Source organism: Mya arenaria, chromosome 8 (genome assembly GCF_026914265.1).
Source record: "Mya arenaria isolate MELC-2E11 chromosome 8, ASM2691426v1".
Lineage (NCBI taxonomy): Eukaryota > Metazoa > Mollusca > Bivalvia > Myida > Myidae > Mya > Mya arenaria.
In genome coordinates this window covers 40,410,633-40,654,769 of record NC_069129.1, presented here as the reverse complement: position 1 = coordinate 40,654,769, position 244,137 = coordinate 40,410,633, and the positions used below count along the sequence as shown (strand labels likewise).

General features: G+C 35.6%; 10 protein-coding genes, 1 long non-coding RNA gene and 1 pseudogene across 20 annotated transcripts; 6 read left to right on the top strand and 6 right to left on the bottom strand.

Annotated features, from left to right (window-relative positions):
* Window positions 1–1,663: 1,663 nt before the first annotated feature.
* On the top strand, window positions 1,664–8,443 carry LOC128242149 (organic cation/carnitine transporter 2-like). Of its 2 annotated transcripts, XM_052959216.1 has the most exons (10): window positions 1,664–1,802; window positions 2,773–2,952; window positions 4,490–4,765; window positions 5,077–5,222; window positions 5,590–5,814; window positions 6,485–6,619; window positions 6,971–7,056; window positions 7,330–7,447; window positions 7,862–7,934; window positions 8,134–8,443. In XM_052959216.1, the coding sequence occupies exons 2-10, from the start codon at window positions 2,779–2,781 to the stop codon at window positions 8,335–8,337; spliced, it is 1,437 nt and encodes a 478-aa protein (XP_052815176.1). In that variant the 5' UTR covers window positions 1,664–1,802; window positions 2,773–2,778; the 3' UTR covers window positions 8,338–8,443. The 2 variants fall into 2 exon arrangements, with proteins under 2 accessions (XP_052815176.1, XP_052815175.1); XM_052959215.1 differs by lacking the exon at window positions 1,664–1,802 and having other exon boundaries at window positions 2,453–2,952.
* A 10,610-nt stretch (window positions 8,444–19,053) lies between these two features.
* LOC128244183 (furin-like) lies at window positions 19,054–38,291 on the bottom strand. Its single transcript, XM_052962201.1, has 13 exons — window positions 38,130–38,291; window positions 30,112–30,207; window positions 29,715–29,858; window positions 29,097–29,237; window positions 28,786–28,865; window positions 27,989–28,077; window positions 26,546–26,730; window positions 25,920–26,111; window positions 25,091–25,197; window positions 22,552–22,649; window positions 22,168–22,276; window positions 21,409–21,704; window positions 19,054–20,684 (listed from the first exon to the last, which is right to left on the bottom strand). Exons 1-13 carry the CDS (start codon window positions 38,289–38,291, stop codon window positions 20,302–20,304), a joined length of 2,082 nt encoding a protein of 693 aa, XP_052818161.1. The 3' UTR covers window positions 19,054–20,301.
* A 3,536-nt stretch (window positions 38,292–41,827) lies between these two features.
* On the bottom strand, window positions 41,828–50,833 carry LOC128242252 (furin-1-like). Its single transcript, XM_052959343.1, has 13 exons — window positions 50,630–50,833; window positions 49,951–50,046; window positions 49,582–49,716; window positions 48,357–48,497; window positions 48,030–48,109; window positions 46,265–46,353; window positions 45,713–45,897; window positions 45,238–45,426; window positions 44,885–44,991; window positions 44,000–44,097; window positions 43,619–43,727; window positions 42,965–43,148; window positions 41,828–42,571 (listed from the first exon to the last, which is right to left on the bottom strand). The coding sequence occupies exons 1-12, from the start codon at window positions 50,660–50,662 to the stop codon at window positions 43,055–43,057; spliced, it is 1,356 nt and encodes a 451-aa protein (XP_052815303.1). The 5' UTR covers window positions 50,663–50,833; the 3' UTR covers window positions 41,828–42,571; window positions 42,965–43,054.
* Window positions 50,834–53,052: 2,219 nt separating this feature from the next.
* Window positions 53,053–60,685, bottom strand: LOC128243874 (U6 snRNA phosphodiesterase 1-like). Its single transcript, XM_052961855.1, has 7 exons — window positions 60,312–60,685; window positions 57,338–57,492; window positions 56,939–57,122; window positions 55,706–55,759; window positions 55,347–55,452; window positions 54,563–54,646; window positions 53,053–53,591 (listed from the first exon to the last, which is right to left on the bottom strand). Exons 1-7 carry the CDS (start codon window positions 60,410–60,412, stop codon window positions 53,475–53,477), a joined length of 801 nt encoding a protein of 266 aa, XP_052817815.1. The 5' UTR covers window positions 60,413–60,685; the 3' UTR covers window positions 53,053–53,474.
* A 3,810-nt stretch (window positions 60,686–64,495) lies between these two features.
* LOC128244182 (glutathione peroxidase-like) lies at window positions 64,496–67,483 on the top strand (annotated as a pseudogene).
* Window positions 67,484–70,165: 2,682 nt separating this feature from the next.
* LOC128242987 (H(+)/Cl(-) exchange transporter 7-like) lies at window positions 70,166–166,852 on the bottom strand. Of its 5 annotated transcripts, none has more exons than XM_052960450.1 (24): window positions 166,711–166,852; window positions 120,615–120,797; window positions 117,035–117,106; window positions 115,211–115,276; window positions 105,034–105,129; window positions 104,072–104,207; window positions 98,356–98,465; window positions 97,633–97,776; window positions 97,106–97,195; window positions 93,874–94,032; window positions 92,850–92,960; window positions 91,928–91,982; window positions 90,716–90,776; window positions 89,680–89,821; window positions 88,806–88,899; window positions 87,436–87,617; window positions 80,920–81,096; window positions 80,389–80,474; window positions 79,303–79,420; window positions 78,652–78,723; window positions 78,279–78,365; window positions 77,143–77,226; window positions 75,765–75,845; window positions 70,166–75,537 (listed from the first exon to the last, which is right to left on the bottom strand). In XM_052960450.1, exons 1-24 carry the CDS (start codon window positions 166,822–166,824, stop codon window positions 75,439–75,441), a joined length of 2,619 nt encoding a protein of 872 aa, XP_052816410.1. In that variant the 5' UTR covers window positions 166,825–166,852; the 3' UTR covers window positions 70,166–75,438. The 5 variants fall into 5 exon arrangements, with proteins under 5 accessions (XP_052816410.1, XP_052816411.1, XP_052816409.1 ...); XM_052960451.1 differs by lacking the exon at window positions 166,711–166,852 and adding an exon at window positions 151,624–151,729; XM_052960449.1 differs by lacking the exon at window positions 166,711–166,852 and adding an exon at window positions 129,218–129,711.
* A 2,536-nt stretch (window positions 166,853–169,388) lies between these two features.
* On the top strand, window positions 169,389–172,180 carry LOC128245160 (uncharacterized). Of its 3 annotated transcripts, none has more exons than XM_052963415.1 (4): window positions 169,389–169,649; window positions 170,670–170,877; window positions 171,211–171,348; window positions 171,682–172,180. In XM_052963415.1, the coding sequence occupies exons 1-4, from the start codon at window positions 169,533–169,535 to the stop codon at window positions 171,948–171,950; spliced, it is 732 nt and encodes a 243-aa protein (XP_052819375.1). In that variant the 5' UTR covers window positions 169,389–169,532; the 3' UTR covers window positions 171,951–172,180. The 3 variants fall into 3 exon arrangements, with proteins under 3 accessions (XP_052819375.1, XP_052819376.1, XP_052819374.1); XM_052963416.1 differs by having other exon boundaries at window positions 169,397–169,649; window positions 170,670–170,736; XM_052963414.1 differs by having other exon boundaries at window positions 169,420–169,649; window positions 170,670–170,880.
* A 3,312-nt stretch (window positions 172,181–175,492) lies between these two features.
* LOC128242129 (uncharacterized) lies at window positions 175,493–179,401 on the top strand. 2 transcript variants are annotated; one of them, XM_052959181.1, is made up of 4 exons: window positions 175,493–175,688; window positions 177,891–178,098; window positions 178,432–178,569; window positions 178,903–179,401. In XM_052959181.1, exons 1-4 carry the CDS (start codon window positions 175,572–175,574, stop codon window positions 179,169–179,171), a joined length of 732 nt encoding a protein of 243 aa, XP_052815141.1. In that variant the 5' UTR covers window positions 175,493–175,571; the 3' UTR covers window positions 179,172–179,401. The 2 variants fall into 2 exon arrangements, with proteins under 2 accessions (XP_052815141.1, XP_052815140.1); XM_052959180.1 differs by having other exon boundaries at window positions 175,500–175,688; window positions 177,891–178,101.
* A 3,175-nt stretch (window positions 179,402–182,576) lies between these two features.
* LOC128245106 (uncharacterized) lies at window positions 182,577–188,934 on the top strand. 2 transcript variants are annotated; one of them, XM_052963339.1, is made up of 4 exons: window positions 182,577–182,910; window positions 185,128–185,335; window positions 185,676–185,813; window positions 188,439–188,934. In XM_052963339.1, the coding sequence occupies exons 1-4, from the start codon at window positions 182,794–182,796 to the stop codon at window positions 188,705–188,707; spliced, it is 732 nt and encodes a 243-aa protein (XP_052819299.1). In that variant the 5' UTR covers window positions 182,577–182,793; the 3' UTR covers window positions 188,708–188,934. The 2 variants fall into 2 exon arrangements, with proteins under 2 accessions (XP_052819299.1, XP_052819298.1); XM_052963338.1 differs by having other exon boundaries at window positions 185,128–185,338.
* A 1,835-nt stretch (window positions 188,935–190,769) lies between these two features.
* Window positions 190,770–209,605, bottom strand: LOC128243664 (F-box only protein 15-like). The gene is made up of 16 exons (XM_052961554.1): window positions 209,521–209,605; window positions 208,179–208,327; window positions 207,310–207,453; window positions 206,437–206,541; window positions 205,681–205,776; window positions 204,851–204,943; window positions 204,293–204,502; window positions 202,900–203,035; window positions 202,428–202,510; window positions 202,098–202,153; window positions 200,963–201,061; window positions 199,604–199,719; window positions 198,851–198,912; window positions 194,450–194,487; window positions 194,114–194,199; window positions 190,770–191,820 (listed from the first exon to the last, which is right to left on the bottom strand). Exons 2-16 carry the CDS (start codon window positions 208,277–208,279, stop codon window positions 191,731–191,733), a joined length of 1,515 nt encoding a protein of 504 aa, XP_052817514.1. The 5' UTR covers window positions 208,280–208,327; window positions 209,521–209,605; the 3' UTR covers window positions 190,770–191,730.
* A 2,842-nt stretch (window positions 209,606–212,447) lies between these two features.
* Window positions 212,448–220,157, bottom strand: LOC128244884 (E3 ubiquitin-protein ligase TRIM71-like). The gene is made up of 3 exons (XM_052962993.1): window positions 220,024–220,157; window positions 217,116–218,016; window positions 212,448–213,540 (listed from the first exon to the last, which is right to left on the bottom strand). Exons 2-3 carry the CDS (start codon window positions 218,014–218,016, stop codon window positions 212,714–212,716), a joined length of 1,728 nt encoding a protein of 575 aa, XP_052818953.1. The 5' UTR covers window positions 220,024–220,157; the 3' UTR covers window positions 212,448–212,713.
* Window positions 220,158–220,228: 71 nt separating this feature from the next.
* On the top strand, window positions 220,229–222,498 carry LOC128244962 (uncharacterized). The gene is made up of 4 exons (XR_008263019.1): window positions 220,229–220,302; window positions 220,647–220,740; window positions 221,634–221,718; window positions 222,326–222,498. It is a non-coding gene; the product is annotated as an uncharacterized LOC128244962 (long non-coding RNA).
* The last annotated feature ends 21,639 nt before the right edge of the window (window positions 222,499–244,137 follow it).

Below are 244,137 nucleotides of genomic sequence, written 5' to 3'. Positions count from 1 at the left end.
TATAATTCACAACAGGCCAAACAATTGCCTCATACAGTTTTGTTAATACATCGTACGGGAATCCTCGAACAATTTTATATTTAGCTATCAATAAACCTAGGGCTCGACTTGTACTCTAAGCAACAGACTTGACAGTAACATATAGATCTAAGAGTTCGTGAAAAAACCACACTAAGGTAAGTATATCCATCTACCGTTGTTAACTAACTAGAACCAGACACAAAATTAAAGTTGTACGTGATACTGATTTGGGTCTAAAATGGACTATGTTGCTTTTAGTAGAATTAACATGCATATTGTTTTAGAACACCAGTCATCCAAGGCAGACAGAAGTAACTGCATATCATCTGCGGACTCGGCAAAAGAACAATGTCATTAGCATACATAATAATACAGACTCTGTCGTCATTAACAGGCACACCAACACCAAACGATTTGAGATCAATTGACAAATCATTAATGAATAGATTAAACAATAGAGGCGATATAATACAACCTTGTCTTAGGCCATTATAAATCTACATCAAACCATTTAGTTTTAAAGGAATTAACCCTGACAGAAGAGGAAACCGTATTTTAAATGGTCTTTAAAGCTGTAAACATTTTACCACCAATACCTACTCGCGCTTAAATGACTTGTGATAAGCTAGCACGACTTTGTGATAGATGGTTGGCACTGATCCAGATTTAAGTATTTTTAAGAGACCCCCTCCCCCAATCGTGGGTATTGCAAAAGGTTGTTCATAAGTCCGTTTTGTCCTCTGCTGTGTGTTATCATCGACCAGATGGCGTGAGACCACAGTTATTTTTACTATATGTTTCATATAGACACTAACCTGGCTTTTGACTTTATACACACCCCAATTGAAAAACAAGGACATGGCATCTCTAGAACAATTCAAGACACAAAATATAATCACAAGAAAACACCATGTTGACCATTGACCCGACTGTCAAAATTGAGTTCAAATTCATAACCCTTCCGCCAGGGAGTCAATCGGCTACAAACAACTAATTTTCAGACTTCCACAAGCTATGATTTTTCCAATATTTACATTGAAAACTATCAATTTCTGCAATAGAGTGTCAAATTCAGTCAAGTTCTCTGCAAAAAGAACATTTTTTGCTTCTTTTTCATTCAATTTTAATAAAATATTGATACTTGAACACAAGCACTCTTTGTTTCTGTATTCACATCCGGATCTTGGTCAACGGGGGGCAGATAACTGTGGTCTTGAGCCAGATGTCAGATATTGATATGACAGAGCATAACGTCTGTTGTTATTTGTTTGTTTTTTCAAAAGCCGAACAACTAGGTATTTGTTAGTATCAAAAACTTTATTGGTTTTAATTATAATGTGTCTAGATCGCCCCGGTCGACCACTATCACCAAATACCAATACTTTCATTTTTCTTTTTATCTATATTTAATACAATGCTCAGGTATAACAATAGTTAACGAAAGTAACCAATAAGTTTATTCCTAGCAAATAATACTGTACTGTTCTGCATAGAGCAGTTCTAGAAATTTCACTGAGTCTAGTTCGCAATTATAAACACTGCTATTGTTGTAATAATCATAAAAGTGTTTTTAATCATGTAGAAACAAAGAAAGGAAGACAAGCGAGAGATTTTCCCCATGCCGTACCATACAAAAGGCAACATAAGCTACTGGGGACAGTTACATTCTTGGTTGGTTATGACACAGTTCTAGATATTAGCCATTGTCTTTCAAGTAGAAATGGAGGATAAGTGTTTGCTAAAATGAAGTATTTTTCCACCGAGTGAGTCGTTCAAAGTGTGTAAGTTTTTTTTAAATCATAACGAAAGCATTTGTTTCGGTCGTTTTTCAAGACGCAAACTAGTTAGAAGCTAACTAAAAGCATACAACTTTTTAGAAAAAATACGCTTCTTTAAGATAAGTATGTGTTTGTGCATAAAATCACTGTTCGGGAGTGGCATTCTGGTTTTCTGTGCGGTGCTGTACCGACATTCATGATAAGTACATGACAGTTATAGTCTGGTTCCCTGCTTACTGATATTTCATACAGTACGTCCCGATAACGATAGTGTTAGGGGAAGGAACTCCAGACTAATGACAGTTACTGCTTTACAATGGAATGCTCACACAATATGATTAATTAAACATAACACTAGTTTTTCATCGGTGACAAGTAGAGCCTACGCTCTTATATCATCCGATTATAAAAACACGATAATTTTCTACATAGATATCATACATTCTAAGTTTATTCTAGATTAAGGTAGAAGAATGTTTGACCGTTTAACCTTATGTGTGTACAGTTCAATGTCCTTTTTGTACCCCACTCTTTTTCTAGACCAAAACACATGTCCTGTTTCGACAGGTCACCTACCTAGGTCATCGTAACTAATTACAAATTAAACATAATGAAAAGATAATATGCACAAGCCCTACTTTTTTCAGCCAGTCTTTGCCTCCACTTTCTTTAGAATGGTATTTGTAAGTGTAAGTTGTCACACACAAAAAATAAGATCAATATTTTAATAAATTGCGAAAAGGATTTAAACAAAAGCATGTCGGCTAGTTAAATGGATTGTTTGAATAATTTTCTAATTGGAACGGGAAAATAAAATCTCGTTATAATTTCTTGTGAAACTACCACCATGCCTGGACCCGAAACGCCGGTAGATATCGAAGAATTATTAAACGAAAGCGGGGGATGTGGACGCTACCAGATATTACTGACGTTGATCATACATTTCTCCAAATTTATCGTCTGCTTTACCCAGCTCTTTATGGTATTTGGCGGGGCGACTCCAAAATGGCGATGTATTGAAGGGATGAGCGAAAATGCCACCTTATTGACCAATGGGACAGACGAAGAAAGCTGTTACGTAACGGTGAACGGTGTCTCTAAGCAGTGTGAGGTGTTTAGTTTCAACGATGACATGAACACCGCTGTTTCACAGGTGAGGCCTTCTGCTAGTCAGACGCCAGCTTCTCGAAAAGTCTCAAGTTTTCTTAGTTGATTAGATTATACAATTTTATGTGTGTGTACTATCTCAATACGGCCACTTATATATTATGTGAAACAGTTGAAGACAACTTTTTCGAGCAAATGTTTTGCTATAAAAACAACTTTTATTTAAAGTATTGTCAAAAACAAATATAGCAGAATGATTCGTGAGAAAATGCAACTCAAACATAATTGAATATGTTCCGGCATTTTCTAGGTATGACTATAAGTATATAGCAAATATCTCCGGTACGGATTGAAAACTCCGACCCGAGGGCACACGCGTAAACCGGTAACGTGGCTTGCCGAGTTACCGGCCATGCAGCGTGCCCGAGACACGTTTTTGTTCGATCCGGACCGGAAAAACCATGATTGATTTTTTTTCTTGCATATCTAAACTTATCAATTTGTGGAAAATTGACGGAGAACACGCACTTTTGTACATTTCACCATAAATCGCGTGCAACTGATGTCACAAAGCGCAGTAATTTTAAATCAGTATTGACGTCAAATATTTCCTCCAACATCGTGTTATTACGATTATTTATTTTCAATTTTGATTAAAAGTCTAACATACTTATATATATATAATTGCGTTTCATTCAAATGGCATAATATACTTTTTCATAAACCATACAATAAAAGAAATAAGAAGTGGTGCGTTGTTGCGCGTGACTCATCTTACATGGGGGGAGTAGGACGGGATTTTCCAGCACTGGTCACATGACGGGAAACACACTTCCGGTATGCAAGAAAGAAATAGTTCATATCATAAAATCAAATTGTGAGATATTTAGAACTGTACAAAACTTGTTATCACTGTACCCAGTCTGTCTGTATCCTCACCACTCCTATAACATTCAACGTTCTCTATTTCTTAATAACTCTTCTAAATCAAATATGTCTTCTTCTTTCGGCCCTATATAACATTCTTTTAAATTAATAGTGAGAAGTAAAAGCTATATAGCACATACATAATTGTATAATATATTCTTCTTTTTAAAATTAAACAATACTCTAGTTGTATAACTCTGTTAAACAACATATACCGAGAATTATTCTCAATCTGTTGCTTTCGTTTCCATCCATTTCAAAACATGTTCTTATTATACATTGTAAATGCTTTAACATTTCAAACATGCTAGTGTTTAAAGTGGTTAAATGAGTTGACCAAGCTGAGTAACTGAGTAATTTAGTATATTGGTGAAATTGTGGCCTGTTAATTACTATTATTGAACTGAAATAAAATTGCCTTAAAAATATCATGCTGCTTCAGTTTACCGTTTAGCTGTTCCCTTTGTGTCATAAACAGCTTGTTGGTCTGTATAGATTTACATTGTCGTGTCGATTTCTGTTACAGTTTCGAGAACGTCACTAACATCGCCACAATACCAAGCTAGATAAGAACGTCACACAACATGGGATATTAAAATTGCAAATGATTATTAGTATGTTTTATATTGACAAGACAATCTGTGTCCTATTTTAAGTTCTCTCTGGTGTGCGGCCGCGAGTGGATATCTTCAACCATAACATCCATCCAAATGGCGGGCATTTTCGTCGGCAACATCGCTTGTGGCCAAGTAGCTGATCTGATAGGCCGTAAGAAACCATTTTTTGGCGCCATCCTGACCCTTGTGGTTCTAAATATTGGCACAGCGTTCTCAGTGTCGTGGGTCATGTTCGCCGTCTTCCGGTTCCTGTTGGGGGTTGCCATGGGATTTCAGCTCACTGTCCAGTACAACCTTGTCGCCGAGTTCACGCTGGTACGCGATAATAGTGTCCGTTCTTTCAGTAAATATTTGATGTGGAAGAGCAATACATCATGTTGTATTCTTTTTATGTTCGATGCCATAAGCATTATTGTGCTTGTTTAGGTCATAGCATATTACATATTATTGCAACAATTGTTATATTAAGTATGCCTGTAGAAATATTATGTATGTATCATATCTCTGTACGAACGGTAACATGGTCTTCAAGCCATTGGTTTCGACATTCAACGCTATATTAGTGAAGAAATGGTCTATATTTGCCTTCTTTGTTTTATGTGTAACAGTTTTTTAATCATAAAAAGGCAAAATGGCGGACGTGGGTTGTCGCAATTCCCTCATGGGCGATCGAGTCATCAGTGTTTGGGCTCGTGTGCTGGGCTCTCAAAGACCTTTTCTGGATCCACATAGTCACTGCTGCTGTCGGATGCCCGTTTCTATTTACGTACTGGTTAGTAAAGGCTATTATATACCTATTAAATGTTTTCCGCTCCAGAACTCGTGTAAATATACTGGGAAAAAGTAACTGTCACAAAAATAATCTTGCCTGAAAAGGTTCACATATATTAAATCACAGTTTTTTAAGTTACACCCCAATGCATTTGCAATACAAAGGAGTGTGTCCCAACATAGTACGATCAATTAAAGAAAATATATATCATCTATAGTTTCCTTTTGGTAAGTTTATCTTGTCCCTGTAGTTTTTATTGTATTATTGTATTGGAATCTAGAAATATAATGTTTTTGCCTACACAGTTATTATATTCTGCTAACCTAGATATTTCATTTTCGACGCTTTGAATCCATTGTTTGTACAGGTTTGTTCCAGAGAGCTTTCGTTGGTACATTGGTCATGATAAAACTGATAAGGCAAAGAAGATTGTTTCAAGGATCGCCGAGTTCAATGGTAAGGGGCCACCGAAGAGCATAGAATTGATAGGCGGAGGACAGTTAATGGATAAGAAGGACAGAACCTACCATTTCCTTGACTTGTTCAGAGATAGGACTATTCGTCTATACACGTGCCTGCTCATATTTGTTTGGTAAGTGCTTGTGCATTAATTATATGATTACATGTAATTTAAATTCAATTTGGATTTGTTGAACTAATTATTCTTTGACATTTTTAAAAACACGTATCGGTTCGGTCAAGATATAACAGCGATTTATTTTATTCACATTATAGCTGCACTCTCACAGATTGACCATTTTGACAAATAAAATATTTTTTATCTTGGAATGAACCAATCTTTGCGTAAATATAGGGAAACCAGTAAAATAAATCTGGTGACAAAATATCAGATTGCAGTTTTAAATGTTAACGTTCGAAAATTGATAGTTATGGCTAAAAGCATTACTAACTAAGAAAAATGAGTATATCGGCATAAAACATAATTTTTCGAATGTTAATATAAAAAACTGCGATCTGATTTTTGTCAGCAGTCTTATATCACTGGTTTCGAGTCACATTCACGAAAAAATCGAGCATTCCAAGACATAAACAAGTTGTCATAATGGTCAGTCTGTGAGAGTGCAGTTTTAAACCAATATGCAGTGGGGAGTCAATCCCGTTATTATCCCATATCCCAGGAGCTTGATAGGCCTGCCCACCTATGGGATATTGTTCACATTACTGCTTATGTTTATGGTTGTTAGCAATATTGTTGACACCATGGGTCAAACATTTGTACAAAGTCATATCCTATATGACAGGATTTCGTTGGGTTTGACCGGGTACGGGATTCAATTCGGTGTCCCCAAACTCTCCGGGAATCTTTTCGTGAACATGTTTGTGCTTGGCCTCGCCTCCAGTCCTGTCCAGTTTATCTGCATCTGGCTGCAAAACAGGTTCGATAAATGCTTAAGTTATTTCAGTGTGACTTCTTTTATAAGTAAAAAAAAATAAAAGTAGCTTTTTATTGCAATAAGCCATGCAGGGTCGTCCATTGCAGTATATCTTCTTATTAGAATATTAATTTGGTTTGCCTCTTTGGAAGGACCTAAACGTGGAAAAATGCATTTTCCTGTTGTATTTCTGGTATATAAAACTTATTTGAATCGGTGTATTATACGTACTAAAGAACACGACATGAGAATGCATTGAATTATACATATGTGTTCAACTCATTAACCAAATTACTCATGCATGCCTCGTTCAAAATATTTTATAAGCTAGCTAAAAAACTCAAATTAAAATAGACTAGGACGGAAGAAAACAACATGGTTGTTTTACGGTCTGGGTGCGGTTGCGGCGTTCGTGGTGGCCACGGCCGGGCGGTTTCCTGGTAAGTCACGCAAGAAACAGAAATAATATAAATTGGATATAAGAAACTATGTACTAATTGAATTATAACGCAATCACATCAGTCTTATTTTTACAAAGTATTTACCGGCAATAATTGTGTGTGTTTTTTCTATTACAATAAAATAAAGTACTAGCACACGGGAATGATATCATTGAATGCAATGTAATACTACATTGGTATTGCATGTCCAATTTTATTACTCAATGATGTTTTATTTTTTCTATTGCATTGGAATAAATTACTAAATATCAGATGGCAACGGGAAGGATTGGACGACAAATGTATTCGCCATCATCGCGTTGACGTTGGTATATGCGGTGTGGTCACCTATCCAGACTTTCACCATGGAGTTGTACCCAACTGTTGTTAGGTATACATTAAAAAAACTATTTACTGATTACTTACATATTTGGATGCACTTAAAGATGTTGACGTTAAACGTTGTTTAATCGTACAATCATACTAGGCAAGCTGACTCTTGTTCTGAGACTCCGGACGAGTTTGAGTCTATAAAAATGTACGTGAATTCGGCCCCATGGCCTTGTATCTTTAAGCAGGTTTTTTTAGTGTTTTAGCTTCCCGGTTTGTCCCTGTAGTTTTCATTGTATTGTTGTAGTATTATTGTGTCATGGCGCTGTTTTAACCAATTTATTTTAAATTTATGATAATTGTATTCTATAGTTGCTACATAAGTAACAAAATAGGAAGTTGTTTCTTTTTCATTTGTAAAGAACTGTTACATCTTAGTGTACTATATACGTGTATACGTCTTTCCTTTCCTCAGAAATCTTGGATATGGCACACAGAATACAATGGCGAGAATAGGAGCAATAATCGGACCTCAGTTGGTATACCTGGTAAGTTTGAAGTTCTAATACCAAGTCTTTACAATTACAAGCAGTCTCATATGTTGTCATGTTGGCCCTTTTCGTATATCAAACTTGCAATACTCAATTATAACAGGAATGTCCAACCTTTCCACATGTATAAAAACATAACAACGATGATTATGTCTGGAATACACTGGCCTACACATATTTCATTCTACTTCCTAAGGAAACAATGTTCGAAGGCAGCCTATACTGGATCTCCGGCACAGTGGCCGTAATCGCCATGTTCCTCATTATCCCCATACCGGAAACCAGCCGAATGCACCTGGCCGACAAGATTGTACCAATAACAGATGAGCTCCTACCGTCAACTAGAGAAAAGGCACAAGGAGTCGAATTAACGACTGAGAAAGAAATAACACACATGTAGTGATCAGCAGCCTAATTGTATACGGGTTTCACTATTTGGTTAAGTCAAAGTTAGCCAAAATGTGTATTGATTGGCCAATATGCATCCAATAATAATTATTAACCGATTAAACATTAAAATTTGCAAACTGTCTTTAGTCTTTAGTGTCAAAAGTTTTATACTGGTGCATTACTTTGGATATATACAAGGAGCTGACAGGTTTTGAAAACTTCAAAAGTTGACCAAACACTAGAATTTTATGATGAATATAAGCCATTATTCAATTAAATAAGATAAGTATGATTATTTAATCATAAATGTGTTTACCTTTTCCTGTTGTTCTCTAAACTTTACATTTATTTATAAAGCTCTTTGAACATAAGATTATGTTCCATATGTTACCGCCCCACAGTTGCTTTCTAAAGTTGAAAGTTCCTTGTCATTGAAGAGGTTCAATGGGTGCCGACCAGACTCTGTCTCGACAAGTTTCTCTACTTGCTGACAAACTTGAACCTACTTGATTTTGGATGTGGTGTGGTAAAATGTAGGTCACTATCACAAAATCTAGGTCCTACTTGATTTGGGTGATGTGGGGTAAAATGTAGGTCACTCTCACAAAATCTAGGTACTACTTGATTTTAGGTGAAGTGTGATTAAATGTTGGTCACTCTCACAAAATCTAGGTCATTCTTTATTTTAGGTGATGTGGGGTAAAACGAAGATCACTCTTTCATAAAATCTGGGTTCTGAAGATTGTTTTTTACGGCCTATTAGATCTGCTACTTGGCCACAAGCGATGTTGCCGACGAAAATGCCCGCCATTTGGATGGATGTTATAGTTGAAGATATCCACTCGCGGCCGCACACCAGGGAGAACTAAAATTAGGACACAAATTGTCGTCTCAATATTTGTTAACATGACACATACTAATAATCATTGGCAATTTAAATACCCCATGACGCTCTTAACTAGCTTGGTATTGTGGGAATGTTAGTGAAGGTCTTGAAACTGTAACAGAAAGCGACATGTGCAGTGTCCTTTTTGTACCTTTCCATTATTGTAGACAGATAGGCACCGAAAAATATGTCCTGTTTCTACATATTTACCAAGGCCACCGTCACTGATAATAAATTAAACACAATGAAAAGATAATATGCACAAGGCCTACTTTTTGTTTCAACCTGTCTTTGCCTCAACTTTCTTTCGGATGGTATTTGTAAGTGTGAGTTGTCACAAAAAATAAAATAAGAATATAACAATATTTTAATAAGTCGCGAAAAGGATTTAATCAAACGCATGTCGGCTATATAAATGGATTGTTTTTAGTTATTAAACGAAAGCGGGGGATGTGGACGCTACCAGATATTAGTGACGTTGATCACACATTTGTCCAAATTTATCGTCTGCTTAACCCAGCTCTTTATGGTATTTGGCGGGGCGACTCCAAAATGGCGATGTATTGAAGGGATGAGCGAAAATGCCACTTACTTGGCCAATGGGACAGACGAAAAGAGCTGTTCCGTTACGGTGAACGGTGTCTCTAAGCAGTGTGAGGTGTTTAGTTTCAACGATGACATGAACACCGCTGTTTCACAGGTGAGGCCTTTTCGAAAAGTATCAAGTATTTTCTTAGCTGATTACAATATATAATAATAATAATAATATCAATACGGCCATTTATATATTATGTGAAACAGTTGAGGACATCTTTCTCGAGCAAATTACTTGGTCTAAAACAACTTTTATTGTCCAAAAATATAGCAGAATGATTTGTGAGAAAATGCAACTCCATCATAATTGAATATGTTCCTTTCTCCGGCATTTTCAAGGTATGGCTATACGTATATATCATGTCTTTCCGGTCCGATAGAAAAATCCGACCCGAGGGCACGCGCGTAAGCCGGTAAAGAGGCTTGCCGGACCGGAAAAAACATGATTTATATTTTTTCTTGCATATCTAAAATTATCTGTGGAAAAATTGACGTAGAAAACGCACTTCACCAAAAATCGCGTGCGACGTTGTTTACTGACGTCACAAAACCCAGTAATTTTAAATCAGTGATGACGTCAAATATTTCCTCTTAAAATCGTGTTTTTACGAATAATAATAATCAATTTTGATTAAAAGTCTTACACACTTATATATTTGAGTACGCTTTATTGAAATGGCATAATATAATAAAACATAAGACATGAGCCATGCAATAAAAGAAATAGGAAGTGGTGCGTTGTTGGGCGTGACTCATTTTACATGGGAGCAGTTTTTCCAGCACTAGTCACATGACCGGAAACACACGTCCGGTTACGAGAAAAATTAGCACATATCATAATTCAAATTGTGAGATATTTAGAACTGTACAAAGCTTGTTATCACGTTATCCAGTCTCTCTGTATCCTCACCACTCCATAACATTCAAACATTTCTATTTCTTAATTACTCTTCTAAATCAACTTTGTCTTCTTCTTTCGACCCTATATAAATTTCTTAAATAGTCAGAAGTAAAAGCTATCTAGCACATTATGGTATAATACATACTTATTTGTAATATAAAACGATACTCCAATTGTATACCTCTAAACAACATTGACAGGGTGAGAAATCACGTGACTTCAACGGGGTTCTCACACATGTCACCACGGTTCAAAACCGATGTTAACAAGGAAGAAAGTGACAGTAATTCCTAAATAACTTTTTTTAGAGAAAAGATAGGAAAAATATTTCTTATACTATAACAAACTATGATATTTTTGCTTCTACACGTGTAAAATATTTTAGATATTAAACTGACCGTTCCAAGGCGGTACCTAACAATTCTTGATAAACATACAAATTATATATATATATATATATATATATATATATATATATATATATATATATATATATATATATATATATCTATATATATATATATATATATATATATATATAAATATATATATATGTGTGTGTGTGTGCACTGTGCTGTTTGTAGAGTTGTGTGCTGTTCTATGTTTCTTGTTTGTGAATTTGTGTTCTATGTCTTTGGCGTTGCCCATTGCCACTAAACCGGTTTTATGTTTAAACTTTTTGCTACTGAGCATGTTTCTGTAGCTTTTTGCATATATATTGCTGTTGTAAACGTGAATGTTATATGTGCTGCCGTTAACTTGAACTTCTTCTCATCTAAACGAAGCCGAATATGTTTAATTGGTATGCTTAACAAACGTACCATAACATGCTTATTTCATTCTATTTGATACTTTTTATTGCTCTCTCATTTGTGACGAGAATGTATACAACCCAAAACTCTAATTCATGGTATGAATTTACATCAATTTAATCGATTTGAAAATGTTCAATTTATGTTGCCTGAAGGCCATCAAAGGGAGACTTCCAAATACTCATTGTCCCTCTGTAGTTTCACCAAATGTTTACAAAGTTAAATGAAATGGATGAAGTAATAAATACAATTAAATGGAAGGCAAAATACACTTCAGCCAAACCTGTCCCATGTACGTTCCAAAGTGAAAGAGCCAATAAATGATTACATTCAATAACAAAATCGCCAGTCCTAAGGTTAATCATAGAACTGCCCACACTCCAGTTAAATCACCTGCTTCGAAAATGGTCACACTATCTTTATCCAGAAGAAATCAGGAAATAATAAGAAGCACTGACAAAGAAATTGACTAACATGAAAATGACCTTCCCTCGTAAAATGATAATTTGTATCTTGCATGACCTTTCGTGTAAGAAAGGTTCATCCCAATCCGAGCTTAGTGTGATATGCGAAAACAAGGTTTACAAAGTTTTCACATTTCCAATAATACCATATGACAATGTTTCTATTGTGCTACAGACGACGGTCTTCAACAATTCAACAAGGGAGGAAAATTTGTGATGACAATAGAAGAGTAGTTCATTACGGGTATTTTTTTATCTTTAACCATAAGCACGATAAGGATGTCCAGCATGGCCAAATATTTAAAATATACTTATCTGGGGGGGATTGATAGCTTTGACGCCATAGAAGAATATATCACCAACCTGACATCGTAAGTGGAATCGCAAGCCTTGAGTTGTGATAATAAAGTTTCATAGTTTATTCAAATGCATAAAGGCCAGGCATTAGGCCCATGCACATAAATAATTATGTACATCAATGAAATTCATAATATATAGAATTAAATGCACTTCTAGCAATCGTTCGTAGGCCACAATATATATATTAATACACGTACACTTAATTAAACTAACAATGTACTTTCGAAACACAAATTGAACATAGACAGTACTCATAGAATAAAATATAACCATAGTGAGGTGACAGTGGTTACAAATATCATTTAAATGAGTATTATCATTTTAAATATAACAGGGACTCTCAATTCAAAAGTCTGGTAGATAAACATTGCTAATTTCCTTTGAATAGTCTTATTTGAATTTGTAAATATTCAACAAATTTAGTTATATTTAGTCTATCTAAATAGTATTTATGCATGTATTGCCTTCTTAAATAACTAAATAAAGTACATTCAAACAAGAAATGAAATTCATCTACTATTTTATGGCAAATTTGACTTTTCCTTTCATATACAGATATAGGAGTAGGTTTGTGCCATCTACCGGCCTCGATTTCTTACCTGTATGACGAAAGTCTAGGTCTCGTCAATGCTTTCCTAAATTTAACTTGATATTAACAACACAAAAAAATGGCTGCAACAGTATGCGAACAATACAAACGTTTTGCTCAAGACGAATTATTAATTCAGCAAACCATTTTTGTACATTAAATTTTCAGTCACTGTTACAGTTTAAGTATAGATATATATTAAAATCACCAACACTTTGAAATAACCATACATCATCAAATCCTAGTGATTGTAAGATGTCTATAATAACTTTTGCCCATGACTAACAATTTGGCAATCTTTCTAAATCTGTATTCATATTTAATATCACCACATTGTAAATCACATTTACAATTCCTATAATTAGACATGGTATTCTATCAAGTTCTCGATACACACAATTGTTCTGAGTTTGGGTTCTAACACCCAGTATTTCTTTACAGAACGTAGATTAAACTCTTCACTTAATGCTATCTTGTAGACCCAAAACTTCACAACCATATATTAAAACAAGATATATTTATTTATCAAACAAAGATAAATAATGGCATGTTGCTATACCAGGAAATTTTACAAGGTCTGAATTAAGCTTGTAAAAAAATCGTCATAGCTTGTCCTGACCGAGTGTCAAACGTTGTGTTAAATGACCCACCAGTGCTAAATACTATTCCTAGATAAGTAATTTTATTCACAATTTATAAATATTAAATTTCGCCTAATGTTTCAGCCTTTTTAAAAAATATTACCTTTGTTTTATTTGCATTTACACTAATATTTATGTGAAAAACGTTCTATCTATAACAGTAATCTTTTAACAACAGGTCATTTTGTAACTCGCTTTCAGATTCTGTTAAAATAGACTGCCCTAAATACGTTTCCTTTTTGAAAAAAACTACACCTATTTCAATAACTCAGATAGTTTCGTCATTTGTGTACACATTTCCGATGTATAATGTATTCAAAGTTGTACGAAGGCCATGCCAAACAACAATGGTAAATGATTATATTTATGCAAACATATAATATATCAAAGAAATTGTTATTGCATCCATTACATACATAACTTAAAAGGGTTGAATTTTTACATTATGAGCGCGACGTTTTGAATAATTTCACACAAAGGGTTTGGCTTATATCATGAAAAAGAAATAAGTATTTTATAATGACGTCACATACAAATAAAATAGATCCAACCAGCAACACATGTAATCATTTATTTCTTCTATTCAAAAGTTTAATGATTAATTGTACATTAACAGGTAGTTCAATCATTTCTTGACTGTTGACTTTCTTTTGCCGGGGGATGTACATGGAACGGAGTTGGCAGGAGTATATCTTGTCTTCCATTTGAATGTATTCATCACTGCATCAATTGAATTAATCCATGTTTTGTCAACATTTGGTGAAACATATGACGGTTGACTCCGTCTCTTACAGAGAGATAATGGATAGTTTGGGCGTATCACAATGACGGCCTACCAAGAACATAAATTTAACATTTTAAAATCGATCAAATGGATGGATATACATCCATTTTATGAAAGAAATATTATTTGGAATAATAGTTCAATGTTGAATGCATTATCGTCACAGTTGAGAGAGTAGTTCAAACTACTTATTAAATAAAATAAGCATGAGAAGAATTCACGTTAACAACATCATATATAAAATTCACGTTAACAACAGCCTTTCTTGAAATATTGATATTCATAACAATAACTAAAAGACATTTTACAAACAATTAGTTTAATGAATGAAATGAACAAAATTAATATTTTAACACATGTATGAGTTCTTAAATATTACTAATTACTTAGAACGTATACAAAACAAAGACTCACGGCGCACACAGCGTTGCATCGTTCTACAAAATTCCGTCGAGTTGAAATTTTGGGCAATGATTCCATCGTTAAAATACAAGCAAATCCAAAATATTTCACACTTGTAGAAGCAGAAAATACCCTAGTCTTTTATAGGCTAAGAATTGTTTTCCCAACTTTTCTCTCCAAAAAAATATTTAGAAATTACTGTCACTTTCTTGCTTGTTTACATCGGTTTTGAACCGTGGTGACACATGTGAGAACCCTGATTAAGAGAGAAATTTTCTAAAGTTGTTGCTTTCGTTTCCGTCCATTTGTTTTAACATTTAGACCATGCTAGAGTTTAAAGTGGGAAAATGAGTTGACCAAGCTGAGTTACTGAGTAATGAAGTATATGGGTGAAACTGGGGCCTGTTTATTACAATTACTATTACTTCACTGAAATAAACTTTCTATAAATAAAAATTCATGCTGCTTCATTTTAATGTTTGGCTGTCCCTTGTCATAAAAGTCTTGTAAGTCCGTATAGTTTTACATTTTATGTCTCTTTCTGTTACAGTTTTGAGAGCGTCACTAACATCACCACAATACCAAGCTAGTTAAGAACGTCCCACAATATGGGGTATTAAAATGGCCAATGAGTATTAGTATGATTCATATGGACAAATATTGACACGCCAATCTGTGTCCTTATTTAAGTTCTCCCTGGTGTGCGACCGCGAGTGGATATCTTCAACCATAACATCCATCCGAATGGCGGGCATTTTCGTCGACAACATCGCTTGTGGCCGAGTAGCAGATCTGATAGGCCGTAAGAAACCATTTTTTGCGCCATCCTGGCCCTTGTGATTATGAATATCTGCACAGCGTTCTCTTTAAAAAAACAATTCATTAATTACTTACATATTCTGGTGCACTTAAAGATATAAACAATACCTTTAACTCTATACCGTTTGCCATTGCGTAAACTGTGCGTGCGAGCACCTACTGACGTAATACATGCAAAATAACTTGCATCATAGACATAAAGTATTCTCTGGTGACTCTGATTCAAAATATCGTTAGTCGAAATAGTCTTAGCATAGCCTGAATCTTAGACGGAGACTGGGTTTTAGTTTAGGTCAATAAAAAATTAACGTGAATACGGCAACAGGCTTTGTATCTTTAGGTAGGGTCTTTGTTAGTGTTTTGGCTACCGGGCTTGTCCCTGTAAGTCTTCGTTGTATTGTTGTGCTGTTTTAACCAATTAAGTTTTAAGTTATAATCATTGTATTCTATAGTTTCTACATAGATTACAAAATAGGAAGTTGTTTTTTATTTGTAAAGAACTGTAACATCTTAGTGTACTAAATAAATGTAAACGTCTTTCTGTTCCTCAGAAATCTTGGATATGACACACAAAATACAATGGCGAGACTAGGAGCAATAATCGGGCCTCAGCTTGTATACCTGGTACGTTTGCAGTTTTTTTTATAGTATCAAGTTTTGACAAAGACAAGCAGTCTTAGATGTTGCAATTTTGTTCGCTTTCGCATTCCAAAATCACAGATCAAAATTGCAATACTCAATTATAACAGAAATGTTCAGCCTTTCCACATGTATACAAAATAACAACGATGTTTATGTCTCGAAAAAACTGGTCTTGACATATCTTTGTCTACTTCATAAGGAAACAATGTTTGAAGGCAGCCTATAATAGATCTCCGGCACTGTGGCCTTGATCGCCATATTTCTCATTATACCCATACCGGAAACCAGCCAAATGTACCTTGCCGACAAGATTGTACCCACAACAGATGAGCTCTTACCGTCAACTAGAGAAAATGCACTGAGAGTCAAATTAATGACTGAAAAGGAAATAGCACACATGTAGTGATTAGCAGCCAAAGTGTACATAAAACGGGTTACATTATTTGGTGAAGTCAAACTTAGCCAAAATGTGTATTGATTGGCCAACATACATCCAATAAAAAATATTAACCGATCAAACATTTAAATGTGCAAACTGTCAAAAAGTGTTATACTGGTGTATTACTTTTGATATGAACAAGGAGCTGACATAATCAGAAAACTACAAAAGCAGGCCAAACTCTATAATTTTATGAATAAATACCATATTTCAAGTGAATAAGATAACGTAGGATTATTTATAATCAACTTTTCCTGTATAACTGTGTATACCTTTTCCTGTTGTTCTCTTAGCTTAACATTTTTATAAAGCTCTTTGAACATTAGATTTTTTACCATTTTATGCATAATTATGCTTACATAAAATGCGTAACACAAGAAATGTAAGGTTTTGCGTCATAGCGCGTGATCTTGCCCTTTGACCAAATGACCCCTTAAAGCAACATGGTACTTCTACTAGATATATGAAGTATCAGTGTGGAAAGGTTATCGACATATTGAGTGCTAAAGAATTTGAAAATAATACCCACTGTGACCCTGACCTTTGGTCCAATGACCCAAATTTATACCTGGGTTATATTAAATATGTTTTAGCACCCCGTATAATATGAGGACTTTATTGGACGTAGCAAAAGCAATATGATCCATGATCTATCTAAGTGGAATGGACTGTTTTTTGGAATGTATGACGTATTCGTATGAACAATATTTTTACAGAGGTCTTTTTTATTTTTGGACATTTGACATATACGTTTTTGCGCGCGTGTGCGTGCGTGCGTGCGTGCGTGTGTGTGTGTTGGTGGGAGGGGGAGGGAACCGGACGCTAAGGCCAATGTAAGCTTTTAAATACAAACTACGACGAAAAATTCTCAATCAAATTTACTGTTCCTCGAATAGGCTTCAGAAGTGGGATACTTGTGAAATAAATATGAAAAAGTAACACTCGAGAAACTATGAGGCGGCAATTATTGTTACAGGTCTTACACGATCTGTGTCATTGCAAGCATGATTAAAGCAATTAGTTGGATTTCCTTAACTGATAGAAGAATAACGTAAAAACTCATCCTTGTATATAAATATAATTGTAGAGAACTACCATCTTACCTATCGCAGCTCTTTCTGTTGACAGTAAATGATTCTAACCATTCACTCGCCTTCTCTCTCTTCTTTCAAGCGTGATTTACAACAAAAGTTTAAGCGCCCTGATGTTCATTAGTTGTCTTTGGAGAGCGCCGCTGATCGGTTTATCATGCAGGTAAAAGAAATAACTGCAGTGATCTTTATTCAGACTTGTTGAAAATTCACATCAGAGACTCACCGTTATGCGGTCACTGTAATGCTGAAGAAAATGCCGAACACTATTTCTTTTACTGCTTTGACACAATTAATAGTCGAAAGGGAGATAATTTTTCAGAAAACTAGACAGGTTCATCTTTTGAGCACTAACAAACTACTTTTCGGACCTTCAAATCTTTCTTATGATGATTATGTTGTAATACTAATGGAAGTACATCACTATATAAAGAACAGTCATTGTTTCTTAAACACTCCGAAGTAAACTCAAGGAGCACATCACTACTCCATCCCATCCTTCTCTTTTTCTCTCTCGATACATATACATATCTCTCTCCCTCCAATTTTTTTCTCATACTTAGCTTAATTTCTACTTTTTCTATTATTACTTTAGACAATTTATGAAAAAGAAACCACCGTTGTCGTAGTTATAGAACACATTATTGGAATTTCTATGTATATGTCATATGAAATACATGGGCGGGTCCAGGATTTGACGTTATAGAGAGAGTAACTTATGGGGCATAACCTTTTGACTTGCACCCCTTCCTTCGAACATAAATTTATTTTGTTTTAAGTATTGCCTTGGGTGTTTGGACACTCCCCAAGAAAATGTTAACAATTTCTAGTTCGAAAAGGTGCATTTTGGGCGTATTTTATTACCTTTTTATCCTTGAAATAAAAAGTAAACTTGGACGATTTTAGGGGACGGTGGTGCGCGCCGAATGCGCTCCTCTTGATACGCGAGTGAAATATTACATTTGATTTCATACTTTATGTGATAACGTAATCATTTTGCTTTTAATGTCACGTTTGGGAAAGGGCCGTAACTGATGGAAAAACTTCTGGCCCAATCCTTTGTGTGAACGTTAGCTTTGTTACATTGCACTGATACTTTCTTTTTTTGTTCTCTTCATCATATAATGTATAAATGTATCGTCAAATATGATTATCAACGCCGACGCCGGGGTGGGTAGAATAACTCTTTTTTTCAATGAATAGGCGAGCTAATAAAAGTAGCACTCACGACTCCAGGAAAAAGGGGGTTGCACACACTTGTTTTTGTTGGTTTTATTTTTCCAACTCAAGTCATTTTATTAAAGTAAACAAAGAAAACCGTCGACAGTAGACAGTCTCTATGAAAATGTTTATTTACACAAAAATAGCATGCACTTGTATCGCTTATTTTGACATCGTATCATCATTTTCAGAACATTTAAAGAATACAATTAATAAATAGTGCTTTCAGATGCATACCAATTAACAAAGGGTTTAATGCGGGCGGTAACAGCTTTAAATCAGGATTTTTTTAATCTTGACAAATACGATTTTGCAGCAGGTCGGTGTTTAAAGAGGATAAAAAGGTAATTCTGCTGTTAACTTCCATTTATTTTATTGTTTGGAGCATTATTTAGGTAAATTGTAATTCTGAAATACCTAAACCAAAATTTAGATGGTGACAAAAGTTCTGTCTTTATTTTTGACCTAGTAACCAAGATTACTTTTATTCACACTGGTCTTTAATATCATGTTGACAAATATTCTGGCCGATTTCCACGATAGTTGGAAAATCAGTAATGAGCTAGTGACCTAGGCTATGACAAGACTGTCCTTATTCGCACTGGTCTTAAATGTTTAATTTATTATCTAAGCATCTAAAACAAGCAAAAGCTTATAGTTTGATGGAATTTCCAAAGGTAAGTACCACTCATGGAATTATTAACACCATCGTGTCAGTTTTGGACACGACAGGCAATTATATATTGTCTAAAAGTAAATATTAATAAATCTTTATTTTCTTTATCTTGGGCAATCCAAATGAATAAAAAATATATATAATTAGTAGCCCAATAATTCCGTCCAGTCATCTAACGATTTTAACCTTTTCTAACAATGTTGGATATCTAATAAAATTATCAATGATTAGACAATGTTCATAACTTACACCCGTTCTTAATACAATTAACCAAGTAAGCAAGATATTATGGTATATAAATTGAATATAACTTTAATTTCCTTATATATATTTATATAAAGCAATGGTAGTTTCATAAAAGCAATTCTCACACTTGTTTTTTTACGGAATTCATATTAAAAATTACTTTTGAAATATATTACACTTTGCAGAGGTTTGCTAACATTGAAGTTTTGAAATATTTGGAGTTGACCAGGAATCCTCCGGCGGTTGATATATATTCTCTAATTTGTATGTTGTTGTTTCTTCGCAATATTTATTGAATATAGTAAATGAGACATTTATCATTTTATTTTCTTACGTGGCGTTTTTGTTTACTTTCATGTAATGACACATGCCTGTACGGATATATTCAGTAATTTATCATGCAAGCATCACAAAGGTGTTTCTTCTATGTGTGGCGAACAACTGCCTTGATTTGATCTTGGAGATGTGTTTTCTATGAGTGGGCAGTCGCTGTCTTGATTTGAGGTTGGAGATGTGTATTCTATGAGTGGACAGTCGCTGTCTTGATTTGAGGTTGGAGATGTGACGTCTCTGAGATGACAGTCACGGCCTTGATTTAAGTTTCCCAGTATGCATACGCATATAACCAGTATTATTAATACTAACGCAACAACTAAAGTAACAACAAGAATAAGTGTTGTATTAACGATTACAGGTTTACGCTGGCCATTGGTATCATCGTTGTGTTTCTCGACTACAGTCCCATAAATAGTTATTCGAACGGCATGTAGCATTGGTGCTTTGTCAGCAGCTGAAAAAAAAAACAGAAGCAGCCAATTGTTTAAAATAAGGATAAGTTACCCACATGTAAACTTTTGGCTTATTTGCAAATACAAGCAATTGATTGGTCATTAGAACTTATTGAATATATTTTGATCAATCAATACATTATATTTGCTTTAACCAAACCAAAGAAATAAACAGTTGTATGCAACTGGTCGCAGTTAACACAACCAAGAAGCTCGTATAGTATTAAATTATTTGCCTTCGATGTACATTTAAAAAAAAAATCATAATAATTGAATCGTTTAAAATAAATATCATATGATTTTAATTATTTAAATGTCGTAATTGCTTAAACTAGTCATGTTTCGCTTTCAAAAAAAATAATTTTAAAATGAAAGATTTTTAATTGGATTTTAACAAATATAGTGAAATAGATTTGAACAATCAATATCTTTTTTGATTTTTCACAATCCGATATAACAGGTATAAATATGTTATTTTTTTTAAAAATTGTTTAATCACGAGATAACCAGTTAAAACATAACTGTACAATGGCAGAGAGGCGATCCTTGTTAGCATTTAGCTATTGATCAATTTTTTTATTATTTATTATGAATAATTTTGTCAACTTAACCTGTTCCTGAAATGAATAACTGTGAATGAAATTAAGTTAATCATGAAACTTTTGTATGGCAGTCCGACGTATTTTTTACGTAAGACGTAAGCTTACATCTGCGGGGAAGTTATACCTTCGTTTTGTCGTTCGGTTTCCGTGCATTGTTCTGTCAGCAGTAGCCAAGTTCCATTACTTTGCTCGTCCCAGAAGTTAACAGAAAGCAAGGTTCCAGTATCATCGGCATGTTTCCATGAAGGCGGTGTCAGGTCGTTGCAAAGAGTCAGATTTGATCTTGTCCCACTTGGTGAAATTAACTTAAGGGCGACGGCTTCTTTAGTTACGAACTTGAATGTAACATGAACGTGCTCTATCGCTTGCACACAGCCATTGTTGCATTGGATTTCTGCTATAAAATGTGACGTGTTGAACCTAAAATTAGAAATGTTGTGAACTCAGAAGTTACCAAAATACTACTTTAAAGTTTTACTTTGAAACCCAATGTGCATTTGTAACTGCCACCCGTTTCTTGAAAGTTCTTAAGCGTAACAACCTTAAGTATTTTTTCACGAAGCCAAACTTATTGATTTAGATTGATTTTACTAAATAAAATTAGTTTATCGTGATTACCATAAAAAATATTTTTTTTAAAGTCCAAATCTCTTCGGAATGTAAATAGTACTTAAATTACACCTAGTCAAAAATAGTGAGCTTTGTAAAATCCTGTCAAAAGGGACTTTAAAGCTGACTGTTTAACATATGCCGATTCTACAGGCGGCCAAAGGTAAGAACCGGACTGCCTTGCTTCCCGCCTTTAACATGTTTTTAAGTAACATTACTTCATAGTTGTAAACTATTAAATTAACGTATCTTCGTAGAGATACAAAATATTTACCTTTCAAATTCCTTAGTGATGTTCATCTGTTTCTCGACCATAACCCATGGTTGTGCAATCGCTATCGCCTTAGATGCATTCACTATCCCGAACCCGAAAACGTCGTGATCTGAGAAAAGAATGTGTTTTATCGTATGCTAGATCAGGCCACTCGTCTATAAATGATTGTGATATGAATATCGGTTATTCGTTCAAATATAAAAGAGGTTCAACTATATTACTATATCTTTCTTATAACTTATCCTGATTCAGTACCTCGAATGTAATTATGTGTTTACATCTAACGTAAAAAAATAAATATGTTTATACCCTTTCAAACTTACGGGCATTTTTAATTGATAAAATAATGTCAAAATACTTTAATACAAATACTTAGTTTCTTACAAGTTCTTCCTGCTCCATTTATTGTGTGATTGTGAAGCTCCACTGCATCAGAACTATGTACAATTATATGTTGAATATCACGCCATGTCAGGGTTGGTCTAAAACAAAACATAAAATAAAGTAAAAAACAATACTGTGACTATGTCATTACCACAGCGGAAAGAAGTGGTATTGAAAGTAATTAAGAAATGCCAAGCAGCATTTGCAATAACAAAGCTATGTTTCCACAGTGTGTGGATATAAGCTTGTTAATTCATCAAACATTGTCAATATTGCTTATTTCGGAAGCTTTGTGACCTCATATAATTTTGAAATCTTTAAGAAGGGAATTGGTTGCTTGAAATTGACCTTGGTGTTATTCATATACCTCCTGAAAAATCTGTATTTAACTCGGTTGATATATTTGATAAATTAGTTTTTATCTTAAAGCAGAGGGTTATAGCATTTGTCTTCTTGATGATTTTAAGATGCACTCTTACTCATAAGATTTAACACAATTAATAATATTTTTTAAATATTCCAAAAAAAATGTTCTAAGAAGGATACAGAGTTTAATTTGAACGAAATGAACATAAAACACAGTATTTTAACCTTACGAAACTGTAGTAATTCACAGTAAATCTTTTAGCATTCACCAATCATTTAATATTTTTGCGCTTTCTGCTATTAAATACATGGTTAAAATCTTGTTATCAGTAATTAATATTTTCCATAAATGCATAATTTAGTAAGCAGTTAAAGATATATCAGTCAAAATGTATGTTTGTTATATAGTGTGTATATTGATTTTGAATAAGAGTACCACTGTAAATGCTCGTACAGGACAATTATCTGACTTTGTCTTATAAGATCATATTATATCTAATAATTATTTTGACTATCAAACTAAATGCAAATTAGACTACTCTATGTTTCGTTCAAAATGGTGAAGAGATACTGAAGTTATCTTTGTTTAAGGTCTTCATTTGAAGCAAAATGTTGCCTTCCGACGTAGCATTTATGACGTAATTTATCACGTGGTATACACGCACTGACATTGTTAATAGTAAATTAGGCAGTGATATATTCATTGGCAAAACCACATGTAAGAATGTTAGTATGATTGATTCTGTATTATTGAATATTTATCAGAATGCCAAATCTTGTGGTGTAAAGGGGAGCTGTCTAAAACGTTAAGTAGTACATAAGGGGTGAGCGAGGGTGAAAATCGTTCGCCAATTCTTTTTTCACTATTTCTTAATGATCTAGTTAATTATTCCTGTTAAATGGGAAGGTCTTTCTTTTTTAACATCTAAAACGAATACATATTTTAATACAAGTGATTTAGATGTTGATCTGAAGTTATATCATTTGCTGTTTGCGGATGATACAGTTATTTACTCTGAAAGTGAAAATGAATTGCAAACATATCTTAATAAAATATTTGAGTATTGTCAGAAATGGCACCGTTCTGTAAATTCTGCTAAAAAAAACAAAAAGTTGTAGCGTTAAAATGACAAATATAATTACTGTGATAATGTTAAGCTTAATGTTTTGGATGAAATTTATCTATCTCCGTGTCAATTTCAATTATAATGTTCAATGTAACCAAAAAAAATCTTTGCAATCAAGCAAGAAAAGGTAATGATTAAATTAAAAAACAACAACTTTGCTTCCAAAAGATATTCAAATACAGCTATTTGAAACATTAGTTACTCCTATTTGGTTTTATGGAAGCGAGGTATGGGGTTTGAAATTAATTACATTACAATTATTATAACTCAATTTCAACTGAAATTCTATAATATGATCCTTAAATTTAATCAGTCAACTCCAACGTGTATGGTTCTTGTTTATCTTGGTTTTCATCCTATTATTCTTAAGATAGAAGGAAGTATCCTCAAAGTCCCTGGCAAAACAGATACATATTGTGCTGTCTGTATAATTTCCATATGAATAATGTCTACAGTTGCCCATGGATTGTTAAGGTAGACATTGTAATAAATAATCTAGATATGTCTGAGTATTGACTCTCCAAATCGGCTTTAAATGTAAACATGTTTAAAAGCAGAGAAAACCTGACCCTGCAAGCTGAATATAAGCAAAGTGACATTAACACTTTCTCTAAATCTATAAACTACATATTACTCAAAGCAAAGTTTAAGCTGGAAAACAATCTTACAGATGTTTCATGAAATATTGCTTATCAGATATGTAAATTAAGATGTTTAAACAATTTTATTCTTGTTGTGAGTTCTCGTTTTATAAATGTTGACAGGGCCTTACGGAAGTGAACATTATGTGATATATGTTCAAAATTTCAAGTTCAAGATACAAAAATTATTTAGAGTCACTACGCTTCCAAATTTTACATAAGTTTGTATCGGATACATTGCAGTAATTAATAATTGTCAAATAGAACTTGTAAAAACATTGTCATGTATACACGTTGTGTATTAAAGTGTGTACTTTAGTAACCTTAAACTCGAAAAGTCGTTCAAAGTAAAAATCGGAAATTAAGTAGAAGTCATATAAAAATGTGCACGGAATTGTATTATACCTCGCTTGTAAAATCAGCGCGCAAATTCCGGCAAGGATGGCAGTTGCAGATGAGGATCCTTTAAAGTTCTTGTCGCATTCTATGTCTGGTCTTTGGCTAGCTGTTATCTGGTAAATATGGTAATGTGTAATACTGGAAATAAGTTCACTGAAATTATTTCAATATCAAATTATGAACGATTTGATGGCTGATTTATATTAAAAGGATTCAGTTTTCTGTAAATTGAAATAGAACCCTAGAACTTCAGTTTGTAACGTGTGCGAAGACGACCTTACATATGCCGCGGAGAAGCGCTCGTGCAACGCAATGCCTTCGATGGTCATTTAAACAGAGCGCTGATTGGCGGAAATTTAGCACTTTGATTAGTCGCAATCAGCATTCTGATTGGTCAAATCTATTCTTATATAATTAATTATCAAAAAGATTCCTGAATGCGAGAATCGCTATGCATTTCAAGATAAAGTTACCGACTATATTGGAAAAGGCTTATTTAAGCTTAAATAATCAAAATAGCGAATTCTATCAATCATAAATACCATTATCAAATTATTTCAGCCCTAAATATTTTTTTTTATAAATTAACACTGCTATTTACATTAAAGAGTTCGAGTAGGTATGTTAACAATTTTGGCGAATTTGGAAATCAAAGAAATCAAAGAGAAGCTGCTCTGAGCTTTTAGGTAACAGTCGACAGTTTTACACGTCTGTGGTAAAAAAGTAACAAGTATATGCTTGCATACAAAGGTGATGAAAAGACAAAAAAGAACCATATTGAAAATTGAGTAAATCTCTGAATCTCGATTTTACTAAATACTTATTTCATACTTGCCATATACTTGGAAGTTCTATTTTTAGCTTGTCCAAACGCAGAGACAAGTGTGGCTGAGCTACGGTTAATGCCAGAAGGCACACTTCCATTCGTTCCAATACTGTTGACTGCTATGGTATATATGCTGTTCGAGAAGCAGTTACCAATTTTGCCAGTTGCGATCATATAAATGGAACCGGATCCATTACGCCCCTACAATTACCAAATTTACATTAATTTCACATAATTGAATTGAAATGAAGAACCAAACTTTTTGGGTGATATATTTTTTTCGATTATGAATCATTTAACGATATTAATTTTGAGAAGCAAATATTGTGTAGACATTAAATAGAAAATGAGAAAAAAAACAGTAGTCATTATGTTAAAAATACTTAGAAATAGAATGTGATTGGACATAATAAATGCACGCACAGCTTGTGGAACCATTGTTACAATTAATAACAGTCAACTACTCTACAGTGAAGCCAATGAAGCTGCATGTGTACATTAGTTTATTACATATAATACAAACGTTTTCATCACCAACACATTTAAAAGCGTTCAGTGCATAAGAGCATAATATGCATCTATGTGTATATATATTTTTCCAGTTTTTAATGACAGTTTTTAACAGGAACTTTTACCTTTTGTACGCCCGCTTTCAGCAATTCACTGGCAGATGGACCACAATTTAAAAATCCCGTACTTCCCAAATCCCAGCTGTTCGAATAAATGTCGATTTCATTGTATTTGTAGGCAAGTGCAGCATTTATATTTATCACCGATATTTCAACTCGACCATTCATTAATACTCTGCCAATTTTTAATGCTGGAAATATATAATATTTGAAAATATTTTCAAACAAGATTTAACATACAACGCCAGCAGAACATAATGTGTTGTCGATCACCGCTCCTATGACGCTGGCAGCTGAATTACCATGGCTACAAAATCAACCGAATAATCATTATTAACTTTGTGGCTTAATAACTTAAAAAAATCAGCAAATGTTACGTTGAAATGGCAACCACAGCACAGCACTGCAGGCAAAAACAACTATTGCGTTAAACAACAATTGTAATTCTCTGAGAGAAAAAAACAAACACGCTTACGTATAATAATAGTGTTTTGATGATGATGATGATGATGATGATGATGATGACGAACAGTCATAAGTCAACTTTAGACTCAGAAAACCACTTTTAAGAAATTACAAAGAATCATCTTTATTCCATTCGTTTTACAAAAATAAATATGAATGTAGTACAATTTCATATAATAATAGAATTCAGTCAATTTCACCATGAAATCACCACTAGAAAGAAAGGTACAATAACATGAATTTTTGCAGTTTTGTTACTTAAGTCTGAACTCATACTTGAGACTTTTCGTAGTCATAGCTCCAGGTCACGCAAATAGTGTTGAATTGTGTAGTACCAATTATGTCATATGGCTGTGCAATGTAGGGCAAATGATCAATTATGTAATTGCCTTACCCGTACGATTCACAAAAACACCTGCAACACTTCATTGGTCGTGATTTTATTTCAATTTTCTCATTACGGAAGACAGTAAAAACAAATAGAAAAAAACAACATATTTGTATCTGCTTTCTCACACAAAAAACATGGTCTAAGGGATACAACAAAACAAAGTATTGATTAACTTTGGGTCCATTGTTATGTTTTCACTTGATAATAACGTAACCAAACTTGGTTTCTAAAGTAAAAAAAATCGTTATGTGCATGGTATGATCAAACTGGTCAGTAAACATATATTACAACTAGATATGGAGAGAAGTCGACAAAAGCGTTATCGGTAAAACAAAGTTCAGGCTACTCGCTAGTTTTTAATCAAGTTGTGTAAGATGTATTAAAAATGTGCTGCGCATTAAATTGACTATGGAGGATTTTTTAGTTTTGCAAGTTTTAAAATTTTCCTGTTCACAGTTCTAATTCCCTGTCGTTCACCTAATCAATACGTTGATGCCATGGTTATTTATGTATATTCAAAGCAATTATACCACTTTTCTTGATCTGTACATCATTTTAATTTTGAAAAGTTTGACAATTTAAGGTCAGCTTACCTGCTATGGATGCGTTGTAAGCCACGCCAGCAGAACATAATGTGTTGTCCTTCACCGCTCCTATGACGCTGGCAGCTGAATTACCATGGCTACAAAATAAACCGAATAATCATTATTAACTTTGTAGCTTAAATAACTTAAAATGTTAGAATGAAATGGCAACCACAGCACTGCAGGCAACCACTTAATATGTAAAACTATAAAAGTAGACCAACCAATGAACAATTCTTTGAATCGTTTTTGAAATTGGGCCAGTAAGTTTAGAGATTTTTAGTTTTCACTCTATTCATGTAAGGAAAAACGAAGGAACAAGGCTTTGAGAAATTTAAAGCCCGGTCAGAAGATTTTCATAAAAAAATCCCATTCAGTAGGCTAGGGCTACCAATGTTCAGCATGTTACAACTTCAATTTAAGGAATATACAAAAAGACAACTTATAGAACATTTCTGTGAATTGTTTTTGAAAATAGGGCCAGTGGTCCCACAAACGTTCAGTTTTCATCTAGTCATGTAAGAAAGATTAGACCCGGTCCCTCGTGGCCACGTTTTTAACGAGCGAACATGGCTTAAAGAAAAAGCTAAGTCAGCGATTTCTGTAGACAATATTCTCTACAAATATTCTTCTAGGTTGCCATGTCAAACAAAGTTCTGTATGGAATAACTTTAATTAAAGAACTATGAAATAGAACTTACCAAAGAACATTCCAGAAAAGATTGATTGAAATTTTAAATCAGTGGCTAAATATGCTACATTAGCTACTAAGTTGACAACAGACAATGCAAAATGTGTTTCCTTACTTCGTGAGTAGACCATACTGGATCCCATAGTCTTCTGGCTCTACGTCTTCGTCATTAGTTTCAAAGTTATGAGCAATCCGCTAAAATACAAACGCAATATTTTCTTTTTGAAATCGCTTATTGACAGAAAGTCGTTGACGGTGTTACCATTTTAATCAAACTAGGTATATCAACGAATGGGCTTATAATAAAAATAACCTCATGATTCATATTAGAACAATCTTTATACGAGCCGGAAGTGCATATGTATTATCTTCAGGGGATTACTTGTAAAGAATACAATAAACAAAAACATAATTTATAGAAATTACAATTTGAGTTCTTAGTTCATCATGGTTGACGGAAACGCCGATGTCAACGACGGCAACTGTGACGTTGTAGCCGTCAAAGTTTTTCCAGACAGCGTCAATACCGTGACCACTATCGTAGTAAGGCGAGCAGGTCAGGAACATCTTGCAAAGGAACAAAATACTACTCATGAAACTACTGATATGTGGTTTTCTCCAATAAGTTTACTCTAAATCGTATATGTGGCATAACTGGCGCGTCTTATACGAACGGTAAATTCTGGACTAATATAGTACGTCGACCAACAAATATTTATTTGAGCAAGCAAAGACAGGCGAAACTACTTCGCCTGCATTGAGATCAAATTTTGAAGCTTAAAACTCCAAATTTATCGTCAACTGTTTGTGTATAACAAGGGCGCCGTAAAATGAACGCCAACGACAAATAATAAGGTCAAAACAGTTTTATCTGAAAAGCTTGAGCGGTTTTTGAGTTATGTTTGAGGGGTTTGAACAACGACGACAACGACGACAACGAGCTTCACCAAGCTCGGCATGTTTTCTTCAAAAAAGACAAACGAGGTAATACAATGTAAAATAAAAGATTTCTAGTTTATCCTACATAATTTGTACTTTACTTACATTCCTGTCGTAACCATCAACAGAATCACCGAAAAGCCTGCCACCCATCTCCTCAGAGTCCTCTGCGCCTTCGGTCTCGTAAAACTGACCAAGTACACTAGGCAGGTCGGGGTCGATATAAAACGCCTGCGTTATGTCCAATACCTTTAAAGAAATACATTCCAGCTAACCTGTGAATTTATGCGTAATGTGTTTGTTTTTAGAATACTTTTACAAAATCGTTGTTCCCTTTTCCACCTCACAGAACGGCAGTAATGTAATGTCATACTATCAATCGATCAGCATAAATGCTGGCAATGGATTTCCAAATATAATACACAGAATAAAATAAACGGTGTTCGTTTCATGGTATTTTTCAATTATTCGTTTAGCAACTTTTGGGGCATACGGCTCTTACCTTGTCAGTTAGAATTTGCTTCAGCTCTGCAACATTCTCTTTTGAACTGCGTACATTGTACTCATCATTTCCTTCAAATATTGACACACCAGCTATCTGTGGCGAGAAATATATTACGTTTACGTAAACAGTATTTGGTGGTTTCCTTTTTGTGTGGGCCAATGAAAATCGAGGATTTTCCGTTCATTTATTTTACGTAGGTCGATTCTGATGAATGTACGGCGAAATAGTTGCAAAGAATATATTCCATCCAGTTTATATATATATATATATATATATATATATATATATATATATATATATATATATATTTATATATATATATATATATATATATATATATATATATATATATATATATATATATCACTATTTTTAAACCAAGGCCTACTTGTGTGTTAAACTAGTCTCAATAACAAAGGTAGCATATACTTGTTGTTGCATTGTAGTGTGGGCCAAAGGCAATCTAGGATCTTTCAAATTTTTTGTTCATTAATTTTACGAACATGTTGTTTAGTGAATTTATGATTTAATGTATTGTCGTCATAAGCGTTTCAATTTTACGTTAAAAAATAATTAACGTATCAACTATGAAATAAAGAAGTTCTTTGTTATTATGACGTCAAATGATACGAGAAATATAGTTCTCAGCGTTACACCGTATAGCGGAGAACAATTGTCTCAAAAGTTTTTCACAAAAAACTGGTTTGGTCAGTTTTGTAGGTGGCGCTATAAAGCGCGGGAAATGACGTAGTTAGGCGGGTAATGTGGGCTTTGGGCATTTCTACCGAGACTGCTGTTCGGGCAACATCAAACTTGAAGTCGTTGTTTTGTATTCGTAGAAAGTATTTTACTTACAATGGACGGCTCTGATGTAAATGACTTGATAGAAGCCAGGCTGACACAACATAAGAACGATATGCTAGAGCAGATAGGGAACATGTTTAAGCTAAGTACCACTTCTCATTCACAAGAATTGTCGAAAATCAGTAGGATCATTTCTACGGAAACTCCAAAGTTCAAACGCAAATCGAACGAGGAGCAATATAAGATTAATGGAAAGGTTTTAAGGACGCTAGAAAATGCAGTTAACACAGAGGATCAGATAGAGTCAAAAACTTTCATCAAAGATGGTATTATATCTCTTTACCGATATCTTGAATTTTAGGTTTACAGGTAAACGATCTAATAACATGCTCAAAATACTCGTGGAAATCATGAGCTAAACAGCTTGACACGTTATAGTAATAAGTACATGGCATTGAGAGGTTTAGGATTGTGTAAAATACAAATACAAAGTAAGACATTAAACGTACATTTAGTAATATTATTGAAGTGTTTATTTATAATTGAAACAGAAATTACAGGGCACGTGTTAACAGGCGCATTATCTTTGGAACAGATAAAGAAAGTACACTCATATTTATTTTCTTTAGCCATGGAGATGCTATCGCACCGTCAAAAATTGGTGATGCTAGCTGATTCGAGCGAGCTTGGTTGGCGTTAGTTCATGAGTAGGAGTCTAACCCGTTGGCAGAGGATTCGGAGGACGAAAAAAGGATCATGAAGGCCGAATGTCGCGCGTCCCGGAAGTTTAAGACAATAGGGGCCGTAAGACACGTGGGCGTTTTCATCCCTTTCAACGAGGTGCCGGAAGAGCAGTTCAAAGGGCTCAACCTGCGAGCATACCTTCAGCAACATCAACGAAGCCTGGGTTTGCTTCAACTGTGGGAAGGCCGGTCATTGGAGGCAAGAGTGTCCTAACAGTTCTAACAATAAGATGAGAGTTGGTTATTGTTGTTTTAGTAGTGTAGAAATGCAGCAGTTCGAGGAAGCTGCAGATACACAACAGCTCGAAGAAGCTGTCGATATAACACCGCTCGAGGTAACGGTGGACTACTCACAGCTTGAGAAGGCACGAAAAGTCAAAGAAGTAAGTTCTCAAAAGATTGACACTCACTCCGCGGAATCACCTGCTGGTAGGCTTAAAACACATGTTTCGAAATGGCTAGAGGTTTCTGATAATTCTTACATAATAAATGTCATAGAGCAAGGCTACAAATTGCCATTCAAAACCCTACCTAAAGAGGCGGAATTAAAAAACAATAAGTCTGCACTTGAAAACAAAGATTTTGTAAGGAAAGAAATACAATGTTTGTTTGACAAGGGGGTGGTGTTTAAAACGAACGAAAAACCAATGGTCGTAAACCCACTGACTGTAGCGTATGGGAAGTCAGGAAAACCCAGGTTAGTGCTAGACTGCAGACATATAAACCCTCATTTACATTTGTTTAGAGTCAAGTTCGAGGACATAAATGTAGCATATGAGCTTTTCAAATCTGGAACATATGTGTACACTACGACCTCAAAAGTGCCTACCATCACATTGATATATTCGAACCACATAAGTCGTTTTTGGGGTTCGCCTGGGAAATTAATGGTAAAACGGAATATTTTGCATATGGTTCCTTGCCATTTGGTGTATCCGTTGCTGGTCACATATTCACTAACGTCTTACGGGTCGTAGTAAATTTTCTGAGGTCAAAAGGACACAAGGTCATTATGTTTCTAGATGACGGCATCGGCGGAAAAGAAACATTCTCAGAAGCTCTAGAATCGAGCCATTATGTTGAGCAATCTCTGATTGATTTTGGTTTCTTGTTGGCAAACGAAAAATGTAATTGGCTGCCTAGTCTTAAGGCAGAGTGGCTCGGATATTTTATCAACTTTGATATAAACAGATTTTTTTTATACAGACGCATAGGATTGAAAAACTAGAACATATTTTACAAAAGGTATTAGACATTGTCTTAAAAGATAAATGTAGTGTGATACAGGCCAGGTTATTGGCTTCAGTTATTGGTCAAATAATTTCTTTGCAATTTGTTGTTGGCAAGAAAGTTCGTATGATTACCAGGTTCATGTACAATTGTTTAGTCACCAGGGCAAGCTGGAATTCGCCAGTATTGGTGTCACAAAAAGCCATTGAAGGGCTTATATTTTGGAAGGATAACGTGCGTATCCTTAATTATTCTGGACGAAGCTTGACGTCTGTAACTGTATCTCAGTTTGCAGTATTTTGTGATGGTAGCGCTGATGGATACGGCGGTTATATAGAGAGAACGGGTTTTGATAATAAAGTACTCCCGGAAGTGGGCCCATTGCGTCCGGAAGTAGGCGGACATTCCCATGTAAATGGTATTTTAGAAACAGAAGTTAGTCTTAGAACGCAGACTGCATCTAGTAGGTTTTCATTGGGCGCGAGCAATATTATGTCATTGGGTGGTGAGGGAATATCTGTTCCCCCGGAAGTTGGCAGTAAGTTGGTCGGGGTTACTAAACAGAAGTGTCATAAGACATATACTTGTAATCAAACTACAGAAGTTGGAGGTAAATCACCCTTGGAAGTGGGTAGAAAGTCGTCCCCGGAAGTGGGCCGTAAGTCGCCCCCGGAAGTGGGCAAAATGTCGCCCCCGGAAGTAGTCGATATGTCGTTTCCGGAAGTAGGCAGTAATTCGCCCCCGTAAGTTAGAAGTAAGTCGTCCCCGGAAGTGGGCAGTAAGTCGCCTCCGGAAGTGGGCAGTCAGTCGCCCCCGGAAGTGGGCAGTAAGTTGCCCCCGGATGCGAGCAGTGTGTCATGTCTAGAAGTTGGGCATTTCGCAGTTGGTAATGCTGAGTTGTCCCTTGTAGAGAAAAAATGTTCACTCCAGGAATAGGGTAATATATTTTTTCTAAAAGAGATTAAGCTACACGATCATAAAACTAGAACGAAGGGTAGATCACTCCCGGAATAGAGCGGACTAAGAATCTGAAAAGTTTGATTTTTCAAAAGCTTTGGCTTTGAATGATTCAGTTGTAGTCGGTACGTGGTCAGAGTCAGAACGGCAAAAATGTTCTACATGGAGAGAAATTGAGGCTGTCAGACGGGTAATGGTAAGTCACGTGGACATAATAAGGGATAAAATTGTAAAAGTTTATTCAGATAATAAGAACGTAGAGTCTATTTTGCAAAATGGTAGCAAAAAAGAGGATTTACATTTAATCGCATCTGATATTTTTCATTTTTGTGAGAAAAATTTAAGTTTCGATAGAACCAGAATGGATTCCAAGGAATGATAATTGTCAAGATGATTTTTTAAGCAGATGTGGAGACTGTGACGACTGGTTTATATCAAAAGTGTTGTTCTGTTATTTTGACAATCTTTGGGGAAAATACGAAGTAGATAGATTTGCTTCTTCCTACAATAAACAATGTAAGCGATTCAATCCAAGATGGTGGGTTCCTGGAACGGAAGGTATTGATGCCTTCAGTCAATCTTGGAAAGGATCTAACAATTGGCTTGTGCCTTCACCAAGATTGGCCGTAAAGTGTATTTCAAAGATTGAAAAGGAGAATGCGGAATGTACGCTGGTGGTGCCGCTTTGGCCATTTTGGCCTTGTCTTTATAAAAAGAAGGTATTTTTAAAAGTTATATACGAGAATATAAGGTTTTACCAAAACATGGAGTGATTGGCAACGGAAAGGGTAATAACGGGGTTTTCAGTAAGAATCCGTTACCTTTTCATATGATTGCTCTTAAGACAAAGTTTTTATAAGATAGATGTTCATACATTGATTATTTTGACAGGTCCTGGTCTGAAAGCAACAATTCAGCAACAGATAAAAGAAGTCGGCATAGACATTAGCAAATCGGATGATATCACTGGAAAGATGGCAAGCTATGTTTTACAATCGAGGGCGCCGTCTACAACGGAGAAGTATAGTCACTGTGGTTGTTTCAAAAGTTTTGAAAAGTTTTGTGATTCAAGGCATTTATCATGCCCACCAGCGAATGCTATGTCCGTGGCAATAAACATATCTCATATGCTTGATAATGGAAAATTTTACAGCGTCATTTCTTCGGCAATTTATGCCATTAAATGGATTCATTCTATACACGGATTGGCAGATACGTTCTAAACCTAAGAATAAGAAAGATGTTGTAGATTCCACAATGCTCATAGATGTGTGTACTTTAATGGCGAAAGACATGTCACTAACAAATGTAAGAGATTTAGCTATGATATTACTGTGCTATGCTGGATTTTTGCGTTATAACGAAATGAGCAACCTCCGTTGTTCAGACGTGAATTTTCAAACTGATCATATAGTGCTCAAGATAAGATAAAGTAAAACTGACATTAATAGGGAGGGAAGGGAGGTTTTGATAGCTAAAGGTAGCACAATTGCTTGTCCGTATATCATGTTACAACGTTATATGAATTTGGCAGGACTTGATGAAACTTCAGATGAATTTTTATTCAAACCCGTCTTAAAATCAAAGGCCTCTTTTCGATTAATAACTAAAAACAAAAAGATCAGTTACACTTGGGCCAAGGAATGTATTGTTTCAAAATTATCATTGGTAGCACCAAATCTCAAGCTGGGTACGCATACTTTACGAGCTAGCGGTGCTACATCCGCAGCAAACGCGGATGGTATATCTTATAGATGTATAAAGAGGCACGGTAGATGGAAAACTGACCAGGCAAAGGACGGTTATATAAAGGATTCATTAGACAAGAAATAATTGATAACAAAATCATTAAAGTTATGAAATGGTAATAATATGTTATGAAGAATCACGAAAATATTAAAAAAAAACTCTTCTAAATTTGCTAATAGATCTATAAACTAGTCTCGTCAGCATAAACGGTGTTTGTTTTGGTAAGGGTGAGTTGAGACATATAGTTCTCAGCGTTACACCGTATAGCGGAGAACAATTGTCTCAAAACAACCTGTTAAAAACTGGTTTGGTCAGTTTTGTAGGTGGCGCTATAAAGCGCGGGAAATGACGTAGTAGGCGGGTAAAGTGGGCTTTGGTCATTTCTACCGAGACTGCTGTTCGGGCAACATCAAATTTGAATTATATTTTCGTGATGAACATGTTATTTGGTGAAAATTATATTATTTCACAATATAACCGCAATGAGATTGTATGTACAGTTAAATAATATTTTTGAATATGTATAATGGAGCATGTTGAGATATATTCGTTGTCTCATATTTGGAGGGTTAGTCTGAGAAACACTAAACGTGTTTCGAGCATTGTTACGAATACAGGTTTCCTCGCACATTTAAAAAAGATAAGCGAGGTTTTTCCTGGACGGCCAGTATCCCAGAGAATAATATTCGATCTTATCTTTTTACATACGTTACTGATTCAGAAACATTTTCGATAGGATTGTGACATGCTCAGTTTGGGGGTGATATATGTATACTTATGTACATGTTATAACGTTTTAACGTTATGTATGAAAACACGTAAAAATGATAGTATAGTTTTATATACACGCAAAGAAGTTAATAATAGTTGTAGTACATTTTTGTGTTTGGATTTTTGTTGTTGCCACCCCCTTGTATCTGTTGTTGCCACAAATAAACTAGTCTCGTCAGCATAAACGGTGTTTGTTTTGGTAAGGGTGAGTTGAGACTTACAGTTTCAGCTTTTTAAAGAAATTGCGTTGTATACTTAATGACATCATGTTTTTATTGCTAACAGTTTTAACCATATTTTTTACTCAAAAATGTTATGTTTTTTATCAATACTACTTGAAATGAAAGTAAATTGTATTGTAAATGATGATTTTTGTTTACAATTGGATTTTTATGCAAATAAAACAAAAAAAAACAACAACAACAGTTGTTTCATTAATCATATTTTTCTCTGTCCACGCTGGCCTGGTTTATTGCTTAATGTCAACTGACGACCAGTTTTTTTCTTATCTGATAAGAGCAATTTCAGTTACAAGCTGTGGAGGAATTGATGTTTATTAGGGTCTCACCAGAGAAATTATTCCCCCTAATCCCCAACCCCGATAGCAATCGGTCGCTTTTTTCTGGAAAGTCTTGCTCAATGTGGGTTTAAACTATAGAATGAAAAAGACTCATTATAATTGGTTTTTGGTTTGATAAACATTATCATACTAATACAAATATTGGACAATTCACTCTGGCTTTAGCTGAATCAAGCGTTTTACATGACTTCAGCAACATCATGGCAGCGCACTGGTTAGGTTTGACCTTTAGCTCAATACTTTTGTAAGAGACCTTAAAAAATCAACTGGGTCGATTTCGAGTTGAAAATCATACTTGAAAGCACCAGATTTCAATGACAATCAGTCTCTGAAACATAATATATGATGTATGTAATATTTTCCGTATATTAACAGTAGCACACACGTATAAAACATGGTTATGAAAGAGAAAACTTCTACAAACTGGAAAAATCCTTTAACTTTGGTTTTGAACTAATTTGAACTATATTGCATATTAAATCGTTAAATAAGATACTACAGAGAAAGGAAATCAGATGTACAATACATAATTAACTCAGTGCGGTTTTCTCCCTTCTGCATGTACTGCTCTGGCATTTCGCTAAATGTAGATGGAAGGACATAATTATGTACTATATCATTTTCCATTAATGCATACCTCAGATTACGAAAACGTAATTTGGCGTTCATACTCCAATATCTTGGTAAGCTGGGTCATTTTCCTCTGTATTGCTACGTATTTGTGTGCGAGTTAAAAAATACCATATCCACCCCTGCGTATCTAAGTCAAATGTTTATGATTCTTTTTTCCATAAATTGCTGTTAAAGACAATTGGTTTTAAAATGTACATTTGTAAATAGTTTGTTATACACTCTTTGTTTAACATATGAACTGAATTGAAAGTGTACCTTCTACACTACACATGTGATCACATTCTCTTCAAACTGAAGTTGATAGGCATAATATAATAACACACTAGTATAAAAGGGTTGTGAGTGGTGAGCGAGTGCGTTTTGTATCGACAGGTTGGGTGTGTGGACGGGGAGGCGTGAACAGGAACGAGCGAGTGCCATGCTGTCATTTATATGATCTTTTATGAATATCACTTAGAAGAAATCATCGCTCAAGCCGTTCAGCACTACCAGTGCTTTGATTTTGTATATTGCAATGGAAAATACTGATAATTAGTCATAAAACATACCTGCTGGAAATATGTGAACCCATAACCCTCCAATTGGCTTTTAACGTCATAGAAATACCCTTGCTTGATCAAGATCTCATATTGATTCAAGTAATTTCTGTTGGCAACACAAGAATAAAAATGAATGATACATGTAAACAAAATTCCTTTCATCATCCCCATCCTAAACACTTGTTCAGCGATAAAACAATGAATTATCTGTATTTATAAAAGTTACTACTGAACAATTTTATCAGTTTAATGCGTCAACGTTTAAACAGTATTTATATTAGTATATTATATCACCCACATGATAAGCACTATTATTTAAACGTTATCAACAAACACAACAATTAACAGGTTAGATTGATTTACAATGTTTCGAAAAATAAAAAAATAACTTTATTTCATGAAGATAACACATTAAGTTATATAAGGGCTATTCGATAAACATATAACATTTGGGTGGAAGGCACTTTTAAGTTATGCAATCCCCATAGAGAAGCAAATTTACCCTTTTGGGGCCAAAATTAGCGAAATAAATATACACCCACCCGTATACTATTAAAATAATTGCCTTCAACGCGGGGGTTACATGTTTTACTAGAAAAGCCATAAGTATTGTGTCATCAATGTGGTATTCAATGGATTCTACAAACATATTAGTGTACATTTTATTATTCAAACAATATAAACAAGACGACATTCAAACAAGACTTCCTAATGTTCACTTAATGATGTTTCCAGTGTTGTGTTGTGTTGTGTTGTTTTACATGGACACTGAGCAAATATTCTTCAGGGCCATTTCATGAAATTCATTTTTAAGGAAAGTTTTATACGTACATACTTCAAATAAATTTTGAACTTCTGAGTTAAACATAAAACTCTATCGACTATAAAAAAAAGGTTGAATATCCAACACGAACTATCGGAATAATGGTAAGAATGACAAATGCAGAGCGGACCAGAGCTGTCGGCATGATTTGTGCTGTTACCACTAGTCAGCTGATTTTGTGAATAATTTAATCACTTCCGACAGAATGTTGGAGAGCAGCGACTCGCCACACAAAAGCAATGCAAACATGTTACCCGTCTACGTCAACAGCAAGGCGAACAGAGGGCGCACACAACAGGCCAATTACCAGCCCGAATGTTCCCTATCGACTACGGGTCGTCTTGATTGGCGCCCGTCTTCCACTGGAGGTCCCTATTCTTAGCGCGAGATACAAAGCCGCACGATTAGCATGGACATGACGGAACATAATGCTTACTGGTGCTGACCGGGCTAGGGTTGTATTATTGGATATAACCAATTTGAAATTTCGACATGCGCGTCCTCAGTTACCGACGGAGGGAAGAGTGGATAGGAGAATGTTGTATTGTAAATGCTGGGCAGTTCGGCGGTGGTTCCGTGGTGGTTAAGGCAGAAAATTCAATGCACACAGACACTAATCTTCCCTATCAAATGTAATTTAAACGCAGAATCAGTCCTATCAAATAAGGTATCAGTCCGATGGACCCAGTCCTACCTAGGAAACTACATTGTGTATATGTTTTGTTCACTACCATAAATTATAATTGTATCAAATAAATCAAAACCATACTAAAATATAATTTATTTATTTTTTAAATGTTCTATCCATAGTTTTAAATGGTTTTGAAAAATAATCAATCCTATGAAATACAAGAAAGCATGCATGCATGTCCATAAAACGAAACTAAACAAAAACCATGCAAGGTTCCATTAATTGATAAATGCCCTACCGCACTGTCCATTATTCAATTAATTCTACGAACACAACAACAACCAGATAGTAGCCCTGAACCACCTGCCTGTCAGACAACCGAGGCGGTGGCCAGAGCACGAATACAGCTGTCGTTTTCGGTGTTAGACGCTTATGCAACAGTCAATTGTACCCCCCCCCCACACACACACAACCCCCAGGTCCGTGGGTATACCGGGGAAAGCCGGGTAAAATGGGTCGTGTTTTTACCTTCCAGGTGGCCTCGCAGTGTCGGGTGAATGCAAAGGTTTTGTCTTCGCACCAAATATAGCGGGGAATGGGCCTTACCTAGGGTCCCTGTGGTGCGGGGGCATTTGACGGGGGGGGGGGGGGGGGTTACCAGCAGTTCATCCCTGCAGGGCGGGAATTTTACCCTGGTATGGCTGGACCTTAGGTCAAAGTCCCGGCTATTCCCCGGACCTGGAGGGGGGGGGGCGTGGTTACAATGTCTCTTATAAATAGGACGTAAACCCTGGTTGGTATACCAATCAAACATACACCGCTACCTTGATAACATAAGCCAACCAATATAAGATAGTTGATCGTATTACCCATATACGTATGTTTTAGCGATTGCCTGTATATAATGGTCAAGTTAATGTCGGCGAACGATACCATATTATTTGATGGGTCACGAAACTTCATTTTAAACGTGTATTTGTAGGCTTGCTGATTGTCACATAAATCTATTCCTCGTGCTAGTATATATGTCAGGCTAAACTTGTACAATCTACACATACCATGCTGAGTTGGTGCACAAAATGAATCCCACATATATATAGAGTTTCTAAACCTCAAATTATTACACTATCAGACTATAAATTGATGTAAAAAAATAAGACAGCCTATAACTTAGGTAAAATGGTCTTAAGATTTGTCAAAATCTGTGAAACAAAGAACTGAACTGAGATTCTGCAGCAGGATGTATGTTTATAGAGAAAAAGTAAATATTGATGGTCTTGATCCATTTTAATTTATTGTTTAAAGCATTATGTAAGTATGATTGCAGTAGGCATTACCTAATTATTTATATGAAAATCTACAGAAACAAGTCCATTAATCGAAAGTTTAAATATAACCCGAAATTTAGATGCTGGACATTAAAAGCGTTATCCATACAGCTTTATTGATCAATCTAGACGATTTCCATGACAACTGTTTTGTGAGAATTTCTCAAATATTATGCAGAAAAGTCTGTGTTTATATTTGATTTAGAAACCTAGGTGACCCAAATTCACACTGGTCTTAAATATCATATTGTCATTGTTGACAAATATTCTGGCTGATTTTCACGAAAACTGGATCAGCACTGATTGATTTGTGAAAGGAATAAAAATAATACCACTCAATGTTACCTAATTCATGACTCTGTGAGCGAAAACCGTACGTAATGACCAATCTATATTCAAACTGGTCTTAAATATCATGCTGACAAGTATACGGACCAAGTTTATAAAGATCGAATATACTGTTGAATTTTTGACATGAAAAAAAAACTTGAACGCAAAACTGTTAACGACACCAGCCCGAATTTTCGTGTCCATCTATAAACCGGAATTTCTAAAAGGTTTTTGTCTTATTGAAAAAAATATTTACTATAAATAATTGTCATGTTGTTTTGGTTCAGACAACACTTGTCAAGTCGAGTATTTAAATGTCTTCCAAGTTCATCGTCTTATTTATTATTTTAGCATCTAAATTAAGCAAATCTATCTTATAGTTTTCTAGAATTTTCAAAGGTAGGCATCTCTCCGTTAAAAGTTTTATAATATGTATAATGACGACATCTTTTTGATTTTTTAACATTGTGTTAGTATAAGACAAAAAACAACAATAATTATGCGTTGTATTAAAGTGTATCTAAATAATAATTTCGAACATCATGGGCAATCCAAATATAAACACAGACATAGGTGAATAATAATTATTATTTTATTTAAGTAACCAAATAATAGTCATTTAACGAGTTTTATATTTTAACAAAACCAGTACTTAGTACAATTAACAAAGTAGGTAACAAATAAATAGTATGTAAACTGAATTGTTAACCTAATATCCATTTATATAAAGCAATAGTGAGCTCACAACAGATCGTAATTATTTTGTTTTCTACCCAATTAATATTAATAACTACTTTTTAAATGCAATACTCTTTGCGGAGTTTTGCTTACGCAGAAGACTTGAAATGTCTGGTTCTTCTGACTAGGAATTCTTCGGCGCGGGAAATCAATTCTCGAATTTGCTTGTTGCTACTTCCTTGTAAAATTTATTGAATATATAACAGTGCCAGCGGACATTAGTCATATGTTCTTATGCACTGTTTTTGTTCACTTTCATTTTAAGGCACATGCATGTACGAATACAATCAGTAAGTTGTCACACAAGCTTCACACACTTGTGTTTGCATCTTCATCCGTGTTTGTATCGTAACATGATGTGTGTAGCATGGCATGGCCTTGATCTTGGTTTTGCGTTGGCTGCGTTACTGTGCATTGGCGGCTTTATGTCGTACAAGCAGTACAATTGCAACTAAGGCAACAATAGCAAGTATAGCCACAATTATAATTACAGCAGGTTTAACGTGTTTATGCTGATCGTAGATATCATCGTTGCGTATTTCGACCCCAGTCCCATAACTCGTTATTCGAACGGCATTTATTACTGGGTTTTTAACCGCAGCTGTAAGAAAGAACAGAAAACAAAACTACCAAACTCGTAAATTCTTTAACTATAAGATGATATATACTGGTCAATTAGCTTAATGTTAATATTAATTTATTATCATTAATTAAATGTCATAATTATTTAAACTAATCACGTTTTGCATTAGATTATCATTTTATATCAACGTTTTTATATCAACGTTTTTGTTGTTTTAAGTAGAAACATAACTGCGTAATTACAGAGAGTCGATCCTTGTTAGCTTTGAGCTTCTGATCATAGTTTCAATTATTTTTATTGTTTCATTGTGTCGGCTAAAATGTTTTATGAAAAATATCTAAAGTAAATCATGAAAAGATTGTATTGCAGTCCGACATATTTTTTAGTTCACATATGCGGTTTAAGTTATACCTTCGTTTTTTCGTGCTACGCTTTCCGTGCATTTTTCTGTCAGCAGTAGCCAAGTTCCATTACTTTGCTCGTCCCAGAAGTTGAAGTTCTTTAGTTGAAATTGAATGCGACTTGATCGTGCTCTATCGCTTGCACACAACCATTGTTGCATTGGATTTCTGCTATAAAATGTGATGCGTTGAACCTAAAAGTAATAATGTTGTGAAATCAAAGGTTAACAATAAACTACTTTTTGCAATTTGTTGTTGTTTTTCGAAACATAATGTTCAGTTACTACTGGCACACATTTTCCAACGTTCTGAAGTGTAACAAACTTAAGAAATTTTCATGAAGCCAAATTCATTAATTTATATTGATTTTACTAAATAACAATAAGCTTGCCGTGATTATTATGAAGACAATTTCCTTTGAAAGCCCAGACAGTTTAAGTTAGCATCTAAAGAATGTAACACCAAAATAAAAATAGTGCGCATTTGTTATTAGGAATAAAGATGTCTTGAGAAATTAAGACTTGCTGTATAACATGTGCTAAATCTGCAAACAAGTTCGGACTGCCTTTCTTCCCGCCTTGTACAATTGTTTAAGTAATAATCATTCAATGCCAAATGTAAACTATTAAATTAACGTATCTTCGTAGAGATAAAAAATATTAACCTTTCAAATTCCTTAGTGATGTTCATCTGTTTATCGACCATAACCCAAGGTTTTGCAATCTCTATTGCCTTAGATGCATTCACTATCCCGAAACCGAAAACGTCGTGACCTGAGAAAAATGAGTTAAGTCGTTTGTCAGCTCAATCGTTTAATGTGAAATGAAAATCGGCTATGCGTTCATATATAAAAGAGCTTCAACTAGATTACTTTATCTTTTTAACGAATTATCCTGTTACAGTACCTCGTATATAATTATGTGTTTAAAACTAACATTTGGATATTTGAAAAAAAAAGTGATATAATTTACTCTTGCAAACTCATGGGTATTTTTATTGATAAAATATTGTCAAACTAATTTAATACAAATGCTTGGTTTCTTACAAGTTCTTCCTGCTCCATTTGTTTTGTGATTGTTAAGCTCCACTGCGTTAGAACTTTGTACAAGTATATGTTGGATATCTCGCCATGTCAGGGTTGGTCTGAAATAAACATAAAAGGGACTAAACACATTTTTCTCAGATCACAAAGTTTTCAGTTCCGGAATGCATCTAGGGCGATAGAACTTGCAAAACCATGGGCTATGGTCGAGCACCAAAGGAATTTGAAAGTTTAATATAAACATCAAAAAGAGGGAAGAAAAAAAGAAGAATGAAGACGCAATTTAAGTTATTCAAAAATGCTAAATAACATTTGTATTAACGTTAAGTTTTGTACCCATATTCTGTTTTCATGTAAGCTTGACAATTCATCGAACCATTGTCAATAATACTTATTTCATTTTGATATTATTCTTAAGGTTATTGGCTGCTGATAACCAATATACAAAATATTTACCAAACTACAGTATACACTACCCATTGTTGTTTGTATTTTGCTCTTTATTTCAACTAAAACGGACCTTAAATCACCAATTTTGCAATCTTTAATGCATTTTTTTTGTTTAACTGAAGATTCTTCCCTGTCTTTTTTGTTGTTCCCTGGTGTTGTTTTTTACATTTTCATTTTAAAGCCCTTTCAAATGAAATCAAAATAGTATAGATTCATTAGACATCCAAAATTCACATGTGCTTGTATCGGTTATTTTGAGTGATTTTTTTAAGTGATTAAGATATGCCAAAAAGAACTTGCAAAAACAACGTTATGTATCCATATTGTGTATTTAAATTGTGTTATTGAGTAAAACTAAACTCGAAAAGTCGTGTCAAGTAAAGAAAACGGAAATTTAGTGGAATTAATTGATAAATGTACAGAATATTTTATTTATACTTCGCTTGTAAGATTAGCGCACAAATTCCGGCAAGGATGGCAGTTGCAGATGAGGATCCTTTAAAGTTCTTGTCGCATTTTATGTCGGCTCTTTGGCTAGCTGTTATCTGGTAGTATAAGGAAACATGAACATAAAATATAGCAATGTGTTAACGGAAAATAAGGTCATTTGAATTATATTTATATCAAGTTATGAACGATGTGATATGAATGAATATTTTAAGGATTTAAAGGACCCAGTATTATCAGTATATGATTGTGTACAATGACGATAAAGAGACAAACAAGAACCATACTCAAATATAAGTAACTCCTTAAATCGAGGTTATATTGCACACTTATTTCATACTTGCCATATACTTAGTTCTATTATTGGCTTGTCCAAACGCAGAAACTAGTGTCGCTGAGCTACGGTTAATGCCAAAAGGCACACTACCATTCGTTCCAATACTGTTGACTGCTATGGTATATATGCTGTTTGAGACACAGTTGCCAATTTTGCCAGTTGCGATCATGTAAATGGAACCGGATCCTCTACGTCCCTATATGATACCTAGTTTACTTTAATTTCACGTAACTGACATGTAGAACTAAATGTGATTCGGTGAACTATTTTCGTTTATAAATCATGCTACGATATTTAAGAGGTATATATACTGTGTAGACATATTGTTTTAAAAGAAAATGAAATAAAGTAAAATCAAGTTTAGTCATTCTGTACATATATGTATCATACAAAAGCTACCATCACAAACTCATTTAAAAGTGTTCAGTGATTATATGCATTTATGCGTATACATATTTTTTCCATATTTTTTTACATAACACCTTTTGTACACCTGCTTTCAGCACTGCACTGGCAGATAGACCACAATTTCGAAACCCTCGACGACCCAAATCCCAGCTGTTCGAATAAATGTCAATCTCATTGTATTTGTAGGCAAGTGCAGCATTTATATTTATCACCGATATTTTAAGGTCGCCGGTATTCGATACACTGCCAATTTTAAAAGCTGGAAATAAATTATTGTTATAAGCCTTAATTCAGATTAAACAACATGTTAGACAACAATCATAAAATTCTGAGGAAACTAAGGCACTTATAATTGTATTGCACGGAACAATGACGACAGGTCACGTTAATCATTTAGTACCAATTCTGATATATGGATGTGCAATGTGGAGCTTTGGACATCAGGCCACAACTGATCAATTGTGTTTTGGCCAAACCCAACCGACTTACGAAATTATCTCTGGTGGTCATTATTTTGTTTTCCTTTAATATTACGAAATTAAGCATTGTCTGTGTCCATGACTGTGTATGCGTGTTTAAAATGATGATTTGTACTTTTTAAACTCTGAATAGTTTTGTCAGCTTACCTGCTATGTTTGCGTTGTAAGCCACGCCAGCAGAACACAATTTGTTGTCCTTCACCGCTCCTATGACGCTGGCGGCTGAATTACCATGGCTACAAAATCATCCGTAGTATCATTAGTAATTCTGGAAACAAGTTCCTTGTGTGTGTCTAAGAACATTTTTATAAATGAACTCGAACTGAAGTATATTTAAACAATTGTTTGTACAATTTGAGATTATAATATCGTACTAATATTCTTATAATCGCCTTAAAATGCATCAAATACATGTAGAAATTAAAATTAAACGGTGTTTGAGCAACCTTGTACAATAGCATATACAAAACTGCCCACACGGTACAAATGACAAATACCATCTAAGGACGGTACTGAAAAAAACTGCAAAATTGTAAATGGGTTCCTTTTTGCATTATGTACCTTTTAAAATAAGAAAGTAGAATGAAGGGCAGGGGCCAGTATGTTGTCCGATCAATAACTTCAGAACCCATTTATCACCATTTAATTTTACAAATAACCTGAAATTGGCCTTGTCCAATCAATAACTTTAAAAGCCTTTGTCCAATCATGACCAAATTTGGTCAAAATATGTATGGGCTTTATTTCTTGGACAAGTTCGATAACAAGCCATATCGTTCTAGTCACTTGAGTAATCGCCTTTTAATTATAGAAATTACCTAAAATAGGAATTGTCCAATCAATAATTTTAGAAGCATTTGTCTAATCTACACCAAATTTGGTCTGAATGTATAAGCGCATAATACGTTGGACAAGTTCGAGAACCTGCCATATCGCATTAGGCACACAGAGTCAAACCCTTTAACGTAAGAAATGTACATCATTTGGCCTTGTCCAATCGATAACTTTAAAAGCATTTGTCTAAACATCACCAAATTTGCTCAGAACGGTTTATGGGCATATTGTTATGGACAAATACGATAACCAGCAATATCCTTCCAGTCACTCAAGAGTAATTTCCCTTCAAAGTTACCTAAAATTGCTCTAGTCCGATCAATAACTTTACATGTATTTATCCAGTTCTACAAGGAATACATTTAATTGAAAGATTTTGAAATACTGTAAACCAACGAGCAATCCAAGTAAGATTGATTAAAATTGGATAAATGCCTTAAAGGGACTCGTTAGTGATTTGTAAAATGCGCTTATTACGGATTATTTTTATTACGAAATAAAGTGTGGCAAATCATTAGGAGTGCTTAAACTAAGAAACAGCTGGAACCCTCAAACAAATATTGATATATGCTCAAATATTGTCTTTGAAGTCACGATTTCGGAATGCGTTACTAACACGATTCAACAAAATGCTGGTTGTTTGATTGACATTATCACGTGATGCAACCAATGTTTTCAATAAAGGTTCAAGTGTCCATCAGGTTAGTATGAGTCCTTCGGGCGAGTGGATAAGGTATCGGTTTTCTTTTCTTTTTCTTGACCTGTACTGGCGTTGACCCCCCCCCCCCCCCATGGAAATCAACGTTTTTTATACTTTAATTGTATATTTGTCTGCAATATCGGTATCAAGGAGTAAAATAGTTACAATATAATGGTTTTTGCCAAAACGTGACCGATTCCCTTTAATTAGTAGGAGAAATTATTTAATACAGAAGTTGACAACGGATAACGCAATATGTTTTGACAATAAAGCTTATCATGAGAACTTCATGCGGATCATCAATGTTATCAAACGGATCATGTCTACCTTGGACGAATATTCATTAATGTTTACATGTATGTGTATTCGTTTCCTTACTTCGTGAGTTGACTATACTGGATTCCATAGTCTTCCGGCTCTACATTTTCGTCATTAGTTTCAAAGTTATGAGCAATCCGCTAAAAAAATACAAGCGCAAGTAAAGTAAGTGTTATCTTTTTGAAATCGCATATTGTAAGACAGCCGATGACGGTATCACTATTTAAATCAATCTAGATGTATTTACAAATCAGTTTATAATAAATGTAAACGCACGGGATAAATCAGTGCGGTCTATTTACTTATCAGAAGTGCAGAGGTTTTATCTGTAGGTGGTTGCACTTTAAGAGTACAAAAAAACACAAGAATATAATTTATAGATCTTACAATTTTAGCGCTTAGTTCATCATGTTTGACGGAAACGCCGATGTCAACGACGGCAACTGTGATGTTGTAGCCGTCAAAGTTTTCCCAGACAGCGTCAATACCATGACCAGTGTCGTAGTAAGGCGAGCAGGTCAGGAACATCTTGCAAAGGAACATAATAGTATTCGTGATTTGTGTGGTTTTCTACACCAAGTTTACTCATAAAGTCAAGATCTGAATCAGATATGTCACGCAACTGGCGCGTCTTATTGTCATACGTTAAATTCAGGTGATTACTTAAGATAGTAGGCCCATCTTCAAATATTAAGTAATGTAAGCGAAGAGTGGAAAAAACTACGAAGGCTGCATTGAAAAGCTAACAAGTGATGAAACTTCAAAGTTTAAAAATCCAAATTTTCAAATGTAGGTGTATACATTGTAGTCAATGATCTTAATTACAAATTTCTCTCTTATTACCATCTAGCTAATATACCAAGTTTATTTCAATTCCATCAGTAGTTTTAAAGTTATGGCCTGGACAAAAAAAATAAGTATATTAAAGTAATCAAATTGCAATAACTCTAAAAATACCGTACACAAAATAATGTTGTTTTTTATGCACATCACTTCTCTTCAACACGTTTAATATGTGTATGAAGTTTGAATGCAATACCCGAAAAAAATATGGAGTTACGGAGATAAGTATAGACTTGTCCCACTGGCACCGGATTTTCAAACTCAAACATTTAAAAAAAAAATCAAAAAAATCTTAGTTTGAAAATCCGGTGCCAGTGACTTGTCCCAGTAAAAAGGAAGTATAAAATAATCAAATGGCAATAACTCTAAAAAATACCGTACTCAAAAAGATTTTTATGCACAGTACTTCTCCTAAACACCAATGATATGTGAATGAAAATTTGAAGTAAATACCTCAAAAATATATGGAGTTATGGAGAGAAAAATAAATAAGAATTAGAATAATAAAGGGCATTTTCTGAAAAAAAATAACATACACAAAATAATTGTTCGTTTGAACAGCACTTCTCCTCACCACAGTCATTATGTATGTGCAGTTTAAAGTCAATACTTCAAAAATATATAGAGTTATGGAAAAGATTAGACTTGTTACGATGTCCAAGGACGGACGGACGGGACATGGTGGTTCCAATATAGTCCCTCACCACCAAGTGGAAGTTAAATAAAGAAAATTTCTTATTTTATACTACATGATTTGTAATTTACTTACACTCCTGTCGAAATCATCATCAAAATCATCGAAAGACCTTTCATCATCGTCTTCTGCGCGTTCAGTCTCGTAATCTCCACCAAGCACACTATGCAGGTCGGGATCGATATAATACGCCTGTTCTATGTCCAATACCTTTAAAGAAATACATTCTGTCTAACCTGCGATTTAAGACGTGCACTGTTTAAGAATAGTTTTACAAATTCGATGATACTTTTTCCACCTCAAAGAAATGCAGTAATGTAATGTCATACTATCAATCTCTTAGCATAATTGCCTGTCGACACTTTCGTGGTGCAGCTGCGTGTCGTGTTTACTTCTTGTTTGCGTTAAGTGGTCATGTAGTATGTTGAGACATACGGCTCTTACCTTGTCAGCTAGAATTTGCTTCAGCTTTGCGACATTTTCTTTTGAACTGCGTTCTTTGTACCCTTCATTTCCTTGAAATATTGACACACCAGCTATCTATAGCAAGAAAAAGAGTTACGTAAATGTAAACAACATATACATATTGGATTGCGATCTGTGGCGACATAGAGAGTATCTTAACTCAAGGTATATGTGGAAACATTTCGGGTAGCAACTTAAAGGGTAGACATTTTATCACGATATATGGTAACAAGTTAAACTATTCATATATGAAAATAAGTTCTGCTTTCGTTAATTGCCATAACTTCCAAGACAATATTGTTGTTTAATTCCTTTTTTGCAAATGTTTTCCTCTTGTGAGGCACTGCTAGAAGTATAATATAAGTACACTACGATTGTCCCGGTATCGCGTCAAATAGGTTAAGTTGGTTAATAAAAGGATATAATTATTATGATTTGAGAGTTGTGCTACTGATCAGCCTGCAAGTCCCCGAAGTGGATAGAGGGGTGAAGTTATCAAAAGAGTCGCCAATAGCAATCATTATAAATTATATGTTTTTTGGTTAAATAAACATAATCATTCTAAATATTGGGCATAGATACATATCTTTCTGGCTATAGTTGAATCAAGTGTTTAAAATTGCAAATGAAGATACTAGTAATAAGGCATTAAACATACCTGCTGTAAATATGTGAACCCTTGACTCTCCATTTGGCTTTTAACGTCATTGAAATACTCTTGTTTGATCAAAATCTCATACTGATTAAAATATTTTTTGTTTGCAACACAATAATGTTAGAATGACATATTCAGAGCGGACCAGAGGTGACGGCATGATTCGCAGGTTTGTCTGATTTTGTGAATTGATTAATCTCTTCCGACAGAATGTGGAAAATAATATCGAGTATATATTATTTTTTTACCATTGACACCTATAGTTATCTTCATTAGAGGTTGCGCGGCTGTTCATTAAGCTACACTCTATTATTTGTCAGCTATGGGAGATATGTAGGAGAACCGGAAGTTTTGCTGCCATGCCCCGAATGCCAAAGAGATCAACAAATCGCCGTACCCAGGCTACGTCAACGGCAAGGCGGACAAAAGGCGCGCACAACAGGCCAATAAGCGTCCAGACTGTTCCCAATCGACTCGATCCATTTCGTCTTGATTCGAGCCCGTCATCCACGGGAGGTTCATATCCTTAGGGCGAGGTAAAGAGTAGCACGGTTAGCATGGGCGAGACGGAACATAATGCTTGCTGGTGTTGACAGGGCTAGGGTTGTATTATTGGATGAAACCAGTTTGAAAAAGGCGCGTCCGCAGTTACCTACGGAGGGGAGAGTGGACAGGAGAATGCCGTCTTGTAAATGCTGAGCAGTTCGGCGGTGTTTCCGTGGGCAGATATATCAATGCACACCAAGGCCCTTTATATATTTTATATCAAATGTTACTTAAACGCAGTGAGGTACAATGTATCTCCTTTTTGGACCTACTTTTTATATATGTTTTGTAGATGTTTTCTTTACTACCATTAATTGTAATTTTATCAAATAAATCAAAATCATACTTGATATTGTTATGTTATGAAGAACGACAGCGTGTGTTCTAACTATTTATTGATACATATAATATTGGTGAGGATGGTACAGCTCTGATTGCTAGGGATAAACTGACCGCCTGTTGGCTGGCTGGCCTTATCATACAAAATGAACTATAAATAGCGGGAGGAATTACTTTGTTGACTTAAAATGTTACAATATAGTTCATATATTCCTTAATTTTCTAGTTTTGAAAGGTTTATTTCTTTAAAAAAAACGACATTTTTATGAAAGACATGAAAGCAATTGCATATACATGCGCCATAAACAAAACTTAACAAAAACGATGCAGGGTTTCATTAATTGATAAATAGCCTCCCGCACATGCCTTTATTCAATTAATTCTACGAACAAAACAAGGTAGCAGCCTTGAACCACGAACTTGCCTGTCAGACAACCGAGGCGGTGGCCAATGCGCTAATACAGCTGTGGTTTTCGGTGCTAGACGCTTCCAGTGTCTCCATATCAATGGGACGTATACCCTGGTTGGTATACCAATGGAATGTATCGGTCACCGCTACCCTGATAACATAAGGCAACCAATATAAGATGGTCTATCGAATAACCCATATACGTATGTCTTACCGATTACTTGTATATAATTGTCAAAATTATGTCAGCGAACGAAACCATATGATGTTATGGGTCACGAAATTTCATATTAAACGTGTATTTATAGGCTCTCTGATTAGCACATAGATCACTTTCCTGGTGTTAAAATAAATGTCAGTCTAACACAATCTACAGATACCATACCGAGTTGGTGCACACAAAAAATCCCTCACATACATGAATAGTGTTTCTCGACCTCATATTATTAAACATTTGCCCGGCGGAACGAACGTAAACGCTCGTCCGTTGTTGTTTTTAGTCAAACTGCATGGGCATTGATGAACATGTGAGTATTGTCTCTGGCAGCATGTGTAACAAGTTTTATTTGGACCTTTTTTATTTTTAGTTTACGGTCAAGGTTTAAGTATAACCACGCCCAGGATAAGGACGCTAAAGCTATGTACCTCAACCAGTTTTGTTTGAAATACACACGAGCTAAAAATAAAAACACCGTACGAGACGCTCAAGAGGCATTTAAATGGAAAATTGCCCAAAACAAACTGTTTATTTTTGTTAACTTATTTTGGGACTTATCTTAAAAAAGTACTACTACATATATATAGTATGGTTGGCACATTTCGCTGGCAAGCTAAATTTTAGTGATTGTTAAGGTATTTTTTGCAAAAAAAGTATGTTTTTGTTTCAAAAAGTCTGAATCTCGATATAGCGTATATTTCAGACTTTAAAATGTGGTAAAAATTAAGTACAGCCTATGAGGGAGAAGGGTCTTTAGATTTGTCAAAATCTATGAAACAAGGTAATTTGAGGACAAATTCTATCTACTTCCTTGTTTTGTGCACTACAGCACACACATACTTGGATTTTGTACAGATTCAACGTCCTAATGCTTGCTGTTTCGTGAACTGGTACAAGAATAAAAAAAACAAGTAGAACAGCTTTTAGATTTTTTTTTAACATGGCCTTGTGATGCAATTGTAAATGAAATGTTTGTTTAAATTATAATATTGGAGTTTCAGGTTTTCCTTAAAAGAAGTTGTTGTTTGAGATTTCAATACTTCTGTTTAATCAGATAGTCATATGCTTAAGGTCTAGCTTTCATACATACTTTCATTTAAATAAAGAAGATTTACACAAGTCTATGTACATATATGTATAGCACAGATAAATTGATCACCTTGGCGTCACCTTTAGTATGTAATGTAGGACAGTCTATAATTTCTTTTTAAGATATTTTTTTGTTAAAATGTAAAACAAAATTAACTGTAGGTCTCTGTTGAGTTTGACAACACAATGACTGCATATAAAATGAATTGCGCTATTGAAGTTTTACAAAAGACACAAATTTATGTAAATCAGCTGCTCGATTTCAATGGAAATGTGAATGTCTTGTTGCCAATTTTCATACATATTGAGTTTACAACAAAATACTCCAAATCGTCATCTTCTTTCATGACAGTGTCTGCTATGTCCTGGAAATTAAAAACAATCTCATCTTAAATATAATTCTGACAGACATTTACATTTACGTAAAACAAATAAATTTTTATGATGGGATAGAGTTACATTTCAAGTATTCCGGGATGATTTCATTTTATACGCCCCTCTGCATATTTTTTTCGCAGCTTTTCCAGTTTCATTAATCATAGCGAAATCATTCTGAATATCATCGTTTGTAAAATGGATTTAACTTTAGCCTTGAGAACAAATTCATTGTTGCTATCTTTCATATAAAAAGTTATTTCTGCGTTTTAGTTGTCATTTGAATTCACATTAACTTTATAACAAGCTAAGCTATTTTGGTTACCCTTTGAATTCACATTAACTTTATAACAAGCTAAGCTATTTTGGTTACCCTTCTTAAAATGTTTGACTTTCTGTAGAAATTCATTTTCACAGTCATACATGTATACAAAGTCATCGACAATAGGTCTGGGTCTGGTCAGAAGGCTAAAAAATCATCTGGTACAGCACAGTGGCAGTTCCAGGATTTGAGTTCGAAGGAAGGATACTTGGAGGAACGCAGGTGCGCTTCCTTTTCTCCAATAAGGATAAATATAGGCTTTAAATGTGCTTAATTTATTAAAACCCGAAACACAAGACCACACTCTCGCGTAAAATCGTGCCAACGAGTGTGATTAATTAATGTTGTAATAACTTGTTTCACAATCGTTAGAAAATAAATATGTTTAAACTAAATCCCGAATTATGGGCCTTGCTATACAAATGTACATCTCTTCCAACATGAGTACATTTTTAGTTTCATTTGAACATCTAAAATGGTCGAGCAAGAACAGTTCGAGTTAAGACCAGGGTAAGTATTTGCTCAACGCCGAGGACGACAAAGACACTTAGGCTATGACAATACCTCAATTTAGTTCTTCGTATAGAGCTGTTAGTTTGTATTGGGATGTATTTATTTCCACAAAAAAGTCATTAATACCTTCAATTTCATTTTGGTCTTTCTGGGAATATCTTCACAGACATCTCCAAGACACCAGCCAATACTCATGTGAAATAAAGGGGGCTGAAAATACAAATAACATGCATTCATTGTTATCTTTAATTATGACAGTGTTTTAGAACATTTTGAACATTCAGACAACCTTTAAACAAAACATACATCCAGACTTCCGCAGAGCGAACACCATGGCTTGTTGTATTTATTTTGCAATTGGAAAAAATGACAATTATTAAATATAGAGTTGTGGGCCTTGCTGTACATGTGCACAGTGTACCTCACAACATGTTAACCAAGTTTCATATGCATATCTTAAACGTTTTTTTTAATTATTGGCAAGGTTCATTTTTGCAAGCCAACAAAAAGGCCAGCTAAAAAGGAAAGACATATTTTGATTATTAGTTTCTATATAAAAAGGATGAATTACGGAAGATGGTCCGTAATGTCCCTAAATATGGTCCGTAATGTCCCTAAATCTGGTCCGTTATGTCCCTAAATCTGGTCCCTAATGTCTGGTCCGTAATGTCCATGGTCCGTAATGTCCGTGACCCATAAAGGATGAGGTATACTTAAATTTAGGTCAAATTGCACTGATATTTTACCTCTTTTCGTAAAGCAAATGTTTTCATAAAATTAGAAAAACATGTTGAGGGAACGGTATTAAACAGAGGGGGTGGGGGATTAAAAGTCATGCAGAAATATCTGGCATTAATGATAGTAGGTCAAGAAACTACATACTGTCTTATATATCTTAAAGTATACGCACCTGGTAATATGGATGAAGGTTGTATTGCTGGAAACATTTGTCCACCACCAGGACAAAGTCCTGAAGTATTTCATCCCCACATTGCACATCCAGGACTAGAAAGGACCTGGAGAACAAACTAACACTTATAACACCACTGTAAAAATTAACTTGCTTTTATTAATTAATTGAAAGATTGATTTAGTAAACAGTAACAACAACTATTAACATAGAGCATGTGAATCCTGACATGTATCTTATCATAAAACTCTATTTTGACAAAGTGGATTATATGATAGAGCAGTTCAGCCTAAAATCCTACAAAAGTGCGCACATTTTTTCTTAATATAACTGTTAAAAGAATTATATGTAATACACACCTTGTTTTCTCATCATTACTGAGAACAGACACACCTTTCACTTTGCACCAACACCTGTGTAAATAATGGTGTGGGTTTTGTTCAGCACAATTAATTCCAACAATCAAACATTTGTTTCAGACACAGCTGGATTCTTTCTTTTGTTTTCATAATTACGAAAAATTAAACATCTACAAGTGTAATAGAAATTTCATATATAGATATATTGAAACATTGAAATTATTTATTTAAAGTAAAAGGTCATCTATCTCAAACTTCTTAAAAAAAAGCTACCAACATCAAAAGGTGTAATCAAACTAATGAAAACTAGGCTGTATTTGACAATATACATGTATGCATGTGTGTGAATATTTTATAAAATCGTCGAGCAAGAATTGTTACATGAACATGAAAAGCCTCTGAAAGCCCTCTGAAAGGCCTTGTTTGACAGATAGCCATCAGTATTTCAACCAGTATCAACATTTAGCTTTCATTGTCTAACATATTCAAACATAATAACATATGACGGCCTTGACCCACAAACGCCAAAATTAATAGGGGTTGTTATGTTTTTTTCATGACCAACCAGCATACCTAAGTTTAAGATCCCTGGACCTAAGCATTTTTCAGTTATTAATCAGAAACAGTTTTTAGCTGAAGGTCACCATGACCGTGACCATAAATCAACTGACCTGAAAATTTATTTGTGATGACCAACCTGCCTACCAATTTGAGTTCATTGCGCTCTAACTTTTTTCGATTAATGATCAAAAACATATTTTCAGGTTAAGGTCAGCACAAAACAACCTTGACCTTTCACCCACTGTCTTTAAAATCATAAGGGTTCATGTGATGTTTATGACTAACCAGCATACCAAGTTTGAGGTCCCTATCCCGAACATTCTTTAGTTTTTTATCAGGAATGGATTTTCAGCTCAAGGTTCCTTCACTTTTGACCAACTGACTTCAAAATGGATAGGTTGAATTTTTCTGAATATGACCAACCTGCCTACCAAATATGAGGTCACTGGGCCCAAGCATACTTGATCGGAAACTGCGAAGGCCAACTGATGCACCATGACTTTGACAGTAGAACTTAAATATGATAGGGATCTGCTGGTCATGACCAACCTGCCTACCAAGTTTGAGGTCCGATAGACAGATTGATTGACTGATGCACGGAATGATGGTCTGATTTCTATATGCTGCCACTAAAGGGCATTAAAAACAGTCTGAGGATGTTGTTATACATACTGAGGTAATTTTGCAAAGCTTGTCATCAATGTATTGGTGAAGTCCTGTATCCAATGGTGCCTGATGGTAACAGTCCTGGACAGACTTACATGGTAGTCATCCATCCTGTGGAATTCAAGTGGCCTTAAACAGGCAAACAACTCTGACTGCATTCTCACAAAACTTTCCTCCTCTTCGGCATGGTCTGGAAAAAAAGTTTATCAATGTTATGTTTCTATATTTAGTTCAAGGAAATAAGAATCTGCTTCGCTTATTAGGCTCCTGTTAAGTATAAGACACATTCGTGTCAAGTTTTGGCGTTGCTAGTCTTTTAAGTACATAGAAAATTCAGTCATCGAAATGAGACTCTTGGTTGAACAAGCCCAACTTCTAACATCAAGATCCCCAGATAGCACCTACATGGGATGTAGACAAGAGTAGCCCAGTTTCCAGGCTCATGTTTGAAGGACCGCTGCCTGCCTCCATGGTGACTCGAATCTTCTACCCTCTCCTCTCTACCCCCAAACAGTGTGGTAACAGCTTCAGGGAGGGGCAGCTTGTTCTTTATCTTCACACTAAATGTAACAAGTAGACATTTTACTATTTTATCATTTTATGTATATTTTGCTCACACTTTGCAGCTTTAGTTCATCCTTATATATTTTAACTCAATTGCAAAGATGGCTGATATGAGACCCTTCTTGGTACAAACCAAGAATGATGTCTATTATAAGAGGTCAATAGTACCTACACCTAGTTGAAAGGCAGAAACCTGAACCACTAGATCACTCTCGCTCTCAAAAAAAATTGCTATATGTGTCTTTGTTTTTATAATGATGTGTATATATCGACACAGAATTAGTTTGTGAAGATGAAAGAGTCTGAGTATGCCAACTGGCTGTTAGATCCAATTTCCTACTCTCTTAACTTTAATAGCATACTCCCAAGTAAGTCTAAAAAAATCTGTATCAAGACTCAACAAGACCTCGTCTAAACTCTGATTCTCATTTCAACATGTACTTTTTTACAGCCTACTGGTATTCATATTTATTTGCTTTGCTCTGCATACAAAAGAAAATTAATGAATTGCTTGAATTGATGGTTCTGTGAAGTAAAATACACAGAAAATGTATGTGACATTTACACATTCAATCGGTTAATAATTTTAACACAAGAGATACAATCGCCCTGTTAAACAAAAAAACAATAGGAACTACATGGACAAGCCAGTTGCCCAAAAAGTAACAAAGACCCTGATGAAATGCACAAGGCTAATGCTTAACAGCACTGATCTAGAGACAAACCAACATACACAACAACACAGACAGACCCCACATGCACTTAGTGTCTTATTTGGGGTTTTTAACATAATCAGTATATTTCCAATGTTCACGGTAATCATAAATATTCATACAGCAAACTGAAGTGACATTGATACAAATAAATAAAGGATCTGACATTATGGAACCTGGTTAAACAGCACCAAACTAAAAAGCCCTCTAGTCAAAACGCCCCCATTTGGGTCAAATTATGAAATAACCCCACACTTTTGGTCAAAATGCATTATATAATAATGTTCTGTTCTGTTCTTCTCTTTATCACATACATGTATTTGTAGTCATATAAATATTAAGCTGTGTTTTAAATATAAAAAAGTTTTCTAAGCCCCAATATAATCATTTGTTTGTTTTTTTTAAATTGTGACATGTGTTGTTTTTTTAATTTGAATGTGCAATTAATATCTAAAGAAAGAAAAACAAATATTAAATATTTTTAATTCTCAATTCATACAATATTTGATCAACTTCAGGATATTAGTGGGTGCTATTTGACTTGCAGACTATTTGATTAGGAAGCCTACATACATTTATTAACAGGGGGGTTGGGCACCTCTTATGCACCAGTCAGTTGTAACCACTGCCCCCCCCCAGGTCTGGTAAAAAGCGGCGACTTTGACTTTCAGTCCAGCCAAGCCTGGATGAAACCCCCGCCCTGCAGGTACAAACTGCTGGTAAAATCCACGCCAAATGCCCCCGCACCTCAGGGACCCTAGGTAAAGCCCATCTCTGCTATTTTTGGCGCGAAGACAAAACCACTGCATTCACACGGCACTGGGGAACCACCTGGAAGGTAAAAAATTACCCATTTCCCCGGCTATCCCCGGTATACCTCGGGACCTGGGGGGCCATTGTTAAAATTGACTGGTGCATTAGCTACTGTGTTACGCAACAGGTTTCTAAATTTCATTCCACATAATTTGCCCAAGCAATTTACTATAAACTATGACTTCTTCTGAACAGTATTCCAGATTTCATTTCAAAAGTTAGCAGTATACCAGGTTATGTTAAAAAAAATGTTTTCTTTACACAGAGTAGACATCCTCTTCAATACCTAAACTATTACAATACCTAAAATGTACTGGTATACCTAAAGGCTAAACAGTAAACTTATTGTGAAGGACACCACGACCGTGACTCCTCCCATCAGCAATTTTCGTCAGGATTGGATAACATAATACATTTACTGTAAAAGAATTAATGTCTTCGTTCAGGATCAAACCTTAACTAGAAATGTGTCCATAGGACACGGATGCCCCCACTTCGATTTTTTGTCACAGAAAATAAGCCATAATGATTATTCAGGATAATCTGCACAAGGGCAAATCCTTTTCAAAAATTAGATCAGATAAGATATTTTTTAAGTATTGTTGGGAAATAAAGGGCCCTAACTCCTAAATGATTAAAGCGATTTCCATGGCTATCGAACTTGATCAAGGTATTATGGTCACAAACATGTGTTAAAAGTTTGGTGAGGATTGGACAAACAGTTTTCAAGAATTAGATCGGAAACAATCTTCGGGACGTATTTTTCAAGTCTTTTTTTGCAAATAAAGGGCCGTAACTCCTAAATGACAAAAGCGATTTCCATGGCTATCAAACTTGATCAAGATATTATGGTCACAATCATGTATGTAAAGTTTGGTGAGGATTGGACACATACTTTTCAAGAATTAGATTGGAAACATATATTTTTGAAGTATTTTTGGCAAAAAAGGGCCGTAACTCCTAAATGACTAAAGCGATTTCCATGACTATCGAACTTGATCAAGATATTATGGTCACAAACATGTGTTTAAAGTTTGGTGAGGATTGGACAAACGGTTTTCAAGAATTAGATCGGAAACAATCTTCGGGACGTACGTACGTACAGACAGACAGACGTACGTACGGACAAGGGCAACCCTATATGCCGCCACTTTGTGGGGGCATAAAAATACTTCTTTGTCTATTTAATCCGAAAGCTTTATCCGAAAACTATTACATTTGACAACGATTTTGTTGACATGTCATGATAGGTTTGATGTCATCTTTCAAAAAACATGACTTTTCCTTACTCAGTGTTTGAATGTGTCTCTTGGTAGCTTGGTTTCTTTTTCTGTTCTTCGTTTTCACTTTCTGAAGAGTCGGAACTTGAATAGCAAACCAATGATGACATTTTGCTGGGGTGAGAAAAACAATGTCACCGTTCGGCTACACACCACTTGTGTTTACATTCCACTTTTCTCATTCGGAGCTCCTCGGCCATTTTATCGAAAACAACCTCGTTGTTTTCGATCAAACTCCGCGCAGTGTTACTTCCCTTGCAGTACAGTAATCACTGCCTTCACAAATATCACGTGATGATAGAAACGGCACGTAATTGCAATTTACAAAATGGACGGAACACCTTTAAAAGAAATTCCAGCAACATGTTTCATTTGTTTAGAAAATAAACGATTGTATTCCATAAAAGGAAAAAATGCAAAACGTTCGATACATGTCTGAATAGCTAACAACACATCCATGTTGATATTGTAATTTGCAAATCCTACTTTCAATTTGAAAAAAGACCGAACATTTCCGAATGTTTTTTTTAATTGTTATTTTTCAAACTCCGCGCAGTGTTACTTCCCTTGCAGTACAGTAATCACTGCCACCACAAGATTTTCATCCAAAATTGGATGAAAACTTTTAATGGCATTTTTTTTAATCATATATATTTATTCTTATATCCTTTCTTAAATAATTACTTTACGCCAGTTGATAGGCATAATATGTTTTATAAAAAAATAACAATTAAAAAAAACATTCGGAAATGTTCGGTCTTTTTTCAAATTGAAAGTAGGATTTACAAATTACAATATCAACATGGATGTGTTGTTAGCTATTCAGACATGTATCGAACGTTTTGAACCAGGATTGCAAGCAAAACCAAAACAAATCGAATGTTGGCGGCATGTTCTTATGTTCATTATGTAAATTGCAATCACGTGCCGTTTTATCTATCATCACGTGATATTTGTGAAGGCAGTGATTACTGTACTGCAAGGGAAGTAACACTGCGCGGAGTTTGGTTATTTTTTTATAAAACATATTATGCCTATCAACTGGCGTAAAGTAATTATTTAAGAAAGGATATAAGAATAAATATATATGATTAAAAAATGCCATTAAAAGTTTTCATCCAATTTTGGATGAAAATCTTGTGGTGGCAGTGATTACTGTACTGCAAGGGAAGTAACACTGCGCGGAGTTTGGTTTTCGATAAAATGGCCGAGGAGTTCCGAATGCACTTTTCTTTCACATTTTTTTAATCCTACTCAGTGACCTCCCTTTCACCTATCTGACATGTGTTCAAGAACGAAAGAAATGGAACAACTTGTTTATTGACAGTATCTATCCACCATCTCCCAAAAGTGTTGATTTCAGTTAAACTACAGTACCATTGAGATTCGTGTGTAAATTTCTATCTAAATTACCAAGACCCGTCGGTCAATCTTAAACCATGGTGTAGGGGCAATGATTAAGGGTCCCACCACTCAAGGGCAGTTTACATTGCAGTGTTGAATATTTATTAAAACCTGGTGGTAAATTTCACGTGTTCCGCGTTATTTTTTTTAAAAACCCTCTGGTAAATGGTAACATGAGCAATGTTTTGATCTCGGCGTACGCACTATGAAAAGCCTATATATATATTCCAAATGTATTACATTTGCTAAACGCAGATGATGTTAAGAGGAGTGTGAAACGCGTTGTTATAGGAGTTATGTTTTAAGCAAATATGAGAAATGCGCAAATTAGTAATTCAAAATTTAAAACTTATAAACGTTTGCTGCTTGCATAACAAACGTGCGTTTCTCTATAGATACTCAAATATTACTACAATAAAAAAGCATACTTGCTGAAAAAAATGATTTATAGGCATGTTTCCCCCTTTATTCACATTTCCTAACAATCTTTATCCCGTAACATCACGTACCCATGCGCAGCCAGCGCAGGTGCTTGCAGGGGTTTCCCTGTTCACTTCTAAGTTGGTACGCTTAAATATCGACTTTTTTTCTAAATTCAACATTATTAAAAGATACTGTGTAAATAAAAAGATAAGATATTATAAGCGTTTTATAGGAAACAATGTGTTGATGCCAAAATGTGAACGACTCGCTTTGAATCAATGATACTGGTACATGTACTGTAGACCAGTACAATGTCTTTGACATTCGCGAGAACTATTTTCTTAACTTGTATTGCACACATCGCACAATTTCATTGAACAAATGGTGCCAGCACAAACCTCTCACATATGCTGTACATATGGTGCATGGCACAAACCTCTCACATATGGTGCAGCATCATTGTTCATATGATGCATGACACAAACCTCTCACATATGGTGCAGCATCATTGTTCATATGGTGCATGACACAAACCTCTCACATATGGTGCAGCATCATTGTTCATATGGTGCATGGCACAAACCTCTCACATATGGTGCAGCATCATTTTACATATGGTGCATGACACAAACCTCTCACATATGGTGCAGCATCATTTTACATATGGTGCATGGCACAAACCTCTCACATATGGTGCAGCATCATTTTACATATGGTGCATGACACAAACCTCTCACATATGGTGCAGCATCATTTTACATATGGTGCATGGCACAAACCTCTCACATATGGTGCAGCATCATTTTGCATATGGTGCATGGCACAAACCTCTCACATATGGTGCAGCATCATTTTACATATGGTGCATGGCACAAACCTCTCACATATGGTGCAGCATCATTTTACATATGGCGCATGGCACAAACCTCTCACATATGGTGCAGCATCATTGTGCATATGATGCATGAACAAACCTCTCACATACGGTGCAGCATCATTGTGCATATGATGCATGACACAAACCTCTCACATACGGTGCAGCATCATTGTGCATATGATGCATGACACAAACCTCTCACATATGGTGCAGCATCATTGTGCATATGATGCATGACACAAACCTCTCACATATGGTGCAGCATCATTGTTCATATGATGCATGACACAAACCTCTCACATATGGTGCAGCATCATTGTGCATATGATGCATGACACAAACCTCTCACATATGGTGCAGCATCATTGTTCATATGATGCATGACACAAACTTCTCACATATGGTGCAGCATCATTGTGCATATGATGCATGACACAAACCTCTCACATATGGTGCAGCATCATTGTGCATATGATGCATGACACAAACCTTTCACATATGGTGCAGCATCATTGTGCATATGATGCATGACACAAACCTCTCACATATGGTGCAGCATCATTGTTCATATGATGCATGGCACAAACCTCTCACATATGGTGCAGCATCATTGTGCATATGATGCATGACACAAACCTATAACATATGGCGCAAGACTGGTTGGTTCATGTATGCCGCAGTTTTGATGACAAATGGTGCGGCGTTTTATATAATACGGTGCATTTCATATACTGGTACCAAACATACCAGTGCATATCGTGCATCTGGTACGATTCGGTTGTAAAGAAGAACATCTTAGAAGAATTACCGTAAGAATTAATTTAAGGTGTCCTTATAGTTTTAAAGCAATCGTTGACTACTCATATGCCGGTGATCGCCAAGCGCCAACGGACAATAGGCGGTTTACTATGCGATCGCAGTTTTTACAGAGCACTTTGCTCTTTAAGCAGTTTGTTATGGGGTACATGTTTGCTAAAACCTTACTACTAACAAATGTAAGACGTAAAATAGCTTTAAATAAAAAGTATGTGTAAAATACATGTATACATCTGTAGCTGTACATTCAGAGCAAAATATACAGCTGTGTTTAATAGTTGTAGCTATACGAATACAAAATCACTTATAAAGTAAAGCTATAGCTATAGATATACAACTGTAACTATATTTCATAGGTCATAGTTGTCTCCTTGCATAAATGCTCTTCCTCTTTGAAGCATGCACATCGTGGTCCAAATGGGTCACATCAGTCCTTGGTATGTAGGTCAAGCAGGCGCGCATGCTACGGTCAAGTACAGACGGGAGCGGACGCCACGTTCACCATACGTACACATTTTTGTGACATTTTAGTGGTCGTCAAAATAAAATTATCATGATTATGCTTAGGATGGTGTTAAGTCACGCCTTTTATACCAGTTTGGAAAACTAAGATAAGAATCATTCGCATATTATAAATATTCCCTATTGTAACTTAACCTTTCAGTTTACAGAGATGATAGCGACAGACCGCGCTGTAAAGGCGCTGCTGGCGTTCTTTTCCATCTTCAACGGGCGAGCCGTCGGCGCCGGTGACCGTGATGGTATCCCGCCTCGCCAAGTCTGCAGCCCGTCAACCGGGAACCAGACAGTCTACGATTTCAGGTTCCGTAACGTCTATAACAACGAGACGTTTGATCTGGCTCAATTTCGCGGCAAGTTGACGCTGGTCGTTAACGTCGCCACATACTGAGGGAAGGTTTATCAGTACCATGGGTTGAATGCACTACAATCCCAATATGGTGCTGAGGGGTTCCAGATCGTCGGTTTTCCGTCCAACCAGTTTCACCATGTGAGTAAAACATTAAATTAATTGACTTAATTAGGCCATAAACACTAAAATAATGTTCTACGGATTTTTTGCGTAGCGAGCGGGCAAATAGGAATAACATTTTCTCCTTTAGTGTCCGAAAGATTGGTACGGCAAATCAGAGAAACGAAACATCTGGCCCCAATTTCTCCAAACTTCTTAAGGTTAACAGGCTAAAGTAGCTTATTTCATTAGGCCAACGTAATACTTAAATTTGATTTTGATAAATGAAAAATGATAAATTGTATTTGTCATGAATATAATTCATATTTAAAGTCTAACGTAAATTATAGAAAAACAAAAATAGTGAGCTTAGCTTGAACCTGTTATAAGAGACTTACAAAGTTTCGAGAAATTATGGCCAGTTGTGTGTGGTCTGGCAAGTATTTGTTCTATTAAATCTAGTAATTTTGATTGTGTACCAACTCCAGATATTACTTACTTTGGGAAATGTGTTAAACAAGTCACCGAGGTTATTGCTGTTAATGCAAAAGTCCTCTACGTCTTTGAGGCCCTGTCATTACCTTTTTTCCAAAGAACACAAATTCGAATTATCCACAAATTGTTTTCTATCACATCCTTAACCGTTCCATGAATCTAACGTGAATAAGCTTTACCAAATGAGGTCATTTCATTATTTTCGTTCTCATAGCAAAAGTTTTGTCTAATACGACAAACGAATGTCGAGGATAACCTCCTAATAATCCTAATGTACTTCTTGAGATATCACAGGACCAAGTGTTTTTTTCTGGATGGAGAAAAAGAAATTAACATTATATGTCTATTGTCATAGAAACCACATTTTTTTTCGACGACTGAAAAATGAAATGATGTGCAACTTCTTATTGCCCTCTTATTGTCCACATACCAAGTTCATGGTTGTTTGAGTTATACCAAGATCCAGTTAAAGTGTGGTATTTGCACTGTTTTCGTTGCCATGGTAATAACATTGTTTTTGTCCGGCTGAAGAAATAAATCGATACCAATGTGGTGACAAACTTGTATTAAAAGGGAGGGTATAGTCACGAAGCAGGTTAAACAGAGTGATGATGGTGAGTTATATCATTCGACGGTCGGCATCCGATGATCAGAGCAGGAACACATGCTGTAAAGACTGCATACATGGACAGGGTACATGCCTGGTTATGTCACACTCATATATGGTCCAGCCAAAACTCACTCATTATCAATAAGAATGAAGGCAAAATGTTTATAAATAAAATATGGGATAATAATAATGTAAAAAAATCATTATTGCGAGAACAAGTTACAGTAAGCTTGATTTTTTTCAGTTGGAACCGGCGTGGAATGGTGAAGATCTGATGAGCGGTATCCGGCATAATCACCCCGGTGGTGGCTTTGTGCCCGGCTTTCCGTTAACGTGGAAAATTGACGTCAATGGCGCTAACGAGCACGCGATGTACACGTACCTCAAGGCAAGATTTTATAAGATTGTTTTTCAGTGTTCGTTTATTCTTGGAGGCCAGGCTCAAGATTTTCGAAAATTATTCTCAAGTTCTTACTCAACTGAGAAAACTATTGAAATCATGTGTATCTATTTTTTTTATTTATTTTTTTATTTTAACCAAATTGTGTGAGTGAACTTGCTTTAAAGGGTTAGTGAATATGAGTACACTTAAAATAAATTTAGTATTAACTCAAGTACTTTTCTCGCTCTAAACAACCTATTTTAGCTTTTTTGCCAAAGATCTACACCACTATACATATAGTATGGCGATCATTGGTGGCTTTTAAAACTAGCGAATTAGGGCAACATGACCAAGATTGTTCTACTATCTTTGACCTGGCCTAGAACGAACTTTACTGAACATCTATTCTCATTCAATCATGTATCTGACCCACAGAAGAAAAGACAACATTTTTTATATGAAACTATGAAACTTTCACTGCGTTTGGAAGTTTGGAAAATTTACAAAAATTATGCTCTTTTTGCATAGAATATTCACTAGTGCAGTAACTGTATGCATTCCAAATAATAACATTAATATTGTCCGCAGACATGAAAAAATAGATCCATGTGTATTTACATTAACAAGAACATGTACGTTGCCGAATGCTCGAAAGGCAAATAGCAAGAAACGAAAAAGTGAAAAAGATAGCTTTACCTACAAGAGGAGGTGCTGGGCCTGTAAGAGTTGCTCTTCATGTTCTCTGAGGTGCATCAAAAAGCAATGCTGCTCGTGGCCTTCTTTTACCTGGTTGTCTTATCACCAAAGTATGTCATTCTGTAGAAACTGAATTGTGATTACTAGAATACTTAAAATTAGCAATTTCCGCAGAAATGAAAAGATAGCTATTTACATTTACATGTTTTGAGTACCAATAAAGTGTAAACATATTGTATTACACACAATTTTCCGACCACAGTCGCTGTGCCCGGCCACGACGCGGAAGATCGTGACACCGGCGCTCTACAGCCCCGTGCTAATGACGGATATCCGGTGGAACTACGAGAAATTCCTTGTAGGCCCGGACGGACGGCCGCTCTTCCGGTACTCTCCTGACTTTGAGACGGATGATCCCCAGCTCAATGCCGACATCCGCCAGCAGCTGGACGCGATCAAACGCAACAACGGCGGCCATGGTGGAGATATCGTTGGAATTTTCGGATAATCTTTCTGGTCATCAAGTTTCTTTTTAATTTGTGTGGATATTGTTGTGTGGTATTTTTTTAACATGTATTTTGTATGTGCATGGGTTTTAAAACTGAAACGCGCTGCGTGAGTTTGGTATATGGAAAAAGTGGCATTACATTAACTTGTAACAGTATCTTAATCTCACGATGCCACCCAAATGGTATTAAACATGTATGATAGTATGTTTGTTAAATTTGAGTCTCTGACAAACGGTTATAAAAAATGCTTTAATATGTCGTAGTAGAAAGGTTGGATATTAATAGTGACGTCATTTTAAGTTCTGTTTTACATCAGTTTACTTGATGCTGACTTTTGACTATATACATGTAATTTTTGTGTCTAACAATTAATGTCAATTTTAATACTTATGATAAGGTGTGAAAAAGAAGCTTGTAAAATGCTTCCTGTTACAGAATAATATGTTTTGAACCCGAACTAAGAACATGTGATTTTAGGCAAATTGAAGTAGAATGTGATGGTTTCACAATTTAAGGTGGTGTGTATTTTGAAATGATATTTTAGACGCGGTTTAAACTATTCTTTGATTTCTTATTTTGTGTATCCAAATTGCTTATTGTATAACATCCATAATGATATTATAAACTGTACTCTTCATGGGTTTATAAAATTATGTTAGTCTCAATGACTTGGTGGTCAGAAACAGCCTTGCTGTGGACCTCCGACGATTGTTCAACTGGTTTCGAGTCTTTAGTGCATTCAGCTCGACTCCGGAAGAACACGACTCTCATTAATAAACGCATGGAAAATATTACAGTGTCTTCGTTACTATACTTCATTCCAAGTTATTTAAGCACCAATATGAAGACAGCAATAAACTGATTTCAATCACCATGTTTCATGTGTAGAAACCTGTACGCGTGCCCTTATGAGATGCCAGACAAAAGTATTCCTGGTAGCCGGCGCTCGAAATGATTACCTTTACCTGACCCATTCGGCGAGCACTCATGGTATTAAGAACACAACTTACATTTACGGGGGGCCAGAGGCTCGCTTACTAACAAATTTCATGAACTCGTTTAATAAAATCTTGTATTAAATGACAACTCGTGCCAGATCCTATATATACAGTATTCTTGTGTGATGACATCGTTTGATTTGCAAGACGTTCATGTTACACCAAGAGTTCTTACATTGATATATCAAGCAATAAATTTAATTTCCGGGTACATATAGATGAATTGCTGGAATACTATATACAAGTTATTTTGCATAACAAATACACGGTACGTTCAAATTTGATTTCGTTATAAATATTAAAATGTGCTACAGCTCGTGTCTTAATAACACTTTTATCAATGCATGCATATTCTGATTCTGCTTCACACAAAAACTGCATACAACTTCGTCGCCCAACATAAAAGGCGTTTAAACATAAAAGATCGGCCGTATAGTGCCCATGTAAGTCCATTAGCCGTCGAAAAGATGAATAATGCAAAAAATCAATAAATGTAGCTAAAATAGGTACAAGAATAGTAAATTTGGACTAAAAACACAGTTTTAAGTCACGCAATTTTGTATTTTCACTTTGCAAACAATCAATCGCTCATCTTATATATTCAATAACTTTTTTGTTAAGGCCTCTAGAAACAAAAGTTAAAAAAAAAACGAAAGAAGCTCACACGTGTGGTCTCCGGGTAGGCGTATTTATATTGCGAGAATGGTGATGTAATTTACTTTCAAGGTGAAAATATCTACATGAAACACCGAAATTCCTTCAAACACCGTCATTTGATTCGGCTTCACACAATTTCCCTCACTTAAAATTCGGCAAACACAAATCACATTGGACCCCCTGATTTACAGCCAATGAAATTGCAGATAAGCATAATCATAAAGAATTTCAGATTTCGCGGTTGTTTAAAAGGTCCGCCTACTGCTTCTCATCTGATACAGTCCGCCAGGTTAGCTCAATCGAGTACTGGTTAACCGCCTGATAGTCTGCTCAGGATAGGTGTGCGGTGGTTGAACTGTCGCTCTGGGACCCTTCAATGTGCTCACGCCGGGACCCGGAGTATAAACTATTAACACCACCACCTCATCTAATACAGTATCCATGCTTCAGATTTCGCGTTGGTAATGTATCAGCCAGTATTCTAAGTCAGATGACGTAAATTAAAATCTTAGTCCTTAAGAAGGGCTTGCTCGATACTCTCACTCCGCCCATTCTTAATCATTTATATTTTAATTCATGTCATCTAACAATCACATATCATCAACATCTAGGGTTAATAGGTTTTAACGACACTAGGGTTAGGGACATTTTTGTTCAGTTTTCTATATGGAATTCAATAAACACCTGCTTATGAGCTATTTTGAAAAAAGGAAAAACTCATAAATCATAGATGTTGGTACGTCCGCGTCAACCATCTCATGGTTTTTATGCCAGTCCACGTGTATATGAATACTCTTGAGTTAGATAGAACACATTAAATGCAACCATCCCATTGGATTTTAAAGGAGGTTATCAATTAAGCAGTTTGTTATACCATGGACATGTAAATGGTGTATAGGTCCCTAGCATACAGATCCATGTGCAATTAATTTCATAAACTCTACATATGAAAATGAATAAAAAGATGTTTCATATATATTATATACATACAGTACAATAAACTGCAAATAATGAAAAACTCAACACTTATCAGTCAACATTTATTTTTCTGGTCGGGGGAAAAACTTAACAAAGTGCAAAAATACATGGTTTCTCTTGTCAACAAAAAAACATGATGAACATTTTTTAATTTCAAATAAATATAAAAATATGCCCCAATTTTGTACAAATGCTAACATTTTGTAGACATAAAAGAACATTAATCTGATATTAAACACAAACTTGAAGAAACAAAACACATTTCATATATTAAATATGTACAACGAATATTTGTTTGAAAATGCTCATCCTGCATAGATACTGAACAAACAAGAAAAATCCTGGTATCCTATGAATAATCTTGTGAATTTTAGATGCCAGGGGCTGTATTCATAAAACATGTTAAGTCACTTCCTAACTTAAGTCGATTATGTAAATTTTTCAGTCAATTTAAAAGTAATGTAGAAGTGTTTTTAACATTAAAGTAGGTTTTTTTCCAATAAGGTCAATCAAAATAGTGTATTTTGGAAAGTTGTTTTATTTGATATGATATAAGAGATACTAAAACTAGGAAAGTGAATTAAGTTAGGAAATTACTTAAGAAGTTTTATGAAAACAGTCCCTGAGAACCCCATAACATTTTAGTGTCATTTCAAAGAGTTATATTGCAAAATAAGTGATTTCATTTAAAACTGCACTCTCACCGATTGAACATTTTGACAACTTTTTTTTATTTTTTGACTTAGAATGATAAAATTTTGCAAAAATGGATGGAAACCAGTGACATAAGACTGCTTACTTCAAATCAGATCGCAGTTTTTCATATTTATGTTCAAAAATTGATGTTTTATGCATTTTTTCTTAGAGCATTAGTAACACTTAGCCATAAAACATTAAATTAAAACATTGATTTAAAATGAAAATCTGTGATCTTATCTTTTGTCAGCAGTTTTAATTTTTTATATTACTGGTTGTTATGATATTTACACACAAATTGGCTCATTCCAAGACTTTAAATATAAGAGTTGTCAAAACTATAAATCTGTGAGAGGGCAGCTTTAATTACAGTTAGAATAAAGAACCAAAAACATGAACTGCAATAACTTTGTTCTATTAAGTCTGTTTCATCATATATTTTACATTATTAGAAGTTGGTAGGAAATAAATTTCAAATGATACTAAATAAATGGGGTCACAAGGCATTAACATTTCACATTATGGCTAAATAAAACAATCATCTTGTTTGTACACAAGATACCTTAATAACAAACCAAGTTTTCAGGAAATTATTTCAGATCAATACAAGAACACTGTCAAAATTATAATAACAATAACATGAAGTTGGGAGGTATTGGATACAAAAATGGTTGTTAAAGTATTGATTGCATGTATATTTGCTTTGTCATGAATGTCCCTTGAATATATAAAAACGTATACAAAAATTATAACAAAAATAAATAAATGAATGGCCAGTTGGTCAGGCCACTGCAAAACAATTATTATTTAAGGATGGACTCTGTACAACACAAACAGTCCTCATGCTAGACTTTATGAAAGTCATCTATGACAAAATGCCTAACTTAGAATATTAAATGTTTCCCCTAGCATAACCAACATGATCTATAGCAAAAAAAAAATATTAACCCGACCCAAATACAGTAATTGTATTGCTTTAAGTGTGAGATCTAATTTTTATTTTGTACAACAAAAATTGGAAAAAAAAAAACCTCTTTGAAATCATTAACATTATATCTGTATATATTTTTTCTCAATATAAACAAAACAAAACAAAACATAAACCATATATCGCTCAGACAACCCACTCTAACTCTACATGGGTCATGGGAAGGGAAGCAAAGAATATTTTAAGTACGGCCTAAGTTATGAATACTATAAATAGAATATTGAGAGAAAATTAAAAAAGTAATGTTTCTGCTAACAACACATTTTCCATAATTACCATGTTAAAAAATATGAATCGTTCAAAATCAAAATATCACAATACTATAATCATGTCAGATCAAATAAAAAATAAATGATAATGGCAAATTTGAGATGTCAGTATAGTGTTGTTAGCGTCTTAGATCTACAGGATCATAGCCTGCTTTATACAATTTTTAATTAATAAATCCCAAGATCATTTTCCAATTTACATTTAGAAAACAATAACAAATGGGTGAACTTTAAGTCTCAAACAGAAATTTTTGTATCCAATGTAAATACAATATTATGACTTATTCCTACAAATTAATTATCAAACCCAGCATTTTTTTAAAATACATGTTTTTTTTACTTTTATCCACAGGTCTCTCTCAAAACATTTTCGAATTGAAAAAACTCTGAAGACACATTTACATGAACTGTACAGTGTATTCAAAAACGGACAATACTGAATAATTTGATTAGTTACCTGAAGTCATACAAATCTGGAATATACAGAATACAAATAAAAAGAGCAAACTGAAAATCAACAAATCAAAAGCAACACTTCATGTTCAAAATAGGCTGAAAAAAGGGATTTCAGTTATTTTGGCACAGATAAATTGGCACAAACTTCGACTGGTAAGAAAACAAACTGCCAATCCAATATATTGTATTATATCTACACACATTTAACATTGTTGAATATTAAAAAGAACGGAAAGTTGAACAGACATTAAGAGCATTGAATTTCCATTTTAATTTTAAGCATATTTGGTTAAAATGTCATCGAAGGTATCATATGATTTTTATTTCTTTCAAATTAGCATAAATGTTCAACAAAAGTGGAGAAAGTCTTTACAGAAACTTTCTTGAAACTCGTATTAGCACTTCCTCACAAAATTTAATGCCTGAATCAGTCTTTTGTTTAGAAACTAATTTTGTTGATGTTGGGGATCAAACCATTGAACCTTTGAGTAAGAGGCTGACACATGTACACTGTAAAGGGCATCGTTGGATATCCCTGATACAATACTGCACTATGCTTTGTTGTGTACCATGGGTGATTTTGGCTATGAAAATCTCGTAATCATGAATATTTAATGAGGAAGGTTCATTTGTTCTACAAATGCAGAGATATGTACAGATTCTTAACAAATATTAAGGCGATAGCTGGAGTTGAACACGACCTGCCAGAACTTTACAAATTTTAAACAAGCAGCGTAGTCCACTCGCCCACGGAGACAACTTACAGTGAAGGGTTATTGCAGAGTATTTCATTGTAACAATTGTTTCCCCTGCCTCATGCATATTCATTAAAACGAGATTTTGTCAATCAATTTGTACCACCGTATATCAGGGACTGTTTCGGAAAAGGTACCATGGTTGCCAATGATGTGTATACAGTTAAAACAGCCTTTGAAAGAAACACAGATACAGTTAACCAAAGTATCTGACCATTTAAGATCAAAACATTCTAGAAAATATGTTAAGTGTCATACGCATTAAGTTTCCTTGCTCTTTTAATTAAAGATCAAGTTTGAAATCAATATGACATAAAACACAAAAACAACAAAACGTAAAAAGACATAAGTCATAGTTCAACAAAATGGAATGATAAAACAAATAACATTTTATCTTCAATAGATATATATATATTCACTTCATATTTATTCACTTAAACATGGATCATACATTCTCTCAAAGAGACATGAAATAGCAAGAACATCTATATTTCGCCGAAATAAAATAACATAAACCTATTGAAAAGAAATTATTCATAAAAATTAGTGGCATTAAAATTCCAACCTTAGTTTTACAGATCACAGATGTTTTAAGTAATTAGTACACAAAACTAGGTACTTCACTCTCTGATTTTGGCTCATAACCCATGAGTATAAAATATGGGAGTCGAAGTCAAGGGATTTGAAAATAAACACTTGTATGCTCGTGGCATCACATATAGTGGCAAAATAGGATAAGGTAACAAAAAAATGTGATAGGATAAACTTTTCAATTTAAACAAAATATATTTACACATACCGTATGATGAAAGTTATCACAAGTAATAGCAAAAAGAACAAACCAGTCACTTCAATAACACAAACCATTCCTATGACTGGAAAGTCAAGTTTGGAATTCACTCAACAAAAAAACAGCCAGTATTTATACAACATCTTAAGTCATTTCCTAACTCCGTGTTGTTGTTTTTAATCTTTTAATGCTAAATTTCTAAAAATTGGCATTTTTCATATTTAAATGTGTATTTTAAATAAAGTCTACCAAAATGATGTCTTTCAGAAATCTATAAAAACAAAATAATGAACGTTTTTTTACCAGCCTTCAAAGATTGCAACATACCTATGTAGGTAATTTCTTTGTAAATAAAGAGCATATATGCAAAGTACAATAACTTTTTGAATAATGTACTTTTGGTCATTTACTTAACATATTAGTATTAAACCAGCAAGCATAAACTTTTAAAATGATACCAAAATTACATGAGGTCATGAGGCATTTAAAATTAACATAAGGTTAATGAAGGTATCAGAGAGCTAGCTCAACTGTGGGTTGGATTCCTCGAGATGTTTTATGAATACCAGCCCGAACATGGTAAAATAAGAACACTTTCATTGACACTCCTGAAGGAAGTTGAGCACAATAGGCAAACACTGCGTCAGTGCTGGCACGATGATTGAATATGATCGAATAATCGTCAATGGGTGCCTTACATCAGTGTTTATCGATAACGATAATCCATTATCGATTTTAACCTAACATTATTTTCATACTTAACAACCAAACATTACATGCGTGTAATACCATTTTTTGAGTCATAACATCATAATTATATCAAATTTGGTATAAAAGAACGTACAAAAAATAAAATTAGCCATTTAAATATTCTGCTGTCATTTACTACATATGGCTATTATTGAAGTTTATTGAAGTTTACGAGATATAGAAGCTTTTAAAAAATGTTAAAATTATCTTTACACCAGTATATAGTGTTGAAATTCAACTTTGATCATTTCCACTTCGATGATTTGATGATCCATTATGCTTGTCCATTTTGTTACCTGTTATAAATTTGTCTAATTAGTCACTGTATTAAGTCCCTACAACCATTCATTGGTCGTTCTCAAGAAAACAACTTTTGAAAAATTTCAACTTAGTGGAAAACATGATTATTTTTATAGGTTGAATTGAAAGAAAACTATAAATAGATAAATTTACATCATAGGAACAACATGTTCTAAATGTTAGAGCATGCAAATAATTTTATAATTGGTAAAGAAAATCAAAATATTTCTTTTGAAGTTAATATTTCACATTGTGACACAGTTGCAAAATGAAAACAGCCGCAGGCATCATATTTAGTCTGTGATTATGTTTTTGATTCACTTGTCTTCGATGTTGAGCTGTTCAACCTTAACAAGTCCACGCTTTGATTCCACTCGAAACTTTGCCAAGTCCTTTCTTGTTATCATGCCGATTGGCTGAAATTAAATATTGACCGGTTAATATAAATTGTACAATGAGAGATCCATAAATATTTATATTTTCCTGAGTTGAGGACACAATCATATTTTTTTTCGAATTGAATGCACATTTCATCCATTCTGGATTAATATCATAAAAATGTAATCGAAGATCAAACCAAATCAAACAAGTAAAATGTACAGGGAGCAGAAGACAAGTTGCTTATAAACACAGTGGAACAAACCTCGTTACAGTCGTTTACGACAACAAGGTGACGTAAACCAAGACCTCGGAATAACTTGAACAGACGAGCGAAGGAAAATGACTGAAAATACAACAAGAAAGTGGCAATACAAAATAGTAAATATATATATATATTCATTCAAAAATCAGAATCAGAACAACACATTTCCAATCCAGTATTCTATAAACAAGAGACCGGACTAGACCACTAGCTAGTATCACATTAGCGTTTACACTCATAACATCACAAATAGGATCGCCAGACGGATTCTGCAGAAACCTTCTCATGAAAACAACCTTGTGATCATCTATCTACTTGCTATAATATGTGTTTGTAAATTATTATTTTCTATTATTATCGAAATAAATACTGGTTAAACTAATACAACCATCAAATTTACATTCAGTCATTTACTGGCTTTAATAAGGGCGTTATTTTGCGGTTCACGCACGTGTACTGGCTGAGAGACATTTAAGAGCCAACATTAAGTTATTATTAAGGTTTTGCTGTAGTTAACTATAATTTGGCAGCAGAGCTGTACCCTGATAATGGCAATATAATGGTTTAATAAAGCAAAAACAAACAATGGCCTGTTTGTTCAGAACTTGGTTAAAGTTAACAACCCGATTAACCACTTTGTTAATTTTTATAGGAAAAATATTTGATGATGCACTCATCAGGGCTTTTTCTGCCCATTTTAGGAAAAAGACCCTAGACATTTTGGAAATTGTGCATCATGAAAATGCCAAAATTGTGAAATTTTACAGTTAAAAGAAAAAGCTGTCTAGTCTCCTGCAAATTTGGAAATCATTTAATATTAGTTTATTTTCCCTTTAAAAGACCAAAAAAATATCAATCCTTGGGGTGTAAATATCTATTGCAATAAATCATGACAGATAATATTTCATACAGATCTCTGAATGTAATGAAAATCAATGATTTCCGAGTTCAGTTATCAAAAAAACTTTACATCACATAATTTATGAGGATGTTGAAAATGAACCAGTACAGGTAAAGACTTTTTTTTTTGATTGGGATTTTTTTCTGAAAATTGGGAAAACTATCTTATATTTTGCTTTGGGAATGGGTCCGATAGTCGGATCCGTGGGTACTATAGAAAAAGCCCTGCTCATATATTTAAATAAAACAAGTACAACTAGAACAAATTTCTCAAATCTTGTTAGGAATTATACTGCGGATTGTGAACGCATCTGTGAAACCAGAGCAGTACAGATTTTAAAATTAACAATAATGACGTAAGCAACATTGTTAACTTAAACAATATTCTGAACAAATGGCCAATTAACTTTTAACAGTGTATAATTATGAGCTGTCCAATAATTCTTAATTGTTTAAAAGTTCTACAAACGATCCTTACAGGTTCGATGGTGTATGGGTTTGGTGTAATGTACGGCCGCAGGTCCATCATGTAGTCCCTCTCCTCGTCCGATATTGCTATATCCTGAAACAGCATGGGTATTTATAACAGACACTGAAAAACTGCAAAGAAAAATCTATTTAACCTTATGTCAAGTCATCAAAATAAGATTTTAGTATCAACAACCCGAAATAAGTTTAAACTCCTGTACATGGACTTGGATTAAAAACTTGAAGCAAGCCCAACTATATCTCATTTAAAAAAGATTTTGAACAAGGCCAGAACTCATTTTACAAATGCAGCCCTTGCGGGCTGGTGCTAATTCCAATCAGTGCAAGCATACACCTGAACAGGATCAACCTATTACCCTATCAGGCAGAGTTACAGTAAATTTGACAGTTGTAACCTCATCATTACGGTAATTCAATTTCAGTAAGCTCCTCCAAAGCCCAATCCTCAATGCCTTTCCTGAGTAATCATTGTAGCTTAAACACTTGAATCAGCAGGGACTGTGATCAATAACCATCTTAGAATTCACTTTATTTTTAGATTAGAATCCAAGCGTTTTGATTGGACTGTAAAAATAACTGGCCAATGGACTAAATGGAATCACCGAGGAATGTCTGAGGATAAGGAACAAAATGATATTAAATAGGGCCCTAGTATTGTGGCGGATCAGTGTGTTTGTGGTTACACACTTGACTGTCAATCCAGGGATTGCAAGTTTGATTCCCTGCTGCACCACATGAAAAAAAACTTCCGGGAGGGAAGTTAAATGGGGGTCTCTTGTGATAGTGCTATACACTGGTGTAGGTTAAAAAACCTGAGTAGCTCTAACCAGGGCTACATTCTGTCTGAGCACTATGCTCTAAAAAACCCTCAAATGACTAAGAATCTAATCCAAGTTCTCGCCAAATGGGCAAGGCTCAAGTGCAGGTATAAATAAGCTTACATACATGCACCCAAGTATGCACTCTTATGCACTCTCTATGTAATATGTACCCAAAACTGCTTGGAACCCCACACTGCTTGGGACCCCTAGGTTTTTTCTCAGTTCCCATGATTGTGTTTTATGAGAGTCCAAGGGACGCATTCAAGCCAATTTCAAAATGAGCGCTGTCTCAGTCTAGGCTTACCTGAATGCGTAGATACTGTAGGTAGTACTTTCGGAAGTCTTTTAAGCGCACAGAGTCTGGCTGCATAAGGCTGTCTGGGCTGAATATCTGTGAAGCAGAATAATATATAACATTTCAAAAGTAGGTCCCAATATCTTGGCAAATTTGTATATAAAATATTGTCATTGGAAATTAGTGAATTCCCTACCTTATAAGTTAATTTTTATACTATAAATGACTTAAACATGTACAGCCTAAGTCTGTATATAGCAACAATAAATTGATTAAACTAAAGTCCTGACTTTGTTTGCAGTTTACCTGTATAGGAATTTGGTGCTACTCTGAGAAACCGAGAAAGAACGTTTTCCCCACATGTGACATGAGTGTGACATACCTTGTGTTTTAATAAAACAAGAAGTTGAGATCTAAGAATGAGCCCTCTGATTTTGGAAGGCTTACTGTACTCCTGAAAGAAGTCAAAATCATTATAAACATTTTACTACGAGAAAGTTGTTCACATGGCATAACATACATTGAATATAAGCCTGAAATTATTTTCAAAGTAATTAAGTGACCTAAACTCTTTAATGTAACTATCACCAACATTTTAAATGCCCACAACAATTATTTCTAATACATGCATGGAACAGCTATCCCAAATGTTGATATGAACAAGAGTGTACAGGAGTGAGTGCCAACACTTATCTGTTTTATATTTCAGTCAAACAAGGGACAAAAGCTCAAGTATAAAAAAGGTCATAGTTTTCAGTCTTTCTATACATGTACATATTGCCTCTGGCAACTTGCATACCAAGTTTCATTTCAATATCTTGAATGTTTTTTTTTTATTCAAGGCCAAGGTCAAAGATTTAGCACAACACAAATGGCACCAACTATAAAAAGGCTATCTCAATACCCCAACAGTTTTTCAGTGGAAAACAGACGAATCAAAATATTTTTACAAACACATTAGACCTACACATGCTTATTGATCTTAATGACTAATACCATTTCTTCAGCTTCTTAACCCCAAGGCATATCTTACCAGGCCTTTGGCATTGACGACTGGAAAGCCACAGAATGTTTCATTCCTCAGAAGGTCCACAACACGCCCCACCCTCTCTATCTTGTTCAAACAACACGCAGGGGAATTCATTATATCACTGAAATATTAAGACAAAAGTATAAACATAAGGTAAATGCACCACTTGCAATGAAATGCTTGTGACTTTTATTACAGGTTTTACAATATTGCTATGACAATTAATTTCACTATCACACTGGTGACCTTGACCTTTGATCTGATGATCACTATGGCATTGTTGGTAATCCTGAGATGAAACATGAGCACATAAAGCAGAAGCCAAAGATTGCCCACTTTTTTGAATTGGACAAGAGGCATTAAAACTTGAAAATTATTGAGGCCAGAGAGAACAGCCTTGTTACAAATATGTGGAATGTCATTGAAAACAAGTGTTTCATGTGAATATCTTGAACAGTATGTGGCCAACATTGGTTTTTACACAAGCTGACTGCAAACATGACTATGCTGAAGTCATCATCTTATTAAGCAATAACATCACCTCAAAATCACATAAAACATAAAACAATAAAATGGCAGATCTGTGGTCTAGTGGTAATACACTCGACTTCTAACCCAGAGATTGCAAGTTCCTCCCCAAACCCCAAAATACTAATCATCTGCAAGGAGGATTGTAAACAGGGGTTATGTGTGACAGTATCATACAGTTGCTCATGTTCAAGTGCCAGGATAGCTCTAACAGGGGTTATGTGTGACAGTATCATACAGTTGCTCATGTTCAAGTGCCAGGATAGCTCTAACAGGGGTTATGTGTGACAGTATCATACAGTTGCTCATGTTCAAGTGCCAGGATAGCTCTAACAGGGGTTATGTGTGACAGTATCATACAGTTGCTAATGTTCAAGTGCCAGGATAGCTCTAACAAGGTTTACATTCTGTCTGTGCACTACGACCCACAGCCTTACAAGACTGATACCCTCACTGGGACCAACGCCCATTGTAAGCTAGTGGCGCTGTAAGGTAAACAAGTAGATGCCCATTGATAGGCTAGTAGCCTCGTAAAAACAAGTAGATGCCTATAAATCCTACCTGGCTTTGATGTTATCACAGAGAGCAGGAGGGTCCCAGGGCAGCAAGGGAAGACCCAACACTTCGATGTTCATGTCATACAAACCCTGAAATGAAATGTTATATAACAGATTGAGCTTAGTATGCTATTTGCATCTGATGATCTGCAAATCCAGCCCATAAAACCATACACTGCAGACAGACACTCTATATATATCACATCTATATAAAAATCCAGCTCTTTGGTGGGACAGTATAGGTGATCATGAATAACCGGTTGCTGTATAAGTGTAGTTATTAATTATTCTGTTTCCATTAAAATCAATGAATATGACTTTATGTTTCTTCATTCAAGATTATCTCCGCTCGGCTAATGCTGATAGATTGGTTTAGTAATTAAGCAAAGATATACAGTTACTGTATAATTCTAAAGATACAACTTATCTACCTCAATTCTTTTCCTGTTAAGTAAGGAAAACATTCTTTATTCAAGTCAAGGATACCAATTTAAGTGACAATTGTTTAGTTTTATACTAAGTGTTGCCAACTTACCGTAGATATAAAATCACCGACCCACTTTGAAATCATAAGCACGATCATAATCGGGAGCCCAAAAGTTATCTCCCCTGTACATTCCACAATCATCACAGTGAGGCTGATTGTCGTCCGCAACACACCCCCAAGCTGTGAGGCTGCGCCTATCAGTGCATACTTGCCCACTTCCTTTTGCTGAAAATATCAACCATATTTTCAAGCCATGGACGATGCAAAACTTGTATGGTGACTGCTATAACAAACTTTCACCAGCCTCTTATACATGTATCAATATCTGTTTCTATAAAAAGCTTATTTTTATATCAACTTAGATTACAACCTACATATTCAGCCAATGAAATTACAGATAGGCAATCATTAAGTCACTAGATTTGATCTTTAAGAATTTCAACTTTTACCAATGTTCAAAAGTCTGCCACTCAGGCGATACAGACTCCCTGTGTCCAGTGGTCGAAATTAGCACAAGCCCTGCACTGGTAAAATGTCTTTCGGGCTTGCTCAAATTCTGAATTTTATATAACAGGGCTTGTTCAAAAATTTGATGCCAAGCAATAGTATAATAATTCGGGCTTGTTGATCCAAAAGTCTAATTTCGATGACTGCTGTGTCAGACTTTTCAGTGAAAATGACATTGTGTCAAACAATGAGGTTGTATTCTTAGTCAGTTCCCTATGCTCACTCTGCCCATTCTTAATCATTAAGATTTTACTTTATCACATCTAACTATTACTTGTCTTATTTCTATTAGCAATTTACTTCTGCAGCAAATCACGTTATTTAACTTTGCACTTAAAACTTAATTTAAGACAATCAGCCTCACACAAAGCATGTCCCATAATAAGCAGTTACCTATACATGTATAGGATTTCTCATACTAGCAGAATAAAGTCATCGTGCAGAACTCGATGCGAAAACTTAATTCTGAAAAAAATGCAAGGTGCTTAAAGGTCAAACTCATTTGTATTACTTGTCCATTGATAAATATACTGAAGGAGGAGATAACCATTTTATCATAGCATAGAAATTGACCATTTTAGCAAAAAAGATTCTGCACAGTTACTTTTATCAGCTAGTATCAAATCTCAAATCAGTTTATGAAATGAGATATTAACTGATTAATATGAACTGAAGGAAAAACAATGTTCAAGTTCATCATAATTTATTATATGCGCACTTCGAAAATTTAAATACACCAACCTCATACAAGCAATGATTTTAAAATTTTAACATAAGCCAAACTCCAACCCATTTATGATTACTTTATCATTTACACAAACATGCACGGAAATCCATTTACCTTTAATTGTAATAACCATAAAAGTTGCCTGTCTAACTTAAACCATTTCAGTTCAAGACGCAGTTCCTTACAGAACCAACATGCACATACACAATATTGTGATTCAAAATTCCAGAGACAGATACATCATTAAAGAAAAGCCGTCTGTAAAAATTATGGCGTGAAAGGAGCAAGCATTGTACTTACAAGATTGTTTTGTCATGAAATGTAACAAAATATTTCCCTTTAAATTGGTGTTTGGGAAAGATAAATCGAACACAATTGCTGCAATAAATTGTTCTGTCAATAGCAATTAGTTCCACAGATTTGAGAACCAATTTAGTTTTCCTTGTCTTTTAATACAAATTTGATATTTCTGCAAAGGTACACTGCCCGAGTGATCTGTCTTTTAATGTGTAAAAGCTCAGTTGAGAGCAAAAAGGTTCTGCTTGATTAATTTATGCCACATAGAACCATTTCTCATTAACTCTCAATACGTAACCACTTCTTAAGATTTTCATGACAGTATTACATTCTGTCCAGTAAACACAGAGTTCAGCATTCTTGCTTCTATATAAAATGACCAGGTTCAATTCCCAGTCTGGGCATTTAGTTCGGTTGGTTGTCTGACTTCACAAGACAAGTGGACGTTTGGAATTACAATACAGCTGTCATGTCATTTTTGTGACGTCATGACGCCAAGCTTTTGATAAATATGTTTATTTCATTTCACTTTGTTGCTTTCACCTGATGGAGACTAAATAAAGGCCAAACGTGCTGTGGAAGGGTGTGTGACTTCTTTTCAGATATTTCATACAGCTGTATACAATGAGATATATATTTACAACAGAGGGAAGTACATGTACAGTACATGCAATACAATATTACATGAAGCTGTTTATAAATACTCAAATATGCTCCATGTAAGTTTACATTGGGCCAATTGTCCTAATTATTGTTAAAGTTAACAACATGATTAACAACATCGTTGTTAACTTATAAATGTGAAATATTTGATGCAGGGCTAACATATTTAAATATAAACAAGTACAGCTGAAACAGTTGCCGCGAATTATGTTAGAAATACAGCAGATCACAAGTGCATTCTTAAACTTCCAGAGCAACGATTTGAAAGTTAACAATGATTAGATGAACAAAGTTGTTTACTTTCACAAATTTCTGAACAATCGGCCAAATGTTTGGACAATTTGGACAAGTTAACCAGCTGTTCATGCGAAACAAATAATGATTTTTAAAACCAAGATACTGTTAAAAGTTAGGTGAACCTAAATGAGATTACTTTATTTGAAAGTGCTTGGCATTAGTATTATTAAAAAAAACATTTGGCACATAAAATCTTCATGTAACAGTTAAAACATAGCAAAATGGGCTTCACATGGTCATGTGACTTATTTGTTACTATAAATAAATCAGGTGACATATTTGTTACTATAATTAACAACACCCTGACTTCCAAATGGCAATATACATACCACAATATCCATGCTGATAAAATGCAAAACAAAGTAAAAACATGTGCAAAAACATCATCCTTCAATATGTTGACATACAAAATAAACAAGAACAACAAAGTGTTTGCCAATTCTCATGGGTTATTGTTTTTCTCAGTTAAGACTATGCCAAAATGATTCTATGTTTATGATCATTGAGCAGGTAGGTTTTATAGCCTTTAGAATTAAAAACAACAAAAAATACTTAAATCGTAATTATGCATAGAATTATCATTTTCTAGTGCTTATTGTTAACAAGAACTGTTTCAGGTATGTGACAAATGTCCACCGAAGGCCTCGATGGATAGATAGCATTTGGTATTTAGGCCTATATCATAGACAGGTACATGTAGCTTTTTGAATATAACAATTTTTCATGACCACCTTCCCATCCAGTTTGGAAATATTGATTGCTATATATATAACATTTATAAAGAGCATTTTGAGTTCCCTGGGCTGAGTGTACTTCTGATATTGACTGGTAACAGATGTTTATCTCAAGGTCTCCACAACCTTGACCTTTAACCCACTGACCTCAAAATGGCTTTGAGTTGATATGCTGGACATGACCAATCTACCTACCAAGTTTGAGGTATCTGGGCCTAAGCCTTCTTTAGGTATTGAACAGAAAAAAAAATCAGCTCAAAGACACCACGGCCCTCGACCCACTAACCTTAAAATCAATAGGGTTATCTTTTGGTCATGAACAACCCGTTTACCAAGTATGAGGTCCCTGGGCCCAAGAGTACTTTAGTTATTGATTGGAAATGGATTTTCAGCTCAAGGTCATCCATCGTTGACATTTGCCCCATTGACCTCAAAATCAATAGGGTTGATCTGCTGGTAATGACCAATCTGTCTACCAAGTTTGAGGTCCCTTGAAAAAATGTTTACAATTGATCAGAAACCATGTGGACACACAGACGGACACGCAGAGAGACAAGATGGTCTGATAACTATGAATATATCATATACAGGGTGAAGACTTTTCTGATGTACAGACCTGCAACTGTATATCATGATTTCTCTATGCTTGTCATTAGTGAGAGCAATGCTATCAACAAAATTTCTTGTAAAGAAAATAAGATATTTCTCAAAAACACATATTATTTTTTTATTTTCCCTGTATGGCAGGTAATTTTTGAAATATGAAAATGGCACTAAGCATAGAATGAATTTGGAATGGCCTAATCGAGGCTGATAACTTTACAAATATTTGGTTCAATGTGAAGGTGCTTGCTACACATAAGCATTTTGTCATTGTGAACATGTAGACAAAGTGTAAGCATATTGATAGATAGTGAACTTACATACAATATTTCATTATAATATCTTTAGTGTATTTTGTCACTTTTTAATGACAAGGTCAAAGACACCAAGACCATACCAATACCAGACTCTCTTAACTTTAACAACGGTGACTTCATTTTGCTATCTGCTTTTTTCCCACATAAGAATTGAACATAATGCAGGAAATAAAGAAAAAGAACAAACAACAGAAACGAAACTTCTTTAAAAACTGTTAAACCATGAATATCAAATCAAGTGAAAAACTTAGCATACTCAATTTAAAAACAAGTGTGTGCATATGTAAGTCAAATTAACACACACAAGTAACTTACGCGTTTCTTTAAATAGTTTTTATGTAATATTAGAGATTATTAATGCATTGAAAATATACCTAGATTTATTCATAACCATTTCAATACTCGCAAATAGTTTCCTAGAAACTGAAGTTATGGTCCTTGTTTACCTATTAGCATATTACACGTGTCTTTGCTCGTGTAAAACAAAGTATATAGTCATCGTAAGGTATTCCGTCAAATGTGACAATTTTTAATATCACCCTTGCTTACATTTGAAATAGATTTTTGGTTTTCTTTGATTGAACGCTTATAAAAATAATAAATTTCAATCCAAATTCTTGGAAGGACGATTTCAACCGAACGAATATAGTATAAATGCACATGCATTCTATTAATAGATTTCCAGGAATTCCCATCAAGTAACTGTGTTTGAAGCAAAATGTTTGATCTAATGTAAAAAAAATAATTACTGCATCTCAATCTAGGGATTTGTGTCAAACCGCAACTGAAGAAAAATAATCTCAGACTAGCCTGAATAATAATTATTCATCTAAATAAATAAGCCTAGCATGCTTGTCGCTCTTTTAAATAAACCACGTTTTGGTATGATGCAAAACATGCTTGATACTCTTTTAAACAAAACATGTTTATGGTGCGATTTTGCTCCAAAGACAAGGTCATCTTGCCCACCAATATATTTTTTGTCGCTAAAATACCTAGTTGTAGAGTTTTGCTGTGAAATGTTGATAAATTGGCGGTCTGCTAAACTTTGAGTTTTCCTGTAGTTCAGACTGTAAACACTATTAAACAAAGAACCAAGCCAACTAACAAAATGTACTTACAGTAGATCTCTTTACATTGAAAAATATTTACCAAAATACAGTAAAACCAAATACACTATATATGGGTACACATTGAACAACAAATGTTATAGTAAATCTTTTAATAAATTTATATATTCCTTTTACAAAATACAACTGATTTTCGAAATAAAAATCAGTGTAAAGCCATCATACCATTTTAATTTCTGCATTCCAAAGAATCCATGTTTTTATAACAACCAAAAAATATTTCCTTGTGTCGAAATTACCAATGAAGAAATATAAATTGTTTTAATTCTGCCATTTTTTTCTCTCCAAGATTTCCTGGTTTGGGCTGTTTTTGCAAGGATAAAATTTGAGACACAGTTAATAACAGTTTAAGGTTACTAAACCCCATGCAAAATCAAAACATTTGAAGGTTTAAATTTCAAAGTCGTAATCATACGAAAAAAACAAATTCGCCAAAAAACAGTGGTGGAAATTAGCAAGCACCCATCAGCCCTGCATTGGAAAAATGCTTTTCGGGCTCGCTCAAATCTGGATATTATGAAGCATGGCTTGTTGACAATTTTTTCATACTAAAATATTGTTTAATGAATATGGGGTCGTTCATTTAAAAGTCCAATTTCAATGCGCTTTAGGGTAACTCAGGTACCAATTAGTGAATTTTTGATTCTGGTGACCCCATATTAGTCTGGTATCATTTGAAAGTGTTTTATGAAATGATAAAAGATATGTAACAAGAGCAAACATCAAAGCTCTTATATTTGTTTTGCATTCCAACTAGGGGTGTACTGCACAAATGTAAAAGCAAGAGTCACGGGCCTTGTTTAATATTTGTGTATTGTCTCCAACAAGTTTAAGTTGAAAATGTTGTGGCCAAGGTTCAAGTTTTGCGAAACCACGTCAACAGCGACATCAAAACAATCACAGAACCCAAACTTGTTTTCTTGAAAAACCAGACAAGTTAAAAATAACACTGCAAATGGTGTAGTTTAAAATGCCAGAAGCTACCAAAACCTTCTGTATTTCTCGCTTTAAACCTACGAACTAACCATTTTGGTCTTAAATTTGTTAAGACCACATAAGAAAAGGATATAAACTGGATCATAAGCTTTATCTAAAATGTATTTTCAGTCACATACATGTTGATAATCAAAAACCAACATCGTTTCAAATGATACCAAAGTTATATGGGTACATAATCGAAATTTAACATCATTGCCAATGACTCATTGAGATGATGTTCTAAGTTGTATGTCGGCTACCATAAACAAAAGGTTTAACAATAGAACAATAAACTTTCCTCTATTACTCACAAAGTGTTCCTGATCTCCAGGAAAGAGATTAACGACTGCAATTCCAAACAATCGACCCCACGCGGCTCCGATAACTAGACATGGGATAAACACGCCACTGGAGACGTTAAGACCGTACGTCCAAACGGCGAGGAAGAAAAACACAACCACAAATACAGACAAGGTGATTGGTCCAAATGACCCTGAAAAAAAGTGGAGTAATTGAAAATAAATAGGGATATAAATCTGTTTCCAATTAAACAATATAGCTGGCCCAAGTTTGCATAAAAATCTTTCAATATTTACAAAAAAAAATCTTAATGTCAGATGCGACATTCCAAAATACACATTCAGACAAGAGCTGTCACAGTATGTGATGAATGCCCCCGATTGTGACATTGACCTATGAACAAGGTCAGTACATGAAAAGTTGATCTTGCCTTTACATGTCAAATACATATGGCAAGTTATTTTAAATTGCCTCTAAACATAAAAAAATACCACCCATAGTTGACAACCAACATTGTTATGTCCTTATATATGCAGCATTCCATTGTGAATAAACACCCAAGTGTGACCTTGACCTTTGAGATAGGGACACGGGTCTGTCATGCGACACGTCGTCTTGGTATGTGGAACACATGTGGCAAGTTATTTTAAAATCTGTCCATACAAGGGAAAGTTACAGCCCAGACACGGCAAATTATACTCTATGTCCTTATATGCAGCACTCTGTTGTGAATAAACACCTAAGTGTGACCTTGACCTTAGAGGTAGGGACACAGGTCTTGCACGCGACACGTCGTCTTGGTATGTGGAACACATATGGCAAGTTATTTTAAAATCTGTCCATACAAGGGAAAGTTACAGCCCGGACACGACAACCTATACTCAATGTCCTTATATGCAGCACTCCATTGTGAATAAACACTAAGTGTGACCTTGACCTTAGAGGTAGGGACACGGGTCGTTCACGCGACACGTCGTCTTGGTATGTGGAACACATGTGGCAAGTTATTTTAAAATCTGTCCATACAAGGGAAAGTTACAGCCCGGACACGACAACCTATACTCTATGTCCTATATGAAGCACTCCATTGTGAATAAAGACTAAGTGTGACCTTGACCTTTGAGGTAGGGGCACGGGTCTTGCACGCGACACGTCGTCTTGGTATGTGGAACACATGTGGCAAGTTATTTTAAAATCTGTCCATAGAAGGGAAAGTTACAGCCCGTACACGAGTTATTGAGCCGGACACACGGACGGACGGAAGGACGGACGGACAGTGCGTTTTTAATATGCCCACCTTCGGAGGCATAAAAAATCTGGGTTCTGAAATACATGAAACACACAATAGTATTTTGATACAAGATTGTGACCTTAAACTCACCATAAGGGTCATGTAGGAGGGCCTTAAGGCAGCCCTCAGGGGTGGCGAGGAAGATGGTTGACATGGAATGGTGCTGGCCCTCGGGACACCCCATCTAAAAAACATAGCTTTTGTTAAAGCAGTTCCACATTGAATAGTTGAACGATTTTTTTAGGGTGTGTACAGTTAACAAAAATCACCTTTAATTACATGTGTTATTAATGTTTGCCACTCAAGAGTTATTATTAAGCATCGTTAAATGATGTATAATTATAAGAGATTCTGAAGGTTCTGAGATATGTCAATAGTTTGAAAATTTTGCACGTCACCTAAATGCAAGGACTTATACACCACTTTTACAGACAATCTAATCTAACGTAATAATATAATATTATATTATTCCTCACATAAATTTGTCCCTACTTTATATATATAATCTCAATCGGTCCGTATATCACTGTATTTTGATGAAAATCCAGTTTTATGACAACAGCGGTCCATATTATATTTTTGGCCGGTCCGGACCTCGCCAAAAATGTAATATGGACCGCTGACATCATACGATTGGTTAGTGCGGCTTGCTATTTTCACAATGGCGAAAATTTGTCACAAGTAAACATAATCAGGTTTGTTAAATGAAACACATTTAAATCGCTTTAAAAATATTGTCTTGTAATGAAAAGTGTTCGGTATAATATAAGAAATATAACACACCACTTCGAGCCATATGGCATTATAAGGACCGGTCAGTCAGCCCCCGAAGGTGAATGGACCTCGGCTAACGCCTCAAGTCCATATACACCTTTGGTGGCTGACTGGCCGGTCCTTATAATGTCATATGACCCTCAGTGACCCTCAGTGGTGTGTAATATTTCTTAAATAAGTTTTTCCCTACTTGGGCAACTATAGCATGATCGTCATATGGTTCCTTGTCAGTGCATTGTGAAAGGCTGACGATCAGCACAAATGAGGCTGCCCCAGTCACAACAGCCACTGCACCTGCCTCGATCACTTTCAACCAACGCAGCTTTATGTACCTAGGAAGTATAAAATAATAATAGTTATTTTGACAATCAAGAAACTGGTATTCATCAATAAACTTGATACTCATCTATAGTTGATTTTTTTCCAGGTCAACCAAGGGGTATAAAATAATAACCTTTAAGTATTTTTATGGACAGCTCATTAAGTGTGTGGATTGGAAAAAGGAATACTGTGATGAACTTAAACAGACATTTCTGACAAGAAACCAGCTATAACAGTAACAAGCCGCTGTTGCCACAACTTATAAAATGCTAATCATAGTATCTTACCCGTTTCTAATGACTGTAAGTTCATAGTTGTAATGTTTGTAGTATCTTGCCTGTTTGTAGTATCTTACCCGTTTCTAATGACTGTAAGTTCATAGTTGTAATGTTTGTAGTATCTTGCCTTGTTTGTAGAATATTATCCGTTTCTAATGACTGTAAGTTCATAGTTGTAATGTTTGTAGTATCTTGCCATGTTTGTAGAATCTTACCTGTTTCTTAAGACTGTAAGTTCATAGTTGTAATGTTTGTAGTATCTTGCCTTGTTTGAAGAATCTTGCCTGTTTCTTAAGACTGTAAGTTCATAATTGTAATGTTTGTAGTATCTTGCCTGTTTCTTAAGAGTGTAAGTTCATAGTTGTAATGTTTGTAGTATCTTGCCATGTTTGTAGAATCTTACCTGTTTCTTAAGACTGTAAGTTCATAGTTGTAATGTTTGTAGTATCTTGCCTTGTTTGAAGAATCTTGCCTGTTTCTTAAGACTGTAAGTTCATAATTGTAATGTTTGTAGTATCTTGCCTGTTTCTTAAGACTGTAAGTTCATAGTTGTAATGTTTGTAGAATCTTACCTGTTTCATGACTTAAGACTGTATTCTACTAGTGTTGATGTTTGTAGTTCCTTACCTGTTTCTAAAGACTGTAAGTTTATAATTGAGCACAACAAACGCAGCACCAATAAGACCCCCTGGAAAAAAACAATAGAGAAGTACAAACATGGTAAAGACTCTTAAAACAGGCCTCCCTCTATATCACGCCTTCTACATAAATGACGCAACACCATTGGTCCAGGACTGTTCACGCGGTGACCCCATATTTTTCCATATTGGGTTACTAAATTTATATTGTACCAAAATGGCTTCTAATTTCTGATTCCGATGAATATTCCGATGAATAAATGAAACATGTAAACAGGTTGTTGTCGTGATATATATGTTACGGGGTAAGTAGGTGACCCGATATGGGATATACTGGGCGCAGGTAACCATGGTTTCCTTTGCCCCGTATATCCCATATCGGGTCACCAAATTACCCCGTAACTTATACTATAGGGTCATATATCCTAAAAAAAAATGCTTTGCATCTAGCCTCTCAGTAGAGGATGATTTTTTCTAAACAGCTTGAGTTAAGTTTGAATACCAGCCTGCTTAGAATTCAATTACAACTAGAGCTGTTACACGAGTGAAGAACACCCCCGAACACTGCCTGAACTAAGGAATGGTACACTATCTCTTTGAAAAGGGGCAATACCTCTGTCAAAAATTGGTAGTTAACTGTTTTATCTCTTCTTATACAGGCAAAAAGGAGAATAACTCTACAATTATATAAGCCGGAGTAATGGGCCTTGCTTTACATGTGCATTTTGTCTCTGGCAACATGTAAACCAAGTTTCATTGAATATCTTGAATGGTTTGTGAGTTATGGCCAAGGTTAAAGTTTTCACATGATTATGAAGCAAACGCCGCCAACACCGACACCAAGGGTATCACAACAGCATGACTTTTTAGATGAGCTTAAATGTTATTCATCAAGAGGTATTTATAACTAAATTTAGAGGACATTTCATAGCTCAGATAGGTGAGATCTCTTTACCAGGGGCCATACTCAATACCTATCTTAGAGCTAACTTAAGTTTAAGAGTAGAATTTGAGTGTTTATAACTTTGATTGGATGGTAAAAATAACCTGCCAATGGTCTGAATGGAATCACTGAGGCATATCTCAAGATAAGGATAAAAATTACACTGAATACTGCCACACGACATGACTGACTTGTATGATCCCATACCAGAGAAAACAGCATAACCATATGTAAGATCTAGTTATTACATTTTCTTACCTACTACTGCCATTATAAGAAAGACTGGAATCTCGATCAAGTCAAAGGATAGGTTCTGAAATAAGAAAACGTGATCTTTTATTGTAAGCAGCAATTAATGAGTACACGCATTTGGGCAAGTCTATCGACTACTGGATGTAAACCAGTTAGTCCGCATTTCAAATGGGTCTTCTCATACTTCAATTTTCCAAGTTTCTTTTTGTAAATAATATCCTGGATAAGAATAATTGGTATTGAATTTCGGTTGAAAATATCCTGGAATAAAAATAGAAGCTGTTTATCTATACAGCCAATCACAAGTGCAGTTTTTCACTGAATGGAATTTCCCCCCAAGTCATCGATGCATATATCATCAAACAGATTACTTTAGTTGACTTTTAGCATAAATTTGCTATGAACTTTCATATCAAGCATGGAGTCAATTTTCAACAGGGTCAAAATTTTATGCTACAGTAACCACAACTTTTGGCATCTTTGCAAGCATCTGAATGACACAACTGGGCTATAAAGGTGCATTTTTCATAAATTTAAAACACTGACACTATGCTGGAAGACACAAGATATTCCTGCCATATCAAGGTAAACCTCATTTCTGCAGAAAAGTCTGCGCAAGGATTGGGATGAAACTATCATACACGAGCAGCCATGGTAGATGCGTTTTCTCCCATCTTAGTAATACAAAATATAACTTTTTTTATTTCTGCCCGTGGGCAAGATAAGGATTTCATGCACAGCCGAATATTTGTAAAATCTACTAATATGGGGTAGGATAAAATATCTTATAAAGCTGTGTGTAAGCTATGCTCCTGTGGTGTGCAAACTACATGAACAGTATAGTATGTACAGAATAATAAAGATTAACATGCAAAACCAATGATAAATAAAATATAAAATACATGTTGCTTATAACTACTGCACTTACTGGGAAGACATTGAATCGGACGAGACCCGGGGCAGACAGCTGGTTTGGGGTCCCATGGAATACACTGAGCAAGAGGTTTGTGAAGAAACACGATATCATCGCAGAGAAAAACTAAAATAATAATGGTATCGTGTTAACACAGTCAACACAAGGATTCCCTTCAGTTCAATTGTAATGTTATTTTATAACATCATATTATTTCATAACATCATAACATTAAGATTTTACAATGAATTCTCAAAAGGCTAAAACATTTGTCCATTCAATATATCCATGATATGAAATATGAGCAATGGAAAGATTCGTCTCTCAAGCCTTTTTTAAAGCTGCAGGTTTATGTTACTGACCTCAGAGTAAGAGAATGCACTGACAATGCCAACATATAAACCAAGTGTCCTTCTTCTAATATTGCTTCACTTGGAGAACTAACCACTCTCTATGTGAGGGATAGGCTCTAGAAGCTAGCTGTCTCCTCCATGGAGAACAGTGTACCTCTGACCAGTGCTCCAAAGAAACCAACACCCTCAGTCAGCACATTAAATAAGTGTCTTATAAGTGTCTTATAATTTTTACATGCATCTTCCTATGGAGAACTTATCCCTCTGTAAGTGAGGGACAGGCTCATGAAGCTAGCTGCCTCCTTCACAGAGAACAATGGGGTACTCAATACCGCTCAATCCCAGATGATAATTGGAATAAATTAAAAGAGAACTCACAAACTCTCAAAGTTTACCTCAGACTTGCGCTCAAAATTAGATACGATAAATGGAATTATTTGAATGAGAACTTACCCTCTCCCAAGTCAGAGACTGGCTCTAGAAACTAGCTGCCTCCTCCATGTAAGAAATATTACCTCTAAGTAGCACTCAACAGCTATTATAATAACTGGATTCAATTGAACTAGCTTACCACTCTCCAAGTGAGAGACTGACTCCAGAAGCTAGCTGCCTCCCCCATGGAGAACAGTGTACCTCCAACTGGCTCTCAACAGCTATGATAACTGGATTTGATTGAACTAACTCACCACTCTCCAAGTGAGAGACTGGCTCCAGAAGCTAGCTGCCTCCTCCACGGAAAACAGGGTACCACCAACTGGGGCGCCGAACGCCGCTGACACACCTGAGGCAGCTCCAGCGGAAACAAAGTCTCTGATCTCACGGTCATCTCGGAATCCCTCATACAACTGGAGAAACATGTAGAAATTTGAGCAAACAGATCTATTCTAAGATATGCTTTATAAAAGAAAGGCAAAATTATAATTTTTTATTTTACCCAAATAAGACAGTGTTCTTGGCTTGAATTTGTCTGAGGCCTGTTTCATTAAAGGACCTTATTCGTAATTTCTACATTCTAAAATCTGATTAAACCTCACAAATGTCATTCATCATTTTATTTCCTCAACTTTGTTACTGGCTATATATAGCTGATTTCACAAAAGTGAGTAGCAAAAAAAATAAAAAATATGTCACTTGGATTATAACAATTTACAACATAAATTGACTTGAATCTTAAAGGAAACATGTGCCCAATTTAGAGTCTCTTAATCAATGTGCATTTTGCACATTTAATTCTGCATCTTACTGAAATTGAATAAGTGGTAAAACTGTCCTCTTAGACTATACGCGACCCTATTTTGTGCCAGCAAAAAATATTCCTTTCTTACAGGTATGAAATTCTGTTTTCCTTATCATGTTCATAATCTTCTTCAAATGCATCGGCAATAATGCGGCAAGAGAATCTAAGTCACTTTGATCATCAGGACCCACAATATAAAGGTTAAAAAAATACCAAACTCTTAAATGAATGATTTTCATACATAAAAATACACTCTTGCAAAATTAGATTCCCTAGTGTTGAAATGTATTAGCTTTTATCTGTTATGCTTCTTACAAATTGGATGCAATATTTTTGTTGAACACAAAGTTCCCTGAGATCAAAGTTTGTCTTAAAGGGACTTAGACACTAAATGGTCCAAAAATCGGCAAATACAGTATTTCCTCAAAACAAGCCTATATTTATCCATACCAGCTAGTATGAGGCCAATAATACATCATTTTACATGATTAAAAGAATATTTTGTCACTGTCTTAATCCTGTTATAATAGAGTTAAGAGGTTTTCAAGAAATTGGGACTCAAATTTTATATAAAACGGCCTAACACCAAGCATGCCACAATTATGATCATGAATCTTGTGCATCTAACAGTAAAAAACTATGAATACAGTGTTATCATTAGAAATAGAAGGACTCCCCATTTAATTGAATTTCAAGCGTTTCGTAGAATAGCGAAGAAAATATTGCGGTACAGTATTATAAAGATTAGTTGTATGCACGAGGTTTTCGTGCAGGAAAGATATTGGATATTGTTCATTCTACCGGACGATTGCTTACAGTGCACATCAAATTTAAAAAAAAAAAAGTAATATTTTTATTGATGTATTTTTGATACAAAACATTTAAACAATAATTGTATTTGTCAGATAGTTAGTTTATCAGTCATATTGTTAACATATTCAGCAAGTGAGGCCCGACATGGTGACTTGAAACCTTTTACCGGCAAAAGGGACAAACGGGCACACGTTTCCAGAGTGACATTTTCAAAAAGGCCATTTTTATCTCTGGTTTTGCGTGGGCGATTCGAGTCACAGCTGAATATATTTTTTTGTTTGGTAACTGGCTCAATTGTTGATCATATATATTTCTGTATAACACATATATACATGTATACATTACTATTTGTATCTCGACCATGCCGGTATTACAATAACACATCGGGTGAAAGCATTTTGTCTTATTTCTTTTTATTAAGATGAGTATTTAAGTAGAGCTTAGACCGTAAGTTTCCCTTTAACATTTTAGCATCTCTGAAAAAAAATTTGCCCTACGACTCTTTATTTTCAATACATTAGGATTAATGGAATACTGAGGAGCTCTCAATTAAGACCTTCAAACTTGAGAGAAATCAAGACTGTTTTTATTCTGAAGTGGGAACTTATCTCAACTATCAAACAAAAGCCAGTTGTAATCTTAAACTATTGATCTTAGCAGGAAAACAATCTTACACAACTATTCAAAATATTTCTTTCTGTGTTCTTCAAATACTTAAGATAATTTCTGAGACTGGTATTTCATGATGCATAAAGGTTAATAACCTATGGGTAACAAAGAACTGTTCATACTTTGAATGAAATTTTTTCATCTATCAAAATAACTTTGAAACCAAAGCCATAAAGTAAAGTACGATACAATCTGATAAATTTGTTAAATCAAAGGGCCAATGCTAATCTATTCTTGTTTTATCAGTTAACAAGGAACATAACCCAATAATTATTAAAGCCAGAGTTATGCCCCTTGCTATACATATGCATATTACCAGTACAAAGTTTCATTCATACACCTTGAGTTGATGGCAATAATCAATGTTTTTGCCACTGCCAAAAAACAGACAAGCTTATAAAATTACCATGGAATTAAGTTAACAAAAAATTCCTCTGAAACTCAATATTGGTCCCAACAGTGACACAGAGAAGAATTTACAGTCCGACCTGACTGGGATAATTTGATGTTTACAAACATTAATCAGATTAGCCCAAAGCAGCATATGGGAGGTTCTTAGGATGAAAACATCAGAAAAGTACTGGTAACATACTCATGACAGCCCAATATCATATCATTATCATTTTTCTCCTGTTTAATGTTATATCATGGCCTGACTGTACATGTACTTTTCATAATATATTTTTTTTAAATTCAAATCAGTGTGCAATTGAAATAATGCTTAAATCAATAACTTCCGCCCTTGATTTTTACTCACTTTGTTTAACAAAAAAAATGTTGCATCTAAGTCCACGTGAATGTTACTAATACACAGGAGTCTGATGCACCCATTTATTTATATACAGGAGTCTGACCCACATGTTTATTTATACACATGAGTCTGATGCACCCATTTATTAATACACAGGAGTCTGACACCCCTTTATTTATACACAGGAGTCTGACGCACCCGTTTATTTATAGACAGGAGTCTATTGTACCCGTTCCCTTATACACAGGAGTCTGTCGCACCCGTTTATTTATACACAGGAGTCTATCGTACCCGTTCATTTATACACAGGAGTCTGTCGCACCCGTTTATTTATACACAGGAGTCTATCGTACCCGTTCATTTATACACAGGAGTCTGTCGCACCCGTTTATTTATACACAGGAGTCTTATATATATGCAAGGCAATACATCAAGTCCCTTAACTTACAGAGACGCGTTTGTTTTTACACGGGAGTCTAACCCGCCCACGACCTAGTCCCGCAGCTATAATGCTCCCTCCATGGGCCATTGGTCCTTCCTGTGAATAAACAGTAATTTGTATAGAGAATAAAAGACAATGAGCAACTGCCAATGCGCTTCTATTATGTTTTCTTTCTAAAAAAGGTGCAAAACATGACTATGTATTTTTTATTGAAGCCAAAGTTATGGACCATTCTGGCAACAAGTTTGTTAACTAAGTCTCATTTGAATATCATAAACGATGTTTTAATGTCAATAATGCCAATGATGCCGCCGACAACAATGAGGCCAAGGCTGTGACAAATCTGTACTGTTTTTCATTCAACTACCAACTATATTAAACAATCATTGTTGTGGATTTAAAATCATACAAGAGCAACAAACATCTGTTTAACTGATGTGATCAAGAGGTAGAACTCAACAAGTATTTTAGACCAAGTCATACAACTTGCTATTCATATGCATGTTGCATAAAATAAAACATAAAAATCCCACCTTGCCACACGCTAGTCCTCCTAGGATGGACATAACAACCCCCGCCACCTTTGCCACAAAGCATTCTAGCGTGAGGAGGCCGGGAATCTTTACCCCGTTCAGGTATGACTTGATCAGCGGAATGCCACTTCCTGCTGCCTTCGGCTGAAATAAAGGTTAAGACAACAACTATGACCATGAGTTATACATTTTTCACACTTAATTTTGACTTGATAACAAAACTTTTACTTGTATATTTTTTACTGATATGTTTAATTGGCTCCAGTTTCTCAAAATACTTATGTAAATTACTCAATAACTAGCAAACAAATTAACCATTTAATAGCCTTATAAGCACAGTTCAAAATATATGTTTTTACTATTTTAAAATTATATTGTCTCATAGATTATATTGATACAGATTTTTAGTCAAACCTTTAAACAAAAGTGGTTTTTAAGCAAGAAACATACTTGAGTAATTACTCAAACATAATTTAAGTTGTACCCAGCTGTTTTTTTTTTCCATATTTGATGACCTTATTAACAATCGAAGCTAACAAAATTTAAATTTTAAAATTAAATTTGGATGATTAATTTATCTGTTGAAAAAACAATAACACAGGATTTAAAAAATGTACTCAGGTTCAGTAAGAACTTGCGAATTTCAAGTCTGGGCGCAGACAGTGTAATAATTGAGATTGATTCTAAGGTTCAAATCCACGCCTTCATCCCCATCAAACTTACCTGTAAATAGACAACAAGTGCAGACCCAAGACATGTGACTGACAAGTTGATTCCGATCCATATAAAAAACGGCTGATACAGGCAACTCTCTTTAGAACACCGTTCCAGGACTTGGTGAAAGTTAAGGCAAAAAAACACAGTATAACATAATTTATAATAATTTTTTGTTTCTTTACATTCCTATTTTTTTCAAATAGCTACATAAAAGATAAGAAGCAGAGAATCATAATTGTTCTGCCCAAAATTGGCCTCCAAACTATTCTTGAATCAGGTTTTGTCAGGCAATAGAATTTTATGAACCGGAGTAAGGATGAATTTAGTTCCAACAGAATGTATTGCTGTAACATGTGTAGGTATTTTAAAATCCATTTGTACTGTTATTTATTTGAATAATCTAGTTTCAACTTGTATTATGGTGATCTACAAGTAGACTCAAGAAAATAAACTATATTTTTAGCATTTATTACATGCTTTCAAGTGGTTTACAGAGATTTATCAGTGAAATAAAATTGATATTTCACTGTTTCAAACATACATATAATTTTTCACATAACTCATATGAAACTACTTTGGTAATTGATAATAAATAAATTGTGTTGTTGATTATGTTTGATGCTGATATCTCTTTTTCTGTTCAGTTATTGGTCGTAACCAAGTTCCAACTCTAGGAATCCTTGGTACCAATTATAACCATTATAACAAGAGATGTTTGTCAAACATTATGTCCTCACTGAGCACCATGTTGTCAAGAACATTTGGACAATGCATGGACTGAAATGACAGTGTATTTGTCATTGACATTGGATGCCTTTGAGGCACTTTTAAGATAATATGACCATTCTAAGTGTGAAGATAGTTAGTACAGTTTTTAATCATGTTCGGATGATGACTGATATTTGCAAATAAACATGTATCCTCTTAGCAGCAGGGAATAAGTAAATATAATGTAATTTGAACATCTAATATGAGTTGTGACCTTGACCTTTGACCTCAAAATCTAAAGGGGTCATCTACTGGTCACCCCGAACCTAAATATCAACATTGAGGACCATGGGTGCAGGCATTGTAGAGTTATCACTCAGACAACCTTTTTGTGTTAAAGGTCACTGGGACCATGACCCTTGACCTGATGACCCCTAAAATCAATAGGGGTCATCTACTGATAAGACCCAGCCTCCATGTTATATCTGATGACCATAGGTCAAGGCATTACTGAGTAATCACTCGTAGAAGCTTTGTCAACCTTTTCATGTTAAAGGTCACTGTGACCATGACCTTTGACCCAATGACCCCTAAAATCAAAAGGGGTCATCTACTAGTCAGGCCCAACCTTATGTAAAGCTTGATTACCATAGGTCCAGGAATGGTTGAGTTTGCGTTCAAGGTCACTGTGACCTTGACCTTTGACCCTGATGAGCCCTAAAATTAATAGGGGTCATCTACTGGTCAGGCCCATCCTTTAAGTCAAGTTTGAGGGCAATGGGAGCAGGCATTATGGATGATGACTTAGACAACCTTATAGCATTTGTGGTCACTGTGACCTTGACCTTTGACCCAAATGACCCCATTACTGGACAGGCCTAGCCTCAATGTTAAGTATGATGACCATAGGTCCAGGCATTTTTGAGATATCACTCAGACAAGCTTTGACAACCTTTTCTCTTTAAAGGTCACTGTGACCTTGACCTTTGACCAAATGACCCCTTTAATCTCAAGTTTGATGACATTTGGTTAAGGAATTATCGACTGGAAGCTATGGAAGTTCTGAAATGTTTTTCAATAAAACTTTCATTAACAGCCCTAAGTAGTTAGTTCTGTAATAAGTAATTTCTGCCCCGTAACATCAGAAAATAACCAAATTACAGGAAGATGAATGATCATTCTACTATGATAGTGCCAGTCACTCTACATACTCATTATAGCAAGCCATAATGATAGGGTAAAAAATAGGCTGCCATTCATTCTGGAAATTGCGGATGCTTACTGAAGTAATTAGTTTGAGTAAGAAACAAAAACATTTTAAAGGTTTCTCAAACTAAAGCCATAAAAAATACCGCTTAAATTAACTGAATTTTTCAGAAAACAACACATTAACGGTAGCTTAAAATAATGTTTTTGCCCACAAATTCACAATAACAAGCCCTTGACAAAACAAAAACATTTTGTTTATAAATCCCACTTTTTATGGATTTGCAAACAGCTGAGTTTGGAGTGTGAACACTATCAAACAAGAGCACCGCGAAACGGAGCATTATACGCCCGAAGAAGATTCGGCTTGAGGTCTTTAATAAACATTTAGGTTATGCTAGTATACTGCTTACTAGGTGTGAAGTGTTTACAACAAAGGCTTAAACTTCCAATATTGAAACTTTAATGATACTTATGTTAGCAGTGCTAATAAAAACCTTTGTTCAACAGTATTTTTTTACAACATAGAATAATTGTAAAACAACATACATACTGGTAAGTAGTGCAATAAAGGATGTATTAATATGGAATCAGATTTTATGAAATGAAATATTTTTATAAAAAAAAATAGAGTATCTGAAGCTTCCTTAGAAAATCTGAGAATACAAGTTTAAAAGTAGCAGGACTTGGAAAGTGCTCACAACACATCCTTTTAATGTAGCAATAATTTGTATAAAGTTATCTAAAAATTGCTTTATTGGTTACAAAGTTGTGGCTAGGACACGTTTTCTAAAAATTCCTTTATTAGTAGTAACACAAAGTTGTGGCCTGGACACGGAATTGCTAACGCCCCCCAGTGAAATTAGCCTTTGAGGTACGGACCTGGAAAGCATGCTTGACAAATCCTTTTAATGTAGAGATGATTTGTATAAAGTTATTTGAAAATTGCTTTAGTAGTAACCCAGTTATGGCCTGGACATGGAATTACTAACGTCCCCCCCCCCCCATGGTGATTCTAGTGTTTGAGGTATGGACCTGAAAATTGCGCGCGACACATCCTTTTAATGTAATGATGCTTTGTATAAAGTTATTTGAAAATGACTTTATTAGGGACCAAGTTGTGGCCCGGACATGGATTTGCTAACGCACCCCCATGGTGATTCTAGTCTTTGAGGTATGGACCTGGAAATTGCGCGCGACACATCCTTTTAATGTAGTGATGATTTGTATAAAGTTATTTGAAAATCGCTTTATTAGTTACCAAGTTATGGCCCGGACACGGAATTGCTAACGCCCCCCAGTGAAATTAGCCTTTGAGGTACGGACCTGGAAAGCATGCTTGACAAATCCTTTTAATGTAGAGATGATTTGTATAAAGTTATTTAAAATTGCTTTAGTAGTAACCCAGTTATGGCCTGGACATGGAATTGCTAACGCCCCCCCCCCCCCTGTGATTCTAGTGTTTGAGGTATGGACCTGGAAATTGCGCGCGACACATCCTTTTAATGTAATGATGCTTTGTATAAAGTTATTTGAAAATGACTTTATTAGAAACCAAGTTGTGGCCCGGACATGGATTTGCTAACGCACCCCCATGGTGATTCTAGTCTTTGAGGTATGGACCTGGAAATTGCGCGCGACACATTTTTTTAATGTAGTGATGATTTGTATAAAGTGATTTGAAAATCGCTTTATTAGTTACCAAGTTATGGCCCGGACACGGAATTGCTAACGGACGGACAGACGGACAGACAGACGGACAGACAATGGAGGCCATAACATAATACGACCCTTCGGGCGTATAAAAACAGTTAACTGTAGGGATTCATTGACCGGCAAGGGAATCACATTGCCTGTCATACATGGGGTACTTTGCCTGTCAATTGCACCTCCTACAAGGGATGCATTTCTGCATGGAACATGATTAACCCGAACCTGTTTTAACATACAACACTTTACTGAGGAGAGTGATTCACATTATCTGTCTTTCATCCCATTCAGAACAAAAAACACTTAAACAAATGTCGGCCATAAACTAGAGAAAGCTTTCATTCAGACCTCACGTTAAAAATCCCTTGAGTGGGGAATTATAAAGAAATAATGGTAATAGGAACATTTCATTCGAGACTCAAAATTGCTCCCTCCAGATCATTTTCCAAATAAAATTCAATGTTGTCAAAGTCTGTTTAAAACCACATATATCAAAGCAAGGAAAATTAGATCTTGAGTAGGAAAATGACTTAAAACGTTCCATGTAAACCAGCCCAACCCAACCTCTTGGATAAATATGGTGGTTGAATTAGACTAAATTATGACTGAGTTAATTTCCAAACATTATAGTATGATAACGTAATGGTTACAAGCATTCAAAACTTAACCCTTTGGCATCCAATCTTGAACTTGTTATTTTGTGAAAAATTATATATATGTGGATCAGGATGATCAAGCCGTCATCAACATCAGACATGTGAACCTCTGGCAATATCAGAGAGGTAGATTTTGGTCTCTGAGCTGGTAGATTGGGTTCAAAAGTGGAAGATTTTCTTATTTCCTTGTATTTTCAGTCAAAAACAATGATGGATACAATGTAAACAAAAACTTGACGGTTGTTACTATTTTTAGATTTTTTGAAAATACTCCTAAAATGTATTACGACACGATCGAGTTCACACTACAGGCAATTTTGCCTCATTTTTATGGAAAATTACCAGAAAATCCATAATTATTTAATTACCAATAATAATGTGAAGTGCTACCATGTCATGTGCATGACATTACAGGTCATGGTTCAAGGTCTTGTCAAATGTCGGTGTTTTTGATTGAGAAAGAATATCATGTCTGGATTGTGAAAACTAAAGCTTATTTTCAGGAGAGGCACTGATAAATTTATCAGACTGCCCAAACAGGTCCAGTGCAGAGAGTAAGTGCAGATGACTGCAAAATTGTGTAGGTTAATTTTCCCGCCAAAATGTCAAAAAAAATCATACATTGAAGATAACTAATAACACTTCAGGAATGTTATTTTCGTAATGTTTTGAAATTCTTTAAGATTAACAAAGAAGGCTGATTTGTAGGATGCCAATCAATGAAGAATGCTGATTAGAAGGATGCCAATTAACAAAAAATGCTGATAAATAGGATGCCAGTATTTTGTGCCATAACTTAACAAAGATCTCGGCAAACATGTCATGTGATTTGACAAGATGTTTATTGAACCATTTTCCTTAAAGTTGCATTTAATGGGGGTATTTTAGCATGGTTTATAGAACTTTGAGGGTTTTAAAATGAAATTTGAAGGCCAAAAATTGTTTTGAATTAGTTTTTCAAAGCGGTAGATTTTGTTGACAGAGCGGAGAGTGATAGGGGTCTCAAAAGCTTTTAGAAAAGATTTTACCTACTGCTGGTAGAGTTCACATGTCTGTCATCATCAACAGTTGAGTCAAGTTACCTTAGACTCCCATCTTAATGACAAACAAGACCTTATGCAAGGGCATTCAAAACTTAGCATTTTGCATGGTGACTAGAAACTTCAGCATAACTGTACTTTCCAAATTAGTACAAAGATAACATTGAGCCCAGTGAGCCATTACTTGCAAACCAAAAGGGTGATAGTGGTCTAATGGTAAAGGCCCCTCTTGCTCCAGGGCTCGTGGGCTCAATGCCCAACAGGGGCACATTTTCTTGCCCTCTCATAAAGGACAAAATACTCATTCCTGCCCAATCAACAACCTCAAGAGAGTGATTCATATCATCATTCACCTATCTTCATTTTCGAGACAAACTAAACTAAGTATAAACTGAAGGATACATGACTGTATAAGGGTGAATTTTGCATGGGAGATTTTTTCTACAAGGATGTGTACGGCTGCAGCCAAAACTGCAGTCAGAAGCCCGATGAAGAAAACTATGAGCCATCGGTGGACAAATTGTAACGTCAACTGCCTCTGAAATATAAAGGGGATAATTGTTAGCTTTGGTGCGATATCAATTTCATTTCATCAAGTGAGCACTTAAGTATTTTTTAAAAGTGGTGTATTTTTGAGGACAGCATAACTAGAAGAAGTTGGAAATATTATGATTATTAGATACCAATCCTATGCATTCCGAGAATCAAACTTGAGCGTTATTCAGGGTACATGTAATAATGAAATGTTAACATATTATGCACATTTTAATTTGTGCTCAATTGAATATCAAATTCATTATGATTGATAAAGGTTAGGATCATTATATACAAGGTGCGTAGCTGCCTACATGCAAGTATGTGGCTGATTCCACATGATTCTGACAAAAAAAAAAGAATTTGCAAAGTTGCAGTTTGGTACTTCACTTCTTGATCCTAAAACTGTCCATTTTCCAGTACTAAATAAAGCACCCCAGAGAGCCAAGAATGGACCATGATTTTCCAAGGGGGCATTTCCGAACCTCTGCTAGCACAATTATGAATCCACATGAAAAGAGGGCTAGTTACGCCCCTGTACACAATTACATAAAACATTAAAAACAATCAAAAAATTTATAATCATAAAGCTTAAAAAGTGACTGCTTCCCCTGTGAATTTTGACACAAAAACTTTCTAGCTAGTTGGTTACAGCAGTGAGCATTACTGCACAAAAAGATAAACAAAACAATTACAATTTGTGATGTTAATGATAGCAATGTATTAAGAAAAATGCTTAAGCTATGTTAACAATCAATGTTAAAAATAAGTTATTAACCCCAAACCAGAATTAATACGCAAACAATATTACAATTTTTGCTCGTTCATACCCGGGACTGAAAATCTGAGCACATGCTGGAAACACTGGCCTTGTGATTTGTATCATGGTGATATCCAGTATAGAGGTGCTTATGCACCCTATCCAGCTATGAAAATAAATTTTGAATTAGCGGGATGACACAAAATCATAAGAAAAAGTTACTGCACTCACTACCTGAGTTATCGGAATGGAACATGTCGCGTGTACAAAGCACAAGTTTTGAATAATTGCAATCACAAGGATTGGGTGTAGTCTCCTTGGTTTGTACCATATTGGGCAAGTAGTTCAGAAATTTGTTAACAGCATGATAAACAACATCGTTGTTAAGTTTGTAAACTTGAAATATTTGATGGTGTACTTGTATACTTTAATACAAACACAGAACATCTGAAACAGTTGTCTTGAATCCTATTAGAAATACAGTAGATCACAAGTGTTTCCATTTAACTACCAGAGCACTGTAACAATTAATTGAAATGTTACCAACGATGAAGTTCACAACGTTGTGAACAATAACAAAGTTCTTAACAATTGGCCCACGGTTGATTCATATACCATGCAATAAGTAGTTTGCATATATTTGAATATTGTTGTTATTGATCCTTATTGCACAGTAACAGATCTCCCTTATAGTTACACTTCGGATATAAGAATTGATAGATTTAAGTCAATACTCATAAACGAAAATGGTACAAAATGTTGGATTTTGAAACAAGGAACCATTAGGGTCATGTAGCCAAAATCCAACAATAATTCTTATCCTGTAACAAGTTTACACAATATATAATTATATTCTTTTTTATGGTCTTATTGCTTAACTGGCCAGATTTGTACTCAAACAAAACAAACAAATCTATTTGGATTATAAAAATTTGGTTTCATATTAACAAGCCTACCACAAAAAAAGATGTATGATTGTCTATTTTTCTGAGTCAATCAAGGGGCATATCTGTACACAACTATTATAGCAATCAAGTGGCATAACTCTACACAACTATTTTAGCAATCAAGGGGCATAAATGTACACAACTATTATAGCAATCAAGTGGCATAACTGTACACAACTATTTTAGCAATCAAGGGGCATAACTGTACACAACTATTATAGCAATCAAGGGGCATAACTGTACACAACTATTATAGCAATCATGGGGCATAATGGTACACAACTATTACAGCAATCAAGGGGCATAACGGTACACAACTATTATAGCAATCAAGGGACATAACGGTACACAACTATTACAGCAATCAAGGGGCATAACGGTACACAACTATTATAGCAATCAAGGGGCATAACGGTACACAACTATTATAGCAATCAAGGGGCATAACGGTACACAACTATTATAGCAATGATGGGGCATAACGGTACACAACTATTACAGCAATCAAGGGGCATAACGGTACACAACTATTATAGCAATCAAGGGGCATAACGGTACACAACTATTACAGCAATCAAGGGGCATAACGGTACACAACTATTACAGCAATCAAGGGACATAACGGTACACAACTATTATAGCTATGATGGGGCATAACGGTACACAACTATTATAGCTATGATGGGGCATAACGGTACACAACTATTATAGCAATCAAGGGGCATAACGGTACACAACTATTATAGCTATGATGGGGCATAACGGTACACAACTATTATAGCAATCAAGGGGCATAACGGTACACAACTATTACAGCAATCAAGGGACATAATGGTACACAACTATTACAGCAATCAAGGGGCATAACGGTACACAACTATTATAGCAATCAAGGGGCATAACGGTACACAACTATTACAGCAATCAAGGGGCATAACGGTACACAACTATTATAGCAATCAAGGGGCATAACGGTACACAACTATTACAGCAATCAAGGGGCATAACGGTACACAACTATTACAGCAATCAAGGGACATAACGGTACACAACTATTATAGCTATGATGGGGCATAACGGTACACAACTATTATAGCTATGATGGGGCATAACGGTACACAACTATTATAGCAATCAAGGGGCATAACGGTACACAACTATTATAGCTATGATGGGGCATAACGGTACACAACTATTATAGCAATCAAGGGACATAACGGTACACAACTATTATAGCTATGATGGGGCATAACGGTACACAACTATTATAGCAATCAAGGGGCATAACGGTACACAACTATTACAGCAATCAAGGGACATAACGGTACACAACTATTACAGCAATCAAGGGACATAACGGTACACAACTATTACAGCAATCATGGGGCATAACGGTACACAACTATTATAGCTATGATGGGGCATAACGGTACACAACTATTATAGCTATGATGGGGCATAACGGTACACAACTATTATAGCTATGATGGGGCATAACGGTACACAACTATTATAGCTATGATGGGGCATAACGGTACACAACTATTATAGCTATGATGGGGCATAACGGTACACAACTATTACAGCAATCAAGGGACATAACGGTACACAACTATTACAGCAATCAAGGGACATAACGGTACACAACTATTACAGCAATCATGGGGCATAACGGTTCACAACTATTATAGCTATGATGGGGCATAACGGTACACAACTATTATAGCTATGATGGGGCATAACGGTACACAACTATTATAGCTATGATGGGGCATAACGGTACACAACTATTACAGCAATCAAGGGACATAACGGTACACAACTATTACAGCAATCAAGGGACATAACGGTACACAACTATTACAGCAATCAAGGGACATAACGGTACACAACTATTATAGCTATGATGGGGCATAACTGTACACAAGAATTATAGCAATCAACGGGCATAACTGTACACAACTATTACAGCAATCAAGGGGCATAACGGTACACAACTATTATAGCAATCAAGGGGCATAACTGTACACAACTATTACAGCAATCATGGGGCATAACGGTACACAACTATTATAGCAATCAAGGGGCATAACTGTACACAACTATTACAGCAATCAAGGGGCATAATGGTACACAACTATTACAGCAATCAAGGGGCATAATGGTACACAACTATTATAGCAATCAAGGGGCATAACCGTACACAACTATTACAGCAATCAAGGGACATAACGGTACACAACTATTATAGCAATGATGGGGCAGAACTGTACACAAGAATTACAGCAATCAAGGGGCATAACAGTACACAACTATTATAACCTGTGCATATTGTCACTGGCAATATGTGTACAATTATTTTGAAACAATTTTGCGCGATATTCAAGGTTTAAGTTTTAACACAGCATTGCAGACAACTACACCAAGGCTACAATAATTCCTTGACTGTTTCCCAATATACTAAGCGATCACCATCATTCATCAAGAGGCATTAAAATATTAGAAACGTTAGGGGTATGGACCTTCATATAAATGTGTGTATTGTCTCTGACAACATGACTGTTCAAATTAGCTTAGTTAAATGCACTGAACGTTTGTTTGAATTTTGGCCAACCATTAAGATTGAAATGCCCACAATGACCACACTGCCTTAATAAAACCAAGGCTAAAACATTTTTTTATGTCAATTTATCTCTGGAAAACAGACAAGGTTATAAAACTTGACTGTAATTTTATTATGATCACCAAACTTTAGTAGTTAAAAATAATTGGACTTGGACTTGTGAAAATGGCAACTCTGTAACAATACTAACAGGTCTCAATATTTAGAAAAAAATAAAAAAGAGGCCCAAAAGGGCCTATGCTCTACTGGCATGGCTCTTGTGGTCATTTTTAATCCAGAGCATGTATGTCTGGGTAAAAGGCAACAGACATATAGTTCACATTTTGTGTTTGGGTTACCTGCAAAAGTTGCACGTTCAACATCTGAGCCCAGAAAGTATTGTAAGCAGATTAGTTGCATTAACTATTTTAATATGTGCCAAGTAATGGTCATCTGACAAAAAAAATACTTTCAAAACTGTACTCATGGTAAAATTTCTGTAGTCATAAAAATTAAAAAAAGTTGGTCAAAAGGTCAAAGTCAAGGACAACATTGATGCTCTTTTGCATAACAGTAGACATGGTCTAAATATCATTGCTGAAGCTTTAAGAATAAAAAAGGTCAAAAGGGGTGGGGCCAGCTTTGGCCCAGGGGCATATTTTGAGCCTTGTGGTGCCTTATTCAAAATAGCAAGTGTTTGCAAAGCTGGTTCCAACAAAAAGATTTCCAAACATTCCCAATTTATGTCTACCAAACCTGTGAACCCCCAGGGATGGCCAGTTAGAAATTGTTTACAGACGCACGGATGCACATAATACGTACACATTACCATGGCATAAGCTCTTCTGGCCTTTGGCCAGTAGAGCTAAAAACACTTTCAAGTCCACAGGAAATTCCAAAGCAAACACAATTACCTGTATGTCGTAGAGGAAGCAATTACCACTTATAAAATGTGTTACATCGACAACATTCTATTAAGGTAGATTTGAGATTATGGTATTGAAATACAACCTAATTTTAGAATCATTTATCAATATAATTTGGGGTAAAACACATAAAGTTGGGTTAATGCTGGAAGATATTTTTATGTCACACCTCAAAACAGCAAGTTTGTAATGAAAAAGAAAGCCTGAACAACAGTTTCAAGAGGTTGAAGAGTTTAAAGCAATCAGGCCATCTCAGAAAGGCATTGTTTCAATGGCACTCCTGTCTCACAAAAAAATAAGGTAATTGGTGAACAAAGTTAACAAAAAAAAAAAAAAAACTATATGTCATTTAAAATTTAATTAAAAACAAGAGCTATTGACTTTTCTGCCGCTTTTAAGTTTCAGGATTGCAAAGTTTTATTGAAAGATGCATGGATCACTGTAAATTTAAATTAAATTAAATAAAAAACCTTAACCTAATTAAGTTAAATAATAGATGCACAAAAAGTGCATTATATGCAAAACAGAGTAATCATTCTTGATTGTATGAAGTTTCAATGCATTACATGATGTTTTCTCCGAAATGTTGACTTATAGGTATACATGCAAAACCTTTAAAGTAAAATAATAAAGGTCCATTATTTGCATTATATGCAAAATACAGTTATCTAACATGGTAATTCAAGTAGGTTGGATGATTGAGTACCGTTGTATAAAGCCTCAATGTAACACATCAAAATGTTGCTGATAGATCAACCAATATATGCATACACGCAAAACATGTCATCAGAATTTCAAAATCAAATAATTAAGGGCAATTATTTGCTATATATGCATGACAGAGTTATCTTTCTTGATAAATCAAGTAGGTTGGATAGTTGGTAACACATGTCTAATGTTTCAATACAATATATGATGCATTTGCTGAGATATATTAATTTTCATGTGGTTACATGCAAAATCTTCACAAGAATTTCTTAGTCAAATAATAAAGGGCCTTACATACATTTTATTAAAAGTAGAGTTATCTAATTTGGTTATTTTAATATGTTGAATGGTTGAGTACTGTTATATAAAAATCTCAATGCAGAAAATCAAGTAGTTGCTGAGATATTAACCTACATTGTATATGTTCTTACATGCAAACTCTTAAAAAGAATTTCCAAGTTGAATAATAAAGGCCCATTTTTTGCATAATATTCAAAATAGTGTTATCTTACTTTAATTAAGTAGGGTATACAAATAGAAACACATATCTAAAGTTTCAAAGCAATACTTGATGTATTTGCTGAGATAATGGCTAAAAGTGATCAGCAGTATAGCTCTCCTTATTCTTCAAATAGTCAGGCTATAAAGTATGAACATCAGGAGGTTTTAAAGGGGCTGTACTCCGTAAAATGAAATAGCAGAAAAAAGAAAGAAAATAGTCGAAAACTGACATAAACTTGGTATCGATGTGTACAATGCATTGAAACTTACTAACTGAAGTACCACATAGTTGACAATTAAAAAAAAAATCGCAATCTTTTTCATATTTTTCCATTAAAAAAGATTACTGGGTATGTATACCTAGTAGAATTAATTCCTTATGTGTGATTGATTAGTCGATGTTATCACCTGGTATTACCAAGTCAGGTATAAAGCTTAAAATATTCCAACCGTTTAGGGTAAGCCTTCATAGCACAGTGAATAAAATACTGGACAGCAATTTTGGCGACACCGGTTCGAACCTGGTCACCGACCTGTTTTTTTTTTTTACATTTTGTTATTTATTTTACAATTATGATAACAAAGAGTAAAACATTTTTTTAAATAATTGTTCTGAGATTCGTTACAGAAAAAAACTTATTTTGGTGCCAATCTAGTGTATAGTCCCTATAACAACTGGAGAAAAATAGGAGGCCTTTTCAAAAAGTAGGAAAAGTAGGAAAGCCGGAGGGCTTGCATATCCAACATAATACTTTAAGTTTCCTATAATAAATCATAGTGAAATGGCGTTATAAAAAAATCTGGTCTTTTTGACAATTCTTGAATTTTAATATCTCAAGGACTACAACTCTTGCAAAGACAAAAAATAAAACAGTAATTTTGGCAATGATAATAATACCGTAAGTATGAATTTTGCAGAAGAATTCCTATTGAAGCAAAGTTAAATCAAAATTTAAAGAAGTAGGTTACAAAAAATGCAACAAGATATTTGCTTACCCTTATCTCAACTTAACACCAGGTACCAATTAATGGGAAGCAATTACAAAAAAATGTTTAGTTATCTGGCTCCCACACTGTGCCAAAGTTTTATCAGGTGCTACAATATTTATCTTCCAGTTAGCAGAAATACAGGTAGGACATTTCTTTTATATTCTAGTTCAACTAAACATTGGATGATTGCATAACAAGAATTCCTCGAACTCGGTGAAATTCAAAGAGCAGATGTCTAATCATACAGACACCTGTTTGCCCAAGGAACTTAAATATCACTTCCTTGCCCCAATTCAAGACTGCTTTCTTTTAAATTGCCTTGAAAAAAAAATGAATTCTATGGAAAACATTTGTAACCCCAGTAACTCAAATACATTCAAGGATAATAACCAGCTATATTGAGCCAGGAACTCTGAAGTAACCACCTAATTATAATACCAAGGCTAATAACATACTATTCAGGACCAGTAACTCTCATGTAACCACCTAATTTGAATCCATGGCCAATAACAAGCTATTCAGGGCCAGTAACTTTCATGTAACCACCTTATTAAAACCAAGACCAATTACAAACTATTCTGGGCCAGGAACTCTTAAGTAACCACCTGATTAATTCCAAGGCAAATAACAAACATTTCAGGACCAGTGAATCTTATGTAACCACCTGATTTAAACCAAGGCCAATAACATACTTTTCAGGATCAGTAACTCTCAGGTAACCGCCTTATGAAAACCAAGGCCAATAATAAAACTATTCAGGGCCAGTTACTCTCATGTAACCACCTGCTTTGAACAAAGGCCAATAACAAGCTATTCAGGGCTAGTAATTCTAATGTAACCACGTGATTTAAACCAAGGCCAATAACAAGCTATTCAGAGCCAGTAACTCTCATGTAATCACCTGATTAAAACAAAGGCCAAAAACAAACTAATCAAAGCCACTGAAAAATTATTCAGGGACAGTTACTGTATTGAAATAACCTTTTAAATTCCAAGGAAGATAACCAAGGGTCACTAAATAGCCCAGTTCCACTTTATTTAATACAGTCCAACCCAGTTGGCTTGAACTTGTTTGGCTCGAAATCTTGTTGGCTCGAAATAGATGTTAAGGACTGATTTCTCTACATAAGGTAAACCATCCAGCTTGGCTTGATTTTTATAAGGTTCAAAGTATTTTCGCCATTCACCGTGAGTTCGAGCCAACGGGGTTCAACTATAATTGAATATCTGAACACAGTTTAATATTTTCAATCACTAAATTGCCTCTAAATAAAGCAAAGTTTTATCTTTAAACTCACTTATACAAACATTCCTAATGCTAAACCAATTTTAAATCAATTTCCCATGGTTTTATATGTTTATTTTACCATAAGCACACAGTAGGGGGTCAGTCAATAATCTACTTGTGGAAAGCAACAAAATATTCCTGCAAAACAATGTACTTAGTATTTATAGATTTATAGTGCTACAAATCTTCTTCTCTGACACTACAATGGGAAAATATTAAATTAGAATTTAAATTTATCCTATTACTCACTGAATAATCATACATATCAGAAATTAATAACATTATGTTGACTTTACGAAACAAAATCCCAATTTCTCAGCAAAATATTTGTAAGTCCGCAGCACAAATCAGACATATTCCCGGGGACAATAAACAACCCCAAAACATCTAAATCTCAGCCAAATCAAGAATTACAGGGAAATCTGAAAAAACATTCAATAGGTTGATTAAATAATAAATCACCTCTATTGTTTTGTATGACAATTTGTCCTGTATTTGTAAACCTCTGTTACTGACATGGAAGAGTCTCCTGGGCAATATGACTTGCCCATGGCTTACAACTGTCATGTCTGGGAAGGGGAAATGAATGCAAGTCTGGCTGGAATGGATGACAATGTTCTAGGTATGAAACACATTAGAAAAAGCTGTCATTATAGTGCAACAGTACAGACAAACTTTCTCATAGCCCCAAGAAACTTTTTTTTCTACATTTGTTTTTGTGCCGGTTAGTTAGTGTAAAAAATGGCTCACTGTCTTTGAATAGAATCAAAAGGTATGAAAATAAAATTGAATTTAATTGAATTGACACTATCATAATTATTCAATTGGATGCAACTAATAACTAATACTAATATTTAAAACCACATTCATTTTGCTTCAAAACTTTGGTTCAAAACAACTAAACAGTTTGAGCATGAGTTTAGGAGCTATCATGCACCTAGGAAAGATTTTTAACTCTAGAAATGCACTGTTGAAAATATATCCTAGACACAAAATTACTCCTAGGAAATGTGATGAAATGGCCTCCAGATGTCATAAAGGACAAAACAACATAACAGATGAGTATAACAGATGCGTTCACAGATTCGGAGTGCAGACGCCTAATATTTCATATAATGCTGGTTGTTTTAAGTTTTGATTATGCAAGGTTTTTGCTTGCCTGTGGTTGTTTGTCTATGGTTTTAGAGTGAATGGATTGGATTCAGTATTTTTTCATGATTTAATGCCAGATGGAGGGACATGGTTGGCTTATCAGAAGAGGGAGAGGGGGTTGGCTTATCAGAGGAGGGGGTTGGCTTAGAGGAGGGGGAGGGAGTTGGCTTATCAGAAGAGGGAGAGGGGGTTGGCTTATCAGAAGAGGGCGAGGAGGTTTGTTTATCAGTAGAGGGAGAGGAGGTTTGTTTATCAGTAGAGGGAGAGGGGGTTGGCTTATCAGTAGAGGGAAAGGGGGTTGGTTTATCAGTAGAGGGAAAGGGGGTTGGTTTATCAGAAGAGGGGAAGGGGGTTGGTTTATCAGAAGAGGGAGAGGGGGTTGGCTTATCAGTAGAGGGGGAGGGGGTTGGTTTATTAGAAGAGGGAGAGGGGGGTTGGCTTATCAGTAGAGGGAGAGGAGGTTGGCTTATCAGTAGAGGGAGAGGAAGCTGGCTTATCAGTAGAGGGCAGTTGCTTATCAGTAGAGGGGGTTGCTTAATTAGAAAAGGGAGAGGGGGTTGGTTTATCAGAAGAGGAAGAGGATGTTGACTAATCAGAAGGGGGGACAGGGTTGGCTTATCAGAAGAGGGGTAGGGGTTGGCTTATCAGAAGAGGGGTAGGGGGTTGGCTTATCAGAAGAGGGGGAGTGGGTTGGTTTAACAGAAGAGGGGTAGGGGGTTGGATAATCTAAGTCTAAAATGGTGAATTTTGGTGTTATTTTATGCATTTTCCTGTACCATATTGACATGAAATGTTCCAATAAGCTACTGAAATCTTGCCAAACAAGGGGCATAACTTGGCAATCATTTAAGCCAGAATTATGGGCCTTGCCTTTGTATGAAGTTTCATTTAAAAATCATTGGAACATAATTTCTGGTTGTGGCCAAAATTGTCTCCATGACGATGGCAACACGTAGGCTATGACAATCATAAATGTGTCATACTTTATTACACCTCTTTATCTGAAGAAAGGATGTTGAAGTAAAGCCATCCTTATATACAATGGTTTGTTTGCAGTAGCCTGACCAACTCATCATTTTACTATGATAAAGGAATTCGGAGGAACACTCAAAAGTTGACTACAATACTGATACCTTTGTATTTGGCTTCTCCTTTTCTCTCCAATGTAACTCATTCTCTATGGTGTCATAATTCAGACTCTGAAACATTTGAGCACAATCAATTATTAAAGTTACTGGGCAATCATTGCAAAGAACTGAAACATCAACACAATTTCAAAAAAGCAGCTGCTTGTCCTCTCAGCCAATCAATGTTGAATTTTAAATTTACGCAGATTTGCAAAGGTTTTTTATAATACAATTTTGATAGAACAAAGACGCTGCAGAGCTAACGGCACCGCTCGACTGTTTTTTTTTTTCAGTTGACAAAAGGGCAAAACTTGACAATTTTTAAGGCATAACATATGTGTATTGTCACTTGCAACATATATACCAAGTTTCATTAAAGTATCATAAACTTTTGCTTTGAGTCATGGCCAAGGTTAAAGTTTTTGTAAAATGACACTGACAATGTTGAAGACACCAAAGCTATGACAATGTCGATGACACCAAGGCTATGACAATGTCGATGACACCAAGGCTATGACAATGTCAAGACACCAAGGCTATGACAATGTTGATGACACCAAGGCTATGACAATGTTGATGACACCAAGGCTATGACAATGTCGATAACACCAAGGCTATGACAATGTCGATGACACCAAGGCTATGACAATGTTGATGACACCAAGGCTATGACAATGTCGATGACACCAAGGCTATGACAATGTCGATAACACCAAGGCTTTGACAATGTTGATGACACCAAGGCTATGACAATGTCGATGACACCAAGGCTATGACAATGTTGATGACACCAAGGCTATGACAATGTCGATTACACCAAGGCTATGACAATCAATTTCTTTGTAAGTCTTTTTTTTTATCCTGATAACAAATTTTAGTTTTTGTTTAATGAGCCATGAAGGCAATTTTATGTTTTAAGAGACAGACAACAGAGATGGTATATCAAATATTTCCGTACATTAATCTCTTCTGTATTTTTTTACTTTCTGGTGCAATATACATTTAAACACTGTTACTTGAAATCGGACCCAGATAAAAAAATCCCCTTAACAATTTCGGATTAATAAAATTTAGAAAATAACAGTGTTCGTCAATTTTAGCTGTCATAAAATATTAAGTCCTGAAGATGGCAGTCGGCTACGCGTTACCAACATTATGCATTTTGGTCGGAGTGCTCGTTCAGTTTACATGTTTGTTGAATTATTGTTTAACAAATGACAAAGAATTTGTTATTATACTTTAATATTTTTTCATAAAACAGTTTAATGCATGTAAAAGAATATGACAGCATTTGTAAAAGTATAAAAAAAGTAACCGGCCCTTCTTTGGATTGTTCGAGTGAGTAATGTGGCGATCAAATTTGATGAGAAAGACATTTTAAATGATATTCAGACTGAGTAAGGCAGCCATTATATACATACTACACCATCCATAAAAATCACTCATAATTTGACACCAATGTCTGTTACATACACTGCTTAATGTCACTGACATTTACAGCGCTAATTGTGCTTCATTAGCGCCTCAAACCAATTCCCAAGTTGCAGTATGGTGTGAAAGCTATGAAATATTTAAATCCGAAACAATTAAGGATTGATAAATAGGTCTGAAATACCAAATCATGACTGTAATTTTTACTTCAAAATAGCAATCATTTCGAAAAAGCAATTTAGGATTAATGATGAAAAAAATATTTTAACAAAAAAGAAATAAAGAAGAACCAAAAATTAAATTTAAAATAGCGATAATTTCGGATAAACCATGTTCAGAATTGCGCTGTAAAAAGGTACTAAAAAAACAAAATATTTATCCCTCACAAGCTGTACTCACCTCCCACTTTGACACGATTCTCTTCCGGAATCTTGTCTTTTCTCCATAATCTCTTATTTTTTTTGATAAATCCTGAAATTGGGAAAAAAAAACAATATATTAGCCAATGAGTAGGTTTCCTGTTCTATTCCATAACAAGAAATGCCGCAATGCGACGAAACCAGGTTTTTAATGATTGACAGAAGAACTTCAGCCTGTGTCTGTTTTTCTATTTTTATTAAAAGTGACCTTGACCCTAGGGACCCCAAACGCAATCCCATGAAAGATATTCCTTTATACCAAGTTAAGTCAAGATATGTCAACCCTAACTTAAGTTATTCAGTTTCAACCATTTTTCTATTTTTAGACACAGTGACCTTGACCTTGAAAGAAGGGACCCCGAACGCAATCCCATGAAAGGTATCCATAAACTCTTTCTTCATACCAAGTTTGGTCAAGATATGTGGACCCTGACTAAAGATATTCAGTTTCAACCATTTTTCTATTTTTAGTAACAGTGACCTTGACCTTGACCCTAGTGACCCGAAAAGCAATCCAATGAAAGGTATCCATAAACTCTTTATACCTAATTTGGTCAAGATTTGTGGACCCTGACTAAAGTTATTCAGTTTCAACCATTTCTCCTTTTTTAGTAACAGTGACCTTGACCTTGCACCTAGGGACCCCAAACGCAATCCCATGAAAGTATCAATAGACTCTTCCTATAGACCAAGTTTGGTCAAGATATATTAACCCTAACTAAGGTTAGTCAGTTTCAACTGTTTTTCTATTTTTAGTAACAGTGACCTTGACCTTGACCCTAGGGACCCCAAACGCAATCCCATGAAAGGTCTCCATAAACTCTTCCTATAGACCAAGTTTGGTCAAGATATGTCAACCCTGACTAAAGTTATTCAGTTTCAACCATTTTTTTTATTTTTAGTAACAGTGACCTTGACCTTGCACCTAGGGACCCCAAACCCAATCCCATGAAAGGTCTCCATAAACTCTTCCTATAGACCAAGTTTAGTCAAGATATGTCAACCCATACTAAAGTAATTAAGTTTCACCTGTTTTTCTATTTTTAGTAACAGTGACCTTGACCTTGACCCTAGGGACCCCAAACACATGAAAGGTACCCATAAACTCTTCCTATAGACCAAGTTTGGTCAAGATATGTCAACCTTTACTAAAGTTATTCAGTTTCATATGTGAGTTTGACGGTTGCACTATGTGAAAACCTGGTTAAAAACTGGTGCACACAATATACCTTCATTAATATATAGGCATTTAAGTCTGAATATTGTGACCATGTTTCATAAAGATTTATTAAAAAATGTGGTAACATGTGACAAAATGAGCAAGTTTTTTACCCTACATGCATCATAATCAATTACACTTTAGCTATTTTAATACACATATTCTAATTTTCATGAAGATTAGATAAAAAGGGAGGCCACTAGTGTTCAAATGGTTTTTAAAAACATTCTACCTTTTTAACTACATGTTCTATTTAACTGGACATAACACAAGCTAAAACTAGACCAGGACTGAAAAATAGCAGCATTCTGACCAAGTTTTCTGAAGGTTGTTAAAGTTGTGGCCTCCACAGCGTGAACAGGGGTGCTGTTCTAATATAAAATTAACAAAGTGACCTACTTTTTTTACCCAGCATGATCCAAAACAAAAATGACATAATATATATTAAAGACACACAATGTGACATGTTTTAGTGATGAATGGATGGAAAATATGCAGGGCTCTTTCAGCGATAATTGGGAAGAGGATTGCACAGCGTGTGTATACCACGTGATACATTACGTCATATATGCTACGTTGGAAGGCAATATTTTGCTTGAAATGAGGACTTATCAAAGATAACTTTTACTACACCATTTTAAATGAAACAAGCAAATTAGTTGAATTGATATCCCCCGCATGATTATGCAAAGTTCATAGATTGGAAATGAAAAGTAGGTGAAATATTCCTATATTAACATGTAATATGGCTGCAGAGACATGGACCGTTATGAACGTTGGATATAAGTTTGAGTTTGTTTAGAATTATTATCATGTGTTCAGTCATACATGTATGATCATAATCGGACCAATCACTACCATGAAATGGTTTCGGACAAGATTTTTGTAAGATTTGACCTTGTGACCTAATTTTTTTATCACATGTGACCCAGTCTTTAACATGTCAAAGAGTTTATCAAGGAAAACATTCTGATCACCTTTCATGAATATTAGTCCTTACATAAATGCCTCTAATGTGTTCCAAAGATTTTTCTAAGATTTGAGCTAGTGCCTAGTTTTTGACCCCATGTGACCCACTTTTACAAGCGGTCCATATTTCATCAAGGGTTACATCCTGACCAAGTTTAAACATAATCTGAACTATCATAACCATGATATGGTTCCTGACAAGATTTTTCTAAATTTTGACCTAGTGACCTAATTTCCGATCATATGTGACCCAGTTTTATATACGTCCAAGAGTTCTTCAAGGAAAACATTTTGATTAAGCTTCATGAATATTTGACCCTATATAATGCCTCTAGTTTGTTCCAAAGATTTTTTTAAGATTTGACCTTGTGACCTATATATTGACCCCATGTGACCCACTTTCACAAGCGGTCCATATTTTATCAAGAGGTACATCCTGACCAAGTTTAAACATAATCTGACCGATCATTACCATGATATGGTTCCTAACAAGATTTTTCTATGATTTGACCTAGTGACCTAATTTTGGATCATATGTGACCCAGTTTTATATATGTCCAAGAGTTCTTCAAGGAAAACATTTTGATTAAGTTTTGTGAATATTTGACAATGTATAATGCCTCTAGTTTGTTCCAAAGATTTTTCTCAGATTTGACCTAGTGACTTAGTTTTTGACCCCATGTGACCCACTATTACAAGTGGTCGAGATTAGATCAAGGGGAACATTCTGACCAAGTTTGAACATTTTCGATCAATGCCTACCAAGATATGGTTCCGGAAGGACCGAAGGATGGAAGGACAGACGGAATGACGAACAGATTGACAACGCCAAAAGGGCAGTCAATGCTGCTTAAAGAGCTCCGCCTTCGTTTTATTACCCGAGTTTGATTAGGTGATTAGTTTCCACAAACACATTGACAAACCTGTCTCCAAAATAATATTTTGACAATGCTGTCAGACGGCCGTATTGTGAAAAGGTTTGTTGAAGTGTTTTAAGAAACTAAACCCTCAATCAAACTCTGGTAAAAGACCGAAGGCCAGGCTCCGTAAGCTGCGTAGACTGTGCAATGTTTCATTTTAAATGGTGAAGAGATAGTGATGTTATCTTTGTTTAAAGTATTCATTCGAAGCAAAATGTTGCCCTCCGACGTAGCATTTATGTCGCAATTTATCACATGGTAAACACACACTGCTGCAGCAATTGCAATTTGCCAGATTTTGGAATCTGCTAAAGAAAGTGAAAAAGGCATGACGTGGCGTCTAGAATGTTAGCAAGCAAAATAGAGATGGGGGTGATGGAAAACAATGATAACAATGAGATTATGTTGAACTTTAAACAATGTACAGAGTTGGGCAATTAAAGAGCACCTACCCGCCACTTGTTTGACAGGAGAGCTGTGATGCTGTTGTTGGTGAGGGTGTCGGTCGGCGTGATCGGCTTGCCGTTGGCCTGTAGAAACTCCGTCTGCTCATCGATCGTGTCAAAGGAGGGCAGCCTGCTGGCTGACCGAGCATTGTTCCTCTGTTCTGAGTCAGTGACTTTCGTTACCGTAAACTGTTGAAAAAAGCATAATATTTAACATAACTTGTTTATTTTTTAGAGAAAAACAAAGAAATATAGAGCAACACAACACATGTTAATTCAGCAAATTTTATTTCAATGATGTTTTTATTTCATGTATGATTCAACCAACATGTTCAATATCATTTTGTTTAATTATGCTGAAGACTCATTTCATCTCAAAGAGTTTTGAATTTCCAATGCAAAATATATCAACTTATTGTGAATATCTTACACTATACATTTAACTTTTTTTACTGTTCAACAAATATTGATTCAAGTTCAAGTTCCAGTTGCAAACATCTTTTATCTCATTGAAAGTCTATTTTGTTTATGTTCTTACAAGTGGAGAGGAATTATCTATTTATCAGTTATTGCAAAGCTATAATTTCTACAACTAAAAGATCATAACATCAAAAAATACAACACACATTCAGTGATAAAGGCTGTATTCTATAGTAATGAAATACCTGGAGAATGATCTTTGATTGAAAAAAATGAAAAAAACAACACAGACTGAATATTAAGTTATCTGTTATATGGAAGGATAAGAAATAGTTACGGTGCCCACAACCGGAGTGTATTCAATCACGAGGGTTGTGGGACATGTAAATGTTTTGTACCATTTTGTTGTAGGCAATGTTCAATTAATTATCTGCAGTTTTAGTGGAATTTAGCATCGTTATTTATGTGCACAGATAGTTAAAATATGGTACCCATTCCACACTGGAGACCTAATGGAGTAAATGCATTGCTAAAAACAAAGAAAACACTCTAAAAATCAGCCAATTTGCATATAAAGAATTGGTCAAAATCGGCCAATTTCCATCCATACAACATGCAAAGAAATGGTCAAAATCGGCCAATTTCCACCATACAATATAAGGAAATTGTCATTTTTTTGTTTAATTTTTAAAGATATATCATGATACACCATTGAAATATTGAAATATATTGTGATACTTTTTTTTTAAACAATACCCAACCCTGTTTGTGATATTTTTTCCAATTTTGAAGATGTTATGAGGAAAATATCCAAAATCATGAGCTGTGTGTCAATTGCACTGAGGTCGTTCACATTCATGGTCAAATGATTTTTCTTGCTCTCTAAAAGTGAATTAGTTTCAGATGGTTAATACAAACAAGATTACGTGTTTCGTGATAATATAGAATATGAAAAATAAATCCTAAATTCTTGCTTTTCTTAGTGCATAATACACAAAATTCAAATTCAAATCCTTGCTGTATATATATATAAAATCATACATTAAAAGCATTTTACAGTGCTGGGCACGTGCTAATTTAAGGGTTGTGACTTTAAACGGCTGTGTTTCTATCTACAAATACAGTCAATCTCCAAGTGATAAAGATATCATGCATGCCTTCAAAGGCACAAAAGTTTATTTTAAAAACAATATTTCAAAAAAGATAATACTAGAAGTGTATGAAGTTTTACAAAAATACAAAAAAATCATATTTTTAAAATCAGAAAATTCTTGACCCGTGGAGGCTTAGACAAGGAAAATCAATTTTAAGGTTTATTTCATACATATTTCATGTATTATTTCCATTCTAAAAATAGAACTGAGCATTTTGTATGGAATTTTACTTTTCAAAATGTGTTTCATTTTTGTTGCTTTTTTTTTTAACTTTTAGCCATAACTTATATATATATATATATTATCAAATGTTTAGTGCAAGATACTTTATTAGGTTCATACAAGCATTTGTGCTTGGGTGCCTTTAAAGTTAGAGGCGGTGAAAAACAACATATAATTTATTCAAGAAGGCATTACTGGTGGTGAAATAAACTTCTGTTTGTACTTGTTAAAATAACAATCAAAATGCATTTTAGTATTGCTTCTTCCAACTCTCTGCCAAAGATATATTTCCAATTAGTCTCAGATGGTTTACACCACCAACAAGATAACATTTAATGATGTAGAACATGCATCTGAAATCCTAATTAATTACTGGCGGAATCAAAAGAAGAATGCATTATTTATTTATATCCATAGGTGGCAGTATCGCAGTCAGGGATGATGAAAAAAGGTTTTATATATATAATTATATACATAATAATAAGGTATACAAGACAAGTTTTCATCTCTTGTCCAAATAACCTAAACTTTTTAAGTATTAAATAAAGCGCATTGAATCAGCACAAATTCATAATTATGCACTTTCATTAAAAAGATGGGACAATAAAATATATTCGCCCAAAAAAAGTTATTAAGCAAATTTCGAATAATTTCGAATAATCTAATTTTTTTATTTTTTTTTATCATGTTGATATTTTACTTGTAGTAGCAACTAAGTTTCAGATTCCCTGACCGATATTGACACCTATGTAAAACAGTAAGAAAACCCCCAGAGAATGGAATATTAACAGCATGCCTTTAAGATGTTGATAATGTTCACTCAGTTGGCTAAAAATCAACCAAAATAGGCTGTTCCAAAGACAAGAACTTGACTATAAAAGTATATAGACAGATGGGGAAATATAACATGTACATAAAGCTGCATATACATGTAAAAGTTGCAGTTAAGTGTTTTTGTAACTTGCAGTGTCGCTGAAACATAAATCGCTTTTCTTGTGCTCTAATCCTACATTTCATTCCAGAATTGTACAATTAATACACACATACCTGGTTGACATAGTGAACAAAAAGTGGAGCAAACTAAACTATTTTAAATTCCATTATAGACCAAAAAATCTTTCTCAAAATCCACATTATTTCATAAATATTTTTTTTTTTATTTAATTAAACAATTACATCATGTGAGGAACTTCTTCTAACTTCAAGGAGATTTTTACGGTTTTCTTCATCTTCGTCTATGTCATAATCACTCTCTGTATTTGAATAGTCATCTATCTCTTCAACAAGAAAATCTCTAGGTTCAATAACTAACTTGTCATCTTTATCCTCTTTGACAAGAATATCTTTAGATCTTTTAACAATGTTTTCATGTGTATCCACTTCAACAAGAATGTCTTTAGATCTGTTAACAATGTTATCATGTGTATTCAGTTCACCAAGATTTTCTTTAGGTTCATACACTATGTCATCATCTCTCTCCCATTTAATGAGAATATCTTTAACAATGTTATCTTTCACATTCACTATATCAAGAATATATTCACATTCATTCCCAGTGTCATCATCTCTGTCCCATTCAACAAGAATATCATTAGATTTGGTCCCAATGTCTCCAATTTCTTGTTCAGCCAGCTGAGGAGAAGTTTCAGTCCTACATAAAATGTCGATTTCATCCTGGATATTTATAAGGATGTCACTTAGTTTCATTCCATTCTTATTACACTGTGTTTTTAATTGAGTTTCTTCGCAATTAGTCCAAAGTGGATCATCTGAACATTCAAATTGAAGACTATAACGGTTTTCCATAGTAATCACTTCTTCTATTTTGAAATTAAACCTAAGCATACAGAGACATGGTTGTGAATATTTCAAAACCACCTATGAATGTACAATTTTTTTCCAGCATAATTGCTTATAATATTTAATTCCAAATATAATTCATTGAGTCATCGAGTAATGTTACATCATCCACAGCCCATGTTAATCCATTCCTGAGCTTTTAAGAGACAATGTTAATCCATTTGTTAGCCTTTAAGCGTCAATTTAAGCCATTGCAGTATCAAGTGCAAAGTAGAGGCCATTTTATCATATTCCTAATTCCTACCTGTACATAAAGGAAAAACATTTTGTATCACCAACTTATTATCCCAAACAGTAATACATCAGAACTTATCTTCCAAAAACATAAGGCATACATTGATTGCATTAGAGTTAAATCCCCCTATTTAATCTTGATGTAATTAGTTTGTTTGTAAACATCTTAAATTCAATATTTTTCATAAATGCACTATGGAAGAGCAAAGACAGTTCAGCATAAAAGAATCATTCAGGTTAAGTCACAGTTCAGCATAAAAGACCCAATTAAGGTAAAGACAGTTCAGCATGAAAGACCCAATCAAGTTAAGACAGTCCGGCATGAAAGAACCAATCAAGTTAAGACAGTCCAGCTTTAAAGACCCAATTAAGTTAAGACAGTTCAGCATGAAAGACCCAATCCAGTTAAGACAGTTCAGCATGAAAGACCCAATCAAGTTAAGACAGTCCAGCATGAAAGAACCAATCAGGTTAAGACATTCCAGCTTTAAAGACCCAATCAAGTTAAGACAGTTCAGCATGAAAGACCCAATCAAGTTGAGAGAGTTCAGCATGAAAGACCCAATCCAGTTAAGACAGTTCAGCATAAAAGACCCAATCCAGTTAAGACAGTTCAGCATGAAAGACCCAATCCAGTTAAGACAGTTCAGCATGAAAGACCCAATCAAGTTAAGACAGTCCAGCATGAAAGAACCAATCAGGTTAAGACATTCCAGCTTTAAAGACCCAATCAAGTTAAGACAGTTCAGCATGAAAGACCCAATCCAGTTAAGAGAGTTCAGCATGAAAGACCCAATCCAGTTAAGACAGTTCAGCATAAAAGACCCAATCCAGTTAAGACAGTTCAGCATAAAAGACCCAATCAAGTTAAGACAGTTCAGCATGAAAGACCCAATCAAGTTAAGACAGTTCAGCATGAAAGCATCAATCAAGTTAAGACAGTTCAGCATGAAAGCATCAACCAAGTTAAGAGAGTTCAGTATGAAAGAACCAATCGATTTAAGACAGTTGAGCATGAAAGACCCAATCAAGTTAAGACAGTTCATCATGAAAGAACCAATCAGGTTAAGACAGTTCAGCATGAAAGACCCAATCAAGTTAAGACAGTACAGCATGAAAGACCCAATCAAATTAAGACAGTTCAGCATGAAAGAACCATTCAAGTTAAGACAGTTCAGCATAAAAGAACCAATCAAGTTAAGATAGTTCAGCATGAAAGCATCAATCAAGTAAAGCCAGTTCAGCTTGAAATTGTCAATCAAGTTAAGACAGTTCAGCATGAAAGCATCAATCAAGTTAAGACAGTTCAGCATGAAAGCATCAATCAAGTTAAAACAGTTCAGCATGAAAGCATCAATCAAGTTAAGCCAGTTCAGCATGAAAGCATCAATCAAGTGAAGCCAGTTCAGCATAAAAGAACCAATCAAGTTAAGATAGTTCAGCATGAAAGAACAAATCAAGTCAAGCCAGTTCAGCATGAAAGCATCAATTAAGTTAAGCCAGTTCAGCATGAAAGCATCAATCAAGTAAAGCCAGTTCAGCATGAAAGCATTAATCAAGTAAAGCCAGTTCAGCACGAAAGCATCAATCAAGTAAAGCCAGTTCAGCATGAAAGCATCAATCAAGTAAAACCAGTTCAGCATGAAAGTAGCATTCAAGGTAAACAGTTTAGCATGAAAATATCAATCAAGGACAGACATTTTATCATGAAAGCATCAATCAAGTTAAGACAGCTCAGCATGAGCATACGTATAATCATGTTAAAAAGTTCAGCATGAAAGCACCTGATTCAAGTCAAATTGAGTTTAGCATGAAAGCACCATTCAGGTTAAGATAGTTCAACAAGAAAATACCAATCAAGTTAAGACAGTTCAGTATGAAAGCATAAATTAAGTTAAGGAAGTTTAGCATGAAAATACCAATCAAGTGTAGACTGTGAGTTCAGCATGAAAGTATCTGCAACCAAGTTAAGACACTTCAGCATTAATGTACCAGTCAATTTAAGACACTTCAGCATGAATGTACCAATCAAGTTAGACATTTCAGCATGAATGTACCAATCATGTTAAAATTAACTCAACCATGTTCTTTAAGGAAACATTTTGAATTTGAAGGTTCTGCCAATCTATTAACAGAATGATTACTGTGTGTGAGTATAATATGAAAGGATTTTATTTACTTTACATCAATTTCATAAACAAAAGAATAATTATTGATAGGCAGTGTTAAGTATTGACATACCAAGATTTACTTGATTGTTGATCTTGTGGTTAATTTGCTATTGGCCTTAAAAAAAGACAAAATATTGAACTAAGTGTTCCAACTGAAACTCATTTCAAACTTATTTGTGTGGTCTATTTACCTCAAGTCTATTAACAAGGTTCCATTTCTTTGCCATAATTCACATTAGAACTGCCAATAAATTGCTTGATTGAGCCTCTAAGTCTCTCCCAAAATTCAATGTAACAATTTGCATACATCACGCTTCTGGAAAATTTGAAATACACATGATCCCAAAATATGGCAACTAGAGCTGTCACAGTAGAGAGGAATACCCCCAGAAAAATGAGCTGTCACAGTAGTAACAAATACCCCTGGAAACTGGAGTTGTCACCATGTTAAAACCTGGCTAAAAATAAGCATTTATTTTCGGATAAACTTGTATCCTCTTAGCAGCACAGAATAAGTAAATATGACTTAGTTTTAATGGCTATGAGTTGTGACCTTGACCTTTGACTCTATGGCCTCAAAGTCCAAAGGGGTTTTCAACTGGTCAACCCCAACCTAAATGTCAAATATGAGGGCCATTGGTGCAAACATTGTCGAGTTATCACTCAAACAACCTTTTCGCATTCAAAGTCACTGTGACCTCGACTTTTGACCCGATGACCCCTTAAATCAATGGTCAGGCCCAACCTTTGTGTCAAGTTTGATGAACGTAGGTCCAGGAATTGTCCAGTCTGTGTTCAAGGTCACTGTGACCTTTGACCCGATGACCACTTAAATCAATAGTGTCATCTACTGGTCAGGGCCAACCTCTAAGTCAAGTTTGAGGGCCATGGGTGCAGGCATTGTCGAGTTATCACTCATTAAACCTTCTTGCATTCAAAGTCACTGTGACCTTCACCTTTGACCTGATGACCCCTTAAATCAATTGGGGTCATCTACTGGTCAGGCCCAACCTTAATGTCATGTTTGATGACCATAGGTCTAGGAATTGTGAGTTTGTGTTCAAGGTCTTTTGTGACCTTATGCTTTGACCCAATGATCCAATGGGCATATGTGCAGGCATTGTCGAGTTATCAGTCTGAGAACCTCTCAGCATTTGAGGTCACTGTGACCTGATGACCCCTAAAATCAATAGGGGTCATCTACTGATCAGGTCCAGCCTCAATGTCAAGTTTGATAACCACAGGTCCAGGCATTGTTGAGATATCACTTGGACAAGCTTTGACAACCTTTTCCCCATTAAAGGTCATTGTGACCTTGACCTTTGACCACATGACCTCTTAAAACAATATGGAGTCATCTAATGGTCAGGCCAAACCTTCATGTCATGTTTGATGACAATAGGTCCAGGAATGGTCGAGTTATATAAATAACTTCAACAAGTTTTGGTCTAAGGCAAACGGACCGATCGGCCTATCTCAACTGACTGACCTACCTACCGACTTACCTATCAACATGTGCATAGCAATATATCCCCTCTTGTTCGAAGGGGGCATAAAAAATATGCCTGCTTTAAAAAAAAGTGGAGCACACCAATTTTTACCAATGTTTTCTGGTTATAAACAAACAATATAAAAATATAAGCAATGAAAGATATACCTGCTTTAAAAATTTATATATCAGAATGCAGGGATGAAACAAGGTGTTTTTTTGCAGAAAGCGAAGCATTTAAAGATCATAATATCTGTCTGTTGTATGAATTTATGTAGAAACTGCAAGTCAATAAGAAAGCTAGTGATTTGTTCTTTACTAACAAAATGTCTGTTTATATTTCAAGTCTGCTGAAGCATTAAAAATTCATAGGAAAATATTGCATTAAAGACATCCAAAACTATTTACCATCACATCAACAAGCCTTAGATTTTGATTATTTAGTAGTGTCTAACTTGTAAGCCATGTTGTAAACATCATAATCAAAACCAGAAAAACTATTCAGATATATATTGTGTTATATCAATAAAATTATGAATGTTAGCATGATATTCAAGCCAATTATGGCTTCCCTTTTATTTACTTTTATTTTAAGCAAATATTTGCATTCATCAGTCTTTTGGACATTCAAATTGTTTAGCTCACAATTAGCTTCTGATGTCATTGTTTATATCAATCTGATCGGACATATGTGATGTCTTTTAATCAAGTATATACTTCACTACAATTATCAGCTATTCGTTTATGTGAGTGTATGTTCTGAGAATACAGTAAGCATGGTATCCTTGCACTTATTAGTGCCCTTTCTGGAATTTGCACTCTTTCCCTTCTGGGTTCATACAGTACCAAATTACTAGTATAAGTAATCAACGACAAAAAAGTCATGTTCATGCTGTAAAGAATTGTTAATACATATGGGAGATTGGATCTGAGTAACACAGACTATATTTGAATAAATAAACATATGCCCAAATTAGACTAAAAATGCAAGTTTAATAGAAATCAATGAGGAATGTCTGCGATATAAGAATAATAAATATCAGGGAAAAAGTCACTTACTCTGAAGTTTCCAACATTACTTTCCTCATCATTAATATCACCATTTCCAATAAAACTATGTTCTATTTCTTCATCAGCATCATTTATATCACTATTCTCAATAAAGCTATGTTCTTCTTCATCAACATTTTCACCATTCTCAATAAAACTATGTTTTTCTTCTATACTCTCAGCCATATTAGAAATGATGTCAGAGATTTCTGTCTGTTACAGATAAATTCAGATGTAAATATACTCTATGACAATAGCTATCAATTTAACTTTTGAGAAGCATCACATACTATTATGCCACTTACGAACAATCTAGAAGTTTAAAACTGAATGATAACTAACCCTAGCCAAGCGACAGTTTTCCTAAAGCGGATCAGTACATAAGAATATTAGGTGTCAAGGTAAAACTTGTTAAACCCATTTTACACTATTTGATGAAATAAGCAAGATTTTATCAACATCTACTTGAATTTAAATGAAGGATACAGTTTTCAGCATCTTATGGATTTGAATTTACTTGATACCGTAAATGGACAAAACAAAATATCATAATGACTGGTTACAACAAAGTGATATAGTTGGTAACAAAGTCAATCCCTTTAAACGCTGACAACATTTTAACGACCAAAACCGAATATCTGGCACGTAATGGGTAACACCACATTTAGTTATTTGCCTTGCATGTAACAAGTAAACAACTTTAATAATAACTATCTGAAGGTTATACATTTTATTCAATTTAAGTTTATTTGACGGTTGAAAGGCAATGATCGTCATGTGTGGTTTGCATTTTTTGAACACTCTCAACTTGTTGAAAACTTTCAAAACAAGTTCAACAGGTACAAACTGAGTCATATTACATTATTTGGCTGCAGTGTTAAGAAAAATTGCCCATCCACGGTCAATAAATTGGAAAAAAGTTAATTTTTAAGGCCACCAAATGTGAAATCATTTTACAAAATATTATTAATCATTTAAACAGTACTTAAACAACCATTACATAGTGGTAGAATACTAATTATATTGACAAAATGTCATTTAATATTTGCCCTCTTCGATTTTCGTCTTATAATGCCCGCGCTCACATTCAATATTATTGTCAATCAGAGACAATTAGGTATTGTCAATTTTACAAATAGTGGAAGGCCGCTTTATTTCAAATAAATACCATTTTTACAATTACGAGATAATTGTTGTCAGTTATTCAAATGTTTTAAGGATTGTATAGTTTGCCTTTTCTTTCATGCTTTTTGATGAAATATGGAGTTTTATCAGTGAAATAACAAATGATATTTACACTGCAAAATAAGGAGTGAAAATATCCACTTTAAGACCCACTTTAAAAATCCATTGTAGTTACTTCCCCTTGATCAAAACAAAACTTTTTACTTTGAACCAGAAAATATTTAAATTTTAAAAAAAGGTTACATAAGACACAGTTTGACGTGAAAATGTTTTTTCTATGACCCTAGCTTGTTAAATAAAATACAATATTACACTGAAATAAACAAATATCCTCTATCTATCAGCTCCAATGGACTTGTATTTTATTAATTTGAATTGTACAATGTACAGCAGTATAAAACTAGATGCTGTATATCTGCACTTTCAGATCTTTTTTCCAGAGGCCTGATGCTCCTCAATAATCATTTCTGCACACTGCTGTGGTCCTGCACTCAGGTAAAATGATTTCCGGGCTTGGTAAAATTCTGAATTTTATATAGCAAGACCTGTTCAAAATCTGATGCCAAGCAATAGTAAATGAATTCGGGCTTGAATTTGAGCAAGCCCGAAAGAAAATTTACCAGCGCAAGGCTTGCGAGCTTGTGTTTATTTCACCCACTGTATGCAGGTTGAAACTGTCTTTATTACGTCACATAACTGATGTCACAACATTACGTTTCTTACATGATTTTCCAATTAAAGGCCACTTAATTGACATTTTTTCTTAAATTTTAATGCTAAAGAAACAGACAGAATATTGAATTTGGATGTAACATCACAGCTAAATATTTCACCTGTGATCTCAGAAAATTATTTACTCAACACTGCACTATTCATGAAAATATTGCTCTCCGATAACCCTCGGTAAATAATTTTCAATCTTTACAACGTAATTCAGCAAAATATATTCTTTCAAAATAACAGATCAAAAACCTTTTTATGTCAAAAGATTAGTAAAAAATCTTAAAATTTCAAATAGATATAACTTGTATATTTACCTTTTAAATCAATAAAATCTGACAGATCGTTTTTCGTAATGCACAGACAGAGAAAGATAACCGAACTCGTACAACTTTGTGACAATTAACCCAAACATCAAACATAGAATTAAATCAACCAGTGTGCGAAATTAACAGACTTGGAGATTTCAGTAGCCCCAGCCAGATTACCACAGCCTTTGCTACAGTTAAATAAAACTCATCTTGCTGAGTACTTAATATGATTAAAAGACAAGAAATGGTATAAATACTGTACAGTATCTTAATCTATTAAATTATAGAGGTCAGTATGGTGGTGGAGGGGGTGGGGTTTTGAGGTGAGTGGGAGTATGGGAGGTGGGGGCACTGTTGTGACTTTATAACATAATTATTTTTTTTCACTTTTTTTAGTCAATACATAATCAAAGTTTTTAAAAAAAAAATAATCCAAAAATGACAGTCAGAACTATGATTTCTGTCAAAAATAATTATTTCAAGCAGTCTAGTACCACTTGTCAAGGGAGATCACTGCATCAGAAACATCTGTACAGATGACAAATAAGCCTGAAATTTGTAAATGGTGTTGATGTAAACATCCAATTCCCTCAATTTTTTAAATTAACAAGCCTGATGATTTCATCGCCCATCAAATTATAACCTTTTTTTTGTAACCCAGGGCATTTTTTCGTCCCCTCGGGTGATCAGGCTACCATTAATTTTGCACACTGATCAACCAGCCCGTTTTTAAAAAAAAAAATTGATTCTGAGCATGCCCAGAAAGATTTTCAAAAAATAATCATTTTTCATATTTACCATCATAAATTGATTTATTTTTTGGCTAAAAGCATTAATGAGTTAACTGGCATAAAACATCAATTTTTGAATGTAAGTTATAATGAAAAACTGCCATACGTTTTTTTACTTGCAGTCTTTTATCACTGTTTTCCAGACATTTACACAAAGATTTGCTCATTCCAAGACAAAAAAGTTGTCAAAACAGTCAATCTGTGAGACTCAGTGCAGATTTAATATCAATCACTGACTGAAAACCAATTGCCCGACATTCACCAAGGCAAAGAACTCAAACCAAGGACGAGGTGCAGAGCATGTGCACTTCCCATTCTACTAATTGGACAACCAGATTGTACCACCTGTTATTTATATATTCAAGTAAGAATTAAGTTGCTGATATGTCTAGTTTTTTACTCGCTTATAAAGTAACAAGTAAGATGCCAACCATCTTTAAAATTCCTCCGCAATAATGATATATAACTATTTGAGACAATTTATTGTGGTTTTAGGTTAAGTCTACACAAATTCAACTCACTTCTGTTTTTGTTTTTTTCATCTCTTCTTTGACGGAGAAAATATGTTTAACAATCACAGCTAGAGGACCTTGAGTCAGTCAATCAACCAGTTCTGAAGAAGTCCACCACGGTTTGGTCAATTGACATAACGCTTAAATCTGATCATGACAACCCTCAATTATTATTACCCACTTTGTTTAGCAAAAGACTATATCACGCCTCCAACATAAATGACGCAACGCCATTGGTCCAGGACTGGTCACCAACCGGACCCAATGGTGTTGTGTCCTCATTCATGTTCGAGGTGAGATATTTTAAGTTACGGGATTTAGTAGGTGACCTCATATAGGATATATAATGGGCACTGGAAACCATATTCAGGTTCGCTCTCACTGGTATGGCCTCCTTTGCCCCGTATATCTCATATCCGGTCACCTACTAACACTGTAACTTAAAATATCACGCCTCAAACATGAATGACGACGCCACGCCATTGGTCAAGTACTGGTCACGCAGTGATCCCATATTTTTCCATAAAGGGTCACTAATCATTATATCGTACAAAATGGCGTCTATTTTCCAATTCCGATGAAAAAATGAAACATTTCCCATAAATTGACCAATGTAAACAGGTTGTTGACGTGATATATAGGTAAATGAGTTTGTTGGATGACTCGACATGGACATATGGGGTGCAGGAAACCATTATTCCTTATAGATATGGTTTCCTTTACCCCGTATATCCCATATCTGGTCATCTACTAACTCCGTAACTTGTAATATTGAATCAAAGTCCACCTGCATTTGTTTGTAAAAGGTAATGTTACTAGTTAATATCTCCATTGGTTTAGAAGTTATAAATATGAATAACAGGGTGGTTCGCATCACTTCAATCAACTATATTATAATAAGCTACCCTAATTTGAATATTATCACCAATATCAATAAAAAGATGCAAATTACAAATATTTGAACAAAATCTAATTTGGTTTCACATATGGATTTTAATAAACCAAACTAACTCTTGAGTAATCAAAGAAGTAATACGTTTAAGTTTATTTAATTTGTAACCTATGAGCTATAACCAAATTATAGTTTATTGTTAAAACTCCGTAACTAGATTATTATGTATGATGTCAAAACCAAATTTATGAACCGTCGCAGTCGCATATGCCAATTACCAAAATAGAGTGCATGAAATGCAAGCTTTGATTGGCCTGTTTGAGGCAGTTAACAATAACTGATTGTTTACAATGAATATTGATTTAACGTAACCTTTCATAATATAAACTTAAGTAGAGGCTTAGAAAAAATGACATCAAAAAGTGTTATCATAAAACTGACATACTAAATTAGCTTTTTCTTAAGTTTTAAGTGCGGTTTAATATGGTTAAAAACTTGTGTATGGTAATCTGATTTTAGCATCATGTCAGCTGACTGAAAACTTGCCAACATCCGAGAAATGAAAAAAAACAACTTTAATTCCAACACTTCGGAACAGAAAGCCAATTTAAACGGAAAAAAAGACCCCAGCTTCAGTAAAATCCTTTACAACTATCTATTTCATAAATGAAACATTTCTTGAAGGTATTAATTGCAATGAAGAGAAATCGACCTTATCTTTTAATAGAAATAACTCAGATTCTAGGATGAATAATTATCAACATGTCAAACTTTGGGTGAAAAATTGCTCAACAGTAGACCCTAAAATGCATAATGATAACAATCTAAAGAATTTGCACTCAAATGGCGGTAAAATAGGTCTTTTAAGTAATTGACCCATTTTAATTTAACTGAAATGCATTTGTTTCCAAGTAGAAATATGCAAAATCATTCCAACATGGTTTGATAATCTTCAGAATTTATGCCAACGTCTGCACATCTTAGTTGATGTAGGGCCTTGTGGAGAATACTTGTGAATCAGGTTAATAAAAATACATATATGTGTGTGTTTAAATATTTACCATAAAAACCTTTATCTTGAAGATCACGTAAACGCCATTCCCCCGCCATTCCCTAATGACGGCAATAATATTCTTACATAAAGCCCAATAAAAATAAAAATAAATAAAGCCTACCTTACCCTACCTGTTTCCTGACAAAACCATTTTTTGATGTCCTAGACTTTTTATCTCTCAATAATTCTTTATTTCAAACATTTTATATGGACCACAGTGGTCTAAATAAACACAAGCCCGCAAGCCCTGCAGTGGTAAAATGTCTTTCTGGCTTGCTCAAATTCTGAAATTTAAATAGCAGGGCTTGATGCCAAGCAATTGTATAAGAATTCGGGCTTGTTAATCCAAAAGTTTAATTTAGATGACTGGGACCAAGCAAGAGATCAAATTACTGTTTTTTCAAAGTAAATTGTAACAAGTGTTATTTAGCACCATAAGAAGACGTGTAAATGCTCATTCTTTTATTTTGTCAGTCGGCAAAGGGGCATAACTTAACCCTTAACTTTAACCTGCTCATCCCAAATATAGTCATTTTTCAATATCCATCTCCTTCTGCTGAACACAACCACTTTCGTTTTACGGTGAGCCTGATACTGACTTTGTTTACATCGGAAATAAGTTAAACCAATTTAAGGGACAGTTTATAGGTCAAATCTCTGTAAATAGCAGTTAATTGTTGTGGCCTGAATAATGCATATGTAAAACTTGAATAATGCATATGTAAAACTGTTATTAAAATATTTTACAACATTGTTTTAGTTATTTGTACAGGAAGCAGGGGCATTATTTTTATTCAAATATTTATTTTAGGAAGCGTGATGATGTGCCGCCTGCAAGTACAGCCCACAATATATCTAATAAAGGTTACCATAACCTTTGACCTATTGACCCAAAAATCAATTTGGGGTCATATACTGACTATTAACAATGTATAAACAAAGATCACTCTACACCAAGTTGTTCAAAAGTTGGATCAAAAACGACAGTGTAACAACATGTAGGACAATGCAGACAGCATAACGCCGAACGAAGAAACCCCTTAGACAATAAACAGACAAGATTAAAATATGAGTTCCTGATAAATATCAAACAATAAGTTTTTTCGTCCCTTTTTGGGGCCAAAATCTGGCCCCTAAATTCCCCTCCTGAAAAAGTATATATATATATTTGTTTAACCGCTTAATGTGAGGAACATTGACCCCTTAACAGCAAACGTTATAATACAGTGCCATTCATGAATATGTTGATTAAGGTTTGTTGAATAAAAGGTTTGTAAACAAGTTCAAAATTATATGAATCAAGGAAGTATTTTTCCCTGTTTTGCCAAAACGACACTATTTTTCCCCTATCAAAGTGCCCGCAACAATTCCCTTAAAACTGGAGAAAAAAAACCCACTAAAATCACACCATTTCATTTGGTTACATAATGTCCAAGACAAGCGAAAAAAAAATGACCAGAAACACCATTACACCATTATCCACATGTCATGGTCACTTCACACATTCACATAATCCAACCCAACAAGAATTCTCCAAACATTTGCCTGCACCAGAATTCTTTCCTGTTAGAATGATTCAAAAAGCACACATCCAAAAAAGTACTGTATGTTTTTTTCCAGACCTCTGTCCCAAATGCCAAATGGTTCACATAATGTCTTCCAAAATGAGAAGAATATAGTTAAGGAAAAAAAACAGACGTTTCCAAGTAAAAAACAACAACTAATCCATTAACCCCGCTTAGTATCATAAATCCGAGAGTCAGTGAGAAAATATAACTCTCATACACAACTTCATGACAGTAAAAAGTCCCAATAGGGAATGAACGAAAGAATGATTATGCGATTAATCGACAGTTGTGATAAATATTAATGATTTGCTACATTATCAAGAAAGGCACAACAGACATAGGGCAAATTCATAGGTGTAATCAAAAGCTTTATATATATATATATATATGCTGTGTCATTATGCTTAATTCGATTTATTTTAAAGCGGACTGAAATTAAAATACAAGGGCACCGTTCAGCGAACGTCAATGCTTGCCTGTTGTTGTTTTTTCCCATGCAACAATAAAAGCGCATAGCTCAACAATTATTCAAGCTAGAGTTATGGGGCCTTGCCAAATATGTTTGCAGCGAATATCTTCAATGAATTTTTAGATATACAGGTATGTCATGGTAAGAGCAGGGACCTCAATGTCAAACCAACTGTGCATCCTTGAGACCCCCAAAAAACTCAGTATTAATTATCTATTGGAACTAATTAATCACAAATTACCAGAGGCTACCAATTTGTAAACTTTGTGGTTCCAATGACAACAAGCTAAAACTTTGGAAGGAAAAAAACATTTCCGTAATATATGGTAAGTTGTTCCAAACCTCTTTGAGCAAGACACGTAAGCCACTTTAATGAATTATTCATTTGATGATTGATCTCCTATCAGATGAAAAGGAAATATCCAGCATTCAACTTCCAAAACCTTCATCAAAGGAACAGTAGTACATAAATTAGTTGAATTGCATGATAATGTGCCAATAATGTGCAGCAAATCAGTCAAAGGGGGTCTGCTTCTATACAGATTTTATAAACAACCAAACCACACACCTTAATTTACGTCCAAAACAATCTGTAAGTTCCAATATGCTAAAAAACTAAGAGCTTTTACAGCAGTGAATAGTTTTAGGTCCATAATTTTACAGTTTTAGGCCAAGGATTTTTCAATATTTTCTTCAGTAATTAAGGTCACTTCCAATCTCTAATACCATCATGAATCTTTAATGAGAGAAAGATTTGAGAAGAATTATATCTGTCATGTGATTCCAGTCTTGATAGAAAATTCTGACCCAAGGGCACCTGCGTTGCCAAGTGACGAGGCTTGCCCAGTTACCGGCTACGCAGCGTACCAAAGGATCAGATTTTTCTTATCCGGTATAGACACACATGATTTTTTTTCTAGCATATGGTAAAGTACATCAGCTTTTTGATCAGAAACAAGTGTGAAAAAAATGAAAAAGAAAACCGCATAGTTGTCAATTTCACCATAAGTGCATGCGATGATGTTTACTAGTGAAGAAACAATTATGGAGTAAAAACGATAAATCGTCGCTGACAATGCAGTGTCGGCGACAATCGATAGTGGTTGTCCAAAATCGATGTCGCTAATGTTACTTCTGGTAACTACTTATATTTTTGTTTTGTGGTAAAAGTCAAGTAAATGTCAATTTTCCTTCCAGGTAAATTCTCGTTGAGTTCATTTTAACAAGGGAGATCACTCTCTTACACAAATGCGTTGAATGTTAACATTTTTGCTTAAACCTTTCAAACTCTCCCAAAATTACAAATTGTTTTTAATTGTTTATATATTTCATAAAACATTCTTCAATAACCTGTCTCTATGATGTAATGGGTCTGGTCTTACCTGCAAATACCGGGGATCCGGGTTCGATGCGTTCTGTTTTTTAAACCATTTTTGGTATCATTTGTAATTAACTAATTTACTTTTTGTTGAAAGTTTGATGAAATTAAGATATTCTAATGAAATGTTAAATTTAACAGGTTATCGAATGTTAAGCTGGTTCACAAATATTTTATTTCCTTTTACATGGATAAAATGCTAATTCAACTTACATGGTCCAGTGTGCATCATTTTGCAATTAATGTGCAATTATAAGGTATGTGTTGTGTTGTTATGTTTTTTCGTTTAGTTGTTAAAAGACAGAAAGGGGTTATGGAAATTTACTTTCTGTCGCAAAACGCATGACTATAGCATCACACATACTGATTCCAGGTTTAGCCATTTAAAGAATGTATTCCTTACTGATATTATGAACTTTCGATTATTGTCCGACAGTAAATCGAAATGCTTGGTCTGATTTTATTTGATTATCAATATTGCAAATGGAGTCTAATTTTCAAACACTAATGTTTACTGATGTCGCAATGTGCAGTAATTTTTCTTGACTTCATACGTCAAAAGTTTCTTCAATATGACGTCTTTTCAGGTAATTTTGTTGTTTTATGGCTTTATTTTTTGCAAATGTTCATGGAAATCATGTATTGAAATATCATACATATGACTACATAAAGTGTATAATAAAAGAAATAAAAAGTATTGCTTCACAGCGCATGACTCATCTTGCATCATAAACACTGAGAACATTATTGTGCTACACATGTGTCAGCCACACACACAACACTGGGAAGGCTGATGTGCTACAAATGTGTTAGACACCAATCCAACTCTGGGAAGGCTGATGTGCTACAAATGTGTTTGCCTCCAATACAAAACTGGGAAGGCTGATGTGCTACAAATGTATTTGCCTCCAATACAAAACTGGGAAGGCTGATGTGCTACAAATGTGTCAGCCTTGCAACCAAGACAGGAAAGCTGATGTGCTGCAAATGTTTTTGCCTCCAATCAAAGACTGCGAAGGTTGATTATTAGTCGGCGCCCAGAAGGTTGCCAACTATATTTGATATTACTTTAGAAATATTCCAACCAAGGGACTAGTTCATAAATTGCAGAACAGTGCTTTCAATAGTTTCCACGTTGCATGATAAAATATGAAGTTTAGTATGTTTTATAAAACTGTACATTTTAATTGATAATGAAACCTTAAATAATAATAGCCCTGCTTATCATTTTGAAAATTTTGATTTTAAATACCAACTCAATCATAACAACTCGGCCATCTCCGAGATAGATACAGGCCAAGGTGTTCCGATTGATACCAACTTCCACCCAAAAAGATGAAGGTTACACGGTACTATTACAATATCCTTTATGTTTGTAAACCTCCTACGCAGTAATCTCCCTTTGGGACAGCAAAAATGCCGAGTTTTGAAAAATTAACATTGAGCTTAATTGTTTGTTTTGAAAATGTCATTAGAAGGAAGAACTCCAGATACTTTGATGTATAGCATTTTTATCCCCGTTCTATATACTCATATGAGTGAAATGTGTTACAAAAACTTCTACAATATATAAAGCAAGGAATTCACATAACATGCCGGTACAAATAAAAGGTGAATTTCATACTATTGAAATCTAAGTATTAGACCATTGACTCTATTTCTTCGGAAGAAACGTATGTATATTTTTGGTATAATTTAGTTTTAACAGCAGGATTAGCTTGGAAAAAAAAGAATATCTATAATTCCGGGCTTAAACTATTGTAACAATATCCTTATCATGTCCTTCGAGCATATGTACCGAACATAAAAAAAATATTATCATTGAAATAATAACCATTTTTTGTTATCTGCATGCACGTTTTTCTTCTTATTTCATTGCGCAGACTTGATGCTATGCATCAACTTTTTTCTTGTCCACAAATGTGTTTGCTTCCAATCCAGAACTGGGAAGGCTGCATGATGATCTACAAATGTTTTTGCCTCCCATCCAAGACTGGGATAGTTGATTATCTACAAATGTGTTTGCCTCCCATCCTAGACTGGGAATGTTGATTATCTACAAATATGTTTGCCTCCCATCCTAGACTGGGAATGTTGATTAAATACAAATGTGTTTGCTTCCCATCCAGAACTGGGAAGGCTGCATGATGATCTACAAATGTTTTTGCCTCCCATCCAAGACTGGGATAGTTGATTATCTACAAATGTGTTTGCCTCCCATCCTAGACTGGGAATGTTGATTATCTACAAATATGTTTGCCTCCCATCCAAGACTGGGAATGTTGATTAAATACAAATGTGTTTGCCTCCCATCCAAGACTGGGAAGGCTGATTATCTACAAATGTGTTTGCCTCCCATCCAGGACTGGGAATGTTGATTAAATACAAATGTGTTTGCCTCCCATCCAAGACTGGGAATGTTGATTAAATACAAATATGTTTGCCTCCCATCCAAGACTGGGAAGGCTGATGATCTACAAATGTAGTGTAAGCCTCCCTACCAAAACTGGGAAGGCTGATGTGCTACAAATGTGACAGCCTCCCACACAACACTGAGAAGGCTGATGACCTACAAATGTGTTTGCCTCCGATCCAACTTTGGGAAGGCTGATGTGCTACAAATTTGTTTGCCTCCGATCCACCTCTGGGAAGGCTGATGTGCTACAAATGTGTTTGCCTCCGATCCAACTCTGGGAAGGCTGATGTGCTACAAATGTGTTTGCCTCCGATCCAACTCTGGGAAGGCTGATGTGCTACAAATGTGTTTGCCTCCCATCCAACTCTGGGAAGGCTGATGTGCTACAAATGTGTTTGCCTCTGATCCAACTCTGGGAAGGCTGATGTGCTACAAATGTGTTTGCCTCCGATCCAACTCTGGGAAGGCTGATGTGCTACAAATGTGTTTGCCTCCGATCCAACTCTGGGAAGGCTGATGTGCTACAAATGTGTTTGCCTCCCATCCAACTCTGGGAAGGCTGATGTGCTACAAATGTGTTTGCCTCCCATCCAATTCTGGGAAGGCTGATGTGCTACAAATGTGTTTGCCTCCGATCCAACTCTGGGAAGGCTGATGTGCTACAAATGTGTTTGCCTCCCATCCAACTCTGGGAAGGCTGATGTGCTACAAATGTGTTTGCCTCCGATCCAACACTGAGAAAGCGGATGTGCTACAAATGTGTTTGCCTCCCACACAACACTGGAAAGGCTGATGTGCTACAAATGTGTTTGCCTCCCACACAACACTGGAACGGCTGATGTGCTACAAATGTGTTTGCCTCCCACACCAAACTGGGAAGGCTGATGTGCTACAAATGTGTCAGCCTCCCACACAACACTGGAAAGGCTGATGTGCTACAAATGTGTTTGCCTCCCATCCAATTCTGGGAAGGCTGATGTGCTACAAATGTGTTTGCCTCCCATCCAACTCTGGGAAGGCTGATGTGCTACAAATGTGTTTGCCTCCCATCCAATTCTGGGAAGGCTGATGTGCTACAAATGTGTTTGCCTCCCACACAACACTGGGAAGGCTGATGTGCTACAAATGTGTTTGCCTCCCACACAACACTGGAAAGGCTGATGTGCTACAAATGTGTTTGCCTCCCACACAACACTTGAAAGGCTGATATGCTACAAATGTGTTTGCCTCCCACACAACACTGGAACGGCTGATGTGCTACAAATGTGTTTGCCTCCCACACCAAACTGGAAAGGCTGATGTGCTACAAATGTGTCAGCCTCCCACACAACACTGGAAAGGCTGATGTGCTACAAATGTGTTTGCCTCCCACACAACACTGGAAAGGCTGATGTGCTACAAATGTGTTTGCCTCCCACACAACACTTGAAAGGCTGATATGCTACAAATGTGTTTGCCTCCCACACAACACTGGAACGGCTGATGTGCTACAAATGTGTTTGCCTCCCACACAACACTGGGAAGGCTGATGTGCTACAAATGTGTTTGCCTCCAACACAACACTGGAAAGGCTGATGTGCTACAAATGTGTTTGCCTCCCACACAACACTTGAAAGGCTGATATGCTACAAATGTGTTTGCCTCCCACACAACACTGGAACGGCTGATGTGCTACAAATGTGTTTGCCTCCCACACAACACTTGAAAGGCTGATGTGCTACAAATGTGTTTGCCTCCCACACAACACTTGAAAGGCTGATGTGCTACAAATGTGTCAGCCTCCCACACAACACTGGAAAGGCTGATGTGCTACAAATGTGTTTGCCTCCCACACAACACTTGAAAGGCTGATGTGCTACAAATGTGTTTGCCTCCCACACAACACTGGAAAGGCTGATGTGCTACAAATGTGTTTGCCTCCCACACAACACTTGAAAGGCTGATATGCTACAAATGTGTTTGCCTCCCACACAACACTGGAACGGCTGATGTGCTACAAATGTGTTTGCCTCCCACACAACACTTGAAAGGCTGATGTGCTACAAATGTGTTTGCCTCCCACACAACACTGGGAAGGCTGATGTGCTACAAATGTGTCAGCCTCCCACACAACACTGGAAAGGCTGATGTGCTACAAATGTGTTTGCCTCCCACACAACACTGGGAAGGCTGATGTGCTACAAATGTGTCAGCATCCCACACAATATTGGAAAGGCTGATGTGCTACAAATGTGTTTGCCTCCCACACAACACTGGAAAGGCTGATGTGCTACAAATGTGTTTGCCTCCCACACAACACTGGGATGGCTGATGTGCTACAAATGTGTTTGCCTCCCACACCAAACTGGAAAGGCTGATGTGCTACAAATGTGTTTGCCTCCCACACAACACTGGGATGGCTGATGTGCTACAAATGTGTTTGCCTCCCACACAACACTGGAAAGGCTGATGTGCTACAAATGTGTTTGCCTCCCACACAATATTGGAAAGGCTGATGTGCTACAAATGTGTTTGCCTCCCACACCAAACTGGAAAGGCTGATGTGCTACAAATGTGTTTGCCTCCCACACCAAACTGGAAAGGCTGATGTGCTACAAATGTGTTTGCCTCCCACACAACACTGGAAAGGCTGATGTGCTACAAATGTGTCAGCCTCCCACACAACACTGGAAAGGCTGATGTGCTACAAATGTGTCAGCCTCCCACACAACACTGGAAAGGCTGATGTGCTACAAATGTGTTTGCCTCCCACACCAAACTGGAAAGGCTGATGTGCTACAAATGTGTTTGCCTCCCACACCAAACTGGAAAGGCTGATATGCTACAAATGTGTTTGCCTCCCACACAATACTGGAAAGGCTGATGTGCTACAAATGTGTTTGCCTCCCACACAACACTGGAAAGGCTGATGTGCTACAAATGTGTTTGCCTCCCACACAACACTGGAAAGGCTGATGTGCTACAAATGTGTTTGCCTCCCACACCAAATTGGAAAGGCTGATATGCTACAAATGTGTTTGCCTCCCACACCAAACTGGAAAGGCTGATGTGCTACAAATGTGTCAGCCTCCCACACAACACTGGAAAGGCTGATGTGCTACAAATGTGTTTGCCTCCCACACAACACTGGAAAGGCTGATGTGCTACAAATGTGTTTGCCTCCAACACAACACTGGAAAGGCTGATGTGCTACAAATGTGTCAGCATCCCACAAAACACTGGAAAGGCTGATGTGCTACAAATGTGTTTGCCTCCCACACAACACTGGAAAGGCTGATGTGCTACAAATGTGTTTGCCTCCAACACAACACTGGAAAGGCTGATGTGCTACAAATGTGTCAGCCTCCCACACAACACTGGAAAGGCTGATGTGCTACAAATGTGTTTGCCTCCCACACAAAACTGGAAAGGCTGATGTGCTACAAATGTGTTTGCCTCCAACACAACACTGGAAAGGCTGATGTGCTACAAATGTGTTTGCCTCCCACACAACACTGGAAAGGCTGATGTGCTACAAATGTGTTTGCCTCCCACACAACACTGGAAAGGCTGATGTGCTACAAATGTGTTTGCCTCCCACACCAAACTGGGAAGGCTGATGTGCTACAAATGTGTTTGCCTCCCACACAACACTGGAAAGGCTGATGTGCTACAAATGTGTTTGCCTCCCACACAATATTGGAAAGGCTGATGTGCTACAAATGTGTTTGCCTCCCACACAACACTGGAAAGGCTGATGTGCTACAAATGTGTTTGCCTCCCACACAACACTGGAAAGGCTGATGTGCTACAAATGTGTTTGCCTCCCACACCAAACTGGGAAGGCTGATGTGCTACAAATGTGTTTGCCTCCCACACAACACTGGAAAGGCTGATGTGCTACAAATGTGTTTGCCTCCCACACAACACTGGGAAGGCTGATGTGCTACAAATGTGTCAGCCTCCCACACAAAACTGGGAAGGCTGATGTGCTACAAATGTGTCAGCATCCCACACAATATTGGAAAGGCTGATGTGCTACAAATGTGTTTGCCTCCCACACAACACTGGAAAGGCTGATGTGCTACAAATGTGTTTGCCTCCCACACAACACTGGAAAGGCTGATGTGCTACAAATGTTCAGCATCCCACACAATATTGGAAAGGCTGATGTGCTACAAATGTGTCAGCATCCCACACAATATTGGAAAGGCTGATGTGCTACAAATGTGTCAGCATCCCACACAATATTGGAAAGGCTGATGTGCTACAAATGTGTCAGCATCCCACACAATATTGGAAAGGCTGATGTGCTACAAATGTGTCAGCATCCCACACAATATTGGAAAGGCTGATGTGCTACAAATGTGTTTGCCTCCCACACAACACTGGGATGGCTGATGTGCTACAAATGTGTCAGCATCCCACACAACACTGGAAAGGCTGATGTGCTACAAATGTGTTTGCCTCCCAGTCACAACACTGGAAAGGCTGATGTGCTACAAATGTGTCAGCATCCCACAAAACACTGGAAAGGCTGATGTGCTACAAATGTGTTTGCCTCCCACACAACACTGGAAAGGCTGATGTGCTACAAATGTGTCAGCATCCCACAAAACACTGGAAAGGCTGATGTGCTACAAATGTGTTTGCCTCCAACACAATACTGGAAAGGCTAATGTGCTACAAATGTGTCAGCATCCCACACAACACTGGAAAGGCTGATGTGCTACACATGTATTAGCCTCCCATCCAACGCTGGGAAGGCTGATATGCTACAAATGTGTTAGCCTCCCACTCAACACTGGGAAGGCTGATGTTCTACATATGTGTTAGCCTCCCACATAACACTGGGAAGGCTGATGTTCTACAAATGTGTTAGCCTCCCACATAACACTGGGAAGGCTGATGTTCTACAAATGGGTTAGCCTCCCACTCAACACTGGGAAGGCCGATGTTCTACAAATGTGTTAGCCTCCCACTCAACACTGGGAAGGCTGATGTTCTACAAATGTGTTAGCCTCCCACTCAACACTGGGAAGGCTGATGTTCTACAAATGGGTTAGCCTCCTACTCAACACTGGGAAGGCTGATGTTCTACAAATGGGTTAGCCTCCCACAGTACACTGGGAAGGCTGTTGTGCTACAAATGTGTTTGCCTCCCATCAAAACTGAGAAAGCTGATGTGCTACAAATGTGTTTGCCTTCCATTCAATTCTAACCCACCAAACCATTGTAGGACTGAGCCCTGCCAGCGTCACACTCTAATGACCTCTCAATATTTAGCACTATATTCCAAAAGGGCTTTTTCTCACATAAATCAAAACAAATGGATGCTTCCAGATAAAGAGATACAATGCCATTTTTAGCTCTGCCATTTCGAGCTCAACCTCCAAAAAGGGGTGGGATTGACTAGGCAGCTGAAGGGCTGAAACCATTTTGGCAAGGGTTTTTGGGGGCCATTAAAGGGCCTTAATCAGGGTTAAAGGGGGCAAAGGCCTCTTTGACTTGCTATTTAGAAATGTTTTTGCAGAGCAACACATCAATATATCATTTAACACTTTGCATACAATCACATAGTAATTACAACATGGATGCCATATTTGTTATTTATATCCATCTTTTTTTCCATTGATAGTCATTTTCTTTCTATTGTTTTTTGCTCGTTTCTTTTGTTCAACAGAGGAACAGTGTTCATAAGAGCGATTTAACCCACTATATGTGATGAAGCATTCACAAACCACACACCTTCCTTTCCCATCAACCTTGCTGATGGAAGATGACATACTTATCCCATTCACTAAAGTTCCAGCCAATCCCTCTTATATTTGTTTATACTGTTTGAATCAACCTTAAGGATTTCCCGTGCGTCAACCGCTCAATTTAATATTTTTGCCATTATGCTTAATAAGAAGTTTATTCCAGTTTTGTTTACATTTTCACCTTTTTTTTTTAGCAAGATGACAATCATTGTTGTGGCTTTGCAGTATAACAAGTGATTTGATTGGACTATATGGAAGGATTCAACCAATGAGAAGATGTGTATGAATGACAATTAGCCTAAGGCCACTACTTTTATATAAATTGGTTTACAAAACCGGCGGGTCTAATTTTCCGAAAAGTACAAAAAAAAAAAAAAATGAATTTCACTTTTTTTTTTCAAAATTATTTTCCCGACCGTATTGATTTTGGTGCGAAACGAAAGAAAAACGAACGGTAAGAGTACGAATGCAGCAGATCTTGACTGGTTTGTTGTTCCATAGCCGTATTCGCCAATTTATAGTGATAGCATGTGAGCCAGTCAACTGTTATGGCAGCGCCGTTGGCAATGGCGGAATTGACGATAGCAGTCATTCTTTGTATGAAATAATTAATTAAAATATGCAGGAGCTGTTAAAATAACAATAGCAATAAACATTGGCAAATTTAACAGCCTGTCACGTGATTGTTGTTTTTCCCCCGCCAATTTAGGTCATGAAAATATTGTTGTTTATAGATAAAAAATAAAAGTGTCAGCGGCTGCCATCGAATTAGTAGACACAAATATCTGTAAATTATGTGTGAGAAAAACATTTTATAACATTTTATGGTTAAATATCAAATAACAGTGCACTAAGTGTGAATGGTGAAATCGAAAATTTCTAAGTTGACACCGGTGACCTAGTTTCACAAGTTCGGTTGGTGGTGTTTATGGATTTTAAATCACAAAATGGTTTGGAAATACTTGTCATTGAGTTGAACACATGTGTCAATGCCAGGAGTTGTGTGCAAAACATTTAGATAAAACAACATGAAAAACTATTTTGAATAAGTCCATTTCAATTTGTAATGAACTTGATATTTCACTATAAATGAGAATTGTTGTTGAAACCAATGAATACTCTTTAAAATGAAAAATAAACAAGCATAAGGTATAGATGCCCTGTGAACCATGTATACACAAAATGGCGGAGTTGGGAGAAGATGAAAATGTCCTATACATAATTATGGATTTCTCTGTTACTATCATTGGTACATAAAGTTAAGTCACATGCTAGATTTATTATTTTGCTATGTGATTTTTATGTACTGATGTGGTAATTTGCTGCAAGATTTAAATTTGAAATGGATTTGGTGAACATCCCATGGTAAATATCCCAGTCCGAAAATATCCAGACTAAGCATGGATCGGGTTACACACAACTAGTACCCCACATGGTAAAGGTTATATATACTCAAATCTAGGTCTAGTTTGGATTTTAGTTTTTCAGGAATTGTTTTCGCAATATTAAAGCTCAAATGTCTTTATAAAATGTTACCTCCTTAAATGTGTTTATAAAATGTTACCTCCTTATTTACAAAATTGGTAATTATTTCACTTTATTGACATTTTCCAATATTAAAATAACTTAAACAATGTTTAGAAAATGTAATGTATTGTTTTAATACAGTGCAATTTTTGTGTATTTTAATGCGTAAAATTCGCCTCCTCTTTTTTTTCAATTTAATATTGGTAAGTTTTTAAGTGTTCTGCATTCACTTTTGCATTGGCATACCCTAAAAGCTAAACAAATGTCTTGCTGAGTGATATTCAATGTATCTTTGATTAAAAGTGTAGTTTATACATGTAAAAATGTTTTATAGTCAATATCATTGATGTTTGTTTTATATGCACAGTATGTAAGATTTAAATTAGATTTTTATTAAGAACTTTGAAACTTTGAGTGTATTAAAACATGCATAAATAGCAGTTTAAGAATTTAAAATGACAAGTAAATGATATAAATTTTCACTGTTTTTATGTTGTTTTCTGATTTTCACCCTTTAAGAGTATGTTTTGTGACTTTTTTCCTTTTTTTTTTTTTTTTGAGCACCCTGAGTGGACATTTTTTCCAAAAAATCTTGTAAACCAAAAAATAAAAAAGGAGTGGCCTAAGTGTACATTTCAGCTCTAGAAGAAACCCAGGCACTAATTTACAGGATCTCAGTGATTCCTGAAGCCGTATTTAGATCCAGGGAAATCTGCAGACAAATCACATGTCCAAACAATACGACTTTCAGAATTACATGTATATTGTTTCATGTCAAATTGAAACTGTATCCAAATGAACTTAGAATTTGAAGGCTTTGGAGCATTGAATGAAAGTGGGTTTCAAATATAGTGCAACATCTATAGCCCGTCAATAGATTTCACACATGAAAGAAAGCGGACTCACTCTGAAGCTTATTTGGTCAGCGATTGAGCATAATATTTTAAATACAAGTAATACCATGGAACTTACTAATATTAGAGCCGGGATCATACACCGCAATGGATCCATACATTAACACTTTGCCACTATTTTTATATTTGTTCAATTCTATCAAAGCCTTGAATTACTCTATGAAGTGCCTCTTTGCAGCAGACTATAAATTGACTGTCTTTATGTTGAAAAAGGCATAATGATCATGTTCTGTATTAGCTGATTGAAAAATACGCTTTACCAGATTTATTTGCAGTAGACAGTAGTTCTTTAGTATTTTCTGGGTTTCATCTACTTAATGCATCCACTGCATGCAACTATACCGCTTTTCATGACAACAATTGATCAATGAGATAAGATAATGCTTGATAGATAAAGCTTTTGTCATAATACTGTACAGTGCTTTCAATTTGTAAGTCAGCATTTTTCCTGATGCTAAGAAAAGAATCCCTGACAATTGGCTTCGGGCTTAAAGACTCCTGTTTAAAACTTACTGAACGTTTCACAGGACGATGTGGACCACTTTCCCATCTGATTATATTCATATCCTACAAACTCCTGCTTTGCATTAGGATCTGAAATTTAAACATTGGTCACCTTCCGACGATCTTACCATCAGCCAATCAGGGGCTTTCATTTGCTTGGTTAGAAGCGAATAAAGAAATTAGATTTCCTGGTATTCAGGATGGATTTCAAAATCGTTCTGGAAATAAATGTTTTAAAAGTTTCTTATTAAACAAACCTGATGAGTCTGATTTGTGCAATCCAGAAGAGCTCAGACAGTTTGACCTATTTAGAATTCATTAAAAAAAAAATCCAATATCTGGTCAAAACATTATTACAAAAATATTGTGTGAAATAAACAAGGGCTAGACTATTTCACAGCTTTGAACCATATTTCCTTAGTCGAATAATAAAATGCCATCATTCGCATTACATACAAGATAATTATCTGACTTAAAAAGTTAAGTAGGTTGGATGGTTGGGAACCCTGCCTTGTATTAAGTTTCAATGCAATACATCAAGTAGTTGCTGATATATGACTTAATCATGCTAACATGCAAAACCTTTACCAGTTGGTTAGGGTGTAGGGTGAGAGTGGTCTAGTGGTATAGGTGTGCGCCTCTCAGCCAAGAGGATGTGGGTTTTATCTCCACCAGAGGTACTTTCTCATGGCCTCACATGAAGGACACAGTTCTTGTTTCTGCTCAGGAAACTGACTCAAGAGTGATCTTATAAGCTATTCATTTTGTCAAAATAGAGCTAAAATCAATATTATAAACCAAAACCTTATCCTGAATTTCTTAGTTAAATCACAAAGGGCCATATACAATATATGCAAAATACAGTTACATAACCTGATCAATTCTGTAGGTTGGATAGTTTGGAACACCTGCTATAATTTCATTGCAATAGAAGTTGTATTTGCTGAGATAATGGCAAAAATGTGGTTACATGCAAAACTTGATCAGAATTTCTTAAGCGAGTAAAATAAGGTTCATAATTTACATTATATCCAATAGAGTTATCTAACTTGGTAATTTATAAGTTGACGGGTTGAGTTCCGTTGTATAAAGTCTCCATGCAAAACAATGCAATACATCAAGTTGATACTGAGATATTTAGAATAATAAACTTATGTATATATGGTTACATTCTAAACCTTGCTGAAGATAGATTGAATCACTCCCCTACACAAACATTTGTAAGTCCAAAAACAAAAAAAAAGTTTGTTTAGGGTTACCTTCCCAAAATTTCTAGGTAGGGTAGGTGGGATTTTTTTTGATTTTTTTATTGATTTTTTTCAAAATCTGTCGTAAGTTCAGAGTGTTTTCTTGCACATGGCAGTCTTTCCTACATTACTGTCATTGCCTGACTTTGTTTTATCATATAAACAATAATTCTGATTAAAATCTGCATTTATCCGCCCTTCGTAACTCTCTATTCGCTAACAAATACTTTTTTGCTCAGAAACGGAAAAAAATAGTTAGGGTCGGGTTACCCGAAACGGACATATTTTTTTTTAGGCCTAATGTAATATTTAACAAACTTTTGAACTGGTAACATGGCTGAAAAATTGTAAAAATAGTAATAAAACCATTGCAAAATGAAAGGTTTCTACAGTATATTTCCGACCACCATTGAGTAAACACAAAACAACAAGGCATTCCACTTCACTGTATGAGCATGCAAGCACTGCGCTGAACCTCTTACTGTCAGGGTCTTTTTGGCAGTTATCGGGAAGACATCCTAGCTCATTTTTAGGGAAAAAAACATGTTCTGTTCAGTTTTGGGTGAAAATTCAAAGTACTTATTCAAACAAATTGGACAATGTAGTTTTACAAATGGAGTAAAATTAATATTGATAACACAGTAAATATATCACTCACAAACCTCATTTAACGAATCATGAGTATATCATTATATATATAAAAAAATGTTGTTTTGTTGTTTTTTTGTTTTTTTTCGGAAGTGGGAATACCAGATGTTATTCAAGGGGGAAAAGTCTGGCCCTTGGATTATAAAATAACCAGGTATCAGCTTTAGCAAAAAAGGGTTAAAAGGCCCTGAATTTAGAAGAGTTTTTGTTTTGCAATTACTTTTTGCCTAATAGGCTGTTTTAATCATGGCCAATATTCCAAGGTTTAAAATTCGCAACATTAGTATTTAATCATCACCAAACATCCGAAAATTAATATTTTAAAAAAACTAATAATAATGTTAGGTTTTTCGCAACCCAATCAAATCACAAGTCACAAACAATAGTACCGTCACAAAATTAAACCATTCAACAGCAGTATGTTTCCCACTATTCTGCCTATTCTCTATTTGGTTAAAGCATTCTGCCTATTATTATGGGCATGCAAGCACTTCTATGGTTACCATTCTGACGATCGACAACAACGATTGGTACTCACATTTACATGTGGCACGCTTAGAGAACGTGAAGTCTTTCCTTTTGACGACGTCTTCTGATAGTTCACCAAGTACCCGTGCATCAAGTATACCGGCATTTAACTGTCTGTAAATAGTAGACTATAACCTTCCACACCAAAAATGTTGACAAACATCATAAATTCACTGATCATTATCCACTAGATAATTCAAAAGTTACATATCAGACCGAATATACTTCCATGAGGGACACATTCAAATGATAACTTATAATGCTTTTCCTTGAATAATATTATTACCCTCTCAAAAATATCATCTACTGTAACATATATAAAATGTACCATGAAATTCAATTTACAACAAAAAACTTCAACTTCCACAAAATAATTACAAGCTAAGATATAACAATTCCAATTGATAATTCCTTAATCTTTCCAAAAATCTTCTTCAAATTATGGCTTCACTCATTTCGATTCTTTCTTTCTTCTAAATAACTAATGTTACAATGTTTCATCAAGATTTGTTAAAGAATACATAGAGATCTGAAAACCAGAATTGACAATGCTAATTTTTTCTGGTATTGATAGATTAATAGGGTTTTTTACAAGAAAATGCTGTAACAGAAAAAAATATAAACCCCAACAGAATTAATTAGTACCATTTATAACACTCGCACTGGCTACAGTCCACACTTATAATCATAATTTATAGATATTGATAAAATTAATATATTTTGTATGCACAAACTGACATGCAGGAATTTGTGTCAGAAATTCAATAAAAATTTGTGTCAATCGATCTCAGCACAAAACTTGAGTACTTTCTTTGAATAATAACCTTTGCTCCTATCTGTAGATATTGTAAACAATGACACAAAATAGGTGGAATACTTTTTTCAAACAATTTCAAATTCCAAAACTGAACCTCACAAAAGATCCCACAGATATGATATTGATCTTCACGAAAGTCTCAGTGAAGGAAAACTTTTCTCAAAGAGCGAGAACTATTTCTTGAACAACTCTAATTCATCAACCAATTTTTTTTAGAATCACTGCTAAAATAGTTAAGCAAAACAGCTGAGACTAGCTGTCTTTGTATTTGTATTCTTTATTTCTTCATTTAAGACAATTTCAAACTAAAATGTCAAGACCTGCCGTCTTCAAAATTAGACTTTTGGATGAACAAGCCCAAATTCTTATACTATTGCTAATGGTATCAATTTTTTTAAAAAGTCAGAAAGCAAGCCCGAAATACATTTTACCAGTGCAGGTCTTGCGGGCTTGTGTAAATGTATATGAAACAATTTTTATTATTATTATTATAGCTGTTATCAGAGCTTCTAAAACCCATCAATTAGCTGGTCTGGAACTATTTTGACCACACTTGACCGATTTCAGTAGCAGCAAATAGCTTAAAGATTAATCTGAATTTTTTCATTCATTTATGATTTCATTCCAAAACGGTCAATTTTAGTCAGTAAAAAATGTAAAAATTGTAATTGCAAAAACACTGTTCACACATCATTTACACATCCCAAAATATCAGGGGACATCCTTAAGGTTGATAATTTCATTCTGTGTTATAATTAATTGACTTTGCTGTTTTTTTACATTAAAGATAAGTGAACTTTGGCGTCTTTTTCTCATGAAAACAATCGCCACTCTTCTGCTGACGAGGAGCCATAATCATTAAAGGATGCCATTATTTGTAACTCAGCAAGGACATATATTTATGAATTAATTAAACTAGTTGTGCACTAATTAAAGGATATCATCAGTGACGCACATGATAAACTGCAGAGATTGAATATCGATATCATGGAGACCACAGGGTGCGCCGCTTATGTCATTTAAAAAATATATTATGACGTATTTGTTGATGCCTTTTGATGCCCATGCTGATCACCAGTGGGAACCCTGAGTCATGTACTGTCTTATAGTGTAAGACCCACTTTTCTTACCAAAACAATAAATCTATCATCTGTGTGCTTTCCATGGTGTATGAGGGGCCGAAAATTTACGATCGTGGCATTCCTCAAAGGAATGGTCGCAGAAGTTTTTTTAAGATTTAAAATTAATCTGTATAAATTACAATGTACATCAACTATGATTGTACTAAAGCACCAGTTACGAATTGCCACATCTTGAAAATTATTGACAGACTTCATACCATGAAAATGTGTGACAGAAAACTCTGTTCAACGTTAAATCTAATCTTTGGAACCGGCCTGACTTATTAATTAAAAAAAATAAAAAATTGGGGTCGAAGAACCCAGACCAATTGAGATTTCAAAATTTGAAAAGCCCTGGTCAAGGGATATTATTAAATCAATGTCCTGATTAGATGGCACTGCCTACTGAGATAAACAAATTAATTTGGTCAATATTTAATACATGTGTCATAATTGATATTTATCAAAATCAAATGAATTATAATTCAAATTACTATTATCAACCCATTTATTCAGTATCGACCCATTTGTTCAGAATTGGTACAGAAATACTTGAGTATGAGAGGACAAAGTGAATTTGGTCATTTTCTTATAAGGCAAGGGCCATAACTCTAGAGCGAATAGTGTGATCTGGCTGCTGATCAAATTTGTCTGAGATATTATGCCCTCATTGTAGTAAAAATTGGATAACAAATGCTCAATGACAAAGTCAAAGTGAATTTGGCCAATTTGGAAATTCAAGGGTAACAACTCTAGAGTAAATAATGTGATCTGGCTGATGATCAAACTCTGTCATATATTATGACAAAAAGCATTACGCTTGGTAAAGATGGTCTAAGAAATGCTCAAGTTGGAGAGTGGACAAAGTAAATTTGGTATAATGTTGACAAATCAAGGGCCATAACTAAAGAGTTAACAAGAGATGTTTGTCAAACACGAGGCCACCCCCCCCCCCCAAGATGATGACTGATATTTTCAGAAAAAAACATGTATCCTCTTAGCAGCAGGGAATAAGTAAATATGATGTAATTGTAATAACCAACGAATTGTGACCTTTACCTTTGACCTCAAAATCCGTAGGGGTCGTCTACTGGTAACCCCCAACCCAGGGCTTCTAAAACTTTGGAACCTCAATCGGTCTGGACCCGGCGACAATCGGTCTTGACCCGGCGACAACCCCCCCCCCCAAAAAAAAGAAAGACCTGTTCAAAAGTCCGATTACTTAGAAATGTCACACATTTTCGCGACGTCTTTTCTGTCAATATTTTTTCGCGATGTCGCAATTCCTAAGATGGTTCTAGAGCCGCATAGCCGATTCAGATAGTCATTGATACAAGCTTAATTCAAATGAGATTCTCATCGAGTTCTGTGGCGTTTCTAGTAAGAACAACTGCGATCGTAAATAACTGTGGCTGTCGAAAAGTGGTCAGACGACAAAAAGTGAAACAGTATTAAGATTTATTTGCTTAATGCAGCTACAGTGGGTCAACATTCAACTGATACTCTTGAATAATGATATATATCTAGATTTATAATCGGGGCTTCGAGCTATAAGTGTGATATCGACAGCGATTTTTTCATTACTGCGAATTAAAATGACGTGAGCGTCGCACTCAGCTTCCAGACTATGTAGTTAACCAAGCGTGTCCCTGTTGATATCCTATATATATGACTAGGTTCGGATTAACAATGACATATGCACAATTTAAATTTAACAGTTTGGTAATCAACAAACGGATATATCATGTAATGATCGACAACGACATAGCATATTCATATTGCCATGTGAAAATATGGACCGATTTTAACACTTAATCAGGATAGCTGCAAGCACACAATTAACACATAGTTTGTTTAATTGTGTCTTCTGCGACTTACCAATACACGTGATTGGACCGATTGCAAGCGATAGGCTATAGAGTGATCAGTGTTGCGGAAAAAGCAGCTGGTCGTATTAGTCACATGGTAACTAAGACACTTTTATGACCTATTGGGGGTAGTTTTGAATGTGTGAATGACCCATGAATATTTGTGTATTACAATTTCTGCAACTTTAACTGGCCTAGTCGTTTTGGACCGAAATTATAAAAAAATGACAAAATTTCGGACCGATTTTTTTTACACTTTTTGAAACTGAAATCGGTCTGGCCTGGTCAAAATCGGTCCAGACCGGCAAATTGCCGGTTTTTAGAAGCCCTGCCCCAACCTATATGTCAAGTCTGAGGGCCATGGCAGGCATTGTTCAGTTATCACAACGACAAGCTTTTTGTGTTCAAGGTCACTGTGACCCTGACCTTTGACCCCTAAATCAATAGGGGTCATCTACTGGTCAGGCCCACCCTCCACATAATGTTTGATGAACATAGGTCCAGGCATTGTTGAGTGATCACTCCAAGAGACTTTGTCAACCTTTTCACGTTAAAGGTCACTGTGACCTTGACCTTTGACCTGATTACCCCTAAAGTCAATATATGTCATCTACTAGTCAGGCCCAGCCTCAATGTGAAGTTTAATGACCACAGGTCCAGGCATTGTTGAGTTATCAAACGGACAAGCTTTGACAACCTTTTCCTGTTAAGTGTCACTGTGACCTAGACCCCTATAATCGAAAGGGGCCATCTACAGGTCAGGTCAAACCTTCAGGTCAAGTTTGAAAATAATAGGTCCAGGAATTGTAGAGTTATCACTTGAACAAGCTCCTATTATGGGGGTTGGGGTGGGGGGTCATAATAATATGATCTGACAGTGACAAAAAAAAAATTCTGAATGAATGAACAATGACCTTGAACTTGAGGCGTTTCTATGTTCTTAGCAATTTTAATACACTCCAAAGATACAAAACGTATGTATACAGTGCTAAGGTTTTCAATATCAAAATATCTTAATATGGCCCTATATTTTGGACATGACAAATATTCACCCAAATATTCAAAGCATTACAATTCATCAAGATGTTTAAATGATTGCAAAAAATGTTACCTCTTTCAGAATATATACTTTTGATTAAGTGTTGTATGTATGAATTTTCACAAACTTCCGAAACATGAAGCTTTAATATATATGTTGACCTTGTAACACCAATAATTCAAAGGTTTTTGCCTCTGCAAAGAATAATCTCACTTGGTGTAAATATTAGGAAAAGCAATCAGATAGGATGTAACTGGTTTTCCTCAGAGTGTTATGGTATCAGACCTACAAATATGCGAATTATAGATGCCTGTTGACCCGTATCATTTCGGTAGCATTTGAAATGAGTTATGATCTGTGTAGAAAATGACAGGGACATAGCTAGCCCTCATGTGAATTCATAATATTGCTAGGGGGGTCCAGGGGCATGCTCCCTCAGAAAATTTTGAACATCATGGTGCAATCTGGGCGTTCTGCCTGGTGCTATGTTTAGTACTGGAGAATGGACAGTATTAGGATCATAGAGTCAAGTAGACATACTGCAACTTTGGCTACTTTTTGATATATTTTTGTCAGAATCATGTGGATTCAGCCACATACTCGCGTATAGGCAGCTACGCGCTTGAAAGAAAAAATGAAAATTAGATAGAAAAAAAAAGAACAACAAAGATGTTTGCACTAAATTGAGAAAGTTGGTCGCCACAGTGCACACCCAATTTCAGTAAGAATAAAAGATAGTGAGTAAAAAATACAAACTTGAACAACTTCATATTTTTTTAATAAAGTTTTAGTCATTTATTTAACATTTATTTGTAGTCAGCAAGACATGACCTTTTAAATGATACCAAAATTGCATGGGTCGTCATGCATTAAAATTTAACATGATGGTTATCTAAAAACTAGCTTATTTAATGTGGGTTGGATACCTTAAATATATGCAGTATGAAGAAATTTAAAATTGTTCTTTATGCAGATGGCATCATGCCCATCTGAAATTAAAGTTCAATTATTCATATTCTATATTGTAATACTTGGAAAACGCCCGAACATGAAAATAATCGATATAATCTCATCCCAATTCTAAAGCAGAATGGTGCCAGTAATCAGGGTTTTTTTTTAATTATTTGCCTGGTTTTCAATCTCATGTCTAAGAGAGCGCCATGAAGCAAACACAAATGCTCTTCTGTTGACTTACATCGTAGAAAGGGGCAAAACTCAGCAATAATTAAAGTCAGAATTATTGGTTTGCTGCACATAGGTTTATTATCTCAGGCAACATGTGTTCCACATTTCATATCAATATTATATAATTAATCCATTATTATTAAGGTTTATACAAGGTAAAAGTTTGGGTAAAAGACTTGAGACGATGACTATAATGGCAAAGCTTATGACAAAACCTATACATTTTTATCAAAAACCTTCTAAAACAGGAGAACTAATAAAAAAACATTCAGGAAAGGGTAATCAGTTCAAATGCTGGCTATGATAAGAATCTAAATATAAACAATTTCTATCATTATCTTACAAAAATAAATATTCTGTTTTGATTTCTACTAAAGCTAAAAACATGACTTCAGGGTACTGAGGTTGTTTCTCAGAATAAACATCTAGATGAAGAATGATGTAACCTGTTCTTTAGTTGTTCTGACACCATCAATTATGGTTAACATGAACTAATCAGACACTTTGGAAAATAATGAACCTGTGGTATCACAAACAGTAAACTAGTTTCTGAAAAAAGAAATATTATCTGAAATTAAAGATATATATCATTTTTAATGCAGAACTGCAATATTTTTTTACATTAGAACACTTCCATGCAAACAGAAGCAACAAACTTTTAATAATTCAGCAAACTTATGTACCAAACATATCCTACAATTATTTTTCAAATTGGTTTTCCTGAGTATTAGGGATAATTTGTTTGGAGCAAAGATTTTGAATGCCAAATCACTCCAAGATGATATGAATTTTTAATTTTCAATAATGCATTTGTGACTTTTACATCATTTCCAGCGGAAAGTCCTGATGTTCCAATATTATGTAAAAATTTATGAGGTGGTCCTATAGAGCATAACCTGCTCTCAAATGAAATTGATGTTACTGCATGACATCTTTGTGTTTTAAACATCTTGACCTACATAACAACTTGACCTACATAACAACTTGACCTTTATAAAACACGGACCTGTATAACATATTGACCTTTATAACAACTTGACCTGCATAACATCTTGACCTCATAACAACTAAACCTACATAATAACTTGACCTACATAATACATTGACCTGTATAACAACATGACCTACATAACAAATTGACCTACATAACAACTTGATATTCATAACAAATTGACCTGCATAACAACTTGACCTTCATAACAACTTGATCTACACATAACCTGGACCTACATAACACCTTTATAACCTGCATAACAACTTGACCTATATAAAACCATGACCAACATAAAAATTTGGCCTGCATTTTATCTTGACGTGCATTTTATCTTGACTTGCAAAACACTTTGACCTATAAAACCTAACATCTTGACCTTGACCTGCATAACCTTGAACCCTGGTGAGCTTATTATTAAAGTCTAAGCCCCAACCACCACTTCCCTCCTCCCTCCACCTGAAAAATGCCTTATTTTGCCAAAAAAACAACAATCTATTGTATGTTAACAAAATTCCCAGAAGTTTACATGGAGCTTATTATAGTAACCGAAAAAACCGAAAAAATAATTTCGTTTAATGAATGGCGGTATTAGAAAATTGTTATATGAAATTATTTGTTAAATTGTGAAACCTTGATCATCATAATGTATTAGCACGGTGTTAGCGTTGGTCTATTGGTTATCTTGACAGTCACATTTATTGGGGTATTTAATAATGTGTGAAGGACACACAAGGTTTGTGTACATTACATTTTCTACTGACTTAAATAACCAATTTGGACTAGAATTATATAAAATTTGAAAATTAGTTTTGTAGTAATTTTCTGTAGCCAAAATGGGTCAAAACTGGCAAGTAGTTGGAATTTAGAAGCCCTGTCCTGTAGACCTTTTTTAGGGACAAACATATGAGTTATGGTTAAGAACCATTTACCAATCCTGGGAAATACCCAGAACTATCATCAACAAAGTTCGAGTTGGAATCCAATCAATGACCTTATAAATCCAAAGTCTGATAGGCTAGCCACAAAACATGATCTTTGCTGTTCGTGATAAAGGTCTACAATGAGAAAGAGATACTGTTGTCAATGACTGAAGTGCTGATCAGAACTTATGAGGACTAGACACCAGATGGTCCAAAAATCAGCCAATACAGTATTTCCACAAAACAAGCATTGAATTGTCAATGCGAGCTAGTAGAAGGCCAATAATACATCATTTTATATGATTAAAGGAACAAACGCAACAATCATGTTGCTGTCTTGCCAGTGTTTCCCTGTTTGAAAATAGTGAATAATGATTTCCCAGTTTAAATCATATCTATGTGAGTACTAATAAACACACAAACACTATTTTTAAACTTTCTGGGAGTTACGTGGTCAAAAACCCCAGAACTTGTCCAAAAACTGCGAAAGATCCATGTGTCATAAGCAATCTGATATGTAAACACAATGTGATTGTAAGTAAATTTTAAGCGTTGCACACAACGATGTCAATTTTATGTAAGTTTTTTACTTTTTTCTTTTTTCTTGCTATTGTATTATCTGGTGCCTAGCCTCTTTAAAACCAGAGTACTAAAAACAGATGCCCATACCCACCATTTTTAATCAGTCATTTAGGGGTATAGCACAACAAATTTAATACTTAAAAAAATTAAAATTTGAATTGGTTACACTTCAACAAGCCAATCAAATCATAGCTTTAAATTACGATCGCAAGAATGGTGCTGTGACTAACTAAATTCTTTGAAGTATTAAAACTAACCATTAGAAGCTGTTGTTTGGTGTACAATGGTATCATGGTCATTGTTAAGCTGATTGACTGCAGCATGATTTGCTATGTTTACTGGCAAACAGTAGAACAATCTTTCAAATGACCCAGTTTAAGAACAACAAGGCCTGCTAGGACATGATAATTAATTAAAACCTTAGTGAAAATCAAATTCCAATATGATCAGTTCATAACTAAAGGACAAGTGTTTACTTAAGGCATTACTGGAGGCTGAAAATGTTCGCAGAATCAATTACTTATTATTATTCACCAGTATTCGCAAACATTAAATAATACTTCAAGCTTCAATAGGCTTAAGAGAACTAGGCCCACCAAAGAAGAAAAACTGACACTTCAATGTTAAGGCAAGTTTCATAATTGCTTAGAAAATGTTTATTACAGACAATATTGTCCATAATTTTATAACATTGTATCAATAGTCATTCATCCATACAAATTAACTATGTTTGATCTTGTTTTGACCGGTGGGCTTAAGGTTGCTGATACTATAAGGGGAAAGATCATTTCAATGCCATCGTTATTTGTAGGAAATATTTTAACATCTCTACACAGGCCAAAACTGATAGTGTGACATCAATGATGAATGACTGTAGAAAACACCAACAATACTGTATGAAAGTAAAGCATGTTGTAAGAGTCTTGTAGTAAAATAATTTCTATTTGTTTCAAATGAATGATTGTTAAAGGGGCTAGACACCAGATGATACAAGTGCAAGAAAAAAAGAAAATTGTCAAAAACTAACATAAATTGACATCGTTGTGCACAACGCATTTAATCTTACTAACTGTTACTGGTGTATCCCATCGCTAACGACACATGCATCTTTCGCATTTTTTTCGCATTTTTGCAATTCAAAATTCACTATGGTTGTCTACCATATAAATCCCAGTAAGCTTAAAAATAGCGTCAATATAATTATCTGTACTCAAGACACATATGATACAAGCTGGGAAACCGTTATGCGCTATTTTAAACTGGGAAAACAAATGAGACAGCAACATGGTTGATGCATTTTTTATTTCAACTATGTTAAGTGACGTTTCATCGGCCTCCTACTTAAGCTCACATTGACAATTCTATGCTTGTTTTGAGGAAATACTGTATTTGCAGAAGTGTGGACCATCTGGTGTCTAGCCCCTTTAATGTCCTTTTTAACATTCATGCCCTAATAGACGCACTGGGGTATTTTTGTGGGTCAATTTACCATTTTCGGGTTCTGTCGACTTTTTTCTCCGGTCCCGAATTTATTCCTTCTTATTCTATATAAAATAAATCTGCTTGTGTCGATTTTTCTATCTCGATTTTTTCGCTATGTCAACCTCCTATTTCAGTCCCCGTGGTCCAATTTCACACATTTTCCCTGTCCTTTTGTCAAACTATAGATCGAGTTGTAGGTGCGAAAATATCCAGGACGGTTTGCGGCATGTAGCTAAATTATCATGTGTGTCAAAATAACAAACTGTTATAATTAGAGGTTAATTGATAAATGTGAATAATTAAAGTTGTTTGTTTCTGTTGTTGATTTAAAAGGCATATATTGCTGAAGATATTTATTGAAACGCAAAAGGACTTCGATGACATCATGGGAAATTTGATAACATTGAAAGTTACGTGACGAAGAATGTGCTATATGGCTGAGTATTATATCACAAATCACGAATGTGCTATTTTATCACACAAATGTGCTATTTTATCAAAGTTGCTGTCATAATTATGTGCATTACCATTTTCTTACAATGTGCAAGTGATTGTGAATTAAATAAATTTGACACAAATATTTTGTTTTCACTCTTTTTTTTCCATTATACGTTTGCACAACAGTAATATGTAACAAGACTGTTCAATTGTAGAAGTCAGACATCGGACATTAATCAAACTCAAATGAGTTGGGATTGATGATATATTTTTGTAATTCGGTTGTGTCAAATGTTTGTTATCTCGACTTTTTTCCCTATGTTCCGACAAAGTCGACATAACGAGTTTCGACTATATAGTTAATTTCTAAAGTTAAAAGGTGACTGGCTTGAGTGATATGGCTGGTTATCAAACTTGTACGTGGTATTATGCCATACACATTCTGACCAAATTTGATGATTGGACATAGGCTTCTTAAGTTATTGAGCGGACAACATACTGGGCGCTGCCAGTTTGCTGTAGGTGAATCTATAATACATTTTGTTACATGAACGGGTGTATTAAAAGTTTAAACTCAATTGTTCTGAACAATTTTCTCCACGATTATTATAGCTGCACTCTTACTACCAAACAAGATATACCACAATTAATACAATTGTTTTAATTTAGCAAAAAAGATAAATATGATGAAAACAATTATTCTTATGAACAATCTCATGTTTAATTTGAAAGAAGTTTATAATTCAATAGTTTTGTGTTTTGAGATATTAAATACACGATTACAATCTTGTTATCTGTAATTTTCAATAAATGCATTATTTATTAAGTAGATAAAGGTCTATCACTTAAAATTTATGTTTGTTCAACATGAGTATGTATTGGTTTTAAATTAGAGTGTCACTTTAATAAAAATTAAACTTTTTGTCTTGAACTTTGCAACATGTTCTACCCATTACGAGAAACAGCCACTATGCAGCCGCTACTGATCACTGATTGCTGGCTATTATCTCTGCCTACCATCTAAGTGATGGGTAATTGTGACAAGGGCAGTCCGTATTTCATATTTTGACTCTAAACATGACTAATCTTGGAAATTTATTGCATTCTAAAATTTTGCTGAATGGGAACAATTGTTATTGTTTTTATTTTTCTATCTTAAAAATCAATCTTATATGTCTTAAACCAATTCACCAAACCTGTTATGAAACAACAGTTTCAAGTCTATTGCCATCTCCCCAGCCATGTTTCAATTGGCTTATATGTGCCAATCCAGACACATGAGGTATTCTGATTGAAAAAAAATAAACAAAAACAAAATTCTATAAATCAGCATTTTTCACAAAAAAACAAAGTATATAGACGGTTTTTACCAAAAATAGGAATAAATGGGAAAAGTGAGAAAAACAGGAAAGCTTTTAAGAGTCTAAATATACTGCATAAACTGAGAACATGTTCACAGAAAAATGAATTAATTTGCACTACATCATTAAAAATTTTACAAGAAAGCAATTGAATTATTTAAATGACAAGAACAGCTTGACTGTCACAAAGAATGCATATGAAAACTCAGAGATTTTGGTAAATCAAAGAAGGACAAACATAGCACTAAGTGCCATTGAGCGATTGGAAATGCTTGTCTGTTTTTTGGTGGTTTATTTTTACAGTCGAAAAAGAGCAATACTCAAGAACTACCACAGCAAAAGTTATGTGGCTTCCTACACATGTACACACTGTCTCCTGCAACATGTGTATGAAAGAATCCTCAAGTTTCGCATGATCAACAGACACTGCAGCCAACAACGACACCAAGGCTACGACAATACCTCCTTTCTTAAAAAACAAAACAAAACAAAAAAAAAATTAAAAAAAAAAAAATCTACATCGGCTTTTCATCCAGTATTTACAAAAAAAGACTATGTAAACATGTAACGTTTTGCTAACTTCAAACTTACAGCTTCCAAATCAATCCATGTCTCGTCCATAGGTTTTATCCGACTTTGTAAAAGGAGAACCATCGGTAATTCCTTGGACATGCCCATGTTCTCTGATTTTATCCAGCATTTACCTTCATAAATGTTTTATAGAGGGACTTTGAGAGTACCGTCATACAACATCTGTCAATCTTGATTGCTTAACTTTCTCTTGGGCTTTCTTTCTCTCACTTTTCCCTTTCACTTTCAACGCCTCCAAACTTTGGGTCTTTATGAAGTGTATTTTTTCATGTGTACTTTTTGTTTATTGAATGCAGACACTTTTAATATTTAATAAGAATAAAGAAGCAAACTTCTAAGCATTCAGTAGGAGTTGTATTCTTTTGTTTTATTGCTGTTTTGTTGGGGTTTGGGGATGGCGGTTTTTTTTGTTGTTGTTGTTGTTTTTGCCTGGTTGTTGTTGTGTTTGTTTGTTGTTGTTTTATTGTTGTAGTTGTTGTTGTTTTTATGGGGGGTTTTGTTGTTGTTGTTTTCGTTTTTTACTCTTTTTTTCGGGGGGGAGGGGGGCAGCCTACTTTTGTCTTTCTTGTATGATTAACTTAATTAAGACAAGTTGTAAATCAATTTAACAATATGATTGTTATGTAGGCATTCAAATTAATAACAACGTCCAATTTTTCAATACACGTAGATCATTTTAAAAACAAAAGTGATTTCTTACCTTTATTCAAGGCAGTTTTTCCAACATACTGATGAATATTAGTAAACAATGACATGACAAAATCAACTCCAAAATCTATTTGCATTAAATAAGTATTTTATTTTATATATGTATATAATACCATACTCACAACTCGGCATTTGTACTTTTGTCTATTCATGATCTGCTTGTGAGAAATTCATTCTATCTACAGTAACACTGTTCATTTATTTATAAATGAAAAATTCAAGTTTGATGCCAATTTTATGCGTAGCCTTCTAATTAACTTCCAATTAATTTCATGGAGTCAACAAATTCTTCCTTCAAAACAAAAGTTTTTCAATTTATCAAACCCTGAGCACTGATAAGGCCTGTATTTGAAAGTTCCAAACATAACCACTAACCATTGGAATCGCAGCTACTTGATAACTAGTATAATATATAGCGATTAGTTTTCAATTACAAAATGAACTATCTATAGTATATATTGTAAGACGTTACAGGGTTTTACCTTGCATAACTTTCCTTAACCCTTTCAAGTTTAAATAACTTCATACCTTCTATTGCATGACGTCAATATTATGAACTTTTCTTTGCCCTGTTCCACAGTTCAGGAAAAATCAAACAATAAAACAAACATGCCCCATTCAAACATTATTCTTTGAACTAGATCAATTTTGGAACAATGTTTGAAATATATAATCTTTGTTTCAAGGTAAGTTCCTATAAAATAAGAAAATACATAATCAATGTTGAACAAATCGGACACAAATAAGGAGTCTTATAGTACAAATACACTTTCATACGATTATTCTAAACGTGTTGTATATAAAACAAAAGTGTCAAAGAGACTTGTTTATTGTTTACTTATTTATTAACTCTTGCAAAAAAGATATCTCATTGATGGTAGGCTGAAATTACAACTATGAATTTATCAATTTACAAGGGGGTTTATTATCTGAAACCTGGCAGTGTTTGTCTTGAACTAAATTCGAACGAGGACCATAAAAAAAGCCAAAATTAATGCTCTCTGTTTGTTTTTTACCATAAACTCATTCAAAAATGTTGTATTTCTTTTAATTTTTGTATTGAAACACTCTTCCACTAAGATTATCATTATGAGATACATACCAATGCCATTTCAATATAACAAGGGCTTAGCACAAGGCTGACTTTACTTCACCTTTTTTTATATGGAGTTTCATTCATCTTTGCATTGAGCCATCCATTTGTAACACATTATATGATATTTATAGTTGACTGACCACTGGTCAAGAGGAAGACTGTCGTAAATTGTTTTCTGATTATATACACTAATCTTTGCACAATAAAAAACACACACATTAGGGCCACAATTAAAAATACTTAATTTAATACTTAAATAATAAGGTTCTTTTGTTGTTGTTTTTATTTCCTAAGGCAACCCCTTAATTCCTTAATGAACAAAAATATAAACATGACCACTGGGGTTCAAGCCCAAATATTTTGGGTAGCAGGTGTTTTAGCTTATCAGTTCGGAACCCACAAACAAACTTTTAATCAATGGTGGCCTGGCTGATAATTATACAAAACATGCTGTGACATTTTAATCTGCAATAAGATAACAACCAATAATACCTGTATTCAATTTACAACTTCCCTCATTAATCACTGTTCAATTACAGGACACATCAAGGTTTCACAATAACCTGGTACCATAATATTGCACATGCAAGTAAAATGTATAATAATAAATAAATTATTTTAGTTTTAGGATAATTATTAATATTCAAAATCATTCTCATATATATATATTTGGCCAATTACTCTGATAAAGAAGACATTTATACGTATCGTACAATTTAGATAAAAGGAGTGGCATTAATACAAAACATGCCATAGAGATAATCACTTGTTGCAGAAGTTGTCAATGTTTGTTTACATATTACCCCACCCACCTTATTTTGCGTCATAAGCGCAGAAGTTTATAATTATTTTTATTTCAGCTAAAATATTAACAGTTGTCATTGTCAGTTAATACCTTGGACTTTTTACTACCACTTTGCCCATTTGAAAGCAAATCTCTTTCATCTTCGTGAATGGCAAATCTGGTTTCTTTATGTTTACGAGAATTCACCCCATTTGTTGACGCCATTTGCAGAGGAACTTCGCTATCTCTGCGATAAGAGCCGTGTCATCCAATAATCCAAATGACGGCACCGTGCAGGGTCATTTGAGGTCAAATAATACTCTAGAAGGATATCGCTCACCAAATAAATGTTACATGCGTTTAGTGCCAATTGTGTGTACATAATTGCCATGGAAACGACTAGTGAACGATCTTATAAATTTTCAATTTATGTGACATATAACTCATTGACATTGATCTTATTCCATTTTGGTATAGATTTCTATATTTATTTAAATCAATAAATCAAAATGTATACAGTAGATCTACAGTAGCGTGTCAGTTTGCATAATTTTGAAGATCTTACTAGTATGTGAATTTTAAATGGGTCCATGTCATTCAAGTTCAATATTCATCGAACTAAATGACCATCATGTCGAGTCGGTATGCAGAACGTAAACAAACTTCCTTATGCATGTTCACGTGCACCACAATGTTAAGGCCATACTTAACCGCTTATATTAAAACCGGGGTCTTCGGTCAGGTTCATTCCAGAACTATAAAACCTCTGATAGTTCTAAGAATTATGAAATAACTTGGCACAAATGCTTATCACATTAAAGCTGCACTCTCACAGATTGAACGTTTTGACAACTTTATTTTTTATTTTTAGTAACGGTTTAAGCCATAAAACATTAAATATGGAATGGAAATATGAACATCTGTGATCTGATCTTTTGCCAACGGTCTTTCATCACTGGTTTGCAGATATTGACGCAAAAATTTGCTAATTCCAAGACAAAAAATAAAAAATGTTGGAAAAACGGTAAATCTGTGAGAGTGCAGCTTTAATTCACCGTGCAGAAAGCGGTCATAATTATTTCAAGGCCACGGGATATATCTAGTCGCGTTTGTGTCCTTTGCATCTGAACTAGCGCCCGCCTCCTAAAATCGTCCAAATTTAGTTTTAGTTTCAATATAAGAGACAAAAAGTAGTAAAACACACCCAAAATGCACCATTTCCGACCCCATCCCACCCCACCCCTTGCAGTTATTCTAAACCAAATAAATTTCGATTCTAAGAAAGGGTTGCAAATCACAAGGTTACGCCTAATATCAGACAAATATAGGAACAGCATTTCGTGGAGAGGGTCTATACTCTATGGTAAAAACCTCCTCGCCAAATTAGCCATGTTTATTTTCTAGAACAATGATTAAAATAATCAAAGATGAAATTATTTTTTCTTCGTATCAATTCATTTTCCCGCGCATAATTTCGTGCATATACGAGGGGTATCTGGGAGGCTAGGAAAAATTGTAGGATAAAAAAGAATAATTTATTTTGATGATGTTTGTGAATTGGTATAAACTAATTCCTACAGCCTATATTAATGGGAGAAAACAATGGCATACTTCGTCAAACGCTGCATCTAAATATTTGGTGTCCATGACAACAAATACATGTGCATTTGATTCAACTCAAAACTGTCTCAACGTTTCGCGAAAAAGGTACTGTATCATTTTATTTATGATGAAAATATCCCATTTGTTTGAGGATTTAGGGCGATTTAGGGCCTTAACGGTACTCTTGGTAAACATAAAGTCATATTTTATTTACCCTGACAATAAATCAGAACTTGAAGCGCATAACCAATGACAAACATGCAATTTAATTAAGTCTCAACACACCTGAAGCGGTATTATGCACATCCATTGTATTCCAGTTTCAAGATTGGGACTTAATCAAGTTGATTGTTTTTCAATGGTTCTGACTTATCTGTTTGGGTATATAAAATACAAGTTTAGTTTTTTTTTTCAAGAGAATTATGAATTAGGCTCTAAATCGTCCACCTATCCGCAAACCACTGTGGAAATTACGCGCCCGTTTTGAGATGTCAAACTTGCCTCACCCCTGCTTGGGAAACTACATTCTCATCATTCGGAACTCCTCGGCCATTTTTTCTAAAACAACCTCGGATGTATATGGACGGTTTACATACTTAAAAAGTGGTACGTTTAAGTCCGCTGCAAATAGATCGCGTAGTAATCTTATTTAGTAGTTAAAATTTATGACTTAACTCTTGGGAATCGTAATTATGTTTGCAATAATACACTTCACTGGCAATCAATTTAAACTGAGAGCAATGAATACAACTCTTAAACACTACATTTTATTAATGCTTTTATTCAAAAAAATACGGACTACTTCAACAGATGTACCGGCATACATCCGAGGTTGTTTTCAAAAAAAAATGGCCGAGGAGTTCCGAATGCATTCTCATTCATCAGGTTTTGATAATGACAAATCTACGCTTAGTACCATCACTCTGGTGAACGAGAATGGGGAAACTAGTACATGCCTTCGTCTCCAAAAAGAGATCATTGAAGAGACTTCCATGATTTCGAGTATTCTGAATATCTTAGCTACGTCAAGCACGTGCCCATTGATCGCATGTCCTGATGTCGCAATTATTTAAATCACAGACTCTGTTTCCATTCAGAATATGGTGACAGCAGAATGCATTAGATTCAATTACTATTGATTAAGCGTCAATTTCAAGATGTCCAAGTGGCGAAATAATCGCCTTAATTGATTATAAATAGAGAGATAAACGGTCTTAAATGACGTTTGATTATTAATCTATAACGATTGATGAATGATTGACACTAGATATTTTGTTCAGCCAGATGATTGAAAGCTGGGCATCTTTCATTGTCTCAAAGTTGCAGGAACTATGGAAACTGAAGGTGCATTAATGGGACCTCTTTGTGGAATACTGACCATTATATTTGTCCAAACCTGTGTTCATGGATTGCAGAATACAGTGACAGCCAGAACAAGATTGAATTTGGTTAGTGAAGGGTTTATTCATTCGTTTGTTTGTTCGTTCATTAATTCACCATAAGTTCTGTTCGTCCATTCACTCATATGTTCAGTTTTATTTTTCTTATTTTATGAATTATTTTTTTTGTTATTTAATTATTCATTTTTAACTATATATTTTCATGTATTTTTTTTTAAATCTATTTAGTATATATACTTAGTTGTATATATTTTATTAATCGTTCGTTCGTTCGTCCGTTCGTCCGTCCGTCCGTCCGTCCGTTCGTTCGTTCGTTCGTTCGTTCGTTCGTTCGTTCATTCGTTCATTCATTCGTTCATCTGTTTAAAGCAACGCTTCGAATAACGTTTGATAGGGTCAGGCATAAAAATCATAGCAATGGGAACCTCATACAGAGTGCCTTTAAGAAAAGAATTACTTGTTTATTTTTGTTTTCGTTGATGAATTAATAAAGGACTGGTTGGCGTGAATTCCGAAATTTCTGCGATCTTCTGCAATGTTTAAACTATTATCAGATTTATTAAAAGCCAATTAAACAATTAAAACTAATTGTAAATTAAATGCAACTCATGTATTTGGATGTTTTTGCGTTTTGAATGTTGTATAATTGGCCTTTCTTTACAAGGTGACATATTTATTAATTTACTTATTATAATAAAATGTTTTAGTACCTTAATTAAAGCTGCATGAAAACGAACGTTTGTTCAAATTTTGTATTGCCACAATACTTTGGGTCCAAAGTCAAGGTGATTCATACACATAAATCATTGGTGCGTTCCTTCCTGTTATAAAACTACGTGTTCACAATTTAGGTAAATGTATACTTTAAAGATGTCCGATCCTTCCTTTAGCCAAAAGTTGGTAATAAATATGCAACTATTAAAGGTTTGTTATGGTAATACATCCTTGACTTCATTCACTGTATATGTCCGTTATTTAAAGTACGCCATCCGATTAAATTTAGAGTTTGAATACCACAACGAGGCAAAACATTCAGGTCAATGTCCATTGCAATATTTCTACACGCAGGACAACAAGGTAACCCAAGAGCGGCTATTGTGGGAACGGCCGAAGCGTGGCGCCTCTCTCTGCGTTGGTGAGTGCGCACAGGACCCCGCCTGCGTAAGCACTTTCTACAACAAGGTCACCGGCAAATGTCAAGGTCACTCCGTCACATTTGGTGTACCGGACGCGTCGGCGACAGTGGAGATGAATTCACGATATAGCGTTCAGTCGCGTGGCAAGAGTTTTACTTATTTATATTTGAAAGCCTGCACTTTAAAATTAAGTTTTTATGTTGAATGGAATATATCGTTGATTGCAAGTCCTACTTGTGAGCTTTCGTTTTAAAAAAATAATCGCTAACGAAAGATATGTGGAGGTTGTCGACGACGCTATTCGACCCGGTGTCTTTGATTTGATGGCATGATCTTTCTGTCAATTATTGTATAAAATATAAATAAATGATATAATCTGGGAATTTTACATTAAAGTGTCTGCAACTTCAGGTACAATGTATATAATGGATCAAATGTGTTGTCTTTGCCAGTCAATCTAACTCTTTATTCAGGCGAAGGCTACATCATGGACAGCTGTACGGTGGACGCAGAATGTACGGTGATTAACTCGATCTGTTGGCAGAAGACTGGGGAGTGTATGTGTGACCCGGGGTATAGCTTCTCTCCAAACACGCGGGAATGTCTCAGCGGTAGCCACACTTATTAATTTTGTTATAAGATCAATAGCTCATATAAATCAAGCCAGCAATTACATAACCAAAAATATCATGTGTTTTTATCAAAAACAAATGCTAAGCAAGTCGGTAAACAAATCAATCCTCACGTATGTATACTAATCCAGTCTAGGATCACGATCTAAGAAAAAAAATAAAGATTTTTCTTTACTTGTATTCCTCGTTATTACAATCATTCTTGAGGTATTTAAGAATAACTTACTGTATGTGTGCTAATTCAGAAAAATGTTTCTTTTTTAGGAAACCACATGTTTTACCATTTTAGAACTGTTTGCCTCTATTGTTTAGCTTGTCCAAATGGCTACGGACCGCTTTTCATGCCGTACCACGACCACTACATCCACTCGACCAACATGGAAACAATAAACGCCGTCACGCTTGAGGAGTGCTACGGTTTCTGCGTCAACCGCACGAATTACACGTGCAAGACGCTGGAGTACATGGCGGGAACCACATGTTTTCTCGCCAACATCACGAGGCTGGATGACACCTTTCTGTGGACGGAAGATACGAAGCAAGATTTTGACGTCTCATACTACCAGCGTGACTGTGCGTGACTTCGACTGTGTGAAACGTTGGGCTATGTAATACGTGCGACGTTTTAGAAGTTCTATTCTTGCAAACCGGATGTTCATTTCCAGTGCATTAAGCCATACTTGAAAATCCCATCTGGCACCCCCATGATAAACGAGTCCAAATACGCGCCACTTCTTATTTATTTTGATGTATGGTTTATGAAAAGCACATTATGTCATTTTAATAAAGCGCAAATAAATATATAAGTATGCAGGACTTTAATTTCAAAATTAAAATTATTAATAATCAAAACGCGATTTTAGAGGATCCTTTTTACGCCAACCGTGATCCTAAATAATTACGCTTCATGACGCCAGTAAAGAACGGCGCACGTGCTTTGTTGGTAAAATGTGTAATAATCTTTTTCCACGTCAATTTATCCTCAAATTTATGATTTTAGGCATACAAGAATAATATCTATCATGTTTTCCGGTACGGATATAAAAAAAACCGACCCTCGGGCAGGCTGCTTCCCCGTAAACTCAGAAAACCTCGATACCGGCTTACGCGCGTGCCCTCGGGACGGATTTTTTTATACGGAAGGGAAAAGCATGAGCGTTATTAAAATCCCAGAATATATTTGACACCAGAGAATGTGCAAGAACGCTATTTTAAAAACAAAATCACTTTTATTTGAAGATTTATGTTTCCTTTTAAAACAAATATGTTTCTACAAAGCGGTAGTTTATCGGAACACCTCGACCAGTATCCGACATAATTGATATCTCGAAGCTTGCTGGAGTTGTTACGATTGAGCGGTAGCAAGACACGTTCTATCACATCTTTAAATGACGATCTTCTTAAATATATATGACAGAAGTGACAACTTACATTTACCGTTCGTTTTATTTTTGAGAGGAAAGTTTGAATATTGGCCCCATAAAGTAATTTGTATTGTGATATAATGCTATTTTTAAATAATTCAAGAGCCAATTTAGACACGAGCAAGTGCACCGTACGCGGGTGCCAAACGCTCGTCTGTTTTCACACTGGATACATTATAACTCAACAAAAAATGGCCACAGTAACAGAATTTGATACACAACGTGTTTATTGTCATTGGGAATATAACGGAATGTACAAAGTTTAATGGCAATAGCTTTAAATGAATTTTCAAATGACGAAACATATTTTTCACAACGACTCCACAACTGCCGCAGACGAACATAGCCAGACGATAACTCGAGCAAAAATATATGATGCAAAACGGTTAATTCCTGTTGAGGTCAGTCAATAGAATAAATCATCGCGGCGTCCCAAATAAAGTAAAGCATTTGTTCAGCGACTTCCGTTTGTTGCAACCACGATTTCAATACAGTGCAGATTCTCGTGAAATCTGTCTGTTCAAATGTGCAGCAGTGTCGCAGTCAATGCGGTAATCTTGGAAATGTATCGTTGCAAAAAATAAACATTTAGAAAAGACCTTTGTTCGAATGCGCAACCAAATCCATGGCGTTATTAAATACCGGATATTAAAACTTGACAGACTTTCTTTATAATGACGTTGATTAATCTTAATTAACCTAAAGATATTACCTGCTCGTATTTCACTTCTAGCACCGTATTTTGTATTGCTTTTCGCACGTTTCTGGTTTATTGGCACGTTCAACAATAACAGAAGCCACAAGTTCAGTAGCACAAAGCTGTTTTATTGTAAACACAATAATATAATTTATTATGTTAAAGACGAGATCTATATCACATTTTACTTGAAAAGCAAAAACCGACTATTAATTTATCATCAAAGTTTAAAAACCGTCACAATGTAAACCGACATATAGGCCCACGAATGTAATATGTATCATAACACATGTGCTTTGTTATTGATCAAAACACTTCCAAGGAAGTCCATGCATATTAAGGGCTTAGTCAAGCACTGTTCAAACAGCTTCTTTTTCTATATTTTGTTTCAAACGTCTTGTACTACGACCGCACATTGTATACCATGGAACAGTGCTGATCGTTTGTTTTAAACTATAAAACTGATCACTTTTTTATTAATTTAAGCAACTGTGAGAGAGTAATATACTAACTCAAAAGTCAATGGATCATAGAAGAAAACATTGCACAGTGAGTTTTTCACCGCCATCTACAGAAGCAGTCGATGTTCGATCGCCAGCATGCTTGTCCTTCTTTGATATGGAATAGGTGTGTCACTTACAAGTGATCCCAAAACATATGACCACTTAAGTGTTTTATTGAGTGGTTCCTGTACAACTAATCTTAAACCAATTGTAGAACCTATCGTTACAGTTTTAGGGAGTTTATCACTTTATGGCTGCTCCTAAACTACCTGCCGATGGCATTATAGAGAGTATTATAAAGGGGATTGTTAACATATCAAAGGTTTTCATATCAAAGAACTTGAATGCCACACCAGTTGAAAGATGAAGAAAGTCAGATATCTATAATTGGTCCCAAGCCTCTTGACGATGAAATCCAGGTGGAGTTTAAGGTAGTTTCCATTTTAAGGCACTTGAAGATCATTTAATGTTTAAACAAATCCTGACATCTTTAAAGGGTCCTTTCTCGAGGGTATCTCATCTGTAGCTAGTTCCAACCCATTTGTTGATGGCATCCAGGGACAGCTTTAAGTCCAGCTATGTCATAAAGTGCAGGCCATCGTCAGTCTGAAATATGTCGAAACATTAAAACGTATGCTAGAAATATTCTGCCATTGCCCATTTGATTAAAGTCTGAACTGTCTCAACGTTTTACGAAAGATGTACTTTATAGTTTAATTCACGATGATATTACCACATTGGTTTGAGGATTTAGAGCGATTTGGGGCCTAAATGGTACTCTTGGAAAAACATAAAGTCATTTTGTATTAATCCTGACAATGAGTCAGAACTAGAAGTGCATAAACAAGGACTGGAGACATGCAATTTGATTAAGTCTCAAAACACCTGAAGCGGTATTATACACATACATTGTATAACAGTTTCAAGATTTGGACTCAATCAAGTTGATTGTTTTTCAATCGTTCTGACTTAGCTGATCGGGTATTTGATCGGGTATTTGAAATAATTGCTTAGGTTTTTTTTAAGAGTATCATTAAGGCTCTAAATCGCCCACCTATCCCCAAACCATTGTGGAAATTAAGCACCCGTTATGAGATGCCCCACCCCTGTTTGGGAAACTAGTACATGCCTTCATTTCCAGGAAGACATCATTGAAAAGACCTTCATTTAGGGACGTGACCTTTTGAAAATTCACCTAATGACTTTTTTATACTCGGCAGCAAAATCGAAAACAAAGTTTTGTTTCCAATATTCTGAATATCTTAGCTACGTCAAGCACGTGCCCATTGATCGCATGTCACGATGTCGCAATTATTTAAATCACAGACCCTGTTTCCATTCAGAATATGGTGACAGCAGAATGCATTAGATCCAATTACTATTGCATAAGCGTCAATTTCAAGATGTCCAAGTGGCGAAATAATCGCCTTAATTGATTATGAATACAGTGATAAAAGGTCTTAAAAGACTTTTGATTATTAATCTATAAACGATTGATAACTGATTGATACAACATAATTTGTTCAGCAAAATGGATTTAAGCAAATACTCTTTTATTTTCTCAAAGTTGCACAAACTATGGAAACTGAAGGTGCATTAATGGGTCCTCTTTGTGGAATACTGACCATTATATCTTTCCAAACCTGTGTTCTTGGATTACAGAATACAGTGACAGCCAGAAAAAGATTGTATTTGGTTAGTGAAGGGTTTATTCATTCGTTTGTTTGTTCGTTCATTATTCACCATATGTTCTGTTCGTTCATTCACTCATATGTTCAGGGTTTTTTTTTCTTATTTTAAGACTTTATTTTTATCACCATTCGTTCTTTCGTTCATTTATTAGTTCAATCAATCATCGGTTCTTTCGTTCATTCACACATTTATTTATTTATTTATTTATTTATTTATTTATTTATTTATTTATTTATTTATTTATTTATTTCTATATCTTTATAATTCATTTATTCATTCATTCGTTCGTTCGTTTGTTCTTTCGTACGTTCATTCATTCATTCATACATACATTCATTCACAAATTTATCCATCCATCCGTCCGTCCGTCCGTCCGTTCGTTCGTTCGTTCGTTCGTTCGTTCGTTCATTCGATTGTTTGTTTGTTTGTTTGTTTGTTTGTTTGTGTATTCGTTTGTTCGCTCGTTTCGTTCATTCATCCCTGCTTTCGTTCGTTCCTCCGTTCGTTCTTTTGTTCGTTCATTCATTCATCCATTCATTACTGCGTTCGTTCGTTTGTTCGTTCATTTATTCATTAATTCGTCCTTTGATCTATTCAATCGCCATCTATTTAAAGCAATTGAACGTTTTATATGGTCAGTCATAAAAACAATCAAACATATAGTAAGCTCAAAGAAGATTTATTCAGTTAAGATATATTCGGAAATATGACAGATATACTTTACTTTAACGCTATGTTTTTTTTTATTGTACTTATTTTTTTAATTTATTTTCTTTATTACCCCCCCCCCCCCTTTTAAAGGACGTTATTTACGCTGCTACCCGTGGGAAGCCCCTCACGCAAAAATATACATTGTGACGTAGCTGTTTTTTTCTATTTTCGGTTTGTTGAGAAGAAGTACTCTATTATTCTTTTTTACAGTTTAATATTCGGTCTGTTTCGCTTGAACACAGGTCGTCTTCCAGGTAATGATGAGGACCACGATAGATTGTTGAACAAATTTTAAGCGTGGGTGTGGTAAAAATGATCTGCCATTTGTTGTGTGAATTTTCCGGGAAGTTCGTTTTACGTATTATAACGAAAAACAGTTAAAAATTCATTTGAACGATGATATAACCTGCTAATTATGTTTCAACAGTTGTTTTCGTCTGTAATTTGTTTGGTATGAAAGCAAATGTTCGAACATTCTGCATCAAGATCAAGAAAACGTTTCAAAAACGGGATAACCATTTTTCTATTAAACTGTAAATTGTTGATTTCCAACTATATCTTTATTTAAACAGTTTTACTTTTGTAACATTTCTTTAAATTAAAATATTTGTTGCCAACATTTTCTAGTTCAAAGTGAAGTTTTCTCTTTTGATCAAGGGGAATTTACTACAATGGATTTTAAAAGTAGTTCTGAAAGTTGATATAATCACTCCTTATTTTCCATGGAAAATATCAAATTAATATTTCACTGATATTATTTCACTGTTAAAAGTCCATATTTCATCGAAAAGCATGAAAGAAAACTTTTTTTTTCTTCCGTTTATGGATTCCTGGTAGGGTGGACGTGAATGCCGAAATATCTGACATCTCCTGCGATGTTTAAAGATACACTCTTACTCCCAAATAAAATTTACCATAATTAATACAATTTTTTAAATATACCTAAACAGATGAATAAATGTCGAAAAGAATGGGTTTCTTATGAAGGACACCTTTTTTTAATTTGAAAGAAATGTGCAGAAAACACGGTATTTCTACCTGATGAGACGATAGTAGATTACAGTTAAATATTTTATAACTCACCAATCATTTCATATTTTTTGCGTTTTCATCTATTAAATTCACTGTTACAATCTTGTTATCAGTTATTGATATTTTGCATAAATGCATTATTTAGTAAGAAGTTAGAAGTGTATCACTCAAATTTTATGTTTGTTATTCATGTGTATGTATTGATTTTGAATAAGAGTGTCACTTTAATTAAACAATGATAAAATGAAAAAAAAGCTGTTTATGCTAATGATACTATGAAACAAAACGATTAAGAATAATTGTTGATAAATTGGTCGAAAACGCAACAGTATTTGGATGTGTTTTTTTGGTATGTTGTATTATTTATATCTCTTTGCCAATGAACTGGCTTATTTATGAATTTATTTATTATTAATTAAAAAACTTTGAGGTCAATGTCATCTGCAGTATTTCTACCCGCAGGACAACAAGGTAACCCCAGAACGGCTATTGTGGGAACGGCCGAAGCGTGGCGCCTCTCTCTGCGTTGGTGAGTGCGCACAGGACCCCGCCTGCGTAAGCACTTTCTACAACAAGGTCACCGGCAAATGTCAAGGTCACTCCGTCACATTTGGTGTACCGGACGCGTCGGCGACAGTGGAGATGAATTCACGATATAGCGTTCAGTCGCGTGGCAAGAGTTTTACTTATTTATATTTGAAAGCCTGCACTTTAAAATTAAGTTTTTATGTTGAATGGAATATATCGTTGATTGCAAGTCCTACTTGTGAGCTTTCGTTTTAAAAAAATAATCGCTAACGAAAGATATGTGGAGGTTGTCGACGACGCTATTCGACCCGGTGTCTTTGATTTGATGGCATGATCTTTCTGTCAATTATTGTATAAAATATAAATAAATGATATAATCTGGGAATTTTACATTAAAGTGTCTGCAACTTCAGGTACAATGTATATAATGGATCAAATGTGTTGTCTTTGCCAGTCAATCTAACTCTTTATTCAGGCGAAGGCTACATCATGGACAGCTGTACGGTGGACGCAGAATGTACGGTGATTAACTCGATCTGTTGGCAGAAGACTGGGGAGTGTATGTGTGACCCGGGGTATAGCTTCTCTCCAAACACGCGGGAATGTCTCAGCGGTAGCCACACTTATTAATTTTGTTATAAGATCAATAGCTCATATAAATCAAGCCAGCAATTACATAACCAAAAATATCATGTGTTTTTATCAAAAACAAATGCTAAGCAAGTCGGTAAACAAATCAATCCTCACGTATGTATACTAATCCAGTCTAGGATCACGATCTAAGAAAAAAAATAAAGATTTTTCTTTACTTGTATTCCTCGTTATTACAATCATTCTTGAGGTATTTAAGAATAACTTACTGTATGTGTGCTAATTCAGAAAAATGTTTCTTTTTTAGGAAACCACATGTTTTACCATTTTAGAACTGTTTGCCTCTATTGTTTAGCTTGTCCAAATGGCTACGGACCGCTTTTCATGCCGTACCACGACCACTACATCCACTCGACCAACATGGAAACAATAAACGCCGTCACGCTTGAGGAGTGCTACGGTTTCTGCGTCAACCGCACGAATTACACGTGCAAGACGCTGGAGTACATGGCGGGAACCACATGTTTTCTCGCCAACATCACGAGGCTGGATGACACCTTTCTGTGGACGGAAGATACGAAGCAAGATTTTGACGTCTCATACTACCAGCGTGACTGTGCGTGACTTCGACTGTGTGAAACGTTGGGCTATGTAATACGTGCGACGTTTTAGAAGTTCTATTCTTGCAAACCGGATGTTCATTTCCAGTGCATTAAGCCATACTTGAAAATCCCATCTGGCACCCCCATGATAAACGAGTCCAAATACGCGCCACTTCTTATTTATTTTGATGTATGGTTTATGAAAAGCACATTATGTCATTTTAATAAAGCGCAAATAAATATATAAGTATGCAGGACTTTAATTTCAAAATTAAAATTATTAATAATCAAAACGCGATTTTAGAGGATCCTTTTTACGCCAACCGTGATCCTAAATAATTACGCTTCATGACGCCAGTAAAGAACGGCGCACGTGCTTTGTTGGTAAAATGTGCAATAATCTTTTTCCACGTCAATTTATCCTCAAATTTATGATTTTAGGCATACAAGAATAATATCTATCATGTTTTCCGGTACGGATATAAAAAAAAACCGACCCTCGGGCAGGCTGCTTCCCCGTAAACTCAGAAAACCTCGATACCGGCTTACGCGCGTGCCCTCGGGACGGATTTTTTTATACGGAAGGGAAAAGCATGAGCGTTATTAAAATCCCAGAATATATTTGACACCAGAGAATGTGCAAGAACGCTATTTTAAAAACAAAATCACTTTTATTTGAAGATTTATGTTTCCTTTTAAAACAAATATGTTTCTACAAAGCGGTAGTTTATCGGAACACCTCGACCAGTATCCGACATAATTGATATCTCGAAGCTTGCTGGAGTTGTTACGATTGAGCGGTAGCAAGACACGTTCTATCACATCTTTAAATGACGATCTTCTTAAATATATATGACAGAAGTGACAACTTACATTTACCGTTCGTTTTATTTTTGAGAGGAAAGTTTGAATATTGGCCCCATAAAGTAATTTGTATTGTGATATAATGCTATTTTTAAATAATTCAAGAGCCAATTTAGACACGAGCAAGTGCACCGTACGCGGGTGCCAAACGCTCGTCTGTTTTCACACTGGATACATTATAACTCAACAAAAAATGGCCACAGTAACAGAATTTGATACACAACGTGTTTATTGTCATTGGGAATATAACGGAATGTACAAAGTTTAATGGCAATAGCTTTAAATGAATTTTCAAATGACGAAACATATTTTTCACAACGACTCCACAACTGCCGCAGACGAACATAGCCAGACGATAACTCGAGCAAAAATATATGATGCAAAACGGTTAATTCCTGTTGAGGTCAGTCAATAGAATAAATCATCGCGGCGTCCCAAATAAAGTAAAGCATTTGTTCAGCGACTTCCGTTTTTTGCAACCACGATTTCAATACAGTGCAGATTCTCGTGAAATCTGTCTGTTCAAATGTGCAGCAGTGTCGCAGTCAATGCGGTAATCTTGGAAATGTATCGTTGCAAAAAATAAACATTTAGAAAAGACCTTTGTTCGAATGCGCAACCAAATCCATGGCGTTATTAAATACCGGATATTAAAACTTGACAGACTTTCTTTATAATGACGTTGATTAATCTTAATTAACCTAAAGATATTACCTGCTCGTATTTCACTTCTAGCACCGTATTTTGTATTGCTTTTCGCACGTTTCTGGTTTATTGGCACGTTCAACAATAACAGAAGCCACAAGTTCAGTAGCACAAAGCTGTTTTATTGTAAACACAATAATATAATTTATTATGTTAAAGACGAGATCTATATCACATTTTACTTGAAAAGCAAAAACCGACTATTAATTTATCATCAAAGTTTAAAAACCGTCACAATGTAAACCGACATATAGGCCCACGAATGTAATATGTATCATAACACATGTGCTTTGTTATTGATCAAAACACTTCCAAGGAAGTCCATGCATATTAAGGGCTTAGTCAAGCACTGTTCAAACAGCTTCTTTTTCTATATTTTGTTTCAAACGTCTTGTACTACGACCGCACATTGTATACCATGGAACAGTGCTGATCGTTTGTTTTAAACTATAAAACTGATCACTTTTTTATTAATTTAAGCAACTGTGAGAGAGTAATATACTAACTCAAAAGTCAATGGATCATAGAAGAAAACATTGCACAGTGAGTTTTTCACCGCCATCTACAGAAGCAGTCGATGTTCGATCGCCAGCATGCTTGTCCTTCTTTGATATGGAATAGGTGTGTCACTTACAAGTGATCCCAAAACATATGACCACTTAAGTGTTTTATTGAGTGGTTCCTGTACAACTAATCTTAAACCAATTGTAGAACCTATCGTTACTGTTTTAGGGAGTTTATCACTTTATGGCTGCTCCTAAACTACCTGCCGATGGCATTATAGAGAGTATTATAAAGGGGATTGTTAACATATCAAAGGTTTTCATATCAAAGAACTTGAATGCCACACCAGTTGAAAGATGAAGAAAGTCAGATATCTATAATTGGTCCCAAGCCTCTTGACGATGAAATCCAGGTGGAGTTTAAGGTAGTTTCCATTTTAAGGCACTTGAAGATCATTTAATGTTTAAACAAATCCTGACATCTTTAAAGGGTCCTTTCTCGAGGGTATCTCATCTGTAGCTAGTTCCAACCCATTTGTTGATGGCATCCAGGGACAGCTTTAAGTCCAGCTATGTCATAAAGTGCAGGCCATCGTCAGTCTGAAATATGTCGAAACATTAAAACGTATGCTAGAAATATTCTGCCATTGTCCATTTGATTAAAGTCTGAACTGTCTCAACGTTTTACGAAAGATGTACTTTATAGTTTAATTCACGATGATATTACCACATTGGTTTGAGGATTTAGAGCGATTTGGGGCCTAAATGGTACTCTTGGAAAAACATAAAGTCATTTTGTATTAATCCTGACAATGAGTCAGAACTAGAAGTGCATAAACAAGGACTGGAGACATGCAATTTGATTAAGTCTCAAAACACCTGAAGCGGTATTATACACATACATTGTATAACAGTTTCAAGATTTGGACTCAATCAAGTTGATTGTTTTTCAATCGTTCTGACTTAGCTGATCGGGTATTTGATCGGGTATTTGAAATAATTGCTTAGGTTTTTTTTAAGAGTATCATTAAGGCTCTAAATCGCCCACCTATCCCCAAACCATTGTGGAAATTAAGCACCCGTTATGAGATGCCCCACCCCTGTTTGGGAAACTAGTACATGCCTTCATTTCCAGGAAGACATCATTGAAAAGACCTTCATTTAGGGACGTGACCTTTTGAAAATTCACCTAATGACTTTTTTATACTCGGCAGCAAAATCGAAAACAAAGTTTTGTTTCCAATATTCTGAATATCTTAGCTACGTCAAGCACGTGCCCATTGATCGCATGTCACGATGTCGCAATTATTTAAATCACAGACCCTGTTTCCATTCAGAATATGGTGACAGCAGAATGCATTAGATCCAATTACTATTGCATAAGCGTCAATTTCAAGATGTCCAAGTGGCGAAATAATCGCCTTAATTGATTATGAATACAGTGATAAAAGGTCTTAAAAGACTTTTGATTATTAATCTATAAACGATTGATAAATGATTGATACAACATAATTTGTTCAGCAAAATGGATTTAAGCAAATACTCTTTTATTTTCTCAAAGTTGCACAAACTATGGAAACTGAAGGTGCATTAATGGGTCCTCTTTGTGGAATACTGACCATTATATCTTTCCAAACCTGTGTTCTTGGATTACAGAATACAGTGACAGCCAGAAAAAGATTGTATTTGGTTAGTGAAGGGTTTATTCATTCGTTTGTTTGTTCGTTCATTATTCACCATATGTTCTGTTCGTTCATTCACTCATATGTTCAGGGTTTTTTTTCTTATTTTAAGACTTTATTTTTATCACCATTCGTTCTTTCGTTCATTTATTAGTTCAATCAATCATCGGTTCTTTCGTTCATTCACACATTTATTTATTTATTTATTTATTTATTTATTTATTTATTTATTTATTTATTTATTTATTTATTTATTTATTTATTTATTTATTTATTTATTTATTTCTATATCTTTATAATTCATTTATTCATTCATTCGTTCGTTCGTTTGTTTTTTCGTACGTTCATTCATTCATTCATACATACATTCATTCACACATTTATCCATCCATCCGTCCGTCCGTCCGTCCGTCCGTTCGTTCGTTCGTTCGTTCGTTCATTCGATTGTTTGTTTGTTTGTTTGTGTATTCGTTTGTTCGCTCGTTTCGTTCATTCATCCCTGCTTTCGTTCGTTCCTCCGTTCGTTCTTTTGTTCGTTCATTCATTCATCCATTCATTACTGCGTTCGTTCGTTTGTTCGTTCATTTATTCATTAATTCGTCCTTTGATCTATTCAATCGCCATCTATTTAAAGCAATTGAACGTTTTATATGGTCAGTCATAAAAACAATCAAACATATAGTAAGCTCAAAGAAGATTTATTCAGTTAAGATATATTCGGAAATATGACAGATATACTTTACTTTAACGCTATGTTTTTTTTTTATTGTACTTATTTTTTAATTTATTTTCTTTATTACCCCCCCCCCCCCTTTTAAAGGACGTTATTTACGCTGCTACCCGTGGGAAGCCCCTCACGCAAAAATATACATTGTGACGTAGCTGTTTTTTTCTATTTTCGGTTTGTTGAGAAGAAGTACTCTATTATTCTTTTTTACAGTTTAATATTCGGTCTGTTTCGCTTGAACACAGGTCGTCTTCCAGGTAATGATGAGGACCACGATAGATTGTTGAACAAATTTTAAGCGTGGGTGTGGTAAAAATGATCTGCCATTTGTTGTGTGAATTTTCCGGGAAGTTCGTTTTACGTATTATAACGAAAAACAGTTAAAAATTCATTTGAACGATGATATAACCTGCTAATTATGTTTCAACAGTTGTTTTCGTCTGTAATTTGTTTGGTATGAAAGCAAATGTTCGAACATTCTGCATCAAGATCAAGAAAACGTTTCAAAAACGGGATAACCATTTTTCTATTAAACTGTAAATTGTTGATTTCCAACTATATCTTTATTTAAACAGTTTTACTTTTGTAACATTTCTTTAAATTAAAATATTTGTTGCCAACATTTTCTAGTTCAAAGTGAAGTTTTCTCTTTTGATCAAGGGGAATTTACTACAATGGATTTTAAAAGTAGTTCTGAAAGTTGATATAATCACTCCTTATTTTCCATGGAAAATATCAAATTAATATTTCACTGATATTATTTCACTGTTAAAAGTCCATATTTCATCGAAAAGCATGAAAGAAAACTTTTTTTTTCTTCCGTTTATGGATTCCTGGTAGGGTGGACGTGAATGCCGAAATATCTGACATCTCCTGCGATGTTTAAAGATACACTCTTACTCCCAAATAAAATTTACCATAATTAATACAATTTTTTAAATATACCTAAACAGATGAATAAATGTCGAAAAGAATGGGTTTCTTATGAAGGACACCTTTTTTTAATTTGAAAGAAATGTGCAGAAAACACGGTATTTCTACCTGATGAGACGATAGTAGATTACAGTTAAATATTTTATAACTCACCAATCATTTCATATTTTTTGCGTTTTCATCTATTAAATTCACTGTTACAATCTTGTTATCAGTTATTGATATTTTGCATAAATGCATTATTTAGTAAGAAGTTAGAAGTGTATCACTCAAATTTTATGTTTGTTATTCATGTGTATGTATTGATTTTGAATAAGAGTGTCACTTTAATTAAACAATGATAAAATGAAAAAAAAGCTGTTTATGCTAATGATACTATGAAACAAAACGATTAAGAATAATTGTTGATAAATTGGTCGAAAACGCAACAGTATTTGGATGTGTTTTTTTGGTATGTTGTATTATTTATATCTCTTTGCCAATGAACTGGCTTATTTATGAATTTATTTATTATTAATTAAAAAACTTTGAGGTCAATGTCATCTGCAGTATTTCTACCCGCAGGACAACAAGGTAACCCCAGAACGGCTATTGTGGGAACGGCCGAAGCGTGGCGCCTCTCTCTGCGTTGGTGAGTGCGCACAGGACCCCGCCTGCGTAAGCACTTTCTACAACAAGGTCACCGGCAAATGTCAAGGTCACTCCGTCACATTTGGTGTACCGGACGCGTCGGCGACAGTGGAGATGAATTCACGATATAGCGTTCAGTCGCGTGGCAAGAGTTTTACTTATTTATATTTGAAAGCCTGCACTTTGGTATTTAGTTTTTATGTTGAATGGTACATATCGTTGATAGCAAAGCCTACCTTTGGGTTGTTATTTTAAAAATTACCGCTAACGAAAGGTATGATGGTGGAGTTTGTGATGACGCCATTCGACCCGGTGTCTTTGCTTTGATGACATGATCTTTCTGTCAATCAATAAAATATAATGATACAATAAAGGAATTTTACATTTAAGTGTCTGCAACTTCAGATGCACGGTACATGATGGACAGTGGTACAGTTGATGCCCGTTGTCGTCTTTGTCAGTCAATCTAACTCTTTATTCAGGCGAAGGCTACATCATGGACAGCTGTACGGTGGACGCAGAATGTACGGTGATTAACTCGATCTGTTGGCAGAAGACTGGGGAGTGTATGTGTGACCCGGGGTATAGCTTCTCTCCAAACACGCGGGAATGTCTCAGCGGTAGCCACACTTATTAATGTTGTTATAAGATCAATAGCTCATATGAATCAAACTAAGCCAGCAAATACCTTGCCAGAAATCATACGTTTTTTATCCAAACGATATGCTAAGCAAGTCGGAAATCAAAGGAATCCTCACGTACGTATAATTACACCTCAACTTCCATTCCTTAAATGAACTGCTTTTCGGCAATTGCAATCGATGAACGCAACATCTTCGGATATGTTCGGATCGCAATTGATCGCAAAACAATATACACAAGAAAAAAGTTGATGCATAGCTTCGTCGGCCCAATGAAATTAGAAGAAACATTTAAGGTGCATGCAGATAATCAAAAATGGTTATTATTTCAATGATAATATTTTTTTGATGTTGGGTGTACATGTGCTCGAAGGACATTATGGTTAATAATATTGTTACAATAGTTTAAGCCCGGAATTATAGATATTTTGTTTTTTCCAAGCTAATCCTCCGGTTAAAACTAAATTATACTTAAAATATACATACGTTTTTTTCGGAAGAAATAGAGTCAATGGACTAATACATAGATTTCAATAGCATGAAATTCACCTTTTTTTTACAGCATGTCATGTGAATTCCTTGCTTTATACATTGTATAAGTTTTTGTAACACATTTCACTCGTACGAGTATAAAGAACGGGGATAAAATACTATACATCAAGAGGATATTATCTGGAGTTCATTCCTTCGAATGACATTTTTAAAACAAACAATTCAGCTCAATGTTAATTTTTCAAAACTCGGCATTTTTGCTGTCGCCAAGGGAGATTACTGCGTAGGAGGTTTACAAACATAAAGGATATTGTAATAGTACCGTGTAACCTTCATCTATTTGAGCGGAAGTTGGTATCAATCGGAACAACTCGGCCTGTATCTATCTCGGAGATGGCAAAGTTGTTATGATTGAGTTGGTATTTAAAATCAAAATTTTCAATATGATAAGCAGGGCTATTATTATTTAAGGTTTCTTTATCAATTAAAGTGTACAGTTTTATAAAACATACTAAACTTCATGTTTTATCATGCAACGTGGAAACTATTGAAAGCATTGTTCTGCAATTTATGAACTATTCCCTTAGTTGGAATATTCCTAAGGTAATATCAAAACTAATGAAAACTATTGATCTTGTTATTGTTTGTATTGTGTCAGCAGGTCCCGTAAAATATAAATCAACATTTTAGAAAATGTTAATTTATTATATTTTAAACGTATTGTTGCCAAAAGCGTTTCAATTTTACGTTTAAAAGTGATTTTAAGTGGTTGATCTTTTCCCGCGTTATTGTGACGTCATTTGAAAACAATAATTCCGGTTACAGTTGGGTCGTTCTATTTACAGGATGGGTAAGAAAGGATTACTGAAAGGTTATCTTAAATGAAATGAAGTATTTTTTCAACAATTCTTAAATGAAATAATGAACTATTGGTGTAAATATAAGGAATGAATTGCGGGGTTGATACCAGCCCAAATGCGTTCATACCCCGATAATGACATCAATTCATTCCTTAAATAATAATCCAGTCAAGGATCAAGATCTAAGTAAGAGTAAAAGGTCGAAAACTGTCCATTATGTCAGAGAAAGAACAGTCCGAGGTACACAGTGCCGAATCATGCAAATCTTTTGGCAAAATAATTTTGCGTTCATTTACGTGTTCATATAAATTATATAAAATTCTTTGGTTATTATTTGAAATAATTATTTTTAGAATACAACCTATATTTACAGCCAATAAAATTGCAGATAGGCAATCATTATGTACATATTAGGTTTATTAGACTTAATCATTAAGAAAATCAATTTTCGCGGGTGTATAACGATCCGCCGACTGTCACTCATCCGATACCCAATCCCTGCATCAGATTTTGCGTTGACAATGAGTTGTTTTTTCTAAGTCAGTTAAAATGACATGAATTAAAATCTTATGATTAAGAAGAGCTCGTACGTACGCTACGATCAATCCGCCGTTTAACTTTTACTTAAAATTCAACTTCTACGAACAAATAACAAGTGCAAACTGTGTTTCATTGTGCATTATTCACATAATACGGAAACATTTAGAGTTAAAGATTTGTTTTTGTTTTCCGACTCTCTAAGTAAGCGATATACAATTAATAAACATTTTTCCCTAAAGGCTGCACAAACCCCAGTCACATCTTCATTGGGCATTGAGTTGTCACAACCTAAAAATCGGAATTATATTAAAATCAACATTTTATAATTATTTATTAAACCTAAATAAAAAAGGGGTTTAAGGTGTTTGTTATTCAAAAAAGTGAATAGTATTAAACAATACAAGAAAAAACAAGTTTGTCAATACGCGTCTTGATTCTACCATACTACTGTCCATTATTTGAACAATGACTGTCCATTATTTGAACAATGACTGTCCATTATTAAAATTTTGGACAGTTAATAGAAATAAAGTACAGAACGCAGTCCTTTAACCTATATAGTATATAGAGTACAAAAAGAACATTGGATGACGTCACAATCATGTTTTAAGAAAAAAATAAAAGAGTTTTCTTAAATTATATTCCACATTATTACAATCATTAGGAAACCACGTGTTTTACCATTTTAGAACTGTTTCCCTCTGTTGTTTAGCTTGTCCAAATGGCTACGGACCGCTTTTCATGCCGTACCACGACCACTACATCCACTTGTCCAACACGGAAACAATAAACGCCGTCACACTTGAGGAGTGCTACGGTTTCTGCGTCAACCGCACGAATTACACGTGCAAGACGCTGGAGTACATGGCGGGAACCACATGTTTTCTCGCCAACATCACGAGGCTGGATTACCCCATTAAGTGGACGGAAGACACGAATCAAGTTTTTGACGTCTCTTACTACCAGCGTGACTGCGCGTGACTTTGACTGTGTGAAACGTTGGGCTATGTAATACGTGTGACGAAGTTCTCTTCTTACAAAATCAACAGGCATTTCCGGTGATTTTGCCATACTGGAAAATACCATCTGGCACCCCCATGACAGATAAGTCACGTGCAAAACGCGCCATTTTTTATTTCTTTTCTTGTACGGTTTATGAAAAGAACATTATGCCATTTCAATAGAGCGCAAATAAATATATAAGTATGCACGACTTTATTTAAAAACTAGAAGTATCAATTATCAGAAACGCGATTTTAGAAGAACTATTTGACGTCAACCGTGATCTAACATTATAACGCTTCATGACGCCAGTAAAGAACGTCGCACGTGCTTTTTAGTGAAATGTACTAACAATCTTTTTTCCTCAAATTGATGAGTTTAGGCGTGCAAAAAATATCTATCATGTGTTCTGGTAAGGACAGAAAAATCCGACCATCGGGCACGCTTCCTCACCGGTTACTCAGCAAACCTCGTTACCGGCTTACGCGCGTGCCCTCGGGACGGATTGATAACATCTGAGATGTAATGTGTTTCCGTTCCGGATAGAAATATCCGACCCGAGAGCACCTGCGTTGCATAGGTTTCTTTTATTATACACTTTATGTAACCATAGTTATGATATTTCATTACATGAGATCCATTAACATTCACTCTACAAACATATACATTCAAGACAACACAAAATAACCCTTAAAAGACGTGATATCGAAGGAAATTCTTGACCTATGCAGTTAATAAAAAATACTGCGCGTCATGACGTCAGTAAATATCATCGCACGCGCTTTCTGGTGAAATGTTCAGAAATGCGCTTTTCTATGTATTTTTTTTCCCACAAAATATGTTATTTAAACGTATGCTAGAAAAAATATCGATCATGTGTGTCCGTTTCGGATAGAAAAATTCGACCCTTGGGCACGCTGCGTAGCCGGTAACTCGGCAAGCCTCGGGTCAAAATTTTCTATCCGGAACGGAGACACATAACATATATTATTAATACGGAACGAAATCTCATGATAGCTATTAAAATCCAGAATATGCTTAACACTAGAGAATGTGAAAGAACGTTATTTTAAGTTTTTACTTCTATTTGAAGCTCATATATATGTTTCCTTTTACAATAAATATGTTTTCTACAAAGCAGTAGTAAGACACGCTTTATCAAATCTTTAAATGACGATCTTTTCAACATATGCGAAAAGTGACAACTTTCATTTACCGTTCGTGTTTTTTCCAGGAAAGTTTGAATACTGGCATCATAAAGTAATTCATTTGTTCTGTGATAAAACTTTTAATGCTGTTTTTAAAACATTCAGGTGCCAATAGAGACATGAGCAAGGGCACCGTACGCGAGTGATAAACGCTCGTCTGTTTTCTTACTGGATAGTTTATAACTCGACAAATATTTTAGCCCCTGTAAGAGAACTTGATACACAACGTGTATATTGGCATTGTGTATAACGGTAGGTACCACGTTTTATGCCAAAAACGTTTAATGAATTTCCAAATGATGACCAAGAATTTTCACAACGATTCCACTCCACTGCCGCCGTTGCAAACGACCACAGCCAGACGATACCTCGAGCAAAAATAGATGATACAAAACGGTTAATTCCTGTCGAGGCCAGTCAATAGATTTAATTCTAATCACCGCAGCATCCCAAGTAAAGAGAAGCATTTGTTCAGCGACTTCCGACTTTTGCAACCAGAATTTCAATACAGTGCAAATTCTCGTCAAATCTGTTTGTACAAATGTGCAGCAGTGTCGCAGTCGATGGTGTAAAGCTTGGAAATGCATCGTTGCAAAAAATAAACATTTAGAAAAGACCTTTGTTCAAATGCGCAACCAAATCCCTGATGTTATTAAATACCGGATATTAAAACTTGACAGACTTTCTTTATAATGACGTTGATTAATCTTAATTAACCTAAAGATATTACCTGCCCGTATATCATTTCTAGCAGATTATTTTATATTTTGTATTGCTTTTCGCGCGTTTCTGGTTTATTTACAAGTTCAACAATAATAGAAGCCACAAGTTCAGTAGCACAATGCTGTTTTATTGAAAACAAAATAAAATAATTCATAAAATCAAAGAGACAGATATCACATTTTTACTTGAAAAGCAACAACGATTATTAATTTATGATCAACGTTTAGAAACTATCACATTGCATACCGGCTTATAGGCCCATGACTGTAATATGTATCATAAAACATGTGCTTTGTTATATCATAGGAAGTCCATGCATATTTTAGGGATTAGTCCAACGCTATTTAAACAGCTGCTATTACTATATTTAGTATACTTGCAAACGTCTTGCACTACGACCACACATTGTATTTCATGTAACAGTGGTGGCCATTTGTTTTAAACTTCAAAACTGATCACTTTTTATTAATTAAAGTATTACTGTGAAAGTATAATCTACTAACACAAATAGGTAAAGGGATCATGGGAGAAAACATTGCTCAGTGAGTTTATCATCGACATCTATAGAAGCAGATATGCTATGGTCAACATGCTTGTACCAAACCCCTCGCTGATGGAAAAGGCTGTGTCACTTACAAGTGATCCCAAAACATGTGCAGTGCCGCATCATCGGTTCAGGGAGTTTGCTATCTATAGCTGGTCTAAGACCACTTGTGGTGTTTTATTGAGTGGTTCGTGCACAACTAATCCCAAACCAATTGTAGAACCTATCGTTACAGTTTAAGGGAGTTTGTCACTTATGGCTGCTCCTAAACTACCTGCAGATGGCATCAAAGAGAGTTTTATAGAGGGGGTTCTTAACATATCAAACGTTTTCATGTTAAAGAACTTGAATATCACACCAGTTGAAAGATGAACAAAGTCAGACATCTATGATTGGTCCCAAACCACTTGACGATGACATCCAGGTGGAGTTTAAGGTAGTGTTCATTTTAAGGCACTCGAAGACCACATCATTAGAGAGTTAAACAAATCCTGACATCTTAAATTGGTCCCATTCTTTAGGTTATCTCATCTGTAGCTAGTTCCAAACCATTTATTGATGGCATCTAGGGATAGCTTTAAGTCCAGCTGTGTCATAAAGTACAGGCCATCGTCAGTCTGAAATATGTCAAAAACAATTAACAAGTATGCTAGTAATATTCTGCCATTATAACTATTCTGACAGTCTATAAACAATTTTGATACAAGCAGATGATAATGCTAGTCCATTTTTTCTCAATTTGTTTCAGTACAAAACTAAAAAAAATCATTTAAGACAAATGTATGGGCCTTGCTACATGTGTGTAACTGCCATTGGTAACATCATGGACCAATCTGCCAGCATGTGTATCAGTGTCATTTTCATCAGAGTTATGGGACTTGCTACATGTGCGTTACTGCCATTGGTAACATCATGGACCAATCTGCCAGCATGTGAATCAGTGCCATTTTCATCAGAGTTATGGGACTTGCTACATGTGTGAAACTGTCATTGGTAACATCATGAACCAACCTGCCAGCATGTGTATCAGTGTCTTTTTCATCAAAGTTATGGGAATTGCTACATGTGTGTTACTGTCATTGGTAACATCATGAACCAACCTGCCAGCATGTGTATCAGTGCCTTTTTCATCAGAGTTATGGGAATTGCTACATGTGTGTTACTGTCATTGGTAACATTATGGACCTATATACCAACATGTGTATCAGTGCCTTTTTCATCAGAGTTATGGCTACATGTGTGTTACTGTCATTGGTAACATTATGGACCTATATTCCAACATGTGTATCAGTGCCTTTTTCATCAGAGTTATGGGACTTGCTACATGTGTGATAATATCATTGGTAGCATCATGGATCTCTATACCAACATGTGAATCAGTGCTTTTACCATCATTTGATAATGGGGATGTTTCTGATTGGGGAATTAGCGAATTCTAACAAGACTGCTTTAAAAGATAGCCAGAAAAGATTAGATAAAACGAATGTGACTAAATTTGTTTCTGCAAGAATACACCAATTCTTCAATTCAAAATGGTTTATGGTCCAATTGTTTTATAAGAAAATAATAATTTAAATATTAAATAGGTAATTTAATAGGTGACATTTATGAAACAAGAGTGCCACAAAATATGCCCGTCCTTATTTGAGGACACCGAGATTGGTGATGAGTGATTACACATTAAGCCAAATTAAAAGAGCGAACACTATAAATAAAGTTTTGGCCAATTCAAGGGTCATAACTCTAGAGTGACTGTGGCGAAATGTCTGGGTTTTTTTTAACCTGACCAATATACAGGCCCATTCACATTTTGACCCAATCAGATGATGACTGGACGAAGAATGATAAAAGTATTGATCGGACAAGACCAATTTTAGATAATTACTATAATTAAAGAGTGATAACTCTTGAGTGGCTAAACCGATTCGGCTGATTATCAAACTTGTTTAAGACATAATGCCAATACACAATCTGACCAAATTTGGTGATGATTGGACAAAAATTTCTACATATATTGAGCGGGCAACAAACTAATCCAGCCTGTCCTTAAACCGCAGGTAAAAATATATATAAAATTATTTACAACAATTGTGAAACATTATATTAATCAGTCTTATTGGCACGATTTTACTGAGAGTATGGTCTTGTGTTGTGGGGGAAACCGGAGTACCCAGAGGAAACCCACTTATCTGGCTTGTTGTCCACAAACCAAACTCACATGTGCCAAGGCCAGGAATTAAACTCAGGATGCTTTTGTGGGAAACAAGTGCGCTTTCAGGACAACAACGAATATCAAACTTTTTGCACTACGATAATGACAACACAATGATTTTTTTCTTATTCAAATAAAGAAGAAAGCCAAAATAGGCAATGATATTAGCAATAAACAGTAGCTTTTGCTTATGTAGATTTCAGTTATTATCAACTATTACAGTGAATACAATGCATTCTGTCTACTTTATATAACACATTGATTAAGATATTAAAGGGACTCGTTCATGTTTTATAGGGTCAGACATAAAAAATAACAAGAGTCCTATCGTTAATACTTATTAAAAAATCTGACAGAAAATGCTCCAATTTGCCAAGTAATGTTAGTAACACTACAAAAATTGAAATGATTTTTGGCTTTGATTTACAACATTATGTTAAAAGGAGTATATGCCATTCACTGTTTGGTGTATTCATAAAAGTCGTGGAAGATCATTCAATTTCAACAAAGTTACAAACAATCATTACCGATGTTAAACTTTTGAACTGGACTCTTGGATGAGAAACGTACACCTTACTAAGCTTCCTTTGAAAAATACATGTTCTGTATATTGGTCCTTTTCACACAATATGTCATATGACATAAAATCTGTGAGCAAGTTCCTTTAATACAATCAAAAGTCCCTGAACCTCACGTACCATGCTCATTAAAGCTTCCAGTTTCCCCCTTTCATCCATAAACGACATCTTGTAGGCATCATCAGACGTGTAGTCAAAATCAAAATCTGAAAATATATCTACCGTATATATATTAAAATCCAATTATATGTAAAATTATTTTAAGTATCTACTAACTGAAAAGTTAAACAAGTCATTGAGATATCACTTACAATGATAATACCTAAATTGCACTAACACATCTCTGCATCCTAATGATGGATGTCTTATCTGAATACATGATAAATGTTTTATATACCATTCTATAGGTCGATGTTTAATGTAGGTTGCTGTTTAATGTGTGAAACATTTACTCACTGTTTTTATTTTTCTCACTGGACACTCGGCACAGTGAACTGAAAAATACAATCAATAAATAAGTCAACTTATGTTTCTCATACTTGACTTACTCCAAATCTTTGAAAAATGATGTTAAATTGCTGTTAGCTGTTATGACCGCATCTTGAGTCTGTTTACCAGATAGAAACTTGTAGTGATGTCTATATATATCTGCGTGACAAAGGGAATGTGCCCCTGTATGATTTAAACCCATGAACTCATGAATGAGAAATGGACACCTTACCTAGCTTCATCAGAATGCTGTTTTTTGGTCCTATTTTTATGACTTTTATTTTTTTATTCACCATTAAGTAATAAGGTGAAATTGTGTTTCATATTTGTGAACACAGATTCTCAAGTATAATTAAACCAGCGGAAATTCAAAACATATACTTGAGTAGTACATGGACACATACCTTACACACATATACTTGAGTAGTACATGGACACCTACCTTACACACATATACTTGAGTAGTACATGGACACCTACCTTACACACATATACTTGAGTAGTACATGGACACCTACCTTACACACATATACTTGAGTAGTACATGGACACCTACCTTACACACATATACTTGAGTAGTACATGGACACCTACCTTACACACATATACTTGAGTAGTACATGGACACATACCTTACACACATATACTTGAGTAGTACATGGACACCTACCTTACACACATATACTTGAGTAGTACATGGACACCTACCTTACACACATATACTTGAGTAGTACATGGATACCTACCTTACACGCATATACATGAGTAGTACATGGACACGTACCTTACACGCATATACTTGAGTAGTACATGATGGACACCTACCTTACACACATATACTTGAGTAGTACATGGACACGTACCTTACACACATATACTTGAGTAGTACATGGACACGTACCTTACACACATATACTTGAGTAGTACATGGACACCTACCTTACACACATATACTTGAGTAGTACATGGACATGTACCTTACACACATATACTTGAGTAGTACATGGACACATACCTTACACACATATACTTGAGTAGTACATGGACACCTACCTTACACACATATACTTGAGTAGTACATGGACACCTACCTTACACACATATACTTGAGTAGTACATGGACACCTACCTTACACACATATACTTGAGTAGTACATGGACACCTATCTTACACACATATACTTGAGTAGTACATGATGGACACCTACCTTACACACATATACTTGAGTAGTACATGGACACCTACCTTACACACATATACTTGAGTAGTACATGGACACGTACCTTACACACATATACTTGAGTAGTACATGGACACCTACCTTACACACATATACTTGAGTAGTACATGGACACCTACCTTACACACATATACTTGAGTAGTACATGATGGACACACACATATACTTGAGTAGTACATGGACACCTACCTTACACACATATACTTGAGTAGTACATGGACACCTACCTTACACACATATACTTGAGTAGTACATGATGGACACCTACCTTACACACATATACTTGAGGAGAACATGGACACCTACCTTACACACATATACTTGAGTAGTACATGGACACCTACCTTACACACATATACTTGAGGAGTACATGATGGACACCTACCTTACACACATATACTTGAGTGGTACATGATGGACACCTACCTTACACACATATACTTGAGTAGTACATGGACACCTACCTTACACACATATACTTGAGTAGTACATGGACACCTACCTTACACACATATATTTGAGTAGTACATGGACACGTACCTTACACACATATACTTGAGTAGTACATGATGGACACCTACCTTACACACATATACTTGAGTAGTACATGGACACCTACCTTACACACATATACTTGAATAGTACATGATGGACACCTACCTTACACACATATACTTGAGTAGTACATGGACACGTACCTTACACACATATACTTGAGTAGTACATGGACACCTACCTTACACACATATACTTGAGTAGTACATGGACACCTACCTTACACACATATACTTGAGTAGTACATGATGGACACCTACCTTACACACATATACTTGAGTAGTACATGGACACGTACCTTACACACATATACTTGAGTAGTACATGATGGACACCTACCTTACACACATATACTTGAGTAGTACATGATGGACACCTACCTTACACACATATACTTGAGTAGTACATGATGGACACCTACCTTACACACATATACTTGAGTAGTACATGATTGACACCTACCTTACACACATATACTTGAGTAGTACATGGACACCTACCTTACACACATATACTTGAGTAGTACATGGGCACTTACCTTACACACATATACTTGAGTAGTACATGATGGACACCTACCTTACACACATATACTTGAGTAGTACATGGACACCTACCTTACACACATATACTTGAATAGTACATGATGGACACCTACCTTACACACATATACTTGAGTAGTACATGGACACGTACCTTACACACATATACTTGAGTAGTACATGGACACGTACCTTACACACATATACTTGAGTAGTACATGGACACCTACCTTACACACATATACTTGAGTAGTACATGATGGACACCTACCTTACACACCTATACTTGAGTAGTACATGGACACGTACCTTACACACATATACTTGAGTAGTACATGATGGACACCTACCTAACACACATATACTTGAGTAGTACATGGACACCTACCTTACACACATATACTTGAGTAGTACATGATGGACACCTACCTTACACACATATACTTGAGTAGTACATGATGGACACCTACCTTACACACATATACTTGAGTAGTACATGGACACCTACCTTACACACATATACTTGAGTAGTACATGGACACCTACCTTACACACATATACTTGAGTAGTACATGGGCACTTACCTTACACACATATACTTGAGTAGTACATGATGGACACCTACCTTACACACATATACTTGAGTAGTACATGGACACGTACCTTACACACCTATACTTGAGTAGTACATGGGACTTACCTTACACACATATACTTGAGTAGTACATGGACACCTACCTTACACACATATACTTGAGTAGTACATGGACACGTACCTTACACACATATACTTGAGTAGTACATGGACACATACCTTACACACATATACTTGAGTAGTACATGGACACCTACCTTACACACATATACTTGAGTAGTACATGGACACCTACCTTACACACATATACTTGAGTAGAACATGGACACCTTCCTTACACACATATACTTGAGTAGAACATGGACACCTTCCTTACACACATATACTTGAGTAGTACATGGACACGTACCTTACACACATATACTTGAGTAGTACATGGACACGTACCTTACACACCTATACTTGAGTAGTACATGGGACTTACCTTACACACATATACTTGAGTAGTACATGGACACCTACCTTACACACATATACTTGAGTAGTACATGGACACCTACCTTACACACATATACTTGAGTAGTACATGGACACATACCTTACACACATATACTTGAGTAGTACATGGACAACTACCTTACACACATATACTTGAGTAGTACATGATGGACACCTACCTTACACACATATACTTGAGTAGTACATGGACACGTACCTTACACACCTATACTTGAGTAGTACATGGGACTTACCTTACACACATATACTTGAGTAGTACATGGACACCTACCTTACACACATATACTTGAGTAGTACATGGACACGTACCTTACACACATATACTTGAGTAGTACATGGACACATACCTTACACACATATACTTGAGTAGTACATGGACACCTACCTTACACACATATACTTGAGTAGTACATGGACACCTACCTTACACACATATACTTGAGTAGAACATGGACACCTACCTTACACACATATACTTGAGTAGAACATGGACACCTTCCTTACACACATATACTTGAGTAGTACATGGACACGTACCTTACACACATATACTTGAGTAGTACATGGACACGTACCTTACACACATATACTTGAGTAGTACATGGGACTTACCTTACACACATATACTTGAGTAGTACATGGACACCTACCTTACACACATATACTTGAGTAGTACATGGACACGTACCTTACACACATATACTTGAGTAGTACATGGACACATACCTTACACACATATACTTGAGTAGTACATGGACAACTACCTTACACACATATACTTGAGTAGTACATGGACACCTACCTTACACACATATACTTGAGTAGAACATGGACACCTTCCTTACACACATATACTTGAGTAGAACATGGACACCTTCCTTACACACATATACTTGAGTAGAACATGGGCACTTACCTTACACACCAGAATGGCTCTTTTCTTTCATCTAGAACAACAACATCAATCCAGACCACATTCTGCAATGCAACAGTTAAGGTCAAATACATGTCTGTAAGGCTGTTTATGAATAAATACAGGTCTTTAATTGTCAGCTGAATGTGAACCAACCAAGACGACATTCTGAAACAATAACAAAGTCAAATGACTTATAGTTTCTGATAACACCTAAGCACGCAAAAATATGCATTTTGGGGAAAATAAAAAATTAAACTACCAGTTTTGAAATAAATTCTTAAGTTATACACTAATAATAATTGCTTTGTCTGATAAAATGACATCTTAAAGGGACTTGTTTTTATGTAGGTAACTAAAATTTTTACCCAACATTGTTGAATTCTAGTTATTTTACTTTTTTACAAAAGCGCACTAAAGAGCAGGTTGCAGATACACATTTGAACAGAATTTTGGCAATATAGAGCCTATTCTTTCACAATTACAAACATTATTGGTTGACGCAAGGGCTATTATTTGAACTTGTCATCATGTTCTATTATTAAATCAAGCATTTTTTTCACATTTTACACCAACTTAAATGTTTCTGATGTTTTCTAAAAAATGTGATCGAGCTCTTTTAATTAACTTGTTTCCAAAAGTATTTCATGAACAAGAACTGAGCTGATTTGGATATATCTGGTCCAGCAATTAATGCCTTAAAGTTGTTCTTTTTCATTTCTTTCAGTATTTGAAAAGATTAACAAATATAGAAACCTCGACAATTCCTCTAAAAGCGTCTGTTTTCCAAGGGAACTGAATTTTCTTCTGCAGTATAACATGGTCACAATGGTGGTCCTTTCTAATTAAGGGCAAACAGGCAAAGCCTGACTCTGAAATGTTTACAGTTTTGTTTATTGATGCTGCATGTAGAAAGAATCATGCACGAAATCATCATAAAAATGTGACGTTTTCAAGTGAAAATGGGTCCTAAAGGCATATGATCTAGTAATAAACTAGTTTAATCATTTTAAACAAATAAAAAAATTAAATCATGATGAGTAAATTGACTAAGCGATGTTTTCAAAATGCATTACAAAGAGTTATGAATCCAATGTATTTTCTATATTCTTTGCATGCTGTGGTCATTTATACACACAAATTCAAGTAGACATTTGATGTTGTTACAATTTACAGTATTCAAGATTTAACAGTTGTTGCTTTAAAGGGACTAGACACCAGATGATACGATTGCAAGAAAAAAACAAAGTTGTCAAAAACAAACATAAAATTGATATCGTTGTGTACAACACATTGAATCTTATTGTACTTACTGATGTATCGCTTATGACACATGTATCTTTTGCAATTTTTTAGTAAATATACACACTAAAAACTGGGAAACCATTATGCGCTATTTTTAAACAGGTAGACTCAGCTTAGACAGCAACAAAATATTATTTTCATCATTTAAAATGATATAATAGGTCTACATTCTAAGCTCGTATTGATAATTCTGGGCTTGTTTTGCCAATTTTTAGACCATCTGGGGCCATATTCAATAAACAACTTAATTCAATCTTAAATTTAAGAGTGAAATCTAAGCTTTTTGATGGACGGTAAAATAAATTGACCAATCAACTGAATGGAATCATTGGGGCATGTCTAAGGATAAGGATAAGAACTTTATTGAATACTGGCCCTGATGCCTAGTCCCTTTAAAGTATGGTTATCATTCATAACACATTGAAGTCAACTATGGTAACAACTTACACACAAGTTACAGTACTCAGTTTTTTTAAAATATGTTGCCACTAATAATCTGTAATTTGGAAGAAATTAAAGTTTATATATGAAGCTTACACAAATATTTTGGTAAGTAATTCTACAGGAAACAAATTAACTATTAAAAAATTTACATCGCTGTCCACCCCTGTCCTGAGCCCTTTCACTCCCTAATATGAGTGGTATTATTCATAGATTTATATATACACATAAGGCTTGACGAATATAGGGTAACTTAAATATTCTGATTGCTGCCCCCCCCCCCCCCCAGTCATGACCCCCTGTTACTGCCCAATTTGACTAAAAATATAAATATTGTTTCCTTTCCTAATAAAAATGTCAAGTTCTTACCAAGGGACTCCTTTTTACAAGCAAGGCTGTTGAACTGTTGACTCCAGATCGAGTTCCTAAGGGTTCGAATGTCAATGGTACACTGGTAATCATGCAGACCTGGAATTACACGACAATCACACATAAATGATAGAACAACATTCAAGGTATCAAAACATTACAAACCAACTACTCACTGTGTTTGAATAAAGGTTGGAATATATCAAATTTTGTAAAGAAGTCAGGGCTTCAATGTAAAGCTTTTAAAGATCATGCAGGCCTTTTTTTGCCCATTTTGGGAAAGAGACCCTAGACATTTTGGGAAAATTTGCATTGCAAAATATGCCTTAATTGTGAAATTTTACAGTTAAAAGAACAAGCTTTTCAGTCTCCTGTGAATGAGGAAATGATTAAATATTAGTCTCTTTTCCCTTTCAAAAGACTTTAAATGGCTGAAATATCAATCCTTGGGGTGACAGATAATATTTCATACTGATCTCTGAATGTGATGATTCTTATTTGTTTTTGTTTTTTACTTTCGATTGGTATTTTTTCTGTAGATTCGGAAAAATATCACCTATTTTGCTTTGGGAATGGGTCCGATAGTCGGACCCATGGGTACTGTATAGAATCAGCCCTGTCAAGGATTGAACATTGCTCAAATCCATGGCATGTATTTTCTCCCAGATTTTAAGAAACAGACTGTCACCACCAGTTTTCATGGGTTTCACTTCAACCAATCAATTAAATGATTCATAAATCAAACAGTCATAACATTTTGAAGTGTCCTTTTACTTAATTAAAATGCCCTATATAAGAACATTAGGTCAGAAAACAACCCCACAATCCTACAATTGATTGCCTGTATTTTTGATGAGTACAACTATTGGGGTCAAGGTTTTCAAACAGGGGCTGACATAGATGAGAATCTAAAAATATTTCTTCTCTGGCCTTAAACAAATAGCTTCCTTGCTTAGGGCTATTCCATTTAAACATATAGCCCTGGGGGGAATGCACTTTTAAATTAAGCAACACCCCTACAGAAGCAAATTTACCCTTTTGAGGTCCAAATTAGCGATAAAAGACCCCCACCCATATACTATTTAAATAATTGCCTTCCGCCCGGGGTTATTTGTTTTACTGGAAAAGCCCTTACCATAAGCTGAGTCAATATCATCCAGTGTGACTTTATGGACATCAGTATCATATGGGCTGAAATAAAACAATTAAAATGAAGTTTGTTAAAACATAATACTTTTCAATATAAAATTAAGTTATGTAAAAGGTGATGCTAGATAGAAGTCAGAGTAATTGCCATTGATTGATATTAATTTGTATACAGAATGCTGAGTTTCACAGACTTACATGCGCTTAGAAATGGTGATATTCAATGCCAATTGCAAAAATACTATGTTTCCATTTTGACTACCAAACAATAAAACTAGCAATTACACTCACACAATTTAAAGACTGTCAGTGTTGTTACCTTAGAGTAGACCCTTGCAAGCACCTCTTCACCAGCAAGTTACAATGGAGGCCCAGGCTGACATACCCCAGTCCTCCATCTGACTGTAGAATAATTCATATTCAAATGCATACGTCTCTATACAAAAACGTTTGAGAGAGTTTTCTCAGGGTATTCCAGTTTCTCCCATATAACACAAACCAACCACGTGAATTCCCAACATAATATCATGGTAATAAAGGTTTGTACTTTGGACATAATATTTTGAGGGAAAGCAATGCAATGCATGGCAGTAGGTTCACATATAAGTCCTATCACCTTTAATATAATTTCCTACAATTTACCCACCAAACCAGTGCCATGCACTTGTACGATGGTTTGTTGACTTTGTCCCATCCTCTTTTCAGAGGTACATGTAGTAAAAATTTGCCAAAGCCCCTTCCAAGAATAAACTAGTATTTCAAATCAAATATATCAGATATAGACGAAATACCTTCCACGTTGCCAAAGCTAGACCATCTGGCAATGAATAAATGTTAACCATGTCATCAAATCCAGCCGGCTTGTTCGATTTCAACCACTTCTGCCAGTCAAATTTCACAGAAAGCAGCAAAGACTTTTGAAATGGACTGAAAAACAAAATAACAGGTATCTGATACTATCAATAACCTAGGATCAATAACAGGTATCTGATGATATCAGTTACCTAGGACAAATAACAGGTACCTGATAATATCAGTAACCTAGAATAAATAACAGGTATCTGATGATATGAGTAACCTAGGACAAATAACAGGTACCTGATAATATCAGTAACCTAGGATAAATAACAGGTATCTGATGATATAAATAACCTAGGACAAATAACAGGTACCTGATATAAATATCAATAACCTAGGACAAATAACAGGTATCTGATGATATCAATAACCTAGGACAAATAACGGGTACCTGATAATATCAGTAACCTAGGACAAATAACAGGTACCTGATAACAGCAGTAACCTAAGATAAATAACAGGTATATGATGATATCAATAACCTAGGATAAATAACAGGTATCTGATAACATCAGTAACCTAGGATAAATAACAGGTATCTGATGATATCAATAATCTAGGATAAATAAGAGATGTCTAATAATATCAATAACCTAGGACAAATAACAGTTACCTGATAACAGCAGTAACTTAGGATAAATAACAGGTATCTGATGATATCAATAACCTAGTATAAATAACAGGTATCTGATAACATCAGTAACCTAGGATAAATAACAGGTATCTGATGATACCAATAACCTAGGATAAATAAGAGATGTCTGATAATATCAATAACCTAGGATAAATAACAGATGTCTGATAATATCAGTAACCTAGGATAAACAACAGATGTCTGATAACATCAATAACCTAGGATAAATAACAGATGTCTGATAATATCAATAACCTAGGATAAATAACAGGTATCTGATAATATCAACAACCTAGGATAAATAACAAGTGTCTAATAACATTATTAATTTAGGATAAATAACAGGGAGTTTATCATCATTTTCATTGATTTGAATACTGTTCTTCAATCTTATTAAAAAAATTGTTTTTTTCTATGCTTGTTTTAAGAAACAACTTCTGAAGTAAAACAGGAGCATTAACTAAAATAACCGCACTAACTTAAACTAATTTTAATTTTAACTGAATGATAAAGCCATATCTAATATGATGATCAGATTGTTCTGATCAGTGAAATAAATGTTCTGTTCTGTTCTAATGGTATTTAGGCGAGTAAGGCCCAGCAAATGTTTGGATACTCAAATAAACCATGCAATGTTTTTTATGCTATGCTTAGAAGTAATCACTAAAAAAATAATTTCAAACTGCCCATACCTATTTGCCATAGCTTTCCCCTCGTTTGTGTAAAACAGGGGATGCATTGCAATAAAGCTGAGCTTCTTTATGGAGTTGATTGCCGGCATCTGAAGATCGAACCAGCGGACACTTGCCGACATCTGGTGATAGAACACATCTTGGCTCCGAAAAGTTATTTCATTGTCATCTTGGTCAGTCATAGACATTTGAAAGTATACTCCTGCTGACCTGGATAAACAAAGAAATAGATTGATTGATGTGTAAATATAGAATTCCTTTAATACAATTATGTCATTCAAACATGTTAGAATTAATTTAGTTCTCTACTTGCAAGTGCTTGCCTGTTTTTGTCAATTGGTCAAGGAGCATGTCTCTTAAACTGCTCAAGTCGGAGTTATGGGCCATTATACAAGCATGTATATTCCCCATGGTAACTTATTTAGAGAGTCCCATATGAAAGCCTTAAAAATCTGTGTAGTTACAGCCAAAGTGGCTGCATGCTGCACTCTGACAACAGAGCAATGATAATACAAAAAAAAGTTTTAAAAAACCCCATTGTAAATGGAATATACTTACTTAAGTGCCTTCTCCGAGTCTCTGGGCAGACCAGTAAAAGGGTTAATGGTCTTCAACACACGAGCACACATCTTGTCTCGCCGCCCACATGATCTAAGGGGGAAACAACAAAGGGCCAATCATCAACATACTGCAAAGACTACCTCTAGAGACTCTCATATGATAAGAATGATAAAATTGTTGCAGACATAAATTACATTTGAATAAAGTGTCTCCAAACAAGCCCAAAACAACTACATGTAGGTATAAGATGTACTGTATACACTTCTGCATCTTCATTTGACAAACAATTTGAAAGTTTTACAGAAAAGGAAACAAGAAACTGAATAAAATCATATATTATTGCATAATGATACATTAACACAATCAATGAGTACAACAGAGAAACAAAACCAATGCAGTGTAACATTGTCTGCATTCATATAAAAAAGGACATGCAAAAGGATCGGGCCACCAAATCTTCCAACTTCAATTATTGCCCTTTCCCAGAAAAAAGAAACAATCATGTACTTTAATAATGAATGCATATCATGGGGAAATGTTCAACTAAAAATGTACCGTATACTGTATTAATCTGAAATTCTGGATAGAATATATACAATGTTGTTTAGCTTGATTGTCAAGAAAGCTGATAGTTTAAAGAATCATGTCTCAGCCTTTTTCCAGAGTAGCAAAAACATTTGTGTCCATTTTGAGAGGCAATGAAAAATAACCCAAGGAGATTGAACCCACAACACCTTTGGTGAGAGGCAGACCACCATCACCACTAGATCACTGTCACCCTCATTTCTGTAATATGATGTTGAGAAAGCCCTTGCCAACTCTCTTACCCTTTAATGCACAGTTGCTTGTATGTGAGATCATTCTGGCCCGCTTCTTGTCTGAGCTTGCTACCATACTTCTGGTAAAATCCACTCCACCGAGAACTGAATATTCAATGGCAATATCATTGTACTTATTTGTACCATTTTCATGATATTTGAGGTAAAAGAGATCATGACAGTCATATCAAACAAATTCCTCTTCAATTGTTTTTTGTATTATTTTACAATCAGTTATGCATGTTTCGATTCATTTTATCAAAATCAGGCAAACAACAAGCAAAGAGTGGCTTTGAAATCATAGTTAAAATAAATCAAAGTAAAATAAGAAATTCAAAAAGAATCACTTAAATAGTTATTAGATATTTGGGTGATTGACGATTGAACAAAACTTTGTTAAAGTTAACAACATGATTAACAAGATCATTAATTTTTAAACATATATTATTTGATGATGTGCTCAGATATTTAAATAAATACAGGTACTGCTGAAATAGATGTCTCTAATCTTGTTAGAAATACAGCAGATCATAAGTGTTTCCATTAAACAGCATGTTTCACAGCAGTTAAGATTTGAAAGTAAACAATGATGATGTTAAAAAAGCTGTAAACTTTAACAAAGTTCTGAACAACCAGCCGTATAATTGTTGGAAACTATTCAACACATTTTGACAAAAATTATATTCAAATACAAAGACTGTTTATGAGTGCAAATATATAATATGATATTATCTTAAACATCAAATACAAAGAAAATATAGTTACTTGTCATTAGCAACGGGATTCCATCGTGCGCATACTTGTGAGGCTACTAGTAGGTCATCGATGTCAAGATTGTTAAATATCCGCAACAGCAGCTCATCAGGGAGACTGGGGAAAGATGTGTTAATAATATGACACTGTATTCACAGTCAAGATTCTTCATTTTGCTAGTGGCAGAATGGTTTGTGAACAGCTGATTCTAATATGACACATGAAGTACATGTATACTGTACTGGTTAGTAGTTACTATAGAAAACATATGTAAAACACCACCTCCTACCATTAGTTCTGCTCAATATTTAACTTACTGAATTTCAAACATATCAACAGCTAAACCCGTGATATATTTGGGAATATTTGCCACTAATTTGAAAAAAAAATAACGTTTTTTTTTAATTATTGAAGGGGATCTGTAAACGTTGATGTAAAAAAGAAAATAATAATGCAAATTATGTTTAGCTCATTTGACCTTTATGATAAAAGGCATATAATTTGTATATAGATAAAAAGATATTAGCCTCATTGATCAGTGAAGAAAAATGAGTTAAAGTAATTATGCATTGTAGTGGTCTCTGATACGCTCTGCATGATCTGATAAGCTCCGCCTACCAGCTAGTAGTCAGCAAATAACATTCATGCATTATATTCATGTATTTCAAGAATCAAAGTTAGTCGTTGTTAATTGTTGTACAGAATAAACCTATTATACAAATCCCGTTGTGGGTCTGACTTACCCCTTTACATTCACAAGGGTATGTTTCTTAATGTTCTTATTATACTTAACACAGAACACGATATGCATTAATTTTAAGATATAACATTTTTGGGCATCATACTATATTGTGCTCCTTTAAAACATGACTTAATAAATCATACTCGTTAACGTGAGCCTTCCCAGTTCCTTTAGGCAAGTGTAGTGGTTTTCTGGCCCTGAGATAAGTTGCGCGAGACTTCGTGTTTGCAGGTGTAGCTTGGGTTCTTACACTGGATGTAAACAGTACTGGAACATCCCGACTGCCACTACAACAAAGACATCACATGATTTATAGTGTGAAATTGTTCTCAGTCTCAAAAGAAAAAAGTAGAAGAGAAAACTAATTGATTATATTACTTAATTTTAGTGACAAAATTACAGGCCTTCAACATAAATATATCCAAGCATATTTTTATGGATAGTGATCAGTTTCATATTTTAACAAATGGAGATAAGTGTAAGAGTATGTTGCATGATGAATTGTATGACGAAAAAAGTATAATTGAACTAAGTTAAAAATAAAATAGGCATGTACATGACATTTATTAAAGACCTGGCTAGTCACAAAAATGTACATTATTAAATCAAACTTTTTGAATATTCAGAGGTTCATATGTTCTCTAATACTAAGAATCTGCGAAAAACAAAAATCGTCAAAATACTCTGATGGCTTCATTCATATGGACTAAATCAGTGGCTGCCTGGCTTTGAACCTCCTCTTTTTGAATGGCGTCATTTATAGGGACTAAAACAGTGGTTGCCTTACTTTGAAGCTGGTCGTTTTGAATGGAGTCATTCATATGGACTCAAACAGTGGTTGCCTCTATTCGAATGGAGTCATTCATATGGACTAAAACAGTGGTTCCCTTAATTTGGAGCTCCTCTATTTAAATGGCGTCATTCATATAGACTATAACCCTGGTTGCCTTACTTTGAAGCTCTTCTATTTGAATGGCGTCATTCATATGGACTATAACAGAGGTTGCCTTACTTTTGAGCTCCTCTATTAGATTCTGCTCTTGACTCTGTGCCTGACTGTGGTTTTCTGGCAGCCAAATATCCAGCCAAATGTTCTCGGTGTCTGCTTGCCATCCTAATGGATTCGGCTACTGGCCTTCAAGTGGCTTCAGAGATTTTAAGCTGAAGTGCAAGAGAAATATTTGATCATTTGTCAAAAACTTATAGCTTCAATAATGATTATCAAGCATTTAATGGAAATAGAACTTTGCTTACTTTTGGCAACATGGATTCCATGAAAATTTAACGGTAAATTAGGAGAAAGTAATAATACCTTTTATATTGATTGAATCAAATGGTTTTAATTGGAATTTTAAGATAATGTATGGTTGTCATATACATGTACATGAAACATAAAAGATGGATTTTTTCAAATCCGAAGTGTCCCCTGTTTACATTGAAATGTACTCGGGTTATACGACTCAACCAGTATAGATAAATGTATTAATTGTGTATATCCTTTAATAGTTACATCTCAACTTCCATTCCTTAAATAAACTGCCTTTCGGCAATTGCAGTTATCATCCGATGAACGCATCATCTTCGGATATGTTAGGATCGCAATTTATCTTATAACAATATACATGGAAATTGTTGATCTTGTTATTGTTTGTATCGTGTCAGAAGGCCCCGTTAAATATAAACATTTTAGAAAGTGTTTATTTATGATATATGTTAAGTGTATTGTTGCCATAAGTGTTTCAATTTTATGTTTAAAGGTGATTTCAAGTGGTTGATCTTTTCCTGTGTTATTGTGACGTCTTTTGATAAAATGTTTCCTTTTACAGTCAGGTCGTTCTATTTACAGAATGGGTTAGAAAGGATTACAGAAAGATTTTCTTAAATGAAAGAAGTATTGTTTAACAATTCTTGAATGAAATAATGAACTATTGGTGTAAATATAAGTAATGAATTGTGGGCTTGATGTCATTATCAGGGATATGAACACATTTGGGCTGGTCAACGTACTCGTGGAGTCCTTTGGACTCCATACACTTTGACCAGCCCAATTGCGTTCATACCCCGATAATGACATCAAGCCCACAATTCATTCCTTAAACTATTATCTGTAGCTCTTCTCCATGGATACATTGACTTTCATCTTGACCTTGGCTTCAATGTCCCTAGGTATAATTACTAAAACGCAGGTATTGCATTTTAAACCAGACATGCAGATTAACATATGGAAATATTATATCTTTAACATTAATTTGAAAAAAGAAAAAAACTGTTAAGGATCAATCAAACCTTTTCAGTGGGATATTATTATTAAAATTAAGTTAAACAGTGAGCATGAGCTTAAAAAACATCCATACTTCTGTTAATTTTATTGTTTCATGTTGTTAATACTATTAAAAATTAAGCAGATCTTATGGGATACATTTTTTGTTTACAAATGACTTTTCTACTTTGTCACCGTCACACTAAAAAAAAACGCTGCCCGATAGAATACAGGTTATCGAATACCATCTCCATCTACACGCTTTAGTCTAGTCTGGAGTTCCTTGTCCTTACATTGTCGGGTACCAGACAAGTCTTAGTCACACGTGACTATTTGACGATTGGTGGTACCTGGTTAGAGAAAGAGGAAAAGTAATAAGATCGGAAAAAGACCGATCATTAAAGAAAATAAGAAAAGTGTTTCCCAGCTGCATTTTCGCACTTATCCCCCAGGCCACTCCGGTTATGGTACCCTACACTTTAAATATAGAGATCATACAGCTCCCGCTTATAGGATACACAAGAAATTACTGTCCTAGGAAAGAAGGAATATTGTAGAAGGCTTTAAATGTAAATATCGGCCAGTCACATACTTGAGTGAGTGTGCCGCTCTGGTGTAGGACCTGGGTGGTGTTTGTAACTGGTCTGCAGGAATGTCTACTTCTTCGTTCACAATATTGAAGAGTATGGTCATATGCGCCTTGGCTATTCTGGCCTCTTGTGTAATTACTACAATCATCTCATTTTCTTTAATTCTGCATAAAATACATTAACTTTTCCACTTTTGTAGGAATTTACGACTTCCTGATGCACGTGCAGAAGCATCAGGCGGTTCAAGCGCTCTTGAGTCATGTTTGACCGCGGGTACGTCTTCATTCTGCGTGGTGCAGAGGATGATCGTACACTAATATCGTTCGTCAACGGCAACACAGATATTAGTTTCAGCACTGTCACTTCTTCGAAGAAAATACCACGTGATGCTGGTTTCATGTCCCTGATAACTTTCGCGATGTACTGTACTATTATTTCGTTGATGGCGTTCACAATGTTCGCAACATGCATCTGTGTGTTCTCGAGGTCGCCTTGTAGAATTTTACAAAAGAGTTTGCTTATTGTGAAGTTCTCTGGTCCATACTATATTACATGTATACGTAAATATGTTTTACATGAAAAATGGTTAAAAATTATTATACTATTTAAATATCACCCCATCATAGTGAATCTAGGAGTTATTCTTGAATCACTGAGCGTTCTGGCATTCTTTTACTAAAGGATTGTTTTGGAAATTTGAAATTGCTAGGCTGTAACCGTGATTATAAACAAATGAGAAGAAGATTGAAAATTGAATTGCCTTGAAATCGGCCATATACCTGCCTTGTGATTTTGTTTCCCTGCAAGGTCGATCCCATGTTAGCTAAAGATTTGGAATTAAAATATAGTTATTGATTTAAGCTATGACGTAGGAACAATCACTACGTGAAAAAACCTGTGTCATAGTATATTCAAATTAGTTCTTAATATGGCATCTTTTATTAGCACATATATGGAAACCTAGAGAATATACACTCAAAATAAAATATTTTTCAGGCAAATTCCCTTCTAGTCTGATGTTTAGAACGTAATTTATGTCAGAAAATTGTAAATAAGTGTTACTTAATTATTACATATATCAGTGAAAACAAGTGTACCATACACTTTTAAAGATCGCCAGCTATATGTGTATACATAATTATATATATTATTATGTCATCAATATCACTACATTTAAACTGCCATCGCGCGCTGAAACAAAACTCAAAGATGGGTGTGCCACCCATATCATAACAACAGCAAATGCCTGAATGGTGCGAGGACAATTTAGAAGCCGTGTCTAACGCTCTCTTGTGTAGCAGTCAACGACCTTCTCTTAGGTGAATCATGGCATTGTGATTGTGCATTGTCGAACTGATTGATATATGTGTACCTATTGAAGTTCAAGGTCCCAGGCGGTCCAACCTCCCACATCGAGAAAACATGCATGGCCCACTTTCCATGCGTGTCGGCTCATGGTCAAGGGCACACCTCAAGGTCAGAGGTCAGAGCCGAAATAGTTTGTGTCCGCTTCGTATCTCGTGTTCTATGAGAAGGATTTTCATGAAACTCGGATAAAATGTTCACTAGATCGAGATCTCGTGCCGAACCACACATGGGTGGTCAAGGTCAAGGTCAACAGTTTAAAGTCAAAGTTTCGAACCATGTCTGCTCAATATCTCCGGGACTTTCATGAAACTGGAATCGAGCGCCGGTTCAAGGTCAAGTTCACAGTTCAGGGTCAAAGGTTCGAACCATCGATTTTTGTCCGCTCTGTATCTCGTTTACCCCTCGAAGGATTGTCATGAAACTCGGGTATAAAAGTTCACTATATTGACACAACACCCACAATCCATTCCATATTTTCCCAAAAAATCTCATGATTTTGATATTTTATTTCTTAGCGGCAATCGAATCAAACCAAACCCTTGCCTACCGTACGCTGCTTGATTTTGTCGCTCATTTGGTATATTGTCTGTTAATCTTGTTGTTTTAGTTTTTGAAAAGATTCAAAAAGAAATTTAGAATCGGTGATGCAGAAGACCACACATTTTGTATAACTTGCGAAAATAATAAACGGATACATGCGATTATTTCTTTACGAAAAGCACATCTAAAAGCTTCTTAATACCATTTAGAGTACCTTTGTAGGATGAAAGGAGCACGGGATTTAACCACTTCCACCCAAAACCTTATTTCTGCAGAATGTAAAACACCAAATTTTAACTTAAAAAACAACAGGAAATAATACAAATTATGTGCCCCTATTTATAGGATATTTTCTTTAGTATTTAAGGTAATTATCATGTAAACTCATAGAGCTGTTTACTGAGCATGTTAAACAAAAGTTGTGAACACCAGACCATTTCATATTGAAAAAAAAACTGTTAGATAACATTACAATATTTACTCTTATTCGTTGTCATATTTAGTGCAAAACAAAAATTCAAAATAAACTTAAATTTTATTAGATATCTTTACATGACATTAAACACGGATGCGTTTTCTGGATAAATATAAAACTTCTGATACAGATACCACATTCATTCATTCTCTCCATTTTAACATACATGGCAATGGTCATTCAATTTCATAAAACATGTTTACAACAAATCAATACTATAAGTTCATGTTGAACAATACATGTTGTTGCATTAACTATTCAGTTGCTCAAACAAAATTAATTACAAAGAAACACGACTGGTAAAGAAACAACTGTCAGTTTGCATTAAAGACCTTCAGTGCGTCCTTATAGTGCATCCCAACAATTATGGCACGTGTGTGAGGACAGAAGGTCATGGAGTAGGGATTGGTCACTCCGTCCTTCTCTCCCAGTATTTCCGTCATCTTGACATCCCTCTCCGTTAGCAGCATCACGTTGTTGCTGGAAAATCCACACACGAGCAGCTGGCCGGGCCCTACCTCCACCACGGACCTGGGATGTCTGAGCTGCTTGTCTCGGTATTCCCGCAGGACCTTCCCGTCTAGGGACAGCTGGAGGACGGTGTGAGCATCGTAGTCAGACACGTACAGGGTCGGTGGTGTTGAAGCTGACACAGTCAGGTAAAATGGTGCTTTGAAAAATTGTATTCCATCATCTGTTTGGAATGTACTTATGATATGACCATCCAATGTCATCACTTTGATACGCGGGTTTGATTGGTACGAAACGTATAATCTGTTGTTGTAAGACGTAATACCACGACACATGGGTGATACTTTTATTTCCTTTCCACGCGTCAACTGTCCTCGCTTTGTAGACAGCAGCTGAATCATGGAGTTATTCGGGAGAGTGACGGCAGCCTGGTCATTAGGGAGCACACACACGTCCCAGGGCTCGCCTGGCAGCTGGAGGCGGGACGCGACGGTGCGGGCGGGGTCGTTTACAAGTTTGACATTCTTGTTACTCCCATCAGCCAGGAGTAAGAGACCAGAAGGGAGCAGGGCTATACCCGTGATATAGCAGGTCACCTGGTCCTTAGTCGCTTTAACGTCGATATCCGCCCCCATTTTCAATGTCAAAGTAGATAAGTCAGGAACTGGAACTGAAACACAATAAAGGACGACATGTATATCATGTTTCCCTTTTATCTTATAAATTAGCCAACGGTATAAACTTGTTTTTAACAATTTACAACATCAATGCTCAATTTACTTCAAGTTAACCAACAAGACGGACACCCGGTAAACAAAAATTGTACTAAAACAAATGTTCACTTCAACAATTGACTTTTGCAGACTTTGATCAATGGAACATTTAAGCACAAACAGATGAAATTTCTTATATGGATCTAAACCGTCATCAGCAGTAATTTCTATTTAATATAGAATCGACCTTTTATGCAGAATCATTCTCTACTAGCGTGTCAATGTACCTTACACAATAAATGTCCATTATACTTTTTTACTAATATAGCCCTTTTATAAACAATTTTCATTGAGATGGATTTTCTTAAGAATGTAATGAAAACACGGTTTACCAGGAAAGATCTCAATCGTAAATTAAACTTATCTAAGTGTCATGATTTCGTTATTTTGTTACATATGTGTGTGCATTGAGTTTTACGGTTTTTTTCTTTATTCAGGATTGTTGGGATAAGAGTGGGGTTTGTGCACGCAAATTGGTGAAACCCTCAGTGAATTTACATTTTACTGACCGTTCCAAGGCGGTACCTAACAATTTTTGCATACCTACTTTTTTTATAAAGTATATATGCACTGTGCTGTTTGTGGAGTTTTGTGTTGTTGTTCCATGTTTCTTGTTTGTGATTTTTTTTGTGTTCTATGTCTTTGGCGTTTACCCTGTTCCATTAAACGGAGTTAATGTTTACCATTTTGGCTACTGAGCTTGTTTCTGTAGTTTTTCACCTAAGTATTTTTTAAAAATGAAAAAAATCTGTTGCATTTTCTATATTTAAGATGTTTATAACTACGATCCTTAATTGAAACGGGTCCAAACTTAGTCTAAAAATGGTGAAAACACGTCAGTACGATGATAAACACACGACAGTACAATGGCGAAAACGCGACAGTACGATGATGAACACACGATAGTACAATGGCGAAAACGCGACAGTACGATGGAGAAAACGCGACAGTACAATGATGAACACACGATAGTACAATGGCGAAAACGCGACAGTACGATGATGAACACACGATAGTACAATGGTGAAAACGCGACAGTACAATGGTAAAACGCGTCAGTACGATGATGAACACGTGACAGTACAATGGTGAAAATGCGACAGTACAATGGTAAAACGCGTCAGTACGATGATTAACACGTGACAGTACAATGGTGAAAACGCATCAGGACGATGATGAATACACGACAGTACAATAGTGAAAACGCGTCAGTACGATGATGAACCTACGAAAGTACAATGGTGAAAACGCGATAGTACGATGATGAATACGCGTCAGGCCTATGATGAACACACGACACTACAATGGTGAAAACGCGACAGTACGATGATGAATACGCGTCAGGCCTATGATGAACACACGACAGTACAATGGTGAAAACGCGACAGTACGATGATGAATACGCGTCATGCCTATGATGAACAGTCGACACTACAATGGTGAAAACGTGTCAGTACAATGGTGAAAACGCGAAAGTACGATGGTGAAAACGCGCCAGTACGATGATTAACACGCGACAGTACAATGGTGAAACGCGTCAGTACGATGATACACACACGACAGTACACTATTGAAAACGCGTCAGTACGATGGTGAAAACGCAACAGTACGATGATGAACACAAGAAAGTACAATGGTGAAAACGCGACAGTAAAATGGTGAAAACGCTACAGTACGATGATGGACACGAGACAGTAAATTGATGAAAACGCTACAGTACGATGATGGACACGCGACAGTAAAATGGTGAAAACGCTACAGTAAAATGGTGAAAACGCTACAGTACGATGATGGACACGCGACAGTAAAATGGTGAAAACGCAACAGTACGATGATGAACACAAGAAAGTACAATGGTGAAAACGCGACAGTAAAATGGTGAAAACGCTACAGTACGATGATGGACACGCGACAGTAAAATGGTGAAAACGCTACAGTACGATGATGGACACGCGACAGTAAAATGATGAAAACGCTACAGTACGATGATGAAAACGCGACAGTACAATGATGAAAACGCGACAGTACAATGATGAAAACGCGACAGTAAAATGATGAAAACGCGACAGTACAATGATGAAAACGCGACAGTACAATGGTGAAAACGCTTCAGAACGATGATGGACACGAGACAGTAAATTGATGAAAACGCGAAAGTACGATGATGAACACACGAGAGTACAATGATGAAAACGCGACAGTAGAATGATGATAACGCGACAGTACAATGGTGAAAACGCTTCAGAACGATGATGAAAACAGAACAAAACGATGATAAAATGCGACAGTACGATGATGAAAACAGAACAAAACGATGATAAAATGCGACAGTACGATGATGAAAACACTACAGTATGATGATGAAACGCGACAGTACGATGATAAAATCACGACAGTGCGATAATAAACACGCGACAGTACGATTCTGCGATAACGAAAACGCGGAATCACGATATTACGATGGGAAAAAAGCAACAATACGATGATGAAAACACGATAGTATATCGCATTATTATCATCGTACTTCGCGTTTTCATCCTATTTAATTGATATGTCGAATTTTGCATGTCAAATTGATGGCCGAAAATAAATTCCTGCCACACTGTATATAAAATACAATATTTGAGCATAAATCCACTTTTGCTGACGGGTTTCAGTTGTCACAATATTAGTTTGACACTCCTAATGATTTGACCCCCTTTATTAAACAAAGCACTGTTTACAAAAAACATAAGGGAGTCACTTTGAAAACAGCCTATTAATCTATGTTTCAATAGAGAAGTGCAAAATGTCACAACCTACGGGTCACGGTCATTCGCGAACCGCCCCCCCCTTTCAACACTTCAACCCAAATCCTTTTCGGTTCGGAAGGAGGGGCACAAATCAAAAGGGTTACGCTCTTAAGTTACGCCCCATCTATTATCAAATCCTGGAACTGCCCCTGAATACTGTTTCATTCAGATTCGTCATTTTTTTTAAATGGGGGCGGGAGGTGACATTTTTTTTTATTAGGCGACTATTTCACCGTTGAATATGTGTTCATGCTCTTTCTTATTGCAGAATGGACTTTATACATGTGTTTAAACGAGCCACGAACACGGTTCTAACAATTCTTCTTTTTACATGTTAATGCTATACATCGTGGGTATGAATAAACGCCGTTCCAGATTAGGACTGGATTGACACTCAAATACAGACCCAAGTTTAACATTTTTGTTGAGTCAATACAATTAAAGGGGCGGCGGAAAAAGGAGACGACACTTATTCTATCTGGAGAATATCTGGACTTATAAATAAAAAAAATGTTTTGTCAAACTCATAATTTAGGGTATACTGATGTATACCAGAGAATTTGTTGAGTACAAATGTATCAAAATGGACGAGAATGACATGAAACAGATGAAATAGAACAAATAGAACGCAGCAAGATTTCGTATAGGTAATAAGTAACATATACATGTTCTACTCTTACCAAACTTTCCCGCAACGTCCAGTGTTCCCAGGTCCATCCTCGATCCCAGAAGACGTTTCGTGTCCTTGTCCTTGGTAAACCGATACTTTCGGACCTTTATCAGACCAGTCATCTGCTCCTTCTTATCCAGAATCTCCCGTGTATTCCTCTGTGCTCTCCTCGCCGCTACGTACCGTTGGTTCAACGATATGTCACCGGAAGACAGATCCGTCCTCATGGCCTCAAGTCCCGATTTCGCCGACTCACAATCAACCTTTACTGAAGTCAGCACGTTTTGATTATCGGTCTTCACTTTCTGGATGTTGTCGAGCAACTCCTTCTCGCGGCGGTCCAGGTAGGTGTTGATTTCTTCCCGGAACTTCCTCAATCTGGCAATCTCATACTTTGACTGGTGTTCGACCTCGACCAAAAGCACATTGACATTACTTATAGACCGAGATAGAAGATCTTCAGCTCGTTTAATCGATGGTTCCACTTCTTTGAATTCATTTCCAATGACAAAATCTTTAGCAACGTCAGCGATGTAATCGACTCTACAGCTGCGATAGTGGAGTACGACACACTCACCACAGCCAAGATCGCCGTGGGTCGGGCAGTAAAACTTTATCATCTCCTTCGGATGATTTTTACAGTATTCAGTTTCGCCGATGTCTGACTGTTTGGTGGACGGGTAAAAGGAAGGCATCTTGTTTTTTGTCAACATAACGTGGTTCCTGGACCTCTTGAGTTCCTTATGGGCCTTGATACAGGGATCACACATGTACTCTTGACAGGTCTGACAGAATCCCTGGGTTAAAGCGCGTTTGCCGTCCTCTTCACACCGCTGACAGTAGACAGTGGCATCATCGGAGCCCTTGTCAAGGTCAAGGTCAGGGTCACGTTTCTTTCCAGGTATCTCCATCTATCAAGACAAATTAAATACAATATAAATTAAGGACGAAATATATATTTGGGTTTTTAGCTGTATTGATATCATCTGAGATAAACATATACACTTTAAACTTAGGCCTAAAATACATTTGATTTGGGTAGCCAGACATTACCTACGAAATAGGCGCCTATCCTCCCGTTTTTAAACAAAGATTTTTTTTAAGTATGTGTTTAATTTATAAATATTGAATTTCAGTAAATATGTAGTTTAAAACCTTTATACAGAATATTACTTTAACGCCATTCCCCAATGATGTCAATTATATATTATAGCCTTATAAACGACGACAACAACAACAAACAACAACCTGTTTTTGAAATGGATGTTACCCTAACCAAAATATATTATTTTTTGGCCTTAGTGTCTCAATCTGCACGAATGTGCACCTTGTAGGAATAGAGCTCACGACACCTCGATCTGCAGGAGGACACTATCGCGTCTCTATAAAAGCCATTTCGATACTGATAATAAGTACCTCTATTCAAAATAATAATAACACGGCCAGGTGGGTATCTTGGCCCAATTTGGTATAACGCAGATCGATGCCGTGGGGTATACTAACCCCTTCACCCACTTCCTCCCCCCTCCTCGGCCTCGGTTTTTATTTTAAACTCGGGAGTTTTGGTTTGCGGATTTGCGGAAAGTCAGCTACGCGCCTGACTGTAACATCAATTAAAATAAGGTTCCTTTAATTGAAAAAAATATTATAATATTTAGATATGTTTATATTTTAAAATCGAAAGTAGCGTTCTCATTTCACATTTATGGCGTTTTTGTTGATACCAAACCAGTTTCAGTTTTGGTGTCAATGGTTTCAGCAGTTTCGAACTCGGTTTTGATAGTTTCGCTTGAAGTAACAAATGAATGGTTTTGTGTACAGTTTAAACAACATGGTGGAGCTACTGCAGACAGACAGACAGACAGAAAATTTATTCAAGTCTCACTTTTATACATTCATGGGATAAATACAGATAAAACATGCAATAATAATGTATAAAACCACTCCTCGTGGAGTTATGAGAGACTATTTGCTCAATAAAAAACAATAAAATATATCAACTTTAAAACATGCAATATAACTTAAAATATTCAGTAATAAAGATAAGGTGAGAATAATCATTATTGTACAAAACATGCAATAAAACATACAAACACTAAATTACTTGTTAAACAGATACTGACGTCGGAGTTTTAGGATAGCATGACAGGTTTTGGCACTGTGTTTAACGATAGTTTCATTTGAAAGAAGGAATGAAAGTTTTTCGTTATCCGATAATGAATTGAAATTATCATTAATATCAATAACTTTTAACAACAGTAAATGTCGTAGATTATTATATAAAGGACAATGTAATAAAACATGACATTCATCTTCTACTATGTTGTGACAGTTAAAACAGGTTCTTTGTTCAACATTGAGTGATTCATAGCGGCCTGTTTCGAGTTTTAATGGCGCCACTCCACATCTAAATTTAGCTAACGCACTTCTGTTAAGGCGGGTAATAGATGGGCTCTGAACATAGTATTCTGTTTATTTTACTGCATGTAGCCATTATTTCTTATTATAAATATAACCTTTATCATTTAGCTCATTTGCCCATTGTAAGGCATTGTTATCAAAAGGATTGAGTTTTAACAAAGGTGATTGATCACTTTCCGCAATGTTGGTTTCAAAGTAAACTAGTTTTCGGAGGAAACGAACCGATGAAACCGCCTTCGGTAGGGAGGGGTTTTGATAGATTCGAAAACCGGTTTCGGTTTTCGTTAAAAAAAGAGATAAAACTGGTTTTGGTTTTATTTGAAACTGTAACAACAAATGCACAGTTCGTGAAACCGATATAAAACCGAAAACAATTTATAACCAACAAAAACGCCCTAGATTACAAGTTATGTTTCAGAAATGTTTGCAAGTTTTGCATGTTGGTAATTCTAAAATTATACCAGTACATGTCATAAACGTAATACACAAATAATTACCTCGATTTAAGTTGATCCTCAAAACTTACTAACAACTGAAAGTATGATTATATAATTGGTTCCAGCTGGGAGTAAGATTATTGTATTATTGGTCCAAGGTCCCAGCTAACAAGAAAGCACTTTGATAATTGTCGTGACAGGGGACATCACTGTACCAAATACCTTTTGATAAGGGAAATTACTCTCAATATAACTGTAGTCTGGAGTTCCTTCCCCTAACACTATCGTTATCGGGTCAGGCAAAGACCAACAATGACACTATAAAAAAGACACTATAAGGTTACCATTTATTTAACTTTTGTTGATCAAGTTAATAAATCAACGGCATTTGAACACTCTTAATACATAGAAAATAATGGCACATTCGATTTTTGGTGATCACGTCTGGAAAGAAATATTTTGACAAAAGTGAAGTTAACGTGATTCGGACCTTGTGTATTTTCGGATGTTTGTCAATGGGAAATGAATGCCGTATTTGACTTCACCTTCTCTTATTAAGACTGATGGTTAAAATGGGAAGTTTGAATAAATAATGGAACAAGTAAATAGAATTATAACACTGTATTTATTACATGATTTTGTTTGGTCACTTAAAAAATAAATGGAGATGTTGCATGTTTTAGATTTCACAAGTTTCCTGTTCTGATGTTGGAAAGCGTTTCCTGCTCACTGACATACATTAGGACAAAAATGGCGGTGCCCAATGGCAACTTTAAGGTTACCATTTATTTTATTTTTGTTTTCACATGCACCAGTTGTAACCGGGAATAGCCGGGGAACTGGGCCGTGTGGGAATGTGCCTTACCTAGGGTCCCTTGGGTGCAGGGGCATTCGGCGGGGATTTTACCGTCAGTTTGTCTCCGCAGGGCGGGTATTTTACCAGGGGATGGCTGAACGTCAAAGTTCCCGATATTCCCCGGACTTGGGGAGGCCATGTTTGCAATTGACTGATGCGTTATAATTAAACAACGGTATTTCAGCACTTTTTATATTAGGAAAAAATGGCACAAATAATTTTTAGTGATTTCTTGACTAGACAGAAACAAGAGGCATGTGATGGTGATTTAGGACTAGTAACAATTCCCCCATCTTTATATAGCAGCCTGGGAATAATTTTGCCCTTTTGGAAATGATAAGGACCATAGGGCTGTGGCAAACAACACACCCCGCCCCTGTGATCAGTTATAACTACTATTTCATTGACCTGGTTTGGTTTAAATCCCCTCTGGATTAATGTCAACATAAAACAGTTCAATGTTTATTTGTTACTTGTATTAGTGGCAATGGAGAGGTTAGCTAATCATACTCTGAATTAGAGGGTCCCGAGTTCGACCCCCACCTGGAGTTTTGTTGATAATAGTTCTGGTTATAACCAATAAATGGTTCTTAATTACATACTCAAAACAGATTTAAAATCTACACATAGGTTCATTGCTTAAAACCACAGTTACCTAGTATTTGGACAGGTTTAGCTAATCTAACTATCTCATTTGATCAATTGCAATTATAAGGATTGTATGAAATATTAAAAAATGCAATATTTAGGAACAAAGTATTGCTTATTTCGTGCATCATAGCATACTTAAACACATTTCTTATATTATTCACAGACCAAGAGATCAACCTAGGGACCAAATCGCTGGAATGGGATAGTTTTGATAGCTTGTATGGCCAAAAATGTAGTCCAAATACCAGGTAACTGAGCTAAAAGGTTCTACAGAGCTTAATGCTGCGTATGTTACACATTCTTGACCATCATTGATAATTGTGATCTACATAAACTTGTGTCTATATTTTAAATGCAGTTAAATAAATCTAGATACAGAAGGAATCATATAGAACTGTCTGGTGTCGTAATGCACCTTTTACTGATTTCTGAGTACAAATGGAGACTAGATACAACAGGATGATTTAGTTTTCTTGTTTTATTTTAAGGATTATTGAAAAAAAATTGCTACATTTAATGAATTTAACCTCCTTATAGACCAGATCTTTTAAGAACTGAACACATTACAGATAAACATGCTTAAAACTATTAATTAAAATTATTTTCATTTCTCAATTTTTAAACCAGTTTCATGTTAGGGGAAATATTGTCACTCGGGTTTTATTGGCAACAGAAAACGTTTATGTCACACCAACCTGCTCAGCACATCATATTGGGATTTTATTTTTAGATCTCGAGATAAGTATCAGCAGAGGTAATTATGAGAAAAACAATGTTTTTACAATGCAGATTGTTATGGGGATGAATTAACATTAACTATATGTTTACTCAGATTTGAAGCTATTTTTGTTTCAGTTTATGTGTGCCAAATTCAGAGAGCTCAGTCAGTGAGACTATGACCATTCCGATCCAGGATAAAATGTAAGATGACCTTCGCAACTGATGTGGCCGAGCAGGCACAAAGACACAGATTCAATCTATTTCTCTTACAATGTAAAAATTGTTATCAATAAAAAGCCTTAATCCTTGTTTTGTCTTGTTGTTTGGTAAAGGTAGTTATATCTTCAGTCATCCTAAAGATATATTTGGCAATAGCATTCTGTAGTTGTCCAAGCTTAATGTGTTTATGGTTACCTTTCTCTTCCTTTAACCTCAAGATTTTGCTCTCCAATTATGGAGGAAATAAACAATCTATCTATCTACCATCCATGACCAATCTCATTACCAAGTGCGAGTACCAAGTTAAGCTTGAGCATTTATAATTTCAGCCTCACAAGTGTTGATCTATTGACAGAATGACCAGCATGTGAAATGTAATGCACACCAACTTGGTCAAACTTGGGCAAAAATATAAAAATATGCCCGTCCTTATTTTATTTCACCAGGTTTGGTGATTAGCGATGTGAAGGAAAATTTAAAGAGTAGACACTTTGAGATTTGTTTACCAATTCAAGGTTCATTTTTCTCAGAGTTGGGAATCAGACAGAAAAAATACTATCGATAATTGGTTATTGAAAACGATCAATGATCGGTTATTAATCGATTTTAATTATCTTTGCTCATCATATTTAAGGCAAACAGATACAGTAGATGCATCAGTTTTAAGCACCAATGTTCCCCTACAATATTGTTTGTAGATTTCTTTATATAAATAACATTATTTATTCAGAAAGCAACTATCTTTTAGAGTTTAAAAGTAACTATTACAATACAGAACATGAGACCACAGGCTCTAATTATTGTCTTACATTTAGTATTGTATACATGATGATGTGTAAAATAAACACAAAGAAAGATAACAATTTCTTTTTAATAATCAGTCAGTATCATGTACAACAAGCAGTTGAATATTCTATATGTTTTACAAGAACAGTTTCTGTTTTACAGGTTCAGTTTCTTTCAGAAAAAAACACTATTTTCTTACATGGTTAGAAGTGAACGGTAACATGTTTTAAAAAGAAAGAAAATTTGTAATAAGGTACTCTAGTGACTTATTGACTTGATATGAGTATTAGTACATAATATAGCAAGACCTTAACATTTCAATATAAACTAGCATTTAATAACCAGAAAAAAGAAAATTTGTTGGTAGCCGTTACGTCCCATGTTTCTATATTCCTCCGAAACCCATTTTGGGTATCATATTCTAAATTTAAACATTTATCTGCCGCCATGTCATTTATGTTCTTTTTATGTATTGCTACTGAATAAGGCGTGGCTGGCCATGACAAGTTCAAACAAATGGGAGACGTGAATAATAAACCACAGTGAGTGAAAAGGACATTTATTCAATGTCAAAATTAAATAATAAATACGAGTTTGACATCATCGTAACATATTAATGATGAATAAAATAGATATATATTCTTTAAACATTTCCAGGACGGCAGCAAACAGTCACAATGGACCCTTCGGAACAGCATCGGTAACAATTGATGGATCATCCTGGACCGTTCTGTGAGAACATCACTCTCACATCCAAAGACTTGGACCTTAACCGTGTGAATGCTCCACCAGATGGGAAACTAAAACAATGTGTAGTGGTCGAAGTTCACAAGGATGCGATGAAAAACACACAGATTAATGCGAAAATAGTTGAGTGGATATGTTCCTTACAACCTGGTCTCAAACCCTGGAAGACAGTGGGTTTTTCCTACATACTGTGCAGTTGACCTTAAATATCAAGGATGTTAAGAGTTGTTTTTTTTTAAGTTGAATGTCCTGTGATACTAGTATGTGCTATTTTTAGTGTAGGTTGTATTTTTTTTTGCCAGATGGCAATTGACAATTTTGTTTCTGTGATTTAGTGCTATGTTATTTCAATAAAATGTGAATAGCATTGTTAATGACATATACAATTGAAGAATTCTGTTTAATGTAATTAAAGTTATAAGCTATCATTGAAATAATTTCTTTTGATATTCCAGTTGATTTTAAATATGTTTTTTTCAGTAATACTATCAATTTGATCACCTTAATAAAATGTAAAAATATGTATTATTTTTGGGTTTGTTTTTTCAATTTTCTATACAAAGCTATGTCTTAAGAAATAAATTAGCAGAAAAAATGGAAAGAGGAGAAAAAAACACACCAGACTGCCAAGTTTCATGAATATAACATTGTTAAAACAAAAGTTATAAAAAAATGGTGAAAATTCTTGAAAAACGAGTTCCGCGACTTTTTTTTTATTTATTAAGATATTTAAAAAATCAAAATGTTCTGTAAAGGTCTTAATAAACTGCTTTCAATGGTGTTCATGAATAAGCTATATTTTACTTTAAAAAAAAATGCTCTGGGGTTGCTATATATTATTCACGACTAGGATATTGGGCGTCCAAACAACCACCATAAGTGTAACAACACGACGCTCAAAGAGAGGAACTTGGCATGGCGATGCGTTGTAGATGCTGTTACTTATGGTTTGCTTATGACAATGGGAACCTAATCGGTGTGAATTCAATTCTATCATTTACGAAAACAAACGTTTTCATATTTAACGTGAAAAACAACAACAACTTAACTTAGTTGAAATAAAACTCCAACAAAACAATAATTTGACAACGTATTTGTTACAAAGGCTACGGAAATGGAGCGTTAGCTAACATAACAACACCATACATATATATCCAAGTTACAAGCATAAACACGTGAATACAACCATGATACTAATAAATGATCGCTAGTAAAATTTAGCGAAATATTATACTCAACATTACTTCTGGCACATTCCCCCGTTTTATCACGGTATATTACACACATAACAAGAGGCCCAAAAGGGGCTATGCTCTACTGGCATGGCTCTTGTGGTCATTTTCAATCCAGAGCATGTATGTTTGAGTAATAGGCAACACATATATAGTTCACTTTTTGTGTTTGGGTTAGCTGAAAACGCTGCACGTTCAACATCTGAGGACAGGAAGTGTTGGAGGCAGATTAGTTGCATGAACTATTTTAATATGTGCCAAGTAAAGGTAATCTGAGGGTAACGGTAGGTAACACTGTTAATGAACATATTAAACATATTGAAATATGACCTCCGGTTCATAACGGTAGGTAACACTGATAATAAATATATCGAAATATGACCTCCGCTTCATAACGGTAGATAACACTGTTAATAAACATATTGAAATATGACCTCCGCTTCATATCGGTAGATAACACTGTTAATAAACATATTGAAATATGACCTCCGCTTCATAACGGTAGATAACACTGTTAATAAACATATTGAAATATGACCTCCGCTTCATAACGGTAGATAACACTGTTAATAAACATATCGAAATATGACATATAGTTCTCAGCGTTACATCGTATAGCGGAGAACAATTGTCTCAAAATAGCCTGTTAAAAACTGGTTTGGTCAGTTTTGTAGGTGGCGCTATAAAGCGCGGGAAATGACGTAGTTAGGCGGGTAAAGTGGGCTTTGGTCATTTCTATCGAGACTGCTGTTCGGGCAACATCAAACTTGAAGTCGTTGTTTTGTTTTCGTAGAAAGTATTTTACTTACAATGGACGGCTCTGATGTAAATGACTTGATAGAAGCCAGGCTGACACAGCATAAGAACGATATGCTAGAGCAGATAGGGAACATGTTTAAGCTAAGTACCACTTTTCATTCACAAGAATTGTCGAAAATCAGTAGGATCATTTCTACGGAAACTCCAAAGTTCAAACGCAAATCGAACGAGGAGCAATATAAGATTAATGGAAAGGTTTTAAGGACGCTAGAAAATGCAGTTAACACAGAGTATCAGATAGAATCAAAAACTTTCATCAAAGAAGGTATTATATCTCTTTACCGATATCTTGAATTTTAGGTTTACAGTTAAACGATCTAATAACATGCTCAAAATACTCGTGGAAATCATGAGCTAAACAGCTTGACACGTTATAGTAATAAGTACATGGCAGTGAGAGGTTTAGGATTGTGTAAAATACAAATACAAAGTAAGACATTAAACGTACATTTAGTAATATTATTGAAGTGTTATTTATAATTGAAACAGAAATTACAGGGCACGTGTTTAATAAGGATTATAGTTTTAATATCGTATAATCTAATAGGCGCATTATCTTTGGAACAGATAAAGAAAGTACACTCATATTTATTTTCTTTAGCCATGGAGATGCTATGGCACCGTCAAAAATTGGTGATGTTAGCTGATTCGAGCGAGCTTGGTTGGCGCGTAGTTCATGAGTACGAGTCTAACCCGTTGGCAGAGGATTCGGAGGACGAAAAGAGGATCTTGAAGGCCGAATCTCGCGCGTCCCGGAAGTTTAAGACAGAGAGGGGCCGTAAGACACGTGGGCGTTTTCATCCCTTTCAACGAGGTGCCGGAAGAGCAGTTCAAAGGGCTCAACCTGCGAGCATACCTCCAGCAACATCAACGAAGCCTGGGTTGTGCTTCAACTGTGGGAAGGCCGGTCATTGGAGGCTAGAGTGTCCTAGCAGTTCTAACAATAAGATGAGTATTGGTTATTGTTGTTTTAGTCGTGTAGAAATGCAGCAGTTCGAGGAAGCTGCAGATACACAACAGCTCGAAGAAGCTGTCGATATAACACCGCTCGAGGTAACGGTGGACTACTCACAGTTTGAGAAGGCACGAGAAGTCAGAAGTAAGTTCTCAAAAGATTGACACTCACTCCGCGGAATCACCTGCTGGTAGGCTTAAAACACATGTTTCGAAATGGCGAGAGGTTTCTGATAATTCTTACATAATAAATGTCATAGAGCAAGGCTACAAATTGCCATTCAAAACCCTACCTAAAAAGGCGGAATTAAAAAACAATAAGTCTGCACTTGAAAACAAAGATTTTGTAAGCAAAGAAATACAATGTTTTTTAGACAAGGGGGTGGTGTTTAAGACGAACGAAAAACCTATGGTCGTAAACCCACTGACTGTAGCGTATGGGAAGTCAGGAAAACCCAGGTTAGTGCTAGACTGTAGACATATAAACCCTCATTTACATTTGTTTAGAGTCAAGTTCGAGGACATAAATGTAGCATATGAGCTTTTCAAACCTGGAAAATATGTGTACACGTACGACCTCAAAAGTGCCTACCATCACATTGATATATTCGAACCACATATGTCGTTTTTGGGGTTCGCCTGGGAAATTAATGGTAAAACGGAATATTTTGCATATGGTTCCTTGCCATTTGGTGTATCCGTTGCTGGTCACATATTCACTAAGGTCTTACGGGTCGTAGTAAATTTTCTGAGGTCAAAAGGACACAAGGTCATTATGTTTTTAGGTGACGGCATCGGCGGAAAGGAAACATTCTCAGAAGCTCTAGAATCGAGCCATTATGTTGAGCAATCTCTGATTGATTTTGGTTTCTTGTTGGCAAACGAAAAATGTAATTGGCTGCCTAGTCTTAAGGCAGAGTGGCTCGGATATTTTATCAACTTTGATATAAACAGATTTTTTATACAGACGCATAGGATTGAAAAACTAGAACATATTTTACAAAAGGTATTAGACATTGTCTTAAAAGATAAATGTAGTGTGATACAGGCCAGGTTATTAGCTTCAGTTATTGGTCAAATAATTTCTTTGTAATTTGTTGTTGGCAAGAAAGTTCGTATGATTACCAGGTTCATGTACAATTGTTTAGTCACCAGGGCAAGCTGGAATTCGCCAGTATTGGTGTCACAAAAAGCCATTGAAGAGCTTATATTTTGGAAGGATAACGTGCGTATCCTTAATGATTCTGGACGAAGCTTTACGTCTGTAACTGTATCTCAGTTTGCAGTATTTTGTGACGCTAGCGCTGATGGATACGGCGGTTATATAGAGAGAACGGGTTTTGATAATAAAGGACTCCCGGAGGTGGGCCCATTGCGTCCGGAAGTAGGCGGACGTTCCCATGTAAATGGTATTTTAGAAACAGAAGTTAGTCTTAGAACGCAGACTGCATCTAGTAGGTTTTCATTGGGCGCGAGCAATATTATGTCATTGGGTGGTGAGGGAATATCTGCTCCCCCGGAAGTTGGCAGTAAGTTGGTCGGGGTTACTAAACAGAAGTGTCATAAGACATATACTTGTAATCAAACTACAGAAGTTGGAGGTAAGTCACCCCTGGTAGTGGGTAGAAAGTCGTCCCCGGAAGTGGGCCGTAAGTCGCCCCCGGAAGTGGGCAAAATGTCGCCCCCGGAAGTAGTCAATATGTCGTTTCCGGAAGTAGGCAGTAAGTCGCCCCCGGAAGTAAGAAGTAAGTCGCCCCCGGAAGTGGGCAGTAAGTCGCCCCCGGAAGTGGGTGGGCAGTTAGTTGCTCCCGGAAGCGAGCAGTGTGTCATGTCTAGAAGTAGGGCATTTCGCAGTTGGTAATGCTGAGTTGTCCCTTGTAGAGAAAAAATGTTCACTCCAGGAAAAGGGTAATATATTTTTTTCAAAAAGAGATTAAGCTACACGGTCATAAAACTAGAACGAAGGGTAGATCACTCCCGGAAGAGAGCGGACTAAGTAAACAAGAATCTGAAAGGTTTGATTTTTCAAAAGCTTTGGCTTTGAATGATTCAGTTGTAGTCGGTACGTGGTCAGAGTCAGAACGGCAAAAAAGTTCTACATGGAGAGAAATTGAGGCTGTCAGACGGGAATGGTAAGTCAAGTGGACATAATTAGGGATAAACCTGTAAAAGTTTATTCAGATAATAAGAACGTACAGTCTATTTTGCAAAATGGTAGCAAAAAAAGAGGATTTACATTTAATCGCATCTGATATTTTTCATTTTTGTGAAAAAAATTATGTTTCGATAGAACCAGAATGGATTTCAAGGAATGATAATTGTCAAGCAGATTTTTTAAGCAGATGTGGAGACTGTGACGACTGGTTTTTATCAAAAACGTGGTTCTGTTATTTTGACAATCTTTGGGGAAAATACGAAGTAGATAGATTTGCTTCTTCCTACAATAAACAATGTAAGCGATTCAATTCAAGATGGTGGGTTCCTGGAACGGAAGGTATTGATGCCTTCAGTCAATCTTGGAAAGGATCTAACAATTGGCTTGTGCCTCCACCAAGATTGGCCGTAAAGTGTATTTCAAAGATTGAAAAGGAGAATGCGGAATGTACGCTGGTGGTGCCGCTTTGGGTGTCGGCACCATTTTGGCCTTGTCTTTTACAAAAAGAAGGTATATTTAAAAGTTATATACGAGAAAACAAGGTTTTACCAAAACATGGAGTGATTGGCAACGGAAAGGGTAATAACGGGGTTTTCAGTAAGAATCCGTTACCTTTTCATATGATTGCTCTTAAGACAAAGTTTGTATAAGATAGATGTTCATACATTGATTATTTTGACAGGTCCTGGTCTGAAAGCAACAATTCAGCAACAGATAAAAGAGGTCGGCATAGACATTAGCAAATCGGATGATATCGCTGGAAAGATGGCAAGCTATGTTTTACAATCGAGGGCGCCGTCTACAACGGAGAAGTAAAGTGGTTGTTTCAAAAGTTTTGAAAAGTTTTGTGATTCAATGCATTTATCATGCCGACCAGCGAATGCTATGTCCGTGGCAATATACATATCTCCTATGCTTGATAATGGAAAATCTTAGTGTCATTTCTTCGGCAATTTATGCCATTAAATGGATTCATTCTATACACGGATTGGCAGATCCTACGGATAGCATTTTTGTGAAACATTTATGTGATGCCGCAAAAAGACTACGTTCTAAACCTAAGAATAAGAAAGATGTTGTAGATTCCACAATGCTCATAGATTTGTGTACTTTAATGGAGAAAGACATGTCACTAACAAATGTAAGAGATTTAGCAATGATATTACTGTGCTATGCTGGATTTTTGCGTTATAACGAAATGAGCAACCTCCGTTGTTCGGACGTGAATTTTCAAACTGATCATATAGTGCTCAAGATAAGATTAAGTAAAACTGACATTTATAGGGAGGGAAGGGAGGTTTTGATAGCTAAAGGTAGCACAATTGCTTGTCCATATATCATGTTACAACGTTATATGAATTTGGCAGGACTTGATGAAACTTCAGATGAATTTTTATTCAAACCCGTCTTAAAATCAAAGGCCTCTTTTCGATAAATAACTAAAAACAAAAAGATCAGTTACACTAGGGCCAAGGAATGTATTGTTTCAAAATTATCATTGGTAGCACCAAATCTCAAGCTGGGTACGCATACTTTACGAGCTAGCGGTGCTACATCCGCAGCAAACGCGGATGGTATATCTGATAGATGTATAAAGAGGCACGGTAGATGGAAAACTGACCAGGCAAAGGACGGTTATATAAAGATTCATTAGACAAGAAATTATTGATAACAAAATCATTAAAGTTATGAAATGGTAATAATATGTTATGAAGAATCACGAAAATATAAAAAAAAACTTCTAAATTTGCTAATAGATCTATAAACTAGTCTCGTCAGCATAAACGGTGTTTGTTTTGGTAAGGGTGAGTTGAGACCTCCGCTTCATAACGGTAGGTAACACTGATAATAAACATATCGAAATATGACCTCCGCTTCATAACGGTAGATAACACTGATAATAAACATATTGAAATATGACCTCCGCTTCATAACGGTAGATAACACTGTTAATAAACATATTGAAATATGACCTCCGCTTGATAACGGTAGATAGCACTGTTAATAAACATATTGAAATATGACCTCCGCTTCATAACGGTAGGTAACACTGTTAATAAACATATCGAAATATGACCTCCGCTTCATAACGGTAGATAACACTGTTAATAAACATATCGAAATATGACCTCGCTTCATAACGGTATATAACACTGTTAATAAACATATTGAAATATGACCTCCGCTTCATAACGGTAGGTAACACTGTTAATAAACATATTGAAATATGACCTCCGCTTCATAACGGTAGATGACACTGTTAATAAACATATTGAAATATGACCTCCGCTTCATAACGGTAGATAACACTGTTAATAAACATATCGAAATATGACCTCCGCTTCATAACGGTAGATAACCCCCTCCGCCTCGTAACGGTAGACTTCACTGTTAATAAACATATAGAAGGTTACACAAATATTTACCCCTGCTTTATCACACTGAGTAATTGACAAATTTTGACCCACACTGGGCCTTGTAGGAACAAAAGGAACAGGTAATGGCACACCGAAAGACAAATAAAATGCATGGGAGCAAAATGGCGACCCCGTGCCCCTAACTGGTATTAGGCGCTGGTTTCGGACGGATGTACTTTAGGAATGCATTAAAACGCCAACGGCCAAGTTGTTGAATCTGTGTTTCAGGCATATGCAATAGATGGATGTGAGTAGTGCATCCGATCTGCAGAGAATGACTCGTATATCGCTTTGGTTCAAGATAACATTTTATAAAGCCTTAAGACCTGACGAAACACAGATGTAGTTATAGGAATGCCATGAGGATTATGAAATAGGGGGCCCTGATAAGCGCATGAGCGGCGTAGATAACGAGTTAAAGCCCAAACCGGACAGAGTGAATTTAAAGGCTGTCGAGACAAAGGAATCCTGGCGCCCCTACCCGCGTTGTGTTTATAAGCTTGTAACTCAACCAGAACGCCGGATACTTTCCCGTTTGCGTATTTAAACTGAATGCCTGCCTTTTGGATCAAATTGTTTTACCCCTAACTTTGATAATGCCAATTCGCCGAGAAAAAACAAACAAAAAAACAACCAGTATGATAGCTTTATATATCAAAGCATAAAAGCCGTTCACGCAGACGGATGGTAAATACTAAATAACGTTTTCCAGGTCATTGAGGCAGAAAGCGAGCCACTTGTCTTTTGCACCATCACGCCGAATACCGCGTAACAATTTTTGTACTATGAATGCTTCATTCAGCCGGATTCGGAAAGGTTTGAATTTTATACACATATGCAATAGCTGATACATATGATATGACTGTGGAAGGTTTGAGCTGACGATGTTGGCAAGTGGCAATACACTGAGTTAGATGTACCACTGGTACGGGGAAAGGAACGCATTGAGGGTAATAGGGTGAGAGGCCATTATTTCTATAACTATTCAGCGTGGAGGGTGCCAGAGACGTATTAAGAAGAGTAACACACTGTTGTTCAGAAAATTGTGGCCAGGTTTTCTGGCACCGGAGTTGTGTCTATGTCCATGTGGGGCGCTAACTGACGGAACTTGTCGACTTGAATGCGAGAAAGTAAATCAGGTAAACCAAAACCATAATATTCCAAACTATAGACGTTAATCTGTTAAATATATGTGTGACAGAAATGTCAGTGTGTAACACAATGCAACGATGTTGTAGCTGTTGACCCCATATTTACAATGCCAAAACAATAGGAAACAAAAGGGTTCCCGGGTAGAAAACGGGTTATATTGGCAATACTTACTGGATTGACCGCTTGGTTTTAAAGACATGGCTTGGGATGATGTGGGCGTGGATGAGTTTTGAATGGCATGGGCAGCGAGCAGTTTATTTGATTATGTGCAATGGAATGTTGAATGTTGTCCTCTGTAAAACCCACATACTTGGGACTGGGAACATTTGGGATTATGGCATCCAGTGCGCTTGTTGTGATTCCAACATGTGTTGTCGATAAATTGTCTTACTTTGAATGAAGTCGAGTTTTTACCAGGACGAAAGGGACGAAACGGCTGTGGCTTTGCATATACTGTGTTGAAAGAGGTTCAAGTCATTAATCCAAACTCTGTGTGTAACCTGTCCCATGGCAAAGGTACAGATAATCGGGCCATACGAAACTGGGTGTCGTAGAAAGCAAATGAAAAGCCTGGGCGCCGTTAAGCGATATCCCGAACTATATCCATATATTTTATTAGCTAGGAAGTTTCCAGTGGATATCTATGTCAGTAGACGACAATAAACCAAATAAAAGCCAATGTCCATGATTCAATGGTAGTAAATTTATTAGGTTTGTGTGATGGTGAGATAGATATATTGGATTGACTGTCCACATGTAAAGAAAATGTTGGGAATTGGTGTTGAGTGATTGACGCCGGCAGAAGCGAAGCTATGTCGATATATTTATAGGCCAAGATAGCTTTTTTAACCGAATTCTGTGTTTGCGAACGAATTGGAGAGCTAAAAGGCTCAGAATATTGAATCGGTGTGCCATTCCCTGTTATCAACTCTTGACTGTTGACGAGAAGAGTAGTCGGCTTCTTTGTCAGACTCATTCGAGTCCGAAGTGTCGCTTCTAAAAATATGAACAGTCTGAACACTTCCAGGAGGAATACACCGAATAGACATGGTCTGGATGTTTGGCCTACTCATACGTGAACTGTTAGTGTTTGGAGGAACTGGGATGGCTATCTCAGCCTCACTTTCTGAATCTTCATGGGAAAGTGATATGAAATGATGATTGTTCATCGCTGAAGGAGCACTAGACGAAGTTACCAGAACTGGAGCTTCAACCTCTGCCTCACAATCCGAATTGTCATGTGACAGCGATATCCGATCACGTTTCGAAATATTTGGAGAGGTACCTGTAAGAGCTGTGGGGTTGGCTGTTTCCGTCCAGTCCGCCCCACAGTCGCCACCCTCTTATTTCACCCTGCAGACAGGACTTGGCCCAGTTGGGTCCCTGTAGTGTAATTGGGGCTTCTTTGTAAGTGTCTGTGTCAAGACAGCAAGGACAACTAGATACTGTGGTTGACATGCGTTATTGACGCCGCATCTGAAAAATATCAAAACCATGAAGTATCGAAAGGCCTTTGAATGTGCAACATCTGTTCATGTTAAGCGTATAATGGTGCACAAAACGCAGAGAAAATGTGATCGCATTGTGCACCACACAAAGTAACAGAAAAATGTGCACACTACACGAAATAAAGTTGACCCGCGCCACACCGTGGTCGCAATATGTGCACCGCACAAACTCAAAAAATGTGCACGGCACTAAATAAGTTTGACCCGCGCCACACCGTGGTCGCACTGTGCACCGCACAAATTCATAAAATGTGCTCTTAGCACTACATAAGGTTCACCCGCGCCACACCGGGGTTGCATTGTGCACCGCACAAACTCAAAAAATGTGCCTGGCACTAAATAAGTTTGACCCGCGCCACACCGTGGTCGCATTGTGCACCGCACAAAGTCAAAATGTGCATACTGCACTAAATAAAAATGACCCGCGCCACACCGTGGTCGCACTGCGCACCGCACAAAGTCATAAAATGTGCACTTAGCACTACATAAGATTCACCCGCGCCACAACGTGGTCGCAATGTTCATCGCACAAAGTCAAAAGTAAAAATTACTCCTTGCACTAAATCAAAATAGACCCCACTAAAAACAGTGAAACCATGCCGCACTATGGTCACAGTTAAGATGTGCACCACACGAACGACAAACAATATATAAACAATATATACTATATAATTTTTAAAACTTTCAAGGTGTATTTTTAATTAATCAAACTGAACAGACATGCATAAAGCTTGTCGTAATTGAATATACTTGTCTAAGTTTAATATTCTTAGTAAATAAAAGAAATGCAAAGCTATTCTCAAACTTTTGCGTTTTTTTAAGCCAGTTTAAATCACAGGCATCTGGATCATTGTTTGTCACTTAAATGTTGTTCAAAACCATTTTGGATTCATATACAAAAAAGAAAGTGGATTTAATTTGAAGACTGATACGGTTGTTTCTTAAACCGTGGTGTTAGTCTTATGGTGATATTAAGAAATGGAATTAATTTATCTGTACACTGAAACATAAAATAACTTCAAATGGACTGTCATTAGTACTGTTTACACGGGGAAAATTGAAGATTTGAATTTGCTGTACTCTTTCCGACTAAAGAAAAACACGAGAATTGGACATTGAATTATGCTTGTTTGTCTAAAGACATTATAGATATACCAACATATCGCACACCATTTTAAAGGTAATTGACTCTTCTTTCCATGTCACTTATTTAAAAATGGATTGTTTTTATGTTGGTTGAGAAATTTGCATAAAACTGGACTCTACCGTGAAATCGGGTAAGTTTGAGTTACATACCTTGTTTCTTTTTTGTATATGAAAGACACTAAATATCTTCAGATGTGTTGTTTATCTCATTGTATGTACCCAAAATGGTTTTAAACAACATTTAAGTGACAAACAATGATCCAGATGCCTGTGGTTTAAATTATTTAAACATGGAAACGTTACTTGCGTATCACTTGGTTGTGGTACTGAAGGCTGCAACCATGTCCATGGCTGCCCAAAGATTTAACAGAAGTTTGAACTGCCCGTCTCTGGAAAGGTGGCAACCATCCGAACTGAAGTGTTTTGCCTTCGCCTCTGCTGACCAAAATCCCTTGAAGCGCCATAGATATGCACGACCAGGAAAACGGATATGAAGATTGATGTTATGTTGTATATTAAAAGTATCCACTCGATCATTGGACCAATCAATGTCACCTGGTTAATGGGTTTGCACAGATGCTGTACATCGATGTAACACTTGGCATACCACGACCTGTGCAATGTTCAAAATATTAAGTGCACTGTCAACTATATCACATGTTTGACTTGCAATGCATTGCACGGGTATGTTAGAATTATACGCGTCATTAGTGCCAATTCGGCGAAAAGTCGTTTCAATTTTAGTTTTGAGAACGGCGGCTGAGGTCCCAGGAAAGCCATCCGCCATAAGCCGTCCGTGTAAACCGAAATGAAAGTTCAGCGAATCCTTTGAAAAGTTTGAAGTCGAGTTACAAAAGAATGTCCAAAAAGTTGAACTTTCATGGGCGCAGAATCGGTTATGTCCTGACACACATGTCGTTCAAAGACGCTTACATCCACTGTCTGAGTAATCCGTTTTCTAAATAACGCAAACCGTACAATATATCACAAAGTAGAAAGGCATCGGTAGGTTGCCGCTACTATAATTCATTCCAGAATTGAGACGAAGCAATTCCTATTAATAATGCGTAAAGTATAGACCTTCGCACCCAATAATATCGGTAAAATTATGCAAAATATTTTGCTCAAAATTCGCAAGCAAGTATCTCTGAAGATTTTTTTCTAGAATGGCTGAAGCAAGAGGCTAGCGATAGGCCGATGGACACCACGTGACCACTGGTCACGGCTTGGACCGCTGATAAGCCACGTACACATTCAGTTCAACCCGCAGATCCATAAAATGTTTTATGTCGGCATAAAATTATATTTATAAACCTCATTTGCCATATATTATGGTATGAGAGAATAAACATTGTTTGACTTGACTTGATTTGACTAAAATCGATTGTTCAAATTTCACTATCGATTGTCGCCGACGTAGGCCTTTCCGATCACTCGTCGATTATCAGTGGCACAACACTAATTTCTGTGGAGTGACAGGGGTGACATGGCTTGTTATCAATGATGAAAGCTTACACACCCAGATAGAAAACTCTTATGACAAATGGAAATAAACGGACAGACTTGTCAATAAAAATGTTTAAATCAGGTGATGCAAGTCATTAAGCAGCAAACTTCTTCCAACATCAGAACTGGGAAATCTGAAACATAAAACATTATTTTTGCTATGCAACCAAACAAATCATGCAATAAATACAGCGGTATATTTAAATTTCATGGTTCCAATTATTCATTTGAATTTCCCATTTTAACCGTCACAGAGAAGCTTATCAGTAAGCAGGGAACCAGAATAATTATACTGCTGAATGAAAGCCTTCATTATAATCCAGACATCTGCATCAAAACAAAATGCTCGCTGGAAATCTTACAAGGCAGTGGTGACATTTATGAAATCATCTAGTGACGCTGGTTAATACATCAGGTGATGGTGGGGAATACATCTAGTGCCGGTGGCGAATACATCGCTAGTGAGGGTGGTGAATACATCTAGTGACGGTGGTTAATACATCTGGTGACGGTGGAGAATACGTCTAGTGACGGTGGCGAATACATCTAGTGAGGGTGGTGAATACATCTAGTGAGGGTGGTGAATACATCTAGTGACGGTGGTTAATACATCTGGTGACGGTGGAGAATACATCCAGTGACGGTGGCGAATACATCTAGTGAGGGCGGTGAATACATCTAGTGACGGTGGCGAATACATCAAGTGCCACTGGTGAATACATCTAGTGACGGTGGCGAATACATCTAGTGACGGTGGCGAATACATCTAGTGAGGGTGGGGAATACATCTAGTGACAGTGGTGAATACATCAAGTGACAGTGGCGAATACATCTAGTAACGGTGGCGAATACATCTAGTGAGGGTGGTGAATACATCTAGTGACGGTGGCGAATACATCTAGTAACGGTGGCGAATACATCTAGTGAGGGTGGTGAATACATCTAGTGACGGTGGCGAATACATCCAGTGCCACTGGTGAAGACATCTAGTGACGGTGGCGAATACACCTAAAGACGGTGGCGAATACATCTAGTGCTAGTGGCGGATACATCTAGTGACACTGGCGAATACATCCAGTGACAATGGTGAATACATCTAGTGAGGGTGGTAAATACATCCAGTGACAGTGGTGAATACATCTAGTGACGGTGGTGAATACATCTAGTGACACTGGTGAATACATCTAGTGACAGTGGTGAATACATCTAGTGACGGTGGCGTATACACTTTGTGCCAGTGGTGAATACATCTAGTGTCGGTGGTGAATACATATAGCGACAGTTGTGAATACATCTAGTAACAATGGTGAATAAATCAAGTGACAGTGATGAATACATCTAGTAACAGTAGGAGATTGGTGATCTTCTGACACCAGATTGAACACCGTGGTCCTCTCTTTCTTTGTTAGTGGTCAACGTAATATTTTGTCCAGTTAGAAGGCATTTGCCAATACATTTATTTGAGTATGTCAGCAGTCAGTTATTGATTTCAATCCAAAGAAGCGGAAGATATAAAGTGTTAATGGGCAGTTTACATAATGTTATAAATGTTAACAGCTATTTGCTTATATTTATTTTTCAAAGATTCTTAGTATGTACTTACACAAACTAAATGGCTACACGACTATGTCGCATCAAACCGTTTATTTACTGACAACCTTTAACCATTTCAAAGTAATAATTTTTAGATATTCACCTGGTAATGTACTTGTGCATATAATCAATTGTTTTACATATTTCATGATAAGACCTTCTTTTAATTTGGTAAACACAAATAATTTATTTAGGTCGTAAAGTGACATTCCTATTTAAAGCTGCACTCTCACAGATTGACCATTTTAACAACTTTTATTTATTTTTTTCTCTTGGAAAGTGCAATTTTTTGCGTAAGTATCTTCAAACCAATTATATAAGATTGCTGACAAAAATCATATCGTAGATTTTCATATTTCCATTCGAATATAATAATGTTTAATGGGTTACTAACGGTTTAAGAAAAATGCACAAAACAACAATTTCTGAACTTAAATATAAAGATCTGCGATCTGATTTTTTGTCAGCAGTCTTATATAACTGATTTCCATGAATTTTCGCAAAAACTGGCTCGTTCCAAGACAAAAAATAAAAGAAAATGTCAAAACGTTTAATCGTGAGAGTGCAGCTTTAAAATCAACACATACACATGTATGACAAACATAGATTTTGAGTGATAAACCTTTAACTACGTGCTAAATTACGCATTTTAATATGGAACATATTAGTTACTCGGATAACAAGACGGCAGAAAACGCACACACATTAAACCACTGGTGGGTCCTAAAATATTAACAATCAGCAATCGTCTCACAAGGTAGAAATATCGTGTTTCTGCACTCTTATTCAAATTAGACCTATTTTTTTGGTTAGGGTAACATCCTTTTCAAAAATAGGTAGGGTAGGTAGGCTATTTTTTATTTGGATTATATAAGAAGATCATTTTTTATCATAAAGGATTGTTGTTAAAGTTATCTTCTTCCCGTTTTTTTCCAGGTTCTCCGGTTTCCCTACGACATAAGATCCACACGCTTTCACAACATCGTGCCAACAAGAATGATTTACGCCCCTTGATTGACTGATGAGTTACGCCCCTTGATTGACTGATGAGTTACGCCCCTTGATTGACTGATGAGTTACGCCCCTTGATTGACTGATGAGTTACGCCCCTTGATTGACTGATGAGTTACGCCCCTTGATTGACTGATGAGTTACGCCCATTGATTGACTGATGAGTTACGCCCCTTGATTGACTGATGAGTTACGCCCCTTGATTGACTGATGAGTTACGCCCCTTGATTGACTGATGAGTTACGCCCCTTGATTGACTGATGAGTTTCGCCCCTTGTTTGACTGATGAGTTACGCCCATTTATTGACTGATGAGTTGCGCCCCTTGATTGACTCAAGTTTAACAGACGAGAGTAGGCGACTTCTTGTGGTGCCATTAGTTTATAAATTGTTGTCTGCTGGACAGATTATGTGGCATTTGTTTAGTAGTTGCTTTAGGAAATGGTGTATTGTATTAATTGTGGTCCATGATGACCTACATTGTATTTGCTTTATTGATTCTTTTGAAAGAAACGATCACTGCCTATTGCAATACACGTGGTGTTCGTGTTTGTTTGCTTCTGGAATATATTTTTTATTACACTAATATCAGATCATTTTAGATCATTGTACTTGAAGGTTATGCGGACATTAATAAAGATAAAATGACGTCTTAAGATTTTTGCATTTTCTCAGAAGTCCTACTACTATACAAGACTGATGTCTCTAGTGCCCATGTTGCAGTGGTCTCAGACTCAAGACTGATGTCTCCAGTGCCCATGTTGGCAGTGGTCTCAAACTCAAGACTGATGTCTCCAGTGCCCATGTTGGTAGTGGTCTCAGACTCAAGACTGATGTCTCTAGTGCCCATGTTGGCAGTGGTCTCAGACTCAAGACTGATGTCTCTAGTGCCCATGCTGGCAGTGGTCTCAGACTCAAGACTGATGTCTCCAGTGCCCATGTTGCAGTGTCTCAGACTCAAGACTGATGTCTCCAGTGCCCATGTTGACAGTGGTCTCAGACTCAAGACTGATGTCTCCAGTGCCCATGTTGGCAGTGGTCTCAGACTCAAGACTGATGTCTCCAGTGCCCATGTTGGCAGTGGTCTCAGACCCAAGACTGATGTCTTCAGTGCCCATGTTGGCAGTGGTCTCAGACTCAAGACTGATGTCTCCAGTGCCCATGTTGGCAGTGGTCTCAGACTCAAGACTGATGTCTCCAGTGCCCATGTTGGCAGTGGTCTCAGACTAAGAGAGCGAATTTTAAAGAAAATACAAATTGTCTTTAGTAAAATTATTTTACAAAAGATGTAATAACACGGACCGAGTTATAGGTCACTGGCATAAATAAGAATTGTAAGTGACGCTCTTATTCAAAATCAACAGATACACATGTATAACAAACATCAATTTTGACTTATAAACTTTAACTTCCTTCTAAACAATGCATTTATTGAAAATATGAATTCTGATAACAAAATTGTAACCGTTTTTTAATAGCTAAACACGCAAAAACATTAAATGATTAGTGAAAATGTGAATACCATGTGATGCGTCCTTAATGCTACGTAGGAAGGCAATATTTAAAAATAAATTAAAATAGAAATAGAATTAAAACTATAAACAAAGATAACTTTCCTATCTGTTCACTATTTTAAATGAAACATAGTGCAGTCAACGCCGCTTACGGAGCCCCGCCTTCGGTCTTTTACCAGACTTTGATTATGAGTTTAGTTTCTGAACACTTCGACAAACCTTCTCACAATACGGCCGTCTGACGGAGCACTGTCAAAACATTATTTTAGAAACAGGTTTGTCGTAGTATTTGATGAAACTAATCACCTTATCAAACTCCGGTAATAAAACGAAGGCGTGTGTCTTTAAGCGGCATAGACTGCCCTTTGTTTCACATAAAATGGTGACGTCAAAGAAAAGTTATCTTTGATCTATTGTCTTCATTTTAAGCAAAATGTTGCCTTCTGACTTAGCATATATGACGTAATTAATCACGTGGAATACACACACTGCTGAAATTACTTACTAGATAATGCATTAATGGAAAGTATTAATTACTGATAACAAGGTTTCAACCGTGTATTTAATAGCAGGAGGCACACCATATGAAATTATTGGTGAATGATTTACTGTGATCTACTTTAGTTTCATAAGGTAGTAACACCGTGTTTTATGCTCATTCCTTTCAAATTAAACTTGGCATCCTTCATAAGAACCATTGTTTTCAACAAATATTCATTTTTTTTATTATATTCAAACATTGTTATTAATTGTGTCACAAATAGTACTATGAATTGTCCATTTTGCACTCTGCAACCATAAAACATTCATTTAATAAAACACGCATAATTTAGCTGAACACTCTAAGGAACAACTTTTAAGAATATATGCATACTTTCACTACGTCCCAGCAGGACAGCGCCCACTATAATGCAAATAAAATGTGTGCATACTTTCACTACGTCCCAGCAGGACAGCGCCCACTATAATGCAAATAAAATGTGTGCATACTTTCACTACGTCCCAGCAGGACAGCGCCCACTATAATGCAAATAAAATGTGTGCATACTTTCACTACGTCCCAACAGGACAGCGCCCACTATAATGCAAATAAAATGTGTGGATACTTTCACTACGTCCCAGCAGGACAGCGCCCACTATAATGCAAATAAAATGTGTGGATACTTTCACTACGTCCCAGCAGGACAGCGCCCACTATAATGCAAATAAAATGTGTGCATACTTTCACTACGTCCCAGCAGGACAGCGCCCACTATAATGCAAATAAAATGTGTGCATACTTTCACTACGTCCCAGCAGGACAGCACCCACTATAACACAAATAAAATGTGTGCATACTTTCACTACGTCCCAGCAGGACAGCGCCCACTATAACGCAAATAAAATGTGTGCATACTTTCACTACGTCCCAGCAGGACAGCGCCCACTATAACGCAAATAAAATGTGTGCATACTTTCACTACGTCCCAGCAGGACAGCGCCCACTATAATGCAAATAAAATGTGTGCATACTTTCACTACGTCCCAGCAGGACAGCGCCCACTATAATGCAAATAAAATGTGTGCATACTTTCACTACGTCCCAGCAGGACAGCGCCCACTATAATGCAAATAAAATGTGTGCATACTTTAACTACGCCCCAGCAGGACAGCGCCCACTATAATGCAAATAAAATGTGTGCATACTTTCACTACGCCCCACCAGGACAGCACCCACTATAACACAAATAAAATGTATGCATACTTGAACTACGCAAAACCAGGACAGCAACCACTATAACGCAAATAAATTGTATGCATACTTTAACTTCGCCCCATCAGGACAGCACTCACTATAATGCAAATAAAATGTGTGCATACTTTCACTACGTCCCAGCAGGACAGCGCCCACTATAATGCAAATAAAATGTGTGCATACTTTAACTACGCCCCAGCAGGACAGCGCCCACTATAATGCAAATAAAATGTGTGCATACTTTAACTACGCCCCACCAGGACAGCACCCACTATAACACAAATAAAATGTATGCATACTTGAACTACGCAAAACCAGGACAGCAACCACTATAACACAAATAAATTGTATGCATACTTTAACTTCGCCCCATCAGGACAGCACTCACTAGAATACAAATAAAATGTATATATACTTTAACTTCGTCCCACCAGAACAGCACGTACTAGAATACAAATTTAATGTATACATACTTGAACAACGCCGCACCAGGACAGTATCCACTAAAATACAAATACAATATATGCATTCTTTAACAAGGTCCAACCAGAACAGCACCCACTATAATATAAATATAATCTATAAATGAATACTTTAACAAAGCCCCAATAAGTGAGCACCCACTTTAATACAAATATTATATATTCATAATTTAACAACGAACCAACAGGACAGCACTCACTAGAATACAAATACAATACATGCGGACTATTATATATATATCAAAATTTAACAACGCCCCGCCAGGACAGCATCTACTAGAGCAGTATAAATCTCAGGTAATCCGTGCCAGTACAGCGCACACTCTCAATTTAAGTATAAAAACACAATAGAACGTGTACAGATATTAAATTGTACTTGAACAATGACTTCTAGCCCCTGGACATGTGCATATTTAGGTTTGAGTGAATGAAGTGTCACGTGGTCAGAATTGCATGTATATTGGTCAGGTGAAGGCAGGAGCGATACAAGACGGATGCCTTGTAATGGCTGTCATAGGTATTTGAGTGTATTTTAAATGCATTTTTCTTCCTGATATAACGATTGGTGGGAATGAAAATAAATGAATTGTTATCCAAAGTGGAACTTACGAACGTTCATTGCGTCACCATCGCAAGAAAACATCGCATGATCGTGCTGGCACAAAACTACCCCCGCACCCAACCACTGTACTGCTTTATAACGTCACAATGGTTTACAGGTAATTTTAATTTTGCTCACCTTTAAGTATTATGTAGTGTGGGTTAGAACCAGACCGCCGTGCTAGTGTTTCCAGGTTTACTACAATTAGAATTTGTTGAAAGCCAAATCATTTTGCATTTCAATTCAAGGCGAAAGTTTTACAATTAAAACGTTGTGCACAATTAGGATAAAAATAATTCAAAACGCATGTTTCACTAATTAGGTCATTTTATATTTCATGAGCTTGAATTAAAGAAATACAGGAGAAACAA

Excerpts from the sequence above, each read along its gene's own strand:
- LOC128242987 (XM_052960447.1), bottom strand. The coding sequence starts at position 124,111 with ATGAAACTAAGTGACATCCTTATAAATATCCAGGATGAAATCGACATT. Across the intron at positions 89,822-90,715 it reads CTTACAGTCTTTAGAAACAG|GTACATAAAGCTGCGTTGGT; the intron begins GTAAGGAACTAC and ends TATACTTCCTAG. Across the intron at positions 80,475-80,919 it reads TCGGTGATTTTATATCTACG|GGTTTGTATGACATGAACAT; the intron begins GTAAGTTGGCAA and ends ATTTCATTTCAG.
- LOC128242129 (XM_052959180.1), top strand. The coding sequence starts at position 175,572 with ATGGAAACTGAAGGTGCATTAATGGGTCCTCTTTGTGGAATACTGACC. Across the intron at positions 175,689-177,890 it reads CCAGAAAAAGATTGTATTTG|GACAACAAGGTAACCCCAGA; the intron begins GTTAGTGAAGGG and ends TTCTACCCGCAG. Across the intron at positions 178,102-178,431 it reads ATATAGCGTTCAGTCGCGTG|GCGAAGGCTACATCATGGAC; the intron begins GCAAGAGTTTTA and ends CTCTTTATTCAG.
- LOC128243664 (XM_052961554.1), bottom strand. The coding sequence starts at position 208,279 with ATGGCAAGCAGACACCGAGAACATTTGGCTGGATATTTGGCTGCCAGA. Across the intron at positions 206,542-207,309 it reads GGGAAGGCTCACGTTAACGA|TCTCCCTGATGAGCTGCTGT; the intron begins GTATGATTTATT and ends ATCTTTCCCCAG. Across the intron at positions 198,913-199,603 it reads CTTTTAGAGGAATTGTCGAG|AATGTGGTCTGGATTGATGT; the intron begins GTTTCTATATTT and ends GTTGCATTGCAG.
- LOC128244183 (XM_052962201.1), bottom strand. The coding sequence starts at position 38,291 with ATGGGGATGATGAAAGGAATTTTGTTTACATGTATCATTCATTTTTAT. Across the intron at positions 22,650-25,090 it reads GCGCTGATTTTACAAGCGAG|ACCAACCCTGACATGGCGTG; the intron begins GTATAATACAAT and ends GTTTTGTTTTAG. Across the intron at positions 22,277-22,551 it reads AAATGGAGCAGGAAGAACTT|ATCACGACGTTTTCGGGTTC; the intron begins GTAAGAAACTAA and ends TTCTTTTCTCAG.
- LOC128245160 (XM_052963414.1), top strand. The coding sequence starts at position 169,533 with ATGGAAACTGAAGGTGCATTAATGGGACCTCTTTGTGGAATACTGACC. Across the intron at positions 169,650-170,669 it reads CCAGAACAAGATTGAATTTG|GACAACAAGGTAACCCAAGA; the intron begins GTTAGTGAAGGG and ends TTCTACACGCAG. Across the intron at positions 170,881-171,210 it reads ATATAGCGTTCAGTCGCGTG|GCGAAGGCTACATCATGGAC; the intron begins GCAAGAGTTTTA and ends CTCTTTATTCAG.
- LOC128244884 (XM_052962993.1), bottom strand. The coding sequence starts at position 218,016 with ATGGAGATACCTGGAAAGAAACGTGACCCTGACCTTGACCTTGACAAG. Across the intron at positions 213,541-217,115 it reads GGACGTTGCGGGAAAGTTTG|TTCCAGTTCCTGACTTATCT; the intron begins GTAAGAGTAGAA and ends ATTGTGTTTCAG.
- LOC128243874 (XM_052961855.1), bottom strand. The coding sequence starts at position 60,412 with ATGTCATCATTGGTTTGCTATTCAAGTTCCGACTCTTCAGAAAGTGAA. Across the intron at positions 57,123-57,337 it reads TACTCTTGTCTACATCCCAT|ACCATGCCGAAGAGGAGGAA; the intron begins GTAGGTGCTATC and ends CTTTTTTTCCAG. Across the intron at positions 55,760-56,938 it reads AGCTTTGCAAAATTACCTCA|GTGTTGGTGCAAAGTGAAAG; the intron begins GTATGTATAACA and ends TTATTTACACAG.
- LOC128245106 (XM_052963338.1), top strand. The coding sequence starts at position 182,794 with ATGGAAACTGAAGGTGCATTAATGGGTCCTCTTTGTGGAATACTGACC. Across the intron at positions 182,911-185,127 it reads CCAGAAAAAGATTGTATTTG|GACAACAAGGTAACCCCAGA; the intron begins GTTAGTGAAGGG and ends TTCTACCCGCAG. Across the intron at positions 185,814-188,438 it reads CACGCGGGAATGTCTCAGCG|CTTGTCCAAATGGCTACGGA; the intron begins GTAGCCACACTT and ends TCTGTTGTTTAG.
- LOC128242149 (XM_052959215.1), top strand. The coding sequence starts at position 2,647 with ATGCCTGGACCCGAAACGCCGGTAGATATCGAAGAATTATTAAACGAA. Across the intron at positions 2,953-4,489 it reads TGAACACCGCTGTTTCACAG|TTCTCTCTGGTGTGCGGCCG; the intron begins GTGAGGCCTTCT and ends TCCTATTTTAAG. Across the intron at positions 7,057-7,329 it reads CACGGCCGGGCGGTTTCCTG|ATGGCAACGGGAAGGATTGG; the intron begins GTAAGTCACGCA and ends ACTAAATATCAG.
- LOC128242252 (XM_052959343.1), bottom strand. The coding sequence starts at position 50,662 with ATGGAGAGTCAAGGGTTCACATATTTACAGCAG. Across the intron at positions 46,354-48,029 it reads CAGTATAGTCAACTCACGAA|CCATGGTAATTCAGCCGCCA; the intron begins GTAAGGAAACGA and ends ATGATTTTGTAG. Across the intron at positions 45,898-46,264 it reads TTACAACGCAAACATAGCAG|CTTTTAAAATTGGCAGTGTA; the intron begins GTAAGCTGACAA and ends ATTTATTTCCAG.